At 45.3% G+C, this 243,793-nt stretch overlaps 1 protein-coding gene across 2 annotated transcripts; it reads right to left on the bottom strand.

Annotated features, from left to right (window-relative positions):
• Positions 1 to 337: 337 nt before the first annotated feature.
• On the bottom strand, positions 338 to 127,627 carry nsmaf (neutral sphingomyelinase (N-SMase) activation associated factor). Of its 2 annotated transcripts, XM_070891955.1 has the most exons (31): positions 127,355 to 127,626; positions 109,518 to 109,607; positions 103,046 to 103,124; positions 100,889 to 100,956; positions 100,752 to 100,788; positions 98,734 to 98,784; positions 94,607 to 94,678; positions 91,110 to 91,157; positions 90,481 to 90,533; positions 85,041 to 85,170; positions 78,765 to 78,836; positions 78,381 to 78,489; positions 74,972 to 75,148; positions 74,757 to 74,836; positions 71,905 to 71,995; positions 65,246 to 65,309; positions 65,106 to 65,157; positions 64,898 to 65,018; positions 58,655 to 58,786; positions 55,921 to 55,963; positions 55,514 to 55,680; positions 54,528 to 54,639; positions 53,737 to 53,795; positions 53,298 to 53,365; positions 52,193 to 52,257; positions 47,797 to 47,920; positions 25,656 to 25,739; positions 17,866 to 18,016; positions 12,213 to 12,315; positions 11,954 to 12,063; positions 338 to 2,726 (listed from the first exon to the last, which is right to left on the bottom strand). In XM_070891955.1, exons 1-31 carry the CDS (start codon positions 127,591 to 127,593, stop codon positions 2,632 to 2,634), a joined length of 2,946 nt encoding a protein of 981 aa, XP_070748056.1. In that variant the 5' UTR covers positions 127,594 to 127,626; the 3' UTR covers positions 338 to 2,631. The 2 variants fall into 2 exon arrangements, with proteins under 2 accessions (XP_070748056.1, XP_070748064.1); XM_070891963.1 differs by lacking the exons at positions 100,752 to 100,788; positions 100,889 to 100,956 and having other exon boundaries at positions 127,355 to 127,627.
• Positions 127,628 to 243,793: the final 116,166 nt, after the last annotated feature.

Raw genomic sequence — 243,793 nt, 5'->3', positions numbered from 1 at the left:
TTGATGTCATGCTTTTGAAATACTTGCGGCAAAAGCAGCCAACGGCAGTGCTTCCGATCTGCTCAATATACCTGTCAACGCGTTCCGTATGTGGGCAGAAGCTAGGCGGCCGCCATTGTTTCTTCAAAACCGGCCTTAACAGTTTGCGCTAAAGATTCCAATTTCTCGGCCATAGCAACCACACCACTTAATTATCAGAATGCTGATTAAACCTGTGGTCATGAATTGTTTTCAAGTTTGGGATCATTATCAGATCGGTGAATTAGCTACATAAAATGCAGAATAGTAAATTTACTTATATTCAAGTTGGAAGAATAAACCTACAACACAGAATACCTTGAGGTGCAACAGAATACAGTTTATTTTCATGTGTATGGTGGCCATATCATTAGCTATGGTCAGCTTCATCTAGTGCACAGCCTTAACTGAAATACTTGGTTAATATAATTTTTAAATTTAAGAAAAAATTTTAACTGGGAAAAGTGTACGTCATTGATTTATACGTGCAATATATTGCAATTTTCAAATTTAACTATGCTCCCACACCAATGAGAAATTTCAAATACTGCAGCACAAAATGAAATATGAAATTATACAAATTTAATCAAAACGCATTCAATATATATTGTTAAATTATCACTGATACTTTCTTTACTCTTTACAATAATATGTGATATAACAAACACCTAAGCATGTCCACAAACAACCTTGAACAGAATAAAAACTTCTTATTCATTCCAAGTTATGCATCTCCAAAAAAATTCATTCCAAGTTATGCATCTCCAAAAACATGAAAAACATTTGTGCACGTTTAAAATTTCCCATTTCCATATTCATTTTACTCTCCCTTCTCTGTGGTGACCTTTCTAACTTTAACTTGGAGTATTACACACACAAATATTTTGGTGCTCTCAAACCAAATATGCTAGCAAGATAAAAATCGGTTTTAATGCACCGTCGCATCTTGAGCAAGAAATACACTTGCAGGCTTTACGGTGTGTGGAAGATTCACAAGACAGGATGCATACAGCCGGTGTAGCTCAGCAGATAGACAGGGCCTAATATTTACCACAAATAAACCATATAATTATCCTTGCAATGAACAAATATATCCTTTTCCTATGGAGAACTTTTAAAATAATTTTTCATATTAATTTGTGCCAAATCGTGCCGAGATTTAACTGACATTCCACAAGGAATTAGACAATTAGGAGACAAGGGCTGCCTAAAACTACAGTGGGAGGGGGCGTAGTAACAGACCCTCCAGTATAATGGTTCTTACTAGTTAAAACAATAGTTGGCCTGGATTTCACAACATGGTGTCAAAATAATGTTCAGGAAACAGGGAAGGAGACATTCTAATGTTTGTGATTAGATATCCAATTTCAGTGACAGTTTGTGCCTTGCAATGTTGTTGGGCAGACAGAATCTAAAATATAAATGCAAATCTGCTGTCATCTTGAATATATAATCCATTAGTAGATGAACTAGAGTACATAAAACATCCAAACTACTCACATATCCCAAAATTATTCTTTACAATAACTCCAAAGATACAAAAAAGATTAACTAGTATAATTTTAGTTGACAAGAAATACTTTTGATGCCACATGCAGTAAATTTTGTTTTATGATGAATAGTCCCCAGAATGACAGTTTACTTAGTAACATCGGTAACCACAGCATCCCTCCACAAAATAATTTACCCAGAGGACTTACTCATTGGCAAAGTTTTTCCCTTCTACACTACTTGAAATACTTTACGTAACCTTTAATTTTTCTTCAGTAACCATCACAGATGCATATGTCCTCAAGTAATTTCTTACAGCTACTAAAGAGTATCAAGGCACAATCATAATAAAAAAAACTATTGAGGACTCCCAACCATATTCACATTAACTGTGTCAGAACATTTTTTAAACTTCACAATTTATCTGAAGATAAAAGCATTTGTGTATTCTGAAGGTACATCTGTTTTCACAGCCATGCAATTTGGTCTGGCATGAAAGCGCTCCAGTCCACTGAACTGAAAATGAATTACTAATGAAAGCAAAACCTTAGCTCAGCGCAGGTTCAGAATTCTTCAAAAACAGATTATGCTACTTCATGAGTAATCTTAACTCAATCCAGTTGACCAGACACACACATTCTTAATACTAGATGATCACAAACATATGATAAATGCATATTAATATCTTATACTTGATGCAGAACACTTGACTATATAGCAACTAAAATGCAATAAATAACTTTAACAGTACAAAATTTGGTCAAATCCAAGTAAAATTAGTTCTATTTCCCCATATTTTACTATTTATTCCAATATCAGAAACACTCAAAAATACTTTGCTCCTGCGCTGCAGTGGCACAGCATATTGGAAAGGACCAATGCAAGATCTCGCAAGCTATCAAGACACAGGCCAAATGTTTCCAGGATGCTGAATTCTCAGCTTTGGAAGGTTTATTGAATGGAGAAGTATTTCCACAGGGAGTAGAAATAGATTAATCTTACTGTCTTAATGACTACGTATAGATTGTGGACAATGCAACTTTAAAACAGTTCTTGATTCATGTTATTTTTTTAAAAAAGGTGCTAGAAGCTGAAGTCTCAAAGGAATTCAGAGAAAGGCACTTAGTACTGCAGCTTCCAGAAAATAATCTGTTTATCTTCTCCTCCTGTTATTATGCTGCTGCATTGCTCATTCATCCACATACATGTGACAGCACCTGACAAAAACAAAATAAAGCAATGATGTTAAATGATATTTTAAAAAATGAATTCCTTTGCCAATTTTGTGAGGAAGAGCAAATCGTGAGGCCATTAATATAAGATAGTCTCCAAGAAATCAAATAGGGAATTCAAAAGAAACTTCTTTACCCAGCGAGTGGTGAAAATGTGGAACTTGCTACCACAGGGGGTGGTTGAAACGAATAGTATCGATGCATTTAAGGGGAGGCTAGATAAGCATATGAGGGAGAAAGGAATAGAGGGTTATGCTGATAGAGTTAGATGAAGAAAGACAGGAGGAGGCTCGAGTGGAGCATAAATGCCAGCATGGACTGGTTGGGCTGAACGGCCTGTTTCCACGCTGTATATCCTTTGTAATCCTAAGTAATCTTATGTAATTTACAATATCCATAGGTGTTATGCAGCAGTTAAATGAAATAAATTTCAGACAGATCTAAATGAAACAGCCAAGTTTTAAAAAAATCACATTTTATTAGCTTATTTTCAAAATAATTGCACAAAGTGAACATGTTTTTCAGAGTTAAACCGATACTTCACTATGAAATTTTACTATGCTCACACTCCAATATTAATATGGCTGCATTCTGTCGAAGCACTGACTTGAATGATGCCCGGCCAACTGAGATTTCTATTTGAAAAGTTGCAACAAAACTGCAACAAACAATCGCATTGTGCTTTCATTAATATAACTGGGATACAATCCAACTCGCCAAGGATAAGGTTGATTCATTCGTACAGGATTAAATTGGGATCAAAGGAGATTATGATCTTATCCTGCACCATTGGTAACTAAATCTGGTGACAAAGAAACACTCCACAAGCAATTAATGGGTGCCGAAAGCTTAATGAAACACTCCAGGCTTCATATTTTGTCCAGGGACTAGGTAACTTATGGAGCAAAAACAATGATCTTGTTTTATAACATTTACACAATGAGTGGATTTGACTGCATAACTTGGGTAATATGCCATGTGTGCCACATCTTGTTGAATCCACTGGATCTGTGTCGTGTTTGATTTATGAGACACAACATATTGGAACTTCCCCCATATCACAACCTACTGATAAGATGTACACATGATTAATAGCCAAGGTACCAGAGAGGGATCAGTGCCTGTGCAATCATACCCCAGCAAGAAAGCAACATCTTCAGGAGGGAAGTGGAGGAGAAAAAAAATATAGGACCGTTCCTCTTGGCTAGAACCATTTGTAGAAGGCATCTTTATTTGTTGCTACGAGGACGTCGGACGGTATCTGAAGAGAGAGAAGTGGGGTTGGAGAGTATGACGTGTGTTTCATGGATAAGATGATCTTTGAGCGGACATGTGTAGAGATGAAGAAGAAACTAAAATTAGATGAATTTCAGGATAACATGGAGGATCCAGGGGCGAGGTTTGGCTTGGTGGAAAAGGGAAAGGAGGGAAGCAGCTGAAAAAATGGTCTCTCTTGGTGACAGTCATCCATGAGTTCCTCACACTTCTTATTAGAGGTGAGAGGAAAGAGTGGAGGGATTTGAGAGTTCTGCACAGAGTGGTTTTAAATGGAGTGCTTCTAAACAGAGTATTAAAGTTGGGAATTTGGAGCAGAGGGAGAAGGAGGTGCAGCTTTTTGCCTCCAATACTTGTGTGTTACAAATAAATATTTAATTTAATCTACCTATAACTTAAACTAGATCAAGTAATTAGTAAAAAAAAAAATGAAACTATAAGCAAAGTTAATTAAATGCATAAACTCAAATAATTAAATAAATAAAACAAGATTTATATAGGAATAGCAGTGCAGGTGTTGTGCCGCAACAGCAGTAGGTGGGAGCTTGTGGAGAGCATTGCGATCCCGAATGACCACAGTGCCTGCTTCGGGATGAAATTCAGCTCAGACTTGTTGAGCTGGAGTCAGAGGTGCAGACACTGCGGGGGGGGGGGGGGGGGGGGGGGAGAGAAAGAGTGTTACCTGGACAATTTGATCCAGGAGGCAGTCACAACCCTTAGATTAGGTAGTGGTACAGGTCTGGTCAGGGACACGAGGGTGTGATTGGGAATCAGGCAGGTAAGGGACCCCAGGTGCAGTGCTGGAAGAGCCTCGGCCTTTGACCTTATCCAACAGCTATGAGGTTCTTGTTGCCTGTGCGGATGAGGACAGAGCCTGCAGGGTGAATGAGCCAACTGACCATGGCACTATGGAACAGGAGTCCATTCACGGGAGTGAAACGGAATGTTGTAGTGGTAGGGGACAGTATAGAGGTAGATATCGTTTACTGCAGCCGCAGTCGGGAGTTCCGAAGTCTGTGTTGCTTGTCCACTGCCAGGGTTAAGGATATCTCCTTGCGACTGGAGAAGAATCCAGAGTGGGAGCATTCAGTTGTCGTGGCCCACATAGGAAACAATGACATAGGTAGAACTAGGAATGAGGTTCTGCTGAGAGAGTTTGAGGAGCTGGGGTCCAAATGAAAACGCAGAATGTCAAAGGTAATAATCTCTGGATTGTTACCTGAGCCACATGCAATTGGCATAGGGACAAGCAGATCATAGAGTTAAATGTCTGGCTTAAAAAGTGGTGTGGGAGGAAGGGAGCTGTGCCACTGGAACAGGCTCCACTTAAACCGGACTGGGACCAATGTCCTGGTGAATTGAATAACTAGGGCTATAGATAGGGCTTTAAACTAAAAAGGGGGGGGGGGGGGGGGGGGCGGTGAGGAAGGGTCAGATGAAGGGTAATTTAGAAATCTAAAAAAAGTCAATGCAATGGAGCAGTGTAGCGAGCTGGGTAAAGATAAGCAGAGTGTGACAGGAAGGGACAGAGTGTTATGGTAATAGAGCATCAGTAAACAAGGTGAAAGCAGGGAATAATGGTAAAAAAATTAAATTAAAATCTCATTAACTGAATGCACGAAGCTTTCATAAGAAGATAGTTAAATTAGTGGAACAGAAATAAATAGCTTTGATCCAATAGCCACTACAGCCATTAGGTGACCAGGGTTGGGATCTAAATATTCCGGGGCACTTGATGTTTCGAAAAGACACGCAGAACGGAAGAGTCGGAGATGGACCAGGTAAAGGTGAGGGAAGGGTGGAAATTGGATGCAAAATGAATGACATTTTCAAGTTCAGGGCGAGAGCAGGAAACGGCACCCATACAGTCATCAATGTACTGGAAAAAGAGGTGAGGGAGGGGACCAGAGTAGGACTGCAACAAAGAATGTTCCACTCTTTTTTTCCTCCTTGTCTCCAATGGCAGCTGATCATTATTCTGCCATTCATACCCTATCTTGACTAATGTTCTCTTCTCAATCTTCCTCGCTGCCATGCTCCATCTCACAGTCAACAAGCTCCCTGCTGGAGTGGAACTAAACTACAGAACCAGTGGGAACCTGTTCAACCTCCAGGCCAGGTCCAAGACCACCCCAACCTCTGTCGTCGAGCTACAGTACGCGGACGACACCTGCATCTGTGCACATAGAAGCTGAACTCCAGAATGTTCCCAATGTTGGGGAAGTCCAGAACCAGGGGTCACAGTCTAAGGATAAGGGGTAAGCCATTTAGGACCGAGATGCGGAGGAACTTCTTCACCCAGAGAGTGGTGAACCTGTGGAATTCTCTACCACAGAAAGTTGTTGAGGCCAATTCACTAAATATATTCAAAAAGGAGATAGATGAGGTCCTTACTGCTAGGGGGATCAAGGGGTATGGCGAGAAAGCAGGAATGGGGTACTGAAGTTGAATGTTCAGCCATGAACTCATTGAATGGCGGTGCAGGCTAGAAGGGCCGAATGGCCTACTCCTGCACCTATTTTCTATGTTTCTATGACATAGTAGACGTATTTTCTGAGGCGTATGAAAGCATAGTCCTTACGCTAAACATCCGTAAGACGAAGGTCCTCCACCAGCCTGTCCTCACCGCACAGCATTACCCACCCCAGTCATCAAGATCCACGGCGCAGCCCTGGACAACGTGGACCATTTCCCATACCTCGGCAGCCTCTTATCGGCATTGACGACGAGATTCAACACAGCCTCCAGTGTGCCAGTGCAGCCTTCGGCCGCCTGAGGAAAAGAATGTTTGAAGATCAGTCCCTCAAAACTGCCACCAAGCTCATGGTCTACAGGGCTATAGTAATACTCGTCCTCCTGTATGGCTCAGAGACATGGACCATGTACAGCAGATACTTCAAGTCGCTGGAGAGATACCACCAACGATGTCTTCGCAAGATCCTACAAATCCCCTGGGAGGACAGATGCACCAACATTAGCGTCCTTGGCCAGGCCAACATCCCCAGCATTGAAGCACTGACCACACTTGATCAGCTCCGCTGGGCAGGCTGCATTGTTCGCATGCCTGACACAAGACTCTCAAAGCAAGCGCTCTACTCGGAACTCCTTCACGGCAAACGAGCCAAAGGTGGGCAGAGGAAATGTTACAAGGACACCCTCAAAGCCTCCCTGAGAAAGTGCGACATCTCCACTGACATCTGGGAGTCCCTGGCCAAAGACCGCCCCAAGTGGAGGAAGTGCATCCGGGAGGGCGCTGAGCACCTCGTGTCTCATTGCCGAGAGCATGCAGAAATCAAGCGCAGGCAGCAGAAAGAGCGTGCGGCAAACCAGTCCCACCCACCCCTTCCCTCAACGACTATCTGCTCCACCTGTGACAAAAGTCTGTGGTTCTCGTATTGGAGTGTTCAGCCGCCCAAGAACTCATTTTAAAGAGTGGAAGCAAGTCCTCCTCGATTCCGAGGGACTGCCTATGATGATGATGATGATGATGATGATGATGATGATGATGATGATGACTAATGTTTTTCTAACTCCTGGCATTACCATTTCAATTTGGCCCATCATCCCTTTTGCCTCTCTAATCTCTCCTGCTTTCCACCCTTTCACAGACTTTCCCTTTTGTTCTTACTTCCCTCCCCCTTTCAGTGCTCGTTAAGAATATGTTCTTTCCAAACACTCTTCTGTTCTGACGAAGGCTCATTGAAACATAGAAACATAGAAAATAGGTGCAGGAGCAGGCCATTCAGCCCTTCTAGCCTGCACCGCCATTCAATGAGTTCATGGCTGAACATGAAACTTCAGTACCCCCTTCCTGCTTTCTCGCCATAACCCTTGATCCCCCGAGTAGTAAGGACTTCATCTAACTCCCTTTTGAATATATTTAGTGAATTGGCCTCAACTACTTTCTGTGGTAGAGAATTCCACAGGTTCACCACTCTCTGGGTGAAGAAGTTTCTCCTCATCTCGGTCCTAAATGGCTTACCCCTTATCCTCAGACTGTGACCCCTGGTTCTGGACTTCCCCAACATTGGGAACATTCTTTCTGCATCTAACCTGTCTAAACCCATCAGAATTTTAAACGTTTCTATGAGGTCCCCTCTCATTCTTCTGAACTCCAGTGAATACAAGCCCAGTTGATCCAATCTTTCTTCATAGGTCAGTCCCGCCATCCCGGGAATCAGTCTGGTGAACCTTCGCTGCACTCCCTCAATAGCAAGAATGTCCTTCCTCAAGTTAGGAGACCAAAACTGTACACAATACTCCAGGTGTGGCCTCACCAAGGCCCTGTACAACTGTAGCAACACCTCCCTGCCCCTGTATTCAAATCCCCTCGCTATGAAGGCCAACATGCCATTTGCTTTCTTAACCGCCTGCTGTACCTGCATGCCAACCTTCAATGACTGATGTACCATGACACCCAGGTCTCGTTGCACCTTCCCTTTTCCTAATCTGTCACCATTCAGATAATAGTCTGTCTCTCTGTTTTTACCACCAAAGTGGATAACCTCACATTTATCCACATTATACTTCATCTGCCATGCATTTGCCCACTCACCTAACCTATCCAAGTCACTCTGCAGCCTAATAGCATCCTCCTCGCAGCTCACACTGCCACCCAACTTAGTATCATCCGCAAATTTGGAGATACTGCATTTAATCCCCTCGTCTAAATCATTAATGTACAATGTAAACAGCTGGGGCCCCAGCACAGAACCTTGCGGCACTCCATTAGTCACTGCCTGCCATTCTGAAAAGTACCCGTTTACTCCTACTCTTTGCTTCCTGTCTGACAACCAGTTCTCAATCCACGTCAGCACACTACCCCCAATCCCATGTGCTTTAACTTTGCACATTAATCTCTTGTGTGGGACCTTGTCGAAAGCCTTCTGAAAGTCCAAATATACCACATCAACTGGTTCTCCTTTGTCCACTTTACTGGAAACATCCTCAAAAAATTCCAGAAGATTTGTCAAGCATGATTTCCCTTTCACAAATCCATGCTGACTTGGACCTATCATGTCACCATTTTCCAGATGCACTGCTATGACATCCTTAATAATTGATTCCATCATTTTACCCACTACTGAGGTCAGGCTGACCGGTCTATAATTCCCTGTTTTCTCTCTCCCTCCTTTTTTAAAAAGTGGGGTTACATTGGCTACCCTCCACTCCATAGGAACTGATCCAGAGTCAATGGAATGTTGGAAAATGACTGTCAATGTGCAACTTGAAATATTAACTCTGCTTTCTCTCCACAGATGCTGCCTGACCCACTGAGATTTCCAGTATTTTCTGTTTTTATTCCAGATTCCAACATCCCGCTGTATTTTGCTTTTGTAATGTGTAAAACTGCCCAGGTATGTCCTGTCCACAAAAAAACAGGACAAATCCAATCCGGCCAATTACCACCCTATCAATCTACTCTCAATCATCAGCAAAGTGATGGAAGGTGTCATCTACAGTGCTATCAAGCGGCACTTACTCACCGATAACCTGCTCACTGATGTTCTGTTTGGGTTCCGCCAGGACCACTCAGCTCCAGACCTCATTACAGCCTTCGTTCAAATATGGACAAAAGAGCTGAATTCCAGAGGTGAGTGACATCAAGGCAGCATTTGACCAAGTGTGGCATCGAGGAGCCCTAGTAAAATTGAAGTCTATGGGAATCGGGGGAAAAGCTCTTCACTGGAGTCATACCAAGCACAAAGGAAGATGGTTGTGGTTGTTGGAGGTCAATCATCTCATCCCCAGGACATCCCTGCAGGAGTTCCTCGGGACAATGTTCGAGGCCCGAACATCTTCAGCTGCTTCATCAATGACCGTCCCTCCATCATACAGTCAAATGAGGATGTTCACTGATGATTGCACAGTGTTCAGTTCCATTTGTAACTACTCAGATAATGAAGCAGTCCATGCCCATATGCAGCAAGACCTTGATGACATTCAGGCTTGGGCTGATAAGTGGCAAGTAACATTCGTGCAACACAAGTCCCAGGCAATGACTATTTCCATCAAGCAAGAGTCTAACTATCTTCCCTCGACATTCAACGGCATTACCATCGCCGAATCTTGCACCATCAGCATCTTGAGCCATTGACCAGAAACTTAATTGGACCAGTCACATAAATACTGTGGCAACAAGAGGTCAGAGGCTGGGTATTCTGTGGCAACTGTCTTACCTCCTGACTCCCCGAAGCCTTTCCTCACAATCTACAAGGCACAAGTCAGGAGTGTGGTGGAATACTCTCCACTTGCCTGGATGAGTGCAGCTTCAACAACACTCAAGAAGCTCGACACCATCCAGGACAAAGCAGCCCATCCACCACCTTAAACATTCACTCCCTCCATCACCGGCACACCGTGGCTGCAGTGTGCACCATCTACCATCTACAAGATTCCCTCCAGCAACTTGCCAAGGCTTCTTCTGGAGCACCTCCCAAACTTCCAGGTATGAGGGGCGAGTTCGTTAAGGTAGGTTGGGAAATTAGATTAAATGATATGACAGTAGATAAACAATGGCAAACATTTAAAGAGTCTAAAATTCTCAATGAATATAGATTCCATTGAAATAAAAATTTCACGGGAAAAGTGATCCATCCGTGGCTAACTAAAAAAGTTAAGGATATTAGATTCAAAGAACAGGCATATAATGTTGAGAATAATAGTAATGCTCCTGCATCGTTACCTCTGGTGTCTCCCAAGTATCTTTCCTTCGCCCACTCCTCTTTCTTATCTACATGTTGCCCCTTGGCGACATCAACTGAAAACACAGCATCAGTTTCCATACGATGATGACACCCAGCTCTCACCTCACCACCACTTCTCTCGGCCCCTCTCGGTCTCTAAATTGTAAGACTGCTTATCCGACATCCAGTACTGGATGAGCAGAAATTTTCTCCAATTAAATATTGGGAAGAGCGAAGCCACTGTTTTTGGTCCCTACCACAAATCCGTTCCCTAGCCACTGACTTTATCCCTCTCGCTAACATCTCTCTGAGGGTGAACCATAGTGTTCACAACCTTGGTGTCATATTTGACCCTGAAAGGAGCTTCCGAACACATATCCGCAGCATAACAAAGACCGCCTATTTCCACCTCCTTAACATCGCCCATCTCCGCCCCTGCCTCAACTCTGAAAAAGGAGTCTGAACAACTTCAATTGGTGCTCAAGAACAGGACACCCTGTTTGGAGTCACAAGTATCAGATATACAAATGCTGCCCCCAAACCAGTGGCTGGCACACACCTTCCAAATTGAACCTCCAGTCAAATCAGCATTAGTAATATTCTAAGATAACACCTTTTCCTTGAAGGACTTCAGAGCAGATATTCTCACCTACATAATTTTCTCAGCATCTAATGACAGAGATGCTATGGTTAAGAGTTGTAAGACTGCTAGATCATGGAGTATTCTAATGTTTCTCTTCAGACATACAAATATATACAGACCTGGTCTTGACTGGTGCCCTTGAAAGAAAACTAATTCCACAACCAACTATGATAGCTTCCCATGTTAGATGAATCTTTGACCCAGAATGATGTTGGTGTTTTATTTAGATTTGGACTGTGCCCAATTTCAAAGGCTGGGAATTTATTTGGAGCTATTCCCATTATATTCCAGTAACTTTGCCATGATAAATCCTACAACAGAATTAAAAAATATATATAACTTGTGACACTGAAACATCTTGGATATTGAGGCTTTTTCAATTGTTTAATTCTCATGCAAAGGCCTTTCTGAATATTTTTTTTAAATAAAGACCCTGATGCAGATTATAGAAGAAAAAAAACTGGACACTGAGGGAGGAGTTATGAAATGTAGTAATGAAAATGATTACATGACTTCAGAGAGTACAATAGATCATCCTAAGCTATACAATAAGGAAAAGTTATATATTTTCACGAAGCAAATATGGAAAAACAATTCCGAGGTCATACCTGAATGTGCAAGAATTCTTTCAGTAGTTTTTGCTGCCATCAGATCCCACACTAAAAGTTCACCAGACTGGCTGCCTGAAAGAACAGTGTTTCCATCCCAGCAGAAACACCTGTAAATAGAACTTTGTTACATATTTTCTCTCCCTTGTTTATTATAATAGCAACATATAATCTTCAATTTAGAAATCATATTGCCTTATTCTGTCTATAACAGAATATTATTTTTTTATACATGTTCTGTTACTGTAACAGTTTTTACCTTTGCTGCTGATCTGTGGGCAAAGAGGAGATCAACATCCCTGTCTGTACATCAATAACTTTAAGACAACAGTCCTCTCCTGCACTGAGAACATGTCGACTATCTGCAATTAAGTCATACGTAAGTTTGGGCATTTATCAGAATTTATTGAGCTAGACAGTATACTAAACTTTAAAACTGTTTTTGATCACATCAATATAAACTCAAGTTGCATTTTTAAAACGTAATCATACTATTAAAAATGTGGTAATCAAATACAGGTAACAAATGGAATGCATTCAAGATGGTTTTCTAGATCAGTATGTTGAGGAACCAATTAAGGAACAGGCTATTTTAGATCTCGTATTGTGCAATGAGACAGGGTTAATCATTAACCTTGCAGTAAAAGAGCCTCTGGGGAAGAGTAATCATGATATGATAGAATTTTATATTGAGTTTGAGAGTGATTTAATCAAGTAAGAAACTAGGGTATTAAATCTGAACAAAGCAAACTTTGTAGGTATGAAGGGTGAGCTGGCTAACATAGATTGGTAGACTAGATTAAAAGATATGATGGCAGATAAGCAATGGCAAACATTTAAAGAAACAATTCAAAATTCACAATGAATATATATTCCCTTAAGGAATAAAAAATCCATGGGAAAATTGGTACAACTGTGGCTAAAAAGATAAGTTAAAAAACATAAGAACGTAAGAAATAGGAGCAGGAATCGGTCATTTGGCCCCTCGAGCCTACTCCGCCATTCAATAAGATCATGGCTGATCTGATCATGGGCTCAGCTCCACTTCTCTGCCCACTCCCCATAACCCTTTATTCCCTTATCGCTCAAAGATCTGTCTATCTCCACCTTAAATATATTCAATGATCCAGCCTCCACAGCTCTCTGGGGCAGATAATTCCATAGATTTACACCCTCTGGGAGAAGAAATTCCTCCTCATCTCAGTTTTAAATGGGCGGCTCCTTATTCTAAGACTATGTCCCCTAGTTTTAGTTTTCCCCTATGAGTGGAAATATCCTCTCTGCATCCACCTTGTCGACCCCCCCTCATTATCTTTTAAGTTTCAATAAGATCACCTCTCATTCTTCTGAACTCCAATGTGTATAGGCCCAACCTATCCTCATAAGTCAACCCCCTCATCTCCCGAAGCAACCTAGTGAACTTTCTCTGAACAGCCTCCAATGCAAGTATATCCTTCCTTAAATATGGAGACCAAAACTGTACGCAGTACTCCAGGTGTGGCCTTACCAATACCCTGTACAGTTGTAGCAGGACTTCTCTGCTTTTATACTCTATCCCCTTGCAATAAAGGACAACATTCCATTTGCCTTCCTGATTACTTGCTGTACCTGCATACTAACTTTGTGTTTCATGCACAAGGACCCCCAGGTCTCTCTGTACTGCAGCACTTTGCAACTTTTCTCCATTTAAATTATAATTTGCTTTTCTATTATTTCTGCCAAAGTGGATAACCTCACAGTTTCCCACATTATACTCCATCGGCCAAATTTTTGCCCACTCACTTAGCCTGTCTACATCCCTTTGCAGATTTTGTGTGTCCTCCTCACAATTTGCTTTCCCACCCATCTTTGTATCATCAGCAAACTTGGCTACATTACACTCGGTTCTTTCATCCAAATCATTAATATAGATTGTAAATAGTTGAGGACCCGGCACCGATCCCTGCGGCACCCCACTAGTTACTGTTTACCAAAGATAGTATTAGATTAAAGGAAGAGGCTGATAATGTTGCCAAAAATAGTAAGGCTAAGGATTGAAAGGATGTTAGAATTTAGCCAAGGATGACCAAGAAATTGAAAGAGCGAGAAAATAGAATGAGTGTAAACTAGCAAGAGATATAGCAAAGGATTTAAAAAGCTTCTCTCGGTATGTAGAAAGGAAGAGATTAGCAAAAGTAAACATGGGTCTCTTATAGGCAGGATAAATTATAATGGGGAATTAGGAAATGGTGGAGACATTAAACAAATACTTTGTATCTGTCTTCACAGAAGATGACACAAAAAACATTCCAAATATAGTGAGGAACCAAGGGTCTAGTGATTAGAGAAATTAGTATTAGTAGAGAAATTAGTATTAGTAAAGAAATTAATAGGACTAAAAGTGGAAAATCTCCTGGACGTGATGACCTACATCCCAGAGTTTTAAAAGAGGTGGCTATAAACAGTGGATGTATGGTTTGGATCCTCCAGAATACCCTAGATTCTAGAACAGATCCCACAGATTGGAAGGTGGCAAATATAACACCGCTATTCAAGAAAGGAGGGAGAGAGAAAACAGGGAATTATAGACAAGTTAGCCTGACATCAGTGGCAGGCTAAATGCTGGAAACTATTATCGACATGGTAGCAGAGAACTTAGAAAGTCATAATATGACTGGACAGCCAACATGGATTTCTGAAATTGAAATAGTTTTTGACAAATCAGTTAGTGCTTTTTGAGGTTGTAACTAGCGGGGTAGGACAAGGAAGAACCAGTGGATGTAGTGTACTTGGATTTTCAAAAAGCACTTGATAAGATGCCACACAAGCGGTTATTACACAAAATTAGGGCTCATGGGATTGGGGACAATATATTGGCATGGATTAAGGATTGGTTAATAGACAGAAAACAGAGAGTAGGAATAAACGGGTCATTTTCAGATTGGCAGACTGTAACAAGTAGGGGATAGCGAGGATCAGTGCTTGAGCCTCAGCTATTTACAATCTGTATCAATGATTTGGATGTGGGGACCGAGTGCAATGTAGCCAAGTTTGCTGACGATAAAAAGTGGCAAAATGAGTTGTGAGGAGGATGCAAAGACAGTGCAAAGGGATATAGACAGGTTTAAGTGAGTGGGCAATAAGGTGGCAGATGGAATACGATGGAGAAATGTGAAGTTATCCACTTTGGTAGGAAAAATAGAAAAGCAGAACGTTTCTTTTTAAATGGTGAAAGATTGGGAAATGTTGGTATTCAAAGGGATCTGGGTGTTCTTGTACACGAATCACAAAGTTAAGATTACAGCAAGCAATTAGAAAAGCAAATGATATGTTAGCCTTTATTACAAAAGGATTGGACTGTAAGAGTAAAGAAGTCTTACTGTAATTATATAGGGCCTTGGTAAACCACAGCTGGAGTATTATGTACAGTTTTGGTCTCCTTACCTAAAGAACATTATACTTCCCTTAGAGGGAGTGCAACGAAGGTTCACTAGACTGACTCCTGGAATGGGGATTGTCATACGAACAGGAGTAGGCCATTCAGCCCTTCAAGCCTGTTCCATCATTCAATTAGATCTGCGACCTAACTCCATTTATCTGCCTTTGGTCCATATCCCTTAATACCTTTGGTTAACAGAAAGCTATCAATTTCCAACTTAAAATTAACAATTGATCTAACATCAATTGTCGTTTGCGGAAGAGAGTTCCAACTTCTACCACCTTTTGTCTGTAAAAGTGTTTCTTAATTTTACTCCTGAAAGGTCTGGCTTTAATTTTTAGACTATGCACCCTAGTCCTTGAATCCCCAAACATAGAAATTTACAGCGCAGAATGAGGCCATTTCAGCCCATCGTCCCCGCGCCGGCCGACAAAGAGCCGCACGACCTTTGGTCAGCAGCCCTGAAGGTTACATATAAACCTATGAACAATGAATAATGGCGGATAGGTAAAGAGCACCCAGCCCAATCAGTCCGCTCCACACAACTGCGACACCGCTTACACGGAAACATTCTACACTCTACCCCAACCGGAGCCATGTGATCTCCCGGGAGAGGCAAAAACCAGATAAAAACTCAAGCCAATTTAGGAAAGAAAATCTGGGAAAATTCCTCTTCGACCCATCCAGGCGATCAAAACTAGTCCAGGAGATCACCCTGGCCGTATTCAATTCCCTGCAGTACTTACCATTATATCTGCGCCGGCCAACAAGAGGTTATCCAGTCTAATCCCAATTACCAGCTCTAAGTCTGTAACCCTGCAGGTTACGGCACTTAGTGCCCATCCAACCATCTTTTAAATGCGGTGAGGGTTTCTGCATCCACCATCCTTCCAGGCAGAGTTCCAGATCCCCACAACCCTCTGCGTAAAGAAGCCCCCATTCAAATCACCTCTAAACCTTCCACCAACCACCTTAAAACTATGCCCCCTCGTAATAGACCCCTCTATCCACTATGTCCAGGCCCCTCAATATTTTGTACACCTCAATGAGGTCTCCTCTCAACCTCTTCTGTTCCAATGAGAACAAACCCAGCCTATCCAATCTGTCCTCATAACTAAGAGTCTCCATTCCAGACAGCATCCTAGTAAATCTCCTCTGCACCCTCTCCAGTGCAATCACGTCCTTCCTATAATACGACGAACAGAACTGCACGCAGTATTCCAGCTGTGGCCGAACCAGAGTATTATACAATTTAAGCGTAACCTCCCTGCTCTTATATTCTATGCTTCGGCCAATAAAGGCAAGCATTCCGTATGCCTTCTTAACCACCTTATCCATCTGGCCTGCTACTTTCAGGGATCTGTGGATAAGCACTCCAAGGTCCCTTTGTTCATCTACACTATTAAGTGGCTTATCCCTTAATGTGCATACCCTTTCCTTATTAGACCTCCCAAAGCGCATTACCTCACAGTCAAACAGTGGAAATAGTTTCTATCTACCCTATCTGTTCCCCTTAATATACTGAAAACTTCAATCAGATTACCCCTTAATCATCTAAATTCCAGGGAATACAACCCTAATTTGGGTAATATCTCCTTGTAACTTAAGTCCGGGTATCATTCTGGTAAACCTACGCTGCACTCCCTCCAAGGACAATATATCCTTCCTAAGGTGTGGTGCCGAGAATTGCTCTCAGTACTCCAGGTGTGGTCTAACCAGGGTTTTATATAGCTGCAGCATAACTTCTACCCCCTTGTATTCTGGTCCTCTAGATATAAAGGCCAGCATCCCATTAGCCTTTTTGATTATTGATTATTTTCTGTACCTGTACGTCCTATGAGGAGAGATTGATTGGACTAGGCCTATATTCCCAAGAGTTTAGAAGAATGAGAGGTGAGTTCATTGGAATGTATAAAATTCATAAGAGGCTTGACAGGGTAGATGCTGGGAGGATGTTTCCCCTGACTGGAGAGTCTAAAACTAGACGTTAGTGTCTCAGAATAGGGGATCCACTATTTAGGACTGAGATGGGCAGAAATGTCCATTTCAAAGGATTGTGAATTTGGAATTCTCTACCCCAGAGGCGGTGGATGCTCAGTCATAGAGTATATTCAGATTTTTGGATACTAAGGGAATCAAGGGATATGGGGATACTGCAGGAAGGTAGAGTTGAAGTAGAATATCAGCCATAATCTTATTGAATGGCGGAGCAGGCTCGAAGGACCGAACGGTCTACTCCTGTTCCCATTTCTTACATTCTCATGTTCTTAAATAAATGTTCTGTGAAATGACAATGTAAACTACAGTAATCATAACTTAAAGACATTTGGCTTAGAAAGGCTTTACCTTAATGGTAAAGTAAGGATTTGTTTATACAACACTCATAATTAAAGCAAGCCATCAAATTCATGCACCTGAAAAACATTCCACAATGTAAGACTATGTAATGAGGTTTGCATTTGATAAACAAAATACTTTTGAGCTTGAAACATACCAGGGCTGAATGCGACATCATTGATGGTGCCTAAATGACAATGAACTTGATGCAAAACAGTTAAGGTGGTGAGGTCCCAAATACTAACAGTCCCGTCCTTGTTGCCCGAAACAAGCATTGTGCCTATAGGATTCAGACTGATTGTATTTACCTGTCAAATAAAAATAACTAAATTACTTTCATCCTAAACAGCACGATTCTAAATTTCCCTTCATGCAAAATACACAAAAAAAAATCTCCAGCAGGCAAGACCTGACAGTGAATTCAAATATATTTATCCAATTCTGGAGTCTGCCCGTCACCACAAAGTGAAACAATGGGTTTTGAATATTTGTAGCGCACTTCTGATTATACAGATTCATTTACAGTCTTTGCTTTAAAATAAGCAAGTGTATTATCTGCCTGGAGAAGAGAGCTTTGTATCTAATTCTAAAGAATTTTATAATTCATGATGCAGTGACAGACTTCCTAATTAGGACACTATAGTCTTGCTCTCTGATGCCGAGCCTTAGTTCCGGTCACCTTCCTCCTGCTACTCATTAGAGCAATATGGATGCTGAGAATCAATAATAAGCAGCAAAACATTATCAGCATGATCTTCTTAAGGTTACTAGATTATTCAGCATTTTTTCATTTTCCAGGACAGGATGCAAGAAAAGTTTACAATGTGATAGGCAACCCTTTTCTCACCTCTAGCCTTCTATCCCTTCTCCGTGTTGCCAGCCTCTTGTTTCATTCTATCTCTCAAATGTCTTCTCTTGCACCTTTCAAATACTGCATCTTACACACACTTCCTTCTCATTGTTAAAATCAAGGCCCAGAAATTGAAACCTTTAGCGCCAGCCATTAAGACCGGTTTTGAAGAAAAGTCTTGTTCCCACCCACTTCTGGCGCGGAACACGGCAGCCGCCATATTGGGCAGGTCGGCAGCGCTGCCGTTGCTTGCCTCAAATATTTTAATGATCAAGAGTGTGACGTCAATTGGTGTCTAACGCCAAATTGACGCATGCTGAGCAACTTTAGACCCCTTTACCACCATCTCCAAAGCACGCCGGTGCATTCAGCCGTTGACGGCCTGTACAGCCAGGAGAAAGTCTTCAAAAGCTCTGCAGAAACACATCAGCAGATTGAATGCCTGTTCTATACTTGTTACATGCCAGCACACAACTGGAGCAGGTCAGCGAGCTCTGGCACGTAATGTGTATAGAACAGCATATGGTTACAAATTGTCTGGCGGACTTGTACTGCATCTAAAGGCCTAATCCATTGCTGTCGGTCAGTTGTACACTAGATTTACAAATCTTACTAATAAGCGTTGGAAGTTATGTTAGTAAACTGGAAATGAAATGATACTTGGGCGCTGTAAACATTTACTGTCATTGTTCCAAACGTCCATATTGAATATGCATCCTGTTCCTCTGAAGTAACAGGTGTGTGTTCATTACATTTTCAATTAAAGGAAATCTAAGGACTTTTTCCTGTTTCTGAAGGAATTTGCATTTACTCGTATCGACATTCAAATGTTCAGGGTACCAGTAAACTTTTCACATCCCTTGGTGTATTCAGGGAGGAATCATGGATAACCTATGCTGGCTCTGACATCCAGTATTGCAAACAAATTTCCCAATTCCCTTTTAAAATGCTTATCCAGGTACTTTCTAGAGATATATACTCCTAAAAAGACTTGGGGCTAGACATTCCATTTATATCGCTATCGCCCTTATTTCCAGCAGTAGTGGTTGTCTCACCTTTCAGAACTGCCGGAATATCACCCATTTTAAAAAACGCTAATTTTGCCCTTTTAATTTGGGCAATAGCGGTAGCGATGTATTCAGTCATGTAAGGCCGGCGTCCAAAGCAACGTTCTGCGCATGCGGGATTTTTTTTTTCAGTCACTTAGCTTTTCCCACGATTTGGGAGGTCAGGGGTCATCTGCGCATGCGCATAAGACAAAGGGGGGAGAGAGAGAGAGAGAGAGAACTTTGTCGTTGCAGCCAGCTAGAGAAGTTTGTTTCATTCGAGGAAAGCTATACCTTAACTATTTTGAGATGGAATTTGAGGAATCAGCGGTTAGTGATGTGGGTGAGATGGCTGATGTGGGTGAGATGGCTGAGGAGGGTGAGATGGCTGAGGAGGGTGAGATGGTTGAGGAGGGTGATTTGTCAGAGGTTGGAGGGAGAAGGGCAAATAGGTTCTCCGATGAGGCCAACACAGCCTTGATCCACGAGGTGAAGACGCAGTAGGGCCAATTAACCCGGGGTGGACATGAGAAACCGCCCCCCGCCTCCTCCCACCCCCCCACCCCATGTACCAAAGAATCTGGGCGGAGATCGCCGAAGTTGTCCCCTCTGCGGCACACGACTACAGAGAGCCAAGCCAGTGCCGCAAGCGCAGGAACGACCTGGTTGGGTCTAAATTAAAGTACTAAATTATTAAATTTAATAAATGTAATGATGCACTGACTCATTAATTAAAATGTAACTCTGCTGGATTATAATTAAGCTGGGTAATCTTGGTGTCACGCATTACTTTCTAACCACGATCTTATTAAATTTCTTCTCTGAACATAGATGTTCTAACCATGCACCAATTGCATCCAAACTGTATTAGCATATAACATTAACGATGAAAGCAGTAGAAATGACTAATTGTGGATTATAATATCTGTGTGTTCCGTAATAGTACCTAGGCAATTAAATTATGCCATGTTCTTGTCACCTTTGCAGTGGAAGATATCTGCGCAGAGCGCAGTTGCACAGGAAGAGGACCAGCAGATTTGTTCCTTCACACTGACCTGGAGAAGCGGGCCGCAGCCCTTGTAGGAGTCCATAATCGTTCGGCCTACCGTGATGGTGCAGATCCGGTTGTGGCACCACGTGAGTAATGTTTAACCCAGTGGTAATTTAATGCAATTTGACTATAATATATGAATAATGTAATGTTATGTAATTAATGCTGGGATCATGAAATTTTATTGTAAATGCCATGCAGTTTCTGTACTCTCATGTTAGTTAGATGTAACGTCTGTCAGTCAGTGATATTTATTTCAGTAGTGTTGCTCCTCCTACATATGCCTGCGCAGCATAAGCATTCTCATGTCACCCTGGTCTTCCCTTCCCTTCCCTTTTAACCTCAGTTATGTTTTCTAGTTGGCCAGGCACATCGCAGGAACTTGGACTCCCTGGAGCGTCGCCCCTTTTAGTCCAGGTCCTCCTAACAACTGCAGACGAGACCACGGAGGAAGATGAGCATATGGATGGCACTCAACCATGCTGCTAAACGCAGGTTGAGTCGGGCACTCAAGGTTCAAATGTACGTGCGGCCATGTCTTCATCAACCAATGAAGTAGCGGGGCAAAGCAGCTTGCAGAAGGGCACACAGAGTAGTCCAGTGCCTACGCCGACACCACGAAGGTTGGTTCAGTGAGATAGGCATGCGCAAAGACAGGCGGATGTCAACCTGGACATGGTGTTACTGTCGAGGGCGAGTGTCGACATCGGTCGAGAGCACCTCCAGGCAATAGGTGGGTTGACCGGCAACACTGCCGCACTCTCAGCACGTAAATCGGAGGACATGGCGCAGGCAGTTGCGGCAATGCAAAGAACGGCTGATTCATCTATGCCATGCGGCAGATGATTTCGGGATACAGCACTGCACCCCAAGGTGCCGTACCACCTATGCTGACAGATGAGAGTCAGGAGGAAGCAGTTGCTCCTGACTCTGAAGATGGTTCTTCGGATACCTCTTAACCAGGTGCCACTGTCACCACAACCCCCCCCCCTGCCCCACCCCCACTCCCCGACAGCAGCAGTGCTCGAGGTGCCCTGCTGCAAGACAGCTTGGTGTTAATGCGGGCAGAAGGGGCATCGTAAGTGTTAAAGGGGGTGTTAAGACCAGGGGAGGTAGAAGCAGAGGGAAGTGTGGCCGCAGGTAGATATTTTGCATGGTTGGGGTGGGGGGCGGGGAATGGGTGGTTTCGTAATACAGGTAAGAGCGCCCCGAATCCGGAACCCTCGGGACTGAGGCCATTCCGGATTTCGCGTTTTTCCGGACTTTGGAATGTCTTTCTGGACTTTGGAATGTCTTTCTGACATCACGAATCCGGAAACACCCGAGCCCAGGTTTAGGTATTTCCGAATTTCAGAACATCAGAAGTCGGGGGTGGGGGGTAACCTGCCGAGGAACTGTTTGGGCCATCTGGGGCCTGCCGAGGAGGTTGTCAGGCGGGGTCCGCCAAGGATGCTGTCGGGCTGGCCGCGGGGGCCCGTCGAGGAGGTGTTTGCATCGGGCGGACCGGCCCCACAGAGGTGGTGCTCGGGCGGGTCCTGTCTCGGAGGTTGTCGGGCGGGCCGGCCCCACCAAGGATGTCATCGCCGGGCGGGGCCCCGCCAAGGTGGTGTTCGAGCAGGCCAGCGAGGTTGCCTGAGGTAAGGGTGGCAAGGCAAGCGACGGTGAGGCGAGGCGAGGTCCCGAGGTCGGGCAGGAGCGAGGCCCTGAGATCGGCAGGGTCATCCGGTCTGGATTCCGGAACATTTTACGGATTCCGGACGACTCTGCCACGAATGGTCCCAGAGTCAAGAACATTCCGGAACTCTGGATTTTGGACGCTGCACCTGTACTTGTTATTGTTATCAAAAATGTGTTGACTGTTTGGGGGGGGGGGCGGTGTTTGTGTGCTGTTATAATTTAATTGTTACTGAAAAATTATTGTTGTGGGAGTTATTATTATTAAAAATGTGTTGATTGTCTGGGTGGGGTGGGAGATGGGTGTTTTTATTCTATTCTATTCTGTCTTTAATGTACAAGTTTGTTTTTTCACGTTTAGAGGTTACATTTTTTTTTTAAGTTTACTTAAATTGTTAAATTAAAGATTTTTATTTAACTTACAATTGTTGTGCAGTGTCTTTTATAAACAGAAGGTTGACCATCAGTACAAGGGTTGCAAACAATGGCCAGGCAAGGATGAAACATAACGAAACATAACTAACTGTCACCAACGTAACTTCAAGCAAAGCGTTGATTTATGAGCTGCTGATGCAACAGTCTTGCAGTTGTGTAACTATCCGGGGTTTCTCCTGTGGTGTGGGTGGGGCATGGGTTCATCGCCAGACTGATTATCCTCCCTGAGGTCCTCCTCCTCCTCTCTCTCCTGAAATAGACGGCAGTCCCATCTGGCAACTCTTGTCCCTTCCTGATAGCTTAATTATGCAACATGTACCGCAATGAACTCAACGACCTGCTCAGGGTGGTTTTGTAGGTTGCCTCCAGAGTGGTCTAGGCATCTGAAGCGCTGCTTCAGCACTCCAACTGTCTTTTCGATGATGTTGCTTGTGGCTATATGGCTGTCGTTGTAGCGCTTCTCGGCATCTATCCGAGTCTTTCACAGGGGGGTCATGAGCCAGCTGGCAAGGCTATATCCTTAATCGCCCAGCATCTAACCGTGACCTTGTGGCTGACTCTTACAGGTCAGAGACAGTGCTCTCACGCAAAATGTGTGCATCATGAATGCTACCTGGGAAAGTTGCATTTACTGCCATGATTATTTGCTTGTGGTCGACAATGAGCTGCACATTCAGGGAGTGGAATCCCTTTCAGTTACGGTAAACCTCTGCATCCTCTAAAGATGCTCGCAGGGCAATGTGCGTACACAGTCTATTGCACCCTGGACCTTGGGGAAGTTTACTATTCTCGAGAACCCCAAAGCCCTCTCACTCTGTTCCTCCTTCATCATAGGGAAGTTTATAAAGTCCATCCTAAGCTGGCATATCTCACTGATGACCTCTTTTCGGAAGCACAGCCTTCGAATGCACGTTCTGTCGGACAGGTTCAGGTATGAACGCTGCTCTCTGTAAATGCGTTGGTTGTAATGTCTCCTCCTCCTCAGCAGTCTGCCACCTCTTTGATTGGGCACATAATGCTCTTCAATGAACCTTTTTCCATCTCTAATCTGCAGCATGTGAGTAGTCATCAATACTGGCTGAGAAATTACAGGCCCCGTTACTATAAATGCCCTAATCTGTCTTCAAAATTCTTAAATTGCCCTCAACAAACAGGGCGGGCGGTTTAGCTCATTCCCAGTGGTAATTGAATACCGAATGTTCCGCCAGCGATAAATGGGCAGTACTTTCCTTTTATAATCAAATATGGGCAATAAAGAGAATTTTGGCAGTTATATTGGCGTTAAATGGGCAAATATATGCCGAAAGTCTAGCCCTTAGTGAAAGGCCTCTAATAACCAAGCTTATTCCCTATGTATGTGGATTAAAAGAATAGACTGCTTTATTTGTATTCTAGGAAGTAAAATCAGAAATATTGGTTGCATTCTTTAAAATGATAGATTATAATATTTTTACACTTTGATTTGCCCTGCATACTCTCTCCGTCAACCGAGAAACATAACCGGAAACATGCACTTCACTTTCATCAATCACGATTTCCTGATAACGCCCCACAGATACTTTAGACCTGACCTTCAGCCTCCTACTGATTTTACCGCCGGAAAGAGTGCATTGGGAGGTTCTGCGCTGCGCTCATTTAAACCAGCAAGCAGCACCAAAATACAGTACTGCCTGCGCTCTTTTTATAGGTGGCCGTTAATCTTGGGTCGCGGTGGCACCATCCATTTTCGGGAGTAACCCTATTTCTAGGCCCAAGACTCGTCACATGACCTTAAACACATTCCTTCTCAGGACCTTAACTATGAAACTCTACCTCCCTCAGTGTTTCCTCCCTCTTACAATGTAGATGGTTTTAAAAGGCAAATTTGGTGTTGTGTAATCACTATTTCTTGACTTCTGTTCTTTTCAAATTTGAAGACACTATTGGCCTTGGCCCTTCATCTGGCATTAATGATGTCTGGTAGGCAGCAGGAAAAAAGCAAGTGAAGCACAAAAGAGCAAGAAAGAGGGAAATACTGCATGTGGGGAGAGAAGATTGAGAGAGAGAATTTTTTTCAAAAAGGGAGAATATGAGAGAACTATTATTTATCAATCATAGATCATTTTCTAAAAACTGTGTAATACCAGTTTGAGAAGCTGAAATATTTAGCCATTACTATGCAATAGGAAACACATTACAAAACTGGCACTACCTGCAAAACAATCTAATAAATTTGCCCAATTAATTTTATGTCAACTTGATTCAGTCAATAGTTCCCTCGCTGAGTCAGTAAGTTGTGGGTTCAAGCTCTATTCCAGGACTTGAGTATATAACTTGGGCTGATACTTTTGTACAGTAATAAAGAACTATTGTATTGATAGTGGTGCTATTCTTCAGAAGAGACAATCAAGTCTCATCTGCCTGTCCCTGTAGTTTGAGTGGACATTAAAGATGAATGGCACATTTTGAAGCACAGTTCTCCCAGTGTCCCGGACAATATACTTTCCTCAATCACCACCAAAAACCGATGAAGCTGACATTCACCTCATTGTTATTTGTGACCTAGCTGTGCTAAATATGGCTCCTACTTTAGCCTACATAAGAGCTTAAAATAATTCAATGTACACGAGGTGCCTTGGTATGTTTCTGTAATGTGGGAAGACGCAATATCAATAGAAGTCTTTTTTTCAGTACGGATTGCTCTTTGCCTTAAGCTGTTGTCCTGCACCGCAAGTTTCTCTTCAGATGAAGCTGGCATAAATGAGATATTTTGCTCAGGTTTCTTTCATTGAAAAAGTTCCCTTCCTTTTCATCAAGATTTGGTCACATCAAAAAGAAACACATTTTTTGACCTTTGAGTTGTAATATGACAATGCATGGATAACAAGATATTTGAAAGGCTATGTACTTACACCTGCATCATGTTCCAACTCAGCTATTAGTTCACAGCTATTCTTTCTCGAGCTAGAGAGATCATCAGAGGCACATCTCCAGACCTACAGTCAACCAAAGGGAAAACTTCATTTTATTCAGCGATTGAAACATGATTATTCATCATTTGAAGCCAAGTTTCTAAATTGTTATATATTTTTACTAAATTAAAGAAAAACAACTTTCAATACCAGAAAGAGATAGACTTTTTTTTTTTAAAAAGCAAAAGTATATCTCATGGCTTCTATTATGAGATCAGACTTAAGCATTTAATGGGCCTGAAAATATAACACACTTATGACAAGGTCACAGATGACTTCTTGCCTGATGTCATATGTTGCATAAGTACATTAAACCAACAGTAGCCAATCAGTATTCAGTTAATGAAGTGAAAATGCTGAGAAATGCATCACATCAGCCACAGAGCCATTTTCATTGTATAAAAGTAGCTTGCCTTGACCAGTTTTCAAATGAAGTACAGGTTGAATCTCTCTAATCCGGCACCCTCGGGACCTGGCCTGTGCCAGAGCAGGAGAATTTGCCGGACTACGGGAGGTCATGCCGACCCTCGATTAACCAGGTCGTAGTGGTGCTTGTGCCCCTGACCGACACCAGGACACCACCGACACAAAGCAGCAGCTCTCGACAGGGCCAGGAAGTGTGGGAAAATACCACGCTGAAATCTCAGGCCTCCCTCTCTCACAATGCTGGTTTGCCACTGCTGACGTCGTTGTGCAGAAGCCTACTGCGCAGCATTTCAGGGCCAGCGACTGTTGGGGGGGGGGGGGGGGGGGGGGGGGGGGAGCGGTAGAGAGCACCGGAGAGAGGAGGAACGATTTATTTCAGTGGCACGGACCCCACGTTCAAAACAGCAACAGGATGCACAAGAAAATTGGCCATTTGTTTTAGGAACAACCTAACATCCAAAGCTTGATTGGCCCCCTTTGCTCAGGAGGACAATAGTCATTTTGGCTGGACAACCTCCCCCAAGGTAAACAATTGTGGGAGTTTCCATGAACATGAGGTAGGTGGCATTAGAGATGTGCCAGGTGTTTGTACCCATTTGCACCATACAAATAAGGTGCCCTCCTCTCTGACGCCGCAAAGTAGAGTGGGGTCAATGCTGGATCAAAGGGTCAGTATGGCTTATGCTGTTGGCGAAGAGATTCTGCTCCATTGAATTGTGCACATGCACAGCATTGACTCAATCCATACTGTAACCCTCCTGGGTCTCAGTTCTATTGTTTTAATAAAAAAAAATTTTCTTGTTAGTATTTGGCATATAACGTTCTTGCAGTGTGCCAGCTGACCATACCGGGTACTGCTGAGAATGGCCACGTTCTGCGCATGCGCCCTACACCCGTCCGCCGGGAATGATGCCAGACCAGGGATGTTGCCGGACCAAAGAGTGCCGGATTTGAGAGGTTCAACCTGTAATACCAGATATTGGGCTGGATTTTCCGGTCCTTTGCACTTTGGGTTCCGGGTTCCGCCAGTCACTGACCTTGTGATTGAGGGTGAGTGCGTGTTACTGACCTTGAGCCTGAGATCAATGGCCCGAGACCATTCATTGAGCAAAGGGGATTGCAGTGAACCTTGACAACTCCGTCACTTTATCTGACAAGAGGTTGTGCAGCTTCTTCCTTTGACGGAGGATTCGGATTTTAAACAGAGAGATGGCATTTTAGCAGATTGAGAAATTACAGTGAGGTGGGGTAGGCCAACAAAGTTGGCCATTTTCCAGGAAACATGGAAATTAGGTGCAGTAGGAGGCCATTCGGCCCGTCGAGCCTGCACTACCATTCAATAAGATCATTCAATACCCCTTTCCTGCTTTCTCTCCATACCCTTGATCCCTTTAGCCGTCAGGGCCATATCTAACGAACTGGCATCAACAACTCTCTGCGGTAGAGAATTCCACAGGTTAACAACTCTCTGAGTGAAGAAGTTTCTCATCTTGGTCCGAAATGGCTTACCCCTTATCCTTCGACTGTGACCCCTGGTTCTGGACTTCCCCAACATCGGGAACATTCTTCCTGTATCTAACCTGTCCAATCCCGTCAGAATTTTATATGTTTCAATGAGATCCCCTCTCATTCTTCTAAACTCCAGTCAATACAAGCCCAGTCGATCCAGTCTCTCCTCATAGGTCAGTCCTGCCATCCTGGGAATCAGTCTGGTGAATCTTCGCTGCACTCCCTCAATAGCAAGAATGTCCTTCCCTCAGATTAGGAGACCAAAATTGAACACAATATCCCAGGTGAGGCCTCACCAAGGCCTGTACAAGTGCATTCAGACCTCCCTGCTCCTATACTCAAATCCCCTAGCTATGAAGGCCAACATGCCATTTGCCTTCTTCACCACCTGCTGTATCTGCATGCCAACTTTCAATGACTGATGTATCATGACACCCGGGTCTCGTTGCACCTCCCCTTTTCCGAGTCTGCCGCGATTCAGATAATATTCTGCCTTCATGTTTTTGCCACCGAAGTGGATAAGCTCACATTTATCCACAATATACTGCATCTGCCATGCATTTGCCCACTTACCTAACCTGTCCAAGTCACCCTGCAGCCCCTTAGCATCCTCCTCACAGCTCACACCGCCACCCAACTTAGTGTCATCTGCAAACTTGGAGATATTACACTCAATTCCTTCATATAAATCATTGATGTATATTGTAAATAGCTGGGGTCCCAGCACTGAGCCCTGCGGCACCGCACTAATCACTGCCTGCCATTCTGAAAAGCCGTTTGTCTCGACTCTCTGTTTCCTGTCTGCCAACCAGTTCTCTATCCACGTCAATACATTACCCCCCAATACCATGTGCTTTAATTTTGCACACCAATCCCTTGTGTGGGACCTTGTCAACAGCCTTTTGAAAGCCCAAATACACCACATCCACTGGTTCTCCCTTGTCCACTCTACTAGTTACATCCTCAAAAAATTCCAGAAGATTTGTCAAACATGATTTCCCTTTCATAAATCCATGCTGACTTGGACCGATCCTGTCACTGCTTTCCAATTGCGCTGCTATTTCATCTTAAATAACTGATTCCAACATTTTTCCTACTACTGATGTCAAGCTAACCGGTCTATAATTCGCTGTTTTCTCTCTCCCTTCTTTTTTAAAAAGTGGTGTTACATTAGCTACCCTTCAATCCATAGGAACTGATCCAGAGTCAATAGACCATTGGAAAATGATCACCAATGCATCCACTATTTCTAGGGCCACTTCCTTAAGTACTCTGGGATGCAGACTATCAGGCCCCGGGGATTTATCGGCCTTCAATCACATCAATTTCCCTAACACAATTTCCTGACTAATAAGAATTTCCTTCAGTTCCTCCTTCTCGCTTGACCCTCAATCCCCTAGTATTTCCAGAAGGTTATTTGTGTCTTCCTTAGTGAAGACAGAACCAAAGTATTTGTTCAATTGCTCTGCCATTTCTTTATTCCCCATTATAAATTCACCTGATTTTGACTGCAAGGAACCTACGTTTGTCTTCACTAATCTTTTTCTCTTCACATATCTATAGAAGCTTTTGCAATCAGTTTTTATGTTCCCAGCAAGCTTCCTCTCATACTCTATTTTCCCCCTCCTAATTGAAACCTTTGCCCTCCTCTGCTGAATTCTAAATTTCTCCAGTCCTCTGCTTTTTCTGGCCAATTTATATGCCTCTTCTTTGGATTTAACGCTATCCCTAATTTCCCTTGTTAGCCACGGTTGAGCCACCTTCCCAGTTTTATTTTTACTCCAGACAGGGATGTACAATTGTTGAAGTTCATCCATGTGATCTTTAAATGTCTGCCATTGCCTATCCACCGTCAACCCTTTAAGTATCATTCGCCAGTCTATTCTAGCTAATTCACGTCTCATACCATCGAAGTTATCTTTCCTTAAGTTCAGGATCCTAGTTTCCGAATTAACTGTTTCATTCTCCAGCTTAATGAAGAATTCTACCATATTATGGTCACCCTTCCCCAAGGGGCCCCGCACAAGATTGCTAATTAGTCCTCTCTCATTACACATCATCCAGTCTAGGATGGCCAGCCCTCTAGTTGGTTCCTCAAACTATTGGTCCAGAAAACCATCCCTAATACACTCCAGGAAATCCTCCTCCACCGTATTACTACCAGTTTGGTTAGCCCAATCTATATGTAGATTAAAGTCACTCATGATAACTGCTGTTCTTTTATTGCACGCATCCCTAATTTCTTGCTTGATGCTGTCCCCAACCTAATTACTACTGTTTGGTGGTCTGTACACCACTCTCACGAGCGTTTTCTGCCCTTTGGTATTCCGCAGCTCTACCCATATAGATTCCACATCATCCAAGCTAATGACCTTCCTTACTATTGCGTTAATTTCCTCTTTAACCAGCAACGCTACCCCACCTCCTTTTCCTTTCTGTCTATCCTTCCTGAATGTTGAGTTCCCAGCCTTGGTCACCCTGGAGCCATGTCTCCGTAATCCCAATTATATCATATTCGTTAATAGCTGCCTGCGTAGTTAATTTGTCCATCTTATTACGAATACTCCTTGCATTGAGGCACAGAGCCTTCAGGCTTGTCCTTTTAACACAATTTGTCCCTTTATAATTTTGCTGTAATGTGGTCCTTTTTGATTTTTGCCTTGGGTTTCTCTGCCCTCCCTTTTACTTTTCTTCTTTCTATCTTTTGTTTCTGCCCTCATTTTACTTCCCTCTGTCTCCCTGCATAGGTTCCCATCCCCCTGCCATATTAGTATAACCCCTCCCCAACAGCACTAGCAAAGACTCCCCCCCCTAGGATATTGGTTCCGGTCCTGCCCAGGTGCAGACCGTCTGGTTTGTACTGGTCCCACCTCCCCCACAACCGGTTCCAATGTCCCAGAAATTTGAATCCCTCCCTCCTGCACCATTCCTCAAGCCACGTATTCATCTTAGCTATCTTGCCATTCCTGCTCTGACTGGCACGTGTCACTGGTAGCAATCCTGAGATTACTACCTTTGAGGTCCTACTTTTTAATTTAACGCCGTGAAATGCGGCAGTGAGGTCTCAAGTCCGGTTGCGATCCTTGGGTCCAGTTTTGCGCTGGTGCTGCTTGCCTCTCATTGCGACAACGCCCGAATGTTGACTCGAACCCGACCCGTATGCCTGGAATCTCGCCTCGCAATTACCGCCTGGGAAACCAGAGGTGTCCAGCGATGCCGGCGGCAGCGAGGAAGGTAATGTGCTGTAAAGGCAAGTGCAAGTGTTTTTTCTTTTAATTTTTGTAAACAATTTGTATTGTGATGGCATGGGCAATATTTTGGGAATGTTGTGTTTTTTAAAAAAAAAGATTGACCCCCCCACCCGCCAGGCCTCTCTTGGAGCGCATACGGCTCGGCATTTAAGTTCGCGAGCTTCCCATTTTTGCGCCTCGAAAAGTGTACGCCTCCCTTTGCGCTGCGCCCCCTGATGCAGGGTCCAGATGGCAAAAATTACTTACCAAAGCACGGACTATTCCTGGCCGGTAACTTTTCCGCCCCGCCTGTTTTTGCCTCGAAAACAGAAAAGCCTAAAATCCAGCCAAAGGTTTCATTGCCGATGAAGCAGTATTCAACAAATCAGTAATAAAGCACATTCCTAAGATTATGCGTGTTTCCAGAAGGGGACCATACTGCATCAATTACAGGATGATTTTCATTACACACAGGCATCACAAGTAACTGCTGGCATATTTATTCTTGCTTTGGCCCTTTTGCCGAATCCTGATCCAAATAGCAACTACTTGAATTTATATGTAGAACAATGTCTCAAGGCACTTCACGGAGGCTGAATCAAAATAACTATGTCGAGCTAAAGAAGGAGATATGACGAGTGGTGACCAAAAAGCCTGGCCAAAGAGGTGGCTTTTAAGCAGGGTTTTAAAGGGGGAGGAGGCGAAGGATTTAGGGAGGAAATTCCAGAGTGTGAGGCCTAAGCAGCTGAAAGCATAGCTGCCAACGATGGGATGGAGAGAGGGGGATGCACAAGGAGCCGAAGTCACAGGAACTGAGAGTTTGAGGGGAGGGAGCTTGTAGGGCTGCAGATTACAGAGATAGCAAGGGACAAGGCCATGAAGGGATTTAAATATGGGATTATAGTTTTAAAAATTGAAATGCTGAGGGACTGGAAACCACTTTAAGTCAGTGAGGACAGGGGTGATAGATGAACTGGACAATTCCAGACAAGATATGGGCAGCAAAGTGTTGATGAACTGAAATTTAGAGAGAGTGCAAGATTGGAGGCCAGCCAGGAGAGATTGCAAAAGTCAATATTAAAGGTGACAAATGCATGGATGAGTATTTCAGCAGCAGATATCTGAGGTCGAGGCAGAGGCAGATGATGTTACAGAGGTAGTGTGGCCAATTTTTGTGATGGAGAGGAGACGTGGTTGAAAACTCAGCTCAGGGTTGAATAGGATGCCAAGGTTGAAAACAGTTTTATTTAGCTGGAAACAGTGGCAGGAGAGGGAGATGGAATCAACGGCAAGGGTACAGAGCGGAAGACAATGGCTTTGGTCTTCCCAAGGTTTAGCTGGAGAAAACTGCAGCTCATCCAAGACTGAAGATCAGCCTGACAACATCAAGGCAATGGAGAGGTAGAGTTGGATGTTGAAGATGTGGAAGCTGCCCTCAGGTCTGTGGAAGATGTCACCAATGGGAAGCATTTAGATGAAGAACAAGAGAAGGTTCAAAAATATATCCTTGGGGGAATTCCAGATGTAAAGGTGTGGTGGTGGGAAGAGATGTTATTGTAGGAGGTGTTCTTGCGAAGAGTGGAACCAAGCGAGGGCTGTCCCACCGAGCTAGATAATGGAAGTGAGATGTTGGAGGAGGGTAATGTTGTTGATTGCATCAAAGACTACATTTAGGTCAAGGAGGAACAATGTGCCACAGACACAGAGTTTGTCATCCGTGACTTTGTCCTCCTGTATACTTCCATACTTGCCATGCTCGCGAATTTAGTATCAGAAAACTTCCATCATTCCTCTTGTGTCTAAGTTCAAATCATGTAAGTGGTAAACAACAAATATTGCTCAAGTGAGGTCCTGAGTGTGATACTGGAACGTGCTTATATAGAAACATAGAAAATAGGTGCAGGAATAGGCCATTCGGCCCTTCGAGCCTGCACCACCATTAAATATGATCATGGCTGATCATGCAACTTCAGTACCCCATTCCGGTTTTCTCTCCATACCCCTTGATCCCTTTTCTGTAAGGGCCACATCGAACTCCCTTTTGAATACATCGAAGGAACTGGCCTCAACAACTTTCTGTGCTAGAGAATTCCACAGGTTCACAATTCTCTGAGTGAAGAAGTTTCTCCTCATCTTGGTCCTAAATGGCTTACCCCTTATCCTTAAACTGTGACCCCTGGTTCTGGACTTCCCCAACATCGGGAACATTCTTCCTGCATCTAACCTGTCCAATCTCATCAGAATTTTATATGTTTCTATGATATCCCCTCTCATTCTTCTAAATTCCAGTGAATATAAGCCTAGTCGATCCAGTCTTTCTTCATATGTCAGTCCTGCCATCCCAGGAATCAGTCTGGTGAACCTTCGCTACACTCCCTCAATAGCAAGAATGTCCTTCCTCGGATTAGGAGACCAAAACTGTACACAATATTCAAGGTGTGGCCTCACCAAGCCCCTGTACAACTGCAGTAAGACCTCCCTACTCCTATACTCAAATCCTCTCGCTATGAAGGCCAACATGCCATTTGCCTTCTTCACCGCTTGCTGTACCTGCATGCCAACTTTTAATGACTGATGTCCAATGACACCCAGGTCTCGTTGCACCTCCCCTTTTCCTAATCTGTCACGATTCAGATAATATTCTGCCTTCCTGTTTTTGCCACCAAAGTGGATAACCTAACATTTATCTACATTATACTGCATCTGCCATGCATTTGCCCACTCGCCTAACCTGTCCAAGTCACCCTGCAGCCTCTTAGCATTCTCCTCACAGCTCACACTGCCACCCAGCTTAGTGTCATCTGCAAACTTGGAGATATTACATTCAATTCATCGTCTAAATCATTAATGTATACTGAACCTTGCGGTACCCCACTAGTCACTGCCTGCCATGCTGAAAAGGACCCATTTATTCCTACTCTTTGCTTCCTGTCTGCCAACCAATTCTCTATCCACGTCAATACATTACCCCCAATACCATGTGCTTTAATTATGCACACCAATCTCCTGTGTGGGACCTTGTCAAAAGCCTTTTGAAAATCCAAATACACCACATCCACTGGTTCTCCCGTGACAACTCTACTAGTTACATCCTCAAAAAATTCTAGAAGATTTATCAAGCATGATTTCCCTTTCATAAATCCATGCTGACTTGGACCGATCCGGTCACTGCTTTCCAAATATGCCGCTATTACATCTTTAATAATTGATTCCAACATTTTCACCGCTACCGATGTCAGGCTAACCGGTCTATAATTCCCTGTTTTCTCTCTCCCTCCTTTTTTAAAAAGTGGTGTTACATTAGCTACCCTCCAATCCATAGGAACTGATTCAGATTCTATAGAATCTTGGAAAACGACCACCAATGCATCCACTATTTCTAGGGCTACTTCCTTAAGTACTCTGGATGCAGACTATCAGGCCCTGGGGATTTATCGGCCTTCAATCCCATCAATTTCCCTAACACAATTTCCTGACTAATAAGGATTTCCTTCAGTTCCTCCTTCTTGCTAGACCCTCGGTCCCCTAGTATTTCTGGAAGGTTATTTGTGTCTTCCTTAGTGAAGACAGAACCAAAGTATTTGTTCAATTGGTTTGCCATTTCTTTGTTCCCTATTATAAATTTACCTGATTCTGACTGCATGGGACCTACTACATTTGTCTTCACTAATTTTTTTCTCTTCACATATCTATAGAAGCTTTTGCAGTCAGTTTTTATGTTCTCTGCAAGCTTACTCTCATACTCTATTTTCCCTCTCCTAATTAAACCCTTTGTCCTCTCCTGCTGAATTCTAAATTTCTCCCAGTCCTCAGGTTTGCTGCTTTTTCTGACCAATTTATCTGCCTCTTCTTTGGATTTAACACAATCCCTAATTTCCCTTGTTAGCCACGGTTGAGCCACCTTCCCAGTTTTATTTTTACGCCAGACAGGGATGTACAATGTTGAAGTTCATCCATGTGGTCTTTAAATGACTGCCATTGCCTATTCACTGTTAACCCTTTAAGAATCATTCGCCTGTCGATCCTAGCCAATACACGTCTCATACCATCGAAGTTACCTTTAAGTTCAGGACTCTAGTTTCTGAATTAACTGTGTCACTCTCCATCTTAATAAAGAATTCTACCATATTATGGTCACTCTTCCCCTAGGGGCCTTGCACAAGATTGCTAATTAATCCTCTCTCATTACACAGCACCCAGTCTAGGATGGCCAGCTCTCTAGTTGGTTCCTCGACATATTGGTCTAGAAAACCATCCCTAATACACTCCAGGAAATCCTCCTCCACCGTATTGCTACCAGTTTGGTTAGCCCAATCTATATGTAGATTAAAGTCGCCCATGATACCTTTATTGCACGCATCCCTAATTTCCTGTTTGATGCTATCCCCAACCTTACTACTACTGTTTGGTGGTCTGTACACAACTCCCACGAGCGTTTTCTGCCCTTTGGTGTTTCACAGTTCTACCCATACAGATTCCACATCATCCAAGCTAATGTCCTTCCTTACTATTGCGTTAATCTCCTCTTTAACCAGTAAAGCTACCCCACCTCCTTTTCCTCTCTGTCTATCCTTCCTGAATATTGAATACCCCTGGATGTTGAGTTCCCAGCCTTGGTCACCCGAGAGCCATGTCTCCGTAATCCCAATTACATAATATCTGCTAATAGCCATCTGCGCAGTTAATTCATCCACCTTGTTACGAATGCCCCTCGCATTGAGATACAGAGCCTTCAGACTTGTTTTTTTAACATTCTTTGTCCTTTTAGAATTATGTTGTAATGTGGCCCTTTTTGATTTTTGCTCTCAATTTCTCTGCCCTCCACTTTTCCTCATCTCTTTTCTACCTTTTGCTTCTGCCCCCATTTTACTTCCCTTGTCTCCCTGCATAGATTCCCATCCCCCTGCCAAATTAGTTTAAACCCTCCCCAACAGCACTAGCAAACATTCCCCCTCGGACATTGGTTCCGGTCCTGCCCAGGTGCACACCGTTCGCTTTGTACTGATCCCACCACCCCCAGAACCGGTTCCAATGTCCCAGGAATTTGAATCCCTCCCTCTTGCACCATTCCTCAAGCCACATATTCATCTTAACTATCCTGCTATTTCTAATCTGACTAGCACGTGGCACTGATAGCAATCCTGAGATTACTACCTTTGAGGTCCTGCTTTTTAATTTAACTCCCAGCTCCCTAAACTCAGCTTGTAGGACCTCATCCCGTTTTTTACCTATATCATTGGTACCTATATGCACCACGACAACTGGCTGTTCACCCTCCCCCTCCAGAATGCCCTGCAGCCACTCCGAGACATCCTTGACCCTTGCATCAGGGAGGCAACATACCATCCTGGAGTCTCGATTGCGGCCGCAGAAACACCTATCTATTCCCCTTACAATAGAATCCCGTACCACTATAGCTCTTCCACTCTTTTTCCTGCCCTCTTGTGCAGCAGAGCCACCCACGGTGCCATTAACTTGGCTGCTGCTGCCTTCCCCTGATGCGCCATCTCCCCCAACAGTATCCAAAGTGGTATATCTGTTTTGGAGGGAAATGACTGCAGGGGACTCCTGCACTACATTCCTAGGCCAGTACACCTCTGCTTAATCCATTTACCAGCCTCAAAATTTACACTGATACTCTATAAAGCTCCTATAGAAGAGCTCCCAGCTATAAAGTCACCACCCTTTTGAGTTAGCGGTTTTGTTTGGGCTGGCAGAGGCTCCGCCCAAACAAAATCACAGGAAACTACAAAGCAAGTTTGAGACCAAACGGACGAGCAAAGTGTGCAGCCGTTGTGGCAGATTCCCACCAGATAAACGGCAGGAGTCTGCCAGTTGGCAGCAAAGCCCCAGCCCTGCACGAGGTAGAAAAGGCCATCCGCCAGCTCAAGAACAACAAAGCAATGGGAGCGGATGGAATCCCCGCTGAGGCACTAAAGTATGGCGGAAAGGCACTAATGGCACGAATGTATGACTTCATCTTTCTCCTCTGGAAGGAGGAGAGCATGCCGGGAGATCTCAGAGATGCAGTAATCTTGACCATCTTTAAAAAGGGGACAAGTCCGACTGCGGCAACTACAGAGGAATCTCCCTGCTATCAGCCACTGGGAAAGTAGTCACTAGAATCCTCCTCAACCATCTTCTCCCTGTGGCTAAGGAGCACCTCCTGGACTCAGTGCGGATTTCATCCTCTACGGGGTACAACAGACATGATTTTTAGGGCATGACAGCTGCAAGAAAAATGCAAGGAACAGCACCAACCCTTGTACATGGCCTTTGACACTGCCAACCGCGAAGGACTATGGAGCGTCCTGCTCCATTTTGGCTGCCCCCAAAAGTTTGTCACCATCCTCCACCTGTTCCACAACAACATACAAGCTGTGATCCTGACCAACAGATCCATCTCAGACCCAATCCATATCCGGACCAGGGTCAAGCAGGGCTGTGTCAGCGCGCCAACCCTCTTCTGGATCTTCCTCGCTGCAATGCTCCACCTCAAACTCAACAAGCTCCTCGCAGGAGTGGAACTAAACCACAGAACCAGTGGGAATCTGTTCAACCTTCATCGTCTCCAGGCCAGATCCAAGACCGTCCCAAATGTCATCGAACTACAGTACGTGGTCGACACTTGCGTCTGCGCACATTCAGAGACTGAACTCCAAGTCATAGTCAACATCTTCACTGAGGCGTACGAAAGCATGGGCCTTACACTAAACATCCGTAAGACAAAGGTTCTCCACCAACCTGACCCCGCCACACAGCACTGTCCCCCAGTCATCAAGATCCACGGCGCGGCCCTGGACAACGTGGACCACTTTCCATACCTCGGGAGCCTATTATCAGCAAGGGCAGACATCGACGATGAGGTTCAACACCGCCTCCAGTGCGCCAGCACAGCCTTCGGCCGGCTGAGGAAGAGTGTGTTCGAAGATCAGGCCTTCAAATCTGCCACAAAGCTCATGGTCTACAGGGCTGTAGTGATACCAGCCCTCCTGTATGACTCAGAGACGTGGACCATATACAGTAGACATCCACCTCAGACCACCAACGTTGTCTCCGCAAGATCCTGCAAATCCCCTGGGAGGACAAACGCACTAACGTTAGCGTCCTCGATCAGGCCAACATCCCCAGCATCGAAGCACTGACCACACTCGACCAGCTCCATTGGGCAGGCCATATTGTTTGCATGCCTGACACAAAACTCCCACAGGAAGCTCTCTACTCGGAACTCCTACACGTCAAACGAGCCCAAGGTGGGCAGAGGAAACATTTCAAGGACACCCTCAAAGCCTCCTTGATAAAATGCAACATCCCCACCGACATCTGGGAGTCCCTGGCCAAAGACCGCCCTAAGTGGAGGAAGTACATCCGGGAGGGCGCTGAGCACCTCGAGTCTAGTCACCGAGAGCATGCAGAAAACAAGCGCAGGCAGTGGAAGGAGCGTGTGGCAAACCAGTCCCACCACCCACCCTTTTCTTCAACGACGGCCTATCCCACCTGTGACAGAGACTGTAATTTCCGTATTGGTGTGTGGAGTCACCTAAGAACTCACTTTTAGAGTGGAAGCAAGTCTTCCTCGATTTCGAGGGACTGTCTCTGATGATGAACCAATTTTGTCCCCATGATGCATAAGCAAACAAGTGTTACGGGTGTTAATTTCTGGGAAGGATCCACAACATTTTTGTAGATTTAAAAATTGGATGTTAGCATCGCCAAAGGTGAAGATAATTTGACCAGAGCACATATACTCATGGAAGATCCTGGTAAACTGACACCGGAAGTACAAAAACAACGAAACCCACATTAACGGAAGTGTGATAGAAACATAGAAAACAGAAATCTACAGCGCAGGAGGAGACCATTTTGGCCCATCGCGTATGTGCCGGCCGACAAAGAGCCACATGGCCCTCGGTCAACAGCCCTGAAGGTTACATATAAACCTATGAACAATGAACAATGGCGGAAAGGTAAAGAGCATCCGGCCCAACTAGTCCGCCCCACACAACTGCGACACCCCTTGCACCGCAACATTTTACACTCCACCCCAACTGGAGCCATGTGATCTTCTGGGAGAGGCAAAAACCAGATTAAAAAACGAGGTCAATTGGGGGGAAAAAAAAATCTGGGAAAATTCCTCTCCGACCCATCCAGGCCACCCTGGACATATTCAATTCCCTGCAGTATTTACCATAGTATCTGCGCCAGCCAACAAGCGGTTATCCAATCTAATCCAATTTACCAGTTCTAGGTCCATAACCCTGCAAGTTACAGCACTTCAGTGCCCACCTTTTAAATGGTGAGGGTTTCTGCATCCACCACCCTTCCAGGCAGTGAGTTCGAGACCCCCACGACCCTCTGCATGAAGAATCCTCCCCTCAAATCCCATCTAAACCTTCCACCAACCACCTTAAAACTATGCCCCCTCGTAATTGACCCATCCACCAAGGGAAATAGGCCCCTGCTATCCATTATATCCAGGCCCCTCAAAATGTTGTACACCTCAATGAGGTCTCCTCTCAGCCTCCTCTGTTCCAATTAAAACAAACCCAGCCTATCCAACCGGACCTCATAGCTAAGATTCTCCATTCCAGGCAGCATCCTAGTAAATCTCCTCTGCACCCTCTCTAGTGCAATCTCGTCCTTCCTATAACAAGAACATAAGAAATAGGAGCAGGAGTAGGCCATATGGCCCCTCGAGCCTACTACGCCATTTAATACGATCATAGTTGATACGATCATGGTGTCAGGTCCATTTCCCTGCCCTCTCCCCATAACCCCTTAATCCCTTATCGGTTAAGAAGCTGTCTATCTCTCCTCATTTCAGTTTTAAATGGGTGGCCCCTTATTCTAAGATTATGCCCCCTAGTTCTAGTCTCCCCCATCAGTGGAAACATCCTCTCTGCATCCACCTTGTCAAGCCCCCTCATAAGCTTATACGTTTCAATAAGATCACCTCTCATTCTTCTGAACTCCAGTGAGTAGAGGCCCAACCTCCTCAACCTTTCCTCATAAGTCAACCCCCTCATCTCCGGAATCAAGCGAGTGAACCTTCTCTGAACTGCCTCCAAAGCAAGTATATCCTTTCGTAAATATGGAAATACGGCGACCAGAACTCCAGCTGTGGCCTAACCAGAGTATTAGATAATTTAAGCATAACCTTCCTGCTCTTGCATTCTATGCCTCGGCCAATAAAGGCAAGCATTCCGTATGCCTTCTTAACCACCTTATCCACCTGACCTACTACTTTCAGGGATCTGTGGACAAGCACTCCAAGGTCCCTTTATCTACACTATTAAGTGGCCTATCGCTTAATGTTTATTCCCTTTCCTTATTAGCCCTCCCAAAGTGCATTACCTCACACTTCTCTGAATCAAATTCCATTGCACTGTCCATCTGATCAGAAGATTGTTATCCTCCTGCAGTCCATGACTTTCCTCTTCACTATCAACCACACAGCCAATTTTAGTGTCATCTGCAAACTTCTTAATCATACTCCCTATATTCAAATCTAGATCATTGATGTATACCACAAAAAGCAAGGGACCCAGTACTGAGCCCCTGCGGAACCCCACTGGAAACATCCAGTCACAAAAACATCAACCATTACCCTTTACTTTGCTTCCTACATCTAAGAACATAAGAACATAAGAATTAGGAACAGGAGTAGGCCATCTAGCCCCTCGAGCCTGCTCCACCATTCAACAAGATCATGGCTGATCTGGTCGTGGACTCAGCTCCACTTACCCGCCTTCTCCCCGTAACCCTTAATTCCCTTATTGGTTAAAAATCTATCTATCTTTGACTTGAAAACATTCAATGAGCTAGCCTCAACTGCTTCCTTGGGCAGAGAATTCCACAGATTCACAACCCTCTGGGAGAAGAAATTCTTTCTCAACTCGGTTTTAAATTGGCTCCTCCGTATTTTGAGGCTGTGCCCCCTAGTTCTAGTCTCCCCTACCAATGGAAACAACCTCTCTGCCTCCATCTTGTCTATCCCTTTCATGATTTTAAATGTTTCTATAAGATCACACCTCATCCTTCTGAACTCCAAGGAGTAAAGACCCAGTCTACTCAATCTATCATCATAAGGTAACCCCCTCATTTCTGGAATCAGCCTAGTGAATCGTCTCTGTACCCCTTCCAAAGCTAGTATATCCTTCCTTAAGTAAGGTGACCAAAACTGCACGCAGTACTCCAGGTGCGGCCTTACCAATACCTTATACAGTTGCAGAAAGACCTCCCTGCTTTTGTACCCCATCCCTCTCGCAATTGAAGGCCAACATTCCATTTGCCTTCCTGATTACCTGCTGCACCTGCAAACTAACCTTTTGGGATTCATGCACAAGGACCCCCAGGTCCCTCTGCACCACAGCATGTTGTAATTTCTCCCCATTCAAATAATATTCCCTTTTACTGTTTTTTTTCCCCCCCAAGGTGGATGACCTCACACTTTCCGACATTGTATTCCATCTGCCAAACCTTAGCCCATTCGCTTAACCTATCCAAATCTCCTTCCAGCCTCTCTGAGTCCTCTACACAATCCGCTTTCCCACTAATCTTAGTGTCATCTGCAAATTTGTTGCACTACACTCTGTCCCCTCTTCCAGGTCATCTATGTATATTGTAAACAGTTGTGGTCCCAGCACTGATCCCTGTGGCACACCACTAACTACTGATTTCCAACCGGAAAAGGACCCATTTATCCCGACTCTCTGCTTTCTGTTCGCCAGCCAATTCTCGATCCATGCTAATACATTTCCTCTGACTCCGCGTACCTTTATCTTCTCCAGTAACCTTTTGTGTGGCATCTGATCGAATGCCTTTTGGAAATCTAAATACACCACATCCATCGGTACACCTCTATCCACCGTACTTGTTATATCCTCAAAGAATTCCAGTAAGTTAGTTAAACATGATTTCCCTTTCATGAATCCATGCTGCGTCTGCTTGATTGCACTATTCCTATCTAGATGTCCCGCTATTTCTTCCTTAATGATAGTTTCAAGCATTTCCCCCACTACAGATGTTAAACTAACCGGCCTATAGTTACCTGCCTTTTGCCTGCCCCCTTTTCTAAACAGAGGCGTTACATTGGCTGCTTTCCAATCCGCTGGTACCTCCCCAGAGTCCAGAGAATTTTGGTAGATTATAACGAATGCATCTGCTATAACTTCCGCCATCTCTTTTAATACCCTGGGATGCATTTCATCAGGACCAGGGGACTTGTCCACTTTGAGTCCCATTAGCCTGTCCAGCACTACCCCCCTAGTGATAGTGATTGTCTCAAGGTCCTCCCTTCCCACATTCCTGTGGCCTGCAAATTTTGGCATGGTTTTTGTGTCTTCCACTGTGAAGACGGAAGCAAAATAATTGTTTAAGGTCTCAGCCATTTCCACATTTCCCATTATTAAATCCCCCTTTTCATCTTCTAAGGGACCAACATTTACTTTAGTCACTCTTTTACGTTTTATATATCCGTAAAAGCTTTTACTATCTGTTTTTATGTTTTGCGCAAGTTTACCTTCGTAATCGATCTTCCCTTTCTTTATTGCTTTTTTAGTCATTCTTTGTTGTTGTTTAAAATTTTCCCAATCCTCTAGTTTCCCACTAACCTTGGCCACCTTATACGCATTGGTCTTTGATTTGATTTGATACTTTCCTTTATTTCCTTGGTTATCCACGGCTCTTGCCGCCCTTCTTTTTCACTGGAATATATTTTTATTGCGCACTATGAAAGAGCTCCTTAAAAGTCCTCCACTGTTCCTCAATTGTGCCACCGTTTAGTCCTTGTTTCCAGTCTACTTTAGCCAACTCTGCCCTCATCCCACTGTAGTCCCCTTTGTTTAAGCATAGTATGCTCGTTTCTGACACAACTTCCTCATCCTCAATCTGTATTACAAATTCAACCATATTGTGATCACTCATTCAGAGAGGATCTTTTACGAGGAGATCGTTTATTTTTCCTGTCTCATTACACAGAACCAGATCTAAGATGGCTTGCTCCCTTGTAGGTTCTGTTACATACTGTTCTAAGAAACAATCCCATATGCATTCTATGAATTCCTCCTCCAGGCTACCCCGTGTGATTTGATTTGACCAATCGATATGTAGGTTAAAATCCCCCATGACTACTGCCGTTCCTTTTTCACATGCCCTTGATTATTGCCCGCCCCACCGTGAAGTTATTATTTGGGGGCCTATAAACTACGCCGACCAGTGACTTTTTCCCCTTACTATCTCTAATCTCCACCCACAATGATTCAACATTTTGTTCATTGGAGCCAATATCATCCTTCACAACTGCCCTGATATCATCTTTTATTAACAGAGCTACCCCACCTCCTTTCCCTTCTTGCCTAAGTCAATTTTGGATCCAACTTGCCACTTTGCCCTGGATCCCATGGGCTTTTACTTTCATGACCAGTCGGTCATGTGGGACCTTATCAAAAGCTTTGCTAAAGTCCATATACACTACTCTCATCGACCCTCCTGGTTACCTCCTCAAAAAATTCCATCAGGTTAGTCAAGCACGATCTTCCCTTAACAAATCCATGCTGACTGTCCCTAATTAATCCTTGCCTTTCCAAATGTAGATTTATCCTGTCTTTCAGGATTTTTTCCAATAATTTTCCCACCACTGAGGTTAGACTGACTGACTGGCCTGTAATTACTCGGTTTATCCCTTTCTCTCTTCTAAAACAAGGGTACCACATTAGCAATCCTCCAGTCCTCTGGCACCATGCCCAAATCCAAAGAGGATTGGAAAATGATGGTCAAGGCTTCTGGTATTTCCTCTTTTAGAAACATAGACATAGAAAATAGGTGCAGGAGTAGGCCATTCGGCCCTTCTAGCCTGCACCGCCATTCAATGAGTTCATGGCTGAACATGCAACTTCAGTACCCCTTGCTCAACAGCCTGGGATGCATTTCATCTGGGTCTGGGGGCTTATCTACTTTCAAAGCTGCTAAACCCCTTAATACCTCCTCTCTCACTATGTTTGTTTCATCCAGAATTTCACACTCATCCTCGATAGCAGTATCTGCATTGCCCCTTTCCTTTGTGAAAACAGATGCAAAGTATTCATTAAGAACCATATCAATATCTTTTGTTTCTAATAGGCCCTACCATTTCTTTAATTATCTTCTTGCTCTTAATATATTTATAGAACATCTTTGGGTTTTCCTTAATTTTACTAGCCAAGAATTTGTCATGCTCTCTCTTAGCATTCTTAATATCCTTTTTAATTTTACCTCTTAACTTTTGATATTCCTCCAAAGATTCTCCAATATTTAGCCGTCAGTATATGACATATACTTCCCTTTTTTTCTTTAACCTCCCCTGTAAGTCCCAAGACATCCAGGGGACTCTAGAATTGTTATTCCCACCCTTTTTCTTCAAGAGCACATGTTTGGCCTGAGCCTTCCGGATCTCCTCCTTGAAGGCCTCCCACTGTTCCTACACTGATTTACCTACAAGTAGCTGTTTCTAGTCCACTATGGCCAAATCACTCCTCAACTTAGCAAAGTTAGCTTTTCCCGAATTTGGGACTTTTATTCCACGTCTATCCTCGTTCTTATCCATAACTAACTTGAATCTGACTGAATTATGGTCACTGGCACCCAAGTGCTCTCCCATTAATATCGCTTCCACCTGCCCAGCTTCATTCCCCAAAACTAAATCCAAGACCAAAACCACCCCCTCTCATGTTGGGCTTGTTACACACTGACTAAAAAAGTTCTCTTGAATGCATTTTAAGAATTTCGCACCCTCTATACCCTTCACACTAATATTTGTCCCAATCAATATTAGGATAGTTAAAATCCCCGATGGTTTTTGGACTTCACAGCAATTTGCTGACATATTTCGTCCTCTATCTCCTTCCCGCTGTTTGGGGGTCTATAATACATGGCCAGCAATGTGATCGCCCCTTTTTTATTTTTCAATTCGATTTTTATGTATTTTAAAATAAAACTTATATTATACTTTGACAAGGAAATTATATTCTTGCATTAATAAAATGCAGAAAACGAAGAGAGACGGTGAGGTAGAAATTGAGGCCCACTGGAAACCTGACACATCTACCGTTTTTAAAGTTTTTTTCCGTCGCGCTGGATGAGGTGGGCCTCTTTCGCGAAATTTAGCTGTGTCATTTTTTTTCAGGTGGACCGGAAGTCGGTCATAATGGGGGCGGGTAAGCAGAAGATCGACAACGAGAGGGGCGGAAGTGAAGGCAGGACGGAGTCACTGCCCCCGTCAATCATCAGCGGAGCGTGATTACGTCATGACGTGTGTGCGTCACCACGATTCTCCCCTTCACTTAAAGGGGCGAGCCTTTGCCATTTTAAAACTTCGGTCCACTGGGCCACCAGGGAGGTTTTCAGCCAGGCCAGCAGCCTGGCACCCAAGAGGGGGTGCCAGGCTGCCTGTTGGCGGCCCAGCTGAATCCAGGGGCATAATTGTCGGCCCCACCTGGCAGTCGGCCGACAAAACAAAACATGGCGACCGCGGCAGTGCACCCTCCCGTTGAAGGGCCTATCATGTCGCACACACAGAAAACAGGGTGCACCAACAGAAAAAGCTGTCTGGTGCACTGCGCGGCGGATCAAAGATTTTTCACGCTGAATTTGGCTGGAGTTGCGGGAGATCGGCGGTGCACACTTTGATTATGCATTTAGGACCAGTCAGCAGCAGCGGGGCGGAAGTGGGAACCGCCGGAAAATCCACCAAGGTAAATTTCGCTAGCGGTGGCCATTCGACCGCAAATTAGCGGCCACTGGACTCCGCAGCTTGGCCGCTGCTTTCTGGCGGTAAGAGGCCTTTTCGGGAGGCTGAATTTCAGCCCTCGTAAGTGTAAACTTTTTCTATGTGAATGGTCAATTGTTGCTACTGTTCTATGCACTATCTTCCAACAGTCCATGTGCAGCATGACATCTGTGCAAATGATTTCATAGGTCAGATGACAAACACAAACAGACATCTTGCTTTAAATGTAATATGGCCTATAACTGACACCGATGGTGTTCTCCATGTGCCGGAAAGCTTTCAGCGGTCTGACCGCTGCAGGTTGGGAGGAGGAACGAAAACAGGAGAGTGAACACCAATGTACACTTTGCATATCATTTTGGGTAAAGGAACAGGGCTTTCTATTTAAAAAAACCACAAGAGATTACTACATTCAGGAAAATATGTTACAGTTTACTGCTTCCAGGAGATTCTCGCCCCCATCCTCCTTCAAAATATAAACAATTTTACTAGTGGATAAAACATCCCAGTGAAAAGCAAAAATAAAAAAGTCAGACAAATGGAAATTGTTAACTGGGTAATTAGTAGCCTTTCATCTCTGGGGCTAGGTTCAAGATCAATCCAGAGTACTGGGATTACAACTGAAAAATGCAAATACCAGAAATATACAGAAGGTCTGTCAATATTGAAAAAGAGATAGGTTTAGAAAATTCAGTCTTCTCACTATCCATGACATCTTTAGTTCCAAAGCCAGTAAATGTGGTTTAAAAATGGGGTATTTTAGTTTTCTAAGACTGGAACAGACATTAGTCATCAGTGAGTCAACTAACCTTCCAATGTTTAAAGTTTAGCTGCCAAGTTATACTTTGGAACTACTAAACCAGAGTTTTACACCTTTGGATTAAAGGATATGCAGCACCTAATAGTTACTTGATTTCACATATACAATTTTTTTGTTTTTTTCCAAAGTGTCAGCTTGACTCTGTTTGGTTGTGAGTTCAAGCCCCACTGCAGGACTTGAGCACATAATCCAAGGTCAACACTCTAATGCTGTACTGAGGGAATGCTGCATCATCAGAGCTACCTTTTCTTTGGATATTAAATATCTCGTATTCAAAGTATGAGGTGTTCTTCTGACGAGTTGGGCAATATTTCTCCCTCAATCAACACCACAGAACAGATTCATCTCACTGCTATAGCGGGATTTTGCTGTGCACAAAATTTAACAATAGTCACTGCACCTCAAAGTAATTCACTTTATGTGGAGCACTTGCAGACATTTCTCTCTGAAGATGCTATTGTGAATTAGAAAAAAAAACTTGAATCTATGTGCACTTCCTTCAATTGATTCCTATTATAAATTCCTATATCCACTTTAATAATAGTAACTGTGTGTAAACTAGTCAAGTTGTAATCACACGCTCCCATCAGTGGCTATGTTGCACCTCCACCAATGGAGGGAGGGTATAATTACAGCATGACAAATTTACATAGTTACTAGCAGTTTCCATTGCAAACATAATTGTGGAATTTGGAAGAAAGGAAGGAAAGAAAGATCTTGCACTTATATAACGCTTTCCACAACTTCAGGACATTCCAGAGCACTTCACAGCCAATCAAGTATTTTTGAAATGTAGTCACCGTTGTAATGTAAATACAGCAGCCAATATATACACAGAAAGGCCCCACAAATAGCAATGAAAGTAATGACGAGATAGCCAGTTTTTTAGTGGTTGGTTGAGGGATAAATATAGGACACCGGGAGAAGTCCTTGCTCTTCTTTGAATAATGCAATGAAATCTTTTATATCCATCGGAGAAGCAGACAGGATCTCAGTTAATGTCTCACCTGGAAAAGCGCACCTCCAACAGTGCAGCATCCTCCAGTAATGCACCGAAGTATCGACCTGGAATACATGTGCTCAAAACTCTCACGAATGGGGCTTAAACCCACTACCTTCTGATTCAGAGGCGAAAGGCTCTGAGACAAGGCCACTGAGAAAAGGCTAACAGCTGAATAATGGAACTATAATTACAAGATCTGTATTATATGTGTGTACTCTGGTCCAATTATTCCTTCTAATCTCACTTCACCTGAAGACTACACTTGGTCTGGACTTACCATCTGCAATGCCACACGAGATCAACTAGTACTTATTAACAGCAGCACTAACCTTGACTGTAGAATCCCAGGAAGAAGTGTATAAATGAGCATTGTACCAGCAGATCTTGCTAATAGCATCATCGTGACCCATGAGCGTATCTTGCCTTCGCCCATAAGCTACTGAGTAAAAATATCTGAAAGGAAATCCAAATAAATATCGGAAACTATTTACAATATTGATGTGCTGATTAAACACACTTACTTGAATCACAGAATCTTACACACAGGAGGATGTTTGACCTGTCTTACCCGTACTGGCTCTTAGAAAGAGCTGTCCAATTTAGTTCCACACCTCAGCTTTTTCCCCACAACTCTGCAAATTAGTCCTCTACAAGTACATGTCCAATTGCCTTTTGAAAGTTCCTATGAAATTTGCTTCTATCACCTTTCAGGTAGTGCGTTCCAAATCAGAGCAACTGTCAGTGTGAAAATATTTCTCCTCATTTCCCTCTAGTTCGTGTGCCAATTATTTTAAATCTGTGACCTTTGGCTACCAACCCACTTGCCAGAGGAAACAGTTTCTTCCTACTTGCTCAATCAAGACTCCTCATAATTTTGAATACCTCTATCTGCAAACTTTAAAATTGTATTCCCTTTACCAAAGTCCAGGTCATTTATATAGAACAAGAAAAGTAATGGTCCTAATGCCAACCCCTGGGAGACCCCACTACCTAATTCTCTCCAGTCAGATAAACATCTGTTCACCACTACTCTCTGCCTCCTATTCCTTAGCCAATTATATACCCAAATTACTACCGTCACTTTAATCTCATGTGCTCCTATTTTCCGATTAAGTCTGTTATTTGGTACCTTTATCAAATGCCTTTTGAAACATGAGCGATAAATGCAACATCTACTGCACTACCTTCATCATCCCTCTCTATTACTTCAACAAAGAACTAAATCAGGTTAGTAAAACACAATTTGCCTTTAGCAAATCCATGCTGGCGCTCCCTTATTAACCCATGCTTCACCAAGGGGGTACAGTAGCATAGTGGTTGTTACTGGGCTAGTAATCCAGAGGTCTGGACTAATTGCCCAGAGACATGAGTTCAAATCTCACCATGGGAGCTGGGGAATTTAAATTCAGTTAATTAAATGAATCTGGATTAAAAAGCTAGTATCAGTAATGGTGACCATGAAACTTCCAGATTGTCGTAAAAACCCAACTGACTCACTTATGTCCTTTAGGGAAGGAAATCTGCCGTCCTTACCTGGGTCTGGCCTATATGTGACTCTAGACCCACAGCAATTTGGTTGATTCTTAACTGTCCTCTCAAGGGCAATTAGGGATTAACAATAAATGCTGACCTTGCCAGCAACACCCACATCCCAATAAAAAACAAAGTGAGAATTAATTTTGTCATTGACATTAGTTTTCCCACCACCAACAATAGACTGACTGGTCTGCAGTTACCAGGTTTATCCCTCTCCCCTTTTTTGAACAGGGTGTAACATTTGCAATCCTCCAGTCCTATAGCACCACTCCCATATCCAAGGAGGATTGAAAGATTGTGGTCAGAGCTTCTGTTATCTTCACCCTTGCTTCCCTCAGCAACCTCAGATGCATCCATCTGGACTAGGTGATTTGTTAAATAGGTTAGTTTCACCCAAAGTTATCAACTCCTTTCTATCTATTTTTATCCAATCCAATATCTCTACTCCCTCTTCATAAGAACATAAGAAATAGGAGCAGGAGTAGATCATTCGGCCCTTCAAGTCTGCTCCGCCAGTCAATAAAATCATGACTTAATCTAAGTCAGCTCAACCTTCCCGCACTATCCCCATATCCCCTGATATCCAAAAATCTATCGATCTCGGTCTTGAATATATTCAACCACTGAGCATTCACAGCCCTCTGGGGTAGAGAATTCTAAGATTCACAACCCTTTGAGTGAAAAAATTTCTCCTCATTTCAGTCCTTTATTCTGAGACTCCCCAGCCGGGAGAAAGAACCTCCCAGAATCTACCCAGTCAAGCCCATTAAGAATTTTATAGGTTTCAATGAAATCACCTCTCATTCTTCTAAACTCGAAGGAATTTAGACCTAGTCTACTTAATCTCGCTACACGAGACAATTCTTGCATCTCAGGAATCAGTCGAGTGAACCTTCGTTGCACTCCCTCTAAGGCAAGTATATTCTTCCTTAGGCAAGGAGACCAAAACTGTTTACAGTATCTAAGAGCTATATAATTCAGTTAGATGTCTTTAATTTTATACTCCGATCCTTTTGTAATAAAGGCAAACATATAATTTCCTTTCCTAATGGCTTGCCGTACCTGCATGTTAACTTTCTGTGATTCGTGTACACGGACACCTAGGTCACTCTGATTATCAACATTTCTCAATATCTCACCATTTAAAAATATTCTGCTGTTCTATTTTTCCTACCAAAGTGGATAACCTCACACTTCTCTGTATTGTATTCCATCGGGCATGCTCTTGCCCATTCACTTAGCATGTGTATATCCATTTGCAGCCTCTTTGCATCCTCTTCACAACTTATGCTCCCACCTGGCTTTGTGTCGTCAGCATGCCTGGACAGATTACACTCAATCCCCTCATCCAAGTGATTGTTACAGATCGTAAATAGCTGAGGTCCAAGCACTGATCCTTGCGGTACCCTACTAGTTACAGCCTGCCAACCCGAAAATGACCCGTTTATTCTTACCCTCTGTTTTCTGCCCTCCTCAATCTTGACATTAACTTCATCATCTTCTTTTGTGAAGACAGATGCAAAGTCCTCATTCAGTACTTCAGTCATGCCTTCTGCAGCTACAAGATTTCCTTTTTATGTCCCGAATTAGCATCACCATTCCTTTAACTATCCTTTTATTTTTTTTCTATGTTTATAAAAGATTTTTGGGTTCCTTTTATGTTACCTATTAATCTTTCTCATACTCTCTTTTGCCTTGTATAACTTTCAATTCCCTCTGCACACTCGGGATTCTGCCTGGTTTTCGACTGTATTCTGTACCTGACATTTGTCATAAAACTTTTAATTTTAACCTCTATTTCCTTTGTCATCCAGGGAGCTATAGCTTTGGATGCCCATCTTTCCTCTTTATGGGAATAGGCTTGGTTGTTACCCAAACTATCTCTTTGTTTAAAAGGTCTGCCATTCCTCATTTACTGTTTTCTTGGCCAATCCTTGTTTGCAGTCCACCTGTGCTGGATCCCTTCTCAAATCACTGAAATTGGCTCTCTGCCAGTTGGATATTTTCAACTTTGATTTTTCTTTGTCCCTTTCCATGGGGCCGATTTTCATCAGGGCCTCCGCCCGCCCAAGTGCCGCCGAGGTACCGGACGGTACTTTGGGCGGGATATTCATGAAGAAGGTCCCTTGAAGGTCGGCGGGCGGCAAATAGAAGATGTATGCCGCCAATCTGGGCGGCAGCAGGCGGGAGGTCGCATTCTCGGCGGCAGAGGCGCTTGCCGCCCAAGTGCCGCTGAGGATGGAGTCGGGCCCACGGAGGGTCGAAGACCTGCAAAGAAAAAAAATCACAACAAAAAAATACAAAAACTATCCGAAGACCTTCAGGGGACCACATGCAGGTAAGTCGCTGTTCAAATGTTTTTTTAAATGCTCACTTACCTTTTTTTCAGGTTCTTCAGACTTACCGTCGGGGACAGACCAGCCTGCAGCCAGCGATCCACCCCCGTTCTGCCGCTGAGTCACACTGACTCCCGGCCACAGGAATCTGGGAGCTCGGCGGGTGGGAGCTCAGTTGCGGCACTCGGCCGTCCGCTAACGTCAGTAGGCGGTTCTCGCTGGCTCTCCCCTCCCGCCCGCTCCAGGCCACCCCGAAAGTGGCACTGGGCGGATCTGCAGGAGGAATGTCGGCAGGAATGGGCGGCAGCGGGCGGTGAGGTACTGAAAATTGGCCCCCATAATTTTAAAACTAATTATATGATCACTATTACCCAGATGTTCTCCAACTGACATACATTCCACTTTTTCTACATTCCCTAGAAATAGATCCAGTACTGCTTCCTTTCTCATTGAGCTAGAAACATACTTAAGTTGTCATGCACACATTTTACTCAATCTTCACCCTCCTTGTTCTTTACACTGTTTCTTCCTCAGTCTCTCTTAAGGTAATTGAAGTTCCCTACTATTATTGCTCTATTATTTTTACATTTCTCTGAAATTTGCCTACAGATTTGTTCCTCCATCTCCTTCTCACTATTTGCTCCTTTTCTGTTCCTTAACTCGAACCATATAGATTCAGTCTTTGGACCCTCTAGTATATTGTCCCTTTGTAGAACTGGAATATTATTCTTGATCAATACGGCCACCCCTCTTTTTTCATTCAATATCCCTCCTGAATATACTGTACTATATCTTTTTTTTAGCAAGTTTCCGCAATTAGACATATTTGGTAAACAGGCCATTCGACACTTACACATTGTTATCCCACGATGAACATAGGACAGTCGTATCCTCCAGTAACAAACAAGATGATAGGGCCTAGAAAAGATTGAGGGGTCAGGTTAGCAGGCTGTTCACAGACCAAAGAATTAAATATATGGGGAAGATGCTCCGCAGCAATCTCATGCTGTAATTTCGGCAGAAGATTGGTGGAAACCCAGGAGACAATGTAAATTGAGGTTTATGCCATTTCTCTTAGGTTTCCATCAATCTCTTGCCCTAGTTACAGAGAGAGATTGGGATCGCTGTAACTTCGGCAAGAGATTGGGAAGCCCTGCGGAAATTACTGACAATATTGTTTATTTATTTTATGATTTTACATTTTGTAATTATTTTAATATAGGCCCTCATGGCCACACTTCCATCTTAAATTTGCATACAGACAAAAATGTTAATCAAGATCAGCAATATTATCACAGAAATGAGGAAACAATCTTTTTCTTTCTCCCTCAAAAGCACAGAAACATGTAATTATTGGTTAAAGACCATGAAGCACCTATAAGATTTCAATGGTGAGGCTTAACCAGGAATGAACACAGAATGACACCCAGACTTGAAACATATGGGAAGCTATTTAATGTAAATTGGTCAAAGCAGGGAGACCTCTATGGACTAAAATATATTTAATACCCTCCGTTCTCTTGCTGATTTTTCCCCACCTCTCGTGAAAGACTAGACTATAGCTTCGATTGGTCCTCCAAAACTCCATCCAAGAAGCTAGTCTTCAATCAGAAACATAGATGATGAACATCAGTAGGCTATTCCCTCTAGTGGGACATTACAGCCAAGCTCAATCGTGTTATCACTTAATGACCATACGTGCACTTTCAGCAGCTTACCAGAAATATACTACAGGCCTCCTCACTGATTTGTTCTGGCATGCTCCAAGTTAGAATGTCTCGGTGGTGGCTGCACAGTGCAGTTTCCCACCGAGCCTCTGGAATAGACCTTGATGAAAACATGTATTAGAGTAGACTCTCTCCTTAGTTTAAAATTATTTGTTACTTTACCCTCAGGATCAATGAACATTTGGGGATTCTTTGTTTCGCAATTTTTTTTCCTACAGCATCAGAACTCACCATATTTGAAAAAGACATACTCCGTTGTAACAATTTTGTTTCCTTGGAAAACATTTTCAGCGTTGAATCTGTGGTGTGAATTAAAAGAAAGCACAACATAAATTAATGGATATGGAATTGGAAGCTCTATAGACATTATAGAATGCAAACAAAAACTGAGACATACTATAAAATGGAATATTATGCTAATTAGCAACACAAACTGCTAAACAATATAAAAAAAAATCATCTTACTGTATACCCAGAAATATTAGTAGCTCAATTGAGAGGCAGTGTAAATCATTGCAGCAGGATCACTGCCATACACTAAAGAAAGATTTGTAAAAATGTACTTTTAGTTCATCAAATCTAAATTTGTAGCCTAGTACCAAGCTGAAGACAGAACACATGGCTAGTTTCCCTAATTACACGTGATCACGTACTGAGTTTAATAAATTACCTTGAGAAGTTGTGAAGACTGAAGTTCCATTGCTAGCTACAGCGATTCCAGTCACTGCCCTAATTGCAAAAAGGGACCCAAGATAAAATTCAAAGATAATCAGAAGCCACAACAGTAACAGGTAAGCCTTCCGGAGGAGGCAGTAAAGACTGATGGTGTCATTTTAACTTTGATCGATGGGTGAAAAATGGGCATTAGTGAAACGACAGCTCATTTTACACGTCATCTAATTTTCTATTCCATAATGGAAATTACTGGCAACGGTGTTTATTTAATTAATAATGGAAAAGAAAATAGAGAGAGATTTAAAAACAGGCTGCTGATTCACTATTACCCATTTTTTACCTAGTGCTAAAGCTGAAATTACCCAGACGGATTCTTTACAATCCTTTAAAAAAGCAGTAGATGGAGTTCAGGAAAATGAGGCTGTCACAGCATATGGAAAACAAAAGTAGATTATTCTGAAAAATAATTTGTGAATTTGGGGCATCCAGGAGCATGCGTGATCACCACGGGGAGCTGGAAAGGATCTTTAACTTCTGAACTGACTACAGTTTTGCTTCACCCAGGAGGTGGGAAGTGAGTGAATGGGTTGGTACATGTGGATGGCATCAGTCAAAGGATAGGAGCAAACATATATGACAGGCTTGATGGCCTTTTCTCTTACTGAATACATAAATGTCAGTACTACAATCCAGCTAGAATATATTTACATCACCACATACATTAGTAAGCTTATCCTTCCTACACTATTAGTCAACTATTGCATGGAATGAACATAAATAACTTACTCCTTGTGAATCTTTTGCTGGTAAACTATACTCAGTTTACTGATATTACTCCATGCTAGTTTTAGGCTTTCTTCTGTCAAATCTTCAAATGAAGAATCTTCACAGGGCGAAACTGCAATACAGAAAATTGGTTACTGTGGCACAGGAAGCTCCAGTATCCAAAGAGAAAACACGGTACTATTTTATATTTAAATCAAAACATAATTTAATTTGAATTTAAAAACTTAGCTCGATGAGAGAGAGGATAGAGTAGCACCTAAAATCATGTCTTTGATCCCACCCCAAAACTCCAACCCCAATATATAAGGACGAAAAAATTGTGACCATTGGAGGTGGTTATATGGTATGATTCAATGGCTTAGATTGCTGTCAAAGGTGGCGTTACAATAATAGGTCCTAGCTCATACAGGTTAATAAGGCCATTAACAAAAGCAAACCAAGCACTGGGGTTCATTTCTGGAAGAAAAGAACTGAAAAGCAGAGCTGTTAAATTTGCATAGAACCATGTTAGACCACACGGAGCACTATGCAAAGTTCTGGTCTCCATATTATAACAATGATAGAGACACTGGAGAAGGTGCAAAAAAGATTAACAAGGATGATACCACAACTGAGGTATACCTATCAGGAAAGATTGATAGGGAGTAACTGGGACTCTCTTCTCCAGAAGGCTGAGGGGTCACCTGATAGAGGTCTTTATGATTACAAAAGGGTTTCATAGGGTAGACAGAGATGTTTCCACTTGTGGGGGAGACCAAACCTAGGGGCCATAAATATAAGAGAGTCCCTAAAAAAAATCCAATAGGGAATTCAGGAGAAACTGTTTTACCCAGATAGTGGTTAGAAAGTAGAAAATTCTACCACAAGGAGTGGTAGAGGGGAATAGCGCAAAGCATTGAAGTAAATGTGGTATAAAAAAATAAATTATAATAATGGCACAGACCTTGGATCACTACAATTGCAGCTCATTGATTTTGCAAGTTTACCTGGAGACAACTCTGCCATGGAAGTACTTCGGTTGCATCCTCTGGAAAGACTCTGAAACTTTGGCATTATTCTTTGAGGATGTGGACTGATGAACAACTGTTTTGGAGTCTGCCCAAACTCCAGGATCTGGGTTAGCATTGCTATCTTCTCATTTGGATCCTCGATGCTGAGGACAAATGTTTGTAAATGTGAGTATTGAACTGATCCCAGTGTTGCATTTGCAACTGCTAAATGAAAGCTACTATAAAATGACAATAACAGTTTATTTTCAAATTGGCTCAGTTATAGTACTAGACATTTTAAATTATGCCCTTCATCATGAAGCTTCAACACTTTACAAGGCTATGTAAATTAGGTTTCAAAGCAAGCAAGCAAAATGTTAGTTCTTAAAAATATTCTTCATTACCTGCCCCAATCAACTCCTCCCTCGTAAGTCAAAGGATGAAACACTGTAACAAAGCAAAATTATTACAGCAAGTTTTTTTCGGGCGCATTTAATTTTACAATTTTCTTTTCATACCAGAATTGATGACAGTGACTTAAAAAAAAATAACAAGTTGGAACTATTAAGATGTAAATCAAACATCAAGTACTTCTTTTATGCTAAGGCTCTCAGCTGGATTCTGGCCTCAAGCATTACAAGGTACAGAGTCTTGCTGTGTATAATAAAAAATTGATGTAGTGGTAAAAAGCAAAGCCAACCTATTTCCACTGTTGTCTCATCTTCCCTTGTAGCTGGCATCGTATCTGTGATCTCTGCCAGCCATAAGCCTCCCTAAAACTCAACATTTTCAACCTGCCCCCATTAATTCTCAATTTTTTCCTTTTCCTCTCCTACTCAAATGTCCACTTATTTTTAATTTATTAATTTGTTAAGTTCTCAGATATTTTATTTACATGTGGATTGACATAGGAATTTAAACTGTTTTTACAAAACAGCATGGAAAGGGTAAAGCCAATTGATCAACACTGAAATACATCCAGAAAATACTCAGATTTGAATCCAGTACAGTGAAAATAAGCATTCAAAAGGAACTGGTTTGGAGGTTTAAAAAAAATCCAAAGTTCATCACATGCTTTTTGTAAAATTTTCAATAAAATTCACAAGAATTAAAAGACAAAAGTGTAGGCTACAACTAAAGGTTTAACTTGGAAGACTCATGGGGGGGAAATTTGGCGCATTTGTGCCTGCAGTTAACGATACTGAGGGCCACTAACAGGGCACAGTTGCCTTTGCGACCGGCCGTGGCTCTGACAGTGACTCCTGCCGTATTGGACAGGAATTTAGCGACGGCACTAAGGCATTGCGCACCGATCTCCTGCGCCCGGAAATGGTGACATCATCACCGTGCACATCACCCCGGACCGGAAATTCACTTCCATCCCCTGCAGCAGCGCCGAGCAACAGCACCGACAGCTGCAGGAGGCATGGATCGGGCGACCAGCCACTACGGGGGCAAGGATTAAAAGGCAAGGTGGGCGAGGTACATAAATTTCTTTTTAAAAACTTACCTTTGTTGTTGCCGTTTACTTCACTGGTTCATGACTGCGATGGTTTAGCTGGCACTCTGATTGAGTGCCGGGCTGATTGCACAGGTTCGCCGCTCCCTTGGTGGTCCAGGTAGGTGAGTTTACAGCGACGGCCCTTCCCTTTAAGGGAAGAAAGGGCCCTTTGAATGCGGCAGCACTGCACGGCCCCAGTTGCAGCACTGCTGAAGTCTCCGCCCCGCCCGCATCCTTCAGCGCTCCAAGGAGGAAGTGGAGCTCTTGATTTTTTGAAAGCTGGGAAGCATTAGCGCGTGACACAAAATTTCCCAGCTTTCAAAAGTTACCGCCCCCAAATGGGGTGATAATGAATTTTTAAATAAACACTGAATATGTTTTCAAACTTTAAGTTTCCAACCAGTGAACAACTGATATTAACTATGAAGCAGAATGCTATTGAAAGAAAAAAAACTAGCCAGTGAAAGTGGCTGTATTGATTTTCTGCTAGTTTATTTTATTTTCAATAATATTGCAGGGCTACCGGGAAAGGCAGGGGAGTGGGACTAGCTGAGAGTTGGCACGAGTTCGATGGGCCGAATGGCCTTCTTCCGTGCTGCAACTATTCTATGATTCTATAATATTGGTCATAGTTTTAGCCTAACTCGCATGGTATAATAGAGTGTTTATTCTTTCACTATCCATAGACTTAGCCAACATAAAAGGGTTCATTTTAATTCAGAAAGCTAATTAAACTGACAAAGGTCTGAGCAATGCTACATGACCAGATATAAAATCACACTTCAACTTTTAGAGAACAAGGATTCCCTTACGGGAGCGGTCTTTGGCACCGAGCAGAACAGAAATATCTGATGGAGGCCTAAAAATGTAACATATGCTTCATAATTAACTTTGATGACTTGATGAACAAATAGGTCTCCATTGCATTCTTCCTGAAGCATAATCAAAAAGTTGTATAGATAGATAAAAGGTAAATTCTTCATCTTTAAATCATTCTTTGATTGAATATAATATAGCTTGCAAGTAATTTGTTAATGGAAAAAAAACACTGCAAATCATGGGGAAAGTTGTGGTGTCTCTGTGGCTGGGTCTTAATGTGGAACTCTCTTGTGTCAGTGTTACCCTTTCATATGAGCAGCTCACTCGCTTCCCATATACTCCACGCCACCCTTTCTATCCTGTTCATTAACTTTATCAGCCCTAATGCTCTGTGCTGAGTGTACTGATGGCTGCGCACAAAAAATGGTCCAGTCAGAGTGTCAGAATGTAACTTCAAAGGGGCTGGTGAATCAGTAATAGCATACCATATCTGAAGTCTGAATGAGAGGTTGTGGGGAGTGGATAAGATGATTGAATAGGGAGGGGCAGTCTCCACAGGTTCCACTTCTGTTAAACTGCTTAAGTTTTTAATTCAGTAAACACTGCACAAACAGCAAGTCCGTAAAATTAAATTAAAAATGCATTTTATGCCTTTAAATTCAGTTTTGACATTTCAATCACAAACAATTAACTGGCAGTGGGATAGAAATGTTTCCACTTAAATCTGCATTTTATTACTTATCAAAATTCCATATTACAAATGTTAACAGAATTTTTTTAAATGTTTTTTTTTTTAAACAATGCTCGGAAAATCATACCATTGTAGGCTGCAATGGCTTCACTCCCCCTTTGCTTGTAGCCAAATATTAGATCAATCCACTCATGCAGATGTTCAGAAACATACTGGCTCTCCAAAGCATCTCTGTTCTTCTGGAGGAAATTGTCAGGACCTAAAAGGCACAATTAATTTGAACTCTTTTTCAGCCACAGCAACTCAGTAATGCAAAGAGTATTTTTATACAATGGACAAAATAGCAGATTTAACAAGTTCCCTCACAACACTGTCCTAGTTTTCAAATTGGCTGGTCACTTTAAATTTTGTTGATTTTTCGATATTGTGTTTTATAAATCATCCATCATATACTGAAGTGGCTTTATTTTCACATTTCACTGGTGTAATATTATTCAATGTCAGCAATGACTAATGCTGTAACAAAAAGATCTATCGCAGAAATTAGTACGAAGTTGCATTTTGTCATATTGCAGTTTTGCTCAAACCAAATTAAGAGTAATCATATTGGTTTACTTCAAATAATTTTAATTGAAAATCAAGTACTGAATTTATTTTATATTGCACAGTAGAAGAATGATGAATGAACAAACATTAAATTTAAGAAATTGCAATGCCCAGAATGCATACCCTAAGTTTATAATCAGTTCAAAGTGATGTGTGTTTTGCAGCAATGCTAAATTTGCAGTGTAAATCTGGAGTCAAGAAGCAACGTAGCTCTGGAGTGAAGCAAAGAGAGAGTTGATGGAGGCATTAGCCTCACACCACTTCGGTTGGCTATTGCATGGAGTATTTACAAAGTGCTCAAGGGTTTTCTTGGACCTACTGGGCACTTATTAAACTAACCTTACTTCAATTTCAATGTTGAGAGTACAGGTATCCCCTCATTCTTAACATTTAAGCCTGGAATTTGCAGCCAGCGGTGAAGTGACAGCGATGGCCGCTGACTTCGAAGAAAGCTGCCCAAAATGATCTTGCGATCGCTGGCGAAAAACTTAGCTTTCTCAACCTTAATTTGATTGTAGCGCTGTCTATAGGGAATCTCCAACATACAGCAGCAGTCAAGCTGTCTAAGTAGCCAATCACATTAAGGAATTCTCACAGACAATGAACCAGGAAATAAAAAGCAGTTTTTATTATTCACTTTTTAAAATGTTTACAGAGAGTAAAATAAAGATTGGGGCATACATATGGGGTTAGGGTAGAAGCTGAAATATCAGAAACAAACTTTAAAAAAATGTTTTTATTATTGTAAAAATCCAGCAATTATCATCATCCTGGAGAAATTTGACATTCCACAAACATAACATTTGTTTTTCAGAGCCAGAGCGGTTGTTCAGTAGTCAATACGACATTCAAACCCTAGTTACAGCTCTTTCATCAAAGTTCAACTTTTTATGGGGTGTTTAACAGCGATATTAGAGTGGAAAAGAGGAAGTATTTGTCTGTTCAAGTGATTTCACCGATTGCCGGCTATGGGGAGTTCCACAGTGCAGCAGGATTTCAGGATTTCCACATTTATCTGCACGTGCCAAATCTTTAAGTTATGGTCAGTTTCAGAGAGATAATGACAGCGAACGCCGACAGTTTCACCGTAATTACCACCGCAAAATCCAGGCCTTAAAGTTCTAATTGCTGAAAGCATGCTCTATGCATGTATGCATCCAGACATTTACATAAACTATCCTGTTAGTAGGTAAGCTAAGTTCCAGACAGACAGGAACTAAGCAATGCCTGGCCAGAAACTGATCTTCACCTACTAGCCTCAGACCAGTAGCTTTATTGTAAATGCACCCTTAATACGGTTGGGATTGTATATCATTTCTACAGGGATAGCAGTTATGAAAGATGCTAAACCAGTAGTTTGATTAAATATATTAAAAGGAGATAGAGAAACACAACATTTTACTAACACAAGGCTGCATTATTCATCTCATAGTACCAGTCATTCCAATAATTTAATTATATATTGAAAAAGCCTCAACTATTTCCTCTTTTGGTTCTCTTAACAGCCTGGGATACATTTCATCCACTTTCATAGCTGCTAAGCCCCTTAATATTTCCCCTCTCACTATGTTTATTTCATCTAATATTTCACACTCCTCCTCCCTGCTTGCAATGTCTGCATCGCCCCTCTCTTTTGTGAAAATAGACACAAAGTATTCATTAAGAACCATACCCACTTCTTCCGCCTCCTTACAGATTACCTTTATGGTCTCTAATAGACCCCACTCTTTCTTTAGTTACCCTCTTGCTCCTAATGTATTTATAAAACATCTTTGGGTTTTCCTTGATTTTACTTGTCAACATTTTTTCATGCTCCCTCTTTGTTTTCTTGATTTTCGGAGCCAAGATCCTTTCTCTCTACTGTCTTTATCCCATCCTTTATTTTCAGGGCTATCCCTCCTCCTTTTCCATTTTGCCTATCTCTTCTAAAAAGTTAAGTATCCTGGAATATTTAGTTCCCAACCATGGTCACTTTGCAACCACGTCTCCATAATGGCTATTAGATCAAACCTATTAATTTCTATGTGCTATTAATTCATCTATCTTGTTGTGAATTTGCGCACACGGATATAATGTCTTTAGCTTTGATTTTTTTTATTTTCCCTGATGTCACCTTAGTCACTGATGCCCCATTACCTTGTTACTCTCTCCGTCCCTTCTAAGGGCAAATGCTGAGGGCTTCTACAGCACTGCACCTGACATTCCCTTACCTGCCTAAGTTGCAGTCACACCCTCCTGTCCCTGACCACTAGCCAGACCTGTACCACTACCTAACCTAAGGGGTGTGACTGTCTCCTGGATCAAAGTGTCCATGTAACTCTTCCCCCTCCCTGATGCCCTGAAATGTCTGCACCTTGCAGCCCTAAAGCAGCTTTTTATTTCATAATAATGGTGGGGATAGTCAGTACTGAGGAGGACTGCAACAAATTACAAGAGGACATTAATAAACTTGCAGAAATGGACACATAATTGGCAAATGAAGTTCAACAGATAAATGAGAGGTATTACATTTTGGTTGGAAGAATAGGGAGGTCACTTATTACTTGGAGGGTGCGAGTCTAGGTGGGGTAGAGGAACAAAGGGATCCGAGTACAAATACACAAATCACTAAAAGTTGCAACACAGCTTAATAAGGCCATAAAAAAAGCAAACCAAGCACTAGGGTTTATTTCTAGGGGTATTGAATTGAAAAGTAGGGAAGTTATGCTAAACCTGTATTGAACCTTGATTAGACCACACTTGGAGTAATACGTACAATTCTGGTCGCCATATTATAAAAAGGATATAGCGGCACTGGAGAAGGTGCAGAGAAGATTTACAAGGATGATACCAGAAATGCGAGGGTATACATATCAGGAAAGGATGAACAGGCTGGGTCTCTTTTCACTTGAAAAAAGGCTGAGGGGTGACCTAATAGAGGTCTTTAAAATTCTGAAAGGTTTTGACAGGGTGGGTACAGAGAGAATATTTCCACTTGTGGGGAAGAGCATAATTAGCGGCCATCAATATAAGATAGTCACCAAGAATTCCAATAGGGAATTCAGAAGAAACTTTTTACCCAAAACGTGATGAGATTGTAGAACTCGCTACCACAAGGCGTGGTTGAAGCAAATAGTATAGATGCTGATAACGTTAGATGAGGAAAGACGGGAGGAGGCTTGAGTGGAGCATAAACGCCAGCATGGACTGGTTGGGCCGAATGACCTATTTCTGTGCTGTATATCTTATGTAATCCTATGTAATATGATTTCCAAGTAACACCGAGGATTACTTTATTCATTTGAATTCAATCATAATTTTTTTCAATGAGGAGTGCTCCTGATCTTATACTAAAACCATGCTGGCTGCTGTCAGTCTCCACCTCCACCCCCATTCACGACTTCAACTCCCAACCCACCCACGATCAGCCGCGATTTCGCCACCCTCTCTCCCCCAACTACTCTCCCTTTACTTTACCCGATCGCCGCTGACTGCAATCCACCCTTCCTGATCCTGATCACCGCTAACCCCTCTCCCGACCATCGCTATCCTCCTGACCTGATCGCCCACTTCAACGACTTACCCAAACTTCGAGCACTCTTTGCTGGCGGAACAGCCTGAGGACACCCATTAAGTGTCCACAGCTTGATGATAATTAGGATTGAGGTCCAATAAAACATGCGTCGCATGCTTATCCGTTCAGGCACGGGGATAGTTTCCAGCGCCTCCATTTCTGGGCATGCTCGAATTTCTAAGCCATTACAAGTGCTATACATTCATTCAAAAATGCAGCAGCTTGAGACACACTAGTAGACAACAGTGAATAAATCAGCACTAACTCATGCTTGTTAATCCCAAGTGCAACTACAGTTTTTGTTAGACAAAATATTCAAATGTAAAGGCAAAAACCTGTCTTCAAGCACAATGAGGGGAATTTTTAAACCCAAAAAAACAGACAGGTTTGGGTCAGGTGGGAGGTTAAAGTGCTTAGAAATCTGAATCCTGACCCCAACCCACCCACTTCCGGAGGCTAGACATGGGCGGGTTGGCACTTTAAATATTATAATGAGGTTGCGTACTTCATTTTGAATCTCCACTTTAAATTTAACTCTGGGTGGCAGGGTTTTCCAGATGTTAAGAAACCTGGCAGCTAAAGGAAGGCGAGGACTGCTGGATCCAGGTGGTAAGTGGCCTTTCCACTGAGCTGCCTCACCAACACCCCCTTCCTATTGGACCCACCCCCCCAAACTCTTCCGATCTCCCCCCACCATCCCACGGCCTCTGATCTCCCAGAGGCCTCCAACTGCCCCCCACAAGGCCTCCAATCTCCGATCCGCCCTTCCGATCTTCAGCTCCCGACCCACCTTTCAACCTCCAATCCCTGACTACGTCTCCAGGCTGGCGGCCTACCCGTCCGACAGCCAGTCAGCCTCTCAATCTGGCTCGCTGCAGGGGAAACAGAAAAAACATATCAATCAGACCCTGCCCTTAAATTCGGCAGGGCCTGAGGGAAGCCTGTTCTCCCGGGTTTCTCGACCATAATCCAGCCACCCGGCTTCCTACCTGCCTCCAAGTTAAAATCATGCCCAATAATTCCACAAAAAACGACAGATCAAATAGTTACTGTTTATTCACCGAGGTATCCTCACTGCCTTCTTCTATCAGCCTCTGCACCGAGCGATTTTTCATCCTCAGTGATTTCAATCTCGTAGTCAACTCACCTTGCTCTCTCTACTGAGTTCACTGCCTTCCGGCCCTATCTTAACCTCACCCTCCAAAAAACTCTCCTACCCATATGCACAGCCCTCAACCTTGCGTGGCCTCTCTATTCCCTTTGTCTCAAGGCCATCCCACCTGGGTGGGTGCAACTGCAACCACACAAGAGGCTACACCATCCAGGACAGAGCAGTTTGCTTGACCAGTTCTGCTGCCACAGACTTGATTACCTGATTACACATACTCCTGTGGGAAATACATGAAACTTATAAAACAATGTCAACAATACTTGAAACATAAAACAATGTCAGCAAGTTACTATATTGTTCCACCCCCATTTGTATATGGCAGTGCAGGGCAGAAGACAAAATTATGAATAAAAAAATGTATGTGACGAGAAGTATTCTAACTAGCAATCTCTATTTTTGTAATTCCTTTGATTCCCAGGATATGCGAGTCGTGACTACTCCAACGCTCTCCTAGAAGGCCTCCCATTTTCCACCCTCCGTAAACTCTGCTGCCCGTATCATCACTCGCACCAAGTCCCATTCACCCATCACCCCTGTGCTCGCTGACCTACATTGGCTCCCGATCCAGCAACGCCTCAATTTTAAAATTCTCATCCTTGTTTTCAAATCCATTGATGGTCTCGCCCCTCCCTATCTCTGTAACCTCCTCCAACCCTCCTAGATCTTGGAGCTCCTCCAACTCTGGCCTCATGCGTTTTTTTTAATCCCTCCACCACTGGTGGCCGTGCCTCCTGTTGCCTAGGCTCTAAGCTCTGGAATTCCCTCCCTAAATCTCTCTACCTCTCTTTCCTCATTTAAGTCCCTCCTTAAAACCTACCTCTCTTTGATCGAGCTTTTGGTCATCTGCCCTAATAGCTCATGATGTGGCTCGGTGTAAAATTTTGATTGATAATGCTCCTGTGAAGTGTCTTGGGAGATTTTACTACGTTAAACATGCTATATAAATGCAAGTTGTTGTAAGCATTAATAAAGACTGAGTATTGAAATGTGTGTGGAATAGTAGAAGGAAGAACTTAAGAAGTTAGATCAGGTCTATTTACCTGAAGCCCATGGTGGTAGTTCCACAGAGTCTACCGTCTTCCCTCCCTGCCTCTTCCCAAGGTCCAATTTCAAATTGTTCACAATGAAGCTGGAATTTGTGCCATAAAACTCTGGGATCAACTAGAAAGTGAAATAATGATCAGAAAAACAGTTGGCAATTCAGGTACTTTATTCCATGGATGACACCAGAATAAATTCATCTCTTACCTCTTTGAAGTCGGTAGCACCTTCTAAACAATTTCTCCAGGTCTCTGCAAAACTGAACATAGTACAGAGATATTTATATACACACACTCAACAAATATTTATAATGAAGTATCAGATTGTCCCAAGGTACTAATACTAACCTGTTGAACATTCTATCTGCATTGTCAAATTTTCCATTTTGTAAACACAACATGTACTCGGGGGCTGAAAAAGAAAAAAAGGAATTACTTTTATTTGGAAAAAAAACATTAAATATATAATCCTTCAATTTAGAAATAGAAAATGCTGCAAATATACAGCAGGTCTGTCAACATCTGTAAAGTGTAAACCCCCAGCTCATATTTTGTGCCGGCTGTATATTTCCTGCATTTTCAGTGTATGGGCTCAATTTTCCCCAAAGCATTTTTTTGGCGTACTTGGAAGAGTTACGCCCGATTTTGAGAGGCTGCAAAGTGAAGCATACAGCCAGCTCCCAACACATTGAAAGAATTGAAAAACACATAGCAGCAACTTACCTCCAACCCTGCCGCATGCGCGCGTGTGTGTGTGAGTGAACCGGGGACCAAGAATGGGACCGGACAGCCTTCGGGCAGTGTTGGAGGTGTGTGCTGTGTGTTTTTTTTAATTCTTTTAGTGTGTCCGGGCATCTCCTGCGTCGATTTCCTTAAATCTCCGGAAGGTTTTTCTGCAGAGGCCACATCAGCTGTGCATAGGCCAGCGTGAGTAACTCTCAGCTGGCCAAACTTCCCTAAATGGCCAGAATTGGCATAGGTGGCTGGTTATGCCCCCTTTGGCTGAAAAAAAACTGACCTAAAAAAATCGTAACTGAGTTATACTGGTGCAAATTGATTGGGAAAACTGGTTTTTCAACTTAGGCCAAAAAGAGCAGTCTGCTCAAAAAAAATGGCACAAATCACTGGGAAAAAACTGAGCCCAATTTCCAGAACTTGCAGTTTTAAGCCTTCGAGTACAGTGGAACTTTCCCAGAAAAAAATACAGTTAATTTGCAACACCTATCCAAGTTAAAAAGACATTGAAGGGAGCCTCACCCACCAGGAGCATATATTATGAAACCACACATGCCCAATCTATTAATTTTGGTGGATGAACATGCGTTCAGCAGCAGGAAGGACCCCACGCCATCGCTATTTAAATGGATCACCACCAAGTTGTAGGTTAGTTGCTGATTGATTTCTACTGGTTCTTAATGAGTTTGTAGAAGTGTTTGGTGGTCTGTTATCTTATTTGAAGTTGCTGAAGTCTCCAAGGATTGGTGTGGCAGGTTATTTTAAGGATTCTGCTCAGACCAGTTGCTTACAGATATGGGTGCAGTAGTTTGTATCGCACTTGGCCTGCAGCATGACAGGGAGAATAAGCAGAGGTGAAACAGAGGAGGACAAGCTGCTCGAAAAAGGGGGTGGGGTGAAAAAGAGGAGGAGGAGGAGGAGGCTCTCAGCAGGAGGCCACATCCATCGAGGGTCTTCAGGGAGCAATTATCTAACCTCGACCTCAGTGAGGAACAGTGTATGCGACATCTCTACTGTGCGAAGGAGGTGCTCACTGAAATCTGCCACCTGTTGCAGGCAGAACTGCAACATTGCAAGTGGCTGTGAAGGTGAGCGTGGCCATGAATTTTTGTGTTGGGCTCTTTCCAGGCTGGAGCAGGCGACATCTGCAACATCTCATAGTTCGTCAGTGACCGTTGCAAAAGAGAGGTTACTGAGGCTCTGTATGCAAATAGAGGTGAATACACTTTAATCTCTCTTGCCAGAGAAGCAGATGGAGCAAGCATGTGGCTTTGCCAGGATAGTAGGCTTTCACATGGTACAGGGTGCCATGTTGCTTTATAGGCGTCACAAGAAAACTCGGAGATGTACCACAACTGGAAAGCATTCCACCCCCTCTGGTGTGCGACCATATTCAGTGCATCATGCAAGCCAATGCACCGTATCCTGGCAGCTGCTACGATGCCTTCATTCTGTGACAGTCTGCTGTATCATCTGCTTTTCAGCCACCACAACAAACCAGAGGGTGGCTAGTGGGCAACAAGGGCTATCTGCTGACCACCTGGCTCATGATTCCGGTGCGCAACCCAACCATGTGGGCAGTATACATGTAACGAATTTGCCACACAGAATTTGATCGAGCAGATCGTTGAGGTCCTTAAGCAATACTTCTGCTGCTGGACTGCTCTGGAGGAGCCCTGCAGTACTCACCGGAGCATGTTTCAAGCTTTGTCGTGGTCTGCTGCATGCTGCACAACCTTGGCATCAATAAGGCATGAAGGAAATGGATGGCGAAGTCACACACTGAGAAGGGAATTGAAGCAGAAGGCTGATAGGGAGGAGGCAAGCAACACAGCACCTTTCTGGCCGGGTTGCCATGATCAATTGATTCAATGGCATCATCAGTGAACAAAACCCCAAATCCCCATTCACCCGCAGTCCCACACCTTACCTGTGTTACGGACCATCAGAGCATCCTCTTGGCCACAATACTACAATAAAAGCCACAACAAACCTTCCAAACCAATATTATACATCAATCCATCCAATTTTACATAACAAAGTCAACTAATCACCCTTGTACATTCCCTTTGTGCCTGTCTTCCGCGTGTCTTTGCCTGGTCTAGTGTTCCTACAACAGTGCTACTTCAGTGGCTGCAGCATGGCTGGTGGAAGGCTGATAACTTTCAGTGGAGGAGACTGTAGATGGCCTTGCACGACGACCTCGAGAAGCTCTGGGCCTAGAAGGCCCGGCTGCAGAGTGCACCACCTCGGCATGGGTGGTAGCAGTCTGGGCTATCTGGCTGATGGGCAACAGCAAGGGCACTGGCGGAATGGCAGTGGTGGAAGGAGAAATGCTGTCATCCTGAGACAGGACAGCAGGTTCGTGCTCCACAGAGTCACCGTCACCTGGGGCGGCGCCTCAGCAATCCTAGTAATCTGTTAGAGGACAGATTGCTGGACTGCTGTGACACTCTGCAAGCCCCTTTCAACACTGGTAACTGCAGCCATGATGGCAGCAGTTGATGCTTGCGTGGTAGCAAGCTGTGCTTTCATGGCAGCAAGCTGAGCTTGCATGACTTCAGTCTGAGCTTCCACTGGAGCACTCAGACGTTAGGTAGCTTTCTGCTTGTGCTGTAATGGAAGCTGAGACATCAGCCATCAGATGCTGCATCACAGTTGGGTCCACAAGTGCATTAATGGTGTTGCCAATCACTTCCATGCTGGAAAAAATGGGCTCCAAGCTCTGCATAAAGCCCTGTGCAAGGTTGGTGCTGGACTCTTCCATGTTCCTTGACATTACACTCAGGCTTTCTGGCAGGCCTACCAATGCACCAAGCATTTCATTGTGCATACCCATCAGCGTTCTTCTGTAGACTGCCCCATCAAAGTCCTCATCAGGGTCCTGTGCAGCAGAACTCGTGCGCAACCTCGCCCTCCGGGGAAATGGCACCTGTGCTACCCTTTCCCCCTGCCCTGGTTACAACCCACTCTTGCTCAGTGTCTCACCACATGAAGAACCTGCGTCTAACCCAGTCATTGGGAAAATGCTGGAGTTCATCATTAAGGTAGTAGCAGGACATTTAGAAAATCAAAATGCAGTCAAGCAGAATCAGTATGGTTTTATGAAGGGGAAATCATGTTTAAGACAAATTTTCTAGAGTACTTTGAGGATGTAACGAGCAGGGTGGATAAAGGGGAACCAGTAGGTGTGGTGTATTTGGATTTCCAGAAAGCATTCAATAAGGTGCCACATAAAAGATTACTGCACAAGCATAAGAGCGCACAGGGTTGGTGGTAATATATTAGCGTGGATAGAACATTGGCTAACTAACAGAAAACAGAGTTGGGATAAATGGGTCATTTTCAGGTTGGCAAACTGCAACTAGTGGGGTGCTACAGGGATCAGTGCTGGGGCCTCAACTAATGACTTGGATGAAGGAACAGAGCGTAACATTGCCAAATTTGCTGATGATATAAAGATAGGTGGGAAAGCAAGTTGTGAGGAGGCCATAAAGAATCTAGATAGGCTCAGCGAGTGGGCAAAAATTTGGCAACTGGAGTACAATGTGGGAAAATTGAGGTTATCCACTTTGATAGGAAAAATAAAAAAGCAAATTACTATTTAAATGGGGAGAGATTACAAAATGCTGCAGCAGAGGGATCTGAGGGTTCTTGTACATGAAACACAAAAAGTTAGCATGCAGGTTCAGCAAGTAATCATGAAGCCAAATGGAATGTTGGCGTTTATTGCAAGGTGAATGGAGTATAAATGCAGGGAAGTCCTGCTACAACTGTACAGGATATTGGTGAGGCCTCACCTGGAGTACTGCGTACAATTTTGGTCTCCTTATTTAAGGATATACTTGCATTGGAGGCAGTTCAGAGAAGGTTCACGAGGTTGATTCCTGAGATAAAGGGGCTGTCATATGAAGAGAGGTTGAGCACGTTGGGCCTATACTCAATGGAGTTTAGAAGAATGAGGGGTGAACTTATTGAAACATACAAGGTTCTGAGGGGGCTGGACAGGGTAGATGCAGAGAGGATGTTTCGCCTCATCAGGGAATCTAGAACTAGGGGGCATAGTTTCAGAATAAGGGGTCGCCCATTTAAGACAGAAATTAGGAGGAATTTCTTCTCTCAGAGAATCGTGAATCTTTGGAATTCTCTATCCTAGCGAGCTGTGAAGGCTGGGTCTTCGAATATGTTTAAGGTGGAGATTGACAGATTTTTGTATGATAAAGGAGTCAAGGGTTATGGAGAGCAGGCGAGGAAGTGGAGTTGAGGCCAGGATCAGATCAGTCATGATCTTATTGAATGGCGGAGCAGGCTCAAGGGGCCAAATGGCCTACGCCTGCTCCTATTTCTTATGTTCTTATATTTTATGTAAACTACCCTCTAAAGTACGCGGAATGTCAGTATTTGAGCTGGTGGCTCCGAGCGTGAAATCAAGTGACTGTGCGTCAGCTGCATCACCTCCTTTTTCCTCTTGCACTTCCTGTTCCTCACCACTGCCTGGCCAGGTTTCAGTTCTTGGCTATCTGAAAGGAGAAAGGCACAAGGGAATGGTCGTGGTGAAGGGGAAGCAAGAGGTGCATGCTTACACTATCTGTATCTTATAAATCAGAAAAGATTGTGGGATGAGGGGGAAGTGGGATGTGAGAAGGCAGATTAGGTATCAGGATAAAGTCATCTTGTATTGTTTCAGACCTGCCATTGGCCATGGGCTCAGTGATGGTTTCTCCAATTATCTCCTGCACTGTCTTCTTCATGGGGGTTATGTCATGTAGGCGTGCCTGTCTCCCTTTGGGTAGTCCCTGCTGCCTCCGGTTATGAGCCACCTTGTCCTGCAAAAGAAAGGGAACTGTGTCAGTGAGTGTGGTGTAATGTGTTTTGGTGATGTGCCTGTCATGGTTGAATAGCTGGCCGTGTGCGCAAACTGTGAGATGTGGGAGTGAGGCTTGCAGCAGTGGTAAGTTTGTGAGGGTGAGGTGAAGCTATGAATGTGATGCGACAATCGTGTTTGATAGAGATTGTTGGTAGATGAGTGATGGGGCTCTGGTGCATTGAGCAGTGTGAAAGACTAGTGATGCAGATGGTAGGATATGGAATTTGAAGATAAATTCACTGACCTTGATCACTCCTGAGATAATTAAACTTCTTCCTGCTCCTCGGGACTACACTGCTTGCATTGATAGTGAAGGCTATCTGCTCCCATTCCCTTCTCGGCATGTTTCTGGAGGGGATCCTGGGCCCTTGTGGATAGAGGCCTTCAGCGCTGCATCAGAAAATCTGGGAGCTCTTTCTCTTACCTTGTTGCGCCATCTTAGCTGTTCCGGTAGGTCACTCATCCCCAGCCTCTTCCAGTATCTGCTACAGCCAAAATGTACCTCCCAGTGCAGACTAGCTTTAATTGGTGCAAGCCTCGCACGAACTTGGACCTCTTGCTGAGGGATGTAGCCACTCAACAGCTCGTTTAGCGCTGGGCTGCATGTTGCTGTCATTTAAATTAGCAGACAGTACGAAGTTTGTGTGCTGCTTGCAGCAGAAGGAACTGGTGCCCGTTTTCGAACCTTATCCAAATTCTAGACCCAAGGCTCTATGTCAGGAGCACGTATTTGTAATGTTTATCATTAAATCTATTATCAGACACCCACAAAAAAGAATGGAATAAAATGGAAGATTGAAGAGCAAAGAAAGCATCCAATGGCAATAGGTCATTTATAAACGGTTTTAATCTCAACCTTCCTGTTTCCCTTTCACTTTCTGAACTGTACAGCTTTATTGAATTAAATGCAGGTAGCACTACTCCACATTGGTCAAGTCAAGGACGCAGCATCAGAACACACTTTTGAACACTGCTTTTCCATTGCAGTTTCCTGATGAGCCAGCAGAGCCATGTTCACAGCTGCAGTTGACTTTGGTGAGGGGACAGGATGATTAATAGTAAATAAAAAATTCTATAAATTTGGAGTGGCTTACTCAATACAAATTTTCTTCATCACAACATTAAATAGATTACATATTTGCAAATTGATCAGAAGTGTTAGATCATTAAAAAAAACTGCGTTTAGGTCACCCCTTCAGATCCCTCCTGACATACAATTTGAATTGTTTTAAATCACAGATGATGTAACATAGAGGGTAATATCAGCACCATAATTAACAGTATTACCTTGGGCAAGTTACAAGGTAAGTTACGCTTATTTGCGCTCACGTGAACTTAAATTTTCTACCTGTACAAAAAGTCAGTGAATTTTCAACCAAACAGTAGTAAAATAATGTAACCTTACCAACTCTCACAAGGTAGAAGAGGACATAGCCTGGGGAAGAATAGTGACTTCCGTACATGAATTTTGGGTCAGGCATTTCTCGATAGCGAGTCTAAAATGAAAGAACATTGTCAATCTATTTGCCGAGTTTGTGGTTATTTACTAAGTTTGATTTTGATAGAGCTAATAAGGAACACAGCTATGTGTTTTGTAAAATCATTGTTCCCTCCACACTCCCCTCCACACCCTTGAGTTTTTGCACTAATCAACAGAAAAATTGTTAGTACGCTGTACTGGGAAATGGAATACTTCCCCATTTTGGGCACTTGCTGTCAGCGGGTACTCCCAGGCATGGCCAGATACAGATTTAAACCCCCTCCGTCCTACACTAATAATGTACCTTAGCCTGAAACTCAGCATAATGTCTCCACTTTTCACAATATTCACCTTTATGACGTTTGAGTGAGATAGACAACCTGTACCAACCTATGGGTAATTTTGCATCATGAACTCACACTTATTAGAAACCAGGCAGAGACTGTCCCAACTCATTTTATGCAGGAGCTCATTATAGCTGGCTTCAGTTTAGGCTTGAATTTAATCCAGCCCACAACACAGCTTGAGTTATATTGCGCCTTTAATATAGAAAAACATCCCAAGACACTTCACAGAAGCTTAATCAGACAAAACCGGACGAGGAGCCAAAGTAGGAGATATTATGAGGGGTGACTTTGTGGTCAGAGTTGGGTTTTAAAGCAGGTCTTAAAGGAGGAATGGGAGATGGAGCGGTTATGGGATGGGAGTCCAGAGCATAGGGCCTAAATGGTTGAAGACACAGCTATCAACTGTGGTGTGAAAGTAGTGGGATTTGCAAGAGACAAGAGATGGAGTAATGCAGAGTTCTTGTAGGTTTATAGGGTTGAAGAAGATTACAGAGATAATATGGGAGGGATTGAGGCCAAGAAGGGATTTAAACAAGAAGATAACAATTTTACATTTGAGGCATTAGGGGACTGCAAATGTAGGGCAATGAGCATAGAGGTTATGGGTGAGCAAGACATGGTGAAAGATAGGATATGGGCAGCGCAGTTTTGGATGAGCTGACATTTATGGAGGGTGGGAAAGCCAGCCAGGAGAGCAATTGAATAGTTGAGACTACAGGTGACAAAGGCATGAATGAGGTGAGTGAACATTCTTTAATGTACTACAAGGTGGAACCCCCTCCCAACCTGCAAGAAGACAGCATTGGCAGGCGGGGGTATAAGTAGGAGAGCAGTCCCAGGACCCAGTGTGGCGCCACCCCGACCTGTGTGAAGATAGCATCAGCAGGCCGGGGTAGAAGTAGGAGCGCTAAATTGGGTGGCGTTCAATGCCCAGCGAGGGACGGCGTTCGATGCCCAGCGAGGAGCGCGCAGCATTTAACAGCGTTGGAGCCGTGGTCCAGAAACAGCGCAGCATTTAACAGCGGCGGGGTCAGGGCCCAGGGGAGATGCAACAGAGCTTGGTCTCCAGTCGTCTTGGTCAATCCTCGCCACTAGACCAAGACCTAGCTCTGTCAAACCCGTGTGGTGGTTGGTGTGCAATGGTCACCACATGTTAAAGGGTGGAAGATGCCTGTGCGTGGATTTTTTAAAGATGTAACTCATTCGCACCTGTGAGCCCATCTTTTTTTGGTGTGAAGAGCGTCATCCTCGTTACGAGGGACTGCCTAGTAATAGTAGTAGTAGTAATGCACTATAACATCCAAACCACCAAACATTTAGTAATTTTCAGTCAGTTTTAAGCCCATGTTTCTACTTGCATTTCTCTTAATATTTTAGCGTTCTGTTTGGAACTCAGCCAGACTCTTTTTTTCTGAATAGGATGGTCTAGAGATTCTGACCACTCCCTCCATGTAACAAAGAACTGATTTTCCTGTCTTCATTTTCACATTCGCCAAGCAAAATTATCAAGCAAAGAAAAATCTGCATGGAAGCAGCTGAAGCATAGACATTTATTGCCTCTCTTTGTTTTTGGAGCTGTATGCTGTACAAACAAGGCAGATCCATAAAAAGGAAGCAGCAAATTTTAATGCTGATCCTGGATTAGGACACCAGGTCTCAGCATAAACAAAGTAAGACATGCTTCTGGCTACTGCTCTTTTCACTTGTTAAATTAAACTAGGCACAAAGTAGTCAAATATGAATTAAATCACGAAAGTGACAATCATTTTTCAGTTATGTTGGTCTTGTGGTCCTTCTCCAAGTCAGGAATATTAAAACATAGGGCTGAGAGGAGAACAGCAAAATACAGTAGTCAATCATAAGTGATAGAGAAAGAGGAATGGCATTCAATCAGTTGACATTACTTCTGTTCAAGCCAGTTTAGATTTGGGCCAGGCAGCATTCAAGATCATTACATAAAGGCAAAACATGTTAAAGCAAATCAGACAAGTGAAGGTGATAAAGGAACTCTGGTCATTAGTAACTAGGATTGGAGTAAACAGATTATTTGTGGGTGACTCGCTATTGAGAAATCTCATCTTGACCTGTGCTGTCAGCAGGCAGACCTCATGCTCACAGCAGGTAGTCAAGTTTAACCACCTCCATTTTAAGTAGCCTGCACTAAACAAATGGAGATGGGAAATGCCAAGAGGGTTAGAGTTTGCACCATATTGCTTTTAAAGCATTTATAACACCTAGAAACACAAATACCCTGCTGCACACCAGATTTGGCCAAATGACTTGCTATTGTAAACTAAAAAAGAACATCTGGAATTATCAATGGTCATTGAATTGACTATCGCAAGATTTACTTTCAACCAAAAAGTTGACAAGATATACTCATAGAATTATATCACCAAATATGTTTTTCTGTTTGAAATGAACCCTTACCAACAATCGATCCAGTCGCTCTTTATTTAAGGCACCCACTGGTTTCCTAAGGTCACGAAATATTTCAGGATTTGAGAGATCTGTTTCAAAACAAAAGTTAGAGATATGCCATTATATCTTCACACTTATGTGCAAAACACCATTTAAAAGAACATGCTCATTTTAAGATACATGTGGGCCCTTAAGTTTCTAAAAATAACTGATATCTGTGTTACCTAGTTCTGAGCAAGTGTAATCAGCTATGATCCAAGGAAAGATGGGATATTGAGACAGGTCATTACAGCTGCGGTCAGCCAGATTATTGAGGTGCAGGAGGTATTGATAATTTGAGAGATGTCCTCTTTGCCACTGTAACATGTAGCTTTCAGCGGTGTGCTCGGTAATGTGATTTTCTGTAGAAAGAAATTTTATGGGGAAACAAAACCTTCACAATTACTGATTCAGAATGTAACAATGTTAGTTTCTTTCTATAAAGGAACCAGTAATTCTGTATTCATCTTATCCTTTTAAATTATATGTATTTTGCAGATTGAAATGAAACAAAGGCTTTTTTTGGTACAGAGTTTTTGTAAGTTGAGTTTAGCCTATCCCACTCACTATCTCTTCTTTCAGGAGGAAGACAGGAGAGGTGCCCTGGTCCTTTGCCAACACCATCAAGTGTGAAGACAGCTCAATAACAGCTTGCAATTTTATATGGTACCTTTACCACAGCAAAAAGGGGATTGGTTGAGGAGAGAAACAGCAGAAAACAGTAGGAAGAGCAGAATTAGGGAAGGTGACCAAAGATATGGTCAAAGGGATGGGTTTGAGGAAACTTTCAACGGTGAGCAAGTGAGCTAACAAGGTAGAGGGATTTAGAAAGAGTATTCCAGAGTCCAGGGGACTGATGGTTGAGTGGGGGGAGAATAAAGTAGACACACTGGGGGTAATTTTCACTTTGGATGATGGTGTAAAATAGGCGCTATCGATTGAGGCCCCCCCCCCCCACCAGGCATCTCTCCTGATTTTCATTTCCATTGAAGTTGGAAATGAAAATCGGGAGATATACATCAGTTTTACATCATCAAAATTACCCCGACAGTATGTAGATCAGAGTTAGAATAGCAGACTGTACCAACTGAAATGTAGGGCTGGTTGTGGTTATAAAAACTCAAAAACTGGGAAAAAAAATTAAGGGACTAAATTAAACCTATTTATCACCATCTACTGCATAGCACCATTGCCATGATGTATAAAATTCTGTGACAGAGGAAACAAGTGCACAAGAACCCCAATTGTGATTTTCTGGTTTTCCTTCCTTCTGTTGACAAAGGACCCAAATCCACTTAGAATCTCCCGAGATTGGGAAGAGTCACACAAGGATTTATAGACATAAATCCCATGTCTTCCCACTTTGGCACCTCAGTTCATCCTTACCAAAGCTGCCTTTGATTTAGGCTTGGATCAAACCACAAAAATAGACAAACTGAGCAACAAGAGGTTACTTTATCTGATCGACAGCTAAAAACTTAAACTGCTCAAAAAATAATAATTGTGGGGCACTCAACAATGTTAAACTCTGAATTGAAATTAAGATAAGGGGCCCAAGTTTCCACACGATATAAAACGGGCGCCCCTCCGAGCTGGGCGCCCGTTTTTCGCGCCTAAAACGGCGCCTAAAAAAAAACAACTCGTGATTCTGAAGCGTTCTGCAGCTCCTTGTCTGCCTGGCGCGGCGCCCAGGGGGGCGGAGCCTACACTCGCGCCGATTTTGTAAGTGGGAGGGGGCGGGTACTATTTAAATTAGTTTTTTTCCTGCCGGCAACGCTGCGCGTGCGCATTGGAGCGTTCGCGCATGCTCAGTGTGAAAAAAACATTGGCACTCGGCCATTTTTGTAGTTCTTTGTAGCTGTTTAATTTTTGAACTTTTTTTAATAAAAGCACATTAGCACTTGCAGCCTTCTCACGATCTCCTCCCCCCCACCCCTCCCCCGTGGGAAAGAACGGGCGCCTCCTCTGCCCCCCTCCCCCCGCGGGAAGAACGGGCGCCTCCTCTCCCCCCCCCGCGGGAAAGAACGGGCGCCTCCTCTCCCCTCCCCCCGCGGGAAAGAACGGGCGCCTCCTCTCCCCTCTCCCCCTCCCCACGGAAAGAATGGGCGCCTCCTCCCCCCCCCCGCGGGAAGAACGGGCGCCTCCTCTCTGCTCCACCCCCCCGCGGGAAGAACGGGCGCCTCTCTCTCTCTCCCTCTCCCTGCGGGGGGGGGGGGGAGGAGGAAGAACAGGCGCCTCCTCCCCCCCCCCGCGGGAAAGAACGGGCGCCTCCACCCCCCCCCCCCCCCGCGGGAAAGAACGGGCGCCTCCTCTCCCCCCCCCCCCCCCCCGCGGGAAGAACAGGCGCCTCAGGCTGACTGCAGCATTCTCCGTGCCTGAAGCACTTTCACACAGGTAGGAAGATGGTTTATTTAATCTTTTCTTTGATTATAAATGTTTATTCAGGTTGGATTTATTTGTATAATATTTGTAGAAGTATAAATAAGGATTTATTGTAGAATTTAATGACTTCCCTTCCCCCCCCACCTCGTTCTGGACGCCCAATTTGTAACCTGCGCCTGATTTTTTAATGTGTAGAACAGGTTTTTTTCAGTTCTACAAAAATCTTCACTTGCTCCATTCTAACTTAGTTTGGAGTACGTTTTCACTGTGGAAACTTTGAAATCAGGCGTCAGTGGCTGCACATGCCCCCTTTTGAAGAAAAAATTCTGTTCCCAAGTAGAACTGTTCTACCTGACTAGAACTGCAGAAAAAAAAAATGTGGAGAACTGCGATTTCTAAGATAGTCCGTTCTCCACCAGTTGCTCCTAAAAATCAGGCGCAAATCATGTGGAAACTTGGGCCCTATATATGGTACATGACAGAAGTAGTAAACAAAGCTCATTCTCATTGCTGCTGCAATGCTTAAACAGTTATATAAATTCACATCTGAAAGACCGCAAAACACACAGTAGAGAACAGGCCTCATCATCAAGTATTTCTTTAAAAATATTTTTGATTAACACTTAAATAGTGACTGAAAACAGGGAACTAAGTTGGAATCAGATTGTATATGGTGGAGCTAAAATTATTATTCATTAACCCAGAGAATTTGAGCAATCATTACTGTGCGTCAATCCAGCTTCTTTGTGGGATTTCATAAAACTTCTCTGCCAGCTCCCCTAATTGACCCTGAACATTGCTCACACAAACTAAACAGAAACAGGCAGAAAAAGAAAATACAGTGGTTCACAATTTTTTGGTTGCATGATTTCACTTTTGAAAAAGGATCACATCAATGTACAAAGTGCAAAAGTCTGACATTGGTTTCAGTGAATTGAGTTGCTGTATAATAATTTTACATGTCAACAAATAAAATGGTTTGTTGTAGCACTTTCACCTGAGCAAACACAGGCGCGTTCAAGTTCCAAGTCTGATTACCATTTGAATCAGCCTATCTCAGTTAGAAAAATTTGGTCAGTTTTCAAGCAGATTTAAGAGAAGAAAATTGGTTACATTTTATTTTTCCAGGATTGGCATTTGCTATCTATATTCAGCTATTTAAATGGAAAATAAGCTAAAATACATAGGTAGCATAATTGTGAATTAACTGACCTAAAAAGGTTGCAATATAGTAATAGAGTTCATCACGATCTTTGGAGTTATAAAATTTCAAGTAGATATCAGAACAAAGATCATTTTCTGTGCAAAAAACCTCAAGACCCTAAAGGGAGAAAGAAAGAAATTGTTAATGTCACTATTACAACTCAAGGTCAACCTATATGACAGCAAACATTGCATAATGTTCAAATGTCTATGGTGAGATTAGAGTATAGGCCTTACTTTAAAAGCAGGATGTGTATTATGGATGATATTAGAAAATATATAACATTGAACAATGTTTGAAGTATTTTCCAATTCTTTTAATATTTTATTAATGCACATAGTTGTTCCAAAATAATAGTAAAACAAATCAAATTAATGTCACCAGTTACTCACCAAAGGTTTCAATCCGTGCCGCCTTTTGTAAATGCGCCTTACATCATGCAACTTTATTTGTACAACTGTTTCCTAAAACACATAATAGGATAATAATGCAAAGTTTAATAGTTATTTAGGAGTATTACAAAACAAGAGTTTGGCATCACCCGAGTGTAACCCTATATGCTGATTTATTTGACATTCTGCCATTTACCCTAAAAGCTCCACTAAGTACTTCAAACAGTTAGGACAAAGAAATTCAAAATCATGCTTGTTGTGTGATGTGAGATGCAACAGTTAATGAAACTGCAATAAATTGAACTGCATCAAGTCTATTCGATGGTGCAGTATGGCTTCAAGCATGAGAAACCAGATTACAATGTATTTCAGTTTTCCATAATAAAAGTCTGTTCCGATCACAGAATATTCATCTCCACCAAAATGACACTGCAGACACAGTAGGAGTTTCAGTAGAAAATGTGCTTCTATATCATCATAGGCAGTCCCTCGGAATGGAGGAAGACTTGCTTCCACTCTTAACATGAGTCCTTAGGTGGCTGTACAGTCCAATACGAGAACCACAGTCTGTGTCACAGGTGGGACAGATGTCGTTGAGGGAAAGGGTGGGTGGGACAGGTTTGCCGCACGCTCTTTCCACTGCCTGATCTTGGCGACGAGACTCGAGGTGCTCAGCACCCTCCCAGATGCGCTTCCTCCACTTAGGGTGGTCTTTGGCCAGGGTCTCCCAGTTGTCTGTGGGGATATTGCACTTTATCAGGGAGGCTTTGAGGGTGTCCTTGTAACGTTTCCACTGCCCACCTTTGGCTCATTTGCGGCGAAGGAGTTCCGAGTAGAGCGCTTGCTTTGTGAGTCTCGTGTCTGGCATGCAAATTATGTGGTCTGCCCAGTGGAGCTGATCAAGTGTGGTCAGTGCTTCGATGCTGGGGATGTTGGCCTGGTCGAGAACGCTAATGTTGGTGAGTCTGTCCTCCCAGGGGATTTGTAGGATCCTGCGGAGACATCGTTGGTGTATTTCTCCAGCAACTTGGTGTCTACAGTACACGGTCCATGTTTCTAAGCCATACAGGAGGACAGGTATTACTACAGCCCTGTAGACCATGAGCTTGGTGACAGTTTTGAGGGCCTGGTCTTCAAACACTCTTTTCCTCAGGCAGCCGAAGGCTGCACTGGTGGCGGTGTTCGATCTCGTCGTCAATGCCTGCTCTTGTTGACAGGAGGCTCCCGAGATATGGGAAGTGGTCCACATTGTCCAGGGCCGCACCGTGGATCTTGATGACTGGGGGACAGTGCTGTGCGGTGGAGGACCTTTGTCTTGCTGATGTTTAGCGTAAGTCCCATGCTTTCGTACACCTCAGTAAATATGTCGATTATGTCCCGCAGTTCAGCCTCTGTATGTGCGCAGACGCAGGCGTCGTCCGCATACTGTAGCTCGACGACGGAGGTTGGAGTGGTCTTGGACCTGACCTGGGGACGGAGAAGGGTGAACAGGTTCCCACTGGTTTTATAGTTTAGTTCCACTCCAGCGGGGAGCTTGTCGACTGTGAGGTGGAGCATGGCAGCGAGGAAGACTGAGAAGGTGGTTGGGGCGATGACGCAGCCCTGTTTGACCCCCGTCCTGATGTGGATTGGGTCTGTAGTGGATCCGTTGGTTAGGATCATGGCCTGCATGTCGTCGTGGAGCAGGCGGAGGATGGCGACGAATTTTTGGGGACATCAGAAATGGAGGAAGACACTCCATAGCCCCTCGCGGTTGACAGTGTCAAAGGCCATTGTAAGGTCGAAGGAGGCCAAGTATAAGGGCTGGTGCTGTTCCTTGCAATTTTCCTGTAGCTATCGCGCTGCAAAAATCATGTCCGTTGTGCCCCGTGGAGAACGAAATCCGACTGTGACTCTGGGAGGAGCTCCTCTGCCACAGGGAGAAGACGGTTGAGGAGGACTCTATCGACGACTTTCCCAGTGGCTGATAACAGGGAGATTCCTCTGTAGTTGCCGCAGTCGGATTTGTCCCCTTTTTTAAAGATGGTCACGATCACTGCATCTCGGAGATCTCCCGGCATGCTCTCCTTCCTCAAGATGAGAGAGATGAGATCATGTATTCACGCCAGTAGTGCTTCTCCACCATACTTCAGTGCCTCAGCAGGGATTCCATCCACTCCCGAAAACTTCTTGTTCTTACGGCTTTTTCTACCTCGTGCAGTGTTAGGGTTTTACTGAGGTGGTGGCGGGTAGCATGCTGCGGGATGGAGTCGAGAACATTCAAGTCAAAGGCAGAGTCTCGACTGAGGAGATCTTTGAAGTGCTCCTTCCAGCGGGCCCTGACTGCCTCGGTGTCCTTGATGAGTGTTTCCCCGTTCTTGGTCAGCAGTGGGGTGGGGCCTTGGGTGTTTGGACCGTAGGTGGCCTTGACTGCGATAAAGAATCCTCGCACATCATGGCTGTCGGCCAGCTGCTGTATCTCCTGTGCTTTCTCCATCCACCACCAGTTCTTTCGGTCCCGGGTTTTTTGTTGGACCTCAGCCTTGAGGCGTCGACAATGCTGCTTTGCTGCTCCGGAATTGGGTTGCTGCTGAAGGCTCAGAAATGCCCTGCGTTTGCGATCTATTAGCTCTTGGATCTCCTGATCACTCTCATTAAACCAAACCTGGTGTTTCCTGGTCGAGTGACCGAGCGTCTCCTTGCAGACACTGGTTATGGAGGCCTGGAGGGCAGACCAAGCGCTGTGGGCATTCTGTGTCTCGGGGTCATCAAGGCACACCAGGTTAGCTGTGAGGCGCTGACTGCATAGGGCTCTCTTAGCTGGGTCTTTAAGTGCCCCGGCATTGACTTTTTTGCGGCACTGCTTCTGCTGGCCCCTCTGCTTGGGCTATGATGATATCAATGATGCATCGGATTAGGTGGTGGCCCATCCAGCAGTCGTCAGCTCACTTCATGGCACGGGTGATGCACACATCCTTGCGATCCCTGGCTCGGACGATGATATAGTCGAGCAGGTGCCAGTGTTTGGAGCAAGGGTGTTGCCACGATGCCTTGTATTTGTCCCTCTGGCGGAATAAGGTGTTGGTGATGACAAGTTCATGTTCTAGACATTTTGTCAGGAGTAGGGTACCGCTGGAGTTGTCTATCCCTACCCCCTCTCTGTCAATCACACCTCCCCAGAGGGCTGTGTCCTTGCCGACCCCGGCGTTGAAGTCACCGAGGAGGATCAGTTTGTCGTCTACAGGGACGCGGGACAGGGATTTTGAAGTTGGAGTAGAAACCCTCTTTGGTCTTATCTGTTGCATCGAGTGTTGGGGCATACTCACCGATGACCGTGGTGCATTGATTCCGGGATAAGGTGAGTCGATGTGTCATGAAGCGTTCGTTAATCCCGCAGGGGGAGTCTTTGAGGCGGTCGACCAGCTTGTTTTGATGGCAAAGCCGACTACATGGAGGCGGCGTTCTTCCTCTGGTTTCCCTTTCCAGAAGAAGGTGCAACCTCCACCTTGTTCCTTGAGCTGGCCTTCCCCTGCCCGCCGGATCTCGCTTATCAAATGTCGATATCAAAGCACCTAAATTCCCAGGCAACTATAGCGGTGCAGCGTTCCGGCTGTCCATGAGGGTCCTGATGTTCCAGATCCAGAACTTCATGTTAGAGGAGTGGAAGATGCCGGTGCATGAGCTCTTTTAACGTGGGGTGGCCGTTGCACACCGGCTACCACACGGGCTTAGCTGAGCAAGGTCTTGATCCAGTGGCAAGGGGGACCAAGATGACTGGAGACCAGGCACTGCTATATGGGCCTAATTGCCTAAGGTGAGATGTTGGCCGCAGGCTCGGCGCCGAGTACGCCCTTGATGGTAGGTGGTCCGAGGCTTGGTTGGGGGCAGGCATTGGGAGGGTCAGTTGCCCATTGGGGTTCAAAGTGAGAGGTCGGGGGGGGAGGGGGGGGGGGTCACAGCCACGTGCTGGAGGAGGAGAGCAGCTCCAGTCGTCGCTGAGGGAGGAGGAGGAGGCGGAGGTCCAGCCGTCGTGCAGGAGGCCCAGACGCCATTGTGGAGGAGGCGCCCAATCACCGCTGGAGGGGTGAAGGCCCGCCATAGGAGGGGTGAAGGCCCTATTGCCTGGTCAGAGGCTCACCTGCTCGCCTGGCGTCGTCGAGGACCCCGGTCGTCATCACTGATGGATGGTGTGGTGGGAAGCCTGAGGTAGGCCCGATCTTGTGAGATTCGCAGTTTGGGTTTAGAGTAGGGCTTTAAGTGTTTAAGATCCCTTATTAGGACTAGAAAAGTTTAGACAGTGGGAGAGGGGAGGGGGGAGGCGGAGGGTGGAAATTGCCGGATGGTAGCAGACGGTGGTTGTTCAGCAGGGGAGCTCCCTAGGGAGCTGCCACCCCGGCGGCCACCTTGCTGCACTCCACTCCACTCATGCTTCTATATACAAGCACACACAAATACTATGCGATTGAAGGAGATGGTTGTACTCACTGGCCACAAAATGTTAAGTTCTGAATTTCAGTACTTGTACACCTTACACATGGTACACTATGAAGTAAAATGTCAAAGAAGGCAACTCTGTGGATATATGCTGTCATAGGGGCATTCCTTATTCAACCAACATGCCTGTTCCTTGTGCAAATAGGTCTCAGTCCCTTTTCTGACCACAGACATATCTAATTGTCTCCAAGACCCAGTTCACCTGTCAATTCTTCCATATTGGATTAATTTAAAAGAAAAATAGAATTGTGGATTTGGATGAATTTTTTTGCTTACAAAGCTCCTCTCTAAACATTTATCCCTAGTAGCCTATACAAAGTGCATAGGCTGAAATCAGGCTAGCCAACAGGAATCTATTTCAATGCACCATAAACAGAACCTTAGGGAACAAAATCTCACGAAGGCCAGTTGTTACCAGACTGACAAAAAAAGATCCTTTGCTGCAGAGCAGATATCCCAAAGATAATCTCTGGCTCATAGCAGTCCACGAATGCCAGTTCCATACAAGTTGATTGATAATGGGAGGATTGTGGAGTTCCATAGATGAGCCATGCGAGAAAAGATGCATCTCACATTATAACCAACACATCTTTCTATTTAATGCAGCGATCAAGTTCACTGAATTTAGTTCAGCCAATACTAAACAGCATCACATTCAACAGGCTGACTCAGGTGCAGTTACAAGCATATAGCGAATGAAGAGCAAATTGATTTAACAGTGGCTCTTCCAAAACCCTTTCACTTCCTCTTCCTGAAGCCAATTTCCATTCCATGTGATCTTCTGATGTAATGACTTTACAGGACTGCCCACAACAGGAAAAAATAGTCTGGCACCCAAACTGCTGAAGACCATAATTACATTGCAGTCAGGAATCAGTACTTTGGGTTTTCTAATTCCAAGTGTGACCATGAGTCAGATCACTTCAGACTCTTGTTTACACTAAAACTTTAAAGTAGGACTGTTAATACTGTACAACTTCTATGGATGCATTTAACAAGCCAAACAATCTTTTCTTTTCCAAAACTCAAATTATTTGTAACTCGATCATTATTTTTCTGACAAATATTAACCAAATGTAAAAAATGTAATTCATTACAAGCTTTTTCTAAACTTATTAACCTAACTTGACAAGGTGGATGGAGAGAGGATGTTTCCACTGAGACTAGAACTAGAGGGCATAATCTTAGAATAAGGGGCCGCCCACTTAAAACTGAGATGAGGAGAAATTTCTTCTCTCAGAGGGTTGGGGATCTGTGGAATTTTCTGCCTAAGAGAGCTGTGGAAGCTGGGACATTGAATACATTTAAGACAGAAATAGACAGTTTCTTAAATGATAAGGGAATACGGGGTTATGGAGAGCGGGCAGGGAAGTGGACCTGAGTCCATGATCGGATTAGCCATGATCGTATTAAATGGCGGAGCAGGCTCGAAGGTTCGTATGGCCTAGAGTCCTGCTCCTATTTCTTATGTTTTTATGTACTTATATAGCTGACTGTGCAAGGCCCATTGCCATGGTAACAAGCTGGCATGGCTCGGCTTGTATAACGTGTGCCAGACCTGTCAAACAAGTCACCAGCCGCCACTGATTAAATCTGGGGTTTTTTGATCTGTATGGCTCAACAGGCAGGAAGACAAAGTCAGTGCGTCATTAACAGATGTGAACAACCTTTTTATTATAAAAAAAGCTCAAAAGGACACTTAAAAAAAACTGAGGTTTAAAGGTAAATGTACATCAAGGAATCCTCTAGATTCTAAACAAATTACTGAAATTATATTGTGTAATATAATAGCAAATAACTTACTGGATAGCTATTCAGAGGCTGGAAATACAAGTTTTGGTCTGTGATGCAGACATGTCCAGGATTAGATACCAAAGGGGTTACCATTTCAGCCTCACACTCCATGTGGGGCCTTTCAGTAACACTCTGAAATCTACAAGAGACATCAGTTACACCACAGATTGATAAAATAAGGGGGTTAAATATCAGCCTAAAAGCAGTGTTTAATAAGAAAACAGACATTACAAAATTGTACAGATCATAAAATTACTATTTTGCTATGATGTGTGAATTCCAGAATTCCAGTATGTTTTTTTTTCATTTGCCAAAATCTTTGGAGGAATTGATTCCTAAAATGTCAGCAGCAACTGGTCATAAAATGTTAACAACTTGCATTTATGATAGTGCCTTTAACGTAGTTAAAAAGTCCCACAGAGCGTTATCAAACAAACTTTGACAACGAGACTCATAGGAAATATTTGTCAAAGAGGAAGGATTTATAGAGCGTCTTAAAGGAGGAGAGGTAGACGTTTAAAGCAGGAATTCCAGAGCTTAGGGCCTAGGAAGCTGAAGGTATGGCACCCAGCGATGGAGCAATGAAAATCGGGTATGTGCAAACGGCCAGAATTGGATGAGCGCAGAGATCTCGCCAGAAGAGGTTACAGAGTTAGAGAAGAGTGAGGCAGTGGAGGAATTTTAAAACAAGGTTGACAATTTTAAAATCGAGCTGTGGCCGGACCAGGAGCTAATATAGGTCAGCAAGCACAGGGGTAATGGGTTAACGGGACTTGGTGCGGGTTAGGACATGGGCAGCAGAGTTTTGGATGAGCTCAAGTTTACAGAGGGTGCAAAGTAGGTCAGCCAGCCAGAAGATCATTGGAATAGTCAAATCTAGAAGTAACAAAGGCATAGATGAGGATTTCAGTAGCAGATGAGCTGAGGCATAGGCGGAGACAGGCAACATTATTGGTGGAAGTTGGTGGTCTTGGTGATCGAGAAGATATGGAATCCGAAGCTCTGCTCAGGGTCAAATAGGACGTCAAGCTTGAGAACAGTCAGTTCAGCTTCAGCTAATGGCCAGGAAAAGGGATGGAGTCGGTGGCTAGAGAACAGAGTTTGTGGTGGGGACCAAAGACATTGGCTTCAGTCTTCCCAATATTTAATAGCAAAGAAGGGAGCTATCCGCTGTCCAGACAACACACTCTTGAACTCTCCCAAACGCCTTCTCAAAATGTTTTGATCATGTGCTTGGGTTCAAGGGTCAAGGATGTCTCTGACAGCTGCAAGGCATTCTGGAGGGGGAGGGTGAACAGCCAGTGGTCGTGGTGCATATAGGTACAAAACAGGATGAGGTCCGACAAGATGAATTTAGGGAGCTGGGAGTTAAATTAAAAAGTAGAACCTCAAAGATAGTAATCTCAGGATTGCTACCAGTGCCACGTGTTAGTCAGAGTAGAAATAACAGGATAGTTAAGATGAATATGTGGCTTGAGGAATGGTGCAAAAGGGAGGGATTCAAATTCCTAGGACATTGGAACCGGTTCTGGGGGAGGTGGGACCAGTATAAACCGGACGGTCTGCACCTGGGCAGGAGCGGAACCGATGTCCTAGGGAGAGTGTTTGCTAGTGCTGTTGGGGAGGGTTTAAACTAATATGGCAGGGGGATGGGAATCTATGCAGGGAGACAGAGGGAAGTAAAATGGGGGCAGAAGCAAAAGGTAGAAAAGAGAGATAAGGAAAAGTGGAGGGCAGAGAAATCAAGAGCAAAAATCAAAAAGGGCCACATTACAACATAATTCTAAAAGGACAGTTAAAAAAACAAGCCTGAAAGCTCTGTCTCTCAATGCGAGGAGCATTCGTAATAAGGTGGATGAATTAACTGCGCAGATAGCCGTTAACGGATATGATGTAATTGGGATTACGGAGACATGGCTCAAGGGTATCCAAGGCTGGGAACTCAACATCCAGGGGTATTCAATATTCAGGAAGGATAGACAGAAAGGAAAAGGAGGTGGGGTAGCATTGCTGGTTAAAGAGGAAATTAATGCAATAGTAAGGAAGGACATTAAGCTTGAATGATGTAGAATCTGTATGGGTAGAGCTGCGGAACACCAAAGGGCAGAAAACGCTCGTGGGAGTTGTGTACAGACCACCAAACTGTAGTAGTGAGGTTGGGGATGGCACCAAACAGGAAATTAGGGATGTATGCAATAAAGGTGCAGCAGTTATCATGGGTGACTTTAATCTGCATATAGATTGGGCTAACCAAACTGGTAGCAATACGGTGGAGGAGGATTTCCTGGAGTGTATAAGGGATAGTTTTCGAGACCAATATGTCGAGGAGCCAACTAGATAGCTGGCCATCCTAGACTGGGTGTTGTGCAATGAGAGAGGATTAATTAGCAATCTTATTATGCGAGGCCCCTCGGGGAAGAGTGACCATAATATGGTAGAAATTTTCATTAAGATGGAGAGTGACACAGTTAATTCAGAGACTAGGGTCCTGAAATTAAAGAACGGTAACTTCGATGGTATGAGACGTGAATTGGCTAGGGTAGACTGGCGAATGATACTTAAAGGGTTGACGGTGGATAAGCAATGGCAGACATTTAAAGATTACATGGATGAACTCCAACAATTGTACATCCCTGTCTGGCATGAAAATAAAACTGGGAAGGTGGCTCAACCTTGGCTAAGAAGGAAAATTAGGGATAGTGTTAAATCCAAGGAAGAGGCATATAAATTGGCCAGAAAAAGCAGCAAACCTGAGGACTGGGAGAAATTTAGAATTCAGCAGAGGAGGACAAAGGGTTTAATTAGGAGGGGGAAAATAGAGTATGAGAGTAAGCTTGCTGGGAACATAAAAACTGACTGCAAAAGCTTCTATAGATATGTGAAGAGAAAAAGATTAGTGAAGACAAATGTAGGTCCCTTGCAGTCAGAATCAAGTGAATTTATAAAATGGGGAACAAAGAAATGGCAGACCAATTGAACAAGTACTTTGGTTCTGTCTTCAATAAGGAAGACATAAATAATCTTCTGGAAATACTAGGGGACCGAGGGTCTAGTGAGAAGGAGGAACTGAAGGAAATCCTTATTAGGCAGGAAATTGTATTGGGGAAATTGATGGGATTGAATGTCGATAAATCCCCAGAGCCTGATAGGCTGCATCCCAGAGTACTTAAGGAAGTAGCCCGAGAAATAATGAATGCATTGGTAGTCATTTTCCAACATTCTATAAACTCTGGATCAGTTCCTATGGATTGGAGAGTAGCTAATGTAACACCACTTTTTAAAAAAGGAGAGAGAAAACAGAGAATTATAGACCGGTTAGCCTGACATCGGTAGTGGGGAAAATGTTGGAATCAATTATTAAAGATATAATAGCAGCGCATTTGGAAAGCAGTAACAGGATCGGTCCAAGTCAGCATGGATTTATGAAAGGGAAATCATGCTTGACAAATCTTCTAGAATTTTTTGCGGATGTAACTAGTAGAGTGGACAAGGGAGAACCAGTGGTGTATTTGGACTTTCAAAAGGCTTTTGACAAGGTCCCACAAAAGAGATTAGTGTGCAAAATTAAAGCACATGGTTTTGGGGGTAATGTATTGACGTGGATAGAGAACTGGTTGGCAGACAGGAAGCAAAGAGTAGGAATAAATGGGTCCTTTTCAGAATGGCAGGCAGTGACTAGTGGGGTACCGCAAGGTTCAGTGCTAGGACCTTAGCTATTTACAATATACATTAATGATTTAGACAAAGGAATTGAATGTAATTTCTCCAAGTTTGCAGATGACACTAAGCTGGGTGGCAGTGTGAGCTGTGAGGAGGATGCTAAGGAGCTGCAGGGTAACTTGGACAGGTTAGATGCGTGGGCAAGTGCATGGCAGATGCCATATAATGTTGATAAATGTGAGCTTATCCACTTTGGTGGCAAAAACAGGAAGGCAGATTATTACCTGAATGGAGACAGATTAGGAAAAGGGGAGGTGCAACGAGACCTGGGTGTGATGGTACATCAGTCATTGAAAGTTGGCATGCAGGTACAACAGGCAGTGAAGAAGGCAAATGGCATGTTGGCCTTCATAGCAAGGGGATTTGAGTATAGGAGCAGGGAGGTCTTACTGCAGTTGTACAGGGGCTTGGGGAGGCCACACCTTGAATATTGTGTACAGTTTTAGTCTCCTAATCTGAGGAAGGACATTCTTGCTATTGAGGGAGTGCAGCAAAGGTTCACCAGACTGATTCCCGGGATGGCAGGATTGACATATGAAGAAAGACTAGATCGATTAGGCTTATATTCACTGGAGTTTAGAAGAATGAGAGGGGATCTCAGAGAAACATAAAATTCTGACGGGATTGGACAGGTAAGATGCAGGAAGAATGTTCCCGATGTTGGGGAAGTCCAGAACCAGGGGTCACAGTCTAAGGATAAGGGGTAAGCCATTTAAGAACGAGATGAGAAACTTTTTCACTCAGAATTGTGAACCTGTGAAATTCTCTACCACAGAAAGTTGTTGGTCAGTTCGTTAGATATATTCAAAAAGGAGTTAGATGTGGCCCATACGGCTAAAGGGATCAAGGGATATGGAGAGAAAGCAGGAATGGGGTACTGAAGTTGCATGATCAGCCATGATCATATTGAATGGTGGTGCAGGCTCGAAGGGTCGAATGGCCGACTCCTGCACCTATTTTCTATGTTTCCCCTCATCCTTCTCATTCTGTCTGGCTCTGTGAAGGCTGTGGGACTTTCTCTACATTGAAAGCACTATATAAATACAGGCTGTTATAGCAGCGGTGGTGGTGCTGGTGGTGGGTTGCAATTACAACATTATTATTTAAAGCTAAATTATTTCTTATTAAAGCTAATCTGACCGATTTGCTCCTGGATAGCTGGTAGTCTAAGTAACCAGCCATAAACATTTATTTATTTGTTGACTATCAATTACCATTTGTTGCATTTCAATTAAAAAAATCATAGCATTAAAAATATTCTAAGACACAACAAAAGACAGTGAAATTAAAAAAAGAGGAAAAATATTCACATACACAGTCAAGTGTCCTCGAAAAAGCTACATCAAAACTAACATACTATGTTTCAGTACCTGGTTCTTAATTTGTCCAGTATTCATAACCTAATCCATGGTACAAATAGTTAAATATTTCAGAAATTACAAAAAACGTTTTTTTCACTTCATTTCTGCTATTGTGTTACATACATTTGTTAGTAAAGCATTACCCAGTAATAAAATCACTGCACAGTAATGAGAGAGACAGGTGTTATAATCAAGTACTATTAACAATCCCCACCAAAAACTACTTTAATCTAAAAGCAGTGGAAATTTGTGTTTAGATACTGGAACCCTGTTCTCAATTTTGGGCATTAGATCACAAAACAGCATTCAATAGACATATTAATAGGCTGAGTATTATACATCTAACCATTATATCTCGTGTATAGTACCTGTTTTTATCAAATGAAGTCCGAGCCAATCGAGATTGCAAAATGGCTGTGATCTACAATGGGAGAGATGGAGAGAGAATGAATATGAAGAGGAATAATAATAGCAAAATACTGCAGATGCTGGAATCCAAAACAAAAACAGAAAGTGCTGGACACATTCAGCAGGCCAGGCAGCATCCGTGGAGAGAGAAACAGAATTAATGTTTCAGGTCTGTGACCCTTCGTCAGAATATGAAGATAGGTTTTATACCAGAAAACTTTAGTACAAATAACATGAATGTAATGAGCCAACATTAATCCAATACACTAGTTTTAATGTTTATATATTAAATGATACTTAAAGCACATGCGGAAGAAGCTACTTCATAACATACATATATATTACACACACACACACACACCTTTCTAAAATTTACAAACTCTGCATTCATTTGATTCTAATTCATAAAGTTGAACACAAATTTAATGATAAGAATGATACAGGAAAGGATTTTTGTTTGGAATGCTTTGTTGCTCGGAATCTAAGTAGCCTGCTATCCGAATCTCGAGTTAAATTCAATAAACCAAACAGCACTACACCTATTGTTCAAAAAAAACCTTACTTTTATCTTCATGCAGAAATCACTTACCATGGCAATCTGGTCTGCCATTTTGTCCAACTGAGAAGCTCTGTGAAGCTATGAAAGAAGCATTCATAATCAAACATTTTAGAGGTTTATTATAGGACCAAAGTATTTTAACCAAAAGTGCTCATCGGTTGTTAAGATAAACATAAAGCAAACTTAGGTCTGGATATTTACTGGGACGGGTTACAATGGCTGCGGAGTTTCAGACAGGAAAGCCGGAGGTCTGTATTTCCCCAAAAGCTGTGGCGTTTTAAACTCCACACCATGCGTATCTTGGCCCCAACAAGTTCCTCGCCCGGAAGTCAGCCTGATGGACAGGCTTGGCTTCGAGTGGGACAAGGAGCTGCAGGAGGTAGCTGATGGGGAGGGAGATCCCCAGGAAGGGGGAAGTTTGGGAGGGAGGATCAGGGTGAAGCATTTTTCCTCCTCCTGGCCCACAAGCAGTGCTTTGAAGGAATTTAACCTGTCCCCTAAGCTGTCCTCATCTTGCTTCAGCTGCCGGGTTTCCAGAGGCCTGGGAAACCCAGCCGGCCACAGTAAAACCAACAAAGGTTAAATCAGAGGCGTCCAGCTTCATCAACGTATTTAAAATCCCAATCCGCCTCCTGAGAGTGGGTTAACTGCCCGCCCTTTGTCCCGCCTCCGTAAAAACCGGAAGTCGGCGGGGTGGCGCCGCTTTCCCGACGGGCTCAGAATTTTCCCCGACTTCCCCCTCCACCTGCATCCAATCTTACACACTCACCCATTTTAACATTTCCCCCTTAGTAACTCAGCTGATATTGTATGCAACCATTTAATTAAATTTGCATGACAAGGCAAGGTCATCATTATCAGGGGCTTATCCATAAGGAACATAGCCGCTGCCAATATTAAACCTTTATGGTTCAGGGCTCTCACTTGTGCCTCATTGGCATTAAGGACCACGGTGTTAGGAGAACTTTTATGTTGTCATTCCTATTCTGGGTCTGCCTCATGGCCTTTCCATGTCGGTAGTAGTTTGATGGTGAATGCTCCCCGGCAGGGTCAGGCTCAGAATGGTGCATGAGGTGTCCATACAAGAGGAGTTTGTAATGATCAACCAAACAGGACAATGATGGTTAATCAGGATGTGTAAAGTCTCATATAAGATTTTGTCTTGAGGTTTAACCTCTAGTAATAAGAACATAAGAAATAGGAGCAGGAATAGACCACTTGGGCCTCGAGCCTGCTCCGCCATTCAATAAGATCATGGTTGATCTGATCATGGACTCAGCTCCACTTCCCTGCCTGCTCCCCATTGTCCTTTACAGCCTTATCGCTCAAAGATCTGTCTATCTCCAACTTAAATATATTCGATGACCCAGCCTCCACAGCTCTCTGGGGCAGATAATTCCATAGATTTACAACCCTGAGAGAGAAGAAATTTCTCATCTCAGTTTTAAATGGGCAGCCCCTTATTCTAAGATTATGTCCCCTAGTTTTAGTTTCCCCTGCGAGTGGAAATATCCTCTCTGCATTCACCTTGTCGAGCCCCCTCATTATCTTATAAGTTTCAATAACAGAACCTCTTTTTCTTCTGAACTCCAATGTGTATAGGCCCAACCTACTCAACCTATCCTCATAAGTCAACCCCCTCATCTCCCGAAGCAATCTAGTGAACCTTCTCTGAACAGCCTCCAATGCATATCCTTCCTTAAATACAGAGACCAAAACTGTACGCAGTACTCCAGGTGTGGCCTCACCAATACCCTGTACAGTTGTAGCAGGACTTCTCTGCTTTTATACTCTATCCCCCTTGCAATAAAGGCTAACATTCCATTTGCCTTTCTGATTAATTGCTGTACCTGCTTACTAACTTTTTGTTGTTTCATGTACAAAGACCCACAAGTCTCTCTATACTGCAGCACTTTGCAGTTTTTCTCCATTTACTGTGCGAAGGATTTAAAATCAAATCTATTGATTTGCTTATTCATTTCTTTGGTGTGTAACCAAGTTTCCGATCTATGTTTAAATATTTCCAGAAGGCATTCGACAAGACGCCACATAAAAGATTACTGCACAAGATAAGAGCTCACAGAGTTGCGGATAATATATTAGCATGGATAGAGGATTGGCTAACTAATAGAAAACAGAGAGTTGGGATAAATGGGTCATTTTCGGGTTGGCAAACTGTAACTAGTGGGGTGCCACAGGGATCAATGCTGAGGCCGCAACTACTTACAATCTATATTAATGACTTAGATGAAGGGACCGAGTGTAATGTAACCAAATTTGTTGATAATACAAAGATAGGTGGGAAAGCAAGTTGTGAGGAGGACGCAAAGAATCTGCAAAGGGATATAGATAGGCTAAGTGAGTGGGCAAAAATGTGGCAGATGCAGTATAATGTGAGGTTATCCATTTTAGTGGAAAAAATAAAAAAGCAAATTATTTAAATGGGGAGAGATTACAAAATGCTGCGGTACAGAGGGATCTGGAGGTCCTTACACATGAAACACAAAACGTTAGCATGCAGGTAAAACAAGCAATTAGAAAGGCAAATGGAATGTTGGCCATTATTGCAAGGGGGATAGAGTATAAAAGTAGGGAAGTCTGCTCCACTTGTACAGGGTGTTGGTGAGACCACACCTGGAGTACTGTGTACAGTTTTGGTCACCTTATTTAAGGAGCGACATACTTGCATTGGAGGCTGTTCAGAGAAGGTTCACTAGGTTGATTCCTGAGATGAAGGGGTTGTCTTATGAAGAAAGGTTGCGCAGGTTGGGCCTATACTCATTAGAGTTTAAAAGAATGAGAGAAGACCTTATTGTAACATCTAAGATTTTGAGGGGGCTTGACAGGGTAGATGCAGAGAGGATGTTTCCTCTTGTGGGGAATCTAGAGCTGGGGGTATAGTTTCAGAATAAGGGGTCGCCCACTTAACACGGAAATGAGGAGGAATTTCTTCTCAGAGCGTTGTGAATCTTTAGAATTCTCCGCTCCAGAGAGCTGTGGAGGCTGGGTCATTGAATATATTTAAGGTGGAGATAGACAGATTTTTGAACAGTTAGTGAGTCAAGGGTTATGGGGAGCGGGCAGGGAAGTGGAGTTGAGGCCAAGATCAGATCTTACTGAATGGCAGAGCAAGCTCGAGGGGCCTTATGGCCCACACCTGCCCCTATTTCTTATGTTCGTATGGATATTACTAATGCGTTGTAGATTTGCAACTTATGTTTGAGCTCTGTATGTGGGATAGTATTTGTTGCAGAGCTTAAGTGCAATATGCCTAAAGCAGTTAGGAAAACAGTCTCCATTGGAGGAAATCATGTTGCCTAAGTAAATTCCTGATTCCACTCTCTTGAATGAATCTGTTATGAAGGTAGCTGGAATGATAGTGATATATAGTCAGTGACGAAGTTGGTCCCACAGCCACTTTTTTTTGTTATTGACTTTGTGATGTAGTGTATGGTGGTAAACGGAAATAACATTTTACAAGGAATCACAGAATGACTCAAAAGTACTTTCACTTCATAACATTTTACCTGCAGTAAACTTTGCACAACATCTTCTGCTTTTGAAGTGTCCTCTATCCTGAAAACATAGTCCTTTGGGCCCTAGTTCAGAATGAAATGAAATTACTTAAATTATCCAAATTACTTTGAATCAGTTTATTTTAAAATTTTCTCATGTACAGTTCACTCTAACCCGTGCCAAAATATATATATTTTCAACTTGTCAATGATACATGCACAAAAGTGCACAGTACAGGGAAAATTTAAATCACTGTAAAATATGAGATTTCTATTTTGTGTGATTTTAGATAGGCTAAATTAATTTTTTTTTTTAAAAAGTGGCTTCAGCCAATTATATCTTTGAGATCTGTGTGAGGATCCCATTGTTCTTTTGTAAAGCTGGTTATGTGGTAACCAATACACATGAATGGATACACACAATTAGACCAAGACATTACATTCAAAGAGAAACGTCTGCCCTAAAACAGCACCCCCCGCTCCCCCTCCACCCCACCCCCCGATTGAAAGCACATCAAGCTACACAAAATACTGAGCCTTTACATGAATCCATTATGGTGCATTACTCCACCCAGCTATTAAAGCCTCACCTCACAATGCACAAGAACTGTTAAAACTCGCACTTTGTTTTCTTCAATTAAAATGAAAACATAGAAACATAGAAAATAGGTGCAGGAGTAGGCCATCCGGCCCTTTGAGCCTGCACCGCCATCCAATAAGATCATGGCTGATCATTCCTTCAGTACCCCGTTCCTGCTTTCTCTCCATACCCCTTGATCCCCTTAACTGTAAGAGCCATATTTAACTCCCTCTTGAATACATCCAGTGAACTGGCCTCAATAACTCTCTGCGGCAGGGAATTCCACAGGTTAACAACTCTCTGAGTGACGAAGTTTCTCCACATCGCAGTCCTAAATGGCTTACCCCTTATCCTAAGACTATGTACCCTGGTTCTGGACTTCCCCAACATCGGGAACATTCTTCCCGCATCTAACCTGTCCAGTCCCGTCAGAATCTTATATGTTTCTATGAGATCCCTTCTCATCCTTCTAAACTTCAGTGAATAAAGGCCCAGTTGATCCAGTCTCTCCTCATATGACAGCCCAGCCATCCCTGGAATCAGTCTGGTGAACCTTCGCTGCACTCCCTCAATAGCAAGAACGTCGTTCCTCAGATTAGGAGACCAAAACTGAACACAATATTCCAGGTGAGGCCTCACTAAGGCCCTGTACATTATGCCTCAATGTAAAGCCTTAGTTCTTGAAAAAGCACCAACCTGCTAGGGAAAACTATCAATGACATTGTTCACACGCCTCCCCTTTTGAATGTCTATCAAGAAACAAATTTGTTACATTTACAAGTCCTGCTCCATATCAGTCTAAGGTTGCCATTCGAAAATGGATATACTGACCCCATGTGGACGGATTTTATTTTATTTCATGTTTATTTTGGCTTCTATGCATTATTTAGACTGTTACAAAATCCGACCAAACCGTTTCCAAGCTTTTGCATACTGGTCTGAGTGAATTATTGCCCACCTTTGAGAAGGAACAGGATAACATAAGTGAGCATCCCACGTATTCTTCAATGGGCAATGTACTGTAATTAGGGGTTCATTTTTGAACCTGACAAGGTGGCTCCTACTAAAATGCAGATTTTGGTTCAGAGAAGCCTTGGTCTATTTTTGGAAACTGCAGTAAAGACAAAAGTGTTTGGGTAAACTTGGACTACAATGTTGCATCAAATTTATGCCCATGGTTGATATCTTTTCCCTCTTCAAAAGTGTGATCCAATCTGGAAAAACTAGACCTGGCCCCTAAATCTAAAGAATGCATTTAGAATAGAAAAATATATATATTTTAATTAAGCAATGGGGGTAAATCACCACCTTTTCATTTTTAGAACTGTACTAAGGCAGGTTTAGATGATGATAGGCAGTCCCTCGGAATCGAGGAAGACTTGCTTCCACTCTAAAAATGAGTCCTTAGGTGGCTGAACAGTCCAATACGAGAACCACAGTCCCTGTCACAGGTGGGACAGATAGTCATTGAGGGAAAGGGAGGGTGGGATTGGTTTGCCGCACGCTATTTCCGCTGCCTGCGCTTGATTTCTGCATGCTCTTGGCGCTGAGACTCAAGGTGCTCGGCGCCCTCCCGGATGCACTCTCTCCACTTAGGGAGGTCTTTGGCCAGCGACTCCCAGGTGTCAGTGGGGATGTTGCACTCTCTCAGGGAGGCTTTGAGAGTGTCCTTGTAATGTTTCCTCTGCCCACCTTTGGCTCATTTGCTGTGAAGGAGTTCCGAGTAGAGCGCTTGCTTTGGGAGTCTCATGTCTGGTATGCGAACAATGTGGCCTGCCCAGCGGAGATGATCAAGTGTGGTCAGTGCTTCAATGCTGGGGATATTGGCCTGGTCGAGGACGATAACGTTGGTGCATCTGTCCTCCCAGGGGATTTGGAGGATCTTGCGGATACATCATTGGTGGTATTTCTCCAGTGACCATTCCACCATTTCCCATACCTCGGGAGCCTGTTATCAACAAGAGCAGACTTTGACGACGGGATTCAAACACCGCCTCCAGTGCGCCAGTAAAGTCTTCGGCCGCCTGAGGAAAAGTGTGTTTGAAGACCAGGCCCTCAAATCTGCCACCAAGCTCTTGGTCTACAGGGCTGTAGTAATACCCGCCCTACTGTATGGCTCAGAGAAATGGTCCATGTACAGTAGACACCTCAAGTCGCTGGAGAAATACCACCAATGATGTCTCCACAAGTTTAGATGAACATGAATAACATACAAAAATTATGTAAATTATATCAGTACAAAAAGAATCATAGGCATAAAAAAAGGAAAAACAGATGAGCAGGTCATGTTGCATATACCCCTGCACACATTCACATACCGCACAGAAAATGGAGCCCATAATATTTCCATCTTTGCATAATTGAGCTCAGTTGTAGGACACATCACCTCTAACCCTCTTGACTCCCAGAAGAAAGTTACAAATAACTTGCCTAACACAAAACATTGCTGACATCACATTATAAATGAATTCAGCATCATTGAAAATGAACATACACCAGGGTTTTGTACCTTTGTGAATTTATCTGTAATGTTACCACAAACATAAAAAAATTACATCTGAAACTTTAAATAAATAAATAAAAATACAGCCTTTTATATTAGGGAAGCTATGGATATCCCTATTGTCTGTTAAAAAGCCCTGTGAGCTATATATGCTATAAAACCTTATAAACTGAAACATGTGCTTTCTCGATCAACTAAAAGATCACTTCTACTCTTGGTCCACATTATATGTAATCACAGTAAACCAGACTGAATTTCCCTGCTGTAGTGCTCCCAACCTGTTTTATCCTGCAACAAATTCCTGATGTGACCCAAATGTTAAGATAGATTAAAATGCTTAAAGAAAAACATTAGATCACAGGACTTTTTGGTCTGAACAGGCATAGTTTCAATAGTTCAAAGGGCAATTACTTCAATGTCACATCTGCCATTACTTGTACAAATATAAATACATTGCAAAAGCTTATACATCGCAATCTTTCACAGGAGGACAGCATTGCAGTACATGACCAGAATAGTTAGATAATTCTGTAATAGAACACACATCTGAAAACTTGCTAAAAACTTCCAAGTGCAGCAACACTAGCTAAAGTAAACAGATAAAAATGTGACAAAAATACTTCAGAGTAATACTCTGAACAAAAGCATTACATGATATGGGCAAGTAGAATTTAAGCTATTCACCCATCCTCAACCACGTCTTGAGACATTTACAAAACAAACTGGGGCAAATGCAACTTCATTTAATGCAGAAGGTGAATGGCATAGATCTATAAATACCACATCTTCAAAGGCCACAATCTGCTAAATTTAATTTAAAAGGAGTTACAATGAACTTCTGATCAGATCACACTGAACTATACATCAAGAGATCATTGCAAGCAAAGCATATATCAAATACAGTGGGTGCTTGCTGCAGGCATTATACATATTTTAATGCAAGTTAAATCATTTTGTTCTTTCACAGAATTAAATTTAATGCATACATACACAGAATTCAACAGTTCATTAACAAGGTAAATAACTAAAGAAAATAAGAGAGACCCAACAACCTACTCTTTCAATTTTATATGGAGCCACTAGACTTTGTTCTTTGATTAAACAGATCTAAAAGAGAAAACAAAACACAATTACTGCCACTGCAAAATACAAAAGTTCAAGTCCCAAATTTGCAGTCTTTAACTGCAATATCAAGAGTAAAATCGATTTTAGTTGGTAGCTTACTGATCAGTGAAATTCTGACACATACAATGTAATGCAGCCAAGTTGTTTCCAATTATTGTACTGGAGTAACTCAAGGACAAGGTTTCCCTTGCACCTCCACTTTCTCAAAAGTTGTCACTGAAATATGCATCAACTACACTCAAAATTGCAGGCAGATGGTCCTGTTCTCAGGCTTCCGAGATTCAAGATTCTGTGGGGGGTTGACAGGGTAGATGCTGAGAGTTTGTTTCCTCTGGCTGGAGAGTCCAGAACTAGGGGACACTGTCTCAGGATAAGGGATTGGCCATTTAAGACAGAGATGAGGAGAAATATCTTCACTCAGAGGGTTGTGAATCTTTTGAATTCTCTATCCTAAAGAGCTGTGGATGCTGAGTCGTTGAGTATATTCAAGGCTGAGATAGATAAGACTTTTGAACTCTAGGCGAATCAAGAGATATGGAAATCGGGCAGGAAAGTGGAGTTGAGGTCAAAGATCAGCCATGATCTTATTGAACAGCAGAGCAGGTTCAAAGGGCTGTATGTCCTACTCTTGCTCCTAATTCTTATGTTCTTATATTCCACGAATGTAATTTTGAAGCTGTGCAATTGTTTTCCTCCATTTTGTGCCATGCCAAGCTGACACAGCCGAGATTGGAAACTCAGCATGAGCACAGACATGAATCCAAACTCTTAACTGCTCTGTAACACATTGATGTGCTGATGTGTGCCCTGTAATAATGTAAATTAATGCTATTTTTTCCAGGATTATTTATTGCTAGTTTTAAAGTTTTCCTTTGTTTTAATCAATACAAACATAGTACCAACGTTAAAAATATGTTCTGGCAAGGACACAAGAAAATTTACAAAACCATAGGGCATTAAAACTTTAGAATGAAACCAATGCCATATTCCTCAAGATTATTCTGAAACATTTACATTTTGTAAAGAGGAAAAATTATTCACCTCCAAACACTATTCAGGATTTGTAGCATTTCTATTGACAGCGGCTGGAGAAGTTGTAATGATTCCAGTGCATGTAATAAATGTATGTTATTGAACTTAAATACAGATGTCTTTTAAAAAATGAAGTAAATTCATTTGGGCTTTAAATTATCAGCTTTTGAGCCATTTATCCACGTAGCCCTAACAAAATTTCACTTCAGCTAGACATTTTCTTGAAATAATGCACTCTTTGCAGGTGTTAAAGGAGATGCTTCCATAGACAGGGAATGCTTCTAAGAATCAATCTTCAAAAAGATTTACTTAAGTTCCATTTTGCTACATTGGAGAGCACCATGCAAGGGATGGGATGTGTTACTGGAAACACCAAATTCAAGTGGTTGTGCTACAAGTGAGAGGCGCTTGTGGCCAGCCCACCAAACAAGCCCTTAAAAGTGGCTTACAGAAAGCTGCTGAGGCTAGAAATGCCAGTAACCCTGCTTCAACTGTCCTTGGAAAGCCAGCAGCCCAAATGCTCTCAAACCACTCCCTCCCAGCATAGTAACTAGCCCCTTACCACCGAGCACCCAATGCTGCAGCCTCTAGCCTACTTGCCAGGGTCCAGTGTTGCTACCTTTCCCTGCTCTTGGTTGCAAAGGCAAACGAGAGAATATAGGTTAAAAAGAGAACAGCAAGGAAGGGGAAAAGAAAAAGAGCAGGGAAAGCGAGGGATAAAGAGAGAAACAGAAGTGGAGGAAGGAGGCACAGAGCAAGCAACAGAGCACAAGAACAAGCAAGTGATAGATTGCGAGAGAAAGTATGGGCAGGAGAGACAATGCCAGCATGTGAGAGAAAAAGTGCGCACAAGAGACAGAGTGCACGAAAGAGAAAAAGCATGCACGCAAGAGAAATAAAGATTGAGAGCTTCTTACCTGACAGCACGTGATGATAAATCCACAAATTCGATTTCTAAAAAAGCATGATTTATTACAAATAAACATGAATTCACCACTGGCCACTGTACTTCAAATAAAATTGAAAGCCTGTACATAGATAAGTCTAAACTCACTCTTCAAAGGGATTACTACTGTTCTTATCTTCTATCTCTTCAATTCTACTGCAGTCTCTGAAAGGGAACTGCAAATTTTCAAAGGTTAGTGTACAGCAACAATTCCAATCTAAGTTATATGCAAGGACCGGATTTCAAACACAGGAAATTACTATTCAATCGAAGAAATGAAAAGACTTTGTACACTGACTGCTAACGTCAGTCTTCACATTGTAAAGTGGAAAGATTCCCATCTTAGCTTAAATCTATACATGTATAAAATTATTTTACATATTGGGCACGAATAGAGCGGATCTTTGTAGTAATGCTGACCGAGAATGGATTGTATAGCAATAGTTTTCAAACTGAAATTTGCATATTCTAGGGTCAAGGAGATCTTCCCAAAAAGTCAATGTGAAACATGGAATTGCAGATCGATTAACAGAAATCTAACAGATCAGCAGCCAAGCACAATGACTTGAATTTTAATGGGGTGGGTGGGATCTTGGAAGTGGTTGGGAAACCTGGGCAAACAGGTTTCCTGCAGGCCCTGCTAAATTTAACGGCAGGCCTGATTTGCATGGGAAACCTCTACACTAATAGCATATTTACTATTAGCACATTGAAGGGGACTTTTAAAAATGTTAGCACAAGGGATCTGTGGGAACATACCAATATTTGCAGGGAGTCTGATAGAAAATTTGAAAACAACTCTTATAAAGAAGAAGTATTTTATAATACAATTAAAATAAATTTAGAAGAAAACTTCTGATCATTGCCATATTTTGTATCTATTTCTACTTAAATATGGATGTTATGAAGTAAGGAATTTCATAGCACAACTTCTGCATTACCAGCCTACAGCTGCAGCACCTATTCAATGACACTAACCCATTAAAAAAATGTAACTTTTATATCGTCAGGTAAGAATCTCTCAATCTTTCCATCTTTATTTCTCTTGCATGTGTGCTTTTTCTCTATTGAGCATCGTCTCTTGTGCGCACTCTTTGTCTTGCTTGCTGTCTCACATGCTTTTACATAAGGAACACAAGAAATAGGAGCAGAAGTAGGCCATTCGGCCTTTCGAGCCGGCTCCGTCATTCAATAAGATCATGCTGATCTTCGACCTCAACTCCACTTTCCCGCTGTATTCCCATATCTCTTAATTTGCTTTGTATCCAAAAATCTAATAATCTCTGCCTTGAATATACTCAAAGATTAAGCATCCACAGGCTCTCTGGGATAGAGAACTCCAAAGATTCACAATTCTTTGAGTGAACCCGTTTAAATGAAACAGTCCCATTTTATTTGGGCAATGCTTATCCTGGTCAAAAACACAGAAAACATAGCACAACTTTGAGTGTACATGCGACCAAAAGGCAACTCAGGACCAGAAGCACTACCCATCAAGACAAACACTTTCTCAGCTCAATCAGCTTTTCTTCTTGTGTAATTGTGATAAATTTCCTCTTCCTTTGCATACACTTTTCTATATTTGGAAACCTTACGACATTTTGCATAGCCAGTCAGAAGAAATACTCTTTCATCGTTACCTGTCTTGTTGCTGCTTTTCTCTCGTCTGCTTCAATCATTCTTTCTAAAACCTTTCTCTCCTGGTTCGCTCCCTCCCCACTTCTGACTTTGTCTCTGCTTTTCCCTCTTGTGTCTTCCTTACCCTTCCCTCTTCTTTTGAATGGGAACTGTTGGGTGGAGTGGGGCGGCATGGTATGGTGTGGGAGGGAAGGGTGCTATCAAGAGCTGCAGGCTACATTATTTGCAGATGGTGGTCAGCAGTGGGATCTGGGTGCCCGGTATATTTTCTGATGGTGGGTGCAGGCTGCTGATTGGGGCAAAAGGATAATCTGTCAGGGACAAAGCCCTGAATCTGGAGCCAGATGATCATACCACCCAGGGAAAAAAAGTAATATGAAGGGAGTTGTGCTGTGGAGGGTAGCACTACCTACATTGGAGTTGCAAATTGTGAGCTGGAAGGTCGAAAAGGTAAATAAAATAAGTATATAGGCAAGTTTAAACCTCACCAGCATACACCCAATACCCAGTTGGAAGGAGTAAGTGTGCGGTATATGTAAAAGTTTTCAAATATTGTAGAGATACATAAATATTGACCAACATACACCAGGTACTGTAAACATGCAAAGCAATTGTTACTGACACTACCTTTAAAACAGGTTCTGATATTTGATCTGGTTCAAAGATCAGTGATTTGGAGCATATCTTCAGGGAACCTTTAATTGTTCTGCAACAAAAAAAAGCCATTTATAAGTGCTGGTGTCAGATAAACATATGATAAATAACTATCATAGTGAGCACAGGCCTATGCATCTCTTTTTCTGTCGCATAGCAACTAGATAGTCAGAGTCAGAGCAGAAGAAAAAAATAAAACTTCCCCCATTGAAAGTGTTATTATAACATGGATCATAACAAAGAACATAATCGAGAGGCGGGAGTTCAGGAGGCGAGCGGCCTACAAAAGGCCAGTCAGTGAGCAGCGGGAGTTGGTGAGAGGCGGGAGTTCGGGAGGCGAGCGGCCTACAAAAGGCCCGTCGGTGAGCAGCAGGAGTTCGTGAGAGGCGGGAGTTCGGGAGGCGAGCTTGTGCAGCTGCAGCAGGGAGGCAAAAAAGTAGATAGAAATCGAAAGGTGACGGCACAGCCAAGGGGATAAGTGATTGGCTGGGGATTGGTAAGTAGTTTTTTCTTTTTCTTTTCCATATCAGTAAGTAACCTTTTAGCCTTGTTGTTGCCAAATTAAGTTTATCTAGGGGTTAAGTCATGGCAGGACAGCTCGGACACGTGTTATGCTCCTCCTGTACTATGTGGGAAGTCAGGAACGCTTCCAGTGTCCCTGACGACTACGTGTGCGGGAATTGTATCCGGCTGCAGCCCCTGACGGACCGCAGTGCAGCACTGGAGCCGAGGGTGGATTCACTCTGGAGCATGCACAATGCTGAGAATGACGTGAATAGCACTTTTAGTGAGTTGGGCTTACCGCAGGAAAAGGGTACACAGCCAGATAGGGGATGGGAGACCAACAGGAAGAGCAGTGAAAGGAAGGTAGTGCAGGGGTCCCCTACGGTCATCCCCCTGCAAAACAGATACACCATTTTGGGTACTGTTGAGGGGGATGACTCATCAGGGGAGGGCAGCAGCAGCCAAGTTCATGGCACCGTGGATGGCTCTGCTGCACAGGAAGGCAGGAAAAAGAGTGGGAGAGCTATAGTGATAGGGGATTCAATTGTAAGGGGAATAGACAGACGTTTCTGCGGCCGCAACCGAGACTCCAGGATGGTATGTTGCCTCCCTGGTGCAAGGGTCAAGGATGTCTCGGAGCGGGTGCAGGGCATTCTGAAAAGGGAGGGTGAACAGGCAGTTGTTGTGGTGCATATAGGTACCAACGATATAGGTAAAAAAAGGGATGAGGTCCTACAAGTCGAATTTAGGGAGCGAGGAGCTAAATTAAAAATTAGGACCTCAAAAGTAGTAATCTCAGGATTGCTACCAGTGTCACATGCGAATCAGAGTAGGAATCGTACGATAGCTCAGATGAATACGTGGCTTGAGGAGTGGTGCAGCAGGGAAGGATTCAAATTCCTGGGACATTGGAACTGGTTCTGGGGGAGGTGGGACCAGTATAAACCAGACAGTCTGCACCTGGGCAGGACTGGAACCAATGTCCTAGGGGGAGTGTTTGCTAGTGCTGTTGGGGAGGAGTTAACCTAATACAGCAGGGGGATGGGAGCCTATGCAGGGAGACAGAGGGAAGTAGAATGGGAGCAGAAGCAAAAGATAGAAATAAGAAAAGTAAAAGTGGAGGGCAGAGAAACCTAAGGCAAAAAGCAAAAAGGGCCACATTACAGCAAAATTCTAAAGGGGAAGAGTGCGTTAAGAAAGACAAGCCTGAAGGCTCTGTGCCTCAATGCGAGGAGTATTCGGAATAAGATGGACAAATTAACTGCACAGATAGCAGTTAACGGGTATGATGTAACTGGCATCACGGAGACATGGCTCCAGGGTGACCAAAGCTGGGAACCTAACATCAGGGGTATTCAACATTTAGGAAGGATAGACAGAAAGGAAAAGGAGGCGGGGTGGCATTGCTGGTTAAAGAGGAAATTAATGCAATAGTAAGAAAGGACATTAGCTTGGATGATGTGGAATCGGTATGGGTGGAGCTGCAGAATACCAAGGGGCAGAAAACGCTAGTGGGAGTTCTGTACAGATCACCAAACAGTAGTAGTAAGGTTGGGGACAGCATCAAACAAGAAATAAGGGATGTGTGCAATAAAGGTACAGCAGTCATCATGGGTGACTTTAATCTACATATTAATTGGGCTAACCAAACTGGTAGCAATGCGGTGGAGGAGGATTTCCTGGAGTGTATTAGGGATGGTTTTCTCGACCAACATGTCGAGGAACCAACCAGGGAGCTGGCCTTCCTAGACTGGGTGATGTATAATGAGAAAGGACTAATTAGCAATCTTGTTTTGCAAGACTCCTTGGGGAAGAGTGACTATAACATGGTAGAATTCTTTATTAGGATGGAGAGTGATTCAGAAACTAGGCTCCTGAACTTAAGGAAAGGTAGCTTCGATGGTTTGAGGCGTGAATTGGCTAGAGTAGACTGACAAATGATACTTAAAGGGTTGACGGTGAATAGGCAATGGCAAAAATTTAAAGATCACATGGATGAACTTCACCAATTGCAAATCCCTATCTGGAGTAAAATTAAAATGGGGAAGGTGGCTCAACCGTGGCTAACAAGGGAAATTAAGGATAGCGTTAAATCCAAGAGGCATATAAATTGGCCAGAAAAAGCAGCAAACCTGAGGACTGGGAGAAATTTAGAATTCAGCAGAGGAGGAGAAAGGGTTTAATTAAGAGGGGGAAAATAGAGTACGAGAAGAAGCTTGCCGGGAACATAAAAACTGACTGCAAAAAGCTTCTATAGATATGTGAAGAGAAAGAAATTCGTGAAGACAAACGTAGATCCCTTGCAGACAGATTCAGGTGAATTTATAATGGGGAACAAAGAAATGGCAGACCAATTGAACAAATACTTTGGTTCTGTCTTCACGAAGGAAGACACAAATAACCTTCCGGAAGTACTAGGGGACCGAGGGTCTAGTGAGAAGGAGGAACTGAAGGATATCCTTATTAGGCGGGAAATTGTGTTCGGGAAATTGATGGGATTGAAGGCCGATAAATCCCCGGGGTCTGACAGTCTGCATCCCAGAGTACTTAAGGAAGTGGCCCAAGAAATAGTGGATGCATTGGTGATCATTTTCCAAAAGTCTATTGACTCAGGATCAGTTCCTATGGACTGGAGGGTAGCTAATGTAACACCACTTTTTAAAAAGCAGGGAGAGAGAAAGCAGGTAATTATAGACCAGTTAGCCTGACATCAGTGGTGGGGAAAATGTTGGAATCAATTATTAAGGGTGAAATAGCAACGCATTTGGAAAGCAGTGACAGGATCGGTCCAAGTCAGCTTGGATTTATGAAGGGGAAATCATGCTTGACAAATCTTCTGGAATTTTTTGAGGATGTAACTAGTAGAGTGGACAAGGGAGAACCAGTGGGTGTGATGTATTTGGACTTTCAAAAGGCTTTTGACAAGGTCCCACACAAGAGATCGGTGTGCAAAATCAAAGCAGAACTGGTTGGCAGACATAAAGCAGAGAGTCGGGATAAACGGGGTCTTTTCAGAATGGCAGGCAGTGACCAGTGGAGTGCCGCAGGGCTCAGTGCTGGGACCCCAGCTCTTTACAATATACATCAATGCTTTGGATGAAGGAATTGAGTGTAATATCTCCAAGTTTGCAGATGACACTAAACTTGGTGGCGGTGTGAGCTGTGAGGAGGACGCTAAGAGGGTGACTTAGACAGATTAGGTGAGTGGGTAAATGCATGGCAGATGCAGTATAATGTCGATAAATGTGAGATTATCCACTTTGGGGGCAAAAATGCGAAGACAGATTATCTGAATGGTGGCAGATTAGGAAATGGGGAGGTGCAACGAGACCTGGGTATCATGGTCCATCAGTCATTGAAAGTTGGCATACAGGTGCAGCAGGCGGTAAAGAAGGCAAATGGTATGTTGGCCTTCATAGCTAGGGGATTTGCGTATAGGAGCTGGGAGGTCTTACTGCAGTTGTACAGGGCCTTGGTGAGGCCTCACCTGGAATATTATGTTCAATTTTGGTCTCTTAATCTGAGGAAGAATGTTCTTGCTATTGAGGGAGTGCAGCGAAGGTTCACCAGACTGATCCGTGATGGCCGGACTGACACATGAGGAGAGACTGTATTAACTGGGCCTTTATACATTGGAGTTTAGAAGGATGAGGGGATCTCATAGAAACATACAAGATTCTGACGGGACAGGACAGGTTAGATGCGGGTAGATTGTTCCCGATGTTGGGGATGTCCAGAACCAGGGGACACAGTCTTAGGATAAGGGGTAGACCATTTACGACTGAGATGGGGAGAAACTCCTTCACTCAGAGAGTTGTTAACTTTTGGAATTCCCTGTCGCAGAGAGTTGTTGATGCCAGTTCATTGGATATATTCAAGAGGGAGTTAGATATGGCCCTTACGGCTAAAGGGATCAAAGGGTTTGGAGAGAAAGCAGGAAAGGGGTATTGAGGGAATGATCAGCCATGATCTTATTGAATGGTGGTGCAGGCTCGAAGGGCCAAATGGCCTACTCCTGCACCTATTTTCTATGTTTCTAAACAGCAGTGTTGTCAAGCGTGCTGTAGACTTTCATAGAAAATATGAAAACCCAAGTACTAGGAACTTACTCACGATCCCAACCCAAAGTTAGACAGATTCCGTTTCTTATCAACTGTAAAGGATATAAAGAAAATAAGCATCAAGTATGACAAACACTTGATTGGGACACACAATTCTTTTTCATCAGAAATTTCTTTCAGCAGACAGGTAGAAGGATTCCTCTGGATGTGAGCATTTTATGTTAAATTGTACACCACAAAAAGATTAGATATAAAGATTGAAACATTTTTTTTTAATAAATCAGAATGATTGGAGATATGCCACAAGTGCTGATACCTCACACAAGTGGTCATCCATCAAGCAAGTGTGGATATTGGCAGCCTATTCATCCAGCCTACTCCTAGCCTCACCTGACATTTATATACACAATAATTTCCAGCAACAGTCACCAGATAGCAATCGGAAGTGGGATCCCAAACTGAGTTGTTTTCTCCCAAGCCTAGGGTGACAGAGATTAATTGTAGCATCTCTGCTGGGTTTTTTTTTAAATGCCTTGTTCAATTATTTTCAAAAATGTTCAGAACATGGGTCAAAGTATTTGGGCTTCAATCACCTGGAGCAAGGTCGAGAAATTCAACTCACTTTCTAGCCTACAGCAAGCTTAAAAATAGAGTAATTTTCCAACTTGCAAGCAACTTCAGAGAAAATTATCCTCCAAATACATTGTGGTCAGTTTGTTTCTTACCCTAGAGATTAGCTGCTTTTCAATATCACAGCTATACTTCACACAGCCTCCAAATTGCCAAATAAATGGGGAAGTTGAGATACTTTAGCAGTGTTGCTTGAACACACCAGTAGTAAGAAGCAGGTACCAATTACCCAACACAATGGGCTCAATTTTCCCCAAAGCCATTTTTTGGCGTACTTAAAGAATTACGCCCTTTTTTTGGGTGCCCAACTACGCCAAAAAAAAAGCAGCCAACTTTCCCCTTTTGAATTGCTGATTTTGGCGCCACCTTGCCTGTCCTTTAGCTTTGGGGGCTGAGCCTAAGATCTGCACCATAAAGATCAGGTTGCCAGGGTAACGAGGGACACACTGTGGGCTGAGGCTAGAAAGTGAAACATACAACACATTCTGGCCAACTCACAGCAACCTGCACAGCAATTGCAGCAGCATTCCATCATTAAATTATTAATGTGTTTATGCCAAAAGTCTATCTCTCCCCCTCCCGCCCCCCACTCCCAGTGCCGCTCCTAACCCTGGCCGAAAGGCCTCTGTGCCGGTCCTAACCCTAACTGAAAGGCTTGCCTCCCCTACTGGTGCTGGTTGCCGCTCCTAACCCTGGTCAAAAGGTCTCCCTCCTCCCGATGCCGGTTACCGCTGCTACCCTGGCCGAAGGGTTTCCCTCCTCCAGGTGCCGCTCCTAACTCTGGCCGAAAGGCTTCCCCTCCCCTGCCGGTGCCGGTTGCCACTCCTAACCCTGGCTGAAAGGTCTCTCCTCTCCTCTCCTCTCCTCTCCTCTCCTCTCCTCCCCCTGCTGCTGTTGTCCAGGCTGTGGAACTGCATTTGCTGCACTGATTCTCTTACCTGTGCCGATTTTGTTAACTGCCCAGAAGGTTTTTCCACAGTGGTCACATACGCCGTCCAAAGAAAAATTGGAGCAAATCGGATCTGGCCAAACTTTCTTAAATGGCCAGAATTCACACGGGAGGCAGGTTACGCCCCCAATGAGGTAAAAAAAATCGTAGCCTAAAAAAATCTACCCAAAGTGAATTACGCCAGCGCAGAAACTTTGGGGAAACTTGGAGATTTTAATTTACTCCAAAAAATGTCAGATAATTAGGGAAAATTGAGCCCAATAACTTGAGTCGACACTTCCAGAATTCATATATACAGTACCTTTTTTCTCCTTTGTTGTTACTAAATACATAATAAAATGTGTGATGGTCAAAGTAATACTCTTCGAGGTCAAGCAGCAGCAGAGAAAACCTGATTGATATAAAAAAATATGAATCAGGGCACCAAAAATAAATGATTTTCCACTTCCAAACACCAAAGCTATATATTTTGTTTATTGCTTAATAGATATTAAAGAGCAACAGCCATAAAATTTATACACAATATATTTACACACTAGGTCACAGTGGCTTTTAAATAAAACATATATAAAATACTGCATTTTCTCGACCCCTCCATAGTCTCTAAATTGTCAAACTGCATGTCCAACATTCAGTACTGGATGAGCAGAAATTTTCCCCAACTGAATATTGTCTTTGACATTGTCTTTGGTGCCCGCCACAAACTGCGTTCCCTAGCTACCAACTCCATCCCTCTCCAGAGCATCTGTCTGAGGCTGAACCTGACTGTTCGCAACCTAGATGTCATATTTGACCCTGAAATGAGCTTCTGGCCACATATCCGCAGCATAACTAAAACTGCCTATTTCCACCTCCGTAACATTGTCTGTCTCTGCTCCTGCCTCAGCTCTTCTGCTGCTGAAAACATCATCCATGCCTTTGTTGCCTCTAGACTTGACTGTTTAAACACACACCTAGCTGGCCTCCCAAGTTCTACCCTGTGTAAACTTGAGGCCATTCAAAACTCGGCAGCCCGTGTCCCAGCTCACACCAAGTCCCGCTCACCAGTCCCTGTGTTCACTGACCTACATTGGCTCTGGGTTAAGCAATGCCTCGATTTCAAAATTCTCATCCTGGTTTACAAATCCCTCCATGGCCTCGCTCCTCTCATCTCTGTAATCTCCGTCAGCCTCACAACCACCCCATCGAGATGCCTGCACTCATCTAATTCTGCCCTCTTGAGCATCCCTGATTATAACTGCTCAACCATCGGTGGCCGTGCTTGCAACTGCCGAAGCCCCAAGCTCTGGAACTCCCTCCTTAAACCTCTCTTTCCGCCTTTAAGACGCTCCTAAAAACCTACTTCTTTGACCACGCTTTTGGTCACCGCCGCTAATTTCTTATGTGGCTCGGTGTCAAATTTATTTGTTTTATCTTATAATACTCCTGTGAAACGCTTTGGGACGTTTTATGTTAAAGGCGCTATATAAATACAAGTAGTTGTTGTTGCATTCAAGAACCATGTAGCCTTAACATTATAGAACTAAAACGTATGTTCCTTAGACACAAACACACATGCGCACAATAGAATATATTATGCATACACAAGAAACTATAAAATGAGAAAATTCTACCAACAAGCCTAGCTTATACACAACATATAGCAATTTACTTCAGAAAACAAAGAATTGCACTAAAACATTTTTAAGAATGACTATTTAAAAACTCTTCTGAAAGTAAAACATTGGCTCTGAATTTCCTGGGAAATTTAACGTAAATATGGTGCAAGAGCGGAGTTGTGCGTTTCCCGACAAGTGACTTACGCCAGACTTACACTGAAACATCGACACGTGCGAATTTCCTCAATCATTTATGCTGTTCCCAAGTTACATCCATTTAAACCCAACTTAGCTAATTTACATTGCTCTGCCCACAAGCAAAAGACCAGAGAACACAAGTTTCCTGCATTCACAGCAGTTCTGAACAACATAAAGTTACATCCAATATTTTAGGCACATCAGGATCTAAAGACACTATTGCTGTTGTTTTAAAGTGATTTTTTGATTTATTTTTAATGAGACATGCAAAGTATTTTCTATACCCTTGAATGTTTTTTTTTAAATATCGTGTCAGAATCTGATGCATTATAAAGAGAAAAGCTATTATCTGCGTTTTTTTTAAACATACTGTTGATGGTTTGATAACTTCAAACTTTAATTTTCACATCACTAAGACTAAGGACTTAAAGAAGGAAAATGGCAGAAAGTCCACACTATCCTCGAGCCCCGATTGTTTGCATTGCTTTTCACTTGTTTTTACATCGGTCTTTACATTCTGCTATAAGCTAATAAGAATCATAGAAATTTAAGGCACAGATGAGGCCATTCGGCCCATTATAACTGGGCTGGTCGAAAAAGAGCTATTCAGCTTAATCTCACTTTCCAGCTTAGTCCGTAATCTTGAAGCTTATGGCACTTTTCAAGAAAGGTGAAACGTCCCAAGGTGCTTCACAGGAGTATAAGATATAAAATTTGACACCGAGCTGCATAAGTAGAAATTAATACAGGTGAACAAAAGCTTAGTCAAAGAGGTATGTTTTTAGGAGGCATATTGAAGGAGGAAAGAGAGATAGAGGGGCGGAGAGGATTTGGCAGGGCGTTCCAGAGCTTGGGGCCCGGGCACCAATGGTTGAACGATTATAATCAGGAATGCTCAAGAGGACAGAATTAGAGGAGTGCAGACATCTCCGGGGGGGTGGGGGGGGGGGAAGAGCTGGTGGAGATTACAGAGATAGGGAGGGGCGAGGCCATGGAGGGATTTGAAAATAAGGATTGAGAATTTTGAAATTGAGGCGTTGCTTAACCGGAAGCCAATGCAGGTCAGCGAGCACAAGGGAACGTGGGCCACTTCCCTTATCGCGGGAGCCTCCTATCAACAAGAGCAGGCATTGTCGATGAGATCAAACACCACCTCCAATGCGCCAGTGCACCCTCAAAACTGCCACCAAACTCATGGTCTACAGGGCTGTAGTAATACCTGCCCTCCTGTATGGCTCAGAAACATGGACCATGTACAGTAGACATCTCAAGGTGCTGGAGAAATACCACCAACGATGTCTCCGCAAGATCCTACAAATCCCTGGGAGGACAGACGCACCAACATTAGCGTCCTCGACTAGGCCAACATCCCCAGCATTGAAGCACTGACCACACTTGATCAGCTCCACTGGGCAGGCCACATAGTTCACATGCCAGACATAAGACTCCCAAAGCAAGCGCTCTACTCGGAACTCCTTCACGGCAAATGAGCCAAAAGGTGGGCAGAGGAAACGTTACGGGGACACCCTCAAAGCCTCCCTGATAAAGTGCGACATCCCCACTGACACCTGGGAGTCCCTGGCCAAAGACCGCCCTACGTGGAGTAAGTGCATCCGGGAGGGCGCTGAGCACTTCGAGTCTCGTCACCAAGAGCATTCAGAAATCAAGCGCAGGCAGCGGAAGGAGCGTGTGGCAAACCAGTCCCACCCACCCCTTCCCTCAACGACTATCTGTCCCACCTGTGACAGAGACTGTGGTTCCCATATTGGTCTGTACAGCCACCCAAGAACTCATGTGAAGAGTGGAAGCAAGTCTTCCTCGATTCCGAGGGACTGCCGATGATGATGATGATGATGGGTGAGCGGTGTTATGTATTTAAGCCCTTGTAACCTGTATTACACGACCACCAGAGGGCCTACCTGTTGGAGTCGCAAGGGATCCCAGCAACCCTTGGGAGCACGGTATATAAGCAGGCCACCCACGAGGTACCTGCACTCTGGAGTCTTATTAAAGGAGCTAAGGTCACAATTGCTCATTGTACACAGTACTCAGTTTTATCCTTTATTGTGAACGCATCAAGCGGGTCTTGGTGAGAGTTAGGACACGGGCAGCCGAGTTTTCGATCACGTCTAGTTTACATAGGGTAGAATGTGGGAGGCCAGCCAGGAGTGCGTTGGAATAGTCAAGTCTAGAGGTAATATTGGCATGGATGAGAGTTTCAGCAGCGGATGAGCTGAGGCAAGGACGGAGACAGTCAATGTCATGGAGGTGGAAATAGGCGGTCTTGTTATGCTGCAGATATGTGGTCGAAAGCTCATTTCAGGGTCAAATATGACACCAAGGTTACGAACAGTGTAGTTCAGCCTCAGACAGGAGTTGGATAAAGTCAGTCGTTAGGGAATGGAGTTGTGGTGGGGACTGAAAACAATGACTTCAGTCTTCCCAATATTCGATTGGAGACAATTTCTGCTCATCCAAAACTGGATGTCAGACAAGCAGGTCAGAACTGGGGATGTTCGCTAATGATTGCACAGTATTCAGCTCCATTCCCAACTCCTCAGATAATGAAGCAGTCCATGCCTGCATGCAGCAAGACCTGGGCAACATTCAGGCTTGGGCTGATAAGTGGCAAATAACATTCTCGCCACACAAGTGCCAGGCAATGACCATCTCCAACAAGCGAGAGTCTAACCACCACCCCTTGACACTCTACAGCATTATCATCACCGAATCCCCCATCATCAATACCCTGCAGGGGGGGGGGGGGGGGAGAACAGTCACCATTGACCAGAAGCTTAACTGAACCAGCCACATAAATCCTGTGGCTGCAAGAGCACATTGGAGGCTGGGTGTTTTACGGCGTGTCTCATATCTCCTGACTCTCCAAAGCCTTTCCACCATCTATAAGGCACAAGTCAGGAGTGTGATGAAATACTCCCCACTTGGCTGGATGAGTGCAGCTTCAGCAACACTCAATTAGCTTGACATCATCCAGGACAATGCAGTCCACTTGATTGGCACCCCATTCACCACCTTAAACATTCACGCCCTTCACCACCGGTGCACCGTGGCTGCAGTGTGTACCATCTACCAGATGCACTGCAGCAACCTGCCAAGGCTTCTTCAACAACCGTGACATCCATCACCTAGAAGGACATGGGCAGCATGCACATGGGAACACCATCACCTGCATGTTCTCCTCCAAGTCACACACCATCCTGACTTGAAAATATATCGCCATTCCTTCACCGTCACCGAGTCAAAATTCTTGAACACCATCTCTAACAGCACTATCGGAGTACCTTCATCACATGGACTGCAGTGGTTCAAGGCGGCGGTTTCTCACGTGCAATTAAGGATGGGTAATAAATGCTGGTCTTGCCAGCGACGCCCACATCCCAGGAACAATTTTTTAAAAATCAATCTGCGTTATTCAAACCAATATCCATAAACTTACATGAATAGTTCTTCAAATTTACAGAATTGCACTAAAGCAACAGGCAGTAGACAAATATGATGTCAAGTCAAAATACAGTACACAACATTAAAATTAGGAAAAGCTATTCCAGTCAGAAGATACTGCAGCAAACAAAAAAATGTTTTCTAGATTTAAGCAGAAATTACAATTTATAGCAGATATATTCAAATTGCCAGCTTGTGGCAAACAATAATTCATTTCCATAGCTATATATTAGCAGGTTTTAAACTGTGATGCATAGTTAAGGCGTTGAATCTCTTGCTCACTTTTCTTTGTTCAAATAATTAGTAAACAGGGCCTTTCAGAGTTGTCACTGAACATCCAATAGAACCAGGAACTTGAACTACAAATATCTGGTAACTGCCAATCTTCCTCACAAACAGTAAACAGCATAGGTACTGCCCTACCATTATTTTAAATAGGCAAGGATCACTACTAATAATACACAAGGAAATAGGACATCCTCACAGCCTTGCTTGTAGATAAAAAGGTATTTTGGAACTTCTCCTGCATTTCTTCAACCACCAACATGCCTCCAATCCTGGGTCCCAGGCCATGATGTCGAGGGCTACTGTCTCAATCTACCGGTCTCTCTCTTTCTCACTCTCTCCCTTATTTAACAATGATCGGCAGCTTGGACCTGGGTGACTGTGACCAGATGTGTTATTTTGGAGCATGGGCATGTAATGTAGCCAAATTTGCTGATTATACAAATTTAGGTGGGAAAGCAAGTTGTGAGGAGGACACAAAGAATCTGCAAAGGGATATAGATAGGCTAAGTGAGTGGGCAAACATTTGGCAGATGGAGTATAATTTAGGAAATGTGAGGTTATCCACTTTGGTAAGAAAAATACAACAGCAAATTACTATTTAAATGGAGAGAGATTACAAAATGCTGCAGTACAGAAGGATCTAGAGGTCAGTGTACATGAAACACAAAAAGTTAGTATGCAGGTACAACAAGTAATTAGGAAGGCAAATGGAATGTTGGCCTTTATTGCAAGGGGGATAGAGTATTAAAGTAGAGAAGTCCTGCTACAACTGTGTGAGGCCACACCTGGAGTACTGAGTAGTTTTGGTCTCATTTAAGGAGGGATATACTTGCATTGAAGGCAGTTCAAAGAAGGTTCATGTGATTGATTCCGGAGATGAAAGGGTTGTCATATGAATAAAAGTTGAGCAGGTTTGGCCTATATTCATTGGTGTTTAGAAGAATGAGAGGTGATCTTATTGAAACATGTAAAATTCTGAGGGGGCTTGACAGCGTAAATGCAGAGAGGGTGTTTCTCCTTGTGGGAGATTCTAGAACTAGGAGGCACTTTCAGAATAAGCAGTCGCCCATTTAAAAACGGAAGTGAGGAAGAATTTCTTCTCTCAGAGGGTTGTGAATCTTTGGAATTCTCTACCCCAGAGAACTGTGGAGGCTGGGTCATTGAATATATTTAAGCTGGAGATAGACAGACTTTTGAATAATAAGGGAGTCATGGGTTATGGGGAGCGGGCAGGGAACTGGAGTTGAGGCCAGGATCAAATCAGCCATGATCTTATTGAATGGCACAGCAGGCTCGAGGTGCCAAATGGCCTGCTCCTATTTCTTATGTTCTTATATTCTTCATTGCCATGCTACCAAGTTGACCACTAATGAAGCGTGCCAGGCTTTCCCCACTGATGGAGAGTACACACCCAGCACTCTGGGTTGGGATCTAACTTTGTGCCCCCACTCAATCACGAGCAGGTAACTAAACTTATAGTTGATCCCTCTTTCTGTTGGTCTTTCACTCTCTGTACAGCTTAGATGCTTTCCTATTTCCACTGTACGTCTCTGATTTTCTTTGGCTCTTTTCAATTAATCGTTTTCTCACTCTTTCTGCAAATGTCGCTCATTACTTCAATCTCTCCTTTATACATTCCACTCTCTGTGCAACTTTTTAAAAATCCCACAAAAGAATGGGAGTCAACATGTCAGAGGTGATTATTGGGACTTGGTAGGGAAAAGTCGTAAGCTAGGCACGGAAAGGAGAAACCAACATGTGCACATGAGAGAGAACTCAGAGGACTTGGATAAACAGGAAGCTGAATTAAAGAAGACAACATAGAAGAAAGAATCTTACTGATAAAAAGAATAGGATCTCCCTGGGAAGAAGCAGGTGAGAGAGGCTGGGAGGGATTGGGGTTGCTGCGACATGGGCCAAGAGTAGCTGAGTAAAAGTCAATGAAACTCAAAATGTAAGCAAGAAAAGGAAATCTGTCATAACGGAGTTTAAAATCTATACATTTGGTTTCAATTCGTTTTTAGTGCTGTCTGGCAATATGGGAGCCTAGATTTTGGTGTGCATTTAAGATCTTAGGCTGCAAGAGAGTGAGGAGATGGGGAACCCAGTGGGAATGTACAAGGCAGCATGAGGAGTCAGCAACATTTCAGCAGGGAGGTAGTGGAGCTTCTCCAGGACTGGGTGAGAAACCGTACTTCATCATACTGGCCCTGCACAAGGTCAGGGAATGCAACATTGATGCTTGGAGTACTATCAGAGCAGCCAATATGGGAAAGAAGCAGAGGCCTAGTATGGAGCAATCGGGCAAGGTGCTTCCAGGTATTTATGGGACCGAGGCCGGTGACAGTGGGATATCCTGGGCTCAGGCTGCTGCTCAACTATAGCACTCAGAGTGGCAAGGATGCCTGGGCCAGAGCAAAGTTGAAGCACTCAGGATACCGGGGACAGTGACACTGTAGAGCAGAGGGACTCTAGGCAAGCTGGGAAAGACAGATCAAAGTATGAAAAAACTGAGGCAAAAGAGCAGCTCTAACTGTGGAATTAACTGGAAGCTTGTTCAAGGAAACAGTGTAGGCACGATAGGCCGAATGGCCTCCTTCGGTGCGGTATGATTCTATGACTTTAACTGTTTAAAAAAAAATTCAAGTACCCACCCCCATGGATTACATGAATGTGGACCAATCCGACCTTGTAAACTACAATTTTACACCACATACTTCGCATGAATAAAATCAGTACATCAAGATGTGGCATGCATATACTAGATGACACAGCTTCAAAACCCAACTATGTAGTGGGATGCAACTTGTTTAGAAAGGATTCTAGATAATTGCCCATAGAACTTAAATTATGTAAAGTATGCAAAGTTTGTTTCTTATTCCGTCACAATAAGTATTTTCATGACATACCATAAACTAAGCTCCACAAAAAGAGGTTAAGAGGCATTTTATCCAACAGTATATTAATAATGTATATTCGGCAATACATACCTCCTGCTTAAAACAATAACTTTATTGTGCAGAAAGCAACATTTGTGGTTCGGTGTCTCATTACTGGTGCACGGTGAAGTAATATGGACATGATAGTACATGTCACTGTACTGTGTATTTTCCAATACACTATTTATCTCAAGTATCCTACAGCTTTGCTTCCCAACTGCAAAACAATACCCTTACAATAATATCCTGTGAATCACAAGCAATGTATGAGCCTCTCACAGCATTCAATATCGTTTTGTTCTGCAATCAAATTTTACACAACCGTGGAGCGAATACGAATAGGAAATTGAATCATAATGCAGTAAACAGAAACTCCTAACAGGCACGATGATCATTTTTAATTTTAATACCTTTAAATATATACTGGTAGATTCTGACTGAATTGACAAACTACTCACAAATACACAGTGGACTTGCACAGATAAAATTCACACTAGGCCAGACATCATTCAATGCCTTATATTCCATAATAGCTTACATTTATAGAACGCCTTTAATTTAGGAAAGCATCCCTAGGTGCTTCACAGGAGCATAATAAGACAAACATTAACACTGAGCCAAAGAAGGATATATTAAGAGGAGTGGAAGAAAAAGGACAAGATACGTAATGGGCTCGGGTCCAGAGTGACTGCCAAAATGGCCACGCGAATGGATATTAAGGCATGACAAAGATTAGGATAGATATGTCTCAATTATAGACCAGGAGCCACTCTGCACGCTTTACTCAAATAAAGGATGGTAAATAAAAGCTGCAACTCAATACTCCGATTCACATTACTGTACAAATAACTCGGCTGGATATCAATCAGAAGGCTATTAAATTACAACCTTATGGTTTGCACTTAATTTTTTTCTAAATGTTCTCATCAATTTTCTCCCTTCCTGACAGTATTCAGTTCCACAAGCACTGGATCGCTGCAGATAACTTGTCCAACAGGCCACACCTGTTATTCATCTTTGAGCTTCAACAGTGAGCGTCAGCAAATTATTTCATCATAGGCAGTCCCTCGGGATCGAGGAAGACTTGCTTCCACTCTTAGCATGAGTTCTTAGGTGGCTGTACAGTCCAATACGAGAAACACAGTCTCTGTCACAGGTGGGACAGATAGTCGTTGAGGGAAAGTGTGGGCAGGGAGCCTGGTTTGCCGCACACTCCTTCCACTTGATTTCTGCATGCTCTCGGCGACAATACTCGAGGAGCTCAGCGCCCTCCCGAATGCACTTCCTCCACTTAGGGCGGTCTATGGCCAAGAACTCCCAGGTGTCAGTGGGGATGTCGCACTTTATCAGGGAGGCTTTGAGGGTGTCTTTGTAACATTTTATCTGCTCGCCTTTTTGCTCGTTTGCCGTGGACGAGTTAGAAACATAGAAACATAGAAAATAGGTGCAGGAGTAGGCCATTCAGTCCTTTGAGCCTGCACCGCCATTCAATGAGTTCATGGCTGAACATACAACTTCAGTACCCCATTCCTGCTTTCTCGCCATACCCCTTGATCCCCCTAGTAGTAAGGACTACATCTAACTCCTTTTTGAATATATTTAGTGAATTGGCCTCAACAACTTCCTGTGGTAGAGAATTCCACAGGTTCACCACTCTCTGGGTGAAGAAGTTTCTCCTCATCTCGGTCCTAAATGGCTTACCCCTTATCCTTAGACTGTGACCCCTGGTTCTGGACTTCCCCAACATTGGGAACATTCTTCCTGCATCTAACCTGTCTAAACCCGTCAGAATTTTAAACGTTTCTATGAGATCCCCTCTCATTCTTCTGAACTCCAGTGAATATAAGCCCAGTTGATCCAGTCTTTCTTGATATCTCAGTCCCGCCATCCCGGGAATCAGTCTGGTGAACCTTCGTTGCACTCCATCAATAGCAAGAATGTCCTTCCTCAAGTTAGGAGACCAAAACTGTACACAATACTCCAGGTGTGGCCTCACCAAGGCCCTGTACAACTATAGTAACACCTCCCTTCCCCTGCACTCAAATCCCCTCGCTATGAAGGCCAACATGCCATTTGCTTTCTTAACCGCCTGCTGTACCTGCATGCCAACCTTCAATGACTGATGTACCATGACACCCAGGTCTCGTTGCACCTCCCCTTTTCTTAATCTGTCACCATTCAGATAACAGTCTGTCTCTCTGTTTTTACCACCAAAGTGGATAACCTCACATTTATCCACATTATACTTCATCTGCTATATATTTGCCCACTCACCTAACCTATCCAAGTCACTCTGCAGCCTCATAGCATCCTCCTCGCAGCTCACACTACCACCCAACTTAGTGTCATCCGCAAATTTGGAGATAGTACATTCAATCCCCTTGTCTAAATCATTAATGTACAATGTAAACAGCTGGGGCCACAGCACAGAACCTTGCGGTACCCCATTAGTCACTGCCTGCCATTCTGAAAAGTACCCATTTGCTCCTACTCTCTGCTTGCTTTTGCCAACCTCAATCCACATCAGCAAACTACCCCCAATCCCATGTGCTTTAACTTTGCACATTAATCTCTTGTGTGGGACCTTGTCGAAAACCTTCTGAAAGTCCAAATACACCACATCAACCGGTTCTCCCTTGTACACTCTACTGGAAACATCCTCAAAAAATTCCAGAAGATGTGTCAAGCATGATTTCCCTTTCACAAATCCATGTTGACTTGGACCTATCATGTCACCTCTTTCCAAATGCGCTGCTATGACATCCTTAATAATTGATTCCATCATTTTACCCACTACCGATGTCAGGCTGACCGGTCTATAATTCCCTGTTTTCTCTCTCCCTCCTTTTTAAAAAGTGGGGTTACATTGGCTACCCTCCACTCCATAGGAACTGATTCAGAGTCAATGGAATGTTGGAAAATAACTGTCAATGCATCCGCTATTTCCAAGACCACCTCCTTAAGTACTCTGGAATGCAGTCCATCAGGCCCTGGGGATTTATCGGCCTTCAATCCCATCAATTTCCCAAACACAATTTCCCGACTAATAAGGATTTCCCTTAGTTCCCCCTTCTTACTAGACCCTCTGACCCCTTTTATATCCGGAAGGTTGTTTATGTCCTCCTTAGTGAATACCGAACCAAAGTACTTGTTCAATTGGTCTGCCATTTCTTTGTTCCCCGTTATGACTTCCCCTGATTCTGACTGCAGGAGACCTAAGTTTGTCTTTATTAACCTTTTTCTCTTTACATATCTATGGAAGCTTTTGCAGTCCGTCTTAATGTTCCCTGCAAGCTTCCTCTCGTACTCTATTTTCCCTGCCCTAATCAAACCCTTTGTCCTCCTCTGCTGAGTTCTAAATTTCTCCCAGTCCACTGGTTCGCTGCTATTTCTAGCTAATTTGTATGCCACTTCCTTAGCTTTAATACTATCCCTGATTTCCCTTGATAGCCACGGTTGAGCCACCTTCCCTTTTTTATTTTTACGCCAGACAGGGATGTACAATTGTTGTAGTTCATCCATACAGTCTCTAAATGTCTGCCATTGCCCATCCACTGTCAACCCCTTAAGTATCATTCGCCAATCTATCCTAGCCAATTCACGCCTCATATCTTCAAAGTTAGCCTTCTTTAAGTTCTGGACCATGGTCTCTGAATTAACTGTTTCATTCTCCATCCTAATGTAGAATTCCACCATATTATGGTCACTCTTCCCCAAGGGGCCTCGCACAACGAGATTGCTCATTAATCCTCTCTCATTACACAGTTCTGAGTAGAGCGCTTGCTTTGGGAGTCTCGGGCCCAAGTTTCGAGCCGCGCCTAGAACGGCGCAGTCCCGACCTGGACACCCGTTTTTCGCGCCACAAAGTGCGCCTTAAAAAAACCTCCAGATTCTCCACCTCCCTGCAGATCCTCTGGTCCTCGGCGCAGCGCAGCATGAGCTGTAGGGGGCGGAGCCAGGTCCCTGCGCTGAAAACAGTGCCGGGACCTCTGCACATGCGCGCTACAGTGGCCGCGCATGTGCAGTAGCTCCAGGCGCCCAAAACTGTGTGGGAGGGGCCGAAGCACGCAGCCCCTAACCCTGGCCGAATGGCCTCACTGGGGCTGCGTGAATAAGGCTCCTCCCACAGCCAGCTCCTACTTCCTCCCGAACCGACTCCCGCCTCCGGACCGGACCCAACACCGACCCGACTCCCGCTTCCCGCCCCCCGCGCCCCCCCCCGGACCCGACCCAACCCCCCCGGACTGGACCCGACCCGACTCCCGCTTCTCCCCCCCCACCCCGCGCCCGCCCCCGCCTCCGGACCGGACACCGACCCCACTCCCGCTCTCCTCGCCCCCGGACTGGATCCGACCTGATTTCCCTCCCCCCGACCTGACCTCCCTCTCCCTCCCCCCGACCCCCCCTCCCACCACCCCACCCCGACCCGACCCAACGCCACCTACCTGTAAATCTGGTGCTGGGGACGGGCCCTGCCCGAAGTCTCGGGCCTGGCCCATTCAGCCTCCCTCCCCCTTCTCCTTTCCCCCCCCAAATCTCCTTCCCCCTTCCCCCAATCTCCTTCACCCCCCCAATCTCCTTTTCTCCCCCCCTCCTCCCCTCGCTGTCAAAAACAGACACTGACAGACAGAGAATGAGAGAGAGACACACACAGACAGACAGAGAGATAGAGACACACTGGGGGGGGGGGGGGGGGCATCCCAGCACGCTGTTGGAGGGCTCCCGGTGCTGCAGTCGGTAAGTAGAAAATGTTTTATTAATTGATTAAAAAAAAATTATTTCTTATTAATTTTTTTTGATTGATTTATTGGTTGATTTATTTATGTATTTATCATTTATTATTGATGATGGCTCTTTATTTGTAAAACTGAAGTGTTTAATGTTTGTAAACTTCCCTTTAAACCCCCCCACCACCATTCCCTACGCCTGATTTGTAACCTACGCCTGATTTTCTAACGTGTAGACAAGGTTTTTTTGAGCGTACAAAAATCTTCACTTACTCCATTCTAAGTTAGTTTGGAGTAAGTTTTCACTGACGAAACTTTAAAAACAGGCGTAAGTGGCCGGACACGCCCCCTTTTGAAAAAAAATTCTGTTCCAAAGTGAAACTGTTCTAACTGACGAGAATTCCGATTTCTAAGATACTCCGTTCTACACCAGTTGCTCCTAAAAATCAGGAGCAAATCATGTGGAAACTTGGGGCCCTCGTGTCTGGCATGCGAACTATGTGGCCTGCCCAACGGAGCTGATCAAGCGTGGTCAGTGCTTCAATGCTGGGGATGTTGGCCTGGACGAGGACGCTAATGTTTGTGCGTCTGTCCTCCCAGGGGATTTGCAGGATCTTGCGGAGACATCGCTGGTGGTATTTCTCCAGCGACTTGAGGTGTCTATTGTACATGGTCCACGTCTCTGAGCCATACAGGAGGACGGGTATTACTACGGCCCTGTAGATCATGAGTTTGGTGAGAGTTTTGAGGGACTGATCTTCAAACACTCAATTCCTCAGGCGGCCGAGGGCTGCACTGGCACGCTGGAGGCGGTGTTGGATCTCATCCTCAATGCCTGCTCTTGCTGATAGGAGGCTCCCGAGATATGGGAAGTGGTCCACGTTGTCCAGGACCACGCCGTGGATCTTGATGTTTAATTACAACCTTATGTTAAATTGCAACCTTATGGCTGGCACTTAATTTTTGTTTTAAATGTTCTCATCAATTTTCTCCCTTCCTGACAGTATTCAGTTCCACAAGCACTGGATCGCTGCAGATACCTTGTTCAACAGGCCATACCTGTTATTCATCTTTGAGCTTCAATAATGAGCGTCAGCAAATTATTTAACTGTAGAAGCAATGACAACCTTATCCTCACCCTATGTCTACATTCTGCACTTCCAACATGATCGCTATGCAGTAAATTAAGAGTATGAAGCTGAGTTGATTTTCCGCGCCCTAACCCTTAAGCACGGAGAGAAAATGTAACCCCAATTCACAACTCTGGTCGATGAGACCATCGAAGAGGGGTTATTAAACTTCCTGATCTATGGCTTGGCACCAGATAACTTCTTGAGCCATCTAGGAAGTACACTTATTTCTATATACTATCTATAAATACACTACAACAGAGCATGAGTTTATCTATGATCCTTCACACCACTGATTCAATTCTGGTCAAATCAATTGGGGAAGCATGGAGCAGAAATCAGGGAAACTATAACAGCCAATTCAAAACAGCCAAGTGGAGGCCAAAGAGGTTTAAAAACATAGAAAATAGGTGGAGGAGTAGGCTATTCAGCCCTTCGAGCCTGCAACGCCATTCAATAAGATCATGGCTGATCATTCCCTCAGTACCCCTTTCCTGCTTTCTCTCCATATCCCTTGATCTCTTTAGCCGTAAGAGCCATATCTAACTCCCTCTTGAATATATCCAATGAACTGGCATCAACAACTCTCTGCGGTAGGGAATTCCACAAGTTAACAACTCTCTGAGTGAAGGAGTTTCTCCCTATCTCAGTCCTAAATGGCCTACCCCTTATCCTAAGACTATGTACCCTGGTTCTGGACTTCCCCAACATCGGGAACATTCTTCCCGCATCTAACCTGTCCAGTCCCATCAGAATCTTATATGTTTCTATGAGATCCCCTCTCATCCTTCTAAACTCCAGTGAATAAAGGACCAGTTGATCCAGTCTCTCCTCATATGTCAGTCCAGCCATCCCTGGAATCAGTCTGGTGAACCTTCGCTGCACTCCCTCAATAGCAAGAACGTTCTTCCTCATATAAGTAGGAGACCAAAACTGAACACAATATTCCAGGTGAGGCCTCACCAAGGCCCTGCACAACTGCAGTAAGACCGCCCTGCTCCTATACTCAAATTCCCTAGCGATGAAGGCCAACATACCATTTGCCTTCTTCACCGCCTGCTGTACCTGCATGCCAACTTTCAATGACTGATAACCATGACACCCAGGTCTTGTTGCATCTCCCCTTTTCCTAATCTGACACCATTCAGATAATATTCTGCCTTCGTGTTTTTGCCCTCAAAATGGATAACCTGACATTTATCCACATTATACTGCATCTGCCATGCATTTGCCCACTCACCTAACCTGTCCAAGTCACCCTGCAGCCTCTTAGCGTCCTCCTCACAGCTCACACCGCCACCCAGTTTAGTGTCATCTGCAAACTTGGAGATATTACACTCAATTCCTTCATCTCAATCGTTAATGTATATTGTAAAGAACTGGGGTCCCAGCACTGAGCCCTGCGGCACTCCACTAGTCACTGCCGGCCATTCTGAAAAGGACCCATTTATCCCGACTCTCTGCTTCCTGTCTGCCAACAAGTTCTCTATCCACGTCAGTACATTACCCCCAATACAATGTGCTTTGATTTTGCACACCAATCTCTTGTGTGGGACCTTGTCAAAAGCCTTTTGAAAGTCCAAATACACCACATCCACTGGTTCTCCCTTGTCCACTCTGCAAGTGAAGTCCTCAAAAAATTCCATAAGATTCATCAAGCATGATTTCCCTTTCATAAATCCATGCTAACTTGGACCGATCCTATCACTGCTTTCCAAATGCGCTGCTATTTCATCCTGAATGATTGATTCCAACATTTTCCCCACTACTAACGTCATGCTAACGGGTCTATAATTCCCCGTTTTCTCTCTCCCTGCTTTTTTTAAAAAGTGGTGTTACATTAGCTACCCTCCAGTCCATAGGAACTGATCCAGAGTCAATAGACTGTTGGAAAATGATCACCAATGCATCCACTATTTCTAGGGCCACTTCCTTAAGTACTCTGGGATGCAGACTATCAGGCCCCGGGGATTTATCGGCCTTCAATCCCATCAATTTCTCTAACACAATTTCCTGCCTAATAAGGATATCCTTCAGTTTCTCCTGCTCACTAGACTCACTGTCCCCTAGTACATTCGGAAGGTTATTTGTGTCTTCCTTCGTGAAGACAGAACTGAAGTATATGTTCAATTGGTCTGCCATTTCTTTATTCCCCATTATAAATTCACCTGAATCCGACTGCAAGGGATCTACATTTATCTTAACTAATCTTTTTCTATTCACATATCTATAGAAGCTTTTGCAGTCAGTTTTATGTTCCCTGCAAGCTTCCTCTCGTACTCTATTTTCCCCCTCTTAATTAAACCCTTAGTCCTTTTCTGTTGAATTCTAAATTTCTCCCAGTCCTCAGGTTTGTTGCTTTTTCTAGCCAATTTATATGCCTCTTCCTTGGTTTTAACACTATCCTTAATTTCCCTTGTTAGCCACGGTTGAGCCACCTTCCCAGTTTAATTTTTACTCCAGACAGGGATGTACAATTGCTGAAGTTCATCCATGTGATCTTTAAATGTTTGCCACTGCTTATCCACCGTCAACCCTTTAAGTATCCTTTGCCAGTCTATTCTAGTCAATTGACGCCTCATACCGGAAGTTACCTTTCCTTAAGTTCAGGACCCTAGTTTCCAAATTAACTGTGTCACTCTCCATCTTAATAAAGAATTCTACCTTATTATGGTCACTCTTCTCCAAGGGGCCTCGCACAACAAGATTGCTAATTAGTCCTTTCTCATTACACATCACCCAGTCTAGGATGGCCAGCTCTCTGGTTGGTTTCTCGACACATTGGTCTAGAAAACCATCCCTAATACACTCCAGGAAATCCTCTTCCACCGCATTGCTACCAGTTTGGTTAGCCCAATCGATATGTAGATTAAAGTCGCCCATGATAACTGTTGTACCTTTATTGCACACATCCTTTATTTCTTGTTTGATGCTGTCCCCAACCTCACTACCACTGTTTGGTGGTCTGTGCACAACTCTCACTAGCGTTTTCTGCCCCTTTGGTATTCCATAGCTGCACCCATACCGATTCCACATGATCCAAGCTAATGTCCTTTCTTACTATTACATTAATTTCCTCTTTAACCAGCAACGCCATCCCACCTCCTTTTCCTCTCTGTCCTGCTCTCTCTATCTCACGATACATGGCTTGGAATAGATAATAATTGACACGCGTTTTTTTAAACCTGATTAATAAAGCAAGTTTTATATTGTAAATTACAACACAGTGAAGCAGATATAGAACAAGTACTCCTGTGAAATCATTTAAACCTGCAATCCTGCAGACAAGGAAGTCAACTCCTACAACAACAAAGGAAGAAAGTTACAGCAAATACTGACCAGTATAAAAACGTAGTGATTTGAAATGATGTCTATTCAACATGATGGGAAATTATCAGATTATATTGGCAAAATCCAAGTTTGAATGCAGCAGCTGCCTGAAAACAGAAGGCTCTTTAAGGTGCAACATATTGTGATTAAAACCTAAACACGAAATAAGGCTTCTCCCCCCGTGATGAGCTGCAGCTACAGCTACAGCCAAGGGCAGGCCTCGGGTCACAACCAGTTACGGACACCGAGCACCGAGCCCCGGGACCCCCCCCCCGCTCACCGATCCCCGGGGCCCACTGCTCACCGAGCCCTGGGATCCCCCGCTCACCGAGCCCCGGGGCCCACCGCTCCTGCCCAGCTCCACAAGTTTGTTTGGCCCAGTTCTCGGGCCTGGTTTTCTATCCTAAAACCGGGGGCTGGCGTGAAGCCGCAGCAATGCCCGCCCGCCCGCCGGGCCGGTACCGACCTCTCCCTGCAGCGCTGCTGCTTCTTCACAAATGCCATCCGGAGAAAGAGACATCGGCAGGACACCGAGACCGGCAACGGCGAAAATCCAGCGGCAGAGGCACACCAGCACAACAGGAAGCCAGGCAGGCACACGGACCGTCCCACGGCACCAGCAGAGACACTCCCACAGGGACCTGGCTGGGAGTACAGGAGTACATGTCCACAGAACTCTTTTTGGTTGGGTAACGAAATAAACATTAAATCAAATGCCTCCCCAATCTGGGGGACACTCCAAAAATTTTCAAACTGCCCTTTTTTTTGTTTTTTATGTCCATGTCCACAGAACTCTTTTTGTGAGAAAATGAAAACATTAAATCGTTAAATCGTGCCCCCCCCCCCCCCCCGATCTGGGGGGCACCCCAAACATTTCCAAGACCCTTTTTTTTGTGTTTTTGTTTTTTTTCAAGTTTTTTTTGGGCACTAAAATCATTTTTTTTTTCTCCAAGTGCCCCCTATAAAAGGGGAGGGGGACACTAAAAAACACCGGCAATTAAAACAAATTAAACTTTAAAACATAAAATCAAATTAAAATTTGGTTGCCGGGGGTGATGATGCACTCCAGTCCCTCCGGTGCCCACCTCTCGCGGAAGGCCGCGAGCGTACCGGTGGACACCGCGTGCTCCATCTCCACGGACACCCTGGCGCGGATGTACGCGCGGAAGAGAGGCAGGCAGTCAGGTTGAACGACCCCCTCGACTGCCCGCTGCCTGGACTGGCTGATGGCACCCTTGGCCGTGCCCAGGAGCAGTCCTACGAGGAGGCCCTCGGACCTACCCGCTCCCCTCCGCACAGGGTGCCCAAAGATCAGGAGTGTGGGACTGAAGTGCAGCCAGAATTTCAGGAGCAGCCCCTTTAAATAATAAAACAGGGGCTGCAACCTCGTGCATTCGGTAAAAACATGGAACACGGACTCTTCCAGACCGCAGAAATTGCAGGCGGCTTGGGAGCCCGTGAACCGGCTTAAAAATTTATTGCACGGGACTGCTCCATGCACCACCCTCCAGGCCAAGTCCCTGATAAATACTGGGAGGACTCCCGCGTAGAGTGCCCTCCATCGGGGACCCCCGCCTCCTCCGGACGGCAAGATGGTACGCCATGGCGTGTCCGGACGGCAGGCGAGGATGGCAAAGTTGAGAGTGTGCAGGAGCAGCCCGTACAGGAAACCCCTCCGCGCGGAACTGAAAGGCACGGAGGGGATTTCCTCGAGGCGGCTCAAGTTGTGAGGCGCCGACTCCCGAGGGAAGTTCCGGGGTTTGGCGCCGATGAGGAATTCCGTCCGGACGGGGGTCAGTTCGGACGGGATCTCCCCACATGCTTGAGCCTCCTCGATGCACCTAACAGAGTCAGGGCCCAGAGCTGTTTTTAGCGACTCGATGGCATCGGCCGCGCGGCGGACGTTGGCGGAATTTAGGCGCGCGCCAGCATGTCTGGCGCCATCCAGCCCGCTCCTCCGCCATCGAGCAGGTCCCTGACCCTGGTCACCTCACCAGCCACAGCCCTCTCGTCCGACCGCGTACATGTCCACAGATCCCTGAGGGTAGCAGGCCAGGTGGTTGAGAAGGCATAAGGAATACTTGCCTTTATTAGCCCAGGCACAGAATACAAGAGCAGGGGGGTTATGCTTGAACTGTATAAAACACTGATATGCCACAGCTAGAGTACAGTTCTGGTCACCTACAGGAGAGGGTACAGAGGAGATTTACCAGGATGTTGCCGGGAGTGGAGAATCTTAGCTATGAGGGTGGATTGCATAGGCTGGGTTTGTTTTCATTGGAACAGACGAGGCTGAGAGGTGACCTCATTGAGGTGTATAAAATTAGGGACTAACTATTTGTACTGCACTTTTTTGACAGACAGGTGTCTGTCCAGCCCTGCCCCCCACTGCCCGTACGGCACTTTGTTGACTGACAAGCGACAAGCCTCACCTTCTGTCAAGCTCCGCCACCCCCCTCCCAGACGAATCAATCCATCCACGTGGTGCCAGAAGCATGGCCTGAAGCTCCAACTCTCTCCCCCCCCCGCAGCCGATGGTGGTGGGTCTGGGCCCGATGGTGGCATGAGGGTGCCAATGGTGGCGGGGGGAGGGCGATGGCAGCAAGAGGGTGCCGATGGTGGTGAGTCTGGGCCCGATGGCGGTGGGAGGGTGCCAATGGCGACGGGGGGAGGACAATGGCAGCAGGAGGGTGCCGATGGTGGTGAGTCTGGGCCCGATGGCGGTGGGAGGGTGCCAATGGCAGCGGGCCTAGGCCTGATGGCGGCAGGAGGGTGCCGATGGCGAGAGAGAATCTGGAGGAGGTGCTGCGCCGACTGGACCGGGTAGGCCTGCGACTCAAGAAGTCTAAATGCAAGTTCTTAGCTCCCGAGGTTGAGTTTCTGGGCAGGAGGGTTGCTGCAGGTGGTATTCGACCCACCAAATCCAAATCAGAGGCGATTCGACGAGCACCCAGGCCCTGCAACACATCAGAGCTGCGTTCATTCCTGGGACTGTTGAACTATTTCGGGAACTTTCTGCCGAACTTGAGCACGTTGTTGGAGCCGCTGCACGTGCTCCTGCGTAAGGGTTGCGATTGGTTTTGGGGGGACTGTCAGGAACGGGCTTTTGAATGGGCACAAAACCTATTGTGTTCAAACAAGCTGTTGATCCTGTACGACTCTTGCAAAAAGTTAGTTCTGACGTATGATGTATCGTCCTATGGGGTTGGGTGCGTGTTGCAGCAGAGTAATGCTGAGGGTCAGCTACAACCTGTGGCTTATGCCTCCAGGTCGCTCTCTCAAGCAGAACGGGGATATGGGATGGTTGAGAAGGAAGCGCTTGCATGTATCTATGGTGTAAAGAAAATGCATCAGTACCTCTTTGGTAGGAAGTTTGAATTAAAGACGGACCATAAACCACTCACATCCCTGTTGTCAGACAGCAAGGCTGTCAATGCCAATGCATCAGCTCGCATACAGCGATGGGCTCTCACGCTAGCGGCCTATGACTATCCATCCAACACCGGCCAGGCACTGAAAATTGCGCTGATGCGCTCAGCAGGCTCCCAGTGGCCACCACCGAGGGGGCAGCTGAGCAAAGCGCTGAGATGGTCATGGTTCTCGATGCCTTCGACAGTGCAGGCTCCCCTTTAACAGCCCGTCAGATCAAAATTTGGACAAATAGGGATCCTCTCCTATCCCTGATTAAGAAATGTTTCCTGACTGGGGATTGGGCGCCTGCACACGGAGCATGCCCTGAGGAGGTCAGACCATTCTACAGACGGATGGATGAGCTTTCCATCGAAGCTGACTGCCTACTATGGGGCAGCCGGGTAGTCATGCCCCAGAAGGGCAGTGAGGCGTTCATCAGGGAACTCCACAGCGAGCACCCAGGCATTGTGATGATGTAGGCCATTGCCCAGTCACACGTTTGGTGACCCGGAATTGACTCAGACCTGGAACACTGTGTTCGCAGGTGCACAACATGTGCCCAGTTGGGCAATGCCCCCAGGGAGGCCCCACTCAGCCCATGGCCCTGGTCCACCAAGCCATGGTCACGCATTCACGTTGACCAGGCAGGCCTGTTCATGGGGAAGATGTTCCTTATCGTTGTAGATGCGTACTTGAAATGGATCGAGTGCATCATCCTGAATTCATGCACGTCATCCACCACCGTGGAAAGCCTACGTGCGATCTTCGCAACCCAGGGCTTGCCGGACATCCTGGTTAGTGATAATGGCCCATGTTTCATGAGCCATGAATTCTGGGAGTTTATTTCGGGCAATGGCATCAACCACGTCAGGACTGCACCGTTCAAGCCGGCCTCCAATGGCCAGGCGGAACGTGCAGTCCAAATCGTTAAGCAAGGGATGCTCAGGATTCAAGGACCCTCCCTACAATGCCGCCTATCGCGCCTCCTGCTGGTCTATAGGTCCCGCCGCACTCGCTCTCGGGGGTCCCGCCCGCAGAGCTACTCATGAAATGGATATTCAAAACTCAGTTGTCCCTCTTCCACCCAGTCCTGACCGACATAGTTGAAGGCAAGCGTAAGGCACAAAACGAGTACCATGACCGTAATTCCAGGGAGAGATGTATAGAAATAAATGATCCTGTATTCGTCCTCAATCACGCCATTGGGCCCAAATGGCTCGAAGGTACCGTAATTGACAAAGAAGGGAATAGGGTCATTGTGGTAAAATTCAACAATGGCCAGATATGCCGTAAGCATCTGGTCCAAGTAAAAAAAGGGTTCAGCAATGACACGGAGGAACCTGAAGAAGACCATGAGATGGAGCTCACACTACCACCAGTGAACGTGCAACAAAAGCAATCAGAGGAATGCACAGTTCCTGAGATCAGCCCAGACAGGCTGGAATCATCACAGGTGACAGACACTCATGTCAGTGTTCAACAACCAGAGCCCCAACTGCGGCGCTCCATGAGGGAGCGCAGACCACCTGAAAGACTTAACCTATGATCCCAATAAGACTTTGGGGGTGGAAGGTGATGTCATGTTTGTAACTACAACTGTATTACTGTATACACTCAACACAGATGCACACCTTGACCACAGGGGGTGAACTTGTGGGAGACACTCCTTACCTCTTCACTCAGGTATATAAAGGGAGGTCCCACGCAAGGTCATCACTTCTGGAGTGCTGTAATAAAGAGCTACGGTCACTGAGTGGCCTTATCCCTGGAATGTGCCTCATTTGGTTTCATGCTGTCGAGTAAGGACTTTACAGAAGTCTCTAGAGTGGGACTTGAACCCACAACCTTCTACCTCAGAGGCGAGAGTGCTACCAACTTAGGCATGGCTGAACCAAGACTGAGAGTGGCACTCCCACAGGAACCGGCAGGGGCACAGACCAGAGAGACATTCCCACAGGAATCTGCTACAAACCAGGGATACTCTCACAGAAACCATCAGAAGTACAGACCCAGAGACACACTCCCATAGGAACCAGCAATGACACAGACACAGAGACAATCCCACAGGAATCTGCTGCAAACCGGGGATACTCCGACAGGAACCAGCACGGGTACAGACCCAGAGAGACACTCCGACAGGAGCCAGCATAGACGCAGCCAACAGAAACCAAAGGTACTCCCACAGAAACCTGCAGGGCACAGACATAGGATAAAAGGAGGCTATTCAGCCCCTTGAGCCTGTTCTGCCATTCAATTAGCGAATGGCTAACCTGTAACTCAACTCCATTTACCCAGACCCATTATAAATACTCCCATTGGATCCAGTTGCAAACCAGGACCCAGCAGTGAAGTGAGAGACACTCCCACAGGAACCAGCAGGGACAGACCGACAGATACTCCCATAGGAACTGTTACATATTTAACCCCTTGCAACATGTATTACACTACCACCAGAGGGCCGACCTGTTGAAGTCTCAAGGGATCCCAGCATCCCTTGGGAACACAGTATATAAGCAGGCCACCCACGAGGTACCTGCTTTCTGGAGTCTCATTAAAGAAGTAAGGTCACACTTGCTCATTGTACACAGTACTCAGTTTTATCTTTTATTATGAACGCATCAATTGGCGACGAGACAACGAACAACCGCGTGAAAATGCAAAGAACAGTTGGTATCCTGGAGAAGTTCCCAGAAGGGGACAATTGGGAGGCCTTCTTGGAGAGACTCAACCAATACTTCGTGGCCAATGAGCTGGAAGGGGACGAGAACGCTGCCAAACGAAGGGCGATCCTCCTAACTGTCTGTGGGGCAACAACCTATGGCCTCATGAAGAACCTCCTAGCTCCGGTAAAACCAACAGCTAAATCCTATGTAGAATTGTGTACGTTGGTCTGGGAGCACCTAAATCCTAAGGAAAGAGTTTTAATGGCGAGATATCGGTTCTACACGTGTCAACGGTCGGAGGGCCAGGAAGTGGCGAGCTATGTCGCCGAACTAAGGCACCTCGCAGGACATTGCGAAATTTAGGAATTCCTAGAACAAATGCTTAGAGACTTTTTTTGCTGGGCATTGGCCATGAGGTAATCCTTCGCAAACTGTTGACCATTGAAACTCCGAATCTAAGTAAAGCCATAACGATAGCCCAAGCATTTATGTTCATCAACGACAACATCAAACAGATCTCGCAGAGTAAAGAAGTTTCTGCCAGTACTGTGCACAAAGTAACGCCGTTTTTGAGCAGGAGTATACATGGCAGAACGTACACGCCGGCTGCTGCTGCTCGACCTCAGATGACCCAAAGTCCGCCATTAATCATTAATGCGAGGCAGTTAACACCTTGTTGGCGCTGTGGAGGTGATCATCGGCCCCATCAATGCCGCTTCAAGCACTATGCGTGCAATGGTTGCAGAACAATGGGACACCGCCAGCGAATGTGCAGGCGAGCTGCAAACCTTGAAAACTCTGCAAACCACCACGTTGCAAAGGAGCATAGATCCACTGTGGATCAGGCTGAATTGGAGACTCGTACCGAGTTGGCAGAAGTATACGGGGTACACACATTCACCACGAAATGTCCACCAATAATGTTGAAAGTTGAACTGAATGGAATTCCAGTATCTTGGACACAGCTGCGAGTCAGTCCATAATGAGTAAAAAGGCCTTCGGCAGGCTGTGGAGCAACAAGTGACACAGGCCCAAGCTTAGCCCCATTTACACCAAACCAAGGACTTACTCCAAGGAACTAATCCCTGCAATTGGCAGTGCAGAAGTCAAAGTCTCCTATGATGGAGCAGTACACGAACTCCCGCTGTGGATTGTGCCAGGGGATGGCCCCACATTGTTTGGCAGAAGCTGGCTGGGAAAAATCCACTGGAACTGAGATGAAAGCCGAGCGCTTTCATCCGTTGTCGACGCCTCATATGCCCAGATTCTGAGTAGGTTTCCATCGTTGTTCGAGCCAGGCATTGGAAGCTTCTCAGGGGCAAAAATGCAGATCCATTTGGTTCCCAGTACAAGGCACGGGCGGTACTATACATGATGCGTGAGAAAGTGGAAATTGAGCTGGACAGGCTGCAGCGAGAAGGCATCATCGCACCGGTGGAATTCAACAAGTGGGCCAGTCCGATTGTCCCGGTACTTAAAGAGGACGGCACGGTCAGAATTTGTGGGGACAGGACCAGTACCCGCTACCCAAGGCAGACGACCTATTTGCAACCCTGGCTGGAGGGATGACGTTCACCAAGCTGGACCTGACCTCGGCCTACATGACGCAGGAGCTGGAGGAGTCTTCGAGTGGTCTCACCTGCATCAACACACACAAAGATCTGTTCATCTATAGCAGATGCCCGTTTGGGATTCGGTTGGCCGTGGCAATCTTCCAAGGCAACATGGAGAGTCTGCTAACATTGGTTCCTCGAACCGTGGTTTTCCAGGACGACATACTGGTTACTGGTTGGGACACCATTGAGCACTTGAAGAATCTGGATGAGGTTCTCAGTCAGTTGGATCGCGTGGACTCAGGTTGAAACGCTTGAAGTGTGTTTTCCTGGCGCAGGAGGTCAAGTTCTTGGGAAGAAGAATCGCAGCAGACGGCATCAAACCCACCGCGCCAAGACGTAGGCCATCAAGAACACATCAAAACCACAGAACGTGACAAAGCTGCAGTCGTTCCTGGGACTCCTTAACTATTTCGGTAATTTCCTAACTGGGTTAAGCAACCTGCTAGAACCCCTGCATGCGCTACTGTGCAAGGGAGACGACTGGGTATGGGGGAATTCACAAGAGGCTGCCTTTAAGAAAGCCAGGAATCTGATGTGTTCTAACAAACTGCTTGTCCTGTATAACCCGTGTAAATGATTAGTGCTAGCTTGCGATGCATCGTCATATGGGGTCGGCTGTGTGTTACAACAGGCTAACGAATCGGGGATTTTGCAACCGGTCGCTTATGCGTCCAGGAGTTTGTCCAAGGCCGAAAGGGCCTACAGCATGATTGAAAAAGAGGCTCTGATGTGCGATTACGCGGTAAAGAAAATGCACCAGTACTTATTTGGCCTCAAGTTTGAGCTTGAAACTGACCACAAGCCGCTCTGAGAGCAAAGGGATTAACACCAATGTCTCTGCTCGCATCCAAAGATGGACGCTCATGCTGTCAGCATACAACTATGTAATCCGCCACAGACCGGGCATAGAGAACTGCACAAATGCTCTCAGTCGGCTGCCATTGCCCACCACCGGGATGGAAATGACATAGCCTGTGGACTTGCTCATGGTAATGGATGCATTCGAAAACGAAAAGTCCCCCGTTATGGCCTGCCAGATCAGGACCTGGACCAGCCAGGATTCTTTACTGTCCTTGGTAAAAAACTGTGTCCTCCATGGGAGCTGGTCCAGCCTCCCAGCGGAGATGCAGGAGGCAATTAAGCCGTTCCATAGGTGCAAAAACGAAATGTCCTTACAGGCGTACTGCCTGTTGTGGGGCAATCGCGTGGTCTTGCCCAAGAAAGACAAGAGATACGTTCATTTGTGAACTGCACAGCACCCATCCAGGCATTGTAATGATGAAAGCCATAGCTAGACCCCATGTGTGGTGGCCCGACATCGACTCAGATTTAGAGTCATGCGTGCGCCAGTGCAACACTTGCTCGCAGCTGAGCAATGCACCCAGAGAGGCACCGCTAAGTTTGTGGTCGTGGCCCTCCAAATCGTGATCGAGGATCCATGTGCACTATGCAGGCCCATTTCTAGGCAAAATGTTTTTGGTTATCGTGAATGCTTACTCAAAATGGATTGAATGTGCAATAATGTCCGCGGCCACTATTAAAAGCCTACGAGCCATGTTTGCTAGGCATGGCCTGCCTGATGTCCTAGTCAGCGACAATGGGCCGTGTTTCACCAGTGCTGAATTCAAGGAATTCATGACCCGCAATGGGATCAAGCACATCACATCAGCCCCGTTCAAGCCCGCATCCAATGGCCAGGCAGACCGGGCAGTTCAGACCATCAAGCAAAGCCTGAAACGTGTGTCGGAAGGCTCCCTGCAGACCCGACTATCCCGAGTGCTGCTCAGCTACCGCACCAGACCCCACTCACTCACCGGGGATCCCCCAGCGAGGTAAAATGGGCGCTCAAAACAAGGCTCTCTCTTGTCCACCCTGATCTCCATGATCACGTGGAGGGCAGGCGGCATCAACAAAGTGTGTACCATGACTGCACAAATTTGTCATGCGATATTGAGGTCAAGGACCCTGTGTTTGTACTCAATTATGGACATGGTCTCAAATGGCTAGCTGGCACGGTCATAGCCAAAGAGGGGAGTAGGGTGTTTCAGGTCAAATTGGCCAATGGACTAACATGCAGAAAATATTTGGACCAAATCAAATTGCGGTTCACCAACAGCTACGAAAAACCTGAAGAAGACACCACCAACTTTGACCCTCTAACACACACACAAGTAGCAACCGACATCACAGTTGACCACAAAGCTGAACTCACCATCCCCAGCAGCCCGGCAAGGCCAGCTGCCCAGCAGCCCAGTGAAGAACTAACCAACTCACCCACACCCGCATTTGTACCGAGACGATCGACAAGGGAGCGTAAAGCCCCAGATCGCCTCACCTTGTAAATAAGTCTACTGTTGACTTCACGGGGGAGTGATGTTATGTATTTAACCCCTTGCAACCTGCATTACACTACCACCAGAGGGCCTACCTTTTGGAGTCCCAAGGAATCCCAGCATCCCTTCGGAGCACGGTATATAAGCAGCCCATCCACGAGATACCTGCACTCTGGGGTCTCATTAAAGGAGCTAAGGTCACACTTGCTCATTGTACACAGTTCATCCTTTATTATGAACACATCAGGAACCAACAAGGACAGAGTCTGAGATACTCCCACAGGAACCAGCAGGGACAGACCGACAGACACTCCCATAGGAACCAACAAGGACAGAGACATCCTCCAGGAACTAGCAGGTGACAGACCGAGACACTCCCACTGGAGTTAGCAGAGTACAGGAAGAAAGACACCTCCATAGGAACCAGCAGAGACACTGACTGAGGGAGACATTCTCACAGGAATTGACAGAGCAAAGACCCAGAAGACACAGCCACAGGAACCAACAGAGACACAAACCAATATATAACTACAAGAGCCAGCAGAAATACACACTTGGAGACATTCCCACAGAAATCAATAGAGACAGAGCATCCTACAGAAACTAGTAGATGTGAACTGAGCGAGGCATTTTCACAGGAACCAGAAGAGACTAAGGGGGAGAAATTCATTATCACCCTTTTTGGGTCCTAATTTTTAAAAGTTTGAAAAGTTAACGCCAGGTGCTAACGATTTCAAACTTTAAAAAAATGTGCCGTTAGCGCTCCAGCGCTAATCAAGCGCTCCACTTCCTTTTTGGAGTGCAATCGGCAGCAGGTGGGGCGGAGACTTCAGCAGCGTTGCCGCATTCAGAGGCTCCTTCCCTCCCTTAAAGGGAAGGGCTATCGCTGCAGGCTCTGCAATATAAAAAGTACCTATCTGGACCACCACGGCAGCCGCGATCCCGCACGATCAGAACGGTACTCAAGCAGAGTGCCGGGCTGATCGATCGCGGGCAGGAACCTGCAAAAAAAACTGGAACAACAAAGGTAAGGTTTTTTTTTAGTTACCTCGGCCACCTCATCTTTAATCATCGTCCCGAAGCGGCCGGCTGCAAGATGCACACCTCCTGCAGTTTTCGCCCGGCGCTGCTGCAGGGGGCGGGTGTCAATTTCGGGTCCGGGGCACTACCAGGCGCTGCGCACGGTGATGGTGTCACAACCTCCGGGCGCTGGAGATCAGGGCACAACACTGTAGCATCGCTGCAGACCTCCCGCAGAATATGGTGGGAGTCGATGTTAGCACCATGCCCGGACGCAAAACCATTTGCGCCCCATTGGCACCCCCCATGGAGGCGCAAAGACATCCAATTTCAGCCACGTGGTATTTTTTTGTATCAATTATATCTCTAACCAAAGATAAATATTCAATTTATACATATTACATACCATTTCACAGCACTCAGCAATAACCCAAAAATATTCCTGCAGGCCTCCCCACCAGAACCAGCAGTGAACCAAAGAGATGTTTCCACGGGAACCAACAGCAAACTATAGATACAAGAATCAGCAGAGAGATAGACCACCCGACAGGAGCCAGCAGAGACACAGACTGTCTCGTAGGAATCAGCAGCAAACCAGAGAGATACTTGTACAAGAACCAACAGAAAATTACAGACATGCTCCCACAGGTACTAGAATTCATAGAACCATCAAAGTTTACAACATAGAAGGAGACCATTCATCCCATTGTGTTTGTGCTAACTCTTTGATAGAGCAGTCCAAAACTAATCTCACTGCTCAGTTCTCTTCCTATAATCCTGCATCTTCCTCTACTTCAAATATTTATTCAATTTTCCCTTAAAAGGTGGAACAGTCCCTGCCTCAAGTAAGCCATGTGGCAAAGCATTTCATGCTCTAACAACCCTCTGCAAAATGACATTTCTCCTAACTTCTCATCTTACTCTGTCACATTTCAGGATTGCATTTGTGTGGATTTTTCAGGCCATCCTTTTTTTTGTGGATAGGACATAACTGGATAATCTTCCATATTGTTGGGTAGTTATACTGGAACAGCTTAGCTAGAGTGTCGTAAAAAGAACTAAAGGAGGATTTTAAAGAATTATTAGTTATAGTAGACTTGGCACTAAAATGTCAAATTACCATGGAGTTGCAATAAACAAAACAAACAATACTGAACTGTATTTCTAAATTAGTGAGAATATGTGTTACAAATTTCAGGTATGCAGTAGATATTCCCTGAGGTTCAGCATCACCAATCACACCCATAAGTGGACCTTCCATCCCCTACAACCTGGAAAGTACCGTTATCATCGAGTGTCTAGTACACAATAGTCTGACATTGCGTTTGTAACTGACCTGACAGGGGAGTAACCACCATAACCCCAAGGTGGTTCTCCCTGGATCAGGAAGGTATATGCTTGCTTTTTTGGAAATAGGAGGTGGGTGGGGTGGCTTGACCCATCCACCTCCACGGAGGTGTGTGGGGGACCTGACCCATCCACCTCCATGGCACGAACCTGGTATTGCAGTACTTCCAGGAACGGTGCAGTGGCTCTAGGCCTTTTGGCTAAGAGCATTGGCGCAGAGTGATCCTTGGCGTGTGCAAGGTGACCTCTGGCGTTTGTGATTTGACAAAGAATTGGAACGATTGGCTACGAATTTCAACAAAAAAAAACAATAAAATCTTTCATTGTATGATCTTTTGCCTCCCCTTCCCATTTCTCCCATCTCTGGAAGATAAACTTATATGTAGTCTAGTGAGACAAGTCCAATTGTGAACCAAAGAGGTATTATTTTATATGAAATACATGACTGAATAGAATACAGTTTTCAGTTAAATTCAAATGCTGAAGTCAATTTGTGTACAGCAAGGTCCATATCAACAGTGAGAGAAACTATCAGATAATCTGTTTTAATGATGCTGGTTGAGAGATATATGTTAGCCAGGACACCAGGAAAACTCCCCTGCACTTCTTCAAATAATGCATGGGATCTCTTACATCTACCTGAGAGAGGAGATGTAGCTTCATTTTAACATCTCATCCAAAAGACAGCAGCCTGACAGTGCAGCACTCCCTCAGTACTGCACTGAAGTGTCAGCCTGCATTACGTGCTCAAGTCTTGAGAGTGGAGCATGAATCAATGACGTTCTGACTCAAAGGAGAGAGTGCTACCACTCAGCCAAAGCTGACATCTTAGTTGGGTAGCTTATTTGAATTACCTCAGATAATGCTTTTATTACTGGTGACTGTGGCCTCCATCTCAGACTGTATTGTAGCTACTCTGGTCCAATGTAACCTGCTTCACAGATACCTCCAGTAGGGCATTGTCTTCATTGTGTTTATCAAAGAGTGGTTCCCATTGTTATGTATGTAAACATTGTAACTGTGTAAGACTTGCCACCAGATGGCGCAACTGTTGGAGACCTAAGGGTCACCTGCACACCTCGTGCAAGGGAGTATAAAAGGTTGTCAGCCATGCAGCTTAGGCACTTTGGAGTTGTATTAAAGAGACTAAGGTCACATCAGTTTTAGCTCACAGTACTCAGTCTTGTGGAATTCTTCCATACTTAACAATTGGCGATGAATAGCAGATTATGAACTTTCATGTGGTCATGGCTGCCGTTGGTATTTTAGAGAGATTTGCAGAGGGTGATGATTGGGAAGCCTTCGTTGAGCGTCTCGATTAATATTTTGTAGCCAACGAGCTGGATGGGGACGGTAAAGCTATCAAGTGCAGGACGATTCTCCTCACCGTGTGTGGGTCCACAATATACGGCCTCATCAAGAATCTGCTAGCACCGGAGAAACTAATGGAGAAGACATATACAGAGTTGTGTACGCTGGTTCGGGAATGATATGTCCTTACTATACAGTACAAATGCACACGAGGCCCATGCTTGAGAGAAGGTCACTCTGTGACCAGTAACTTTTAGCAGCCAGCACTGAAGTGATGAAGGTGGGTGGAGCTTCCCCTTTTATACCTGAAAGACCAGGTTAGGAGTGTCTCCCACAAGTTCACCACCTAGTGGTCAATGTTCTACAATTAGTCAGTTTATACATGGGTTCAATGACAGTTAAATACATGACATCACCTCCCCCCAAAGTCTTATTGGGATCACAGGTTAAGTTTCTCTGGTGGTTTACGCTCCCTTGTAGAGCACCTGAGTTGGGGCTCCGGTTGTTGGGCACTGGCCTGAGTGTCTGCTGTTTGCGATGCCTCAGGCCTGTCCGGACTGCCCACAGTGACTGGGCTCTCCTCCACTTGATTCCGGTGTTCGGTCACCTGTGGAGGAGTGAACTCTACATCGTGTTCTTCCTCTGTTTCATCTATGGAGTTGCTGAACCTCCTTTTTGTTTGATCCACATGTTTGCGGCAGATTTGTCCACTGGTAAGTTTAACTACCAGAATCCTATTCCCCTCTTTGGCAATCACAGTGCCTGCGAGCCATTTAGGTCCTGCAGTGTAGTTGAGAACAAAGACAGGGTCATTGACATCAATACATCGCGCCCTCGCATTCCCGTTGTGGTAGTCACATTGTGACTGGCGTCTGCTCTCAACAATTTCATGGTGGGGTGTATAAGGGATAACCTGGTTTTGATCATCCTCTTCATTAGCAGCTCTGCGGGTGGGACCCGTGTGAGCGAGTGGTTGGGATCTATTGGCCAACAGGAGGTGTGATAAGCGGCTTTGTAGGGGACCCCCTTGGATTCTGAGTATCCCCTGTTTGATTATCTGCACTGCTCGTTCCGCCTGGCCTTTTGAGGCCGGCTTGAACGGTGCCATTCTAACATGGTTGATACCATTTCCTGCCATGATGTCCTGAAATTCAATGCTTGTAAAGCACGGGCCATTGTCACTGACCAAGACGTCAGTTAGACCATGGGCGGCGAACATTGCCCGTAGACTTTCTACCGTGGCAGAGGATGTGCTTGAATTCAGAATGTCACACTCGATCCATTTGGAGTAGGCGTCCACTACAACCAAAAACATTTTTCCCATGAAAGGACCTGCGTAGTCCACATGGATATGTGAGCATGGCTTGGCGGGCCAGGACCAGGGGCTAAGGGGGGCTTCGCTGGGTGCATTGCCCAGCTGGGCGCACGTGTTGCACCTGCGAACACAAAGTTCCAGGTCTGCATCTATCCCTGGCCACCAAACGTGTGACCTGGCAATTGTCTTCATCATGACAATGCCCGGGTGCTCATTGTGGAGTTCTCTGATGAACATCTCTCTGCCCATCTGGGGCATGACTACTCGGTTTCCTCATAGTAGGCAATCGGCCTGAATCGAGAGTTCATCCTTGCGCCTGTGAAATGGTTTGAATTCCTCAGGGCATGCCCCGCATGTGGCTGCCCGGTCCCCATTCTTGACTAAAGACAATAGCGGGTCTCTATTTGTCCAGACTTTGATCTGACGGGCTGTCACGGGTGAGCTTTCACTTTCGAAAGCTTCCACACCCATGACCAGCAGCAAGCTCGGTTGCCCCCTCGGTGGTGGCTGGTGGGAGCCTGCTGAGTGCATCGGTGCAGTTTTCAGTGCCTGGTCTGTGCTGAATTGTGTAGTCATAGGCGGCTAACGTGAGTGCCCACCTCTGTATGCGGGCCGCTGCATTTGCATTTATGGGCTTGTTGTCGGCCAAAAGGGACGTTAGGGGTTTGTGATCTGTCTCCAACTCAAATTTCCTGCCGAACAGGTACTAGTGCATTTTTTTTTACAGCATATACACACACAAACACTTCCTTTTCGACCATCCCGTAGCCCCGTTCTGCCTGGAACAGACTTCTGGAGGCATAATCTACCGGCTGTAACTGACCCGTGGCATTAACATGCTGCAACACACACCCGACCCCATAGGACGATGCGTCACACGTTAAAACAAGTTTCTTACCTGGGTTATATAGCGTTAACAGATTGTTGGAGCATAACAAATTTCATGGCCTATCAAAAGCCCTTTCCTGGCTGTCCCCCCAGACCCATTCGCGACCTTTGCGTAGGAGCATGTGTAGCAGCTCTAACAGCGTGCTCAATTTGGGAAGAAAGTTACCAAAATAGTTCAGGAGCCCCAAGAACAAACGCAGCTCCATCGTGTTATGGGGTCTGTGTGCTCTCTGGATCGCTTCAGTTTTGGACGCAGTAGGTCTGATCCCGTCTGCTACTACCCTCATTTCCAGGAATTCTACCTCTGGAGCTAGGAAGACGCACTTCACCTTTTTCAGTCGCAGACCTACCCGGTCCAATCTGCGTAGCACCTCCTCCAGGTTGCAGAGGTGTTCCTCAGTATCACAACCCGTGATGAGGATGTCGCCTTGAAAAACTACTGTCCTTGGAATCGACTTGAGGAGGCTTTCCATATTGCGTTGAAAGATCGCGGCGGCCGAGCGAATTCCAAACGGACATCTGTTGTACTCAAACAACCCCTAGTGTGTCGTGATGGTGGTCAGCTTCTTCGACTCTCTTGCCAGCTCCTGGGTCACGTAAGCTGAGGTCAGGTCCAATTTTGAAAAAAGTTTGCCACCGGATAGCGTCGCCAAGAGGTTCTCCACTCTCGGTAGCGGGTACTGGTCTTGGAGTGACACCCGATTGATGGTGGCCTTGTAATCACCACATATCCTGACCGACCCATCCGCCTTGAGCACCGGCACAATCGGGCTCGCCCAGTCACTGAATTCGACTGGCGAGATAATGCCTTCCCTCAGCAGGCGGTCCAATTCGCCTTCTATCTTTGCCCACATCACGTATGGCACTACTCTGGCCTTGTGGTGTACTGGCCTGGCGTCCGGGTTTATGTGAATCACTAACTTGGTCCCCATGAAAGTGCCAATGCCGGGCTGAAATAATGAGTCAAATTTGTCCAGGACCTGTGAGCATGATATTCGCTCCACAGATGAAATTGCATTGACATCGCCCCATTCAGTCGAGGAGGCAGGAGCTCGGAGCAGCGCGAGTCCGGGGTCGGCGAGAGGCCTATAAAGGCCAGCGGGAGTCGAGCAGTTCGAGCAGTCAGTCGAGGAGGCGGGAGCTCGGAGCAGCGCGAGTCCGGGGTCGGCGAGAGGCCTATAAAGGCCAGCGGGAGTCGAGCAGTTCGAGCAGTCAGTCGAGGAGGCGGGAGCTCGGAGCAGCGCGAGTCCGGGGTCGGCGAGAGGCCGAAAAAGGCCAGCGGGAGTCGAGCATTTCGAGCAGTCAGTCGAGGAGGCGGGAGCTCGGAGCAGCGCGAGTCCGGGGTCGGCGAGAGGCCGAAAAAGGCCAGCGGGAGTCGAGCATTTCGAGCAGTCAGTCGAGGAGGCGGGAGCTCGGAGCAGCGCGAGTCCGGGGTCGGCGAGAGGCCTATAAAGGCCAGCGGGAGTCAGGCAGTTCGAGCAGTCAGTCGAGGAGGCGGGAGCTCGGAGCAGCGCGAGTCCGGGGTCGGCGAGAGGCCTATAAAGGCCAGCGGGAGTCAGGCAGTTCGAGCAGTCAGTCGAGGAGGCGGGAGCTCGGAGCAGCGCGAGTCCGGGGTCGGCGAGAGGCCTATAAAGGCCAGCGGGAGTCAGGCAGTTCGAGCAGTCAGTCGAGGAGGCGGGAGCTCGGAGCAGCGCGAGTCCGGGGTCGGCGAGAGGCCTATAAAGGCCAGCGGGAGTCAGGCAGTTCGAGCAGTCAGTCGAGGAGGCGGGAGCTCGGAGCAGTGCGAGTCCGGGGTCGGCGAGAGGCCTATAAAGGCCAGCGGGAGTCAGGCAGTTCGAGCAGTCAGTCGAGGAGGCGGGAGCTCGGAGCAGCGCGAGTCCGGGGTCGGCGAGAGGCCTATAAAGGCCAGCGGGAGTCGAACAGTTCGAGCAGTCAGTCGAGGAGGCGGGAGCTCGGAGCAGCGCGAGTCCGGGGTCGGCGAGAGGCCTATAAAGGCCAGCGGGAGTCGAACAGTTCGAGCAGTCAGTCGAGGAGGCGGGAGCTCGGAGCAGCGCGAGTCCGGGGTCGGCGAGAGGCCTATAAAGGCCAGCGGGAGTCGAACAGTTAGAGCAGTCAGTCGAGGAGGCGGGAGCTCGGAGCAGCACGAGTCCGGGGTCGGCGAGAGGCGTGCCGGTGCAGCTACAGGGAGAAGGCAAAGAAAGAAACAAAGGTGACGTCACAGCCTAGGGGGTAAGTGATTGGCTGGTGATTGGTGAGTAGTTTTTCTTTTTCTTCTTATATCAGTTAGTAACCTGTTAACATTGTTGTTGCCAATTTAAGTGTATCTAAGGGTTAAGTCATGGCAGGAGAGCTCGGTCGGGTGTTATGCTCCTCCTGTACCATGTGGGAACTCAGGGACACTTCCGGTGTCCCTGACGACTACGTGTGCAGGAAGTGTATCCGCCTCCAGCTCCTGACTGTCCGCGTTGCGGAGTTGGAGCTGAGGGTGGATTCGCTCTGGAGCATCCACGATGCTGAGAATGACGTGAGTATCACGTGTAGTGAGTTGGTCTTACCGCAGGGAAAGGGTCCACAGCCAGCTAGGGAATGGAAGACCAGCAGGAAGAGCAGTGCAAGGAAGGTAGTGCAGGGGTCCCCTGTGGTCATCCCCCTGCAAAACAGATACACTGTTTTGAGTACTGTTGAGGGGGATGACTCATCAGGGGAGGGCAGTAGCAGCCAAGTTCATGGCACCGTGGCTGGCTCTGCTGCACAGGAGGGCAAGAAAAAGAGTGGGACAGCAATAGTGATAGGGGATTCAATGGTGAGGGGAATAGATAGGCGTTTCTGGGGCCGCGACCGAGACTCCAGGATGGTATGTTGCCTCCCTGGTGCAAGGGTCAAGGATGTCTCGGAGCGGGTGCAGGACATTCTGAAATGGGAGGGAGTGGTGCACATTGGTACCAACGACATAGGTAAAAAAAGGGATGAGGTCCTACGAAACGAATTTAAGGAGCTAGGAGCTAAATTAAAAAGCAGGACCTCAAAAGTAGTAATCTCGGGATTGCTACCAGTGCCACGTGATAGTCAGAGTAGGAATCGCAGGATAGCGCAGATGAATACGTGGCTTGAGCAGTGGTGCAGCAGGGAGGGATTCAAATTCCTGGGGCATTGGGACCGGTTCTGGGGGAGGTGGGACCAGTACAAACCAGACGGTCTGCACCTGGGCAGGACCGGAACCAATGTCCTAGGGGGAGTGTTTGCTAGTGCTGTTGGGGAGGATTTAAACTAATATGGCAGGGGGATGGGAACCAATGCAGGGAGACAGAGGGAAACAAAAAGGAGGCAAAAGCAAAAGATAGAAAGGAGATGAGAAAAAGTGGAGGGCGGAGAAACCCAAGGCAAAGAACAAAAAGGGCCACAGTACAGCAAAATTCTAAAAGGACAAAGGGTGTTAAAAAAACAAGCCTGAAGGCTTTGTGTCTTAATGCAAGGAGTATCCGCAATAAGGTGGATGAATTAATTGTGCAAATAGATGTTAATAAATATGATGTGATTGGGATTACGGAGACGTGGCTCCAGGATGATCAGGGCTGGGAACTCAACATTCAGGGGTATTCAACATTCAGGAAGGATAGAATAAAACAAAAAGGAGGTGGGGTAGCATTGTTGGTTAAAGAGGAGATTAATGCAATAGTTAGGAAAGACATTAGCTTGGATGATGTGGAATCTATATGGGTAGAGCTGCAGAACACCAAAGGGCAAAAAACGTTAGTAGGAGTTGTGTACAGACCTCCAAACAGTAATAGGGATGTTGGGGAGGGCATCAAACAGGAAATTAGGGGTGCATGCAATAAAGGTGTAGCAGTTATAATGGGTGACTTTAATATGCACATAGATTGGGCTAGCCAAACTGGAAGCAATACGGTGGAGGAGGATTTCCTGGAGTGCATAAGGGATGGTTTTCTAGACCAATATGTTGAGGAACCAACTAGGGGGGAGGACATCTTAGACTGGGTGTTGTGTAATGAGAGAGGATTAATTAGCAATCTCATTGTGCGAGGCCCCTTGGGGAAGTGTGACCATAATATGGTGGAATTCTGCATTAGGATGGAGAATGAAACAGTAAATTCAGAGACCATGGTCCAGAACTTAAAGAAGGCTAACTTTGAAGGTATGAGGCGTGAATTGGCTAGGATAGATTGGCGAATGATACTTAGGGGGTTGACTGTGGATGGGCAATGGCAGACATTTAGAGACCGCATGGATGAATTACAACAATTGTACATTCCTGTCTGGCGTAAAAATAAAAAATGGAAGGTGGCTCAACCGTGACTATCTAGGGAAATCAGGGATAGTATTAAAGCCAAGGAAGTGGCATACAAATTGGCCAGAAATAGCAGTGAACCTGGGGACTGGGAAAAATTTAGAACTCAACAGAGGAGGACAAAGGGTTTGATTAGGACAGGGAAAATGGAGTACGAGAAGAAGCTTGCAGTGAACATTAAGACGGATTGCAAAAGTTTCTATAGATATGTAAAGAGAAAAAGGTTAGTAAAGACAAACGTAGGTCCCCTGCAGTCAGAATCAGGGGAAGGCATAACGGGGAACAAAGAAATGGCAGACCAATTGAACAAGTACTTTGGTTCGGTATTCACTAAGGAGGATACAAACAACCTTCCGGATATAAAAGGGGTCAGAGGATCTAGTAAGTGAGGGGGAACTGAGGGAAATCTTTATTAGTCGGGAAATTGTGTTAGGGAAATTGATGGGATCGAAGGCCGATAAATCCCCAGGGCCTGATGGACTGCATCCCAGAGTACTTAAGGAGGTGGCCTTGGAAATAGTGGATGCATTGACAGTCATTTTCCAACATTCCATTGACTCTGGATCAGTTCCTATGGAGTGGAGGGTAGCCAATGTAACCCCACTTTTTAAAAAAGGAGGGAGAGAGAAAACAGGGAATTATAGACCGGTCAGCCTGACATCGGTAGTGGGTAAAATGATGGAATCAATTATTAAGGATGTCATAGCAGTGCATTTGGAAAGAGGTAATATGATAGGTCCAAGTCAGCATGGATTTGTGAAAGGGAAATCATGCTTGACAAATCTTCTGGAATTTTTTGAGGATGTTTCCAGTAGAGTGGACAAGGGAGAACCAGTTGATGTGGTATATTTGGACTTTCAGAAGGCTTTCGACAAGGTCCCACACAAGAGATTAATGTGCAAAGTTAAAGCACATGGGATTGGGGGTAGTGTGCTGACATGGATTGAGAACTGGTTGTCAGACAGGAAGCAAAGAGTAGGAGTAAATGGGGACTTTTCAGAATGGCAGGCAGTGACTAGTGGGGTACCGCAAGGTTCTGTGCTGGGGCCCCAGCTGTTTACACTGTACATTAATGATTTAGACGAGGGGATTAAATGTAGTATCTCCAAATTTGCGGATGACACTAAGTTGGGTGGCAGTGTGAGCTGCGAGGAGGATGCTATGAGGCTGCAGAGCGACTTGGATAGGTTAGGTGAGTGGGCAAATGCATGGCAGATGAAGTATAATGTGGATAAATGTGAGGTTATCCACTTTGGTGGTAAAAACAGAGAGACAGACTATTATCTGAATGGTGACAGATTAGGAAAAGGGGAGGTGCAAAGAGACCTGGGTGTCATGGTACATCAGTCATTGAAGGTTGGCATGCAGGTACAGCAGGCGGTTAAGAAAGCAAATGGCATGTTGGCCTTCATAGTGAGGGGATTTGAGTACAGGGGCAGGGAGGTGTTGCTACAGTTGTACAGGGCCTTGGTGAGGCCACACCTGGAGTATTGTGTACAGTTTTGGTCTCCTAACCCGAGGAAGGACATTCTTGCTATTGAGGGAGTGCAGCGAAGGTTCACCAGACTGATTCCCGGGATGGCGGGACTGACCTATCAAGAAAGACTGGATCAACTGGGCTTGTATTCACTGGAGTTCAGAAGAATGAGAGGGGACCTCATAGAAACGTTTAAAATTCTGACGGGGTTAGACAGGTTAGATGCAGGAAGAATGTTCCCAATGTTGGGGAAGTCCAGAACCAGGGGACACAGTCTAAGGATAAGGGGGAAGCCATTTAGGACCGAGATGAGGAGGAATTTCTTCACCCAGAGAGTGGTGAACCTGTGGAATTCTCTACCACAGAAAGTTGTTGAGGCCAATTCACTAAATATATTCAAAAATGAGTTAGATGAAGTCCCTACTACTAGGGGAATCAAGGGGTATGGTGAGAAAGCAGGAATGGGGTACTGAAGTTGCATGTTCAGCCATAAACTCATTGAATGGCGGTGCAGGCTAGAAGGGCCGAATGGCCTACTCCTGCACCTATTTTCTATGTTTCTATGTCTATGTTTCTACCGGGGTGGAAATGGCGCACCCTGCAGACTTTCTTCTGGTCATGGATGCTTTTGACAGCGAGGGGTCACCCGTCACTGCTCGCCAGATCAGGATGTGGACCAGCCAGGATCCTGTGCTATCACTTGTACAAAGTTGCTTCCTCAATGGGAGCTGGTCGGCCGTTTATGGGGAAATGCAAGATGAAATTAAGCCGTTTCACCGACACAAAGATTAATTGTCCATCCAGTCGGATTGTCACTTATGGGGTAATCGCATGGTTTTGCCAAAAAAAAGGCAGGGAAACATTTATACGCAACCTACACAATACCCAACCAGGCATAGTCATGATGAAGGCTATAGCCAGGTCGCATGTTTGGTGGCCCGGCATTGACTCGGACTTAGAGTCATGCGTACACCAGTGCAACACGTGCTCACAACTGAGCAATGCACCAAGGGAGGCACCATTGAGTCTGTGGTCATGGCCCTCCAAACCATGGTCCAGGATCCACGTAGATTTTGCAGGCCCCTTTCTCAGAAAGATGCTTTTAGTTGTAGTGGATGCTTATTCTAAATGGATTGAATGCGTAATCATGTCATCCAGCACATCCACTGCCACCATTGAAAGCCTCCGGGCTATGTTCGCCACCCATGGCTTGCCCAACGTCCTTGTTAGTGACAATGGACCGTGTTTCACCAGCTCGGAATTCAACGAGTTTATGACCCACAATGGCATCCAGCATGTCAGATCTGCCCCGGTTAAGCCCGCATCCAACGGTCAAGCGAAATGGGCAGTTCAAACTATCAAGCAGAGCTTGTAAGGCTCCTTGCAGGCCCGCTTATCTCGGGTTCTGCTCAGCTACCAGACACGACCCCACTCACTCACTGGGGTTCCCCTTGCAAAATTGTTAATGAAAAGAGCACTCAAAACCAGGCTCTCCCTAGTCCACCCGGATCTAAATGATCATGTGGAAACCCGGCGTCACCGGCAAAACATGTACCATGATCGCGCGGCTGTATCGCGTGACATTGATGTTAACAACCTTGTTTTTTTCTTGAATTATGGTCATGGCCAAGGAGGGGAATAGAGTGTTTATAGTCAAACTATTGAATGGACAAATGTGCAGAAAGCATTTGGATCAGACCAAACTGCGCTTTACCGACAACCAGGAACAACCTGAAGAGGACATCACCATCATCGATCCACCATCACACACCCAACCAACAATCGACCTCACTGTCAGTCAAGAGGATGAACCCACCATTCCCAATAGTCCTGTCAGACCAGCCGTGCCGCAGTGCAGCAATGGTCCGACCAACTCACCCATGCCAGAGTTTGAACTCAGACGATCAACCAGGGAGCATAGGGCCCCGGATCATCTCAACTTGTAAATAATTTGTATCAAAGACTTTGGGGAGGGGGGTGGGGAGTGATGTTATGTATATAAACATTGTACCTGTGTAAGACTTGCCACCAGAGGGTGCAACTGTTGGAGGCCCAAGCGTCACCAGCACACCTCGTGCAAGGGAGTATAAAAGGTTGTCAGCCATGCTGCTTAGACACTCTGGAGTTATATTAAAGAGACTAAAGTCACATCAGTTTTAGCTCACAGTACTCAGTCTTGTGGAATTCTTCCATACCTAACACCCATGACAAACACGTTCCTCAAGCTCTCATTGCTAATAATGACCTAATACAGTGTACCCATTCATGCTATGACTTACTGTTATATGGGCCAAAATGTATAGACATTTCTTTTCCAGGTCCATTACCTTACTGACATCTTCAATCATATTTGTTTCAAGAAGGGATACAGGGAATAGAGCTGATAGTTGTGATTCTGAAAACAAGCCTCCTGTTGAGATGTTAGAAACCCAGAAGGCACGGATAGTGGGACCAAGTACTATATCCACAAATATAAGTCCCAACATGAATCATAAAATATTTAAATATCTCTATCTTAGCCACCTGCAGAAAATCTGTATTATGTATAAATTAGCAATCTTGTGCAGCTGCATGTTCAAAATTAAAACTAAAATCTAGAATATTTCAAAAATTAAGAGATTTTATTCACCAGAACAAAATTTAACAGTAAAAAGTGACACAATTTTAGAAATGTGCTGCAACTGATCGTTTACTTCAAATGAGAAATTCCAAGTAATAGGCTATTTTCAGTTGAGGACTGTGTAACTCATAAATAACTTTGGTAACATTGCATGAGCTTAGGTGATTTTAAATTCTATCAGAGTCCTAGCGAAAAGGATAAATAAGTCTGTGGATAGGACTTCAAACTAATCAGAAGGGGGGAGGGATCTGTCTGAAATAGCATAAGCCTGAAGATAAAAGAAATAGGAGATGAGAGGAAAGATGAGATCAAGGTAAGGAATAAGGATGATATAAACGGTCAGGGAACAGATAAAATTACAGATTAGAGTATAAAATGACAGTTAAAAATAAAGTGAGAGGAACGGTTAATATAAACAAATTATGTTGCCTGTACGGCATTGCGCACAGCATCTGTAACAAAACGGGGGAACTGGAGGCAATAATTTGTAGTGAGGAGCCAGATGTAGTAGGGATAGCTGAAACATGGCTACATAAAGAACAGGTCTGCTAGTTACATATTGTAGGATATAACATATTTACAAAGGATTGGGAAGAAAGAGAGGATAGGATAGCTGTATTAATTAGAGATAAAATAATGGTAGTTAAAAAAGGGACATAACTAAAATTAAGATAGAAACAGAATCCATATGGATTGAGATAAAGGATAAAAAGGATCGATCATGCTAATGGGATGTTCTACAGATCACCTAATAGTGGAAGGGATGTGGAGGAAGTAATATGTTAGCAAATCTATGAAATGAGTAAAAGACATAGGGTTGGAATTTGCAATGGCTTACCGCCCGGTTTCTGGGCGGTATTGGCCATTGTGGGCAGTAATCAGATAAGCGAGAAATTCCTTACCTGAGTTACGCCGGCGGTTTCGAGGTACTGCTGGGGAGCGGACCGCCGGGGGGCGTGCACCATCCTGAGATCACCCTGGTGTGACACTTGGGTCAGCGGTGACCCATAGCTGAGTTTTTAAAAAAACGCCCATGAGGATCAGGTGAGTAGCTCGCCAAGAAAAAGGTTAGTGATTGGTTTCTTACTAATTATTTCAAAAATCTGTTGTGTTATTTAGTTTAAAAGTGTCTTGGGAATGTTTTTTAGATTTTTTAGATGATGTTTTGTAAAATAATTTTTATTTTTCTGCTGTTAGGCCCAACCCGCAGCCTTGGGGTAAATTTATATTGATTTTTTTAATTTATCGCCCATTTTGCTTAGGAACTGCCCAATTGACCCTAAATTGCACTTTTTCACCCAGAATGGGGGTGCAACACCCATGTTTTTCGCTTGGCGGATTTAAAAATGTTTTGGGGATGTTTTCAGCGGCGATAATCTTCCCAGTCTTAGCGGCCTTTTGGGCGGCAATCGGGCGCTAGCGGGCTGATAGGAAATTCTAGCCCATAGAATAATAATCATGAGAGATTTTAATTAACCACAAATAAACTGGAAAGAGGTCAGGAAAGCGGAAAAGGGAATGGAGTTTTTAGAGTATGTAAGAAGCCCAACCAAAGAGGAATCACTGTTTATCTAGTAACGGAAAATGAACAAGAACAGATAAAATAAGGGAAGTAAGCATAGTGGAACATCTAGGTAATAGTGATCATATCATAATAAGGTTTAAAATTATGACCGACAAAGACATAAGTAAGACAAAGACAAAGCAATAGATTAGAAAAAACATGAATTTTGTTGGGATGAGAATGGAACTAGGGAACGTAAACTGAGGAAAAAATCTGACAGACAAAGAGATAGAAAAGCAGTGGGAAATATTTAAAAAGGTGATCTATAGAGTTCAGGAGAAATATATTCCACTAAAAAACAAGAACAAACTACCGAAACTTCATGGATGAATAAAGAGATAAGGGTAAAATTAAAACTAAAGAAAAAGGTATACACTAAGTCCATAAATAATAAAGGAGAGGATAACAAAAGGGAATATGAAAAGGTTAGGAAATAAGTTTAAAAAAAATAAGGAAAGCAAAAAGCAACTACAACATCAGTCTTTATAGGGTTCAGGTTGAATGTAATGAATGTGGAAGTTGCCTCACCTGTACCTCTGCTGCGTTCATGGGCATCGGCCCTTGTGCATCGCTAAGGAATCTAAAGCCAACCATCAAGGTTCATTCAATTGAATTCCCTAGTTTGTTGAATCTGAAATAGACAGTCTCCTGTAAATCAGAGCCTCAGGTCTCTACAGTTCACATATGGAAAGCTGTCTCTCGGTTTAGGACTTTTGTTCCTTAGGTTCTCCTGAAGATGGTCATTCAGTTTTCATATGCTCCATGATGCGCTGCAGACTTTTGAAATAAAGACTGATGTAGTGGCCGATAATAGGCAACAGCACATTGTCAGCACATGTTTAAAAGTGCTGACAGTAGTTGCAGGGCCATGTAATGACCCAGCACTAGGAAGTACAGGGCCATAAGGATCCCATCAGATCTCTCTTGAAGAACAAAACCATGACACCATACTTAAAAAGAAAGACTTACATTTATATAGCGCCTTTCATGGCCACCGTGTAGGAGCCGTTCCTCTCCCCCAATGGTAAATATTGGAATATGAAATATAAAAATCCAGAACTTCATTACAGTCCACAAAAGGAGCTGGGCAGCAAGGGGTTAATTCAAACATTGCAGCGAAACTGACTCATTAGAAGAGGGACATTCACACATTCATCAACTTCAGAGCCAGATATCGGTTACCAAGGAAGGGAAGAAAGAGAGGACATGTACACATTCCTCAACTGTGAAGCCAGATCTGTTACCAGGGAAGGTTGCATTGTCAGAAAGACCTTATAGAAACATAGAAACACACAAAATAGGTGCAGGAGTAGGCCATTTGGCCCTTTGAGCCTGCACCACCATTCAATAAGATCATGGCTGATCATTCACCTCAGCACACCTTTCCTGCTTTCTCTCCATACCCCTTGATCCCTTTAGCCATAAGGGCCATATCTAACTCCCTCTTGAATATAGCCAATGAACTGGCATCAACAACTCTCTGCGACAGGGAATTCCACAGGTTAACAACTCTCTGAGTGAAGAAGTTTCTCCTCATCTCAATCCTGAATGGCTTACCACTTATCCTTAGACTATGTCCCCTGGTTCTGGACTTCCCCAACATCAGGAACATTCTTCCTGCATCTAACCTGTCCAGTCCCATCAGAATTTTATATGTTTCTATGAGATCCCCTCTCATCCTTCTAAACTCCAGTGAATACAGGCCCAGTCGATCCAGTCTCTCCTCATATATCAGTCCTGCCATCCCAGGAATCAGTCTGGTGAACCTTTGCTGCACTCCCTCAATAGCAAGAACGTCCTTCCTCAGATTAGGAGACCAAAACTGAACACAATATTCCAGGTGAGGCCTCACTAACGCCCTGTACAACTGCAGTAAGACCTCCCTGCTCCTATACTCAAATCCCCTAACTGTGAAGGCCAACATACCATTTGTCTTCTTCACCACCTGCAGAACCTGCATGTCAACATTCAATGACTAATGTACCATGACACCCAGGTTTCGCTGCACCTCCCCTTTTCCTAATCTGCCGCCATTCAGATAATATTCTGCCTTCGTGTTTTTGCCACCAAAGTGGATAACATCACATTTATCCACATTATACTGCATCTGTCATGTATTTTCCCACTCACCTAACAGTCCAAGTCATCCTGCAGCCCCTTAGCATCCTCCTCACAGCTCACACTGCCACCCAGCTTAGTGTCATCTGCAAACTTGGAGATATTACACTCAATTCCCTCATCCAAATCATTAATGTATATTGTAAATAGCTGGGGTCCCAGCACTGAGCCCTGTAGTACCCCACTAGTCACTGCCTGCCATTCTGAAAAGGACCCGTTTATCCTGACTCTCTGCTTCCTGTCTGCCAACCAGTTCTCGATCCACGTCAGTACATTACTCCCAATACCATGTGCTTTAATTTTGTACACCAATCTCTTGTGTGGGACCTTGTCAAAAGCCTTTTGAAAGTCCAAATACACCACATCCACTGGTCCTCCCTTGTCCACTCTGTTAGTTACATCCTCAAAAAATTCTAGAAGATTTGTCAAGCATGATTTCCCTTTCATAAATCCATGCTCACTTGGACCGATCCCGTCACTGCTTTCCAAATGTGCTGCTATTTCATCTTTAATAATTGATTCCAACATTTTCCCCATTACTGATGTCAGGCTAACCAGTCTATAATTACCCGCTTTCTCTCTCCCTCCTTTCTTAAAAAGTGGTGTTACATTAGCTACCCTCCAGTTCCTAGGAACTGATCCAGAGTCGATAGACTGTTGGAAAATGATCACCAATGCATCCACTATTTCTAGGGCTACTTCCTTAAGTACTCTGGGATGCAGACTATCAGACCCCGGGGATTTATTGGCCTTCAATCCCATCAATTTCCCTAACACCATTTCCCACCTAATAAGGATTTCCTTCAGTTCCTCCTTCTCACTAGACCCTCGGTCCCCTAGTATTTGCGGAAGGTTATTTGTGTCTTCCTTCATGAAGACAGAACCAATGTACTTGTTGAACTGGTCCGCCATTTATTTTTTCCCCATTATAAATTCACCTGAATCTGACTGCAAGGGACCTACGTTTGTTTTCATTAATCTTTTTCTTTTCACATATCTATAGAAGCTTTTGCAGTCAGTTTTTATGTTCCCAGCAAGCTTCCTCTCATACTCTATTTTCCCTCTATTACCATACAGACAGGCTAGTATCTATGCAGGCCCAGACAATGGGCCAGATCCATGAGCCATTTGAATACGAATGCTACTTGAAACCAACATTTTACATATGCAGTTACCTTGGGAAGTTTACATTGTCAGAAAGACCATTTCATACAGTCAGGCTGTGGTCAAGGTAATCATGGACAATGACCCTAAACGAGGGACAATTAGCATCAAGAGTGTTTCTGCGAGAGACATTCACACATTTAATACTGCAATTATTTTCACATGAGGGCAACAGGAAATCTGGACAATGACCCTAAACGTGGGACAATTAGCATCAAGAGTATAAATCCTGAAGTCAAAGAACTGTGTATAACGGGGGACTAGTATCAGAAACCCTTACAGAATTGGCGACCATTGGCAGGACTTCACATATAGAACAGGGTTAAGTGCAAGAACCCGCGATGGAGGATAGGATATCCGCGTTTGTATTTGGAAAAGTAAACATTTCCGAGCACTGGGTGCTAGAAATGTTACACTCTGATAGTCCATATGAGAAAGCGGTAGAGTGGATGGGTAGTACATAAGAAATTGAAGGGAAGGCGATTTGGTTAATATGTATGCAGAGACAAATTCAGATTCTCACGGAGAAAGTTGAGCGTTTAGAAAAAGAGAAACAGGAAACAGAAAGTAGGGCAGGAGACAGAGAGGCCATAGTGAGCCGGCTGACAGAAGATTTAAGCATTGAAAGGCAGGAAAGAAACGGTTAGAAACACGATAGAGTACCTGCAATGTCAGGCCACCGAAAGGAGAAGGCAATGTCAGACTCAGCGTGAGGAAGGAAATAGGAAATAGGTGACATACAGGGTAGCCAAAAACAGGGCACATGAAGAGGCCCTGTAATGAAAAAATCTGTAAGTTGATCCTAGCATTATCTATGGCCAGGGGTATAGCTTGTCTCATGGCACAAAGGGAAGTTGGGGTAGACGGATGAGGAGGAAAAGGAGCCCGATGATGGGACCCAGTATAGTGAGGGTCGGCCAGCTCCCGAAGCAGCAGGACCACTGAGACCGGCCAATAACTGTGACGAGGACGAATTGGCAGCATTGAGCCAGGAAATAGGCCCCATTAACTCCATGGATGGTCCGCTGGATGTTAATAGACGCTGGACTGATTTTAGGAGGGGTCACCCAGAGTTGGAGGATATGGACTTTAAGCAAATCCTCCTAGGTAGCTGCAACAGCAGTTTTAGAAATTTGAAAGCTGCCAGTATGGTGGTGCAGGAAAAGATGAAACAAGGTGGGCAGAAGGACCCCGCAGGATCCAAAAGGAAGTTCAAAGTATGGCAGGATGAGCTAAAGAGAAGGATTGTGTTTACATAGAAACATAGAAACATAGAAACATAGAAAATAGGTGCAGGAGCAGGCCATTCAGCCCTTCTAGCCTGCACCGCCATTCAACGAGTTCATGGCTGAACATGAAACTTCAGTACCCACTTCCTGCTTTCACGCCATACCCCTTGATCCCCCGAGTACTAAGGACTTCATCTAACTCCCTTTTGAATATATTTAGTGAATTGGCCTCAACTACTTCCTGTGGTAGAGAATTCCACAGGTTCACCACTCTCTGGGTGAAGAAGTTTCTCCTTATCTCGGTCCTAAATGGCTTACCCCTTATCCTTAGACTGTGACCCCTGCTTCTGGACTTCCCCAACATTGGGAACATTCTTCCTGCATCCAACCTGTCCAAACCCGTCAGAATTTTAAACGTTTCTATGAGGTCCCCTCTCACTCTTCTGAACTCCAGTGAATACAAGCCCAGTTGATTCAGTCTTTCTTGATAGGTCAGTCCCACCATCCCGGGAATCAGTCTGGTGAATCTTCGCTGCACTCCCTCAACAGCAAGTATGTCCTTCCTCAAGTTAGGAGACCAAAACTGTACACAATACTCCAGGTGTGGCCTCACCAAAGCCCTGTACAACTGTAGCAACACCTCCCTGCCCCTGTACTCAAATCCCCTCGCTATGAAGGCCAACATGCCATTTGCTTTCTTAACCGCCTGCTGTACCTGCATGCCAACCTTCAATGACTGATGTACCATGACACCCAGGTCTCGTTGCACCTTCCCTTTTCCTAATCTGTCACCATTCAGATAATAGTCTGTCTCTCTGTTTTTACCACCAAAGTGGATAACCTCACATTTATCCACATTATACTTCATCTGCCACGCATTTGCCCACTCACCTAACCTATCCAAGTCACTCTGTAGCCTCATAGCATCCTCCTCGCAGCTCACACTGCCACCCAACTTAGTGTCATCCGCAAATTTGGAGATACTACATTTAATCCCTTCGTCTAAATCATTAATGTATAATGTAAACAGCTGGGGCCCCAGCACAGAACCCTGCGGTACCCCACTAGTCACTGCCTGCCATTCCGAAAAGTACCCATTTACTCCTACTCTTTGCTTCCTGTCTGACAACCAGTTCTCAATCCACGTCAGCACACTACCCCCAATCCCATGTGCTTTAACTTTGCACATTAATCTCCTGTGTGGGACCTTGTCGAAAGCCTTCTGAAAGTCCAAATACACCACATCAACTGGTACTCCTTTGTCCACTTTATTGGAAACATCCTCAAAAAATTCCAGAAGATTTGTCAAGCATGATCTCCCTTTTACAAATCCATGCTGACTTGGACCTATCATGTCACCATTTTCCAAATGCGCTGCTATGACATCCTTAATAATTGATTCCATCATTTTACCCACTACTGAGGTCAGGCTGACCGGTCTATAATTCCCTGCTTTCTCTCTCCCTCCTTTTTTAAAAAGTGGGGTTACATTGGCTACCCTCCACTCGATAGGAACTGATCCAGAGTCAATGGAATGTTGGAAAATGACTGTCAATGCATCCGCTATTTCCAAGGCCACCTCCTTAAGTACTCTGGGATGCAGTCCATCAGGCCCTGGGGATTTATCGGCCTTCAATCCCATCAATTTCCCCAACACAATTTCCCGACTAATAAAGATTTCCCTCAGTTCCTCCTCTTTAATAGACCCTCTGACCACTTTTATATCCGGAAGGTTGTTTGTGTCCTCCTTAGTGAATACTGAACCAAAGTACTTGTTCAATTGGTCTGCCATTTCTTTGTTCCCCGTTATGACTTCCCCTGATTCTGACTGCAGGGGACCTACGTTTGTTTTTACTAACCTCTTTCTCTTTACATACCTATAGAAACTTTTGCAATCCGCCTTAATGTTCCCTGCAAGCTTCTTCTCGTACTCCATTTTCCCTGCCCTAATCAAACCCTTTGTCCTCCTCTGCTGAGTTCTAAATTTCTCCCAGTCCTCAGGTTCGCTGCTATTTCTGGCCAATTTGTATGCCACTTCCTTGGCTTTAATACTATCCCTGATTTCCCTAGATAGCCACGGTTGAGCCACCTTCCCTTTTTTATTTTTACGCCAGACAGGAATGTACAATTGTTGTAATTCATCCATGCGTTCTCTAAATGTCTGCCATTGCCCATCCACAGTCAACCCCTTAAGTATCATTAGCCAATCTATCTTAGCCAATTCATGCCTCATACCTTCAAAGTTACCCTTCTTTAAGTTCTGGACCATGGTCTCTGAATTAACTGTTTCATTCTCCATCCTAATGCAGAATTCCACCATATTATGGTCACTCTTCCCCAAGGGGCCTCGCACAATGAGATTGCTAATTAATCCTCTCTCATTACACAACACCCAGTCTAAGATGGCCTCCCCCCTAGTTGGTTCCTCGACATATTGGTCTAGAAGTAAACCAATTGTTTAAAAGATGAAAAAAATAGAGATGCAGTTCAATGAGTCTAAGAAGGTGAAACTGACACTTAAGCTTCTAACTTTCGTGCCGAGAGATGTAAAACATAGAATTTGCTACTATGGATGTTTGAGTAATGGTCTGTGTCGGTAAACTTTTAAAATGAAAAAAGAAAGGAAGTTAACTCTCTGCACAAGCAGCTGTGAACTCTTTTTAATTCGGTACGCAACACCTTTTACATTGTAAATATTTTGGGCATTTTAAAAATTGTTGAATTTAAAGTTTTTAAATTTGAGTGGCTGTTTCCCACAATGACAGAAAGGGGATCAGAATTGATGAATTAACCTATTGGGGTGGCAGGAAAGCCACAATGGACTTTCTGGTCTTTTCTTTTAAGCAGGAGTGCTGATGGTGCAAGATTACCAAGAGGGGTTCATTAATATGGAAATGACTTCATGGTGTTAACGAACTTAAATTTTAATGGGACAGTGCTGTGTGAACTCCAGTAATGTTCAGAGTTTAACTCCTTATCTGCAGTAATGGATTTCAAATGTTACAGCATGGTGACAAAATTGAACTTAAGATTTTTTTTTAAAGAAAAATGCTTGGAATTGCTCGAGAGGGAAGATAAAGAACTTGCACCCAAATGCATTGCAGATACCTTTGTATTGCTAAATCACAAAAGCTGGACATAGGTTTTTGTGAAATTAAAATTAACTAGCTAAATTGATATGAGTTGCTGTGCAAGCACTCGGGAAGGGAAATTTCCGCAAGAAGTCCCAACCTGGTTAAAAAGGAAAAAGGGACGCAATGATTGCAGTAATTACAGCATGTATAAAGTGTATATAACCATGTTTGACCCGTGGTAGGAAAACCTCGCACAGAGCGGTGATATTTTTCTTTTATTTGCAGAAGTGAGTCAAACGGAGGACGCAGGATGAAATGCGCTCTGTGGCTGAGCCTGTTGGTGATCCTGGTCAGATCAAGACAGATGGAGCGAGGCGACACCGAGATATCGTTTACTTACTGGTGTATGGGAGGAGCCAGGCCCGCCGTAACACAGGGAGGTAGAACACGGGGCATTGATGAGATAGCTACATACTTTCATCAGGGAAAGTGGCCGGGTTGGTTAGGGTCAAATTCCACTAAATATTCCAATCACACTGGTTCCAAATTTGGTGAAGCAAACAGTGCCCTGCCCCAAATTAAATATCACCACCAAAAAGGTACTGGTGAACGAGGGAAGGTGAATGTGTCTAGAATGCTGGGGAAGTTTCTCTGTGGGATGGTGGTGGTGGCTACGGAAGACAGACACGGCAAAGGGTAATCAATCCATGGATTGGGAAAGATTGGGGAATGACTCATACAGATGGATTGTGGGGACAAAGGGGGGAGTGAAATTGTGTTGCAACAAGTGGTCACAGGAGGAGCAAGGGGTTTATGACTGTATGGGTTTGAGTCCCAGTGTCTGTGTGGGTTTGAGTCCCAGTGTCTGTGTGGGTTCGAGTCCCAGTTACTGTGTGGATTCGAGTCCCAGTGTCTGTGTGGGTTTCGGTCCCAGCGTCTGTGTGGGTTTCGGTCCCAGCGTCTGTGTGGGTTTCGGTCCCAGCGTCTGTGTGGGTTTCGGTCCCAGTGTCTGTGTGGGTTTGAGTCCCAGCGTCTGTGTGGGTTTGAGTCCCAGTGTCTGTGTGGGTTTGAGTCCCAGTGTCTGTGTGGGTTTGAGTCCCAGTGTCTGTGTGGGTTTCAGTCCCAGCATCTGTGTGGGTTTCAGTCCCAGCATCTGTGTGGGTTTCGGTCCCAGTGTGTCCCAGCATCTGTGTGGGTTTCAGTCCCAGTGTCTGTGTGGGTTTCAGTCCTAGTGTCTGTGTGGGTTTCAGTCCCAGTGTCTGTGTGGGTTTCGGTCCCAGCGTCTGTGTGGGTTTCGGTCCCAGCGTCTGTGTGGGTTTCGGTCCCAGCGTCTGTGGGTTTCAGTCCCAGCGTCTGTGTGGGTTTCAGTCCCAGTGTCTGTGTGGGTTTCAGTCCCAGTGTCTGTGTGGGTTTCAGTCCCAGCGTCTGTGTGGGTTTCAGTCCCAGTGTCTGTGTGGGTTTCAGTCCCAGTGTCTGTGTGGGTTTCGGTCCCAGTGTCAGTGTGGGTTTCAGTCCCAGCGTCTGTGTGGATTTCAGTCCCAGCGTCTGTGTGGGTTTCGGTCACAGTGTGTCCCAGCATCTCTGTGGGTTTGAGTCCCAGTGTCTGTGTGGGTTTCAGTCCCAGCGTCTGTGTGGGTTTCAGTCCCAGTGTCTGTGTGGGTTTCAGTCCCAGCATCTGTGTGGGTTTCAGTCCCAGCATCTGTGTGGGTTTCAGTCCCAGCGTCTGTGTGGGTTTCGGTCACATTGTGTCCCAGCATCTGTGTGGGTTTCAGTCCCAGCATCTGTGTGGGTTTCAGTCCCAGCATCTGTGTGGGTTTCAGTCCCAGCATCTGTGTGGGTTTCAGTCCCAGCGTCTGTGTGGGTTTCGGTCCCAGCGTCTGTGTGGGTTCGAGTCCCAGCATCTGTGTGAGACGGTCAGAACATACATGCCAGAACGGGGTGTCTATTGCTTTTAAATGACAATGGCAAGGTCTGGATGGGCTGGACTCAGAGTTTAGACTTTTGTGTGGTCCCAGATCCTTCAAAAACAGTCAATGCTACCGAGCTAGTAGTGCATGAAAGGAAGCCCCTACCAACAGCCACAAAGACACAGCATAAAGAGATTAATTGCCCCATAATGACACCCGGACCTTGGAATGGATCGGTGCTGATTCCAACAGGGAAAATGTCGTACCATGACGTGCATTACGAGGTAGCGTCTGTTTCCTTAATTTAACAAAGGTACGGCTACCCCGGTGGTGCCCAGCTGAAACAGAAAAATTGTATGAGAAACTGTAAAAAGAAATGTTCTGATAATTCTACGAGTTGAACTATGGGGACGAAAGTCGGAAGGATTTATATAAATGAGCTGACAACAGACACACCGGTTTGGGGAGACGGAAGAGGGGATTGACCAATGACACGACCATGGTGTTTAATACAGAGATGTCACTGGTCAATAGTATAGATGATGCCCAGCTGCAAATGCAAGTCAATACCTTACGGGATCAGCTAAAAAGAATACTGGGGGAGGATAATGAGATTGAGGGACAGGAGTTACAGGAAGACCAAGTAATGACCATTCACCTAAAAGAATTGATAGCTGAGCTGGAAACTCACACCCAGACCATAAACAACTTAATAAAGGAGGACTGGAACACGTTGGACTGGGCCACCCAAAATGATGCATGTGTTATGTTCGGTGCTGGTTATTAAATGAGGGGTATTGAAATTCCTCCCTGGATTCGAATTGCTTCACATGTATTAATAATTGTACAATTAATTGTGGTGTTGTATCTGTTCGGGTTATCGTGCAAAACAAAATGAAGGGTAAAAAGGGAAAAACAGAAAAGATTGCATAAAGGGGATTCGGGATTATAAAATCAAATGTATAGACTGTGTGAAAGGAATGTAAGATTTGGCTGGGACCGACAATGCACTCACCACGTCAGAAGAATCGACAGAAGTAATATCTCTAATATAAGAGATATTAAAGGGGGGAGATGTAGGATCCATTCTTCCCCACCCCCAATGGTAAATATTGGAATATGAAATATAAAAATCCAGAACTGCATTACAGCCCGCTATAAGAACTGGACAGCAAGGGGTTAATTCAAACATTGCAGCGAAACTGACTCATTGGAAGAGGGACATTCACACATTCATCAACTTCAGAGCCAGACATCGGTTACCAAGTAAGGGAAGAAAGAGAGGACATGCACACATTCCTCAACTGTGGAGTCAGATCTGCTACCAGGGAGGTTGCATTATCAGACCTTATCATACAGTGTAGGCCCAGACAATGGGCCAGATCCATGAGCCATTTGAATATGAATGCTAGAAACCAACATTTTACATGTGCAGTTATCTTGAGAAGGTTGCATTGGCAGAAAAATTTTATCATACACACAGGCGGTGGTTAAGGTAATCATGGTCAATGACTCGAAACAAGGGACAATTAGCATCAAGAGTGTTTCTGCTAAAGACATTTGCACATTTAATGCTGCCATCGTGTTCACATCTATTTCATGATATTGTAAGTTAGATTTTGTATAAAGAAGATCCACTTCGAAGAGAAGAGAACATAAGAACATAAGAAATAGGAGCAGGAGTAGGCCATATGGCCCCTCGAGCCTGCTCCGCCATTCAATACGATCATGGCTGATCCGATCATGGACTCAGGCCCATTTCCCTGTCCGCTCCCCATAATCCCTTATTCCCTTATCATTTTAGAAACTGTCTATTTCTGTCTTAAATTTATTCAGCTTCCACAGCTCTCTGGGGCAGCAAATTCCACAGATTCACAACCCTCTGAGAGAAGAAATATCTCCTCATCTCAGTTTTAAATGGGCGGCCCCTTATTCTAAGATTATGCCCTCTAGGTCTGGTCTCCCCCATCAGTGGAAACATCCTCTCTGCATCCACCTTGTCAAGCCCCCTCATAATCTTATACATTTCGATAAGATCACCTCTCATTCTTCTGAATTCCAATGAGTAGAGGCCCAACCTACTCAACCTTTCCTCATAAGTCAACCGGCCCCCCCACCCCCCATCTCTGGAATCAACCAAGTGAACCTTCTCTGAATTGCCTCCAAAGCAAGTATATCCTTTCGTAAATACTGCACGCAGTATTCCAGGTGTGGCCTCACCAATATCCTGTATAACTGTAGCAAAACTTCCCTGCTTTTATACTCCATCCCCTTTGCAATAAAGGCCAAAATTCCATTGGCCTTCCTGATCACTTGCTGTACCTGAATACTATCCTTTTGTGTTTCATGCACAAGTACCCTCAGGTCCCACTGTACTGCAGCACGTTGCAATCTTTCTCCATTTAAATAATAACTTGCTCTTTGATTTTTTCTGCCAAATTTTTGCCCATTCACTTAGCCTGTCTATGTCCTTTTGCAGATTTTTTGTGTCCTCCTCACACATTGCTTTTCCTTCCATCTTTGTATCGTCAGCAAACTTGGCTACATTACACTCGGTCCCTTCTTCCAAGTCGTTAATATAGATTGCAAATAGTTGGGGTCCCAGCACTGATCCCTGTGGCACCCCACTAGTTACTGATTGTAAACCCAAGAATGAACCAGTTATCCCGACTCACTGTTTTCTATTACTTAGCCAATCCTCTAACCATGCTAATATATTACCCCCAACCCCATGAACTTTTATCTTGTGCAGTAACCTTTTATGTGGCACCTTGTCAAATGCCTTCTGGAAGTCCAAATACACCACATTCACTGGTTCCCCTTTATCCACCCTGTTTGTTACATCCTCAAAGAATTCCAGCAAATTTGTCAAACATGACATCACCTTCATAAATCCATGCTGAATCTGCCTGACCGAATTTTGCTTTTCCAAATGTCCTGCTACTGCTTCTTTAATAATGGACTCCAACATTTTCCCAACAACAAATGTTAGGCTAACGGTCTATAGTTTCTTGCTTTTTGTCTACCTCCTTTTTTCAATAGGGGCGTTACATTTGCAGTTTTCCAATCTGCTGGAACCTCCCTAGAATCCAGGGAATTTTGGTAAATTACAACCAATGCATCCACAATCCCTGCCGCTACTTCTCTTAAGACCCTACGATGCAAGCCATCAGGTCCAGGGGATTTATCGTCCTTTAGTCCCATTATCTCCAGTTATTATTGAAATGGAGAAAGATTGGCTCCAAGGTGACCAAGGCTGGGAACTCAACATCCAGGGGTATTCATCATTTAGGAAGGATAGGCAGAGAGGAAAAGGAGGCGGGTTGGCGTTGCTGGTTAAAGAGGAACTTAATGCAATAGTAAGGAGGCACATTAGCCTGGATGATGTGGAATCGGTATGGGTGGAGCTGCGGAATAACAACGGCATAAAACGCTAGTGGGAGTTGTGTACAGACCACCAAACAGTAGTAATGAGGTTGGGGACAGCATCAAACAAGAAATAAGGGCTGTGTGCAATAAAGGTACAACAGTTATCATGGAAGACTTTAATCTACATATTGATTGGGCTAACCAAACTGGTAGCAATGCGGTGGAGGAGGATTTCCTGGAGTGTATTAGGGATGGTTTTCTCGACCAATATGTCGAGGAACCAACTAGAGAGCTGGCCATCCTAGACTGGGTGATGTGTAATGAGAAAGGACCAATTAGCAAAGCAATCTTGTTGTGCGAGGCCCCTTGGGGAAGAGTGACCATAATATGGTAGAATTCTTTATTAAGATGGAGAGTGACACAGTTAATTCGGAAACTAGGGTCCTGAACTTAAGGAAAGATAACTTAGATGGTATGAGGCGTGAATTGGCTAAAATAGGCTGGCAAAGGATACTTAAAGGGTTGACGGTGAATAAGCAATGACAAACATTTAAAGATCACATGGATGAACTTCAGCAATTATACATCCCAGCCTGGAGTAAAAATAAAACGGGGAAGGTGGCTCAAACGTGGCTAACAAGGGAAATTAAGGATAGTGTTAAAACCAAGGAAGAGGCATATAAATTGGCTAGAAAAGGTAACAAACATGAGGATTGGGAGAAATTTAGAATTCAACAGAGGAGGACTAAGGATTTAATTAAGAGGGGGAAAATAGAGTACGAGAAGAAGCTTGCAGGGAACATAAAAACTGACTGCAAAAGCTTCTATAAATATGTGAAGAGAAAAAGATTAGTGAAGACAAATGTAGGTCCCTTGCAGTCGGATTCAGATAAATTTATAATGGGGAATAAAGAAATGGCAGACCAATTGAACAAATACTTCGGTTCTGTCTTCACAAAGGAAGACACAAATAAGCTTACGAATAGGCGACAGTAGGTCTAGTGAGAAGGAGGAGGTGAAGGATATCCTTATTAGGCGGGAAATTGTGTTCGGGAAATTGATGTGATTGAAGGCCCGGGGCCTGATAGTCTGCATCCCAGAGTACTTAAGGAAGTGGCCCTAGAAATAGTGGATGCATTGGTGATCATTTTCCAACAGTCTATCGACTCTGGATTAGTTCCTATGGACTGGAGGGTAGCTAATGTAACACCACTTTTTAAAAATGAGGGAGAGAGAAAATGGGTAATTATAGATCGGTTAGCCTGACATCAGTAGTGGGGAAAATGTTGGAATCAATCATTAAGGATGAAATAACAGTGCATTTGGAAAGCAGTGACAGGATTGGTCCAAGTTAGCATGGATTTATGAAAGGGAAATCATGCTTGACGAATCTTCTGGAAATTTTTGAGGATGTAACCAGCAGAGTGGACAAAGGAGAACCAGTAGATGTGGTATATTTGGACTTTCAAAAGGCTTTTGACAAGGTCCCGCACAAGAGATTGGTGTGCAAAATCAAAACGCATGGTGTTGGAGGTAATGTACTGACGTGGATAGAGACAGGAAGCAGAGAGTCGGGATAAACGGGTCCTTTTCAGAATGGCAGGCAATAACTAGTGGAGTGCCGCAGGGCTCAGTGCTGGGACCTCAGCGCTTTACAATATACATTAACAATTTAGATGAAGGAATTGAGTGTAATATCTCGAAGTTTGCGGATGACACTAAACTAGGTGGCGGTGTGAGCTGTGAGGAGGACGCTAAGAGGTTGCAGGGTGACTTGGACAGGTTAGGTGAATGGGAAAATGCATGGCAGATGCAGTATAATGTGGATAAATGTGAGGTTATCCATTTTGGGGGCAAAAACACAAAGGCAGAAAATTATCTGAATGGCGGCAGATTAGGAAACGGGGAGGTGCAATGAGATCTGGGTGTCTTGGTCCATCAGTCATTGAAGGTTGGCATGCAGGTACAGCAGGCGGTGAAGAAGGCAAATGGTTGACCTTCATAGCTAGGGGATTTGAGTATAAGAGCAGGGAGGTCTTACTGCAGTTGTACAGGGGCTTAGTGAGGCCTCACCTGGAATATTGTATTCAGTTTTGGTCTCCTAATCTGAGGAAGGACGTTCTTGCTATTGAGGGAGTGCAGCGAAGGTTCACCAGACTAATTCCAGGGATGGCTGGACTGTCATATGAGGAGAGACTGGATCAAATGGGCCTTTATTCACTGGAGTTTAGAAGGATGAGCGAGGATCTCATAGAAACATATAAGATTCTGATGGGACTGGACAGGTTAGATGCGGGAAGAATGTTCCGAATGTTGGGGAAGTCCAGAACCAGGGGACATAGTCTTAGGATAAGGAGTAGACCATTTACGACTGAGATGAGGAGAAACTTCTTCACTCAGAGAGTTGTTAACCTATGGAATTCCCTGCTGCAGAGAGTTGTTCATTAGACATATTCAAGAGGGAGTTAGATATGGCCCTTATGGCTAAGGGGATCAAGAGGTATGGAGAGAAAGCAGGAAAGGGGTACTGAGGGAATGATCAGCCATGATCTTATTGAATGGCGGTGCAGGCTCGAAGGGCCGAATGGCCTACTCCTGCACCTATTTTCTATGTTTCTATGTTTCTATCTTACTGAGTACTACCTCCTTAGTGATTGTGATTGTGTTAAGCTCCTCCCCCCTATAGCCCCTTGACTATCCACTGTTGGGATATTGTTAGTATCCTCTACCATAAAGACTGATACAAAATATTTGTTCAGAGTTTCTACCATCTCCCTGTTCCCCATTACTAATTCCTCGGTCTCAGCCTCTAAGGGACCAACATTTACTTTAGCCACTCTTTTCCTTTTTATATACCTATAGAAACTCTTGCAATCTGTTTTTTGTATTTCGTGCTAGTTTACTTTCATAGTCTATCTTCCCGTAATCATTTTTTTAGTCATTCTTTGCTGGCTTTTAAAAGCTTCCCAATCTTCTGTCCAGAGCAATGTTTGTTTGGACAGTCGACAAGACGCAAGCTGGTAACTACAGTCCGGGCCTACAATCAACCTCAGGAAACAGCTTGTGAAGGGTGGTTGTATGTTTCAGTCAAATCATAGAAGGGTTTTTGTGATTTAGTGTTTTATATTTAACAGTCAAGTTTAACTGTGTCATATTGTGGCGATACAAATTACCCTTGCCTAGGGGTTTGTATTTTGGGTTTTGTTATTCCGATATAAATCGTAGGGATTTATACTGGGGAGGTAATTGTGTGTATGTTAAATAAATGAACAAATCTAAGGTTGAGCCAAAACCCTGTGCTGTATGTAGTTTGTTCTTATAAATCCTGAAGTCAAAGAACTGTGTGTAATGGGGGACTAGTATCAGAAACCCTTACAACCAGACGTCTCAAAGTGCTTTACAGCCAATTTGCGCACGGCAAACTCCCACAAACAGCAATATGATAATGACCAGAAAATCTGTTTTTGTTATGTTAAATGAGGGATAAATATTGGCCAGGACACTAGGAATAACTTCCCTGCTGTTCGTTGAAATAGTCCCATGGGATCTTTTACGTCCACCTGAGAGGGCATTGGTTTAACGTCTCATCCAAAAGACGGCTCTCATCCGAAACCCTCCCATTAGGACAGCTCTTGTAAGGAACACAAGTTTAGACACTAGACATGCACCCTATATACTGTCATTAAGGGCACTGGGGTGGCAAATATTGCACATATATACACAATTCACTATTAGACAAATAATGTGCTTGCACATCATTTGAATGTATTCCAAACTTTTATTTGAGAGGGACCATATTAGGGCTGCAGCAGATGGTGGGATGAGATTCCCATTTGATTTACTGAAAATTAAATAGCAGTTAACTGCAAGATGGCTATGTGAAAAGCAGTTGTAAATGATGAAGTATTGAATGTGCAGGATGTACAAGTTCTGAATATGGCAACGGAAAGTGACCACAGCTCTCAATATTTATGCCACAGACTCACCCCAGGAAACCACAGGGGACTTTTGCCAGATCAGCCAATTTGCTCTGCAGCCTTCTGTGAAGCAAACCATCAAAGTCCAGTTTGCCGGGACAGCTCACGGTAAACAATTTGGCAGCGCCCCCAAACAGATGACTGAGAGGGCCATTACATTTTTCAGAATTAAAGGTCTTCCTAGGGTTGTCAGGAATATTATTTGCACCTATGTGACATAGCGATCCCCAAATGAAAGCAACTATTTCTATTCAAGCCGCAAACGCTTCCATTTCCTAAACGTGCAGCTCATTTGTGGTGACAGACACAGCATGTGAATCTATAACATGCCGGGAGTTGTTCTGAGGCTTTTATACTTCATCAGTCCAATACCTTAGTTCTATTTCAACAGCAGAGGCAAGGGCCAGGTAGTTGCTGGGTGACAAAGCATACACACAAGGTTCGTGAAGCATTTTTGTAGGACAAGTGCTGCAAAGGAGAACTGTAATAAAGCACATATGCCGCGTTGCAACGTCCCTCCCCTTCTCTTAAAGGGGACCATGGAGCCGGCTCCGTGGCACCCACTGGGTCACCAGAGAGGGTTTTGGCCGGGCCATCGGCCCAGCACCCAAGAGGGGGTGCCAGGCTGCCTGTTGGTGGCCCAGCCGAGCTAGCGGCCGCCATTGTCGGGCCGACTTCCAAGTTGGCCGACAATAAATAAAATATGGCGACCGCAGTGCGAGATCCTTCCCTTAAAGGGTAGCCAGGACGCCCCAGCCACCAGTTTTGCGACCCGAAAAAGTCGGTGGCATCGCCCCACGCCAACCTTGTTCCCATGGGACAAAGGCATCAGTGCGGGATGATAAGGGGTCAGCGCGCACTGTGATGACACGGTGATGACATCATTATCGTGTGCGCCATTGCCCGGGCAAACTACGGAGCGCGGCGGTAACCCGTTCCCATAGCTATTTGCATCTGCCTGACATTTAACCTTCAAGTGACCTGCTTCCGGTCTACCTAACACAGTAAATCATTTCCACGTTCCAACATAAACTGCTCTCCCAAATTTGAGATCCCAGCAATACAAACCTTTAAGATGCCGTAAACCCCTCCCATACAAATTCAGGCCCATTACTGCTATGTGCACTATTCTTATGAGCTTTTTATGAAGCCAATCTCCTCACAGACCCTCTATGCATATACCCTATTTACAGAACTTATATACAGATCCCATAGAGCTATAGATCCCCTGTGTCGGTCCCATAAAGTACATTATGCAACACACAAAATGCCACTCCTCTCACTGACTATAAAAATTTTCCCATAGCCACTATACTAGCTTTATAAGCTCTAAAATGCATGAATTTATATTGGCTCTATGACTGGGCTTTATAAAATCTATTTGTAGAAGCCTTTACAGGTATTTATAGAAGCAGCTGTGATGGGGTCTGTATAAGGAATACCTTCATGTGTTTGCAGAGTAATGTAATGGGGGCTGAATTTTCCGCTAATTTGCACCCCATTTCGCGAGTTGGTGGGGCGCAAAAAGGTGTTTCTGGGCGTCAAAAGGGGCGACCAGCATTTTGCACCCGGGCGGAAGTTTCGGCAATGGTTTTGCGGCGCCGCAAAAACTTACCGCCCCATCCTCCGTTTTGACCGTCAAATCATTGTGCAAGGCTACACTAGCACCCCAGGTGGAACTTTCAGGCATTATGCCTGAATTGGCATCCGCCCAGGACCTGACCAGAAAAAAAACAGGGTATAGCAGGCGCAATTGCCATCATATTTAAAGGGAGGCTGGAGAAATTTAGATCGCAGTTGTCAGTAACTACCACAGTTGCACGCAGAAAGTTGTGTTAGTGGACACTTTAAAGCATCACTTTTATGTGAGTTAACCCTTTGTTTTCAAGATCAGTATCATATCATCAAAGAGCACACAACACACAACCTTTAAGATGGCTGCAGGTTCCGGAGACTACTGACCTACTGGTCAGGTGACCTGTTCGTTATTGAACACACTAGCTGTAGTAACACAGGCATCCATAGTGTGGAGCTACAGACATTACACTTCTCCTTCCTTAATGAAGAAGTTATTATAACAAACAATCATCATACATAACTTGCATGGTTATAAATAACAAAGGATATGGACTTATTTTGCCATATTTACAAATCAAGCTTAACCACTTGTTTTCTGTCTCGAAGAGGATACCTTTGCTCTCAAACAGAACCTTCCAAATATGGTGTTGATACAGACATTACAGCCAGTAAGAGATTTCAATGAGGGCAATGCTAGTTAGGTGGCAAATCATGCTGGTTGCTATTGGCAGGCGGCTTCAAGATGGAAGGCTTATTGACCACAGCTTGAAACGGAATCGAAGAGGGTGCAGATGTTTGAGGGAGGAGGCCTTACCCCTAATGGTTTTACAGGGAACATCACTCATACCTCCACATTTCTGATGCGCAGTGTGTTCGAAGGCTGTGCTTCAGAAAAGAAGTGCTGACAGAGATATGTCAACTCCTGTAGGCAGACCTACAGTCTACCAGCGGCAACAGGACTGCGCTGCCCTTCGAGGTGAAGGTGACTGCAGCGCTGGCATTCTATGCCTCCGGCTCATTCCAGGCAGCAGCAGGGGATATATGCTGCATCTTGCATCACACTAAACATTGCTGCATTCGCCAGGTGATAAGGGCACTGTACACACGCAGGATGGACGTCACAAAATTCTCAATGAGCAGGGAGAGCCATAATGAGAGTGCTGTAGGTTTTGCACGATTTGCAGACTTCTCCAAGGTTCAGGGTGCAATTGACTGTACACATGTCGCCCTACGAGCACCAACACAGAATGCAGAGGTCTTTTGAAACAGAAAGGGATACCACTCCCTAAACGTCAGCTGGTCTGTGACCACACTCACAGTCAATGCCCGCTATCCAGGGAGCACACATGATGCTTTCATCTTGTGTGAGAGCAGTGTGTCATGCATGTTTCAGCGACAAAGGCAAGGGCAGGGCTGGCTGATCAGGGGCAAAGTATATGGCCTGGCCACCTGGCTCATGACGCCCCCTCAGGAATCCTGCTACAGAAGCCGAGCGATGCTATAATGAGAGCCATGCAGTCACCTGCAACATAATCGAACAGACAATTGGGGAGCTGAAGCAGCACTTCCGATGCCTGGACCGCTCTGGAAGCAGCTTTCAATATTCCCCTCAGTAGGTCTCCGAGTTCATTGTTATGTGCTGCATGCTACACAACTTAGCCATCATGAGGGGACAGGCATTGCCAGTGGGGATTGCAGGACCACCTCAGGAGGAGGAGGAGGAGGAGAAAGAAGGGGAGCCTGGCTAGGAAGCCATACTGCAACCACTATGACCACAGGAGAGGCAGCCTGGAGATGTGGCCACTGCAATAGTCTTACATAGGCGGCTCATCATTTGCTTGAATGGGGAAAGGGAGGTGTGAGCCTTGCTTCGCCACTCTATGCCACCATGCTGCCTAATGTACAAATGATTGTGCAAATGAGACACAAGACAGCATTGTCAAAGATGAAAGAACAATTTTTACCAATTTGTAACACTCTCAATCTTCCCTCCCCCCCCCCCCCCCCCACAGAACCCTACATAATACAATGGTTTGCCACTTATGAACACATGACTGCTTCCTGCAATTCACAAGATAATCAGAGCGGAATAACTACATCCTGCGGTGCACAAAATGTAAAATATTAACTGCATCCTGCAGTGGACAAAATGTATGGAAAATAATAACTGCATCATGCAGTGGACAGAAGACAAGGCTCCACGGTGACTTCTGTCCACTGCAGGATGCAGTTATTATTTTCGTCTTGGAGAGACTTTTCCCACCCCTTCCTTTTAAACCCCTCCCATGCCTGCTGCTCCTCCTCAATTAGGCCTCAGGGCATACAGTAAGGCTGCTAGAGAGCTGCTGTGTTTGGGGGAATCAGACAATAGAGACCACATATGAGGACGCACTGAACCAACTCCTGCCCTGGAAGGCCCAGCTTTCAACTGAGGTGCCTCTTCCTCGGCGTTACCAGTCACAGGTGGATGGGATGTCAACTGTCTAAAGTTCATGGTTGACAAATGAGTGGTGGGATCCAGATTGCTGTCATCCTGAGGAATGACACCAATTCAGCCATTTTTCTGGAAGTACTCACTCTTGGACAGGGCCGGGCCTTAGCAACTGGAGTATGATGCGTCCCCACACCTTGCTGGCCTACTTTGGCACCGTCACTTCCCCGTTGGACAGTGGGGAATGCAGAGAGAGTGAATGCAGACAAGGACGGCATCATCTGGCCAAGCTGAAGCAAAGCTTGTGCCTGTGATGCGCCCAAGTCTGCGGTGTGATCAATGGGACGCGCCACACACTCTGGACTTTCACTGTCGCTTCTAGAGACCACCAGCCTCTGTGTGTGGGCAATGATGGCCTCGCTGCACTCCGGACTCGCAACGACAATCTGCGACGCTGCCTCCGCAACAATTGCAGTGAGCTTGTCAGTGCTTGCTGGGATCCGTCCCAATAAGGTCACGCTGCATAACTGCGCTCTCCCTGGACATTTCCACCAGGTCCAGTTCAAGGTCTGCCTGTCTGTCAGAGATGGCCAACGGGATTCCAGTCCAGCACTGTGTTGTTAGAAATTAGGGTTACCTGAAAGTGATACTGTGTTTACTGATTGTATGTTTCTGCTCAAGACAAGTAAAGGGTTAATGTATAAGCTATGTTTTACCCGAGAACGCTTAAGTTTCGCTTTCCCGAGACAGTGTTTTTAATGAGTTAGATTAGAGAATGCATAACATTTTGACTTAGTCTTTAATTTGGCCAATGAAGGCCCAACGTAATGTTTCTTCCATTATTACTAATAACCAAATATAATGCTAAGATAGAATTTGGAGTTTGTTTAACAGATATTAAAAGTTAATTGGTATAAAAGACATAGAATAGAAGGAATGGGAGTTAGGGTATTCATGACGACTGGCTGAAATAAGCTAGTTCTAGCCTGGGCCCCTGATTTAATGGCCTAAGGTTGCCCTGAGACATGCACCAGTTGGAGGAGGGAGGACAAGGCAGAATGCGATAAGAGAATATAGCTAGGAGGGAACCGGGCTTCACAGATAAGAGGGGTCCAGATGGATGGATTGGCCTTCAAAACTATAAACTAGAAAGGTGTATAATGGTTGTAAAGATCTCTCCTTTGGAGTGGGTCTTCATCGACAAGTGCAGACAAAGAACTAAAAATACTATTGGGTAATAAGTTTATAAGGGAGCCTCCATAGGTCAAATAGCCATGTCAATAATTCGATCCCAGGCCCACCACTAAACATAGGATAAAAGAAACACCATTAGGGCTCATTCAGACAGATCGGGGAAGAAGAATCACACAGGGGTGAGCTGGTTGAACGCTCTTTCGAGAGTGGATCCTGCTCATTGAAGTCAACCACTCCTGGGGTTCTAGACGAAAGGAAGAGATGATATAAGCTGGAGAACTGCTTGTCACAGTCGTATGCTTTTGCTGTATAACGCATGTGTTATATTCTGTCCTAAACTCTGAATAAACACAATGGGCTCAAAATTGGCCAGGAGTTGCTCCGTTTTTTTTGGAGCAACTTGATTTTTCTGGAATACCTTAAAAATCCCCATTCTGCACATTCAATGTGCGCCAGTGTAAGTGAGTTAGTTGCTGTTGAGTATGGAGAAAGAGTCAGACTGAACACTGTGAGCTCAAAGTAAAGTGTGACCTTAGTCTTTTATTGCAGGTCTCCAGAGTGTCTCTCCAACCTGTGAAGCCTTCTTAAATACCTGTGCTCCCAAGGAATTATGGGATCCCTTGGAATTCGGGGTGTTGCACAGGAGGGCAGGAAAAAGAGTGGAAGAGCGATAGTGATAGGGGATTCAATTGTAAGGGGAATAGATAGGCGTTTCTGCGGCCGCAACCGAGACTCCAGGATGGTATGTTGCCTCCCTGGTGCAAGGGTCAAGGATGTCTCGGAGCGGGTGGAGGACATTCTAAAAAGGGAGGGAGAACAGCCAGTTGTCGTGGTGCACGTTGGTACCAATGACATAGGTAAAAAAAGGGATGAGTTCCTACGAAATGAATTTAAGGAGCTAGGAGCTAAATTAAAAAGTAGGACCTCAAAAGTAGTAATCTCGGGATTGCTACCAGTGCCACGTGCTAGTCAGAGTAGGAATCGCAGGATAGCTCAGATGAATACGTGGCTTGAGCAATGGTGCAGCAGGGAGGGATTCAAATTCCTGGGGCATTGGGACCGGTTCTGGGGGAGGTGGGACCAGTACAAACCGGACGGTCTGCACCTGGGCAGGACTGGAACCAATGTCCTAGGGGGAGTGTTTGCTAGTGCTGTTGGGGAGGATTTAAACTAATATGGCAGGGGGATGGGAACCAATGCAGGGAGACAGAGGGAAACAAAAAGGAGACAAAAGCAAAAGACAGAAAGGAGATGAGGAAAGGTGGAGGGCAGAGAAACCCAAGGCAAAAAACAAAAAGGGCCACTGTACAGCAAAATTCTAAAAGGACAAAGGGTGTTAATAAAACAAGCCTGAAGGCTTTGTGTCTGAATGCAAGGAGTATCCGCAATAAGGTGGATGAATTAATTGTGCAAATAGATGTTAACAAATATGATGTGATTGGGATTACGGAGACGTGGCTCCAGGATGATCAGGGCTGGGAACTCAACATTCAGGGGTATTCAACATTCAGGAAGGATAGAATAAAAGGAAAAGGAGGTGGGGTAGCATTGCTGGTTAAAGAGGAGATTAATGCAATAGTTAGGAAAGACATTAGCTTGGAGGATGTGGAATCTATATGGGTAGAGCTGCAGAACACCAAAGGGCAAAAAACGTTAGTAGGAGTTGTGTACAGACCTCCAAACAGTAATAGGGATGTTGGGGAGGGCATCAAACAGGAAATTAGGGGTGCATGCAATAAAGGTGTAGCAGTTATAATGGGTGACTTTAATATGCACATAGATTGGGCTAGCCAAACTGGAAGCAATACGGTGGAGGAGGATTTCCTGGAGTGCATAAGGGATGGTTTTCTAGACCAATATGTTGAGGAACCAACTAGGGGGGAGGCCATCTTAGACTGGGTGTTGTGTAATGAGAGAGGATTAATTAGCAATCTCATTGTGCGAGGCCCCTTGGGGAAGAGTGACCATAATATGGTGGAATTCTGCATTAGGATGGAGAATGAAACAGTAATTTCAGAGACCATGGTCCAGAACTTAAAGAAGGGTAACTTTGAAGGTATGAGGCGTGAATTGGCTAGGATAGATTGGTGAATGATACTTAGGGGGTTGACTGTGGATGGGCAATGGCAGACATTTAGAGACCGCATGGATGAAGTACAACAATTGTACATTCCTGTCTGGCGTAAAAATAAAAAGGGGAAGGTGGCTCAACCGTGGCTATCTAGGGAAATCAGGGATAGTATTAAAGCCAAGGAAGTGGCATACAAATTGGCCAGAAATAGCAGCGAACCTGGGGACTGGGAGAAATTTAGAACTCAGCAGAGGAGGACAAAGGGTTTGATTAGGACAGGGAAAATGGAGTACGAGAAGAAGCTTGCAGGGAACATTAAGGCGGATTGCAAAAGTTTCTATAGGTATGTAAAGAGAAAAAGGTTGGTGAAGACAAACGTAGGTCCACTGCAGTCAGAATCAGGGGAAGTCATAACGGGGAACAAAGAAATGGCGGACCAATTGAACAAGTACTTTGGTTCGGTATTCACTAAGGAGGATACAAACAACCTTCCGGATATAAAAGGGGTCAGAGGGTCTAGTAAGGAGGGGGAACTGAGGGAAATCTTTATTAGTCGGGAAATTGTTTTGGGGAAATTGATGGGATTGAAGGCCGATAAATCCCCAGGGCCTGATGGATTGCATCCTAGAGTACTTAAGGAGGTGGCCTTGGAAATAGCGGATGCATTGACAGTCATTTTCCAACATTCCATTGACTCTGGATCAGTTCCTATGGAGTGGAGGGTAGCCAATGTAACCCCACTTTTTAAAAAAGGAGGGAGAGAGAAAACAGGGAATTATAGACCGGTCAGCCTGACCTCAGTAGTGGGTAAAATGATGGAATCAATTATTAAGGATGTCATAGCAGTGCATCTGGAAAATGGTGACATGATAGGTCCAAGTCAGCATGGATTTGTGAAAGGGAAATCATGCTTGACAAATCTTCTGGAATTTTTTGAGGATGTTTCCAGTAAAGTGGACAAAGGAGAACCAGTTGATGTGGTATATTTGGACTTTCAGAAGGCTTTCGACAAGGTCCCACACAAGAGATTAATGTGCAAAGTTAAAGCACATGGGATTGGGGGTAGTGTGCTGATGTGGATTGAGAACTGGTTGTCAGACAGGAAGCAAAGAGTAGGAGTAAACGGGTACTTTTCAGAATGGCAGGCAGTGACTAGTGGAGTGCCGCAAGGTTCTGTGCTGGGGCCCCAGCTGTTTACATTGTACATTAATGATTTAGACGAGGGGATTAAATGCAGTATCTCCAAATTTGCAGATGATACTAAGTTGGGTGGCAGTGTGAGCTGCGAGGAGGATGCTATTAGGCTGCAGAGTGACTTGGATAGGTTAGGTGAGTGGGCAAATGCATGGCAGATGAAGTATAATGTGGATAAATGTGAGGTTATCCACTTTGGTGGTAAAAACAGAGAGACAGACTATTATCTGAATGGTGACAGATTAGGAAAAGGGAAGGTGCAACGAGACCTGGGTGTCATGGTACATCAGTCATTGAAGGTTGGCATGCAGGTACAGCAGGCGGTTAAGAAAGCAAATGGCATGTTGGCCTTCATAGCGAGGGGATTTGAATACAGGGGCAGGGAGGTGTTGCTACAGTTGTACAGGGCCTTGGTGAGGCCACACCTGGAGTATTGTGTACAGTTTTGGTCTCCTAACTTGAGGAAGGACATTCTTGCTATTGAGGGAGTGCAGCGAAGGTTCACCAGACTGATTCCCGGGATGGCGGGACTGACCTATCAAGAAAGATTGGATCAACTGGGCTTGTATTCACTGGAGTTCAGAAGAATGAGAGGGGATCTCATAGAAACGTTTAAAATTCTGACGGGTTTAGACAGGTTAGATGCAGAAAGAATGTTCCCAATGTTGGGGAAGTCCAGAACCAGGGGTCACAGTCTGAGGATAAGGGGTAAGCCATTTAGGACCGAGATGAGGAGAAACTTCTTCACCCAGAGAGTGGTGAACCTGTGGAATTCTCTACCACAGAAAGTAGTTGAGGCCAATTCACTAAATATATTCAAAAGGGAGTTAGATGAAGTCCTTACTACTCGGGGGATCAAGGGTTATGGCGAGAAAGCAGGAAGGGGGTACTGAAGTTTCATGTTCAGCCATGAACTCATTGAATGGCGGTGCAGGCTAGAAGGGCTGAATGGCCTACTCCTGCACCTATTTTCTATGTTTCTATGTTTCTATGAGCCCTCTGGTGGCTGTTCAGAGTAACTACAAGTCCACATATATAACAAAACATTCCCCCCAAAATCAATAGTGTAACTATTTACAGTATGAGTCGATCTGGGGCCCTTCTTGTCCTGGCAGATCGTCTCGGTGTGAAAGCTGGTGTTGTTGAATCATTTGTTGGACCTTCGCTGGGCTGCTGTGCAGCTGGCCTTGCTGGGCTGCCTGGTGTGTTGGGCCCTGCAGGGCTGCTGTGGATGATGGGTTCTGCTTCGTGGTCAACTGTGGTGTCCGTTGCTACTGGTGTGTGCGTTGGGGGATCAAAAAAGGTGGGTTGCTCAGGGTAGTCCTTGAATCTGAGTTTGATTTGGTCCAAGTGTTTCCGGTGAATGAGTCCATTTGAAAGTTTGACCCGAAACACCCTGCTCCCCTCTTTGGCCACGACAGTGCCAGGAAGCCACTTGGGACCTTGGCAATAATTTAATACAAATACAGGATCATTGACTTTAATCTTGCATAACACATTTGCGCTATCATGGTATGCAATTTGTTGAAGCCGCCTGCTCTCTACCTGTTTATGTAGATCAGGGTGAACTAACGAGAGCCTTGTCTTAAGTGCTCTTTTCATGAGCAATTCAGCAGGTGGGATCCCAGTGAGTGAGTGGGGTCTTGTGCGGTAGCTAAGCAGGACTCGGGATAGGCGATCTGCAGTGAGACTTCAGTTACCCTCTTCAAGCCTTGCTTGATGGTATGCACTGCTCTCTCTGCCTGACCATTGGACGCTGGTCCCATTACAGGTCATGAATTCTTTGAACTCAGCACTGGTAAAACATGACCCGTTGTCACTCACCAGGACATCGGGTAAGCCGTGTGTGGCGAACATGGCTTGCAGGCTTTCAGTAATGGCAGTGGACGTGCTAGCCGACATTATCTCACATTCAATCCACTTGGAGTATGCATCTACAACCACAAGGAACATTTTACCCAAGAATGGGCCTGCATAGTCGATGTGTACCCTAGACCACGGCTTGGAGGGCCAAGACCATAAACTTAGCGGCGCCTCCCGGGTACATTGCTTAACTGCGAACATGTATTACATCTGTGAACGTGGAATCTGGCTATCGCTTTCATCATTATGATGCCTGGGTGGGTGCTGTGGAGGTCAATGATTAAAGTGTCTCTGCCCTTCTTGGGGACCACTACTCGATTGCCCCACAGAAGGCAGTCTGCCTATATAGACAATTCATCTTTGCACCGCTGGAACGGCTTTATCTCTTTCTGCATTTCCACTGGGACACTGGACCAGCTCCTGTGAAGCACACAGTTTTTGAGGTAATAAGGGGTCCTGGCTTGTCCAAGTTTTGATCTGCCGGCAGTGACGGGTGATTGCTCACTCTCAAATGCTTCCATAACCATGGCTAGATCTGCGGGCTGTGCTATTTCCACCCCTGTGGTAGACAATGGCAGCCTACTGAGAGCATCGGCGCAGTTTTCTGTGCCTGGCCTGTGACGAATGGCCTAGTTGTATGCGGACAACGTGAGAGCCCATCTCTGGATGTGGGCCGAATCGTTGGTATTTATCCCTTTACTCTCGGAAAGCAGGAATATAAGTGGCTTATGGTCAATTTCCAATTCAAATTTTAGCCCAAACAGGTATTGATGCATTTTCTTTACCCCATAGACACACGCTAATGCTTCTTTTTCAATCATGCTGTAGGCTCTCTTGGCCTTAGACAGACTCCTGGATTCATAAGCAACCGGTTGCAGTTTCACAAAATCATTAGCTTGCTGCAATACACGCCATATGACGACGCATCACATGCTAGTACCAAACGCTTACATGGATTATACAACACAAGCAATTTGTTTGAGCATAACAATTTTCTCGCTTTTAAAAAGTCATTTTCTTGGCTTTTGCCCCAAACCCATTCGCCCCCTTTTCATAGTATGACATGCAGTGGTTCTAGCAGGGTGCTGAGACCCGGTAAGAAGTTACCAAAGTAGTTCAAGAATCCCAGATACGACCGCAGCTCCGTCACATTCTGTGGCCTCGGTGCGTTCTCGATTGCCTCCATCTTCGCGTTGGTGGGCCTGATGCCATCCGCCGCAATCCTCCTTCCCAGGAATTCCACTTCAGGTGCCAGGAAAACTCACTTCGAACATTTTAACCTGAGTCCCACGCGTTTGAATTGACTAAGAACCTCCTCCAGGTTCTGCAGGTGGTCGACAGTGTTCCGTCCCGTGACCAAGATGTCGTCCTGGAAGACCACGGTGTGCGGGACCGCCTTCAGTAAACTTTCCATGTCTCTCTGGAATATCGCCGCCGCTGTTCGGATTCCAAACGGGCATCTGTTATAAACAAAAAGACCTTTGTGCGTGTTGATGCAGGTGAGGACCTTCGATGATTCCTCCAGTTCCTGCATCATGTAGGCTGAAGTCAGATCCAGCTTCGTGAACGTCTTTTCTCCCACCAGCATTGCAAAGAGGTCGTCGGCTTTTGGTAATGGGTATTGGTCCTGCAGGGAGAAACGATTGATAGTTACTTTGTAATCACCACAGATTCTGACGGTGCCGTCTCCCTTGAGGACTGGGACAATAGGACTGGCCCACTCGCTGAACTCGATCGGTGAAATGATGCCCTCTTGTTGCAGTCGGTCTAGCTCGATCTCTACCCTTTCTCTCATCATGTATGGTACTGCTCTCGCCTTGTGATGGATGGGTCGTGTTGTGTATTGCTCTGGTACATTAAATGTATGATAAGTACAATGGTGCACCACAGAGGGCGCTGTAGTGGGAGACCTGAAAGTACCTGCACGAGACAGTATAAAAGGCTGTCCGCCACACCTGTGGAGCACTCTGGAGCTGAACAATAAAGGGCGAAGGTCACAGCAGTTAGACTTACACCAGACCGTGTGGAGTCAGTGATTTGAGTGCTACATACACCACATTGGCAACGAGGAAGCGGACGAATTCCACAACCATGGCTACTCTGGGCTCACTAAAGGATTTTACCGTGGGCAATGATTGAGAGGCCTTTACGGAAAGGCTCGAGTACTACTTCACAGCAAACGATCTGACGGAGGACACGGACGCAATGAGCGATAAGCATAAGGCGATATTGCTTTCCAGTTGTGGAGATGAGGTTTACTGTCTCGTCAGGGATTTGCTGGCACCCGGGAGCGCCAGGGACAAGTCATATGAGGAGCTGATCGCACTCATTCGTGGCTAGTTGAAACCGAAGGAGAGTATCCTCATGGCCAGTTACAAATTTTACCATCACTGCAGACCTGAGGGCCAGGATGTAACCAAATATGCTGCGGACCTCAGGAGACACGCGGCGCCATGTGATTTTGGCGCACACCTTGATGAGGCGTTGCAGGACGTTTTCGTTACGGGGATTGGCCATGAGGGCCTCCTTCACCAGCTGTTAGTCATGGAACCCACAGTCACCCTGAAAAAGGCCATCACCATCAGCCGGGCATATATGAACTCGACTTGCAGCACCAAGCAAATGATCCACACAGTCCCGAACCCGGCAGGCACTGTCCACAGGATAGCGCCCATCATGGACAAAACTGCAGAACGTGGCTCTGCCCGCGGCAGAGAGCACGGACCTCGGGGTCCTGGAACTCAGAGTCCGCTGAGGGGGGCCAATCAAGCAGCACCATGTTGGCGCTGCGGAGGAAGCCATGGGGCTCACCAGTGCAGGTTTGCGGAGTACACGTGCAATATCTGCCACATTAAAGGCCACCTTCAGCGCATGTGTAAAAGAAATAAGACTCACCACGTGGCTGAGGAGATGGTGGATGATTCACTCTTCAGCGAGGAGCAGGTAGAAGAAGATGAGGGGTTGGGACTGTATACGTGCACCGACGATTCGCCCCCAGTGATAATGGAAGTAAAAATTGACGGAGACCCAGTGAGTATGGCAGTGGATACGGGATCTGGTCCGTCGTTGATGAGTCAGAGAACTTTTGATAAGCTGTGGGGTAACCCGGCCGCACGACCCAAGCTGGTCCCGGTGACGGCAAAGCTGCGTACTTACACTATGGAATTGATACCTGTTCTCAGCAGAGCAGATGTGCAGGTATCTCACGGGGGCGAGACGCATGGTTTACCCTTATGGGTCATTTCAGGCGATGGGCCGCGCTCCTCGGCAGGAGATGGATGGGAAAGGTTTGTGGGAGCTGGGAAGACTTCTTCACTCCTCCAGAGACTGCTGCTCCCGGGTCTCCAAAGAGCAGCGCCAACCGAGCTGGAGCTGCGGCAGCAGCCCAGAACTCCTGGCCCCAAGCAATCCTGCAGCCTCAGCCTTCACTCAAAGTCACAGGTGCGGGCCCATTGCTGGGGTGTGGGCCGGCGGGGCGCTGCGGGCGAGAAGCGGGAGACCCATCGGTGGCCGGCGGATCCGGGGGGCCCACGCAGCGGAGCAGTCGGGCGGTGGCAGCGGCCGCGATGGTAGCGGCCACGGCGGCCGCAGGAGAGAGGGCTGCGGAGGCGGCAGGCGCGCCAGCAAGCAAACCGGCCCTGCCGCTGATGTTCTTATTCCTCTTTCTGGTTAGTCGGGCGGCAGCAGCAGCTGGACAAATGGAGAGAACTTTGTGCCACGGACCTGGAACTAATCGATTCTGGCATCGGGTGCCTGAAACCTTCCTAAAAACACTGCAAAATTCCCTTTTCCTCTTCCTGACATTCCCACAATCTCTCAAACACTTACACAAACTTCCCTTTCCCTCCTCCCTTGTTTCTTCTTCTCCTTTCTAGGCCAGCAGAACACCTAAGATGGCGTCGCCCAACGGAAGCCTCGTGGGAGCCACAAGATGGCGTCTTAAAAGGGAAATGCTCCCGGGAGTCTTAAAAGGGCCTCACACCAGTGCGGTCCCCACATAAAGACTTTTGAACTTTTGTAAGGCTAGAGTGAGTCTAAGAGTGCTATGTGAATGTAGGATGATGGATTTATGATAAGAAATAATATTTCAATGCTGAATGGTCACTGTGTTTAAATTCAGGGACATGGATCAGTGACCAACATTACCAACATCTTTCGATTTAGGGGATTCAAGCAATGGCTTTTTGAACTGGGGGGCGACAGTAATGTTGTGTATTGCTCTGGTACATTAAATGTATGATAAGTACAATGGTGCATCACAGAGGGCGCTGTGGTGGGAGACCTGAAAGTACCTGCACGAGGCAGTATAAAAGGCTGCCCACCACACCTGTGGAGCACTCTGGAGCTGTTCAATAAAGGACTAAGGTCACAGCAGTTAGATCAACACCAGACCTTGTGGCGTCAGTGATTTGTGTGCTGAATACATGACAGGTCGTGCCCCCGGAATTAGGTGGACCTGCACTTTTGCTCCTTGGAATTTCCCGATACCTGGTTCGAACAGCAAAGGAAATTTGTTTAAGACCTGGGCACATGAAGTGTCGTTAGCAGGCGATCACGCTCGGACCTCGTCCCAGTTCCAGCGTATCTTTCCCAGCCAACTCCTGTCGAGCAGCATTGGACCATCGCCCGGTACCACCCAGACTGGTAGCTTGTGCACCGCTCCATCGTAGGAAATCTTTACGGTAGCACTGTCAATTACAGGAATCAGTTCTTGCGTGTAAGTTCTTAGTTTCGTGCAAACTGGAGTTAAGATCGGTCTTGAGGCCTTGTTGCACCACAACCTTTCGAAAGTCTTTTTGCCCATGATGGACTGGCTTGCGTTCGTGTCCAGCTCCAGTGACACCGGGAGCCCATTTATTTCAATATTCAGCATTATCGGGGGACAACTCATAGTGAATGTGTGCACCCCATGTACCTTTGCCTGCTGTATCTGAGGCTCTGGTTCGTAATGATCCTCTGTGGATCTGTCCTCCTCTGCAACGTGGTGGTTTGCAAGTTTAACAGGCTTAGCAGCTCGCCTGCACACTCATTGGAGGTGGTCCATTCTTCCACAGCCCTTGCAAACGTATCGTTTGAATGGAAACGATGATCACCCCCGCAGCGCCAACAAGGTGTTAATGGCCTTGCATTCATCACCCTTGATGGTGGACTCTGAGACATCTGCGGATGTGTAGCTGCAGGTATGTTATGGGATCTGCCTGTACGTTATGATTCGAAAACAACATCACTTTGTTCACAGTACTTGTAGCAGCACTTGTGTGCTGAGAGATTTGCTTCGCATTGTCACTGGTGGCAATGAAGGCCTGGGCTATCGCTATGGCTTTACTCAACGTTGGGGTCTCTACAGTCAAAAGCTTGCGAAGTATGGTTTCGTGGCCAATGCCAAGTACGAAAAAGTCTCTGAGCATGTGCTCCACTGTCCTTCAAATTCGCAATGTCCTGCAAGGCGTCTCAGCTCGGCGACATAACTCGCCACTTCCTGGCCTTCAGACCTTTTGTAGGTATAGAACCGGTACCTCGCCATCAGAACGCTTTCCTTCGGGTTCAAATGCTCTTGGACCAGTGTGCACAAATTGTCATACGATTTCTCCGTGGGTTTCCTGAAGTGAGCAGATTCTTCATGAGGCCATACCTTGGTGCCCCACAGACGGTGAGGAGGATCGCTCTACGTTTGGCAGTGCTCTCTTCCCCATCTAGCTCATTGGCCACCAAGTAATGGTCGAGTCGCTCCACAAAAGTTTCCCAATCATCTCCCTCTGAAAATTTCTCCAGGATGCCCACTGTTCTCTGCATCTTTGGGTTTGCTATCTGTATCTCATCGCCAGTTGTTGAGTATGGAGAAAGAGTCAGACTGAACACTGTGAGCTCAAAGTAAAGTGTGACCTTAGTCTTTCACTGCAGGTCTCCAGATTGCTTGTCCAACCTGTGAAGCCTTCTTATGGGATCCCTTGGGACCCCGGGAAATGAGCCCTCTGGTAGCTGTACAGAGTAAATACAAGTCCACATATATAACAGTTCTGATTTTTTTTAGTTTAGTTTAGTTTTTCTCAAAAGTGGGCGTTACCAGCCACCTATTACAGTTTTGGGCATTTAGGCCACTTTGGCCAGCTAATAGTTACTCCAAATCTACTTAGACCAGTATATGTAGCCACTTCAGAAAACCCTTGTGGAGAGTTAAGAAATCAGCGCAGGTAGGTATATCAGAGGCCAGCAGAACTTAATGACTTGACTAAAGAATATGAATAGGATCAAACAGGACATCATATGACAAACTTTGCAAAGTTAATTTACTATATAACAGAAGCATTCATGGAAGCTTAAACTACAAAAATAAAAGAAGTAAAAGATAGTTGAATTAAACTGCCCTAATCTCACAACTAACTTAAACAATTATTTGTTTGCAATAATTATACTGGGCCAAAATTGAGCCCATATTATCTAAATAAAGTCTACTTCAATAAATAAGATATTCTCTTAGTGTTCCTCCGTCACTTATGTTCTTCTGTCACAATAGCACCAGGTGTATAGACTTGACAAATGGTCACCACTATTCACAAGAGACAAAACATATTTACATAATTTTTTCAAAATATCCAAAAGTCCAGGAAAATGACAAGCCATTAAGAAAGTTCAAAAATAGCTACAGTGCATAAAATTTCAAACCTGAGATCAATCGCACCGGGAGGCCACTCGGTCAGCGATCGGGGGCGGGCATCGGGTCCCACACACACAGCGACTGCAGTACGCACACAGAGAGGCTGGGGGTGAGGATATACTGCACATGCGCGGACACTCCACTGCACATGTGCAGACGTCCCAGCACTGTTTTCAACGCAGGACGCTGGCTCCACCCCCGACCTGACTGTCCACACTGCGCGAAGACCAAGGAGAGGTCGGACAGCGGCCAAAGTGAGGAGCAATTTTTTCGGCGCTCTTATCAATGGAGAAAAGCGGCGCATCTCCAGTAAGTGCGCCGAAAAAAGGGCTGGACCAAATTTGAGCCCAATGTATGCACCATATTGATTTGCAGTCGAACCTGATTATTAAGGTAGCCAGAGATAGCCTGAAAAGGTGGTTTCCAACAATGGTGAGCCAGCCAGGAGTGCAAAAGGGTTATTAGGGTTGAAAAGAGTTAAAGACGGTTTTGGTTTATAAAGATACCAGGCGTTGTTATCGGGATGGCAGCTGCGTATTTTAGAGACAAAGTTGTGAACAGTCTCTCAGATAAGTTAGGGGCCCCTGGGGGCCCAAGTGGTAATCGAGATAGTGCAGGGTGACGAGAAGAATGGGAAGAGTTTCTCTGAGATTTGGGGCAAGATAGCATCCCAGGTAGATGTGAAGAAATGTAAAGTTAAGGAATCAAGAACTAGGTTGGCTTATGCAGCCCACTTATGTGCCATTCGTTTGGGAGGCGAAGTTGTACTCCTAAAAGAGAGAAATGCACAACTTGAAAGGGATTTACAGGACTGGCAGGACAGACATTTTACAGCCTGTGCTCTTCTCCATCAAGAGTAAGCCTCGACAGATAAAGCACGAATTGCTTCAAGACGCCGCCATCAGGTCTATGAGGATAACAAGGCTTTAGAAATTAAAAATGAATCCCTGATCTCACAACTTGAGGACGCCAGGGGGTGCCTTGAGAGAATTGCTCAAGAAACCCCCTCGGGCAAGCACTGACCATACTCAATGCGAATTACAAATCCTGGAATTGAAAGGAAAAATGGGGAGACAAACTGCTGCTGTTACAGCCATTATTCGCCTTAAACCAGGAAATCCAAATTATTAATTTGGACAATCTAATAGGAAAAGCCCAGTGCAATAATAACCACATTTACCAAAATAATCTCTCACCCTCTGTGCCTCCCCCTCCCTACCCAGGACAAACTGCCCCGGCAGAAACCAATCAGATTAATATACTCACTACTACGACTCGATTTGATGACCATACACCCTCGGACAATGAATTCGATAATGATACCTCCTCTATAGCCTGCAACCTACCTACAAATGAGGAAACATATACTACCAGTAGAAGTTTGAAGCCGCCAGAGTGCAAAGCATTGGCCGAAGAAATGGGGCCAATACACTGGGTGACAAACCCAGTTGCCCTAACAAGGGACTGGGGTGATTTCCATTGCTGTCACCCTGTGTTAGAGTTGACAGATTTAAAACAAATTCTGTTGGCATGTGCCTCAAAGTAACTTAAGGCCTCACTCCTACAGAAATCCTACGATAGAAATAAAGGTTGGTGGAATGTCATGGATGCAATTTGTACCTGTTTGGGCATGAACTCAGTCAATTTCACCCACGAGGCTGGGGAAGCCCGGCAAGAATCTAATGAACACCTTTGCAAATCGATTGTATGATTTGTATGATCATATCCGGGAAAACTGTGATGGTCAAGGGTTTTGGAAAACTGAGGGATTTAAGCTGATATTCATCAATGCTCTCTTATCCCCCCCCCCCATGAGGGACATTCTTGGTATTACCATCCATCCATCAGGGAACCCCGTGGGCTGATCTGATGGACTTTTGCATTCGAGTTTGGGATCGGGTTAAATGATCTCTCATCCCTACTGAGTCCAAGGTGTCGGCGGTGAAGGATCCTCCGATTCCACAAACCCCACCCCAGTCGGGAGACAAAAACAATGTAATTTGTTATAAACCTGGACACTATGCTCGCAACTGCAATGATAGACATCTGTATAATGGCCCACATTACCAATCTCCAATCTGTGAGATTAATGAGCTTGAATTGAAGGCTTTGCAGCAGGAGGTAGAATGCCTTTCGGCATTATTTGAAACCATGAAGCACAGTCAGGCGGGGGGGGGGGGGGGAAACGTTTCAGCTGTTTCTCGTAGCGGAGATGCGTTCCCAGCCTCATGGCGCCAGTGATGGTCACTGGCCTCCTCGGTGACCACGCCTTCTCCTGTCGGGTATGGGGAAGAAGGACGACCCTTTGTCGGGCCACTGATCATGAAGGCTGCCACCATACTTTGCTAGTGGATTGGGATTCAGTAGAAAACATCAGAAATTGAAAACTGGCTTATGGGAGAAAGGATAGAATAGTTATGATGGAATAAAGGAGAAGAGGGAAGATCATGTTTCTTTTCTGATGTTCTACAGTTTTATTTTGTTTTCAGTGTGAATGTTAATGTCTTTTTACAAAGCATGTATGAATGTTTAAAAAGCTACAGTATTCCTTTTGTTTGAAGTCTGTCTTTAAAAAAGTGTGCCTGTAGGTTTGTTTTAGCTCCACCCTCTTTTTCCTTTTGTGAGACTGAATTATGATGTTTGTTAAATACAAAAACTAATGTTTCTCCAGTTATATTCAGTATTTTTACAGTAATCTGGAAAGGCATGTGAAGAAAGAAGAATATGAAAAGTGACATAACTTGCTGTGTTATTTTGTTTTATTTTATCTAATCCATTTGGTTGTTTGGAAAACGTTATTTTAAATTATGTGAAAGTTTCTAGTGCAGTAAAAGAGCTTTAAATAAAAAGATTGGCAGTATTTGAATTGAAATTTTGAGATGTTTGAGATGATACTCCTTGTTGAACATTTTGGTTGTATTGGAAAATCTTGAGTTTGGAAATCTTTTTAAAGTGGATAATACTGGACAGTTTGGAAATAATGCTGGAAAGTTTAGAGGCAATCTAAAATGCCATTTTCTCTGATGAGAGACATTCGTGCTCGAGGTGGGGAGATTGAGATAAGATATGGAAGTAGCCTTGTAAATTGTGAGCACATCTCTCATAATGGGAAAGGATTTCAAAAAAAAAGTAATGACGTCATATTTTGCTTTGCCTTCTTGCAAACCTCCAAAGGAGTTAACCCTTTCCGCTGACCTCTGTCGTCGAGCTACAGTACGCGGGCAACGCCTGCGTCTGCACACATACAGAGGCTGAACTCCAGGACACAGTCGACATATTTACTGAGACGTTACAAAAGCATGGGCCTTACGCTACACGTCTGTAAGACAAAGGTCCTCCACCAGCCTGTCCTCGCCGCACAGCACTTCCCCCCAGTCATCAAGATCCACGGCGCGGACCATTTCCCATACCTCGGGAGCCTCTTATCAACAAGAGTAGACATTGATGACGAGATTCAACACCGCCTCCAGTGCGCCAGTGCAGCCTTCGGCCGCCTGAGGAAAAGAGTGTTTGAAGGCGATGCCCTCAAATCTACCTCCAAGCTCATGGTCTACAGGGTTATAATAATGCCCACCCTCCTGTATGGCTTAAAGACATGCACCATGTACAGTAGACACCTCAAGTCACTGGAGAAATACCACCAACGATGTCTCCGCAAGATCCTACAAATCCCCTGGGAGGACAGACGCACCAACATTAGCGTCCTCGACCAGGCCAACATCCCCAGCATTGAAGCACTGACCACACTTGATCAGCTCCACTGGGCAGGCCACATTGTCTGCATGCCAGACACGAGACTCCCAAAGCAAGCGCTCTACTCGGAACTCCTTAACGGAAAATGAGCCAAAGGTGGGCAAAGGAAACGTTACAAAGACACCCTCAATGCCTCCCTGATAAAGTGCAACATCCCCACTGACACCTGAGAGTCCCTGGCCAAAGACTGCCCTAAGTGGAGGAAGTGCATCCAGGAGGGCGCTGAGCAACTCGAGTCTCATCGCCGAGAGCACAGAAATCAAGCACAGGCAGTGGAAAGAGCGTGCGGCAAATCTGTCCCACCCTCCTTTATCCTCAACGACTATCTGTCCCACCTGTGACAGAGATTGTGGCTCTCGTATTGGATTGTACAGCCACTTAAGGACTCATTCTAAGAGTGGAAGCAAGTCTCCTCGATTCCGAGGGACTGCCTATGATGATAATTAGTTCACCAAACAACTTTAGCATTGCTGCATGAACTTTAAAAAATATTGGTCATTATTAATTTAAGTTTCTTAATTGTAAGTGAATGTATTCCCACGTGCCAGAAAGAAAATAAAATGTACGGGTTATAAAGAATTTTAGAAAAATGTTAGTAACTTGGGCCAAGTTGGAACGTTTGATCTATGTTTTCTATCTTTAATATTGTATTGGACAGTAAGTCTACTCCAGAGCTCATGATATGAATAGTAATTAATGGGATGTCCCACTTAAGATGCATGATAGAAACAGGGAAAATGCACCACCAAATGGGAAGTCTTCTAACATTCCGGTGAAAGTCAGGAAAGTGTAGTAAGAATAGTAAACCGATAGCTTTCTCTTGGAGACATTTGTGTCCTTGCCTATGAACCTTTTAAAAAAGAAAACTGTATTAATAGCCTGTCCACTACCTAACTCATCAGGAACTTGCAGTGGAAGATGAGCAAAGATCTCCAGGCAATCTTTTGATAAGATCACCTGAAAACCTGAGATGGCTTGTATCAGATGACACAGAGACACTGGTGTAAGAGTGCAGACGTGATTTGTTACGTATGAAGCAATTTGCATACAGAAATACATAATGAATTTGCACTGAAGAAAGGGTCTCAAGACATGCTTAGTTACTTGACAACAGAAGACGTAAAATGGTTAATGTGGCTCAGGGAAGTGAGACAATTGATTCATACTCCATCGAGAAACTATCTAATTAATGAAAAAAAATCAGGATAGAGTTACACACACTGGTGCCTGATAGAGGGATTGAAATTTAGCAAGAATTATCCCCAAGATGGATATGAGTAAAAGTGAGATCTGGAGAATCTTTTAAGTCCATGGGCTAGAACCTCCACTTTGTGCTTATCGCCCAAAAATGGGCGTTATTTCCAGCGTGGGCTGTAAAAAAGGGTTTTCAGATCGGCAACTTCTCGCCCATTCTCAAAGCACCTAGTCTTCATTTTTGAAAATGGACGTTACCGTGAGTGATATGAAATGGGTGGTAGCGTTAAATTTTTTTAACCTTCTGCCGTAAAGTGTGGCTGTCCTTAGCAATGGCATGGCAATGCTTGATTCCCGCAATTCAGGAGGTCAAGGGTCATCATGACATGCGCAGAAAAGGAGACAGAGAGAGAGGGAGCTCAGAGGAACTGAAGGTGTGTCTCGGTGTGGTGTGGCTGCTTTGGGAGGAAGGAGGGAGACTTTAGAGCTTCACAGCAAGTAGGCAAACACAAAGTAGCTGTTACCAGCCACATATTTGCCCAAATTTGGCCTATAATGGAGAGAGAGGAGGAAGCATCACAGCACGCTGTGGAGACTGACGCTGGAGAGAGCAGTGAGGTGGGAGAGGAGCATATTGGAGGGTGCAAAAGAGCCAGGAGGTTCTCAGATGAGGCAAATGTCTCCCTCCTGCAGGAGGTCAAGTTACGCTGGGGTGATTTGACACAGGGAGGGCGTGGGAAGCCCACCCCAAAGGCATACCAGAGGATATGGACTGAGATAGCAGAGGTGGTCTCGTCAGTGACCAATGAGCTTCGTGAGGGCAATCAATGCCGCAAACGATGGAACGACCTTGTGGGATTCGCAAGAGTAATTATTACATTGATTTACATGTACTTATGTATTTATATAATTTGATTTGTAACAGTCATGAGTGACTATCATCAGATGTGAGGTCTTCCATTTTTACCTGGAATGTTTTACTCAAAGCCTGTGGCTACGGTGTATGTCTTTAGGTAAAGAATGACCATTTTCATAATTTTCATGATTACATCTGTCAGTTATGTGTTGTATTAGTCTCTGTGACAGTACTTAGCAATGATACCATGCAATGATCTCATGCCATGTCGTCCTGTTACCTTTTACAGAAGAAGCTATCGGCAATGAAGTCCGTGCAGAGGCGAACGGGTGGGGGGCCACCAGTCCCCAGCGACATCACTGACATGGAACAGTGTGTGCTCGTACTTGTGGGGAAGCACCCCCGGACAGCCATGGACCCATCTGTAGACCCTAAAGTGATGCCACGTGAGTAAAGCTTACACCATTGCGTGATGTGAAGTCAATAGATGCCACACCCACTCATATCCGAACAATCATATATGATAGATGATTTCTAAAATTGTCATAGAAATAATGATAGCCTAATGAAAATCATTGCAATAGAAATGTGTTGATGGTCATGAAATGTGATGTCTGCGATGATTTTGAGAGCAGTGGTGCTTTTGTCGTGCATATGCTGTGTGTAGCGCTGGACTCACCTTGTGACCCTAGAATGCTCTTCTCCTCTAATAACCTCATTTGTGTTTTGCAGCTCAGTCAGCAGAGCGCCCCAAGGCAAGACCACAGAGGCCAGAAGGTGGGGACGCGGGGCCGGACTCTCCGGACGATCCAACATCTGGTGCTGAGGAGCTCCGATTCTCGCCCGTCAATCCGCTGGGTCTGTTCTCCATGGATGAGAGCGGGACTTCAAGGAACCTGCATCGCCACGCTCCAGAAGGCATTCCACCCCAAGGCCATCTAGTGGTCCTCTGGTCATTCCTGCCTCCACTCTGGAGGTACCGGCCCCAAGCACCTTGCCACAGGGCACCTTATTTGTCCCTAGGACGGCGCTGACCCTGCGGAGGTCTCGTGGACACGGCAGGTATGTTCCATGAGCGCCACATGACAGCGGAGAGATGGCACAGTTGTCCAGGAGGACTGTAGACATTGGTGACCAGCTCATCAAAGCATTGGGAGGCATTTCCCGACACCTGGCCACCATGACCAAGTACATTCCACCGATGGCGGAAGCCCTGGATGCGATAGCCAGGATCACTGCTGCCACAGGCCTCCCACCCCTAGGTTCACCGAATGACAGATGAAAGCAAGGACCAAGATCCTGCTTCTGCATCAGAGAATGTTGCCCCCTCGGCACCTCCCGCTCCTGTACCTGTGCAATGACCGCATCTGCCTTCATCCCCCCCCAGTGAGGCATCGCCTGAGGTGCTTCTCGGCCAGGTGCCGTGGAGCGTGGGCAGGAAGGGGTAGAGGTGGGGAGAAGAAGGGGAGGGGGGAAGGAAAGTGAGGTGCAAGTCCATAGGTGATGGCTGTGTTATATCTCCATCTGGATGTATGCAATTTGTTGTAATGTATGGGGGGAGGGGGCCACCCTCCTGCTTTGCCTTTGTATTCTGTGTTGCTGGACATGTTGAACATTTGATTGATGTCAATGGTGGAAAAAGTGGGGTGTGGGCAGGGGTTGGGTGTTTTTGCCTGTGATACTTATGATTTCAGAACAATGTTAGTATAACATTTATTGATTGAACATAACCTTGTTGCGCATTGGCTCAGATAGCTGGACCATTACACACTGGTGATTCCTTAACATGAAAGGGTTAAATACAACTTAACTTCAATCAACGTCAACTTTAACTGGCACCAAGGTGATGGGCACCATCGATGTCTGAGTTGCACACACACAGCAGTGTGTCAGCATTGTCATTCACATCAACGCTCTTTCAGGCAAATCGTTCAGATATCAGCTCCTCACGTGAGAGGCTTGCAGCTATGTAGCCACCACGGGCCCTTTCCTGTGGTCTGGAGGGGGTCGTGGGCATGGTTGCATAGCCAGCCTGATTGTCTGGCCCTAGGTCAGCGTCCAGCCCCTCGTCGTCCTCCTCCTCTCTCTCCTGAAGTGGAACATCAGTGCCTTTTGGCAATTCTTGGCCCTTCATGATAGGCAGGTTGTGCAGCATTCAGCACACGACCACGAATTTACCTACTTGCTGAAGGTTGTATTGTAGCTCCCCTCCTGAGTGGTCAAGACATCTGAAGCGCTGCTGAAGCACAGTTATTGTTTGGTGGCCCCATTGCATTGAAAGTATAATAGCGATTAATCAGAAGCAATGATTTCCTCACTAAAATACACCTGGAGTAAAGCCCCAATAATCCAGAGTCTGAAAATATGTCTGTTGAGATGTTCACTTCACCTGAGAAGAACTCCAGAGTCAATGCAAACTCCCTGGAAGTTGAGGCAGCCTTTTGAATGAAGCAACCTGCGATTTTAAAAATGCCAGCCACACCGCTGGCATTTGTTCAGAACAGTTCCACTTTTTCTGGGCGTTTTTTTGGGTGAGCGATATTGTGGGTGAGAAGTGTGCGAGGTGATGAAAGTGATGGTGGGCGATCTCCTGGGCATTAGTTTTGCCAAATGTGCTCTTTACGCCAAAAAAAAGTGGATGGGTGGTATTATTGAATCTCGGCATTAATTCTGTGCAGAAAGTAACGCTGGGCGATATTAAGGGCGTTGATTTTGCCCATTCTGATGATTCCGCCCCCAAAAAGTGGGCGGGCGGTAAAAACTTTTCCCGGTGTTAAGCACACAGGGAAAGTAATGCTCGTCAATAAGTGTCCTAAAAAAGCCCGTCAGTTTCCATTTTGTGCCAAAATGGGCGATATATGGGCGTTATACGTCATTTCAGTGGTAAAATGGGCATTAAGTGGGTGTTAAGCATGCAAAAAAAGTGGAGGTTCTAGCCCCATGATTTGTTGATTGGATGTTTCTTTACAATGTCTGTTTTCTTATCTACATCATTGTCGCACAAACTGTATGTACTTAATCAACGTACTAATGATTCTGAGACTGAATTATAACTTTAACTGTAATTGTGTTTTGTAGGTAACAGAGCGGGGGAAAAGCCAGTACAAATCCAGTCTGAGGTGGTTTTAGTGGTGCCTCCTGTACCATGCTTTGCGGGTTTAACAGGACTTGTCTCAAAACCTATAGCTGCACATGGGTACAACATTCACATTGGTGGGATATTGGGCATAATATATCAGCACACCCTTAGGTTTATATTATTTCACACTTTGTGGTAGATCCCCAACTTGTAATGATATGTATTTGATATATGTACCCCGTGTAGCAAGACCTTGATGCATAAGCCAATGTCTTTGACTAACTTGCACTCAAAATAATCTAATTAATTAAACACACTGAAAGAGAAGATCCGAAACAATGTAGAGGAGACTCCAGGTGGGGTAAGATCAGGAAAGATACAACTCTTTTGGTTGGATAAAATAAAACAGTTAAGTCAAGTGCCTTCCAATCTGGGGGGGCACTCCAAGGCCCTTTTCTCCATTTTTTGTTTTTTTGAGGTTTTTTTTGTTTTTTGTGGGTTTTTTTGGGCACTAAAATCATACATTTTACAAGTGCCCCCTATAAAAGGGGAGGGGGACACTAAAACCGGCAGTTAAAACAAATTAAACTTTAAAACATATAAAATCAAATTAAAATTTGGTTGCCGGGGGTGATGATGCACTCCAGTCCCTCCGGTGCCCACCTCTCGCGGAAGGCCGCGAGCGTACCGGTGGACACCGCGTTCTCCATTTCCAAGGACATCCTGGCCCGGATGTAGGTGCAGAAGAGAGGCAGGCAGTCGGGCTGAACATCCCCCTCGACCGCCCGCTGCCTAGATCGGCTGATGGCACCCTTGGCCGTGCCCAGGAGCAGTCCTACGAGGAGGCCCTCGGACCTATCCGCTCCCCTCCGCACAGGCCCAAAGATCAGGAGCGTGGGACTGAAGTGCAACCAGAAATTGAGGAGCAGCCCCTTTAAATAATGAAACAGGGGCTGCAACCTCACACACTCCATAAAAACATGGAATACGGACTCTTCCAGACTGCAGAAATTGCAGGCGGCCTGGGAGCCCGTGAACCGGCTTAAAGATTTATTGCTCCGTGCACCACCCTCCAGGCCAAGTCCCCGATAAATAGTGGGAGGACTCCCGCGTAGAGTGCATTCCATCGGGGACCCCCGACTCCTCCAGACGGCAAGATGGTACGCCATGGCATGTCCGGACGGCAGACGAGGATGGCAAAGTTGAGTGTGTGCAGGAGCAGCCCATATAGGAAACCCCTCCGCGCAGGGGAGGGGATTTCCCCGAGGCAGCTCAAGTTGTGGGGCGCCGACTCCCGAGGGAGGTTCCGGGGTTTAGCGCCGATGAGGAATTCCGTCCGGATGGGGGTCAGTTCGGACGGGATCTCCCCACGTGCTTGAGCCTCCTCGACACACGTAACGGAGTCAGGGCCCAGAGCTGTTTTTAGCGACTCGATGGCATCGGCCGCGCAGCGGACGTCGGCCGAATTTAGGCGCCGTGCCAGCATGTCTGGCGCCATCCAGCCCGCTCCTCCGCCATCGAGCAGGTCCCTGACCCTGGTCACCTCACCAGCCACAGCCCTCTCATCCGCCTGCCACCTGAAACCTTGGTCGTGGAGATACGGATTCCTGAGCAGCGGCTCCTGCAGGACAGCCCGTTCTGCTTGACCATTGGATGTGGGCTTAAATCGGGCAGACCTGACATACTTAATGCCATTACGGGTCATGAACACGTTGAATTCTGAGCTGGTGAAACACGGTCCATTGTTACTAACAAGGAGGTCGGGCAAACCATGGGTGGCGAACATGGCCCTGAGGCTTTCAATGGTGGCAGGTGGACGTACATGATGACATTATTATACATTCAATCCATTTAGAGTAAGCATCCACTGCTACTAGAAACATATTTCCTAGAAAAGGGTCAGCAAAATCTACGTGGACCCTGGACCACAGCTTGGAGGGCCATGACCACAGGCTCAGTGGGATCTCCCTGGGTGCGTTGCTCAAATGTGAGCAAGTGTTACGTTGGTGTACGCATGACTCCAATTCCGAGTCAATGCTGGGCCACCAAACGTGCGATCTGGCAATAGCCTTCATCATGACTATGCCTGGGTGGGAACTGTGTAGGTCGCGTATAAACGTTTCCCTGCCTTTTTTTGGCAAAACCACATGATTACCCCATAGGAGACACTCTGATTGAATGGACAATTTATCCTTGCATCGGTGGAACGGCTTAATTTCATCTTGCATTTCCCGGGAATCGCTGGCCAGCTCCCATTAAGGATGCAGCTTTTTACTAGGGATAGCACAAGGTCCTGGCTAATCCAGGTCCTGATCTGGCGAGCCGTGACAGGTGACCCCTTGCTCGCAAAAGCATCCATTACCAGAAGCAAGTCTGTGGGTTGCGCCATTTCCACCCCGGTGGTGGGCAATGGTAGCTGATTGAGGGCGTCAGCGCAGTTCTCTGTGCCTGGTCTGTGGCGGATTACATAGTCATACACAGACAATGTTAGTGTCCATCTTTGGATGAGGGATGAAACATTGGTGTTGATACCTTTGCTTTCTGAGAGCAGTGAAGTAAGCGGTTTGTGGTCGGTTTCGAGCTCGAACCGGAGACCAAATAGGTATTGGTGCATTTTCTTAACCCTGTATACGCATGCTAATGCTTCTTTCTCAACAATACTGTAGGCTCTTTCAGCCTTGGATAAACTTCTGGATGCATATGCAACCGGTTGCAGTTTGCCTGACACATTTATTTGCTGTAACATACAACCGACCCCATACGACGATGCATCACAAGCTAGTACTAAACGTTTACATGGGTCATACAATACAAGTAACTTGTCAGAGCTTATTAAAGACTGTCTCTTGATTTACCCAAACCCAGTCGTCACCCTTGCGTAGCAATAAATGCAAGGGTTCCAGCAAAGTGCTCAACCCTGGTAGAAAGTTACCAAAATAGTTGAGGAATCCGAGGAACAAACGCTGCTCCGTCACATTCTTGATGGCCTCCGTGGGTGCAATCTTTCTCCCCAGAAATTCGACCTCTGGCGCCAGGAAAACACATTTGGAGCATTTCAGCCTGAGTCCCACTCTGTCCAATCGCTTTAGAACCTCTTCCAGGTTGGGCAAGTGTTCGGTGGTGTTGCGACCAGTGATCAAGGTGTCGTCTTGGAACACCACGGTGCATGGAACCAATTTCAGCAGACTCTCCATGTTCCTCTGGAAGATGGCCGCAGCCGAGCGAATCCCAAAGGGGTATCTGTGGTATATGAACAGTCCTTTGTGCGTGTTGATGCATGTCAATTTCTTCGACGGTTCAGCCAGCTCCTGTGTCATGTAAGCAGAGGTTAGATCGAGCTTAGACATAGAAAATAGGTGCAGGTGTAGGCCATTCGGCCCTTCTAACCTGCACCGCCATTCAATGAATTCATGGCTGAACATGCAACTTCAGTACCCCATTCCTGCTTTCTCGCTATACCCCTTGATCCCCCGAGTAGTAAGGACTTCATCGAACTCCTTTTTGAATATACTTAGTGAATTGGCCTCAACAACTTTCTGTGGTAGAGAGTTCCACAGGTTCACCACTCTCTGGGTGAAGAAGTTTCTCCTCATCTCGGTCCTAAATGGCTCACCCCTTATCCTTAGACTGTGACCCCTGGTTCTGGACTTCCCCAACATCAGGAACATTCTTCCTGCATCTAACCTGTCTGAACCCGCCAGAATTTTAAACATTTCTATGAGGTCCCCTCTCATTCTTCTGAACTCCAGTGAATACAAGCCCAGTTGATCCAGTCTTTCTTGATAGGTTAGTCCGTCATCCCGGGAATCAGTCTAGTGAACCTTCGCTGCACTCCCTCAATAGCAAGAATGTCCTTCCTCAAGTTAGGAGACCAAAACTGTACACAATACTCCAGGTGTGGCCTCACCAAGGCCCTGTACAACTGTAGCAACACCTCCCTGCCCCTGTACTCAAATCCCCTCGCTATGAAGGCCAACATGCCATTTGCTTTCTTAACCGCCTGCTGTACCTGCATGCCAACCTTCAATGACTGATGTACCATGACACCCAGGTCTCGTTGCACCTCCCCTTTTCCTAATCTGTCACCATTCAGATAATAGTCTGTCTCTCTGTTTTTACCACCAAAGTGGATAACCTCACATTTATCCACATTATACTTCATCTGCCATGCATTTGCCCATTCACCTAACCTATCCAAGTCACTCTGCAGCCTCATAGCATCCTCCTCGCAGCTCACACTGCCACCTAACTTAGTGTCATCCGCAAATTTGGAGATACTACATTTAATCCCCTTGTCTAAATCATTAATGTACAGTGTAAACAGCTGGGGCCCCAGCACAGAACCTTGCGGTACCCCACTAGTCACTGCCTGCCATTCTGAAAAGTACCCATTTACTCCTACTCTTTGCTCCCTGTCTGACAACCAGTTCTCAATCCATGTCAGCACACTACCCCCAATCCCATGTGCTTTAACTTTGTACATTAATCTCTTGTGTGGGACCTTGTCGAAAGCCTTCTAAAAGTCCAAATATACTACTTCAACTGGTTCTCCCTTGTCCACTCTACTGGAAACATCCTCAAAAAATTCCAGAAGATTTGTCAAGCATGATTTCCCTTTCACAAATCCATGCTGACTTGGACCTATCATGTCACCTCTTTCCAAATGCACTGCTATGACATCCTTAATAATTGATTCCATCATTTTACCCATTACTGAGGTCAGGCTGACCAGTCTATAATTCCCTGTTTTCTCTCTCCCTCCTTTTTTAAAAAGTGGGGTTACATTGGCTACCCTCCACTCGATAGGAACTGATCCAGAGTCAATGGAATGTTGGAAAATGACTGTCAATGCATCCACTATTTCCAAGGCCACCTCCTTAAGTACTCTGGGATGCAGTCCATCAGGCCCTGGGGATTTATCGGCCTTCAATCCCATCAATTTCCCCAACACAATTTCCCGACTAATAAGGATTTCCCTCAGTTCCTCCTCCTTACTAGACACTCTGACCCCTTTTATATCCGGAAGGTTGTTTGTGTCCTCCTTAGTGAATACCGAACCAAAGTACTTGTTCAATTGGTCTGCCATTTCTTTGTTCCCCGTTATGACTTCCCCTGATTCTGACTGCAGGGGACCTACGTTTGTCTTTACTAACCTTTTTCTCTTTACATATCTATAGAAACTTTTGCAATCCATCTTAATGTTCCCTGCAAGCTTCTTCTTGTACTCCATTTTCCCTGCCCTAATCAAACCCTTTGTCCTCCTCTGTTGAGTTCTAAATTTCTCCCAGTCCCCAGGTTCGCTGCTATTTCTGGCCAATTTGTATGCCACTTCCTTGGCTTTAATACTATCCCTGATTTCCCTTGATTGCCACGGTTGAGCCACCTTCCCTTTTTTATTTTTACGCCAGACAGGAGTGTACAATTGTTGTAGTTCATCCATGCGGTCTCTAAATGTCTGCCATTGCCCATCCACAGTCAACCCCTTAAGTATCATTCGCCAATCTATCCTAGCCAATTCACGCCTCATACCTTCAAAGTTACCCTTCTTTAAGTTCTGGACCATGGTCTCTGAATTAACTGTTTCATTCTCCATCCTAATGCAGAATTCCACCATATTATGGTCACTCTTCCCCAAGGGGCCTCGCACAACGAAATTGCTAATTAATCCTCTCTCATTACACAACACCCAGTCTAAGATGGCCTCCCCCCTAGTTGGTTCATCGACATATTGGTCTTGAAAACCATCCCTTATACACTCCAGGAAATCCTCCTCCACCGTATTGCTTCCAGTTTGGTTAGCCCAATCTATGTGCATATTAAAGTCACCCATTATAACTGCTGCACCTTTATTGCATGCACCCCTAATTTCCTGTTTGATGCCCTCCCCAACATCACCACTACTGTTTGGAGGTCTGTACACAACTCCCACTAACGTTTTTTGCCCTTTGGTGTTCTGCAGCTCTACCCATATAGATTCCACATCATCCAAGCTAATGTCCTTCCTAACTATTGCATTAATCTCCTCTTTAACCAGCAATGCTACCTCACCTCCTTTTCCTTTTAGTCTATCCTTCCTGAATGTTGAATACCCCTGGATGTTGAGTTCCCAGCCCTGATCATCCTGGAGCCACGTCTCTGTAATCCCAATCACATCATATTTGTTAACATCTATTTGCACAGTTAATTCATCCACCTTATTACGGATACTCCTTGCATTAAGACACAAAGCCTTCAGGCTTGTTTTTTTAACACCCTTTGTCCTCTTAGAATTTTGCTGTACAGTGGCCCTTTTTGTTCTTTGCCTTGTGTTTCTCTGCCCTCCACTTTTCCTCATCTCCTTTCTGTCTTTTGGTTTTGTCTCCTTTTTGTTTCCCTCTGTCTCCCTGCATTGGTTCCCATCCCCCTGCCATATTACTTTAATTCCTCCCCAACAGCACTAGCAAACACTCCCCCTAGGACATTGGTTCCGGTCCTGCCCAGGTGCAGACCGTCCGGTTTGTACTGGTCCCACCTCCCCAGAACCGATTCCAATGCCCCAGGAATTTGAATCCCTCCCTGCTGCACCACTGCTCAAGCCACGTATTCATCTGTGCTATCCTGCGATTCCTACTCTGACTAACACGTGGCACTGGTAGCAATCCCGAGATTACTACTTCTGAGGTCCTACTTTTTAATTTAGCTCCTAGCTCCTTAAATTCGTTTTGTAGGACCTCATCCCTTTTTTTACCTATGTCGTTGGTACCAATGTGCACCACAACAACTGGCTGTTCTCCCTCCCTTTTTAGAATGTCCTGCACCCGCTCCGAGACATCCTTGACCCTTGCACCAGGGAGGTAACACACCATTCTGGAGTCTCGGTTGCGGCCGCAGAAACGCCTATCTATTCCCCTCACAATTGAATCCCCTATCACTATCGCTCTCCCACTCTTTTTCCTTCCCTCCTGTGCAACAGAGCCAGCCACAGTGCCATGAACTTGGCTGCTGCTGCCCTCCCCTAATGAGTCATCCCCCTCAACAGTACTCAAAGCAGTGTTTCTCTTTTGCAGGGGGATGACCACAGGGGACCCCTGCACTACCTTCCTTGCACTACTCTTCCTGCTGGTGTTCCATTCCCTAGCTGGCTGTGGACCCTTCTCCTGCGGTAAGACCAACTCGCTACACGTGCTACTCACGTCATTCTCAGCATCATGGATGCTCCAGAGTGAATCCACCCTTAGCGCCAATTCCGTAACGCAGTCCGTCAGGAGCTGGAGACGGATACACTTCCCGCAGATGTAGTCGTCAGGGACACTGGAAGTGTCCCTGAGTTCCCACATGGTACAGGAGGAGCATATCACGTGACCGAGCTGTCCTGCCATGATTTAACCCTTAGATACAGTTAACTTGGTGACAGCACTGTTACAGGTTACTTACTGATATAAAAAAGAAAAAGAAAAACTACTTACTAATCACCAGCCAATCAATTACCCCTTTGGCTGTAACGTCACCTTTTGATTCCTTTCTACTTCTTTTCTGCTTTTTCTCCCGGCTGGAGCTGCACAAGCTCGCCTTTTATAGGCCTCACCATGCTGCTCCCGCCTCTCGCCGACTGTTGCTGCCTGTGGAACACCCGCTGGGCCTTTTATAGGCCTCACCCCGCTGCTCCCGCCTCTCGCCGACTGTTGCTGCCTGTGGAACACCCGCTGGGCCTTTTATAGGCCTCACCATGCTGCTCCCACCTCTCGCCGACTGTTGCTGCCTGTGGAACACCCGCTGGGCCTTTTATAGGCCTCACCATGCTGCTCCCACCTCTTGCCGACTGTTGCTGCCTGTGGAACACCCGCTGGGCCTTTTATAGGCCTCACCATGCTGCTCCCACCTCTCGCCGACTGTTGCTGCCTGTGGAACACCCGCTGGGCCTTTTATAGGCCTCACCATGCTGCTCCCGCCTCTCGCCGACTGTTGCTGCCTGTGGAACACCCGCTGGGCCTTTTATAGGCCTCACCATGCTGCTCCCACCTCTCGCCGACTGTTGCTGCCTGTGGAACACCCGCTGGGCCTTTTATATGCCTCACCCCGCTGCTCCCGCCTCTCGCCGACTGTCGCGCCTGTGGAACACCTGCTGGGCCTTTAATAGGCCTCACCCCGCTGCTCCTGCCTCTCGCCGACTGCCGCTGCCTGTGGAACACCCGCTGGGCCTTTTATATGCCTCACCCCGCTGCTCCCGCCTCTCGCCGACTGCCGCTGCCTGTGGAACACCCGCTGGGCATTTTATAGGCCTCACCCCGCTGCTCCCACCTCTCGCCGACTGCCGCTCGGTGAACGACTTTCCCCCTGCTCGCGTTGCGCATAAGTCTTCCACATTAGGTAGTGGGTACTGGTCCTGTAACAAGACTCGGTTGATCGTTACCTTGTAGTTCCTGCAGATTCTGACCGTCGCATCGCTCTTTAGCACTGGCATGATTGGACTGGCCCACTCATTAAATTCGACTTGCGATATGATTCCCTCTCATTGAAGTTTGTCCAGCTCGATCTCGACTTTCTCTCGCATCATATATGGGACTGCTCGGGCCTTGTGATGAATGAGCCGTGCCCCAGGAACAAGATGGATCTGCACCTTGGTGCCTGTGAAGTTGCTGATGCCTGGCTCAAATAACGCCGGGAATTTGTTTAGCACCTGGGCGCATGAGGTGTCATCCACCGAAGACAGTGCTTTGATATCGTCCCAGTTCCATTGGAACTTTCCTAGCCAGCTTCTGCCGAACAGCGTTGGGCCATTGCCTGGCACAATCCATAGTGGTAAATCATGCACCATTCCGTTGTATGATACTTTCACTGCCGCACTGCCGATAACAGGTATGAGTTCTTTGGTGTAAGTGCACAGTATTGTGTGAATCAGTTTTGGCCTCTGTGCCTTGTTGCCCCACAGTTCCTCAAAAGCCTTCTGGCTCATGATTGATTGACTCGCCCCCGTGTCCAATTCCATGGAGGCTGGAATGCCGTCAATTTTAACTTTTAACATTATCGGAGGGCTTTTGGTGGTGAAGGTGTGTACTCCATGCACTTCGTCTTCATCTTCAGGTTGAGTAGCCTCTCCGCCTGATCCACGCTGGATCGGTCGCTCTCTGCTGACTCTGCCACGTGGTGAGTCAGAGGTCGTTTGCACATTCGCTGGAGATGCCCCATTGTTCCATAACCCTTGCACACATAGTGCTTGAAGCGATATTGATGGGCTCTATGACTGCCCCCGCAGCGCCAACATGGTGTTAATAGATATGCATTCACACTCCACAGCGGCCTCTGAGTCACCCTAGGCCTGGCCTCTGCGGTCATGTAGGCCCTGCTATGTACAGTTCTGCCTGCTGAAGACATTATTTTATGCACAGTACTTGCCGGTGAGTTTTGATGCTGTGAAGATATCTGTTCCGTGTTGTCGCTTGTGGATATGAAAGCCTGGGCTATCGTGATGGCCTTGCTCAGATCTAGGGACTCGGCAGACAACAGTTTGCAAAGAATGACCTCGTGGCTGATTCCAAGCATGAAAAAGTCCCGCAACATTTCCCCCAAAGATCCGGCAAATTTGCACGGTCCCGCAAGGCGTCTTAGGCCGGCGACAAAGCTCACCACGTTCTGGCCCTCGGAGCGATGGTGCGTGTAAAAGCGATACCTGGCCATTAGGATGCTCTTCTTCGGCTGGAGGTGTTCCCAAACCAGTGTACACAGCTCTGTGTAAGTCATGTCCGTTGGTTTGACCGGTGCCAGCAGATTTTTGATGAGACTATATATCGAAGACCCACATACGGTGAGGAGAATCGCCCTGTGCTTTCCCGCCGTCGCAGCCATATCCAGCTCGTTGGCCACAAGGTACTGGTCGAGACACTCAATGAAGGCTTCCCAATCATCACCCTCAAAAAATCTCTCAAGAATACCAACGGCAGCCATTACCGCGTGAAAGTTCGTGATCTGTAACTCGTCGCCAATTGTTATGTTCAGAATAACTCCACAAGAGTGTGTTGTAAGCTCAACCCATTGTGACCTTGGTCTCTTTAATGTAACTCCAAAGTGAGGAAGCAGCCTGGTGGATTGTCTTTTATACCTGCTTGCCCAGGGTGCACGGGTGATCCTTAGGTCTCCCAAAGGTGTGCCCTCTGGTGGCAATTCTTACACATTGGTGAGGTTTGCATACATAACACTATGTTTCATCTGAGAACGCTTAAGTTTCGCTTTCCCAAGATAGTGTTTTTAATGAGTTAGATTAGAGAATGCATAACATTTTGACTTAGTCTTTAATTTGGCCAATGAAGGCCCAACCTAATGTTTTTTCCATTATTACTAATAACCAATTATAATGCTAAGATAGAATTTAGAGTTTGTTTAACAGATATTAAAAGTTAATTGGTATAAAATACATAGAATAGAAGGAATGGGAGTTAGAACCGGGCTTCACAGATAAGAGGGCTCCAGATGGATGGATGGATTGGCCTTCAAAACTATAAACTAGAAAGGTGTATAATGGTTGTAAAGATCCCTCCTTTGGGGTGGGTCTTCATCGACAAGTGCAGACAAAGAACTAAAAGTATTAATGGGTAATAAGTTTATAACGGAGCCTCCATAGGTCGAATAACCCTGTCAATAATTCGATCCCAGGCCCACCCCTAAACATAGGATAAAAGAAACACCATTAGGGCTCATTCAGACAGATCGGGGAAGGAGAACCACACAGGGATGGGCTGGTTGAACGCTCTTTCGAGAGTGGATCCTGCTCATTGAAGTCAACCACTCCTGGGGTTCGAGACGAAAGGAAGAGATGATATAAGCCAGAGAACTGCTTGTCACAGTCGTATGGTTTTGCTGTATAACTCATGTGTTATATTCTGTCCTAAACTCTAAATAAACACAATATATCTACCATATTGGGTTGCACTTGAATCTGATTATTAAGGAAACCAGTGATGGTCTGAAAAGGCGGTTTCCAACAGCGATGCTATAGGCCACTGGGACCAGGAGCCTCCAATTCTGCAAACCCTGTAAATTCTGTTTCATCCCCTGAGGAGCTTAATCCGGAGGGTGCAACTGTCCTCCATTGCCTCGTCCTCATCCACCTGGCCTGGTGGAGGCCTCCCTCGAGGGATGGGGTGCCTCTGGTTGGTCATCTGGAAGTAGAAAACAACAGAAGAGCAGTTAGTGGTAGGGGAGGAGGCAGGGTGGCATAAGGAAGGTGGCATAGCACAGGTTCATTTGAAGGCCGCCGCTGCTCCATCCTGCAAATCCCCTGGGAGGACAGACGCACCAACGTTAGCGTCCTCAACCAGGCCAACATCCCCAGAATCGAAGCACTGACCACACTCAACCAGCTCCGTTGGGCGGGCAATATTGTTCGCATGCCTGACACACGAATCCCAAAGCAAGTGCTCTATTCGGAACTCCTACACGCCAAGCGAGCCCCAGGTGGGCAGAGGAAACGTTTCAAGGACACCCTTAAAACCTCCTTGATAAAATGCAACATCCCCACCGATACCTGGGAATCCCTGGCCAAAGACCGCCCTAAGTGGAGGAAGAGCATCCGGGAGGGCGCTGAGCACCTCGAGTCTCGTCGCCGAGAGCATGCAGAAAACAAGCGCAGGCAGAAGAAGGAGCATGCGGCAAACCAGACTCCCCACCCACCCTTTTCTTCACCGACTGTCTGTCCCACCTGTGACAGAGACTGTAATTCCCGTATTGGACTGTTCAGTCACCTAAGAACTCACTTTTAGAATGGAAGCAAGTCTTCCTCGATTTCGAGGGACTGCCTATGATGATGATTATATCTCGCTGTACAGTGGATTCAGCAGCGCAATCCATGTACATACCCTTACTTCCTGAAGGGGGCTCAGCATCGCCCCAAGCAATTGTCAGACCTGACACTCCGATGAGGGCAGAGACCCTCTCCTCTACATCCGTTAGAGGAAAAGTTTCAGGTGGACACCCGCCGGTCTGCAGCTGCTCTCTTCGATTGTGGGAGTGCTTTGACTGCAAAGAGAAAAATAGGAAGGGTTCTGTTGTGTATCTGTAAAGCATGCACTCCCATGTTCCACCACCAGGGAGCTCATCCCCTGAAGTCCCAAGGGATCCCAGCATCCCTTGGGAGCACTGTATATAAGCCAGCCCCTAAGGCCTGTTCCTCACTCTGGAGTGTCTTATTAAAGACTGAGGTCACTGTTACTTTAACCTCCTTGTGTGCAGCCTCATCTGTGTTAGGAACACAATAACTGACGACGAGAATACGAAACCAACGCAAAGATGCAGCAAACTGTGGGCAACCTGGAGAAGTTCTCGGAGGGTGAGGACTGGGAAGCCTATGACGAACGGCTAGACCAGTACTTTGTAGCCAACGAGCTGGACGGAGAAGGAAGCGCTGCAAAAAGTCTGCAGGGCACCGACCTACATGAAGAATCTTCTGGCTCCGGTGAAACCCACAGATAAGTCGTATGAGGAGCTGTGTACACTGGTTCGGGAGCATCTTAACCCGAGGGAGAGCGTGCTGATGGCGAGGTATCGGTTCGACACGTGCCAGCGATCTGAAGGTCAGGAAGTGGCGAGATACGTTGCTGAGCTAAGGCGACTTGCAGGACAATGTGAGTTTGATGGCTACCTGGAGCAACTGCTCAGAGACTTTTTTGTACTGGACATTGGCCACGAGACCATCCTACGAAAACTTTTGACGGTAGAGACACCGACCCTCAGTAAGGCCATTGCGATAGCACAGGCGTGTATGTCCACCAGTGATAACACCAAACAAATCACAAGTGCCAGCAATGTTCATAAATTAACTGGAACTGTGTTTGCGAGCAGAAATGTACAGGGCAGAACCCTCAAATCTGCAACTGCCAGCAGGCCTCAGGTGACCGAGATGACTCAGAGTCCCCAACGAAGGATGAATGCAAGGCAATTCACACCTTGTTGGCGTTGTGGAGGCTTCCATTCAGCCTATTCATGCCGCTTCAAAGGGTATGTTTGCAAGAGCTGTGGAACAATGGGACACCTCCAACGGGCTTGCAAACGAGCTGCAAGCTCTGCAAAACCTGCTAACCACCACGTGGCAGAGGAAGATCGGTCCATGGTGGATCAAAGCAATTTGGAACCTCAGAGAGAGGAGGCAGATGCTGAAGTACATGGGGTGCACACATTTTCGACGAAATGTCCACCTATAATGCTAAACGTAAAATTGAATGGCTTATCCGTAGCCATGGAACTGGACCCTGGCGCTAGCCAATCCACCATGAGTAAAAAGATGTTTGAAAGACTGTGGTGCAACAAGGCATTCAGACCAGCCCTGAGCCCCATCCACACGAAACTGAGAACGTACACCAAAGAGCTTATCACTGTCCTGGGCAGCGCCATGGTCAAGGTCACCTACGAGGGCACGGTGCACGAACTGCCACTCTGGATTGTCCCGGGAGATGGCCCCACACTGCTTGGAAGGAGCTGGCTGGGCAAAATCCGCTGGAACTGGGATGACATCCGAGGGCTATCACATGTCGATGAGGCCTCATGTACGCAGGTTCTTAACAAATTTCCTTCCCTTTTTGAGTTAGGCATGGAAACTTTTCCGGAGCGAAGGTGCGGATCCACTTGGTCCCAGAGGCACGACCCATTCACCACAAGACGCGAGCGGTACCTCACATGATGAGGGAGAGAGTGGAAATCAAGCTGGACAAGCTGCAACGCGAGGCATCATCTCCCCAGTGGAATTCAGCGAGTGGCCCAGCCCGATTGTTCCAGTGCAACGAGACCTGGGTGTCATGGTACATCAGTCATTGAAGGTTGGCATGCAGGTACAGCAGGCGGTTAAGAAAGCAAATGGCATGTTGGCCTTCATAGCGAGGGGATTTGAATACAGGGGCAGGGAGGTGTTGCTACAGTTGTACAGGGCCTTGGTGAGGCCACACCTGGAGTATTGTGTACAGTTTTGGTCTCCTAACTTGAGGAAGGACATTCTTGCTATTGAGGGAGTGCAGCGAAGGTTCACCAGACTGATTCCCGGGATGGCGGGACTGACCTATCAAGAAAGATTGGATCAATTGGGATTGTATTCACTGGAGTTCAGAAGAATGAGAGGGGACCTCATAGAAACGTTTAAAATTCTGACGGGTTTAGACAGGTTAGATGCAGAAAGAATGTTCCCAATGTTGGGGAAGTCCAGAACCAGGGGTCACAGTCTGAGGATAAGGGGTAAGCCATTTAGGACCGAGATGAGGAGAAACTTCTTCACCCAGAGAGTGGTGAACCTGTGGAATTCTCTACCACAGAAAGTAGTTGAGGCCAATTCACTAAATATATTCAAAAGGGAGTTAGATGAAGTCCTTACTACTCGGGGGATCAAGGGTTATGGCGAGAAAGCAGGAAGGGGGTACTGAAGTTTCATGTTCAGCCATGAACTCATTGAATGGCGGTGCAGGCTAGAAGGGCTGAATGGCCTGCTCCTGCACCTATTTTCTATGTTTCTATGTTTCTATGTTTACTCAAAAGTGATGGCACGGTCAGGATTTGCGGCCATTATAAAGTAACTATTAATCGTTTCTCGCTATAGGAGCAATACCCGCTACCTAAGGCAGACGACCTATTTGCGACGCTGGCAGGAGGCAAGACGTTCACCAAGCTCGACCTGACTACAGCCTACATGACGCAGGAGCTGGAGGATTCTTCGAAGGGCCTCACCTGCATCAACACGCACAAGGGACTGTTCATCTACAATAGACGCCCGTTTGGAATTCAATCGGCTGCAGCGATCTTCCAGAGAAACATGGAGAGCCTACTCAAGTCGGTACCACACATGGTGGTCTTTCAGGACGACATATTGGTCACGGGTAGGGACACCGCCGAGCACCTACAAAACTTGGAGGAGGTCCTCCAGCGACTGGATCGTGTAGGGCTGCGGCTGAAGAGGTCGAAATGCGTCTTCATGGCAACAGAAGTGGAGTTTTTGAGGAGAAAGATCGGCATTTGGCCCACAGACGCAAAGACAGAGGCTATCAGGAACGCGCCCAGGCCACAGAACGTCACAGAGCTGCGGTCATTCCTGGGACTCCTCAACTATTTTGGTAACTTCCTACCGGGGTTAAGCATCCTTTTAGAGCCCCTACATGTGTTATTGCGCAAAGGTGAGAAAAGGGTATGGGGAAAAAAACAAGTAATTGCTTTTGAGAAAGCCAGAAACATTTTATGCTCCAACAAGCTGCTTGTATTGTATAACCCGTGTAAAAGACTTGTGCTAGCATGTGATGCGTCGTCGTACGGAGTCGGGTGTGTATTACAACAAGCTAACATTGCGGGGAAGTTGCGACCTGTTGCATATGCTTCCAGGAGCTTGTCTAAGGCTGAGAGGGCCTACAGCACGATTGAGAAAGAGGCATTAGCTTGTGTGTTCTGGGTAAAGAAAATGCATCAGTACCTGTTTGGCCTCAAATTTGAACTGGAAACCGATCACAAGCCCCTCACATCCCTGTTCGCTGAAAACAAGTGGATAAATACTAATGCCTCAGCCCACATACAAAGGTGGACACTCGCGCTATCAGCGTATAACTATACCATTCGCCACAGGCCAGGCACCGAGAGCTGTGCGGATGCTCTCAGTCGGCTACCATTGCCCACCACGGGGTGGAAATGACGCAGCCTGCAAACTTGTTGATGGTGGTGCAGCCCGCAGACTTGTTGATGGTCATGGAAGCATTTTAAAATGATAAATCACCTGTTACGGCCCACCAGATTAGGACTTGGACCACCAAGATCCTCTGCTGTCCCTAGTAAAAAACTATGTACTGCATGGGAGCTGGGCCAGCATCCCCGTTGAAATGCAAGAGCCAATCAAGCCATTCCAGCGGGGAAAGGACGAGCTGTCCATTCAGGCAGACTGCCTGTTGTGGGGTAACCACGTAGTGCTACCAAAAAAGGGCAGGGAGACGTTCATCTCGGATCTCCACAGCACACACCTGGGTATAGTAATGATGAAAGCGATAGCCAGATCCCACGTGTGGTGGCCCCGTATCGACTCTGACTTTGAGTCCTGTGTACGGCAATGCAGCGTATGTGCTCAGTTGAGCAACGCGCCCAGAGAGGCACCACTAAGTTTGTGGTCCTGGCCCTCCAGACAATGGTCGAGGATCCATATCGACTATGTGGGCCTGTTTCTCGGTAAAATGTTCCTGGTGATGGTGGATGCTTTTTCAAAATGAATTGAATGTGAAATAATATTGGGAAGCACCGCCACCGCCACCATTGAAAGCCTGAGGGCCATGTTTGCCACCCACGGCCTGCCTGACATACTGGTCAGTGACAACGGGCCATGTTTCACCAGTGCCAAATTTAAAGAATTCATGACCCGCAATGGGATCAAACATGTCACCTCGGCCCAGTTTAAACCAGCCTCCAATGGGCAGGCAGAGCGGGCAGTACAAACCATCAAACAGAGCCTTAAACGAGTCACAGAAGGCTCACTCCAAATCCGCCTGTCCCGAGTAGTGCTCAGCTACCACACGAGACCCCACTCACTCACAGGGGTGCCCCCGGCTGAGCTACTCATGAAAATGACACTTAAAGCCAGACTCTCGCTGGTTCACCCCAACCTGCATGATCAGGTAGAGAGCAGGCGACAGCAACAAAATGTAAACGATGGTCGCGCCACTGTGTCATGGGAAATTGATCTGTGTAAGTGCTAAACTATGGACATGGTCCCAAGTGGATCACGGGCACGGTGATAGCTAAAGAAGGGAATAGGGTGTTTGTAGTCAAACTAGAAATGGACAAATTTGCAGAAAGCATCTGGACCAAACGAGGCTGCGGTTCACAGACTGCCCTAAGCAATCCACAGCAGACGTCACCTTTGTCGAGCCCACAACACACACCCAAAGGATCAACGACACCACGCCGGCCCAGGAAATAGAACCCATCACGCCCAACAGCCCAGCAAGGCCAGGCTCACCTCGCAGCCCTGCAGGGCCAACAACACGCCAGCCCAGCGAGGGCACAACCAACACACCAGAACAGACATTTGTGCCGAGGCGGTCCACCAGCGAAAGAAAGGCTCCCGACCGCCTCACCTTGTAAATAGTTTTCACTTTGACTTTGGGGCGGGGAGTGATGTTGTGTATCTGTAAAGCATGCACTCCCATGTTCCGTCACCACGGAGCTCATCCCCTAAAGTCCCAAGGGATTCCAGCATTCCTTGGGAGCACTGTATATAAGCCGGCCCCTAAGGCCTGTTCCTCACTCTGGAGTGTCTAATTAAAGACTGAGGTCACTGTTACTTTAACCTCCCTGTGTGCAGCCTCATCTGTGTTCGGAACACAATAGGTTCAAAAAGGGTCTCTCTGCTGTTGGGCCACATATGCCACAAGACGCAACAACGGCAGCAAAGTCATCATGGAGCCTTGACATTTTGTCCACTGCAGGATTCAGTTATTCCACAATAGAATAGGTGATACTGTGTTTATGTTGTATAACCTCGTTTCAATCTGTTGCGATGTTGCATGTACTTTATCAGTATGTATTCGCTGGTTTCACACATCTACCATAGGGGATGTATGTGGTCTTTCAGAAGGCGATATGAGCAGGTAGAGTTCATTGACAGGGAAGATTTGAATGCAAGAAATAATGTGGATAGATCATTTGAAGCCAATGGTTCCAATGTAAGCCTTCATGATCAAGATGATGATCATTTTTGTTATGCATTGTGAAAGGCACCCCGTTGATTGTTGAGAGGGACCAGAGAAATCATAAATCATCGTGTGTGAGATTAAACTAACAAGTAATGGAGGCATGCATAGATAAAAATGGCAATCACCTTGCCGAGCCTCGTGAGCTCGTTGAATTTTTTTTGGCACTGTGTGCCAATCCTGGGCACAGTGTCTGCAGCAGACAGCTCCTGTGCAATGTCCCTCCATATACATTTAACCACAGGATGGAGTGCTGGCCACCTTACCTCCACCGCACCGACTGAGGCCACACTAGCCTCCTGGCTGACGCTCCTGGCACGCTGCCTTCCCTCCTGAGCCTCCATCTCAGCAGAAATGGCTGAAGTGGGTCGGTTTAAATGCGTATGCGCGCAGGAAGTTGCCGCGCCCTGCATTAGCATTTGCGACTGGAAAAGAAAGCAAGAGTGAAAAAAACAAAACCCAATGCGCATGCACAAAATGGCCGCCTCCTTCACCGCCAAAAATTTTGGCTTTGGCGCGCAAAGTCAGTCGTGCAATGCCTGACTTTACGCCAACACTCCTCCAGATGACTTTTTGCCCGAAAAACTATTTCTACGCGCAAACTTTGAGCTCTGCCCCGATTTGCGCCCCAAAATAATAAATGCCGAAAATCCAGCCCCATGATGTTTGTATGCACAAAGGCTTTATGGTGAAAGTGTGTATTTTTCTTTGTCTTCCATGACCCACTGCCTAAAAGACATTGGGGCCTTTCTGAGGCATGGTTCCACAGGCATTTGTCCCCCTCTGGTGCCTCACCAAAGTAGCCTTTATTCATGTGTTAGTCAGCTAAACAATGGCTTTAAGGAGAGCAGAAGGCCTGTGAGCAACCTGTTTACAGCTGAGATGGTAGAAATGTTCCTGGTGTTAGGGAGAGGGGCAAGGCAGAGGGTCCCTCTTCAGTAATGAATAGCACATTGTCCCAAGAAATGCAGCGAAATTTGAAAATTCAGTATGAGGCCCTTTTCAGCAGGATTTTAATATCTAAATGAAGGTAGCTCATGATTTGTACCCAAATTGCACACTGGAAAATGGGTGCCCCAAAAATCAAGCACAGAATTTTACAAACCACGTCCAGTACATAAAATGTAATTACATTACAAAATTTAGGCTGTAATATCCTTTACGCTCAGTGTGTTAAATTACAATGCACAAGCCTAAAATTCTGCATGAGCTCTCCTGGTTTTTTTGTTTCATTCTGTGGGCGATGCTGGAAGCCCCAGCATTTATTGCCTATCCTTAGTTGCCCATAGTTGTTCAGTATAACTGAATGGCTTGCTAGGCCACTTCAGAGGGTAGTTAAGAGTGAACCACATTGGTTTGGGACTGGAGTCACATATAGGCCACTTTGTGGATGGCTGGTTTCCATCCCCAAAGCACATTATTGAATCAATTTGGTTTTTATGACAATCCGATAAATTATGGTCACTTTTACTGATACCAGCTTTTTATTACCAGATTTAAAAAAAACTGAACATTTGAAATTCTTAAACTGCCATAGTGGGATTAGAACTCACAGTCCGGAATTTGTGCTTGGGATGACAGCGAACTTTCAGCGGTCACTATAATTTCGCCTTTGAATCTGACCGCAACTTCGTGATTTGACACAGGCGCATGCAGAGATCCTGAAGTTGCAGTCAGTCATTGACAGCTCCGAAACAGGCTGCGCTGTACCAACCCCCGGCCGCTCACCCCCCTCAACAGAGCTGGCAATCTGTGTAATCAGCCAAATCATTGAAACTGACAAAAACTTCGGTTCTTCTGCAATAAGTATGTTGTTAAATTCCTCACTAAAGGTTAGACCCAAAAGGATTAGGTGTAACTGGAGTTTTAGCAGCGTTATTACTGCTAAACAAATGTTAAGGGTCTGGAAAACTCATTTTAATTTTGTGCAATGAAATTTGTCCATTTAAAATATATATATATGTTTTTTTTAAAGTTTGTCTATTTGTATTTCAGGTTTTCCTTTTCCCCATGTCGGAGCACAATTTTTGCTTTGCTCTCTAACATTTTTAAAAAGTTAGAATTTTAAGAGCTTACTCATTTCCTTGTTCACAGTTAGTGTGAGTTCTGCATTTTGATTGGCTGCTTAGACAGCCTGTTGACATCACAGCAGTTCACACATTGATTTGAATTGAAGGTCAGAAAACCCAAAGTTCTCGACACAGGGATCGCAAGATCCTTGTTCGGGGCCAACAGCGAATACCTTCACTTTGCTGCTGATCACAAATTCTGGACCCACGTCTTTAGTCCAGGCCTCTAGTGGAAGACCGGTGCTACCCCAGAGAAACAGTGTAAACAGCTGTAAACAGCCATTTACTCTATTTCTCTGGGGACTTTGTTGGTCTCCTGTCAAAGTTAATTTGTGAGACTAACTGAGCCCCCATGGAATTTCAGGGATGGAATTTTGTGGTACAAGCAGGCCTCCGTACTTAGAGGGAAAGAATTGTAAAATCATGGTCACTGTGACCCTGCCGATGATTTTGAAATCCCCATCAGCTGAATGCAAGGCCCTGTTGGTGTGCAGTGTTGCAAAACTTACTCCTCTAAGAAAATTAAAAACTGTTTGAAGTGCAAGGTTTTATTAAAACCAAAAGGTTACTTTGCAGATGAATGTTAATATTGGAATAGTTGCCAGTATACTGGAACAAATTGAAATTCTATCAAATTAAGGTGCATATAGTTTCACTACAAATTTATCATTCTGTAGAGTCAAATTGCTCTAATACATTTTCTGGTGTAGGTATAATGAACTGTGAAGGGAGAGTTTATATTGTATGTAAATTAAAATGTCTAATTCAGACTTGAAAGTAATCCACTCTATATCCTTTATTGAACTACAACACAATTTAAATTATTAAAATTCATATCAAAGAAACCAAAAGACAGTTTACATAAATTATGCAAACCACTGTATTCATAATTAATGGCCATGTAAGAGAATTAAAAGCATAAAGTGGGAAGTGATCATTTCTGTTTCAGTCCTGCATAAGCCGTCTCCCACCTATAGCAGCTGAAGAGCTGTAAGTTCATATCAAAGTAATTGAAACTCCTGGCATTTTGAATAAGAAGTGCTAAAGAGGTAAAATGCTATAATCCATCTGGTGCATTAAAACCCCAAACTTAAGACATCTGTTAAAAAATAATTTCAGGCTGTGATTTGGATCCAATGACAGGTCAGAGTCAAGTTTCATTTTAATCATCTTTTAATTGAACAGAAACTTGAGAACTCTATTAAAATTGTTAGTTACTTGGGGATATTTTATTTTGCTGTGTACAGGTTAATGTATTTGCATTCCTTTGTGCGCTATTTTAATTAGTTGTTAACTGTTTCAAATAAATGAATTAACAACTGTGTTAAAGTAGCACACAAAGGAATTCTATGCAAGCACATGAACCAGTACACAACCAGAGGAAATGAAACTCCCTGAAGTAGAATTGCTCCAATCTGAAATTGAATTAAAGGTGGAATACTATGAGGAGTTTCTTGCATCAAGCCAAAACTTTATGTCAGCAAAACAGCAACCAGCTCAGAGTGTTAAAAGCAATGTGAAACATCAGAGTCAATGGTGCAGTCCTCACATTATTAGCACAAACACAGTGCCATTGTCCCATAGGACATCATCATCTTGTCCACATCTGCTGGCATACTGATCCAGACTTGTCATTGGAGAGATGAGGCAGGCTTGTGCTTCCTGAAAGCATATTGGCATAAGAAAAGCCTATAGAGACCTGGAGAGCTGAGGGCAAGCTGGAAGTGTAGGATGCCTCTTTTGATGCAAAGCAGCACTATGGACATCCCTGAAAGTCTTTACCTCTGGGACTTGACTGCCAGCCAGTATTTCCATGGTCATTTTCCCCTAATGGCTGTTGTCAACATTTTCGAAGGACGTGTAATTTGTTTGAATGGCTTTAGATTGTTTTTCACAAATATCATTCCAGTTCACAATTTGGAAATGTGATATCAGTTTAGTGCAATAACGGGACAGGTCTGCTGGAGAGAAATATCTGCATAAATATCAACTCCTCAGCAATGCCCTTCACAGCACAAGGTCTATGTTTCACTATCATACAGCAGAACCTCAAAGTCAACCAATTAACATATCTGCAGCTTACGTTATGATAAGCCCCATGTCCACTATATTTTTGGTACAACACGAGTCATATTTATGTTTATAAAGCATTTATGTGACTGTGGAAGCTTTTTTGATGATGTTGTCAGCTTTTACTGGTTCTGGGTTGGCATGCATGATAGGGTATGATAGCATAGTGTTACTAGACTAATAATCCAGGAGGCCTGATCTAATTATCAAGTGACATGAGCTCAAATATCACCACAGTAGCTAAGGAGTTTAAATTCAATTAATTAAATAAATCAGGAATAAAAATCTAGTATCATTAATGGTGACCATGAAACTATCGGATTGTCGTAAAAGCACATCTGGTTCACTAATGCCCTTTAGGTAAGAAAATCTGCCGCTCTTACCTGGTCTGGCCTACATGTGACTAGAGACCCACAGAAATGTAGTTGACATTTACCTGCCCTCTGAAATGGCCTGGAAAGGTACTCAGTATCAAAACTGCTACGAAAAATTATAATACGAATAAAACCGGATGGACCACCTGGCATCAATCTAGGCACTGGATTCGGAAACGACAAAGGCATATCCAGCCCAGTCAACCTTGCAAAGCCCTCCTCATTAACATCTCAGGGCAATCAACATCACGAAAACGCATTGGGGTAGAAATTGCCCCCCACCCGAAACGGGGCGCACGTACCCCGTTTCATTGGTTTTTACCGCAGCTGTGGTTGAGGTTGCTTCTTGAGCGAAATTCCGCTCTATGTTGTTTTATTTTATTCGGAACCGGAAGTCGTTCTTAATGGGGGCGGTGACTACACGAGAGGGGCGGATACACGGTGGTGGCAACACTTGAGGGGCGGAATTTGAGGGCGATGCGGAGTGACCGCCACGATGACATCATCACGGTGCCACGTCATCATGGCTCTCCCCTTCACTTAAAGGGGAGAACCTTCGCGATTTTTAAACTTTGGCCCACTGGGCCACCAGGGAGAGTTTCGGCTAGGCCAGCAGCCTAGCACCCAAGAGGGGGTGCCAAGCTGCCTGTTGGCATCCCGGCTGAACCCGGGGGCATAATTGTCAGGCCGACATGGCAGTCAGCCAATAAAAAAAACATGGCGGCAGTGGCAGTGCATCTTTCCATTTAAGGGAAGCCACACCGCCATTGCAGAAGGCCACAGCCTCACTGGACCACTGGGAAAAAAACAGGTTTTGGCACCGCTGGGCGGGTTAAAGATTTTCAGAGGGGAATGTTGCCATCGAGGGAGTGGGGGAGATTAACGGAGCGCATGGTGCTGATGCACTTAACACGGATCGGCAGCAGCGGAGTAGTAAAGGGTGGATCAGCGAACCGCCAGGAAACCTTGAAAGGGTAATTGGCCGCTGATTTGCGGTGTGGCAGCATGGCCGCTGAATTGCGGTGGTAACAAGTCTTAAGGTGAGCGGCAATTCAGCCCCATTATCTGGTCATTATCACATTGCTGTTTGTGGGAGCTTGCTGTGTGCAAATTGGCTGCCATTTTTCCCATATTGCAACAGTGACACTTCAAAAAGTATTTCATTGGCTGTAAAGCACTTTGGTATGTCCAGTGGTCATGAAAGGTATTACATAAATACAAATATTTTTTCTTTTTTGTGCCAAAATTGGCAGAGCTGTCCCACAAACTAGTCAAACAACAGCATAACATAGTCAAACAACAGCATGACATAGTCATACTCACAGAATCATACCTCAACCAACATCCCAGATCCCTCCATCACCATCCTTGGATATGTCCTTTCCCACCGGCAAGACAGACCCACCAGAGGTGGCGGCACAGTGATATACAGTCAGGAGGACGCGACCTTGGGAGCCTTCAACATTGACTCTGGACACCATGAAGTCTCAGGGTTAAATGTGGGCAAGGAAACCTCCTGCTGATTACCACCTACCGACCTCCCTCAGCTGATGAATCAGTACTCCTCCATATTAAACGCCACTTGGAAGAAGCACTGAGGGTAGCAAGGGCACAGAATATACTCTGGGTGGGGGATTTCAATGTCCATCACCAAGAGTGGCTCAGTAGCACCACTACTATCCGAGCTGCTTGAGTCTTGAAGGGCATAGCGGCCAGACTGGGCCTGCAGTAGGTGGTGAGAGAATTAACACGAGAAAAAACCTACTTGACCTCATTCTCACCAATCTACCTGTAGGAATGGCCACTGCATAGTCCTTGTAGAGACGATGTCCCGTCTTCAGAATTAGAGCACCTTCCATCGTGCTGTGTGGAACTACCACCGTGCTAAATGGGATAGATTCAGAACAGATCTAGCAGCTCAAAACTGGGCATCCAAAATGAGGTGCCAACCTGGTGAAGTTATAACACAGAACTACATGCATGCTAAACATGCTCTGCAGTCCTGCCACATCCAGTCGTGAATGGTAGTGGGCAATTAAACAATTAACGGGAGGAGAAGGATCCATGAACATCCCAATCCTCAATGATGGTGGAGCCCAGCACATGCGTGCAAAAGATCCCTAGTCCCTTGGAGCCGCAGGTAGACCAATTGGCCGGAGAAATTAGTAAATTGACCGCTATAATGAACACCCATATTGTTATGAGAGCTGGCTGCGCAACAACTTGGGAGACCCAGGCGATGACTCCACGATGTTGACAGGCCGCCTCTTGGTCTGAAGTGGGGTTCCGACGTGATGCTAATGGATGAATAGTAATATAAGTTGTTTTACTGGGGAGCCGACAACAAATTATGCTTGTTGATACTGGTTCATTTGTTACAATCATCCATACCTCATACCCCACACCCTGAATGCCATGCTACGGCAGGCAAGGGTTGCTTGACATTACAAGGCTTTGATGGGAAGTCAACCTCTGCCTTTAAGGGAGAAATTATAACTTTGTGTGTGAATGGGATTAATTTGATTGTTGATACCCCTTTCATGATGGCAACTCCTGACAGGAGGAGCACATTGGGAAGCGATGTTTTGGAAGGTTATGGAACGATTATTGATTACAATCAGAGGTGTATTTGGATCGGGACGGGAAATAGTGAATTGGCCGAGATATCGGATGCCCATTCCGTATTCGCAATTAATGTAGAGCTTGCTTGTACGAGACGCCAGACGAGAGAGTCAATTTATTGATTCAAACCCACTCGTCCATGTTTGCCACTAACAAACATGACTGTTGTCGAATGGAGGGATGAGGAAAGGATTAATGGCCTTGTTAAGTGGGAGGGGCCATTAATCCTTATATCCTGTCATGTATTTCACCATCTTGCAATGACTATAAGTATGTAACTGTAACTCATGCATACTGTACCTGTACCCTTGTAATGCACACCCTGACCACAGGGAGTGAGCTCCTCACCTGGGCTTCCAGGTATAAAAGGGGAGGTTCCACCCAGGATCAACACTCTTCAGTCCTGGAAATAAAGTGAAGGTCACAGAGTGACCGTGTCTGATATATCCATGCCTCGTGTGAGTTTGTAACAAGGTGCAGAGATATTACATCTCCGAGTTGTCGACTCCCTTTGGACTGAGGCCTGGCACTTTCACGACCAACTCTCCGGCTTGGCCAGTTCGGAATCCGGATTATAGCTGGAGACTCACTATCAACTAACGAAGCCTTAACAAATTCACGCCCAAGAGCACCCCCATTGTCAGGGATACCCCAATTTTACTATCTGAACTTCCGAAAGGCTCTAAATACTACTCCACACTGGATATTGTGAACGGGTTCTAGAGTATTCTCTTTAGATCAGAGGATCAATATAAATTTGCCTTTACTTTTGATGACCAGAGTTACACTTGGACATGACTATCACAGGCTTCCACAACACCCTGACCATTTTCATACCAGAATGGCATGGATCCTGAAGGCTTTCTCTAAACCCCAGTGCCTGGTTCAGTATGTTAACATAGAAACATAGGCCCCAAGTTTCCACACGCGGCGAAAAAGGCGCACATCAGAGCTGGGCGCCTGTTTTTCGTGCCGAAAACGCCACCGGAAAAAAAGTGCGGTATTCTCGAGCTCCTTGGAGCTCGATGTCTGCTTGGTGCGGCGCACAGGGGGCGGAGCCTACCACTCGCGCCGATTTTGTAAGTAGGAAGGGGCGGATACAATTGAAATGAGGCTTCTTGGTGCCGGCAACCCTGCGCGTGTGCATTGGAGCGTTCGCGCACGCGCAATGTGAAGTAAACATTGGCACTCGGCCATTTTTTAAAGTGCTGCAGAAAAAGTGAAGATTTGTTTCTTGGACCCCTGCAAAGGCTTGTATTTTAATTGTCTTGATATTTCTGTGTGTGAGGGAGTGCTTTTAGCAGCACTGCTGAATAAATCACCTGCTGAAATCAGTGAGTTCAGCTTTTCACTGCTAAACTTGCAAATTAAGGACTGTGTGTTTGGAGAAAAAAAAGTGCCAATTCAACTTTGCAATGGATCAACGTCCATCAAGAACAAAGAATTTCTTGCATGAGGAAGTGGAGATATTAGTCAACGTAATTGAGCAGAGATGGCAGGAGCTAGATACCAACAACAGAGGTCGCATAAAAGTGCCACCAAAAGAAATGAAGAAACGCTGGAACCAAGTTGCAGAAGATTACTGCGTAGTGGTGCATACCATGAGATCTGGAAGTCAGTGTAAAAAGAAATGGCACGACCTTGGTCAAGTAGTTAGTGTAAGTAATATTTCCCATTTTTAATTTAATTGTAATTGTAACCTGGCTATCTGTATGTCCCACCTTGCAGACTGACACACTCTGTAAAAAGTTATATTTTACTCTTTGCAGAAGAAATTGGCCCACAACAAAAGGGAGGCAACACGGACAGGAGGAGGCGTGCCCAATCTGCATCCACTGACACCCTTGGAACAAAGGGTAGCTGCTATGATGAGTCGTACATGGAGTAAAGCAATCGGTACAGCACAAGCTGGGCCTGCACGCGAGGAAGAGGGTAAGTCCTGAAAATGCATCGTGGCCCTTTAAATCAACCTGCTGCCTGGCCTGTTATGTGTGAGAGTACTCATGCCACCCACCCGGCCCCCTCCCTTGCTGTTAAGCATTTGACTGTTCTGATGTATTTTGCAGAAAATGATGTTGATGATGATGATGATGATGCTGCTGCTGCCAACCCTGAGGACCCTGAGGGTACAGAACAAGGACCAGTACAACCAGCTACGGACGATCCAGACTGGATGATGGCAGCGATGACTGAAATGTCTGCAGGGGGGAGCTTCCAATTTAATGTTTATGAGCCCCCATCAAGGGGCATCAGAGTTTCAACCCCTAGCATAGGTCTTGGTTCCACCTTCCATGGTTTCGCTTCCGATATTGCAGGTCCCAGTGGTGCTGCTGGTATAATGCAGCATTCTACAGTCAGTGCACTACCGTCCCAGCCTGCGACTTCCTCTCGCATAGGTTCTGGTTCCACCTACTATGGTTTTGATTCTGACGCTTCGGGTCCCAGTGTTGCCGCTGATATCATGGAGCAGTTTACACCCATTCACCCACCATCCCAGCCCATGGCTCGCACTCGAGTGCTGTCGTCTGGAACATTGAGCGTCCTACCGTTCCAGCCCGAGCCTCTCCCTCTAGTTCTGCCGTCTGCAACACAGAGCATCCCACCATTCCAGCCCGAGCCTCTCCCTCTAGTTCTGCCGTCTGCAACACAGAGCATCCCACCATTCCAGCCCGAGCCTCTCCCTCTAGTTCTGCCGTCTGCAACACAGAGCATCCCACCATTCCAGCCCGAGCCTCTCCCTCTAGTTCTGCCATCTGCAACACAGAGCATCCCACCATTCCAGCCCGAGCCTCTCCCTCTAGTTCTGCCGTCTGGAACACAGAACGTCCCACAGTCCCAGCCCGCGCCTCCCTGTGTAGTGGTGCCGCTTGCAACACCGAGCATCCCACCGTCCGTGCCCGCGCCTCTCAGTGTAGTGGTGCCACGAGGCAGACCCAGGCAGAGGAGAAGGAGATTGGAGACACGCTCTCCTGAGATGCAGCGTGCAACAGATGCGGCTCAGGTTGTGGCATTGGATATGGAGACCAATGAGCTTACCCGATCACTCATCGGTGGCATCAATGCAGTGGGTGAAGAGTTGACGGTCCTGACGGGAGAAATAGCAGTAATGACATGGGAACTTAGGGAGGGAATGTCTGAGGGAATGCAATCGACGGCACAGGCCATCAGGGAGGGCATGCAAATTACGGCACAGGCCATCAGGGAGGGCCTGGTTGAGGTAGCTGCTGCAATAAGGGCACACAGACCAGCCAATCAAATGACACCCCCATGAAGAAGTGAACATTCACTGAGATGTGGATGAGACATGGTTGCAGCCTTTATTTGCTGCTTTTGTTCTTGTTCTTGTTGTAGCTGTAGTAGCGTTTTTCAAATTGAAATTGTTTTGTAAGTTTTGTAACTTTACAACTTATAAGGGATCTTATGGTTTTTAAGTGATCTTATAGTGTAAATGCTCTCACATTTTTTTGTATCTTATTTAATTTTGCACCTAAAACGTGATCCTGAAGTTTAAGTGTTCTTCAGAGTGTAAGATTTTTCACAATGAAACTGTTTTGTAAGTTTTGTAACTTTACAACATATGTGATCTCAGGGTTTTCAAGTGATCTTATACTGTAAATGCTCTCACATTCTGTAAATTATTTAATTTTGCATCTAAAAAGTGACCTTGAAGTGTAAGTGATCTTAGAGTGTAAAATTTTTCACATAGAAAGTGTTTTGTAACTTTTGTAACTTTACAAGTTTATAAGTGATCTTAAAGTTTTTAAGTGATCTTCAAGAGTCATATTAAAAAGTATAGTTTGATACAACAAATATTTTATTGGAGTGACATTAACTTTCCAATAAAATATTTTTTCATTAAAACTGTTTCATGTTCCATTAACACAACACAACATAGGAACAACTGCAAAGAATAAACATGTCCATATGCAAAAGTGTTCGGAGAGCCCTCAGGCATCAGTAGTTGAAGCATTCACGGATGAGCTGCTGGCGCAAGTCTCGAGCAATCGTTAAAGGGGCACGATGGACGGCCCTCCTCCGACCTCGTGCTCCGGCATCAGGCACTTGCATGCTTTCCTGATTGTCGTTATCATCCACATCCTGGTCTTCCGTAATAATATCATCATGCACTGGACCCTCACGTCGGTCTTCGGGTTCCACTATCAGCTCCTGCTGCCTCATGATGGCTAAGTTATGAAGCATGCAGCACACAACAGTGAAGTGACCGACAATCTGAGGAGAGTATTGCAACTGTCCTCCGGAATGGTCCAGGCATCGGAATCACTGTTTCAATATGCCAATGGTCCTCTCAATGATGCTGCGCGTCGCAATGTGCGCCATGTTGTATTGACGGTCAGCTTCTGTCCGTGTCACGCGTAGGGGCGTCATGAGCCAGGTGCTCAGGCCGTACCTTTTGTCTCCCAGTAGCCAGCTCTGCCCTTCTGGCTGCTGCTCAAACATGCCAGATATAACGCTGTCGCGTAGGATGAACGCATCGTGGGTGCTGCCAGGGTATCTCGCATCGACTGACATGATGCGCTGCTTGTCATCACACACGAGCTGCACATTGAAAGAGTGGAAACCTTTCCTATTTCGATACTGCTCAGATTCCTCCACGGGTGCTCGCAAGGCTATGTGGGTACAATCAATGCAGCCCTGTACCTTTGGGAAGCCGGCAATCCTGAAGAAGCCCACAGCCCTCTCATGGACCGCTTGTGCGGTCATTGGGAAATTGATGAAGTCATTCCTTCGCGCATACAGTGCAGCCGTGACCTGGTAAACGCAGGCATGTATTGCACGTTGAGAGATGACACACTCATCTCCAGTTGTAGCCTGAAACGATCCCGAGACATAGAAAGAAAGTGCAGCTGTTACCTTCACTTCAACAGACAAGGCAGTTATCCTTCTGCTTCTGGGCTGCAAATCTGCTCTCACCATATCACAGATCTCAGTGACAACTTCTCTGCGAAAACACAGCCTTTTCACACAATCAGCCTCGCTCATGTCCAGGTACGAGCGCCTGGTTCGATATTGTCGACGTGGGTAAGGTCTCCTGCCCATCAACCTACGGGCTACGACGTTCCTGGTGCGGTGAGCTCTAATCAATTCTCTCCTATGCAATGAATTGATGGCAAACCATTGCATAATACGTGGTGTTGACAATGCAGCACCCATTCTGCAAATTTAAATATAAACTGTCTATGTGGCTGCCTCTTCCTGTCCAAATGGCCTCAGTCCCCCTCACAGCTCGAAGGCTGCTGCTGTATCTTTGGCTGCCGGCCAGCCACTGACGCTGCCCCTAAAGCGTGGCCGAATGGCCTCAAGAACCTTAATGAGCTGTGTGTGTCCTGTGTTCATTCTTCGGCTCCCGGCCAGCCACTGATGCCGCTGCAATCCCATGGCCGAATGGCCTCAAGTCCATCCGGGTGCTGCATCTGCGCGGGGAATGAAGGCCTGCCTCAAGCACCGCAGCTCAGCTCGAAGACTGCTTGCTGCCTGCCGCTGCCGTCGAGACGAGACACTGACGCCACACCCCTGCCTCAAGCACTGCAGCTCAGCTCGAAGGCTGCTTGCTGCCTGCCGCTGCCGTCGAGAGACACTGACGCCACACCGCTGCCTGAAAGGCCTGCCTGAAGCACTTTCACACAGGTAGGAACATGGTTTATTTAATCTTTTCTTTGCTTATAAATTTTTATTCAGGTTGGATTTATTTGTATAATATTTGTATAAGTATAACTAAGAATTGATTGTAGAATTTAATGACATCCCTTCCCCCCCTTCCCCCCCCCACCTTGTTCCCGACGCCTAATTTGTAACCTGCGCCTGATTTTTTAAAATGTAGACAAGGTTTTTTCAAGCGTACAAAAATCTTCACTTGCTCCATTCTAAGTTAGTTTGGAGTACGTTTTCACTGTGGAAACTTTCAAATCAGGCATCAGTGGCCGGACACGCCCCCTTTTGAAAAAAAAATTCAGTTCCAAAGTGAAACTGTTCTACCTGACTAGAACTGCAGAAAACTAAATGTGGAGATTTCCGATTTCTCAGATATTCCGCTCTGCACCAGTTGCTCCTAAAAATCAGGAGCAAATCATGTGGAAACTTGGAGCCATAGAAACATAGAAATTAGGTGCAGGAGTAGGCCATTCGGCTCTTTGAGCCTACACCACCATTCAATAAGATCATGGCTGATCATTCACCTCAGTACCCCTTTCCTGCTTTCTCTACATACCCCTTGATCCCTTTAGCCGTAAGGGCCATATCTAACTCCCTCTTGAATATATCCAATGAACTGGCATCAACAACTCTCTGTGGCAGGGAGTTCCACAGGTTAACAACTCTCTGAGTGAAGGAGTTTCTCCCCATCTCAATCCTAAATGTCCTACCCCTTATGCTAAGACTATGTACCCTGATTCTGAACTTCCCCAACATCGGGAACATTCTTCCCGCATCTAACCTGTCCAGTCCCATCAGAATCTTATACATTTCTATGAGATCCCCTCTCATCCTTCTAACCTCCAGTGAATAAAGGCCCAGTTGATCCAGTCTCTCCTGATATGTCAGTCCAGCCATCCCTGGAATCAGTCTGGTGAACCTTCGCTGCACTCCCTCAATAGCAAGAACGTCCTTCCTCAGATTAGGAGACCAAAACTGAACACAATATTCCAAGTGAGGCCTCACCAAGGCCCTGTACAACTGCAGTAAGACCTCCCTGCTCCTATACTCAAATCCCCTAGCCATGAAGACCAACATACCATTTGCCTTCTTCACCGCCTGCTGTACCTGCATGCCGACCTGTTATTGGCCACTAGCACAATTGAAGAGCACCTATAGCTACTAGATGAACTTTTAACATTGTTAGGCACTGCAAGCTTGAAAATTAATCCTCAGAAAACTCAGTTATTGAAAGAACAGGTCACCTTATTGGGGGTAACGATCTCTCCATGGGGTCTCAGCCCCGACGAACACAAGAGAGAGGTCATCCAACGACTCCCGCTTCCCGTGTCCAGGACAGTATTTCGATCATTAATGGGTCTAGTGGGGTGCCAACAAAATTTTATTCCAGGATTTGCAGAGCTTGTGAAACCCCTTTAAGAGTTGTTAAAGGGAAAGGAGGATCAGAGCTCCTTCTTGTGAGGGTCAGGCCACACTGCTGCGGTTGAGAATTTAAAAAAGGCCGTCATGCAAACTACCTGTCTGATCTCTCCAGACCCAACACAAACCTTTCATCTCAAGACTGCCTCCACCGATCATAGCCTGACTGCGATCCTATGTCAAGAACGACTGGACAAACTGTTATATATGTAAACCTGTACATACAATGTTTAACCACCAGAGGGCTCACCCCCTGGAGTCCCAAGGGATCCCACAATCTCTTGGGAGCACAGGTACATAAGGAGGCCTCACAGGCTGGAGAGGCACTCTGGAGACCTGCAATAAAGGATTACGGTCACACACTACTTTGAGCTTACAGTATCTGGTCAGATTCTTTATTCAATACATAACAACTGGCGATGAGATGCAAATGTTGAACCCCAACACAACAATGCAGAGAACCATGGGCATCCTGGAGAAATTTTCGGAGGGAGATGATTAGGAAACCTTTGTGGAGCGATTCAACCAATACTTCGTGGCCAACGAGTTGGAAGGAGAAGCGAACGCTGTCAAACGAAGGGTGATTCTCCTCACCATTTGTGATGCACCAACGTATGGCCTCATGAAAAATCTGCTTGCTCCTGCGAAACTCACAGAGAAGTCATATGATGATTTGTGCACACTGGTCCGGGAGCATCTAAACCCGAAGGAAAGCGTTCTGATGGCAAGGTACCGGTTCTACACGTACAAGAGGTCTGAAGGCCAGGAAGTGGCGAGCTACGTCGCCAAGCTAAGGAGTCTTGCAGAACATTGCGAATTTGAAGGACACTTGGAGCACATGCTCAGGGACTTCGGTGTACTTGGCATTGGCCATGAAGTAATACTTTGCAAACTTTTGACTGTAGAGACACCAACCTTGAGTAAAGCCATAGCGATAGCTCAGTCATTCATCGCCACCAGTGACAATACCAAACAAATCTCTCAGAACACGAGTGCTGCTACAAGTACTGCGAACAAAGTATGTTGTTTTCGAATCGTAACATACAGGGCAGGTCACACATACCTGCAGCTACGCATCCGCAGATGCCTTAGAGTCCACCATCAAGGGTGATGAATGCAAGGCCATTAACACCTTGTTGGCGCTGCGGAGGTGATCATCGCTTCCATTCATGCCGCTTCAAAGGATACGTTTGCAAGGGCTGTGGAACAATGGGACACCTCCAACATATGTGCAGGTGAACTGCAAACCCTGCTAATCCTGCAAACCACCATGTTGTAGAGGAGGACAGATCCACGAGGGATCACGAAGAACCAGAACCTCAGACCGAGGAGGCAGAGGTATATGGGGTGCACACATTTACCACAAAGTGTCCCCCGATAATGCTGAAGGTTGAATTAAATGGACTCCCGGTGTCATTGGAGCTGGACACGGGCACAGCCAGTCCATAATGAGCATAGGGGTGCGTGCAATAAAGGTGCAGCAGTTATAATGGGTGACTTTAATATGCACATAGATTGGGTTAACCAAACTGGAAGCAATACGGTAGAGGAGGATTTCCTGGAGTGCATAAGGGATGGTTTTTTAGACCAATATGTCGAGGAACCAACTAGGGGGGAGGCCATCTTAGACTGGGTGTTGTGTAATGAGAGAGGATTAATTAGCAATCTCGTTGTGCGAGGCCCCTTGGGGAAGAGTGACCATAATATGGTGGAATTCTGCATTAGGATGGAGAATGAAACAGTTAATTCAGAGACCATGGTCCAGAACTTAAAGAAGGGTAACTTTGAAGGTATGAGGCGTGAATTGGCTAGGATAGATTGGCGAATGATACTGAAGGGGTTGACTGTGGATGGGCAATGGCAGACATTTAGAGACCGCATGGATGAACTACAACAATTGTACATTCCTGTCTGTCGTAAAAATAAAAAAGGGAAGGTGGCTCAACCGTGGCTATCAAGGGAAATCAGGGATAGCATTAAAGCCAAGGAAGTGGCATACAAATTGGCCAGAAATAGCAGCGAACCCGGGGACTGGGAGAAATTTAGAACTCAGCAGAGGAGGACAAAGGGTTTGATTAGGGCAGGGAAAATGGAGTACGAGAAGAAGCTTGCAGGGAACATTAAGACGGATTGCAAAAGTTTCTATAGATATGTAAAGAGAAAAAGGTTAGTAAAGACAAAAGTAGGTCCCCTGCAGTCAGAATCAGGGGAAGTCATAACAGGGAACAAAGAAATGGCAGACCAATTGAACAAGTACTTTGGTTCGGTATTCACTGAGGAGGACACAAACAACCTTCCGGATATAAAAGGGGTCGGAGGGTCTAGTAAGGAGGAGGAACTGAGGGAAATCCTTATTAGTCGGGAAATTGTGTTGGGGAAATTGATGGGATTGAAGGCCGATAAATCCCCAGGGCCTGATGGACTGCATCCCAGAGTACTTAAGGAGGTGGCCTTGGAAATAGTGGATGCATTGACAGTCATTTTCCAACATTCCATTGACTCGGGATCAGTTCCTATGGAGTGGAGGGTAGCCAATGTAACCCCACTTTTTAAAAAAGGAGGGAGAGAGAAAACAGGGAATTACAGACCGGTCAGCCTGACATCGATAGTGGGTAAAATGATGGAATCAATTATTAAGGATGTCATCGCAGTGCATTTGGAAAGAGGTAATATGATAGGTCCAAGTCAGCATGGATTTGTGAAAGGGAAATCATGCTTGACAAATCTTCTGGAATTTTTTGAGGATGTTTCCAGTAGAGTGGACAAGGGAGAACCAGTTGATGTGGTATATTTGGACTCTCAGAAGGCTTTCGACAAGGTCCCACACAAGAGATTAATGTGCAAAGTTAAAGCACATGGGATTGGGGGTAGTGTGCTGACATGGATTGAGAACTGGTTGTCAGACAGGAAGCAAAGAGTAGGAGTAAATGGGGACTTTTCAGAATGGCAGGCAGTGACTAGTGGGGTACCGCAAGGTTCTGTGATGGGGCCCCAGCTGTTTACACTGTACATTAATGATTTAGACGAGGGGATTAAATGTAGTATCTCCAAATTTGCGGATGACACTAAGTTGGGTGGCAGTGTGAGCTGCAAGGAGGATTCTATGAGGCTGCAGAGCGACTTGGATAGGTTAGGTGAGTGGGCAAATGCATGGCAGATGAAGTATAATGTGGATAAATGTGAGGTTATCCACTTTGGTGGTAAAAACAGAGAGACAAACTATTATCTGAATGGTGACAGATTAGGAAAAGGGGAGGTGCAAAGAGACCTGGGTGTCATGGTACATCAGTCATTGAAGGTTGGCATGCAGGTACAGCAGGCGGTTAAGAAAGCAAATGGCATGTTGGCCTTCATAGCGAGGGGATTTGAGTACAAGGGCAGGGAGGTGTTGCTACAATTGTACAGGGCCTTGGTGAGGCCACACCTGGAGTATTGTGTACAGTTTTGGTCTCCTAACCTGAGGAAGGACATTCTTGCTATTGAGGGAGTGCAGCGAAGGTTCACCAGACTGATTCCCGGGATGGCGGGACTGACCTATCAAGAAAGACTGGATCAACTGGGCTTGTATTCACTGGAGTTCAGAAGAATGAGAGGGGACCTCATAGAAACGTTTAAAATTCTGACGGGGTTAGACAGGTTAGATGCAGGAAGAATGTTCCCAATGTTGGGGAAGTCCAGAACCAGGGGACACAGTCTAAGGATAAGGGGGAAGCCATTTAGGACCGAGATGAGGAGGAATTTCTTCACCCAGAGAGTGGTGAACCTGTGGAATTCTCTACCACAGAAAGTTGTTGAGGCCAATTCACTAAATATATTCAAAAAGGAGTTAGATGAAGTCCATACTACTAGGGGAATCAAGGGGTATGGTGAGAAAGCAGGAATGGGGTACTGAAGTTGCATGTTCAGCCATGAACTCATTGAATGGCGGTGCAGGCTAGAAGGGCCGAATGGCCTACTCCTGCACCTATTTTCTATGTTTCTATGTTTCTAAAAAGACTTTCGATAAACTGTGGTGCAGCAAGGCCTCAAGGCTAGTCCTGACTCCAATTTGTACTAAACTGAGAATGTATACAAAGGAACTGATTCCCATAATTGGCAGTGCTACCGTAAAGGTTTCCTACGATGGAGCGGTGCACAAATTACCACTCTGGGTGGTACCGGGCGATTGCCCCACACTGTTCGGCAGGATCTGGCTGGGAATGATACGCTGGAACTGGGATGACGTCCGAGTGCTCTCGTCTGTTGACGACACTTCATGTGCCAAGGTCTTAAACAAGTTCCCCTCGCTGTTCGAATCGTGCATCGGGAAGTTCCAAGGAGCGAAAGTGCAGATCCATTTGATTCCGGGGGCGCGACCCATCCATCACGAGGTGAGAGCGGTACCGTACATGATGAGATAGAGGGTGGAGATCGAGCTGGACTGGCTGCAACGAGAGGGCATCATTTCGCCGATTAAATTCAACGAGTGGGTCAGTCCGATTGTTCCAGTCCTCAAGGAAGACGATACCGTCAGGATCTGTAGCGATTACAAAGTAACTATCAATCGTTTCTCTCTGCAGGATCAATACCCGCTACCAAAGGCAGATGACCTACTCGCGACGCTGGCGGGAGGAAAAACGTTCACGAAGCTGGACTTGACCTCGGCCTACATGATGCAGGAGCTGGAGGAATCATCGAAGGGCCTCACCTGTATCAACATGCACAAAGATCTCTTCATTTACAGCAGATGCCTGTTTGCGATTCGATCAGCCGCGGTGATATTCCAGAGGAACATGGAAAGCTTGCTGAAGTCGGTCCCGCGCACCGTGGTCTTCCAGGACGACATCTTGGTGACAGGTCGGGAGACCGTCGAGCATTTGCAGAACTTGGAGGAGGTTCTTAGTCGGCTTAATCGTGTAGGGCTCAGGTTAAAATGCTCGAAGTGCGTTTTCCTGCCGCCTGAAGTGGAGTTCCTGGGGAGAAGAATTGCGGCAGATGGCATCAGGCCCACCGATTCGAAGACGGAGGCAACCAAGAACGCACCGAGACCACAGAACGTGACGGAGCTGCAGTCGTTTCTAGGACTCCTGAACTACTTTGGTAACTTCTTACCGGGTCTTAGCAAACTGTTAGAACCACTGCACTCTTTACTATGTAAAGGAGATGAATGGGTATGGGGTAAAAGTCAAGAAAACTTCTTTGAGAAAGCTAGGAAACTGTTACGCTCAAACAAATTGCTTGTGTTGTACGATCCATGTAAGCATTTGGTACTAGCGTGTGATACATCGTCATACAGTGTCGGGTGTGTATTGCAACAAGCTAATGAATCTGGGAAATTGCAACCGGTTGCTTATGTATCCAGAAGTCTGTCTAAGCTGAGAGGGCCTACAAAATGATTGAAAAAGAAGTATTAGCATGTGTTTATGGGGTAAAGAAAATGCATCAATATCTGTTTTTGCTCAAATTTGAATTGGAAACCGACCATAAGCCACTTATATTCCTCTTCTCTCAAAGTAAGGGGATAAACACGAATGCAATGGCCCGCATCCAGAGATGGGCGCTCACGTTGTCCGCATACAACTACGCCATCCGCCACAGGCCAAACACAGCAAACTGTGCTGATGCTCTCAGTAGGCTGCCATTGCCCACCACAAGGGTGGAGATGGCGCAGTCCGCAGACTTAGTCATGGTAATGGAAGCATTCGAAAGTGTACAATCACTTGTAACCGCCCGACAGATTAGAACCTGGACGAGCCAGGACCCCTTACTGTCCTTAGTAAAAAAACTGTGTGCTCCACGGGAGTTGGTCTAGTGTCCCGTTACAGATGCAGGAAGAAATAAAGCCGTACCAGCGGTGCAGAGATGAAATGTCCATACAGGCAAACTGCCTCCTGTGGGGTAATCGGGTAGTGGTGCCTAAAAAGGGCAGGGACACTTTCATTAGTGACCTCCACAGTACCCACCCAGGTATTGTAATGATGAAAGCGATAGTCAGATCCCACGTGTGGTGGCCCGGTATCAATGCAGACTTAGAGTCCTGCGTGCACAATGTAACACACGTTCCCATTTAAGCAATGCACCCAGGGAGGCACCACTAAGTTTATGGTCCTGGTCCTCCAAACCATGGTCCAGGGTCCATGTCGACTACGCAGGCCCATTCTTGGGAAAAATGTCCCTTGTGGTTGTAGATGCGTACTCCAAATCGATTGAATGTGAGATAATGTCGGCAAGCACATCCGCTGCCACCATTGAAAGCCTATGGGCCATGTTTGCCATGCATGGCCTGCCTGATGTCCTTGTAAGTGACAATGGGCCGTACTTCACCAGTGCCGAGTTCAAAGAGTTCATGACCCGCAATGGGATCAAACATGTCACTTCGGCCCCGTTCAAACCAGCATCCAATGATCAGGCAGAGCGAGCAGTGCAAACAATCAAGCAGAGCTTGAAGAGGGTAACTGAAGGCTCACTGCAGATTCGCCTATCCCGAGTCCTGCTTAGTTACCGCACAAGACCCCACTCGTTCACTGGGGGTCCCCCTGCTGAACTGCTCATGAAAAGGGCACTAAAGACAAGACTCTTGTTAGTCCACCCTGATCTACACGGAAAGATAGAGAGCAGGCGGCTTCAACAGAATACATATCATGATCGCGCAAATGTGTCACTCGAAATTGAGATTAATGATCCTGTATTTGTGTTAAACTATGGACAAGGTCCCAAGTGACTTCCCAGCACTGTCGTGGCCAAAGAGGGGAGTAGGGTGTTTCAGATCAAACTTTCAAATGGACTCACCTGCAGGAAACACTTGGACCAAACCAAACTCAGATTCACGGACTATCCAGAACAACCCACAATAGACTCTACCTTTTTTGACTCCCCAACACACACACAACTGGCAACCGACTCAGCGGGTGACCACGAAGCAGAACCCATCATCTGCACTATTGACTTTTGGGGGGGGGGGAGTGTTGTTATATATGTAAACCTGTAAATACAATGTTTAATCACCAGAGGACTCATCCCCTGGAGTCCCAAGGGATGCCACAATCCCTTGGGAGCACAGGTACATAAGGAGGTCTCACAGGCTGGAGAGGCAATCTGGAGACCTGCAATAAAGGACTACGGTCACACACTACTTTGAGCTTACAGTATCTGGTCAGACTCTTTATTCAATACATAACAAAAACTACAACCGATCGCGTATGCCTTGCAAGTTTTCCAGGGGGCGGAGATGACATACTCAGCGTGTGAGCGCAACCTACTGAAAACATTCTGGGCTACTCAACACTTTACCTACATTACAGGCTTACAAAGGATCATCCTGCACTCCCCTCACATCCTACTGAATCTCCTTATCAAGCTGTGTGATTCTCTGATCTCGCCCCAACATATCAGCAAATAGACCCTTGAGCTGCTACAAAGTGACATTGATATAACCCCGAAATAGACTACTCTCCTACCACTGATGCTTACGTATGAGGGACTCCCCCACGAGTGTCCATTGCCCTTAACAGACTTTGAGTCCCATCCTGTTCTGCGCTCACTAATAGAGGGGGCCTCTGATGTGTATGAGGATGGTTCCTCTTACCATGTAAAGGGCTCACCCTGCACCGGATGTGCTGTAGGCGTACCTGAAAAAATGCTCAGATTTAAAAGTAACAAACACTCAAGTCAGTACATGGAGATTTTGGCCTTCCTTGTCGCCATTCAAGAAACTTCTGGTCACCCGGTGAACATTTGGTCCGATAGTACCTACGCTATCACTGCCATATTGTCCCTTCCCCTCTACCGGAAGAATTCCTATTGCTCATCAGACGGGAAACCCTTGACCCATGGGACATGGCTATGCCTCCTATGGCAGGCCCTAAAAGCATGACAAAGGCCCTGTTACATTGGCATGGTTAAAGCCCATAACAGAAACCAGTCTGCTCATACCATGAGGAACAATGCAGATGTAGCTGCCAAAGAAGTGACCCTAACTGGCGAGCCCCTCCCTTTGCAACTTGAGGAAGTGATCCCAGTTGCCGCTGCAGGCTCAGCCCTCGATTATACCTTCCTCCAGACAGGTTATCGCCTCTACCAGGTGGTCACCCATTGGCACGAACAAGGTAGACCCTTACCTACACCCACTGCATAGGCCTCCACTGTTATATATGCATGCTTGTTTTGTTGTATGATGTCTGTAATACTGAATGTACCTTTATACTGTACACACCTTACCTGGACACCAGAGGGTGCTGCTGCTGGAGACCTAAGGGTTACCTGCACACTGCAGGAAACCCAGTATAAAAGGGAGCTCACAGCTTGGTCACTCGAGGAGCTGCAAGTAAAGGACTACAGGTCTACACAGTTTAAGTACCATACCCTGCCTCATGGAGTCATTATAAAAGGTGCCTGCATACACTACAACTGGCGACGAGAATACGAGGTCACGAACCACACGCTCAGCATGTCAAATCTCAGCAACTTTCAGCAATTTACCGATGAGGAAGATTGGAACGCTTTTGCAGAAAGATTGGAACATTTCTTTATAGCCAATGACCTGGATGGGGACAGCAGCTACACAACTGAACAAACGCAGGGCCATCCTGCTTAGCAGTTGTGGGTCCACCATCCATTGTCTCATCAGGGACTTGCTAGCCCCAGCGAAGACAACCACCAAAAGCTATGAGGAACTTGTAACATTTATACAGGAGCAACTAAAACCAAAAGAAAGCATCCTCACAGCCAGGCACTGGTTCTGCACTTACCGGCTACCCGAAGGTCAAGAAATTACTAAGTATGCTGCACACTTAAGAAGACTAGCTGCACCGTGCGATTTTGGAGATCACCTTAATGAAGCACTAAGGGACATATTTATCATTGGAATTGGCCACGAGGGCCTCCTACACAAATTGCTCTCTGCTGACATCACAGTCACCCTGCAGAAAGCAATTTAAGTGAGCCAGGCCTGCATGGTTTTGGCCGGTGACTCCAGGTGAATACTGACCCAGGACTCTAAACCGGTGAACGCAGTGCACCGCATGGATACTTCTAAAGGCAGAAATGCTGCCCCGAGTCTCACAACCCTGAGTCCGCCACATGGGACAAACCGGATGGCCCAATGCTGGCGCTATGAAGGAAGCCACAGGGCCCACCAGTGTCGCTACAAAGACCATGCATGCAAAGGCTGCAAAGAGAAAGGGCACCTTCAAAGAATGTGCAGAAAAAGCTGTACTCACCGCATCTCTGATGAGTTGGCTGATCACCGGGGCTCCGACACAGATGAAGGTGAAGCTGCTCAACACCTGGAAGAAGAGTATGGAATTCATACCTGCTCCACCGAAAGTTCTCCGTGGATGATGGAAGTAGATAACGACGGGGTCCCAGTTTCTATGGAAACCGACACAGGGGCGAGCCAGTCTGTGATGACCTTTGAAAAAATTTGGACAAATCCCACCAATCGACCAAAACTGCATCCTGTCCAAGCGAAGCTGCTCACCCACACCAAGGGTAAAATTCCGGTCGTTGGCAGCGTGGATGTCCAGGTCTTCCAGGGCGATGTGTTGAACAAACTCCCCCTGTGGATCATAGCCGGTGACGGTCCCACGTTGCTGGGAAGGAATTAGATGAACCCGGTCCAAGTCGGTCGAAGTGGCGACGGCCTCTGGGCTCCAGCGATCGACAGTGAACATGGATCCATCGCTGCATCCAGAGATCCCATCGTCCAGCTCAACTGCGCGGCGACGACTCCACAACATCATGGCAAAATCTCCAGGACCAAAAACTCCACCTTCCGGGCCGAGGCAGGACTCCAAGAGGTGAACATCGTTGAAAGAAGTGAATTCCCGATGCCCATGGCTGAACCTGAGGAAGAAAAGAGCACCACAGCCTACCTGGAGGAGAGCCAGAAGATGGCGGCCGCACCACGACGACAAGAACCTACAAATAAAATGGTCGCGGCCAGATCACGAGGGGCAGCGTTGGAGGAGCGACATGTGGCACCGAGCGGCCAATTGGATTGGAAGGCTCCCTTAAAGGAGACCGCTAACCAAAAACATTTAAAGGGGCAGTTTCAACTTAATGATGGCAAAGACTTTAAAGCCAAAAATGCAATAAAAGGGTGCAAGTATGATAATGTAACCATGAATTGTGATGCTGATGCAACTAATGTGACAAATGAGATGTATGCTTGTGTAAGTAAGGTTAAGAACAAGTTTGTTATGTTTGATGATTATGACAGAGAGTTTGAAATGCCTAATGTAACCATGTCTGGTGAGACCATGACACCAAAAGGTGATGCAAATGCTGTAATTTATAATGTAAAGGCAGTCAATAATGTAGGCTCGACTACGTGTGATCAGAGCCAAGGTGTCATGTATACAGGTAGGACACTGCTAAAGGACACTGGGTTCTACAGGGACCATGCAAATGTTAGAGGAATCACACTGTGGGAGACCCCCAGGTCCAGCTGGCTACCTGACCATGTAGCCTGGACCTTTGGAACAAATGTGATACCCATGGAAGGACACACACACAGCCAATGGGAGCAGACCCACTACAGAGACAGTGGTCGATGGTCAGAACAGCCACCACCACTGGCAAACTGCCCCAGACCGGCCCCACACACTCTGGCCATCAGGGCCAGCACCAGGAGCGAGAGGCCAGTACCCTCCAGCTTTCCTGGCAAACCCTGGGATGACCAGACATTCATCCCAAATGGAGGACAAGGAGCCCACACAGTCCTGTGACCCTGACCACCACCAACACACACTCACCCACACCACGGAGTTTGGACCCTACCCACTGCTGCTCTGGCTACCCCACTGAGGGATTCCACAGCAGTGACACCCACATAGTCCATATGTGAACGGGAGTGAGGGGGGAGAACGTATGAGGCCAGCCTCAAGTACAGGGATCACACCTGGCACCCACATACAACCCTCATCACAACCTCCCATAGCCCACTACTGATCACCTCCCCAGGTCATGACAATAAGGACATTAAAAATGCTTAGCGGGGAGTGTTATATATGCATTCTTGTTTTGTTGTATGATGTCTGCACACTGAATGTACCTTTACACTGTACACAGCTTACCTGTACACCAGAGGGTGCTGCTGCTGGAGACCTAAGGGTTACCTGTGCACTGCAGGTAACCCAATATAAAAGGAAGCTCACAGCTTGGTGTCCACACTCGAGGAGCTGCAAATAAAGTACTACAGTCTACACAGTTTAAGTACCATACCCTGCCTTGCGGAGTCATTACAAAAGATGCTTACGTACACTATATCCACGACTCTCCTTACCCCGAATAGTGCGCAACTACTATAGGGGCAGGGAGGTGTTACTACAGTTGTACAGGGCCTTGGTGAGGCCACACCTGGAATATTGTGTACAATTTTGGTCTCCTAACTTGAGGAAGGACATTCTTGCTATTGAGGAAGTGCAGCGAAGGTTCACCAGACTGATTCCCGGGATGGCGGGACTGACATATCAAGAAAGACTGGATCAACTGGGCTTGTATTCACTGGAGTTCAGAAGAATGAGAGGGGATCTCATAGAAATGTTTAAAATTCTGACGGGATTGGACAGGTTAGATGCAGGAAGAATGTTCCCAATGTTGGGGAAGTCCAGAACCAGGGGTCACAGTCTAAGGATAAGGGGTAAGCCATTTGGGGCTGAGATGAGGAGAAACTTCTTCGCCCAGAGAGTGGTGAACCTGTGGAATTCTCTACCACAGAAAGTTGTTGAGGCCAATTCACTAAATATATTCAAAAAGGAGTTAGATGTAGTCCTTACTACTAGGGGGATCAAGGGGTATGGCGAGAAAGCAGGAATGGGGTACTGAAGTTGCATGTTCAGCCATGAACTCATTGAATGGCGGTGCAGGCTCGAAGGGCCAAATTGCCTACTCCTGCACCTATTTTCTGTGTTTTTGTGTTACTACTTGTATATCAAGATGCCCCAGATAAGTGCCCGGTAGTCTATATTCCCCCACATATGGCAGACAAACTCTTGTGCTTGTTTCACTCTCATCCTGTAGGAGGCCATTATTCAGCAGAAGTTACTCTCGCAGAGATTGCCTCCATGGCGGAAACGGTAAATTTATACATCTCACGATGCATACCTTGTTTGCAACAGAAACCTTCCCTCTGTACTAACCGTGCCCTCCTTCGAAGCCAGCCAGGTCCCGAAGGGATTCATGTTCAAATTGATTTTATTGGTCCCCTTCCACAAGCTCAGGGTAATTATAAATACGCCCTCGTTGTTATCGACCAGTTCACTAAATGAATCAGGCCTTCCCGTCCAGATCCAACACCGCGCTCATTGCGGCCAAATTGTTATTAAGTGAGGTGTTCTGTAGGTGAGGACTGCCCCTTCAAGTTGATAGTGATCACGGCACCCACTTCACTGGTGAAGTTTTTTCCAAATTATGGGAATCAGACATAAGTTACATATAGCACATCGTCCCCAATCGTCTGGGATAGTAGAAAGAGGCAATCGCACACTGAAAACCATGTTGGGTAAACTGTGTACAGAACACCCCACTCAATGGGTTAATATGCTGCCCATGTGTTTAATGGCAATTCACTCCACGCCACATAGGACCACAGAGATATCACCTTACCAGGCAATGACTGGGAAATTGATGAGAACACCAGATCACTTAACGATCACCCTCACGCAACAACCATGTGACCACTCTGGGCTGAAGTTAATCGCTATGTGGCAAAAAATTTAGGGAAATCTAAAAACCAAATCAAGAAATACTTCGATAAGATCAGACCCTTCGAGTATCAGGTAAGGGTCACAGTCATGGTATTAAACTATGGGAAAAAGGAAAATGACCCCAAGTGGAAAGGACATTACCCGATAGTGGATAAATTGAACTCGGCCATGTACCTGATTCAGTACCCCACGGGGAGAGTGGGAAAGAAGGAGGAAACTAAATGGTACCATATTAATCAGATAAAGACTGTAAAAGGATAAATACTGCACTTTTTGTTCCTCCAGATGATGAAAAAGGCTGGACTCAGATGCATTGTGGGATTTCTGATGCTTGCTGGTATCGACCGAACCTCAAATGTCATCATTATCAGAAAAGTATCGACCAATGATACATTCCTACCACGGCACGGCATCAGGGAATGGATGTGACATGACTGTGTACTGTGATTATTGTAAACAAAACACTGGGCCAAGAGGGCGAAGGGGTTAAAATAAAGTGACAGTGTACTAAAAACAATGTTCGGGTAACTCCGAGGTTTCGGTTAGGGAAAGGAAGCTACACAGCTCCAGGGTTTGGATTTAGAGAAATGGTTATAATTACGCCAAATAGTTTGGGGATTCCATATCTAGGACAACGCTTGGATATACTGAGTTGGCCCAAAATAAGTAAAAGACGCAGGGGAATGGTGGGATGCTTTAATGCAGAACCAAGTGGAACCCGACAAGGACAAATAGAGCAGATTGAGATTAGGAAAAGGGAAAAAGGACAAAGTTGGAAGAAAACGATAGACGCAGAATTGAGAAATGCCCACGGTTAGAAAAAGGACCACCAAATGGTCTAGTTGTTACCTGCAGTTATAAACCGCTGTACAATGACATTCAATATGAAATTGTTATGGGAGTTTTTAACTTCGCAGGTATTCCCTTCCTGAAAAACTTATGTCCAGAAGGATACTGAGGATACTAGGACCATTTAGTGGAAAAAATAATACAGGATTTTCTAGACAGGAACCACGCACAGGATAAATGGGGGTCATGGGATGTGGGGCAAACTTACGCAATAATCAATATCTCAGGCCACAATAGTAGCCACTTGAGGACAAAGAGGGACCTGTGGGAATAGTTAGGTATAGGAACTACTGCGGGAACCGCAGCTTTGAACAGAGGAGATATAGGGCTAGATTTTCCCCAAAATCCGGCAGCACCGGATTCCGTTCAAAATACCGCTAAGATTTAAAAATTACCACCGGCAAGAAAAATTCCATAAAAAAAGGGAAAAATTCCTCCCGGCGAAAAAAAATGGACTTCGGCGGAAAATGGAATCTTGGGCCGATTGGGCGGTTCTTAAACAAAATGGGCGGTAATTACAAACATTTACACCGAGGCTGCAGGTTGGGCCGAGGAGGAGAAAACACAAAAAAATATTTTTCCAACAAAAGTAAAATAAAAAATCAGAAAACATTCTCAGGACCTTTTTCACGGTAAGAGAATTTAAAAATAATTATTAAAAACCCATTAACTTACCTTTTTTACAGGGCTACTTACCTACTACCCAGCACTGCCCAGCTCCCGCTGTTTCTTGTGGGCGTTTTTTTTTTCCTCTTACCTACAGATTACCACTGAGTCAAAAAAAACGGGCGATGGCGGTCTATGGACCGTGCACGCTGACCGTCCACTCCCCAGCGGTATTTTGAAACCGTCGGCGGAACTCTTTGTGGAAATTTTCGCCGACCCGGTTTTTGCCCAAAACAACAATACCGCCGAGAAACCAGGCGGAGATGCAGTGGAAATTCTAGCCCTTAGAGACTATGTGGGAGCACGATGAAATGATGTGGAGACAGTTGAAGGGAACATTGTCCAACATGAATACAGGAGACGATACAGGAGTTAGAAAACATGTTGATAACCACCTGGGACGAGACTGTGTTGTATAGACAAATCCAGGGTCACTTTAACAATATGACTGTGGATATGACTAAGGCAGAAAGGGATATCTCGAGAGCTATGGTGTGCTCTATCTACAGAGGCTATATGATGGATCAGGTGATGGCAGGGTTGAATGATATAAAACGCAATCGAGTCCCCTTATTCATTAACAACTCCACGATTAAAAAATGGCTCCATAGTCATGATGGCCATTCTGAAACAAAGGAGGTCAAAAAACATGGTGTATTTTGTGAAAGGAAACAAGAACTGTGGTAACCAGCCAATCGTTCCAGTGGTGTTGTGGCTAGCCCAGACCTACAGGGGGACACAGTGGGAGGTTTTTAAGGTAGAATCGATAGGGATAGTAGAGGGAGAAATCCATAAGTCCTTTGCATCACCTCCCCTAATCCTAATTAAATGAAACAACACCTGGGATAGTCCAAGTATGGAATGTTGTACGGAAAATGATGGGGTCTATACATGTTGGTGTTATGCCAGGAAACCGAGTCGGCCCATCTGCAGGTTTACAATAGATTTAGACTCACCCCTTTGTAACATGAATGTACAAAGGGGTGGACTGGATCAGATAAATTATGTCTATCTTCAAATGGGCATCTATTGTGTCACCACTCATGCTAAATTATACCAACATGGGCAGATTAAATGTCCAACAGTTTATCCCAACTTTTGCTTTAAACCCACACAGACGGCATGGATAGGAAGTCAACCCTCCTACCCATAGTAATTCACAATTTTACCGGGCTAAGGGCAAATTTTTCGATGCAGGAAGAAGCCTTGAGGGCAGTCGTTAACTTTGGGCATCCAGTTCCATCTCCCTCTCTGAACCTTAAGGCTATTGTGGAGAGAACTTCGACTTCACAGATGCACTTGGTTCAAATGCAACAAAGCAATGACAAAACCCAGGTAGATCATGGCCCTAGGGAATAGCAATTGGTAGGAGACTACATAAAATGTAGGGCAACATCCATTGTTCAGAATAATTTTCATGATGATTTTACCTATCCAGATGATCCTGACGATTATTGTGTTAATTATGATATGTTACTTGCGATGTTTAATCCGTAGAGTTTCCACACGTGCTATTACCATCCATAACTTAGAATTCCAGCAACATTTGTTGAAGAATAGATTAAACTAGTCGAGGAATCAATGTTTAAAACATTTCATCCTCGAGGTGGGGACTGTGCAAAAGGCTAGAACTTAGATGTTTATAGTAATAATATAGTAATAAGTGTGAACATAGAATAGTAAACTTCCCATTAACCAAGTATCTATAAACAACTTGTAAGATTCTGAATGACCTGTAGTTACCTGTACATGAAATGCTGAGGTTTGCTTAAAATGAAACCACAAATACAGCCAGGATGATGTGATCTTGTTAAAAACCATGATGTGATCTTGTTAAAAACCGTAGGTGGACATTAATTTAATCAAACGTTAAGCAAAAAAAAGGATAAAAACCTGGCACACAAAGGGGAACTTCACACAGATCTACTGCGAAAACCCAAGAGCGAGAGGACAGACTGAAGACAACATCACCTGTGTCCGAGAGGCTCCAGAAACCAAGGGCTGCGAATCACTCATCAAACTATTGCCTGTTGTTAAGTATATCACACTGTGAATTTAATAAACTCCTGATCTATTATTCGAACATCGCTAGTTGCTGCCTATTTTTATAACTTATCCAAGAACTCTGAAAAATCTTACACAAGACTGAAGTGTTTGCAACCATCTTCAGCCAGAAGTGCTGAGTGAATGATCCATCTCAGCCTCCTCCGGAGTTCCCCACCATCACTGAAGCC

Source organism: Pristiophorus japonicus, chromosome 1 (genome assembly GCF_044704955.1).
Source record: "Pristiophorus japonicus isolate sPriJap1 chromosome 1, sPriJap1.hap1, whole genome shotgun sequence".
NCBI classification, from domain to species: domain Eukaryota; kingdom Metazoa; phylum Chordata; class Chondrichthyes; family Pristiophoridae; genus Pristiophorus; species Pristiophorus japonicus.
This window is presented reverse-complemented; position numbering and strand designations above follow the sequence as displayed.

Bases quoted from the DNA above. Each gene is read 5' to 3' on its own strand.
- nsmaf (XM_070891955.1), bottom strand. From the start codon at position 127,593: ATGTTTATTTCGTTACCCAACCAAAAAGAGTTCTGTGGACATGTACTC. The intron at 109,608-127,354 runs GTCGGTACCGGC...TATATCAATCAG, and splicing joins CAGCAGCGCTGCAGGGAGAG to GTTTTCTCTGCTGCTGCTTG. The intron at 58,787-64,897 runs GTAAATAGACCT...TGTGCCTTTTAG, and splicing joins ACTACCACCATGGGCTTCAG to GTCCTGACAATTTCCTCCAG.